Source organism: Pristiophorus japonicus, chromosome 14, assembly GCF_044704955.1.
Source record: "Pristiophorus japonicus isolate sPriJap1 chromosome 14, sPriJap1.hap1, whole genome shotgun sequence".
In the NCBI taxonomy this organism is placed as follows: domain Eukaryota; kingdom Metazoa; phylum Chordata; class Chondrichthyes; family Pristiophoridae; genus Pristiophorus; species Pristiophorus japonicus.
The window spans coordinates 39,828,590-40,116,947 of NC_091990.1; the positions used below are offsets into that span (position 1 = coordinate 39,828,590).

The window sequence follows — 288,358 nt, forward strand, 5'->3', positions numbered from 1 at the left end:
AAGAGGAATGTAGGAAAAGCGGGAGATAAGATATCGTACGATGCAGATGTCACAATGTGTCAATCAATGAAACTCTGAAAAGTTGCAACCAGCTTCAGAAAAGCTGACGCAACCCCTAAACAACTGACAACTGAGAAAACAGGGTACAACTCTTTATGTTCTGAATAAAGTTCTACGAGCAAGGACACTGCTTCAGGCTAACTGACACTTCTTTACCGCATTGGATTTCAAGATTTGTAGTTGTGTTTTTTTTTGGTGAAGACTGAAATCCAATCGCCTCATGTCTGAGGGCGGTTAAATTTGTCCTGTTTTTTGTGCGTAAGACATGTCTGGACAATTGATTGCATTGTTCCATAGACGTGATTGTCATCGCTACAATGGAATAGCTTGGCTAGGGGACAGCACTAAAATTGGGTTGTTGTCAGAGCTGAAGCCTTCGATGTGTCCAGCACATTCAGCTGCTACTGAACACCATGTGGAATGAACCAAATTGGCTAGACACTTGACACGGGAGGGGCTAAGAAGCATTGTCTACTGGGCACTTTTGGCTTAAGATGTTTGCAAACATTTCAGTCTTGTTTCTTGCACTTATAAAGAAAGAACTTGCATTTATATAGCGCCATTCACAACCTCAAGACGTCCCAAAGTGCTTTACAGCTTGGCGGCTTTTGACGTGTAGTAACACAGAATCATGGAATAATACAGCACAGAACGAGGCCATTCGGTCCATCGAATTCACTTTTGAAGGCTACTTTTGAATCCGTAGCCATCACCCTATCGGGCAGTGCATTCCAAATCCTAACAACTCGTTGCATTAAAAAGTTTTTCCTCATATTGCCTCTGTTTCTTTTGGCAATCACCTTAAATCTGTGCCCTCTGATTATCGACCCTTCAGCCATTGGAAGCTGTTTCTCTTTATTTACTCTATCGAAACCCTTCGTGATTTTGAACACCTTTATTAAATCACCTCTTCTCCTTCTCTGCTCTAAGGAGAACAATCCCAGCTTCTCCAGTCTATCCACGTAACTGTAAGCACTCATCCCTGGAACCATTCTAGTAAATTTCTTCTGTATCCTCTCCAAAGCCTTCATGTCCTTCCTAAAGTGTGGTGCCCAGAACTGGACATAATACTCCAGCTGTGGCCAAACTAATGTTTTATATAGGGTTAATGTCCTGGCTTTTGTACTCTGCCTCTATTTATAAAGCTCAGTATCCCATATGCTTTATTCATTGCTTTGTTAACCTGTCTTGCCAACTTCAGAGATTTGTGCACAAACACCCCAGGACTCTTTGTTCTTGCACTCCCTGTAAAATTGTACCATTTAGCATGTGTTGTCTTCCTCATTCTTCCTACCAAAATGTATCAGCTCACACTTTTCCACATTGGATTTCATCTGTCATGTGCCCATTTATGTCCTCTTGAAGTATATTACTTTCTTCCTCACCATTTATTACACTTCCAAGTTTTGTGTCATCTACAAATTTTGAAAATGTACCCTGTATCCCCTCCAAGTCCAAGTCATTACTGTATATCATAATACAGTGGTCCTAGTACTGAACCCTGGGGAACACCACTATACACCTCCCTCCAGTCTTAAAAACAACCATTCACCACAGCTCTCTGTTTTCTATCCCGTAGCCAATTTTGTATCCATGCTGTTACTGCCCTCTTTAACCCATGGGCTTCAATTTTGCTAACATGCCTAATATACTTTATCATCATCATAGGCGGTCCCTCGAAAGAGGATGACTTGCTTCCACGAGTTCACAGGTGTTTCGATGAAGGACCCGATGTTCCAGTCCTGAACTCCAATTGAGGGGGTGGAAGATGCCTGTACATCGATTTTTTTTTAAACATGTAGTGACCGTTGCACACCAGCCACCACACGGGCTTGACAGAGCTAGGTCTTGGTCCAGTGGCAAGGATTAATCAAGACGACTGGAGACCTGCTCTGCTGCATGGACCTAGTGCGCACACATATCGCAGTGTGGGCTGGCCCGTGCTGTCCTTAGGCCCTTGGCTCTTCTGGGCCCTGTACCCTCATCTGCCGCACCTCCACCACGATTTCTCACCGCTCCTCCGCCATAAACATTCACCGCATCTCGTTACAAACACTCGATGCTCATCCACCCCGACATTTCCACTCCCTCTGTACCTGGGCCCTACCGATGTTCCTGCCCACGCTCCAAAATGTCACCCAGTCGCCCATCTCAAAATCATCGCTGGAGGTTGAAATGGTATGCCGCTCCAGCTCTTTTACTCCCCGACCTGCGGAGCTGTTCTCTCGCCTTTTGAAAATACTTATACACAACATCAACTGCACTGCATCCACCCTCTCTGTTACCTCATCAAAAAACCCAATCACGTTAGTCAAACACAATTTGCCCTTAACACATCCATGTTGGCCCTCCTTTATTAGTCCATGCTTGTCCAAGTGGTTGTTAATTCTCTCCCAGATTATTGTTTCTGTAAGCTTCTCCAGCACCGTTGTTAAACTGACTGGCCTGTAAATGACAGGTTAATCCTTCTCACCTTTTTTTAAACAAGTTGTTAACACTTGCAATCCTCTAGCCCTCGGCACCACCTCTGTATCTAATGATGATTGGAAGATTATGGCCAGTACCTCCGCAATTTCAACCCTGACTTCCGTCAGCAACCTAGGATGCATCCCATTCGCACTGGGTGACTTATCCACTTTAAGTGCTGCCAGCATTTCGAGTAACTCTTCTTTTATCTATTTTTATCTCATCCAGTATCCCAGCAAACTCCTCGTTTACCATAGCTTTGACAAAGTCCTCTCCCTTGATAAACACCAATGCAAAATACTGAGTTAATACGTCAGCCCTGCCTTTTGCCTCCAATAGATCTCCATTTTGGTCCCGAATCGGCCCCACCATTCCTCTGACAACCCTGTTACGTTAATATGCCAATAGAAAGAAGACCTTTGTAAATGCTAGAAAATTGTTATGCTCAAACAAATTGCTTGTGTTGTATGATCCATATAAGAGTTTGGTACTAGCATGTGATGTGTCGTCATATGGTGTCTGGTGTGTATTGCAACAAACTAATGATTTTGGGAAATTGCAACCGGTTGCTTATGCATCCAGGAGTCTGTCAGGGATATACAATTGTTGAAGTTCATTCATGTGATCTTTAAATGTTTGCCATTGCCTATCCACCGTTAACCCTTTAAGTATCATTCGCCAGTCTATTCTAGTCAATTCACGTCTCATACCATCGAAGTTACCTTTCCCTAAGTTCAGGACCCTAGTCTCTGAATTAACTGTGTCACTCTCCAGCTTAGCAAAGAATTCTACCATATTATGGTCACTCTTCCCCAAGGGGCCTTGCACAACAAGATTGCTAATTTGTCCTTTCACATTACACATCACCCAGTCTAGGATGGCTAGCCCTCTAGTTGGTTCCTCGATATATTGGTCTAGAAAACCATCCCTAATACACTCCAGGAAATCCTCCTCCACTGTACTGCTACCAGTTTGGTTAGCCCAATCTATATGTAGATTAAAGTCGCCCATGATAACTGCTGTACCTTTATTGCATGCATCCCTAATTTCTTCTTTGATGCTGTCCCCAACCTCTCTACTACTGTTTGGTGGTCTGTACACAACTCCCACTAGCGTTTTCTGCCCTTTGGTATTCCGCAGCTCTACCCATACAGATTCCACATCATCCAAGCTAATGTCCTTCCTTACTATTGCATTAATTTCCTCTTTAACCAGCAACCTCCTTTTTCTTTTCTGTCTATCTTTTCTGAATGTTGAATACCCCTGGATGTTGAGTTCCCAGCCTTGGTCACCCTGGAGCCATGTCTCTGTAATCCCAATTATATCATATCCGTTAATAGCTGGCTGCACAGTTAATTCATCCACCTTATTATGAATACTCCTTGCATTGAGGCACAGAGCCTTCAGGCTTGTCTTTTTAACACACTTTGTCCCTTTTAGACTTTTAAGGTAATGTGGCCCTTTTTGATTTTTGCATTGGGTTTCTCTGCCCTCCACTTTTACTTTACTTCTTTCTATCTTCGCTTCTGCCCCCATTTTACTTCCCTCTGTCTCCCTGCATAGGTTCCCATCCCCCTGCCATATTAGTTTAACACTTCCCCAACAGCATTAGCAAACACTCTCCCTAGGACAATGGTTCTGGTCCTGCCCAGGTGCAGACCGTCCGATTTATACTCGTTGCGTTAAAATGTTTTTCCTCGTGTCGCCTCTGTTTCTTTTGGCAATCACCTTAAATCTGTGCCCTCTGGTTATCGACCCTTCAGCCATTGGAAACAGTTTCTCTTCATTTATTCTATCAAAACCCTTCATGATTTTGAACACCTTTTATTAAATCACCTCTTCTCCTTCTTTGCTCTAAGGATAACAATCTCTGCCATAATTGAGGATGGGGATGTTCAGGAGCTTCCTCCCAGATGTTAGTTGCCTGACAGTCCACCACCATTCTTGACTGGTTGAGGTAGGGCTCATGTTTACCATGTAAGATTAGGGGACACAGGTGTAAACTGGTAAAAGGCAAGTTTGGGACTGACATAAGGAAACATTGATCAGTTCCAGGTAGGGTAATTGAGCCAAAAGCAAGAGGCAATAAGGTCCCACGATGGGGGGCATTGCAAATTTCAATGGAAGGAGGAGCTAGAGGGGCCGAATGACCTGAGTAATCTGTACTTATTTTGTGGACTCTGGGAGGAGGTGCTTCTTTTGTGTCAGCTGTGGCTCAGTGGGTAGCACACTCACCTCTGAGTCAGAAGGTTGTGGGTTCAAGTCCTGCTCTAGGGACTTAAGCACATAAATCTAGGCTGACACTCCAGTGCAGTACTGAGGGAGTGCTACACTGTCGGCAGTACCGTCTTTCGGATGAGACGTTAAACCGAAGCCCCGTCTGCCCCCTCAGGTGGATGTAAAAGATCTCATGGCACTATTCCGAAGAAGAGCAGGGGAATTATCCCTGGTGTCTTGGCCAATATTTATCCCTCAATCAACATAACAAAAACAGATGATCTGGTCATTATCACATTGCTATTTGTGGGAGCTTGCTGTGCACAAATTGGCTGCCGCGTTTCCCACACTACAACAGTGACTACACTCCAAAAGTACTTCATTGGCTGTAAAGCACTTTGAGATGTCCGGTGGTCATGAAAGGCGCCATATAAATGCAAATCTGTCTTACTTTCTCTTCTTTTTCTTTTCTTTTCTCTTTTCTTTCTTTTCTTTCTCTGTTGTACTGTGTGAGCAGTTGGATGCATTTATTTGCTAAAGTATTCTTTGTTCCTACCAAAATTTGTATACTGATTAAAACCAATATTTCATGTTTTATTTGAAAAAGCTTGGGTTTATTCATCCTTTTTTAAACTAAAATCAATGAAAAAATAAAACCTACAAATTTGATGTCTTATATGTGAGAACCAGTGTCTGTGTGAGTGAGTGCCAGTGTCTGTGTGAGTGAGTACCAGTCTCTGTCTAAGTGAGTGCCAGCTTTCTATAATGATTAGTCTCTGTGTAAGCGCCAGTCACTCTGTCCAAGCACTCGTCTCTCTGTGTTAGACCAGTCTCTGTGTAACTGAGTACCAGCCTTATATAAGTAATAGTCTCTGTGTTAGGACCAGTCGTTGGATAAGCACCCGTCTCTCTCTGTTCGGACCACTCTCTGTGTATAAGTTTGTATCAGTGTCTCTGTCTAAGTGTAAGTAATTACAATTCTCTGTATAAGTGAGTATCAGTCTCTGTGTATAAGTGAGTATCAGTCTCTCTGTGTAATTGAGTACCACTCTCTGTGTATATGTGTAAGTAGTTACAACTCTCTGTATAAGTGGCTATCCGTCTCAGTGTAAGTGAGTATCAGTCTCTCTGTGTACTTAATACTTGGGATAGAAAATTGAGTTAGATTCTCTCATCCTTCTGCCTTCTCCTAGTGTAGACAAGTGTATATCGCTTGAATCCAGCTAATATAAGCAAGCCTTAGCCTGTTTTGTAAAAGAAACATAAAGCAATGTCTTTCAAATATATTTTGATAGTAAAAAAAAATTCACGTTGAAGATATACTCCCCGAAAAAGCTAACAAAAATCATATACGTGAGCTTTCAGTTAGCATATGGCAATTCCCAAGGGTAAAGATTACATTTACATTTCGCCTGATTTATTGTTGTGAATTCAATGACTGTCCTGTAAACCTCAGTGATCACACAATTAACCGTTCTCGCATTCATTTTTGAAATGCAACAGAGCTCCCAAATAGTGGGGGAGTTATGGCCAGCAAGGAGTTTTATTATAGCGGTGCAGCACCATCCCAGCAGACGCACCTGTTACCTCATGAGGCGGCAGTGTGCTGTGGTGAGAACATTTCTATTTGCAGTCAGCTTGGGTCAGAGGTAATCTACACTCTCCCGGCATTCGGCATCAGTTTGAATCAATATAGCACTTTGAGATGAGCAGGAGTAGGGGGGTTATGGCTGCGAGTTGGATTATTAAATGAAGCTGTAAAAGATAGTTTCTAAAATCTGAAATTGTCAGTTTGACTTCTGTGAGCCTTCCATTTAGTATCCCTTCAAGGGTACATCCTGATTAGTCTGTATTCAAATGCGGAAAATCCTTTATACACTTGGTAGCAGTCGGTAATCTTGCGTTATAGATGTATCCATGACTGAATTGCTGCTGGATCAGTACACCATCTGTTGACATCAGAAAGCCCAGCTGTATTTGGAAAAGGGTATGTGAGCTTCAAATAACTTATTATTCACAGTAGTTAACTCTATTTCAGATTCGCTCGGTGACCTGCCCACTGGATTTTTCTCAGGGGTGGAAGATGGTGACCAGAAGCAACAAGATCGAACATCTTCTAGGTATCTTCCATTTCTGTGTCTTTGAGAATAGCAATCTCTTAAGAGTATTTCTATTGACCAATCATAACAAACCATGTAATTCCCAGGCCTTTGTCATTACAAAGAGATCAGTGCTGAGGCCTCAACTATTTACAATTTATGTTAATGACTTGGATGAAAGAACCGAGTGTAATGTAACCAAATTTGCTGATGATACAAAGATAGGTGGGAAAGCAAGTTGTGTAGTGGACATAAAGAATCTGCAAAAGGAAGATAGATAGGTTAAGTGAGTGGGAAAAAATTTGGCAGATGGAGTATAATATGGGAAAATGCGAGGTTATCCACTTTGGTAGGAAGAATAAAAAAACAAATTATAATTTAAATGGATAGAGACAACAAAATGCTGCGGTACAGAGGGATATAGGTGCCCTTGTACATGAAACATAAAAAGTTAGTATGCAGGTACCGCAAGTAATTAGGAAGGCAACTGAAATGTTGGCCTTTATTGTAAGAGGGATGGAGTATAAAGTAGGGAAGTCTTGCTACAACTGTACAGGGTATTGGCGAGACCATACTTGGAGTACCACATACAGTTTTGGTCTCCTTATTTAAGGAGGGATATACTTGCATTGGAGGCAGTTCAGAGAAGGTTCACTAGGTTGATTCCTGAGTTGAAGGGGTTGTCATATGAAGAAAGGTTGAGCAGGTTGGGCCTATACTCAATGAAGTTTAGAAGAATGAGAGGTGATCTTATTGAAACATATAAGATTCTGAGAGGGCTGGACAGGGTAAATGTAGAGAGGATGTTTCCCCTCATGGGGAAATCTCGAACTGGCGGGCATAGTTTCAGAATAAGGGGTCGCCCATTTAAAACGGAGCTGAGGAGGAATTTCTTCTCTGAGGGTCGTGAATCTTTGGAATTCTCTACCCCAGAGAGCTGTTCAGGTTGGGTCACTGAATATAGTTAAGGTGGAGATAGACAGATTTTTGAATGATAAGGGAGTCAAGGGTTATGGGGAATGGGAAGGGAAGTGGAGTTGAGGCCAAGATCAGATCAGTTAGGATCTTATTGAATGGCAGAGCAGGCTCGAGGGGCCAAATGGCCTACTCCTGCTCCTATTTCTTATGTTCTTATGGTACCAATACACAATGGGAAAATATCGCAGTGGAGTTTATACACTGTAATGTTGTGCAATATGCTTCCTCTTCATTTGTTACCTCAAATTGCTCTCACCATTACCATGATGTCTCAACATGATACTACCGGTACAGCACCCTATTGTTATACAGCTTCTCCAGGCACAATCCAAGTTGAATCATAGAATCTTAGAAATTTGCAGCATGGAAGGAGGCCATTTCAGCCCATTGTGTCCCATCAGCTGACCAAGAGCTATCCAGCTTAATCCCACTTTCCAGCTCTTGGTTCGTAGCCCTGTAAGTTATGGCACTTCAAGTTACGTGCACATCCAAGTATTTTTTAAATGTGATGAGGGTTTCTGCCTCTACCACCCTTTCAGGCAGTGTGTTCCAGAGCCCCACTACCCTCTGGGTGAAGACATTTACCCTCCTATCTCGTCTAAACCTCCTCCAATGATTTTAAATCTATGCCCCCTAGTTGTTGACCCCTCTGCCAAGGCCAACAGGTCCTTCCTATCCTCTCTATCCAGGCCCCTTATAATTTTATACACCTCAATCAGGTTTCCCTTCAGCCTCCTCTGTTTCAAAGAAAACAGACCCAGAATCTCCAATCTTTCCTCATAGCCAAAATTCTCCAGTCCAGGCAACATTCTTGTAAATCTTCTCTGCACCCTTTCCAGTGCAATCACATCTTTGCTGTAATGTGGTGACCAGAACTGCACGTGGTATTCCAGCTGCTGCCTGACCAGTGTTTTATACAGTTCAAGCATAAGCTCCTTGCCTTTATTCATTGAGGCATGGAATATAAGAGCAAGTACTCCATATGCCTTCTTAACCACCTTATCTACCTGGCCTGCTACCTTTCGGGATCCGTGTACCTGCACTCCAAGCTCACTTTGTTCCTCTACACTTTTCAGTGTCATACTATTTAATGTGTATACCCTTGCCTTTTTAGACCTCCCCAAATGCATTACCTCATACTTGTCCAGATTGAATTCAATTTGCCACTGTTCCACCCACCTGACCAGTACATTGATATCGTCCTGCAGTCCGCAGCTTTCTTCATTATTAACCACACAGCCTATTTTTGTGTCATCTGCAAATTTCTTAATCATACCCCTGACATTTAAGTCCAAGTCATTTATAAATACCACAAAAAGCAAGGGACCCAGCACTGAGCCCTGCGGAACCCCATTGGATACAGCCTTCCGGTCAGAGAAACACCCATCAACCACTATCCTTTGCTTCCTGCCTCCGAGCCAATTTTGGAATCAACTTGCTACTTTGCCCTGGATTCTATGGGCCATTACTTTCATGGCCAGTCTGCCATGTGGCACTTTATCAAAAGCTTTGCTAAAATCCATATACACTACATCATATGCACTGCCCTCATCGACCCTCCTGGTTACTTCCTCGAAAAATTCAATCTAATTAGTCAGACACGACCTACCCTTGACAAATCCGTGCTGACTGTCCTTAATTAATCCATGTCTTTCCAAATTAAGGCTTATCCTGTCCCTCAGGATTTTTTCCAATAATTTTCCCACCATCGAGGTTAGGCTGACTGACCTGTAATTTCTCGGTCTATCCCTTTCTCCCTTTTTAAACAACAGTACAACATTAGCAGTCCTCTGGCACCATACTTATAGCCAGAGAGGATTGGAAAATGATGGTCAGAGCCTCTGCTAGTTCCTCTTATGCTTCTCTTAACAGCTTGGGATACATTTCATCCGGGTCAGGGGATTTATTCACTTTCAAAGTTGCTAAGCTCCTTAATACTTCCTCTCTCACTATGTTTATCTGATCTAATATTTCACACGCCTCCTTCCTCATTGTAAAGTCTGCATCGCCCCTCTTTTTTGTGAAAACAGATGCAAAGTATTCATTAAGAATCCTACCCATTTCTTCCGCCTCCACACAGATTTCATTTATGGTCTCTAATAGGCCCCACTTTTTCTCTAGTTATCCTTCTGCCCTCGATTTTTCAACCACGATCCTTACGCTTGTACTCATGTGGAAGCCGTATGAAAATTCCACCCACGAATGATTCATTTGTTTATCAGCTGCAAAAGCAGCAACAAATATTTCAAGCTGTTTTAAATCTGCGATTTTCTGCAAGAGCTTCAGTTAACTACAGGCTAGATGGAGGGGTTAGCTGACTCCAATGATCCCAGCTCAACTCAACAAGAAAAAACTGCAAATGCTGTAAATCGGAAATAAAATGCTAGGAATATGCAGGAGAGAAAGGGCAAATATAAATTCTGAGGGAGGGCCCCAAATGTGCTGAATGACGTGCTGTGTTTTTCCACCATTATCCATCATTTTTGATCCCGACTGTTTAAGGCAGAAACTTTTGAGCCCAGCCTCTGAGACCTTGAAGCTGAGCACAGCCTTTGTGCCTCATATAATACAGTGGCCATATTTATAAATTGCATCTGCTATTATACTGAATGCAGCCTCAGCATTGCCTTCCCCATTTAAAATGACAACATCTTACATCCTTGTTTGTTCAATGTGCCTTTGAGCTAAATACCCGCTGTTGAATGTAAAATGAGCTGCTCACTGTATCTGTCTGTCCACAAGAAGTTATGGACTAGAAGATACTATTTTGAATTTAAAGCCCTGGTTTACATCCCGTCTAAAATCGGGCTGAATGTTTATCGTCCTCTGACCTGAACCCACTCCGTTCTTGCCGGGCAAGTTAGGTTAAAATCAAGGCCTTCGATTCTAGTTTGAAATGGGACCAATCAGCTTGAACAACACCTTTACTGCTTGAGCTCTGCTCACCATTCTAAAGTGATACATTTTGGTGCAAAGAATGAGGAGAGGAAATTTAAACTAAAGGGTGGATGAAGAGCGAGAACTCGGGGTATATGTGCACAAATCGTTGAAGGTTGCAGGGCAGGTTGAGAAAGCAGTTGAAAAAACTTACGGGATCCTGAGCATCATGAGTAGAGATATAGGGGGAGAAACTGGGGTCATTTGCACCTCCTGTTAGTGCCCCCAGGGGCGCTAACAGGGCACGGCACCGCTAACAACTCCTGCTAAATGTGACGGGTGTTTAACGGCGACGCTAAGACATTGCGCCCCGATCTCCTGTGCCCAGAAATCGTGATGCCATCACTGTGCGCAGCACCCTGTTAGCGCCCCTGACCTTAAATTGGGTACCGCCCCTGAAGCTGCGCCAAGCGATGACAGGGAGAGCTTCAGGGGACGCGTATCGGGCGGCTGGCCACACGCGGGACGAAAGTTAAAGGGGAGGTGGCCGGCTGTTCCTGGAAAGAATGTCCGCTTTTATATTCCACACCGGTGCCGATTTGGATGCGGGGTCCGTGCCGTGATCGTTCAGCAGCACCACGTTGCTTGAGTGTCGGGCTGATCGCGCAGCATCTCCACTGCTCGGTGGTCCAGGTACGACCCTTTTTATTCTGCATTTCCCTTTAATTCAGAGAAGAGCTCCTCATATACGGCAGCACTGCTGAGTTGTGCGCCCTGCTACCGCCCCCAAAAAGAGAAGATTGAGAGGAGATTTGATAGAGGTGTTCAAAATCATGAGGTGTCTGGACAGAGTAGATGGAGAGAAGCTGTTCCCATTGGCAGACGGGTCGAGAACCAGAGGACACACATTAAGGTGATTGGCAAAAGAACCAAAGGCGATAAGAGGAAAAATGTTTTTACACAGTGAGTGGTTAGGATCTGGAATGCACGGCCTGAAAGGATGGTGGAGGGAGACTCAATCACGGCTTTCAAAAGTGAGTTGGATTAGTACCTGAAAGAAAAAAAAATTGCAAGGCTACGGGGAAAGGGCAGGGGAGTGGGACTAGCTTAGGTGCTCTTGCAGAGAGCCAACAGGGGCTCGATGGGCCGAATGGCCTTCCTCCGTGCTGTAACCATTCTAAGATTCAATGATTCTATTAGAGAAAATGAGAAAGACTTGCATTTCTATAGCACCTTTCACAAACTCAGGATGTCCCAAAGTGCTTTACAACCAGTGAAGTACTTTTGAACTGCAGTCAGTGTTGTAGGAAACATGGCAGCTAATTTGTGTACAGCAAGCTCCAACAAACAGCAATTAAATAAATGACCAGATCATCCATTTTAGCTGTTAGTTGAGGGATGAATATCGGCCAAGACACTGGGGAGAACTGCCCTGCTCTTCTTCGAATAGTGCCATGGGATCTTTATTATCCACCTGAGAGGGAGAACAGGGCCTCGGTTTAATACCCCATCTGAAAGACCCAAGAGAAATGCACGCCCACCATGTTCGAAGTGCTACCGCTTTATATACAACAAACTCCGAGGTAGAGTTTCCGCTTTGGGTGCAATCTGAGATTCCGGCACAAATTGTAGCCAAAATCGCACCCGCTTTGAAAAGTGTTTTCCCGCCCCCAAGTTTTCGCTCAAGTCATTTGCATATCACCGATGAGCCAGTGCAATTGGGCAACATTTTAAAATGTGATTTTCTTTTCTAAATTTTGCTTTAAAAACTGTTCCTTGATATATTTAAGTGTGGTAACTTGGTGCAGTTTGATTAATACAGCAAAAAATGAGTTTATCACAAAAAAATAAGCATTTTAAAATCAGTGTCAATTCACCACCGATGAGTAACCCGGTTTTAAATGACTGAAAATGACTAAGAAATCATACAAAGTTATTTTCTAGTTCGACTGGGATACAGTCATCAGTAAATTAAAAAAAAAATCATTCACAACCTTCCAAAAGCTACCTGTTAGTGTCCTTGTTCACAAATGAGCCACCTTAATTTTTGAACCCTCCTCGAAGGCCCGCAAATGAGAGCAATTAGCGGAAACCCCCAATGGTGATTAATTCACCCTGGAGGTGTGGCCAGTTTTGTGGGCGGGGTCTGCTTCTAGCGCTATGATTTTTAAATTAGCGTAAATGATCATGGAAACTCAAGTAGCGCTGAACTCATATTGCGCTTAAAATTCCACGACTTTTTGCGCCGGTTATGCCGATATCAGGAGAATTGCACCAGAAAAACCCAGCGCAATCGAGCGGTAACTCCTGGCTGTGTACCAGTTTAATTAACACTTGTTGTGACACGTGCTCGGTGATAAGATGGTTGAGACAGATCGGTGTTATATGGCAGCCATTAAACGTGGGCTAAGCACAACATTGAAGCGCGGAGCTGCTTTTAAAAAAACAAAACACAATTTTTATGCAGTATTGGAACATCCTCCAGCCCAAATACAGTTGCCACCGATTTGCATGGGCTGCTGCAGAAATTGGCCTCGAGACACCGCACAGTTCCAACTGTGTGCAGGAAAAACTCTTCCAGAAATCACAGGACTGCTGCTTACAAACTTAAATTTCCTGAACGTTTCTTATGCAACATCTGTGCTTGGGGTGGGGGGTTTGCTGAACACAATCACTAACTTCCTTCTGCCCAACTCATCTCCTTAACAAAGCATTACATTGCCAACTTTTAAAATGTTTCAGTGTCATATGGCTGATAACTTTTATATGTGAGTTGTGCAATAAAACTTTTGAGTGTTTCACTGTAGTTGTGAAAAGTACAGTAAGTAAAAGGCCATGTTATATTGTTTATAATACATTATAGTTTATTATATTATATATGTTATATTATCTATTGCCGCCGGTTACGGTAGCATAGTGGTTATGTTACTGGACTAGTAATCCTGAGGCCAGGGATGATAATCCGAAGATTTGAGTTCAAATCCCACCACAGGCAGCTGGGGATTTCAATTCAGTTAATTAAATAAATCTGTAATTAAAAAAAAACTAGTATGAGTAATGGTGACCATGAAACTACTGGATTGTCGTAAAAACCCATCTGGTTCACTGATGACCTTTAGGGAAGGAAATCTGCTGTCCTTACCCGGTCTGGTTTACATGTGACTCCAGACCCACAGCAATGCGGTTGACTCTTAGCTGTTCTCAGAAATGGCCTAGCAAGACACTCAGTCGTACCAAACCTCCGTGACGAAGTCAACACTATGGGCGTGCCTTCACCACACGGACTGCAGTGGTTCAAGAAGGCGGCTCACCACCACCTTCTCAAGGGCAATTGGGGATGGGCAATAAATGCTGGTCTTGCCAGCGATGCCCACATCCTGTGAATGAACTGTATTGCATTATAATATTATATTATAATATTTTATATATTTTGTTATAATATTATAATATAAGAATAATTACAATAATATTATAATATTATAACAAAATATATAAAATAAGAATAATTTTGATGTTTAGAAACATAGAAACATAGAAAATAGGAGCAGTAGTAGGCCATTTGGCCCTTCGAGTCATGGCTGATTCTCTATCTCAACACCATATTCCTGCTTTAACCCCATACCCCTTGATGTCTTCTGTTTCTAGAAATCTATCTATCTCCTTAAATATATTCAGTGATTTGGCCTCAACAGCCTTCTGTGGTAGAGAATTCCACAGGTTCACTACCCTCAGAGTGAAAAAATTTCTCTTCATCTCGGTCCTAAATTTCCTACCCCATGTCCTGAGACTGTGACCCCTTGTTCTGGACTTCCCAGCCAGGGGAAACATCCTCCCGCATCCAGTCTATCCAACCCAGTCAGAAATTGATATGCTTCAATGAGATCCCCTCTCATTCTTCTAAACTCTAGTGAATACAGACCTAGTCGACCCAATCTCTACTCATACGACAGTCCTGCCATCCCAGGAATTGGTCTGTTGAACCTTCGCTGCACTCCCTCTATGATAAGTATATCCTTTCTTGGGTAAGGAGACCAAAACTGCACACAATACTCCAGGTGCAGTCTCATCAAGGCGCTATATAACTGTAGTAAGACATCCTTGCTCCTGCATTCAAATTTAGCTTTGTGTTTTCTTCCACAGGTTTGCTCCTGCTTTGCTTTGCGATATCCAGCAATGCGATGAACATGAATACCACCAGCGATCTTGGATATGGAGGTAAAACACTTGGAACATTTGTCCCTTCTTGTAATATTTTAGCATGGATCCTCATTTATCCTCTCCTCTCTGTTTAAAGTGTGGCATAAGGAACTGTGCCTGGGGCAATATGCCCTAAAGGTCATAAGAACATAAGAATTAGGAGCAGGAGTAGGCCACCTGGCCCCTCGAGTCTGCTCCGCTATTTAATATCATGGCTGATCTGATCATGGACTCAGCTCCACTTCCCTGCTCGCTCCCCATAACCCTTTACTCCCTTATCACTCAAAAATCTGTCTATCTCCACCTTAAATATATTCAATGACCCAGCCTCCATAGCTCTCTGGGGCAGAGAATTCTACAGATTTACAACCTTATCTCAGTTTTAAATGGGCGGCCCCTTATTCTGAGACTATGTCCCCTAGTTTTAGTTTCCCCTATGAGTGGAAATATCCTCTCTGCATCCACCTTGTCGAGCCCCCTCATTATCTTATGTATTTCGATAAGATCACCTCTCATTCCTCTGAACTCCAATGTGTATAGGCCCAACCTATTCAACCTATCTTCATTAGTCATCTCCGGTATCAACCTAGTGAACCTTCTCTGAACAGCCTCCAGTGCAAGTATATCCTTCCTAAAATACGGAGACCAAAACTGTTTGCAGTACTCTAGGTGTGGCCTCACTAATACCCTGTACAGTTATAGCAGGACTTCTCTGCTTTTATATTCTATCCCCCTAGCAATAAAGGCCAAAATTCCATTTGCCTTCCTGATTACTTGCTGTATCTGAACACTACATTTTTGTGTTTCATGCAAAAGGACTCCTAGGTCCCTCTGAAGTGCAGCACTTTGCAATTTTTCTCCATTTAAATTATAATTTGTTTTTCTATTTTTTCTGCCAAAGTGGATAACCTCACATTTTTCCACATTATACTCCATCTGCCAAATTTTTGCTCACTCACTTAGCCTGTCTATATCCCTTTGCAGATTTGTTGTGCCCTCCTCACAATTTTCCCAACCATCTTTGTATCATCAGCAAATTTGGCTACATTACACTCAGTCCCTTCATCCATGTCATTAATATAGATTATAAATAGTTGAGGACCCAGCACCGATCCCTGCGGCACCCCACTTGTCACTGTTTGCCAACCGGAAAATTACCCATTTATCCCGACTCTCTGTTTTCTGTTAGTTCGCCAATCCTCTATCCGTGCTAATATATAGAAACATAGAAAATAGGTGCAGGAGTAGGCCATTTGGCCCTTCAAGCCTGCACTCCCATTTAATAAGATCATGGCTGATCATTCAACCTCAGTACCCTTTTCCTGCTTTCTCTCCATACCCCTTGATCCCTTTGGCCGTAAGGGCCATATCTAGCTCCCTTTTGAATATATCTAACGAACTGGCCTCAACAACTCTGCGGCAGGGAATTCCACAGGTTAACCACTTTCTGAGTGAAGAAGTTTCTCCTCATCTCGATCCTAAATGGCTTACCACTTATTCTTAGACTGTGACCCTTGGTTCTGGAAATCCCCAGCAACGGGAACATTCTTCCTGCCTCTAACCTGTCCAATCCCGTCAGAATTTTATGTTTCTATGAGATCCCCTCTCATTCTTCTAAACTCCAGTGGATACAAGCCCAGTTGATCCAGTCTCTCCTCATATGTCAGTCCTGCCATCCCGGGAATCAGTCTGGTGAACCTTCACTGTACTCACTCAATAGCAAAAACGTCCTTCCTCAGATTAGGAGATCAAAACTGAACACAATATTCCAGGTGTGGCCTCACCAAGGCTCTGTATAACTGCAGTAAGACCTCCCTGCTCCTATACTCAAATCCTCTAGCTATGAAGGCCAACATGCTATTTGCCTTCTTCACCACCTGCTGTACCTGTATGCCAAACTTCAATGACTGATGTACCATGACACCCAGGTCTCGTTGCACCTCCCCTTTTCCCAATCTGTCACCATTCAGATAATATCCTGTCTTCCTGTTTTTGCCACCAAAGTGGATAACCTCACATTTATCCACATTATACTGCATCTGCCATGCATTTGCCCACTCACCTAACCTGTCCAAGTCACCCTGCAGCCTCTTAGCATCCTCCTCACAGCTCACACCGCCACCCAGCTTAGTGTCATCTGCAAACTTGGGGATATTACATTCAATTCCTTCATCCAAATCATTGATGTATATTGTAAATAGCTGGGGTCCCAGCACTGAACCCTGTGGCACACCACTGGCCACTGCCTGCCATTCTTAAAAGGACCCGTTTATTCCGACTCTCTGATTTCTGTCTGCCAACCGGTTCTCTATCCACGTCAGTACATTACCCCTAATATCATGTGTTTTCATTTTGCACATTAATCTCTTGTGTGGGACCTTGTCAAAAGCCTTTTGAAAGTCCAAATACACCACATCCACTGGTTCGCCCTTGTCCACTCTACATCCTCAAAAAATTCTAGGAGATTTGTCAAGCATGATTTTCGTTTCATAAATCCATGCTGACTTGGACTGATCCTGTCACTGCTTTCCAAATGCGCTGCTATTTCATCTTTATTAATTGACTCCAACCTTTTCCCCACCACCGATGTCAGGCTAACCAGTCTATAATTCCCTGTTTTCTCTCTCCCTCCTTTTTTAAAAAGTGGTGTTACATTAGTTACCCTCCAGTCCATAGAAACTGATCCAGAGTCAATAGAATGTTGGAAAATGATCCCCAATGCATCTGCTATTTCTAGGGCCACTTCCTTAAGTACTCTGGGATGCAGTCTATCAGGCCCTGGGGATTTATCGGCCTTCAATCCCATCAATTTCCCGAACACAATTTCCTGACTAATAAGGATTTCCTTCAGATCCTCCTTTGCGCTAGGCCCTAGAACCCCTAGTATTTCCGGAAGGTTATTTGTGTCTTCCTTAGTGAAGACAGATCCAAAGTATTTGTTCAATTGGTTTGCCATTTCTTTGTTAACCATTATAAATTCACCTGATTCTGACTGCAAAGGACCTACGTTGGTCTTCACTAATCTTTTTCTCTTCACATATCTATAGAAGTTTTTGCAGTCAGTTTTTATGTTCCCTGCAAGCTTCCCCTCATACTCTATTTTCCCCCTCCTAATTAAACCCTTTGTCCTCCTCTGCTGAATTCTAAATTTCTCCCAGTCCTCAGGTTTGCTGCTTTTTTTGGCCAATTTATTATCCCCAACCCCGTGAACTTTTATCATGTGCACCTTATCGAAAGCCTTCTGGAAATTCAAATGCACCACACCCAATATCCACCCTGCTCATTACATCCTCAAAGAACTCCAGTAAATTTGTCAAATTTCATAAAACCATGCTGACTCTGCATGATTGAATTATATTTTTCCAAACTGCTTCCTTAATAATGGACTCCAGTATTTTCCCAATGGCAGATGTTAGGCTAACTGGTCTATAGTTTCCTGCTTTCTGTGTGCCTCCTTTTTTAAATAGGGGCGTTACATTTGCAGTTTTCCAATTCACTGGGACCGCCCCAGAATCCAGGGAATTTTAATAGATTACAACCAATGCATCCACTATCTCTGCAGCCACTTTTAAGACTCTAGGATGTAAGCCATCAGGTCCAGGGGACTTGTCTGCCTTTAATCCCATTATATTAGTAATTACTACATCATTAGTAATAGTGATTATGTTAAGTTCCTCCCTCCCTTTAGCCCCTTGATTATCCACTATTGGGATGTTTTTAGTGTCTACTACCATGAAGACCGACACAAAATATTTGTTCAACGTCTCTGCCATTTCCCTATTCTCCATTATTAATTCCCCAGTCTCATCCTCTAGGGGACCAACATTTACTTGAGCCAGTCTTTTTTCTTTTTATGTACCTGTAGAAACTCTTTCTATCTGTTTTTATATTTTGTGCTAGTTTACTTTAATTATCTATCTTCCACCTCTTTATCATTTTTTTTTAGTCGTTCTTTGCTGGTTTTTAAAAGTTTCCCAATCCTCTGGCCTCCCACTAGTCTTGGCCACAGTGTATGCCCTTGATTTCAATTCGATACCATTCCTTATTTCCTTAGTTAGCCAAGGATGGTTATCCCTTCTCTTACAGCCTTTCCTTCTCATTGGGATATATTTTTGTTGCGAGTTATGAAATATCTCCTTAATTGTCTGCCACTGCTCATCAACCGTCTCATACTTTAATCTATTTTCCCAGTCCACTTTAGCCAACTCTCATACCTTGGTAGTCTCCTTTATTTAAGTTTAGGACACTGGTTTGAGAACCAACTTCCTCACCCTCCAACTGAATTTGAAATTCAACCATGTTATGGTCACTCATTCCTAGAGGTGTCTTTTTTACTAGATCATTTATTAATCCTGTCTCATTACACAGTACCAGATCTAAGATAGCCTGCTCCCTGGTTGGTTCCACAGCGTACTGTTCAAGGAAACTATACCGGATACACTCTATGAACTCTTCCTCAAGGCTACTCTGTCCTATCAATATGAAGGTTAAAATCACCCATGATTATTGCCATTCCTTTTTTACAAGCTGCCATTATTTCTTGATTTATACTCTGTCCAACAGGGTAGCTACAGTTAGGGGGCCTATGGACTACGCCCACCAGTGACTTTTTCCCTTTATTATTCCTTATCTCCACCCAAACTGATTCAACATCTTGATCTTCTGAGCCAATATCGTTTCTCACTAACGCACTGATCCCGTCCTTTATTAACAGAGCTACCCCACCTCCTTTTCCTTTCTATCTGTCCTTCCGAATTGTCAAATACCCCTGAATATTTAGTTCCCAGTCCTGGTCACCTTGCAACCACATCTCTGTAATGGCTATCAGATCATACCCACTTGTATCTATTTGTGCCGTCAACTCATCTATTTTGTTACGAATGCTACGTGCATTCAGATAAAGAGCTTTTAAATTTGTTTTTTTACCATTTTTTCCTGCTTTGACCCCACTTTCTGATTCACCTTTATGTTTATACATTCTGTCCCTTCCTGGCACGCTCTGGTTTTCATTTCTCCCAGTGCTAACCTGCTCTATTGCCTTCTCCTTATTCTTTGACTTTTTAAATCTCCCTTCACCTGAACCCTGCTCCCCCACTAATTAGTTTATAGCCCTCTCTACAGCCCGAGTTATTTGATTCACCAGGACCCTAGTCCCAGCACGGTCCAAGTGGAGCCCGTCCCAACGGAACAGCTCCTTCTTACCCCAGTACTGGTGCCAGTGTCCCACGAACCAAAACCCATTTCTCCCACACCAGTCTTTGAGCCATGTGTTTAACGCTCTGATCTTATTTACCCTATGCAAATTTGCTCATGGCTCAGGTAATCATCCAGAGATTATTACCATTGTGATTCTGCTTTTTAATTTGGCCCCTCGCTGCTCATAATCCCTCAGCAGAACTTCTTTCTTTGTCCTATCTATGTCATTGGTACCCACGTGGACCATCATCATCATCATCATAGGCATTCCCTCGGGATCGTGGCAGACTTGTTTCCACTCTTGGACTGTTCAGCCACCTAAGGACTCATTCTAATACGAGAGCCACAGTCCCTGCCACAGATGGGATAGACAGTCGTTGAGGGTTAGGGAGGGTGGGACTAGTTTGCCGCGCGTTCCTTCCGCTGCCTGCGCTTGTTTTCTACATGCACTCGGCGATGAGACTCAAGGTGCTCAGCTCCCTCCCGGGTGCACTTTCCCCACTCAGGGCGGTCTTTAGCCAGGGGCTCCCAGGTGTCGGTGGGGATGCCGCACTTTATCAGGGAGGCTTTGAGGGTGTCCTTGTAACGTTTCCCCTGTCCACCCTTGACTCATTTGCCATAAAGGAGTTCCAAATAGAGTGCTTGCTTTGGGAGTCTCGTGTCTGGCATGCGGACAATGTGGCCTGCCCAGCGGAACTGATCAAGTGTGGTCAGTGCTTCAATACTGGGGATATTGGCCAAGTCGAGGAGGCTAATGTTGGTGCGTCTGTCCTCCCAGGGGATTTATCGGATCTTGCAGAGACATCGTTAGTGGTATTTCTCCAGCGACTTGAGGTGTCTACTGTACATGGTCCATGCCTCTGAGCCATGCAGCGGGGCGGGTATTACTACAGCCCTGTAGACCATGAACTTGGTGATAGATTTGAGGGCCTGGTCTTTGAACACTCTTTTCCTCAGGCGGCCGAAGGCTGCGCTGGCGCACTGGAGTCGGTGTCGGATCTCGTCGTCAATGCCTGCTCTTGTTGATAGGAGGCTCCCGAGATATGGGAAATGGTCCACGTTGTCCAGGGCCGAGGGATCTTGATGACTGGGGGACAGTGATGTGCGGCAAGGACAGGCTGGTGGAGGATCTTTGTCTTATGGATGTTCAGTGTAAGGCCCATGCTTTCATATGCCTCAGTAAATACGTTGACTATATCCTGGAGTTCAGCGTCTGAATGTGCTCAGACGCAGGCATCGTCCATGTACTGTAACTCAACGACAGAGGTTGGGGTGGTCTTGGACCTGGGCTCGAGGTAGCGAAGGTTAAACAGCTTCCCACTGGTTCTGTAGTTTAATTCCTCTCCAGCGGGGAGCTGGTTGACTGTGAGGTGGAGCATGGCAGCGAGGAAGATGGAGAAGAGGGTTGGAGCGATGATGCAGCCCTGCTTGATCCCGGTCTGAACGTGGATTTGGTCTGTGATGGATCCATTGGTAAGGATCACGGCTTGCATGTTGTCGTGGAGCAGGCGAAGGATGTTGATGAACTTTTGGGGCATCCGAAACAGAGGAAGACGCTTCATAAATGCTCGCAGTTGACAGTGTCAAATGCCTTTGTAAGGTCGAAGAAGGCCATGTATAAGGGCTGGCGCTGTTCCTTGTATTTTTCCTGCAGCTGTCGCGCTGCAAAGATCATGTCTGTTGTGCCCCGTAGGGGATGAAATCCGCACTGTGACTTCGGGAGGAGCTCCTCAGCCACACGGAGAAGGTGGTTGAGGAGGACTTTGGCGACAACTTTCTCAATGGCTGATAGCAGTGAGATTCCTCTGTAGTTGCCACAGTTGGACTTGTCCCCTTTTTTAACGATGGTCACGATCACTGCATCTCTGAGATCTCCCGGCATGCTCTGCTCCCTCCAGATGAGCGAGATGAGGTCATGTATCCATGCCAACAGCGCCACTCTGCCATACTTTAGCGCCTCAGCAGGGATTCCATATGCTCCCATAGCCTTGTTTTTCTTGAGCTGTCTTATGGCTTTTCCTACCTCATGCAACGTTGGGGTTTCGCTGAGGTGGTGGCAGGTCGCATGCTGCGAGATGGAGTCTAGAACACTCGAGTCAAATGCAGAGTCTCGATTGAGGAGATCTTTGAAGTGATCCTTCCAGCGGGCCCTGACTGCCTCGGTGTCCTTGATGAGTGTTGCCCCATTCTTGGTCAGCAGTGGGGTGGGGCCTTGCGAGTCTGGACCGTAGGTGGCCTTGACTGCAATGAAGAATCCTCATATATGATGGCCGTCGGCCAGTTGTTGTATTTCCTGTGCTTTCTCCATCCACCACCTGTTCGTTAGGTCCCGGGTTTTTTGTTGGACCTCAGCCTTGAGCCGTCTGTAATGTTGCTTTGCAGCTCCCGAGTTGGGTTGTTGCTTGAGACTCCAATGCTCTGTGCTTGCGATCTATTAGTTCTTGGCTCTCTTGATCATTCTCATCAAACCAGTCCTGGTTTTCTGGTTGAGTGACCAAGTTTCTCTTCGCATGCACTGGTTATGGAGGCCTGGAGGGCAGACCACACGCTGTGGGCATTCTGCATCTCAGGGTCATCAATGCATGCCAGGTTAGCTGTGAGGCACTGGCTGTATAGGGCTCTCTTAGCTGGGTCTTTAAGTGCCCCGGCATTAACTTTTTTGTGGCACTGCTTCTGCTCTCCCCTCTGCTTTGGGGCTATGTTGATGTCGATGATGGATCAGATTCGGCGGTGGTGTGTCCAGCAATCGTCAACTCCTGTCATGGCACGGGTGATGCGTACATCCTTGCAATCCCTGGCTCAGCAGGTGCCAGTGTTTGAAGCGAGGGTGTTGCCACGATGCCTTTTATTTGTCCCTCTGGCGGAACAGGATGTTGGTGATGAGAAGTTCATGTTCTAGACATTTTGTCAGGAGTAGAGTACTACTGGAGTTGGCTTTCCCTACCCTCTCTCTGCCAATCACATCTCTCCAGAGGGCTGTGTCTTTGCTGACCCTGGCGTTGAAGTCACTTAGGAGGATCAGTTTGTCTGCCGTGGGGACGCGGGACAGGGTTGTCTCGAGGTTGGAATAAAAACCCTCTTTGGTCTCATCCGTTCCATCGAGTGTTGGAGCTTATGCATTGATGACTGTGGCTCATTGACTCACATTATCCCGGAACCAAAGAGTCATGAGGCATTCGTTAACCTCACAGGGAGGAGTCTTTGAGGCGGTCGACCAGCTCATTTTTGACGGCGAAGCCAACTCTGTGAAGGCGGCGTTCTTCCTCTGGTTTCCCTTTCCAGAAAAAGGTGTAACGTCCATCTTGTTCCTTGAGCTGGCCTTCCCCTGCGTGCCGGGTCTCACTTAGGGCGGCGATGTCGATGTCAAAGCATCTAAGTTCCCGTGCAACTATGGTGGTGCGGCGTTCCAGCCTGTCGCTGTTGGAGTTGTCCATGAGGGTCCTGAGGTTCCGGGTCCCGAACTTCATGTTAATGGAGTGGAAGATGCCTGTGCGAGAGTTCTTTTAACATCGGGTGGCCGTTGCACACCGCCAACCACACGGGCTTAGCGGAGCAAGGTCTTGGTCCAGTGGCAAGGGGGTCCAAGGCAACTGGAGACCAGGCGCTGCTCTATGAGCCTAATTGCCTACGGCGAGATGTTTGCCGCAAGCTCGGCGTCGAGTAGCGCCCTTGATGGTGGGTGGTCCGAGGCTTGGTTGGGGGGCAGGCATTAGGAAGGTCAGTTGCCCACTGGAGTTCCGGGTAGGAGGTCAGCAAGGAGTGGAAGGGTGGAAGAGTCATAGCCGTGATGGAGGGATGAAAGCCCGCCGCTGGAGGGATGAGAGTCTGCCGCAGGAGGTGAGGGTGATATCCCGGGCGACTGGTCGGAGGCTCACCTGCTTGCCAGGTATCATCGTGAGTAATCCGGTTTTAAATGACTGAAAATGATGCTAATAAAACACACCAAACTATTCCCGAGTTAGATTGGGGTACAGTATTCAATTCCTTAGTTTAAAAAAAAAAATGTTTTTGAAAGAAAAGAATTTTTAAAAGTTCCTTGACGTTATTTAAAAGTTTCTCCCGAAGTTTAAACATATTTTTTTTTCCCCAAGTTGTTTATAAGTTTCCCAGGTTGTTTAAAAGTTTAAAACGAAAGTTGTTTCCTTTGGTATTGTTCCACGGGTGCTGCCAGGCCTCTGCAGCTGTACAAAGCCCTGGTTAGACCACACCTGGAGTACTGTGGGGAAGTAGAGGCCCAGCCGTCTCCGAAGGAGGGGGAAAGGCCAGTCGCCGCCGCGGAAGAGGAGGAGGCCCAAACGCCGCCGTGGGGGAGAGGCATAGCCATCGCCGCTGCCTGAGGGGACCCAGCCACCACTGGGGAGAGGCCCAGACGCCGCCGGGGAGAGGCCCGAACGCCCGACCGGATGCTCACCTAGCCCTCTCGGCGCCGTCGAGGGTCACGGATCGGGTGGAGCAGCTGGAACGATGTCGATGTCGGAGGAGAGGTCGTCGGGGGGGGGGGGGGGGAGAAAGGTCCAGGTCGAGGCTACAGAAGGCACGGACATCCGAGCCGTCGCCAATGCGTGGAGTGGACCACGACAACTGCATCTTCCCTCTCCCACTCCAAGTTCCTCTTCAGCCCAGAGAAGATGGCCTTAACCCTGGCACCGGGCAGGCAATACAGCCTTCGGGACTCACGCTCTCGGCTGCAGAGAACCTTATCGATTCCCCTAATGATACTGTCCCCTACCACTGCAACATTTCTTTTTATTCACCCCACTTGAATGGCCCCCTGGACCACGGTGCTGTGGTCAGTTTGCTCATCCTCCCTGCAGTCCCTGCTCTCGTCCACACAGTGAGTAAGAGCCTCGAGCCCGTTGGACAAAAGCAAGGGCTGAGGCTCCTCTATCACTCCATCCTGAGTCCCCATATCTTTCCTCACTCGTAGTCATACCCTCCTGTCCCTGACCATGGAGTGAGGACTGCTTTGTGGAAAAGGTTAAGTGCCTTTACAGCACTGCTTGTAGGGCAGGAGAAGCTCAAGATCTTCCTCCCAGCCCATCAAGTTTATCTGCTTCCCTGCCCAGCGTCAGACCCAGCCCTTGCCCCTGCCCTCCGCGCTTGCTGACCCTCCAGAAGCCTCTGTAATTGAATCCCCAAGATTGGGTATCAGACCACCCTCCTGCAGGATCAGCGATCAAACCCCCAGATCCAGAAACACCTCCCCCCACCCTCCAAGCTCCCACTAACCCAGCTGCAGGCTCCCTAGCTGCCTCTGGGGTGCGGCCTTCTCCAGAGCTTTCCCCGCCCGACAAGGTGCCAAACCTATGGTATGGTCGCTGATCCTGCAGGGGGGTGGTCTGGTACCCAATCTCGGGGATTCAATTACAGAGGCTTCTGGAGGGTCATCAATCGCGGAGGCTTCTGGCCAGCGATCATGTGGGAATATAAAGACACACACTGTGACATTAAAACGGCTCAGAGTGCCTGAAAACCCGATCCGACCAAAACTCCTCCCCCCATCCCCGCTCACAGAACCCGCCCCAGTAAATATCGGGGCCTTGACTTTATGTCCTTTCTATAATAGGGTTCCCAAAACTGCACACAGAACTCTAGCTATCGCCTAACCATCACCTTTGCTCTTGTCCATCTATGCTCCATTAATTAAACCCATAAGGCTATTGGCCTTTTTTGTGGTTTTATCTACCTTTCAATGAATTATGTATTTGTGCCCCTAAGTCTCTCTACACCCTTCAGTGTCTTCCTATTTACAATACTGTCACGCATAGGATTAGAATTTGATCAAAATTCGCCACCACCGGATTGCCGCCCAAAAAAACGCTAAGATTATTAAATTAAGGCCGGTGGAAAATTGATCAAAAAATGGAAAAAATTCTGCCCGGTGGGAAAAATCTGTCTTGCACGTGAATTCTCGGCAGAAAACGCGATCCTGGTCAAATTGGACGATACTTACTCAAAATTTAGTCTGAGGCTGCGAGTTGGACCAAAGGAAGGGGCAAAACACATAAAATGTTTTTCCCAAAAACAAAAACCGGAAAACATTCACACAATCCTTCTGCATTGAATCGCTGCAAAAGAATTAAAAAGAAAAATTTCACTTGCCTTTTTTTGCAGAGTTTCCTACGTACCGCTGATCAAAGGGCTGCTCTGGCTGGGTTTTCCTGGGTGATTTTTTTTTTCCCCCTCAGCTATGGATCGCTGCTCCCACCAAACTCGAGTGGTGGCGGTTTTTTCAGTCTTCCACGCCAGCAGTCCGCTCCCCAGCGGTATTTCGAAACCACTGGCAGAAGACTTTGACAAAACTTGCACCGGCCGGTTTTCAAGCAAAAAAAACAGGAATACCATCGTGAAACCAGGCGGAAATGGTGATCAAATTCCAGCCCATAGTGACCAATGGAATTTTCGATCTACATTTCTTTCAATGAGTTACAATATGCCAAGATATAGTTTTGAAATAGAAAATTGGTAAAAATTGGTCATTTACTAAATAAATACAGTAAAAGAGGGCTGTCCATTAGCTGTAGAGGTAGAGCACCAATCCCTGACCAGAGACTCCAATCCCAGCCATTCAGACTTGCCCATCCATCACTGAAGGGAGTGAATCTTGTGTGATAGTGTAAAATGGGTGATCGTGAGTCAGCAGCCCCCTTTACATCTCTCCCCATCCCCATTTGAAGTCAACAGTAATAAAAATAGGGAGAGATGTAGAACAAACTGCCTGTCTCACTAGCACCCGTTTTACACTATGGCACAAAGTCAAGTTATACCCCCATGGGTTTAGACCATTTCATGGTAGTAATTGTCTCAGATCAGAGAAAGGAATCGCGTCAGGACAAATCTTAGCTACCATTGGTTGGCTCATTACGGAGTGGCCGTGGCAAATGCTACAGACCATTTCAACCGAAGTGGAATGCAGGTCTACAAAAGTGAAATATCGCAAATGCTGGAAATCCTAAACAAAAACAAAATGCTGGAAACACTCAGCAGGCCAGGCAGCATCGGAAGAGAGAGAAACAGAGTTAGCGTTTCAGGGCATGTCGCTCCTCATGATCAAACAGTCTGAGGCAACGAGAAATACACAGCGCCGCTGCGTAACATGCGACAGTAAGCATCACTCAAAGGGAGCACTGCAGAGGAACATGCATTTATAATTTTGTTTAAAATGAAGTATGTTTAATTATTTTCTTTTATTTTAGTCAATTCAACATATTGGAATATGACTTCTAATTCATCTGAATATGACATGACCTGGACAGAATCTTATGGAGATATGACAATGAATACAACTGAATTTCCAGCTAATGTAAGCTATTTTCTGTTTAACACTTAATGCTACAAAATACAGATTGTAATGAAGAAACCAATATAATGAAGAGATATCTCATCAAAAGTTTTTACAAACTATGTTGGTGCGGCCCTGATTTCAACATGTTGAATGGGATGTCCCACAGCTCTTTGCTTATACATTTCAAGGGTGAAATTGGGCGCAGGGAATGGCCCCTATGCTGGATAGGCCCATGGCATACTCAACATTGGGGCCTGGGCCTCATTTAAATGAGATCCGAGGCAGCTCACTGGAAATTGTGAATTTAAATTTCAGCCCACTGCGTCGCTCACAACAGCCGTCATGTAAATCCTGGAGCAGGGGGAGGGGGAGGCAACCAGGAAGGGTCGAGCAGGAACTGGCAACGGTGTTTTGAAACTGTTATTGAGCTGCGAGGACTGCTGGTTAGGCCTCACATAGACTTAGTTATCCTGAACACATCTGGCCTGCTGCCGGCAGTGTTCAGACAGTCCAATTTTGGGAAGGGGTCCTGAAACAGGCATTAGATGCATATGCAAAGGGCCTAATACCTGCTTCCTGGCATGGGCCCTGGACACCTACACTTCAGCCTTTACCAATATGGTGGAAGGCACACCTCCAACATGGAAAGTGGGCCTACATGCCACCCGCCACATTACTCGCTTGGGCACCTGTTCTTATGCCTGTTAAACAGATGCGGCATCAACGAATTTCATGGCCCTCCTCTTCCTGGTATAAATAAATGACCTGTAATGCACTTTGAATACAAGATAGTTTCATTTACAGGTGACACTAAACTAGTGAGTTATAGGACTTTAGAGGCATGGAAGTCACCCAAGATTTTACAAAGCGAACTGAAAAGGATTTGCTAAATACTGTGTGAAATACAGGCAGAAATGTCCCCGTTGTCACATATATTATTAGCCAAGGATCTCGGGGATCATAGAAGATAGAAGGTGCTTATTGCTTACATTCATGATCATACCAATGTCTCTGCCAATAATCTATTGTCACAGTAAAATACCAGTGGGAGATATTATCAATGTATTAAATGACATCAAAGCTAGATTGATTTTAATAAATACTTTTTCTTGTAATTGTTTACAGTTCTCCTGCCAGACATTTAAATGTTCAGAAGCCAATTGCTATGAGAATTATAACGACTGGGAGAAATGCCCTGAGACACACAAGTACTGCGAGGTAGGTGCGTCTGATTAGTTCAAATAATCTTTCCAGTCGTGAAGCTGGAGAAAACTGGCAGGCAATCTTCACAAGAAGCACACGGTTAGGCTGCCCTGTTGGCTCAGCCGCCATATGCACCCTCTGGTGTAGTACTAAACCATTGAGAGCATGATGCTCCCAAGTCTGATTCCTGATCTGTGCTGAGCTTAATGATCTCAGCCAGATCAGAACTAGTGGCACTGCAATTGGTTTTGTGTCTGTGGACTAGGCAGCCCAAAATTCAGCCAGGGTTCCTGCTCTTAATGGTGCTCTGGTGATTTCTGCTGGAAAATATGCATGTGTAGTCAAAACTGAGCTTGACTAAGGTGTCTTCTATGGTCAAATAGCCTACTGGTAATCACTGATGTTGCTGATATCCAACTAATTGTCAGTTGAGTGAGATACCAGAGAGCTGATGGCTCTTGTGGAACTATTTTCGGGAGATGAGGGAAGGTGAAAACCTGGAAAAAAAAGTTTCAAAGTCCAGTATAAGGCAGTTAGTCAGCATTCTATACCATAAAATATTTACTCATCATTATGGAATACCTAATTTCAAGCAAAAATGGAAAAATAAATTATCCAGATCATTTATTTAGATTAAGTTATGTCAGTCAGGTATGTGTGAATGACAAAAAGGCTGTACAAAATGTTGCATTATTTCAGGACTCTAATAGAGATTGTGTTTCCCAAATGTGCATTAGGTGCCACAATTACTTGAATCTGCATCACTATTGAGAGCCAGTTTTTACCGTATCTCACAGGACACGTGGGGAGGGAAGATGGCTGATCTTTGTAACTCCTGATGTGGTCACGATGCAACAGCTGACCAAAGTCAGTCATAAAAACTCTCAGAGAAATTTGTTTCCAACAGCATCGCAAATTTCTGACCGAAGGAGATATTAACTGCGTTTTGCAAAATGGCCCTATAGATGATTAAACCACAAGGGAGTGGGTTTTCGGTTCTGCTCATTTCGAGGCGGTAATAGCGGAAGGGCGTTAAAGTTTGGTTCCGGGGAACAGTTTGCACCTCAGTCAGCAAAATTCATCTGGGCCCTGAGAGTTTGGCAGAGCACTAAGGGAGGCGTTACATATCTCTTTTAGGGCGCTAGGCCGGTTGAGCAAGTGAAAATCCCGAGCTAAACAGCCGCCTTCGGAAAGCTCTGAGACCTGGGGATGGGAGGGTGGCAGGGGGGAGGAAACCCCCAAAACTCTCCACCAAAAACATTCCCAATAAATGACTCACCACTGCAACATAAATCCCCCCAATAAATAGAAACCAATCACTCTTATCTGAGGTGGACATTACTCACCTCACTGCGTCCGCTACAGCTCGGACCACCAGCTTCCACAAGCGGTCCCATCACGGGATGCTACGGATTGGGCGACAGCCAAAAATCGGGCCATTGTCACAATCAGGGGTGTTGCACACTGGCTTGCCTCTTCCGGGCGGTAATGCTCCGCGCCCCCTCGAAACTGGCACCGAATGTTCCAGCAGGGCGTTGGAAACTGGCCGCCCGCCCGGAAGTGCTTACCGCCACCATTGCTGCCCCTTCCCCCTCTGGGGCGCTAACATGGGCGGCAGAAGATAAGATCCAGCACAAGGCCCTGAACTGGTGCTACCGATCCTCCGTGCAGTGTTACTCCTAATTCCAAAGTCCTTGATGGGGAATGTGAGTTTTTCTGTGGCATCTTTGTAAAGAAATATTGCCACTATAGTTATTGTACAGAAAGTTGCAACAAAATACTTAACTTTTCGTGGAATGGAGACTCAACAATAGTTCACAGTGCCATATATCAGTTCTCTTCCTGTTCCTCATTAAGAACATAAGAAATAGGAGCAGGAGTAGGCCACCTGGCCCCTCGAGCCTGCTCTGCCATTTAACAAGATCATGGCTGATCTGATCATGGACTCAGCTCCACTGGTTCCCCCATATCCACCCTGCTCGTTACATCCTCAAAGAACACCAGCAAATTTGTCAAACATGATTTCCCTTTCACCTTGTTCACTCACTGATCTATTACATGCTGTTGAACTGCAACAATGCCCAGCTTACTGTATTTATGGTTAGATTATTTGAGCAAAAATAATCGGAAGTCAGACCTGGGAAATAAATGTACAGAAAGCAGAGCAAAAGTGATGAATATAGAAAGGATTTGTTCTGTGTCAGCTGTGGCTCAGTGGGCAGCAAAAGGTTGTGGGTACACGTCCCACTCCAGGGACTTGAGCACATAAATCTAGGCTGACACTCCAGTGCAGTGCTGAGTGAGCACTGCATTGTCGGCGGAGCCGTCTTTCAGATGGGACGTTAAAGCGAGGCCCCATCTGCTCTCTCAGGTGGACGTAAAAGATCCCACGGCACTATTTCAAAGAAGAGCAGGGGAGTTATCCCCAGTATCCTGGCCAATATTTATCCCTCAATCAACATAACAAAAACATATTATCTGGTCATTATCACATTGCTGTTTGTGGGAGCTTGCTGTGCACAAATTGGCTGCCGGTTTTCCCACATTACAACTTTGGGACTGAAGTCGTGGCTCCTACGGGTGCGTACGAGGTGTGCATGTGCCTGTAGGGGCCTGCAAGTTCCGGATTTAGAACATAACATAAGAATTAGGAACAGGAGTAGGCCATCTAGCCCCTCGAGCCTGCTCCGCCATTCAAAAAGATCATGGCTGATCTGGCCGTGGACTCAGCTCCACTTGCGCCCGCTCCCCATAACCCTTAATTCCCTTATTGGTTAAAAATCTATCTATCTGTGATTTGAATACATTCAATGAGCTAGCCTCAACTGCTTCCCTGGGCAGAGAATTCCACAGATTCACAACCCTCTGGGAGAAGAAATTCCTTCTCAACTCGGTTTTAATTGGCTCCCCCGCATTTTGAGGCTGTGCCCCAGAGTTCTAGTCTCCCCGACGAGTGGAAACAACCTCTCTGCCTCTATCTTGTTTATCCCTTTCATTATTTTAAATGTTTCTATAAGATCACCCCTCATCCTTCTGAACTCCAACGAGTAAAGACCCAGTCTACTCAATATATCATCATAAGGTAACCCCCTCAGCGCCAGAATCAGCCTAGTGAATCATCTCTGTACCCCCTCCAAAGCTAGTATATCCTTCCTTAAGTAAGGTGACCAAAACGGCACGCAGTACTCCACGTGCGGCCTCACCAATACCCTATACAGTTGCAGCAGGACCTCCCTGCTTTTGTACTCCATCCCTCTTGCAATGAAGGCCAACATTCCATTCATCTTCCTGATTACCTGCAAACTAACTTTTTGGGATTCATGCACAAGGACCCCCAGGTCCCTCTGCACTGCAGCATGTTGTAATTTCTCCCCATTCAAATAATATTCCCTTTTACTGTTTTTTTTTTCCAAGGTGGATGACCTCACATTTTCCGACATTGTATTCCATCTGCCAAACCTTAGCCCATTCACTTAACCTATCTAAATCTCTTTGCAGCCTCTCTGTGTCCTCTACACAACCCGCTTCCCCACTAATCTTTGTGTCATCTGCAAATTTTGTTACACTACACTCTGTCCCCTCCTCCAGGTCATCTATGTATATTGTAAACAGTTGTGGTCCCAGCACCGATCCTGTGGCACACCACTAACCACCGATTTCCAACCTGAAAAGGACCCATTTATCACAACTCTCTGCTTTCTGTTAGCATGGATAGAGAATTGGCTGGCTAATACATTTCCGCTGATGCCGCATACCTTTATCTTCAGCAGTAACCTTTTGTGTAGCACCTTATCGAATGCCTTTTGGAAATCTAAATACACCACATCCATCGGTACACCTCTATCCACCATGCTCATTATATCCTCAAAGAATTCCAGTAAATTAGTTAAACATGATTTCCCCTTCATGAATCCATGTTGCGTCTGCTTGATTGCACTATTCCTATCTAGATGTCCTGCTATTTCTTCCTTAATGATAGCTTCAAGCATTTTCCCCACTACAGATGTTAAATTAACCGGCCTATAGTTACCTGCCTTTTGTCTGCCCCCTTTTTTAAACAGAGGCATTACATTAGTTGCTTTCCAATCCACTGGTACCTCCCCAGAGTCCAGAGAATTTTGGTAGATTATAACCAATGCATCTGCTATAACTTCTGCCATCTCTTTTAATACCCTGGGATGCATTTCATCAGGACCAAGGGACTTATCTACCTTGAGTCCCATTAGCCTGTCCAGCACTACCCCCCTAGTGATAGTGATTGTCTCAAGGTCCTCCCTTCCCACATTTAGGCATGCACTTCAAGAATCTTCTAGACAGATTGTATGAATCTGAAGGAAATAGACATCCGCAGCCAACTTTCATTGATTGGACCAGCACATGTGAACCCAGGGACGTTTGCAAAATGTCTGCGCCCCTAAGATACGTGGGCCTCGCCACAGGCCTACGCATAGAGGCCCAGGAGCGCAAGTCACTGAACCTCCCGCACCACCGGGTAAGTTCGTAGATTTTTTTCAGGTCGGAGACATCTGCTCGCAGGAAGCCTCCGACCGCAATTTCTGCACCAATGACTACCCTCCAAAAGTATTTCATTGGTTGTAAAGCACTTTGAGATGTCCGGTGGTTATGAAAGGCACTATATATCTTTCAAGTCTTTATTTCTAGTACTTACCTGGGAAGGCCTTTTCTGCTGATCTGACAGGTTTTACTGAGAAGAGCGTTTATTTGGCTTCAGGGTCCTATGTACATCAAAACACCCTGATTTGAATAGATTAATGTGGCTCCTGCCTGATTCAAGTTGGGGCTGCCCAGTGGAAGGTTCCAGGAGCAATAACCACGGAGCGGGAACAGGTGGTATGTCTACCGTCTCCGTTTTAACTCCACTAGCACCCCGTTTCCACTGGGCGGAGGGAGTTAAAGTCTCCCCCACTATTTCAAGAACCCACTTAGAAGGCAGAAAATGCCAGCTTGTTAGCTCATTAAAGTAGTCAATATATTATTTGGCAAACTGGAGCTTCAGTAGAGTTATCCCATTTAATATTCATTTAATTGCGTGGTGTTACTGAAAATCGCATCTCTTTCAACTATTTTGGTAGAAAGTAAAATGAAATGCCCCCGTTTTGGCAAGGGCACTAGAACCCACAAATTAACAATTTAGACTTTAACTGTGACTTAAATCAAATTAAAATTTGGTTGTCGGGGGTGATGATGCATTCCAGTCCCTCTTGCGCCCACCTCTCGTGGAAGACTGCGAGTGTACCGGTGGACACCCCGTGCTCCATCTCCAGGTACACCCTGGCTCGGATGTAACCGCAGAAGAGAGGCAGGCAGTCGGGCTGAACGACCCCCTCGACCGCCCGCTGCCTGGACTGGTTGATGGCCCCTTGGTCGCAAATCTTTCAACACATTTCGCAAATCTTGCTCCTAATTAATCTCCATTTTATTTCACAGCTCTACCGTTCCTCCAACACCTCGTACTGGGCAGGATGTAGTGACAGCTGTGCAGGCACAGCCAACATCTGTAGGAATATCTCTCTGACTATGTGTACAATGGAGTGCTGCAATACAACTCTCTGCCTGATGCTGAATGGCGAATTACAAGAATTACCCGGTGAAGATGGTACAGATAGCTTTTGCATTGATTTACAGAATTTTATTTGAAAACATGCCATGTAATCCCACAGATATAACTGCAACAATTTGAGTGACCCCACATAACATGGCCTGAAATTGGGCATGAGGCTGTAGCCATTATTCATAAGAAAGCATATGAAGCAAAATAACCTTGTTGTAATCAGTACCTCTAATATTATCTTACATTATTTACCAACGTCACAACAACCCTTGTGTCTTACTCTGGTCCTTTCTGCAATATTGAGCATTAGTAAGGTCATATAGGAATACACCAGTGAAGCCCAGTGCTATCTGAAATCTTAGAACCTCGAGTACATTCATTTTGTATTCCCATTGAATGCAAGACTGAAATTTGACAATCACCTTTACATGACGTTCGGTGATGTATAAAAGCTGAAAAAAAGGTACATTTGCAAAGTTGTTCAGGGTAGTGATTGCTCAGCACCTACAATATTCATCATCATCATAGGCAGTCCCTCGGAGTCGAGGAAGACTTGCTTTCACTCTTAGCATGAGTTCTTAGGACCTACTATATGACCTACAATATTAGTGTTAAGGCAGTACCGGGCACAAGGCACATGGAATCTCGAGGGTTCAGTTGGAAAATCCTAGACTGCACACCCAGTTAATGACTCTCTTTGTTGCTGCATTATTACATTGATAGTCATTCAGGGTGTTGTTGTGGGTTGTAGTGAATATCCGACCATTTTCTCTTAAACATTTATACACAAATCATCACTTCACTGAGCCTGTTATTGTCATGAAGTTCAGCATCATGACCATTTGTTCCTGATGACCTCTATCTGGAGCGCAATCTAACTATGCCATTGAAAGATTTGCCTTCACACTCTTTTTAGACAAAATTGGAATCAACACATTCTGGATCATGTCCCCTAAATTGTCACAAAGATCTTTGTATCTCACTTGTTAATTCATAATATTGTCACCTGTGCCAGGAAGTTGTCATTGTGCTCTTGATGCATTTTGTCAGCATTTCCTCTTGCATGACACATGTCATTCATTCTGTGAGGTGTTGGATAGCTACCAAATCTTCCAAACAACAAGCCAGCGGCTTCCTCCTTAGTATGTATCTATATTGTTGTCCAATGTTTTGTTTGATTGGGAATGAAAGCCCAGTTCTTGCCCATTCTTTCAAACATTTGGCACGTTCAGATGAAGTTCCATGGAACTGGTGATGTTGCATCGAGTGACACCACCATTCTGGATCTGGAGGGTCTTTGCTCCTCTTACATAAATGGCAACGGAACTAAAACTAACAATCTTTCAGCTGGGAACATGCAAGCCACACCACTGAAACTTTCTGTTGGGTGGCTTCCCAATAACCTTGCTGAATTAGATGAGAGTGAGTGTGAGGGGTGGCTAGTGAGATGGGGAAGTGATAATGTAGATAGAGAGGGATGGGTGGAGGTGCAAGGTAAGTTTTTGTGAGTAAGGATGTGCAGGGATAGGGTAGGGAAGGCAGAGTGATGGGGATGTGATGAGAGGCACAGCAGCATGAGGTTGAGTGTGGCTTTGCAGTAACGTTTCATGATCTACTGAGATCATTGAAAAGTTTGCAGAACTGCAGCCTGATCCTCCTGACAACATCCCTGCTTGTGCCCTCCTGTGCAATATGCAACCAGACTCTTTTGGTCTCCTGGGTAGGTCTCTTCCACCCACTGCATGCTGTGACTCCCTCTATAAGCATCTGGAGGGAGTATTGGGAGAGTCTTTGCAGTGCTTGTCAGTGTTTGAGCACTGACAGAACAACTGTCAAAGTAAATTTGCGCATAGTCCCTTTAAGGAAACCGGCTGATGACGCATCATCAAATGACATCATCAGACCCGCTTCCTTCAATTGGCTGGGAAATGCGCTGGGCGGCTTAACAAGCCCAATCAGCGTAAAATAATTTCACAGAGCGGGCTGGAGCCAGCAGCGAGGTCGGGAGCCGGCAGCGAGGTCAGAACGCGCCACCGACCCAGGACACACCGGACCTACCGAGGTTGGGGAAATCGTGGCATTAAAATCGCACCCAAATAATGTGTTGCAGCTCTTTTGAGCTCCTTCAAAATCATAACTGTTATTTGACTATTATTGAAATCACTCTTAATTTTGAAATGAATAAACAACAACTTGCATTTATATATCGCCTTTAATGTAGTAATTCATTCCCAAGGTGCTTCACAGGAGTGTTATCAAATGAAATTTGACACCGAAGCACATAGAGATACTAGGGCAGCTGACCTAAAGCTTGGTCAAAGAGGTAGTCTTCATTGGCAAGGAACTGGAGTTGAGGTCGAAGAGCAGCCATGATCTTATTGAATAGTGGCGTAGGCTCGAGAAGCCATATGGTCTATTCCTGATCCTAATTCATCATCATCATCATCATCATCATAGGCAGTCCCTAGAAACGAGAATGACTTGCTTCCACGCCGAGAACGGATGAGTTCACAGGTGTTTCAGTGATATTCCAGATCCCGAACTACATCCTGAAGGGTGGAAGATGCCGGTGCGTGGATTTTTTTAACGTGTGGTGGCCGTTGCACCCCAGCCACCATACGGGCTTGACAGACTAGGTCTTGGTCCAGTGGCAAGGGTTAGCCAAGACGACTGGCGACCAGCTCTGCTGCACACACACACACACACATCACAGTGTGGACTGGCTCGTGCTGCCCCTAATTCTCATGTTTTTATGTTCAAGGAGGAAAAAGAGGCAGAGTGGTTTAGGGAGGGAATTCCAGAGCTCAGGGCAACAAGTGTCAAAAGTTTGCTTTCATTATGAAGTATTCATGGAATATTTCAAATTGCATGTGGGAAACATAATGGTGATTTGGTTATAGGATTTTAAGAAGGCGCTCCAAGGGAGAGCCCAGTTTAAAAACTTTCCTGCTTAGTTCAGCCTTGCCACTTATGGCACCTTTGCCTCGTATTCCCCTCTAACACTGCCATTGGTTTCCACCCCCCCCCCCCCACTGCACCCGCCACACCAGAAATACTGCTGGCCTTCGAAGAACTGCTGGCACCTGACATTCCAGCCCCATGCCCCCCTGCGTGTCACAACCAATAATACCTGGCACACCAGAATAATATTCAAATGAGCTAACATTGTGCTTTCTGGCAAGATCAACTCTTTCCTGTGCAGGCAAATGGAGCAGTGGCACTGGTAGGCACACTGGGGCATTATCGGCCCAGAGTGAAGACTGGCTTTAAGGAGCAATGCAGTTTTGTTATTAGCAATACTTTGGATTTTTACTTTAATTTATCTTCCTACCAATGATGAAACTCTTCCTTTAACAGAAAGTAAGAATTCAGGTTATAATCAAAGTTATCTCCTGGACATAACAGATGAACTCTTAAACTTAATCTCACCAAACCATTTTCAGTTTTCTTACAACCCCCAACCCAGACTCTAATTTGGAAATCAATCAGACTTAAGAATGTTACCCTTAGATCTTGTGAGAAGATTTCTAGTCAGTTAATCAGTATGTTGGGTTGATTCATGGAATTAAATTAAGCCTCTTTGTTTCCACTTTAGATGTTATGACAACCTATCAACCCACAGAAACATCTGTTGAAATGATTGAATCTACCGCTATGGAAACGACACCACCAACTATGCCACCAACAACATCAACAACACCAACAACACCAACAACACCAACAACACCAACGACACCAACGACACCAACGACACCAACGACACCAACGACGACACCAACAACGACACCAACAACGACACCAACAACCACCCCTACCACAATAGGCAGTGTGAGTATACAGTGGGTGGCGCACGTATACAGTAGGCAGTGCGAGTATACAGTATAAAACAAATGTCCGATCACTTAGTATTTATTTTTTAATCGCGTATTTACAGCCCCCTTAGCGCCCCGGGCTGGCGTGATCCGGTGATGATGTCATCGCCGTGCGCGCGACCCCTTAACGACTTGCGGGGGAAATTGCCCTGCAGGGCACAAGGCTAGTGCTCATCTGCTCTCGGGGTGCTGTTTAAAGGGGAGGCCTGCAGGACCCCGGGTTGCCATCTTTGTTTGGTCAGCTGACTCTTGGGGCAGCCTGACCATAGCGGCCCTAGCATGGACCGGCCATCGTACAGTCCAGCACTCCATTTAGTGTGACGGGCTGCTTGCCAGGACTCGCGCGTCCCTGGTGGCCCAGTGGCGGCCACCAAAGCACCATGCAGAGTGCGCAGCGGCCCTTTAATGGAAGGGGAGGGGCATTGTAGTGCGTCACCGCTACGCAGAGCATTCGCGTAGCACTGGACTCAGCGCCGCAAAAGCGCCCCTGACCCAGCACCGCCCCCCAAAGGAAGCGGAGCGCAGGAGGTAGCGCCCTGCCTCCTTTGAGGGGCATACGGCCCAATTCCGGGTCGAGGGCGGGAATTCGGAGCCGGGCGATAAAAGTCCTGGCCCCGGAAGGTTACCGCCCCCAATCGGGGCGCGGGACAATTTCGCCCCCAAATTGCTAATGGGAAAATGATGCGCATTTTTAACTTATTTGCATTTCTTTATAATAAAATGATTTCCAATAAGGGAACAAACCACTAAAGTTGTCTTTTACGCAGACCTCCGTCTGTTGTGAGCAATATTAAAAAAATTTGTCATCTGACAGTTATGCGCAGAATGCTTCAGTACATTGGCAGGAGTTACTCCGATATTTAAAAGGCAATGATATAAAACCGCAAAAGCTTTTTGTGACACAAGCTTTTTGCCTTAGTGAGGTTTGAAGATATTGAAAGCAGCTCCTGGAAATGCCGGCGTTGTTCTGCCAATATTTGTACCAAGCTAAGACCTTTTTATTTAAACTGCAGGGAAACCAATGTGCTATGATCAGCTGTACAGGAAATGACTGCTACAAAGACCAAAATCTAGGAGATATGTACTGTCCTATCGACAAGGAGTACTGCAAGGTGAGCTCTGTCTAATAGGTTTATTGATATTATAATATTAAAATTGGCGATATTAGTGAGAAAATGCTTAACATGTTTGGATGGCAGTCCTCTATCCACTCTTGCAGTGACGCCATTAACATTTAAACAGCTTAATCTTGCCTGACAATAGTGGGCAAGGGAGCTTACACACACACACAAAGTGAGAAGCCCAACCGTGAAACCCCAATGTACATATAAAGCAAGACCACCCCATAGACAGATCTCCCAGGACTATCATACTGCACATGGTATTAAATCATCTCCATCTATAATTACTCTGTGTTAATATTTTTAGCAGATTTGGATGAATTTCTGGTCAGAAATGGGATTGAGGATTAACTCCACTAATCATTGGCACCCAGCAAGAACTTTGTTTCCTATTACCGAGGAAATTTTCAATCCAATTAGCTAATTTTCCATTCATTCCATGAGCTTTAATCTTTATAAATCATGGACTTGGAGCTTAATCAAATTCTCTGAAAAACCAAGTGGATTTATGTCCGCTGGATTGCCCTGTCACTTGGACCCCGGAGCGGGTGCCGGACTACCTGTTGGTGGCCCGGCCGACTCAGCGGCCGCCATTGTCCCCTTTAAGGGCAGCCGGGGCACCACAGCCACCGTGGCTTCTCGCACCGTCAGTGGCATCGCCCCGCGCAGATCTCGCTTCCGCGAGGCAATTTCTCCCGCGGGGTGATAAAGGGTCAGCGCACACGGCAACGACGTCATCACTGGGGGTGCTCCTCAAACCCTTTTTTGCTGGTGACCCCCGGGGGCAATTCTGGGGGGAGCGCTCTGTGCACAGCGCCTGGGCGAAAACCTTTCAGTGCACCCTTATCACTGGCTGTTGCCGCTATCTGGCCCTGTGCAAACAGGCAATTTCAGTCCCATTGGTTTGAACAATTTTGTTTACTAGTCATCATAATATTAGACATGGGGAAAAGGATGTTTGATTGACATTCAAGGAACATCTAATTGTACACTGAAGAGTCTACTCACTTTCCATTTGGCGTAGGAATGCGATGATGCCCATGAGAATGGACATGTCGGGTGACCAATGCCGAGAGTACGGGGTGGGGCGGCTGGAGGTAGGAGGTCATGTGATGAAACTTCGAGGAATATATTTTTGGTTGCCTATCCTAATGTCTCCTCCTTTGGCTCGGTGTCAGCTTTTGTCTGATCACGCTCCTTTGAAGTGCCTTTTTACTACATTAAAGGAGCTATATAAATACAAGTTGTTGTTATCCATATATGCATCCAATATTACATCAAAAAATCAACTACTCGCCACTTTGGGTGTGAGGTGTGCATTCCCTTAGTGACTGCCTTGCATGTGACTTTGTCTCTCCTAGTGATGTTTCACAGTGCTACCCCAGTGGCTGCAGCATGGCTGGTGGAAGGTTGCTGACTTTCAGTGGGGGGCACTGCAGATGGCCTTGCAGGATGACCTTGAGGAGCTGGTGGTTGGGGAGTGTCAAATCGAGTGACAGTGTTCTTCTTCTCCTTCTTCCTACTCCTCGTCCTCTTCCTCTTCTTTTGGTCAACCACTGGCTGAGCAGGTGGGATTTCTTGTGTGTGAAATGAGGAAGGCAAAAAAGTAGAGTTGTGGTAAGGGGAGGGTGGGAAAGCAAGCGATGCATGCTTACCCCATGTGCAGCTTGTACATCAGAAGATAAAGAGGGATGTGCGAGGGAGGATAACATATACGTATCCTTTCAGCCCTGTGGCTGGTCAAGGGTTCAGCCATGCCCCTGCCAAGAATGGCCAGCACCATCTCCTCCAAGTGGGTGAGGTGAAGCTAGGAATGTATGGTGTGCCTTTTGTTTGGTAGAGATTGTTGGTAGATGATTAATTGGTGGGGGAGGAGGGTGGAGGGGGGGGGTGCATTGGGGGAGTCGTGCATTGAGCAGTGTGCGAGGCTAATGGTGCAGTCGGTAGGAGCTGACTTTTAAAGATGCATTCACTGACCTTGACCATTCGTCTGAGGTCATGAAACCTCTTTGGGCACTGGAGCCAGGTCCTGGGGGTGACACTGCTAGTAGCGATCGCCTCGGCGATCTAGCCCCACATCCTTTTTTCTGTAGGGCCTCCTGGTCCCCTGTGGGTAGAGGACCTTGCTGTACAAAGCTCGAGTGCTGCGTGTGAGACCCTGGGTGTCCTTACGCTGGCCTCTTGAGATATTTGTGTTCGTGGTGAAGCAGTTTTACCATTTTTACACACAGAATATAGTTCAGTTTAAGAGCTGAAGACTGCCTAGTTTGGAATGATTTTTAGTGTTTTTTTCAGAAGGCAGTTGAGCTTTAAGGGCTAGAGATGCTTTCAAAAAGTACAGCATAACTTTAAGAGAATGTAGCCTCACTCCAGGGACCTTATGGTGACGTGATAGAGAACTGGTTGGCAGACAGGAAGCAAAGAGTGGGAATAAATGGGTCCTTTTCAGAATGGCAGGCAGTTACTAATGGGGTGCCGCAGGGTTCAGTGCTGAGACCCCAGCTATTTACAATATACATCAATGATTTAGACGAAGGAATTTAATGTAATATCTCCAAGTTTGCAGATGACACTAAGCTGGGTGGCAGTGCGAGCTGCGAGGAAGATGCTAAGGGGCTGCAGGGGGACGTGGACAGGTTAGGTGAGTGGGCAAATACATGGCAGATGCAGTATAATGTTGATAAATGTGGCAAAAACAGGAAGGCAGATTATTATCTGAATGGTGACAGATTAGTAAAAGGGGAGGTGCAACGAGACCTGGGTGTCCTGGTACATCAGTCATTGAAGGTAGGCATGCAGGTCCAGCAAGCAGTAAAGAAAGCAAATGGCATGTTGGCTTTCATAGTGAGGGAATTTGAGTATCGGAGCAGGGAGGTCTTACTGTAGTTGTACAGGGCCTTGGTGAGACCACACCTTGAGTATTGTGTGCAGTTTTGCTCTCCTAATCTGAGGAAGGGTGTGCTTGCTATCGAGGGAGTGCAACGAAGGTTTACCAGACTGATTCCCGGGATGGCAGGACTGACATATGAGGAAAGACTGGATCAGCTAGGCTTATACTCACTGGAATTTAGAAGAATGAGAGGGGGTCTCATAGAAACTTATAAAATTCTGACGGGACTGGACAGGTTATATGCAGGAAGAATGTTCCCGATGTTGGGGAAGTCCAGAACCAGGGGTCACCGTCTAAAGATAAGGGGTAAGCCATATAGGACCGAGATGAGGAGAATCTTTTTCACCCAGAGAGTTGAGAACCTGTGGAATTCTCTGCCACAGAAAGTTGTTGAGTCCAGTTCATTGGACATATTCAAAAGGGAGTTAGATGTGGCCCTTACGGCTAAAGGGATCAGGGGGTACGGAGAGAAGGCAAGGGTGGGGTACTGAAGTTGCATGATCAGCCACGATCATATTGAATGGTGGTGCAGGCTCGAAGGGCCTGCTCCTGCACCTATTTTCTACGTTTCTATGTTTCTATGTGACATTGGGCGTCTTGCTGAACGCACAGTCTGAAGCGGTGTGTTTGTCGCTGGGCTGTGCACTAAAATCATTCAGATCAGCAGACAGCACCATAATAACCTGCTGCCTGCGCTTTCTAAACGGGTGAAGCAAATCTCGCCTTGCAATGCCACCTTTATCGGGCCTTGTCCGATTTCTAGGTTGCTATCTGATAAAGAATATACAAATATTTGAACTTTGCATTCGAAGCATCAAGTGAGTATTCTGTCGGTTAAGTTAAAGAATGGTCATCCTGATTTTAATGGCTACCCTCTATGCTGAAATACAAATCCTTGGTTGTTTCTGCTGTTTTTACCCAGCTGGAAAAGGATACAGGACCCAACCAATGGACAAGTAGCTGTGACGACAGTTGCAACACGGTTTCCTCTGGGTGTTCATCTAGTAGCAGTTCACCAACATGTGTCCAAGAGTGTTGCGTGGCCACCACGACTTCCTGTCTGAAATTAGATGGAACTGAAAACTTAATTTCCACTGCAAGTATGACACAGTCCATGAAGCTGATGGTGTATACGATTGCTATGTTTATTTTGACTAATCACTTTGCACCCTTTAGCTTTTAAATGCGGGAGCCAAGAACTCACACCAGACTTTGAATGTTCAATAATGTCAATTTTTATTCAGACATCAGCATAAAGCTGCATAAGCCTTTTTATGTCAGTATTCAATCTGAGCAGTTTTTCTAAGAGAGAAATCACCCTTAATATAGCTAAAGTAATTGTTTTCTTCATCTACCAATTGGATCTCAGAATAGGAGATGGCCTAAGGGGTCCATGTAACAATTCTGAGATGGGGTAATAGCTCTCTCTATCTATGCACATCATCACCAATAAGATCAAGGGTTTCAAATTCAAAGTCTGAGAAGAGAACGGGCAGAAAATCATGTCTCTGTAGCTGAAGAATAAAAATGTTGTAGTCCCATGCATGTCTTACTGCTGTAGACACCAGAGGTCTCCAGTGAAATTTTACAATATATGGTAAAGTCACAAACCATTTTGGATGTGTATATAGATCTTCAATAAATGTATTGTCTTTAACAAAGTATATTAAAAATAACCAACACATATATTCTAACAGTGTGGGGAAAATTAAGCCATTTTCTCCAATGTTTAAGTCTGTTCTAACAAAAAGTAACATTTTGGGCTTCTCCACTTGTGATACAAAATGAGTGAGAAAATGGACACTGTCTTCTTGCCAATCTGAAATGGATACAATCAAATATAGGCCAAATCTAGTAGAGAAAGCAGTGTTTGTTCATTGATATTTAACATCAAAATTGATATTGAAATAGTTTGAAACCTCAAGTGTTGACTGTGGATGGTGTAATATCAAGCTTATTCCCTTTTTCTTGAATTTTCATCTTCACAGTTTTTGCATTATAGAATAAGAACATAAATAGCAGCAGGAGTAGGCCATTTGGTCCTTCGAGCCTGCTTTGCCATTCAACTCCACCTTCCTGCATTATCCCCAAATCCCTTAATTCCCTTAGTTCCTCAAAGTTTATCGACCTCTGTCTTGAATATACTCAACGGCTGAGCATCCACAGCTCTCTGGGGTAGAGAATTCCAAAGATTCACAACCCTTTGAGTGAAGAAATTTCTCCTCATCTCTGTTCTAAATGGCCGACCCCTTATACTGAAACTGTGACCCCGTTCTAGATTCCTCAGCCAGGGGAAACATTTTCTCAGCATTAACCCTGTCAAACCCCTTAAGAATTTTATATGTTTCAATTAGATCACCTTTCATTCTTCTAAACTCTAGGGAATATAAGCCTAGTCTACTCACTATCTCGACATAGGACTATCCCCTCATCCCACGAACCAGTCTAGTGAACCTCCATTGCACTCCCTCTAAGGCAAGTATGTTTTTCCTTAGGTAAGGAGACCAGAACTGTACACAGTACTCCATGTGTGGCTTTACCAATGCCCTGTATAATTGTAGTAAGATTTCTTTACTCTTATACTCGAACCCCTTTGTAACAACAGCTAACATTTGCTTTCCTAATTGCTTCCTGCTTGAAGATCTATACAGAAAAGGCTTATGCAGTGTATATAACAGTTCTAAATAGACATAAATCATTGTAATGTAAAGTGATACATTTAGTTAAAGGGTTTGTTCAGTGCTGTGAGGTCGCAGTGTTGAAATCTTTTTTGGTTATTTTAAATAAGTTTTGATTAAAAAATGTTGCACCTTTGGCAGGAAAAAATTCTGCTGGGCCTTACACTTCATTACAGGTGGTGGGGAAAGAAGTGCGAAATTGTAATATGCGTGCTAGCTCAAAGAGTACAAAGTATTGACCTCTGAGTTCCCAGTTTTGCTACGAGGAGGGCCGGCATCCAGATTCTAACAGCTGATGTTCTCTGCTCTACTTTCACTTTTATGCTGCAGCTAGTGCTGACTCAAAGGCAGATACAGTTCATTTCAGTTGATGCACCGTGCCTAAGTAATAACTGAATAGAACTTTCCAGTCAGCAATGTACAGACAAAGCCCTCTTTAATTGGCTTACAGGTTTCAAATAAAAGCAGGAGATATAATTTGTTTTTTAAAACTCAATAGCATCAGTTTGAGAGCTCTGGCTTGTTCTTCTGCATGTTATATGTAAAGGTCACTACATCAAACTGCAGGAGAGCGGGGCGTGGGGCAAACTGATTACTGGGTGATTCTCTCCAACTGAAGGAGGAAAGATTAGAAGGGTACAGGAATAACGTTCATGTTTGAACACATTAGATGTGAATCAATTTCATATATTTACACTCTAATGTGGTTATTCCATGTCGCCACCACGTGAATACAAAGGAAATAAGCAATATAGAGGCACATTTTCCCATTAGGAAAGTGGAAGGAAAATGTACACAGAAAACATAGAAGTTATAATAAGGAACAAGACCATCGACCCAACCAGTCCATGTTGTCATTTACCCTCCATGTAAGCAAATAGTCCTAATCAGATTTATCCATCCTTTTACCACTTTCCTTCAACCTCTTGTCTTTCATCTACCTCTCCCATCTAATCTTCAATGTTGATAGACCTTCTGTTTCAACTACTAACCATGGAAGTGAATTCCATAGAGAAAGGATGTTATCATGTGTCTATGTTGGCATTGGAAACCCAGAGAGTTTTATTTAGCTTTCTATTTCTCCATAAATATTGAGGGGAAAAAAGCTATCTGTAAATGCAAAAAAGATCACATTCCACTCCTACCCCCACCCCCGCTTCAGGAATGCTTTTCTCAGTTGAAACATTTCTCTACATTCTAGATGAAATTATTTAGTCAGTGCAGCCTTTTTGATTACTATCCTTACCTGAAAGTGCCTGCAACTACCTGGCTTTGTCTTTGACGTTCAATCGATCTTATTGAATGGCGGTGCAGGCTCGAAGAGTCGAATGGCCTGCTCCTGTACCGAATTTCTATCTGTGCACACTCACTCCTGAACAGGCCCTTTAAGAATCGTCTGAGCAAAATTGAATGTATTTCTGAATGGTTGTAGCTGCTGTCGTATCTACTGCCAGCCCTGTCATTGCAGAGCACACTGCGAATTCGGATTCTGGCAAGGTCTGGTCACCCTGCTTATATGTGAAAATGCAGTTTAAACCCATGTCTTGTGACGTTTGCTTCAACCATAAAATATTTGTTTGACTGGACTGTAATAAAATTAAAACAGAATTATATTTGTATAACGTTAGAGTAATGTATGGAATATGAATAAAGAGTATAAGAAGGATGATATTTCTCTTCTAATGAAAGCAAGAGAAAGCCTGCCTTTCTCCACAACCAATGATGTTGCATTCTCAGAAGCTGCATGATGTTGTTTGTGGCTGTTAATTAAGAAGAAATGCCGACATTCTCCTGCTTTTGTTGAAGGGGGAATTTCAGATCTCGTAGAGAATGAGCTGAAAGCAGCAGGAGATATTGCTGCGAGCATTGCAAGCATTCACCATTTTACTGTTTCCATTGAGAGCGGCTCGTCACCAAATAAGTACGTTTGAAAATAGGAGTGCGTTCTGCTTGAAAAATGTCTTTCCTATGTTTCTCTTCCTTGATGGTCATTCTCATGAAGCCACCTCACTCAGAGCTTTGTAACCCTGACCTTACCAAGACCACACCAACAGTAGAGAAAGCCACCCTGCACCAGATGCTAGTAGCTGGGGGCTTTGCTGGCGCATTCCACTTCAACGGTCAAATCAATGGGAAGTAAGTTCCTTAGAAAATAGTGGCAGGAAAAAAACTTAACAACGTGAAAATATGATTAGAAAGGGATGAGGAAAATCTTAGTTCAAAGAGCAGGTTTTAAGGAGGGTCTTAAAGAAGGAGAGGGAGGTGAAGAACAAGAGAGGTTTAGGGAGGGGATTCCAAAACTTATGAACTAGACGGCTAAAGGCACGCCCGCCAATGGTGAGATCAAAGCCATGTGGAATGCGCTGGAGGCCAGAGTTGGAGGAATGCAGAGTTTGTAAGGCTGGAGAAGGTTACAAATAAAGGGAGGGGCGAGGCAAGGAGAAGATTTACACATTACGGTGAGAATTTTAAATTTGAGGCAGTGAGGAACCAGTGGTGACTTAAGAGGGAGTGGATAACAAAATCTAATTAACTTTCAATTTGACTTACCTTTGATTAATTAGTTAACCTACCATTGATTCTTGTGATGACAACCATTGTGTTGTAGAATGAAACCCACTTCTAGCTTCCAATGTGAAAATGATAGACCCAAGGGAATAATGATCAACCCCCAGTTTGTTCCTGATTCAATTACTAATAGCAATATATAGATCCAACCTAGCCTGTTATAACCACGTTTGGCTACAAGCAATTTTTCTTTCTGACTAGTAGATTATTCGGGTTTTTTTGTGCGATTTATATAGCCATAAATTAAATTAAACAGGTTCATGCCTCCATTAAATGCATTGGGTTCATATGCTGATATCACCAATTGTATTTCCCAGCCTATAGTTGACCAATAATATACAGTTTCACATCATGTTTCTGTACATGTTGCTATGATAGTTCAACATGACTGGTAGATCATCAGGGAGAGAAGCTGATGACATTTTGAATGCAGAAATTATGTGAACCCAGCACTTAACTATATTCAATACTTCATGGGTCTGTCTTGTAAAGCAACAACAGGCCTCCTGTCATTTTTGAGTTTTGACGTCAATATAGGAAGAGAAATTCACGATATCCATACGACATTGAAGTGGCTAATTCTCATTTTCCATAGTCTGTTACAGGATATTTTTTAATTAGTTTCTAATGAAATCACAGTTAAACATTGTTTTACTTCCTGTGTCTGCAATTGTTTAACTGTGTTATTGTTAAGATCAAGTCATTCTTTTTATTTCAGGTAATGACTATCAGATGTATGACTCTGTGTGGCGTCTATGTTTTACCAAATGAGCTTTAATAAAGTTAAATTCAAATACAAACGGTCTGCGCTGTTTAACTTTGCTGTCTTGACTTTACAGAACTTTTAAACTATTTTGTTTTTAAAAGAAAAAAATATATATTTATTTTGGTAAGTCACATATAATCATACTTTTTGCTGATTATAGTGTTCATATAGGGCAATTTGTGTGTTCATGTCCACTTTAGTTTAGCTGGTCTGGGTAGCATGGTGGCCACAATGGACTTGGCCCCAGGTAATGGGTGTGACTGAGGAAATGGATGTTTCTCATCTACATATTGCTCCTTGGTGACATCATCCAAAAACACAGCGTCCGTTTTCACATGTTCGCTGATGGCACCCAACTCTACCTCACTACCACTTTTCTCAACCCCTCCACGGTCTCTAAATTGTCAGACTGCTTGTCCGACATCCAGTTCTGGATGAGCAGAAATTTTCTCCAATTGAATATTGGGAAGACTGAACTCTGTTCTCTAGCCACTGACTCCATCCCTCTCCCCAACTTCTGTCTGAGGCTGAACCAGACTGTTTGCAACATTGGTGTCATATTTGACCCTGAAATGAGATTTCGACCACATATCCGCAGCATAACTACCTCCATAACATCGCCCATCTCCACCCTTGCCTCAGCTCATCCACTTCTGAAGCTCTCATCCATGCCTTTGTTATCTCTAAACTTGACTATTCCAATGCATTCCTGGCTGGTCTCCCACATTCTACCCTATGTAAATTAGAGGTGATCCACTCGGCTGCCTGTGTCCTAACTCGCACCAAATCCCACTCGCCCATCGCCCCTGTGCTCTCTGACCTACATTGGCTTTCGGTTAAGCAACACCTCGATGTCAAAATTCTCATCCTTGTTTTCAAATCCCTCCATGGCCTCGCCCCTCCCTATCTCTGTAATCTCCTCCAGCCCCACAACCTCCTAAGGTCTCTGTGCTTCTCTAATTCTGCACTTCTGAGCATCCCTAATTATAATCGCTCAACCATTGGTGGCCGTGCCTTCTGTTGCCTGGGCCCTAAGCTCTGGAACTACCTGCCTAAACCTCTCCGCCTCTCTACCTCTCTTTCCTTCTTCAAGACGCTCCTTAAAACCTACCTCTTTGACCAAGGAGCTAATTTCTACTTAGGCTTGGTGTCAAATTGTTATCGCATAATCCTCCTGCAAAGCGCCTTGGGACATTTCACCACATTAAAGACGCTATATAAATACAAATTGTTGTTGTCATCAAGTTGTTTGTGCCCATCAAATATTTCAATAAATTTGACCTTGGGTTATGCACAAATTGGAAGTCTTCATAATTTAGGTATTCCAAACACAACAAACAATTATGAACACAGGCTATTATGTATCAAAGTGCACGACTGCACTAAGTATTACCAGCACTTTCATTATAGAAGACTCTAAACATTGTAACAAAATATTTATTTGGGGAAAAGTATAAAACTGCATACAACATTTATCAGTAGTGGAAGTCTTTGAGGATGGGCTAACTTCCTCAGTAGCAACAATCGACAATGTACATCATTAACAATGATCAGTGGATATGTCTAATTCCATTTTACAAAATCAAGGTAGATATACTTAGAAAATCCTGGAGATGATTTTGCAGAGTTTCCTATTCATTTTTGGCCAAATTAAGTATTTTTTTGTGATATAATTGAGTTTGCATCTTTTTATTGTGTATTATTTTAAATATAGACACACTTTTAAAATGCATGATGTCTTCTGCTGCCCTCTGTGGTTGACATTACTGGCATCGATTGGCCAGCTATTTATCGTACAGTAAACTGTCCAAAATGCCACATTGAATTTGATGGATTATTTCATGAAAGAAAATCCTGCTTTACTGAAACACGGGAGGAGAATTGCATTTGTTCTGATATGGAACGACATTGTAAATGTGTTAATTATAAAAAACACGTTTATGATATTGCTGGAAACACTGCCCAGAGCAAATCACCAGGAAAGCATTCATGAGGTCGCTGCACAAAGTAATCAGAACAATTTGTTCCCCATGGTTCCTGCCTCTTAGCTGTCAGTTCCCATTCATTATTTCCACACTGTTATAATCATCTACATAGGCCAAGTGTCTCCCTTTCCGTATGTTATATTGACAACTAATAGCCAATGTCTTAGCTGACTGCCAGTCATAAGTTTAGATTCAGAGCATTTAAATATTTGGCATTTACAGCTTTCAGTATGATTGTGTTGACAGACACAAAACTGTGTATTTAATCTGACATGTTGAATAATTATGCCATGATTCTTTAGTGGTTGTTCCAGGGTTAAGATCTTTTTCAGAGCTAAAATGTTCACTTTTATCCAAAAAAACAAGAGATTTCTCCTACTCACGTGAGTTTAGCAGAGCAGAAAAACAAGTGGGAAATCTGTGACTGTCTGTGTAGAGGGAAAAATCACCCACAGGATTTTCTAAGTGTAGCTACCTTGAGTTTGTAAAATGGAATTGGACAAATCCACTGATCGTTGTTAATGATGTACATTGGCGATTGTTGCTACTGATCCTTCTGGCAGCTCCTGACTGTTAGCATGTTGCGCACTAATTGCTGTAATTGGAGAATGAATTAATTGGTGATTAGTATGTGAACTCTACATACCAGAAAAAGCTTCTGGGATGGAAATTTGGTCCGATGTCGCCTCTGTTCGTGCCCTGGAGAGGTGGCAATGGCGGTGGAATTGATTTCTGGGTGGGCGGCCAGCTTCCGGCGCCCCGCTGGCACATTCGGGGTGCCGGTTTTGCGGGGACGTGGAGCACTACCGCCCGGGAGAGACGAGCCGGTATGCAACGTCCCCCATTGTGACACCGTTCTTAAATGTGTTTTCTACGGGACTCGTAGTGCCCCCTAGTGGGACCGCCTGGGAAAGCGGGCGGTCCGAGCTTTTCCGGCCACGGTGAGGGAAGGAATGAATAGCTGAGGTAAGTGTGATTTTTTTTTGTTGCAATTTATGTTTATGTGGGGTGAGCAAGGTTTTTGGTGGGTTTTTTTTCCGATTTTATTTTTCACAGGGAAGCCTCTCCTGGGGAGCTCCAAGGCCGTCTCTTTAGCTTGGGATTTTCAGTTGCTCAGCCATCCTAGCACCCTAAAAGAACACCCCTCTTAGCGCTCCGCCCCACACTCAGTGCCCAGCTGATGAATTTTGTTGATGCAGATGCAAACCATTTCTATTCACAGATGCTGCCTGACCCGCTGAGATTTCTAGCATTTTCTGTTTTTATTAAGGAAATAAGATGTTCATATAACAACATAAGAATTAGGAACAGGAGTAGGCCATCTAGCCCCTCGAGCCTGCTCCGCCACCCAACAAGATCATGGCTGATCTGGCCGTGGACTCAGCTCCACTTACCCGCCCTCTCCCCGTAACCCTTAATTCCCTTATTGGTTAAAAATCTATCGATCTATGATTTGAATACATTCAATGAGCTAGCCTCAACTGCTTCCTTAGGCAGAGAATTCCACAGATTCACAACCCTCTGGGAGAAGAAATTCCTTCTCAACTCGGTTTTAAATTGGCTCCCCCGTATTTTGAGGCTGTGCCCCAGAGTTCTAGTCTCCCCGACCAGTGGAAACAACCTCTCTGCCTCTATCTTGTCTATCCCTTTCATTATTTTAAATGTTCCTATAAGATCACCCCTCATCCTTCTGAACTCCAACGAGTAAAGACCCAGTCTACTCAATCTATCATCATAAGGTAACCCTCTCATCTCCGGAATCAGCCTAGTGAATCGTCTCTGTACCCCCTCCAAAGCTAGTATATCCTTCCTTAAGTAAGGTGACTAAAACGGCACGCAGTATTCCAGGTGCGGCCTCACCAATACCCTGTACAGTTGCAGCAGGCCCTCCCTGCTTTTGTACTCCATCCCTCTCGCAATGAAGGCCAACATTCCATTCACCTTCCTGATTACCTGCTGCACCTGCAAACTAACTTTTTGGGATTCATGCACAAGGACCCCCAGGTCCCTCTGCACCGCAGCATGTTGTAATTTCTCCCCATTCAAATAATATTCCCTTTTACTGTTTTTTTTTTTTCCAAGGTGGATGACCTCACATTTTCCGACATTGTATTCCATCTGCCAAACCTTAGCCCATTCGCTTAACCTATCTAAATCTCTTTGCAGCCTCTCTGTGTCCTCTACACAACCCGCTTTCCCACTAATCTTTGTGTCATCTGCAAATTTTGTTACACTACCCTCTGTCCCCTCTTCCAGGTCATCTATGTATATTGTAAACAGTTGTGGTCCCAGCACCGATCCCTGTGGCACACCACTAACCACCGATTTCCAACCTGAAAAGGACCCATTTATCCCGACTCTCTGCTTTCTGTTCGCCAGCCAATTCTCTATCCATGCTAATACATTTCCTCTGACTCCACGTACCTTTATCTTCTGCAGTAACCTTTTGTGTGGCACCTTATCGAATGCCTTTTGGAAATCTAAATACACCACATCCATCGGTACACCTCTATCCACCATGCTCGTTATATCTTCAAAGAATTCCAGTAAATTAGTTAAACATGATTTCCCTTTCATGAATCCATGTTGCGTCTGCTTGATTGCACTATTCCTATCTAGGTGTCCCGCTATTTCTTCCTTAATGATAGCTTCAAGCATTTTCCCCACTACAGATGTTAAACTAACCGGCCTATAGTTACCTGCCTTTTGTCTGCCCCCTTTTTTAAACAGAGGCGTTACATTAGCTGCTTTCCAATCCGATGTTTGCCAGAAGTAGTATTGTATTTAGAGCACAGGTTATAATTTTGAAATCATCATCCTGGTTTTCAATCTCTCCATGGCCTTGCCCCTCCATTTCGCTGTAACGTCCACCAACTCTGCAAGTCTTTGAGATCTGTGTACTCCTCCAATTCTGGCCTTTTGAGCATCCCTAATTTTGATTGCTCCAGCTTTGGCTTTCAGCTGCCCTGGCCCTAAACTCTGGAATTCCCTCCCAAAACCTCTCTGCCTCGCTCCGTCTCTCTCCTCCTTTAAAAATGCTCTTTAAAACCAACCTCTTTGACCAAGCTTTAGGACATCTGTCCTGATATCTCCTTCTGTGACTTGGTATCAAATGTTTTATTGATTAGTGCCTTGGGATATTTTACTTTGTTAAAGGCGCTATATAAATGCAAGTTGTTATTGTTTTAGTATGTGCTTTCTGTGTACATGTAAATCTGTATCTTTGATTCCTATATATTGAATATTTACTCTTATTGTTACCTTTTTTGATATTAATTTTTCTTTAATTAGTTTTTTTAAAGTCACTTGATAAGAACATAAAAACGTAAGAAATAGGAGCAGGAGTAGGCCATTTAGCCCCTCGAGCCAGCTCCGCCATTTAATAAGATCATGGCTGATCTGATCTTGGACGCAGCTCCACTTCCCTGTCTGCGCCCCCTAACCCTTCACTCCCTTATCATTCAAAAATCTGTCCACCTCCATCTTAAATATATTCAATGACCCAGCCTCCTCAGCTCTCTGGGGCAGAGAATTCCACAAATTTACAACCTTCTGAGAGAAGCGATTCCTCCTCATCTCAGTTCTAAATGGGCGACCACTAGTTGTAGATTACCCCACGAATTGAAACATCCTCTCTACATCCACCTTGTCGAGCCCCCTCAGTATCTTATATGTTTCAATAAGCTTACCTATCATTCTTCTAAACTCCAATGAGTATCGGCCCAACCTGCTCAACCTATCTTCATAAGTCAACCCCCTCATCTCAGGAATCAACCTAGTGAACCTTCTCTGAACTGCCTCCAATACAAGTATATCCTTCTTTAAATACTGAGATCAAAATTACACGCAGTACTCTAGTTGTGGCCTCACCAATACCCTGTACAGTTGTAGCAGGACTTCTCTGCTTTTATACTCAATCCCCCTTGCAATAAAGGCCAACATTACATTTGCCTTTCTGATTACTTGTTGTACCTGCATACTAACTTTTTGTGTTTCATACACAAGGACCTCCAGGTCCCTTTGTTCTGCAGCATTTTGTAACCTCTCCCCATTTAAAAAATATCAATAATAAATAATATTTTGATCTTAACTTTGTGGTGATTTAAAGGGGCTTATTCTTCGTGCTGCCATCAGAGTTATTGTTCAGTTTCATGAGTACACGACCTCAACTGTTGAGCACAGACATTGTTTATCTTATCTTATTTTTAATAGAAAGATGAACCACTGAAAGTTCCACTGAAAACATCACTCCCAGAGGAGTTGGCCGCTGCTGGGCATTGTATCATTAGCAACAGTGATCAAAGTAAACGACTCCAGAATTCACGTAGCTGATTTCTCCAAATGAAATCTGATTTATTGCTCAAGAGAACATTCACTATGGGAAAAGTGATTACTGTATTAACACACCAAGTGCCAGGAATGGCAATTGAGGCCAGAACACTGGACTCACTTAAGAAGCAACTCGATGCTATAATACAAAGATGGTAGGATCAATATTCGAGAAGATTGAAATCAAATGGGTCAAATGTCCATCTTCATCAAAACTATTTTAGTCTTTTTAAAAAACATTTTACTGCTTTTAAAATAATGCTTTATTTAAACCACATCCATTCTCTTTTCATCTGCTCATTTTAGTCTTCTACTGGCAGTCTGTGTTATATTCACAAGATGGTGATTAGATGATTTATTCCCATGCATCGAATCATCGGGGGTGAAATTCACCAGCGTCCCGATTGGGGGTGGTAACCACCTCGAGGTAGGGCTTGCTGCACTCAGCACGGAAGTCCCGCCGCCCCCCCCCCACCCCTCCCGCCTCCGGCCAACAAACTGCGGTTACCGACCCTCTCGCGTATTCCACTTCCTGTTGGGGCAGGTTCTGGGGCGCTACCCGGGCACGTTCATCAGCGCTACACGGAAAAGGGTCGCCGCGCACCGCTAAGGGGTGACTTCAGCGCCGTTTGCACGGTGGCCTGTCGTGGTACTGGCGGGGTGCGGCGTGACCATGGCAACTCCTCGACTAACTCCTGCGCAATTTCGCGGGAGCCGGAGGAGCTAACTGGAGGCACAAAACACCGCAATTTGGGCCCCAAAGAATCTTGTAGCACAGAAGGAGGCCATTCGATCCATCATGCCTGTGCCGGCTCTTTGAAAGAGCTATCCATTTAGTCCCACCCCCCAATGTCCTGCACATTTTTTCTTTTCAAGTATATAGCCAATTCCCTTTTAACAGTTACTATTGAATCTGCTTCTACCATCCTTTCAAGCAGTGCATTCCAGATCACAGCAACTTGCTGTGTAAAACAATTCTCCTCATGTCGCCTCTGGTCCTTTTTGCCAATTATCTGCATCTGCTGCACTTCAGTCTATTTTGAGGCATATAACGAAACAACTTGCTATTGGCCTGTTATGAAATGCAATGCAAATTTGACATTTTAAGTGGAGGTGGCCCCACTCTCTAGTCTTTAAAAAAATTTGTAACTGATGGTCATTCACAGTTCACTTTTCAACAACATCATTTACAAGTACAAAATTGATCTGTAAAATGGAGCAATGATATTCTCTCAGTATACATGTGTCAGCTGTGGCTCTGGGGTAGCACACTCGTCTGAGTGGGAAGGTTGTAAGTTCAAGTCCTACTCCTGCAGGGACTTGAGCACAAAAATCGAGGCTGACACTCCAGTGCAGTGCTGAGGGAGTGCTGCGCTGTCAGAGGTACTATCTTTCAGATGAGATGTTATACCGAGGACCCATCTCTTTGGTAAAGGTCCCATCGCACTATTTCAAAGAAGAACATGGGAGTTAGCCCCGGTGTCCTGGCCAATATATATCCCTCAATCAACATAACAAAATCAGATTATCTGGTCATTATCATATTACTGTTTGTGGGAGCTTGCAGTGCACAATTTCCTACATTACAACAGTTACTATACTCTCAAAATACTTAATTGGCCGTAAAGTGCTTTGAGACATCTGGTGGTCGTGAAAGGCGCTATATTAATGCAACGTTTTTGTTGTTCTTACATATAAGTGCCAATTTCCCTGACTATTACCCCCAGTCCACACAGGTCAGGAAAAACAGGTCACAGACCTGGCTTTACAATGCCCCAAGATTTTCAGGGTCTTACCCAGGAGGACATTAGAGGAACTAAAAATTATCCTTGAGTCCATTTTTAACAGGCAGGGTTGTGGCAGGAAGCTAATGGGTTGGAACAGCTTTTAAATAATGTTTTCCATATAAAGATCTAGAAGCTTTTATCCACAGAAGTATTCCCCAAGCAGGAATGTAAAGTGGCAGGGGAGTCATCCACTTTCACAGTGAATATTGTGATCAACAATAATATGGTAATTAAGAAGCTGATGCACTTGTAGGCTCACAAAAGCACCTGAGAGTATTAAAATAAACGAGTGCAGAAGTTGGGCAGTGGTGGAAGAAATTGTGCAATCGGGAGCAGAGCTCGGACCAAAAGACTGGAGCTATTGAGATCACAATCTTTAAGAAATGTAGAATCATAGGCATATTGCTTTGCTCTCCATCGTGGAAGTATACTGGAGTCTGTTGTCGAGAAAGCAATTAGAAACAGAAAAATAGGTGCAGGAGTAGGCCATTTGGCCCTTCGAGCCTGCACCACCATTCAATAAGATCATGGCTGATCATTCCTTCAGTACCCCTTTCCTGCTTTCTCTCCATACCCCTTGATCTCCTTAACCGTAAGGGCCATATCTAACTCCCTCTTGAATATATCCAGTGAACTGGCATCAACAACTCTCTGCGGCAGGAAATTCCACAGGTTAACAACTCTCTGAGTGAAGAAGTTTCTCCTCATCTCAGTCCCAAATGGCCTACCCCTTATCCTAAGACTATGTCCCCTGGTTCTGGACTTCCCCAACATCGGAAACATTCTTCCTGCATCTAACCTGTCCAGTCCCGTCAGAATCTTATATGTTTCTATGAGATCCCTTCTCATCCTTCTAAACTACAGTGAATAAAGGCCAGTTGATCCAGTCTCTCCTCATATGATAGCCCAGCCATCCCTGGAATCAGTCTGGTGAACCTTCGCTGCACTCCCTCAATAGCAAGAACGTCCTTCCTCAGACTAGGACACCAAAACTGAACACAATATTCCAGGTGAGGCCTCACTAAGGCCCTGTACAACTGCAGTAACACCTCCCTGCTCCTATACTCAAATCCCCTAGCTATGAAGGCCAACATACCATTTGCCGCCTTCACCGCCTGCTGTACCTGCGTGCCCACTTTCAGTGACTGATGAACCATGACACCCAGGTCTCGTTGTACCTCCCCTTTTCCTAGTCTGCTGCCATTCAGATAATATTCTGTCTTCATGTTTTTGCCCCCAAAATAGATAACCTCACATTTATCCATATTATACTGCATCTGCCATGCAGTATAATGTGGATAAATTCTGATGCATTTAACCAGAGCAATATGTCCTTCCTTGTTGGACTAGAAATATTCTGATATGATTTCCATGATCTGATTTTGGAAATGAAAAGAGTTTCCATTTGGAGATTAAAATGTTCCTTTATATATTTAAATATAAAGTAGAATCATAGAAATTTATGCCACAGAAGGAGGCCATTGAGTCTGTACCAGCCGAAAAAGAGCTATCCCGCCTAATCCCACTTCCCAGCTCTTGGTCCGTAGCCTTGTAGGTTAGGGCACTTCAAGTGCATATCCAAGTATTGTTTAAATGCGATGAGGGTTTCTGCCTTTAACACCCTTTCAGGCAGTGAGTTCCAGACCCCACCACCCTCTGGGTGAAGAAAGTTATCCTCAAATCCATTCTAATCCTTCTACTAATTAGTTTAAATCTATGCCCCCAGTTATTGACCTCTCTGCTAAGGGAAATGGGTTCTTCCTATCCACTCTATCTAGGCCCCTCATAATTTTATACATATAATTATATATATATATATATATGCGCGTTGGATAGCTGCAATAACAGGACATTCAGCATTTAGAGATTATTTGGATCATAAAATCATCAATTTGCTAACCCTTGGTTAAAATATTTGAATAATCCATTTTTGAAAAAAAAATCATCACACAAATTGTATTTTTGTTGAATCGATGTTGATTTATCTCAGTTTAGATTATTCTTTAAAAGCTGTAGAGAATTGTGAGGTGAAGTACACAGAAAACAAGTTTAAATGATATTGAATGATTAATTCAATAGAAACAAAGTATTATTGAAGCTCCGTTATCTGTCTAACTGCGATCCGGCACAAACCGGCTGGAGTTATCAAGCTCCCATTTACTACCATGGAGACAACAAACATTTCTAATGTTCCACTAAAGGTCAACAACTAAAAATATGTGTTTACAAAATGTGTTGAATCAGCTGAGCAGCTGTATAAATAGATTAATATTTAACTTCTTGTTAAATTAGGAGCAGAACTGACAGAACATATATTGTAAGACATGGTACATTTATTTATCTACCTATTTTGAGTTGGCCTTTTTGCTGGTCTAGTTTTAAAAGCTTTGATCTATGATTCACTTAAGAAGAATGATTGAAGTCTTTGAAGCCCGTGTAACATTGAGGTAAATGGAGCTTGGCGTGACTTGACCGAGAATATTCTCCTTTCTGTTGGGAAGTGACTTGGTTTTGTTTTGCATCTTCTTATGGCCCAGTCAAGATTAATCAACCATTGGTGAAAACCATCATCCTACGACCGCTGTGGTGTGAGCTAGGTTGTTATTCTCCTTTTCGTGTCTTCATGTTGTTCCCTTGGGGGATAAGTGTAAAGTAGTGCAAGGACTCGCAGGCTGACTGACCTGGTTAACGCTCCTTCCATGACCATAGCCATCTTTATACCAGCCGACGGGGTTTTCTGGGCTCCCACGACCCATACGATGAGGGGCGGAGCTACCCACACCCACCACACGCCAATATCCCACTAGATGTCAACCCAGAATTCAAAGCCGGAGCTCCGCCTCCACTCGCTGGAATTGTCTGGAGTGGGGTTCAAACCCTGAACCTTCTGACTCAGAGACAGGAATGCTACCATTGCGCCAAAGGCTCGCTCCCAGCTAGATTGTTGATATACTGTGCTACATTTTCATCCATTCCTACAATTTTCTTTTACAACTTTTAAGATAGATCTAAATTATATGGAGCAGAAGGTTCCAGTCAGCACTGAGCCATTAGTCCTATACAGTTTGTCCTTTATCTCCCTGGATGCTTTCAGTTAGGTTTCCAGCACCTGGTCAATAAGGTTGGCTTTTCTCAATCTGTTGTGCTCAATTCCTTCAACTATTTCAATAGAACATAAAATCAAGTTCCCCTTTTGACAAGGGCACTAGAACCCACACATTTCAAATTAAACTTTTAAAGAAACTTAAAACAAATTTAAAATTTGGTTGCTGGTGCTCACCTCTCGCAGAAGGCCGCAAGCATACCGGTGGGCACCGCGTGCTCCATCTCCAGGGACACCCTGGCGCAAACGTAGCCGCGGAAGAGAGTCAGGCAGTCGGGCTGGCTCAATTCCTTCAGCAACATTGTTCCATTACCAGCTGCAATGGTCTCCCCGGTGCTGTTACAACTCGTTAAATGGCTCCTGATTACAATTCACAACTGATTGCCAAGGTTACAGCTTTTGCCACGACATTGGATGGCTCATTGTGCATGTTACACTCATAATAAATGGTCAGACTGAGTCCTGTGTGTAATGAGCAAGTGTGACCTTAGCTCCTTTATTAAGGTTCCAGAGTGTAAGTACCTCGTGGGTGGCCTGCTTATATACTGTGCTCCCAAGGGATGATGGGACCCCTTGGGACTCCAACAGATAGGCCCTCTGGTGGTCAGCTGTGATGCAGGTTACAAGGGGTTAAATACATAACAGTGCAGGTGTTCACAGCTCCAGACAGGGGAGATACTTTCATGTCACCCCTGCATCATTTGGATACAAGTTAAATACTCCCACCTGTTTCAGGTAGGAACTTCCTCTCACATGCACGAGAGGGAATGCAACTCCAGCACAAAGGGGGTGGAGATTCGACGTAACGGTTCCCTGCTCCAATTTCCTCTTCCCATCGTTTCCAGAACCAGGGGCTGATGGGGATGTTTAGGCCGAGCAAAGGCGGGCCCAGTGTGCGGTGCTTTTTCAGAAAGCTGCAGAATAGCATTCAGCACTCAAACAGTTAACGATGCTCGTGGGCTGCCTGTTGTGAATGCCTGGTTCAAAAGTAAATCCGCAGTTACGGCAAACAATCGAAGCCACAATTTATATGAACCAAGTGAACTTTGCAAAATGTGATCACAATACCTGTTGGCAATGAACAACCCTCAGGAGTGATCCCGTGCAGAAGGGAATGGTGTTTTGAGGACAATCCTCAGCAGTGCAGTTTGCTATTAAAAGAAAGAGATGACAAACACTTGTACAGCAGCTGGGGTCAGGTTACACAATAAACAATAGTGGCACAATTAGATGATTAACGGATTTTCCAGCATTCTTTTTGAGTGAAATAAATAGCTATTAACTATAGGGAGCAGTTTGATTGCTATTTGATGGAACACAATACATTGCTATCCCAGTAACTCAAATAGTTATGAACACTTTCAAAGAAGTAAACTTGAAAACCAACACAATCCAAACGCCAGTGTAAAGGAGCTAAACGCAGAAAATGCAGGAAATACTCAGCAGGTCAGGCAGCAGCTGTGGAGAGAGAAACAGAGTTAATGTTTAAGCTCGATGACCCTCTGTCAGAACTGGAAAAAGTTAGTTTTAAAACTTCCATAATCTTGAAAAACTGGCGCAGACATCAGGTTACGCCCCCTATGATGCAAAAAAAACGAACCTAAAAAAATCGTAGCTAACTGAGTTATGCTGGCGCACAAAGATTGGGGAAACTTGGATTTTTAAATTTAGGCCAAAAAAAGTGGCGCGCGCCAAAAAAACAGTGCAAATCACCGGGGAAAATTGAGCCCATTATCGATAGGTTTCAGGTTATTGCAGAAACATACTATGTAGTGCTGCGATTCGGTGCAGCACCCGCCCGTGGTCATAAGGAGGGTGTTTTAGGTGCCTGGTACGGTATACCCACGTGTCCCTACTCGGTAAACCAACTTGTCTCTGACCACTCCCAGAGATTCAAATTTATATCCTGCTGGATACGTCCCATTCTTGTGCACCGGTGGTATCATCATTAAGAACGTAAACGTGCATGTTGACCCCCCATTTGCGGGTCGTGTTACCCACAGCTCCTGTTTATTTTCCTCCACATTCGTCAGATCTAAACTCCCGACCTCCCCATAAGCATGCCGGGGTACTGTCCCGAATCTGAAGTCTTCAATGTCTGATTCCACACTACCAAACAAGTCCCGAGCCAGCATGTCACATGCTGGCCCCTTGGACTGTAAGTTCGCTGCCATTATTACGGCTTTCCCTAGGTCCTCTGTAACTCTCTGAAACCCAGTCTCCTATACTTCTACTGCCGTAAGCACATACTCCGTACCCTGGGCTGAGAACCACAGGCCTTGGTGTTTTCCTGCGCCACCCAGGAGGCATAATCATTTATATTCGAAATTTGCTGTGAATTTAGAACCGAATTAGCCTTCCAAACAAGCCCCCCACTTCCTACTGTAGCGTATGTAGGCACCTTTAGTAATGACTCCACGAGGCAGGATATCATACTTAAATTGTGTAGACCTGTAGTCTTTTATTTGCAGCTCATGAGTGAGGACAACAAGCTGTGAGTTCCTTTTTATACTGGGTTACCTGCAGTGTGCAGGTAACCCTTATGTCTCCAGCAGCAGCATCCTCTGGTGTACAGGCAAGGTGTGTACAGTGTAAGGGTACATTCAGTGTTGCATAACAGTGTTGCAGACATCACACAGTAAACAGGCATGCATACACAACAACACTCCCCCCCCCCCCCCCCCCCCTAAGCATTTTTCATATCCTTATTGTCATGCCCAGGGGAGGTGATCAGTGGTGGCCTATGGGAGGTTGTGGTGAGGGTTGTGAGGTTGCCAAGTGTGACCTCTGTGCTTGAGGCTAGCCCAATACGTTTCCCCTCCCTCACACACAGACCATGTGGGTGTTACTGTTGTGGGATCCCTTGGGGGGGCGTAGCCACGGCAGCAGTGATGTGGATAGTTGTGGGCAGGGCCACAAGACTGGGTGGGCTCCTTGTCCACTGTTGTTGTGGGGTGGTAGGCAGGGTCACAAGACTGGGTGGGCACCTTGTCCACCAATTGGGATGAGGGTCAGGTCATCCCAGGGTTTGCCAGGGAAGCTGGAGGGTATTGGCCTCATGCTCCTGGTGTTCGCCCTGGGGGCCAGGGATTGTAGGGCTGATCTGGTGCAGGTTGCCATTGGTGGTGGATGGGCTGCCCATTGACCACTGTCCCTGTAGTGGGTCTGCTCCCACTGGCTGTGTGTGTCATGCAAGGGGCATCACATTCATTCCAAAGGTCCAGGCTACATGGTCAGGTAGCTTGCTGGACCTGGTGGTCTCTCTCAGGGGGATTCCATTGGCATCAGCATGGTCCCTGTAGGACCCAATGTCCTTTGGCAGTGTCCTACCAGTATACATGACACCTTGGCTCTGATCACACATAGTCGAGCCTGCATTATACATTCTAGCATTTGCATCACATTTGGGTGTCCTAGTTTCAACAGACATGGTTACATTAGGCATTTCACATTCTTTATCATTATTGTTAAGCATAATAAACTTGTTCTTAACCCTAATGACACCTGCATTCATCACATTAGTCATATTAGTTAAACCAGCATCACAATTCATGGTTACATTGCATACATTTTCATACTTGCACCCTTTTATTGCATCTTTAGCTTTAAAGTCCGTGTACTTCCCCTTTAAATTTTTTTGGTTACTGGTCTCCTTTAAGGGAGTCTTCAAATCTGATTTGCCACTCGATGTCACATGATGCTCCTCCATGTTCACTCGTGGCATGGTGGAGGCCATTTTGATTACAGGTTCTGCTGCTTGTGGTGCTGCAGCCAGTTTCTGGTCTTGCTGCAGGTAGGCTGTGATGCTCTTTTCTTCCACAGGTTCGATCCTGGATGTTGGGAATCCATTTCTTTCATTGATGTTCACCTCTTGGAGTGCTGCCCCAGCCCAGAAAGTGGAGTTTGGATCCTTGGTCTTGGAAATTTTGCCGGGGTGCTGTGGGCAGTCGAGCTGGACAGTGGAACCTCCAGATGCTGCGATGGATCCATGTTCGAGGTCGATTGCCGGAGCCCGGAGGCCTGGGTGTAGCATCGCTTGGACAGGTTGCTGTTGTGGTTGATTGGCGGGATTCATCCAAAGTTCTTCAAAGGTTGCTTGGTTCATCACAGACTGGCTCATCCCTATGTCGCTCTCCATAGAAACTGGGACTCCATCAATGTCTACTTTCATCGCCCACGGAGAACTTTCGGTGGAGCAGGTATGAGTTCCGTACTCTTCTTCCAGGGGTTGAGCAACTTCACCTTCATCTGTGTCGGAGCCTCAGTGATCAGACAACTCATCAGAGACGCGGTGAGTAGAGCTTTTTCTGCACGTCCTTTGAAGGTGCCTTTCCTTTGCATGCATAGCCATTGTAGCAGCACTGGTGGGCCCTGTGGTTTCCTCCACAGCGCCAGCACGGGGCTAGCCGGTTTGCCCCATGTGGCGGACTCAGGATTGCGGGACTCGGGGCAGCATTTCTGCCCTTAGAAGTATCAATGCGGTGCACTGCTCTCGTCGGTTTAGAGTCCCTTAGTGCTTCACATAGGTGGTCGCCAAAGTTGCATGGTGTAGCCAGTCTCCTTAAGCATCCCAATCTTCCCCATCGGTAAATTGCTGAAAGTTGCTGAGATTCGACATGCTGAACGTGTGGTTCGTGACCTCGTATTCTCGTCGCCAGTTGTAGCGTATGTAGGCACCTTTAGTAATGACTCCACGAGGTAGGGTATGATACTTAAACTGTGTAGACCTGTAGTCCTTTATTTGCAGAAGATAGAGGTACGTGGAGTCAGAGGAAATGGATTAGCATGGATAGAGAATTGGCTGGCAGAGAGCAGAGAGTTGGGATAAATGGGTCCTTTTCGGGTTGGAAATCGGTGGTTAGTGGTGTGCCACAGGGATCGGTGCTGGGACCACAACTGTTTACACTATACATAAATGACTTGGAAGAGGGGACAGAGTGTAGTGTAACAAAATTTGCAGATGACACAAAGATTAGTGGGAAAGCGGGTTGTGTAGAGGACACAGAGAGGCTGCAAAGAGATTTAGATAGGTTAAGCGAATGGACTAATGGTTTGGCAGATGGAATACAATGTCGGAAAATGTGAGGTCATCCACCTTGGGAAAAAAAACAGTAAAAGGGAATATTATTTGAATGGGGAGAATTTACAACATGCTGCGGTGCAGAGGGACCTGGGGGTCCTGTGTATGAATCCCAAAAAGTTAGTTTGCAGGTGCAGCAGGTAATCAGAAAGGCGAATGGAATGTTGACCTTCATTGCGAGAGGGATGGAGTACAAAAGCAGGGAGGTCCTGCTACAACTGTATAGGGTATTGGTGAGGTCGCACCTGGAGTACTGCATGCAGTTTTGGTCACCTTACTTAAGGAAGGATATACTGGCTTTGGAGGGGGTACAGAGACAATTCACTAGGCTGATTCCGGAGATGAGGGGGTTACCTTATGATGATAGATTGAGTAGACTGGGTCTTTACTCGTTGGAGTTCAGAAGGATGAGGGGTGATCTTAAAATAATGAAAGGGATAGACAAGATAGAGGCAGAGAGGTTGTTTCCACTGGTAAGAGAGACTAGAACTAGGGGGCACAGCCTCAAAATACGAGTTGAGAAGGAATTTCTTCTCCCAGAGGGTTGTGAATCTGTGGCATTCTCTGCCCAAGGAAGCAGTTGAGGCTAGCTCATTGAATGTATTCAAATCTCAGATAGATAGATTTTTAACCAATAAGGTAATTAAGGGTTACGGGGAGAGGGCGGGTAAGTGGAGCTGAGTCCACGGCCAGATCAGCCATGATCTTGTTGAATGGTGGAGCAGGCTTGAGGGGCTAGATGGCCTACTCCTGTTCCTAATTCTTATGTTCTTATGTTCTTATGTTCAGCTCCTGAGTGAGGACAACAAGGTGTGTGTTCCTTTTTATACTGGGTTACCTTCAGTGTGCATGTAACCCTTATGTCTCTGGCAGCAGCATCCTCTGGTGTACAGGCAAGGTGTGTACAGTGTAAGGGTACATTCAGTGTTGCATAACAGTGGTACAGACATCACACAGTAAACAGGCATGCATACACAATACCCACAACGTACTCCGCCTCAGCCACCCCTTGGGAGCCCCTAATTCGGGGGCTATGCAGTCCTTATAATCACTAAGTAATCGCTGTAATTTATGCTTTGCCCAGGTAATTACTGCTGGGTGATCATTACAATGAATGTGAAAGGGTTTTAACATCAGTGCATCTTAACCGTTTAATCACATCGCTACATAATTCCTGACAATATTGTCCCTCAAGTCCTAATTCCCAAATAAATGGGGATAATTTAGTTCACCCTGCCATGATGTTCACATCATGGACGACTCTTACAATTTTGCAGGCATAATGCCATCTGCCCAGTCCTGTTGCATCGTCAGTGTTATTTTTTTTTTGATGACAGAGTTGGACTGCCAACATTAAAAGCCCAGCCACCCTGCTCACCAGTGAGATTCCTCCTTTCAACAAGGCAGAGAGGTCTTGTGAGTCTGACTGGTTGTCCTGGTGCAGATAGTTTGAGATCAACACTACAGCTAGGATCCTGGTATCCTTTGCTTAACTGCTTGTCACACTCGGGCCTGCTTTTCCGTACCTTGGTCATGTGTTACGTGTGGTGACACGATCCGTAATCCATATATTGGGTTTCATTACCCATTCCCTTTTTCCTCCCTCTGGCAGTTGCATGTAATGTCTTGAGTGCAAACACATACACTTCTCAATGTGCACAAAATGGGCACCTCCCACACTGTTGTGGTTGTCATGAGGGTGATCACTGCTGTTGCCATCCACCAGGCCATCATTGAGCTCTGGATTTATCTGAAACAAAATAAATAAGAGAACTGCTGCTTGCTTTCCTGTTGGTAGAAACAGAATGTGAATTATATGGCTTAACCTGGGATCAATGTTTCATAGAAACATAGAAACATAGAAAATAGGTGCAGGAGTAGGCCATTCGGCCCGTCTAGCCTGCACCGCCATTCAATGAGTTCATGGCTGAACATTCAACTTCAGTACCCCATTCCTGCTTTCTCGCCATACCCCTTGATCCCCCTAGTAGTAAGGGCCTCATCTAACTCCTTTTTGAATATATTTAGTGAATTGGCCTCAACAACTTTCTGTGGTAGAGAATTCCACAGGTTCACCACTCACTGGGTGAAGAAGTTCCTCCGCATCTCGGTCCTAAATGGCTTACCCCTTATCCTTAGACTGTGACCTCTGGTTCTGGACTTCCCCAACATTGGGAACATTCTTCCTGCATCTAACCTGTCTAACCCCGTCAGAATTTTAAATGTTTCTATGAGGTCCCCTCTCATTCTTCTGAACTCCAGTGAATACAAGCCCAGTTGATCCAGTCTTTCTTGATAGGTCAGTCCCGCCATCCCGGGAATCAGTCTGGTGAACCTTCGCTGCACTCCCTCAATAGCAAGAATGTCCTTCCTCAGGTTAGGAGACCAAAACTGTACACAATACTCCAGGTGTGGCCTCACCAATGCCCTGTACAACTGTAGCAACACCTCCCTGCCCCTGTACTCAAATCCCCTTGCTATGAAGGCCAACATGCCATTTGCTTTCTTAACCGCCTGCTGCACCTTCATGCCAACCTTCAATGACTGATGTACCACGACACCCAGGTCTCTTTGCACCTCCCCTTTTCCTAATCTGTCACCATTCAGATAATAGTCTGTCTCTCTGTTTTTACCACCAAAGTGGATAACCTCACATTTATCCACATTATACTTCATCTGCCATGCATTTGCCCACTCACCTAACCTATCCAAGTCGCTCTGCAGCCTCACAGCATCCTCCTCGCAGCTCACACTGCCACCCAACTTAGTGTCATCCGCAAATTTGGAGATACTACATTTAATCCCCTCATCTAAATCATTAATGTACAGTGTAAACAGCTGGGGCCCCAGCACAGAACCTTGCAGTATCCCACTAGTCACTGCCTGCCATTCTGAAAAGTACCCATTTACTCCTACTCTTTGCTTCCTGTCTGACAACCAGTTCTCAATCCATGTCAGCACACTACCCCCAATCCCATGTGCTCTAACTTTGCACATCAATCTCTTGTTTGGGACCTTGTCGAACGCCTTCTGAAAGTCCAAATATACCACATCAACTGGTTCTCCCTTGTCCACTCTACTGGAAACATCCTCAAAAAATTCCAGAAGATTTGTCCCTTTCACAAATCCATGCTGACTTGGACCTATCATGTCACCTCTTTCCAAATGCACTGCTATGACATCCTTAATAATTGATTCCATCATTTTACCCACTACCGATGTCAGGCTGACCGGTCTATAATTCCCTGTTTTCTCTCTCCCTCCTTTTTTAAAAAGTGGGGTTACATTGGCTACCCTCCACTCCATAGGAACTGATCCAGAGTCAATGGAATGTTGGAAAATGACTGTCAATGCATCCACTATTTCCAAGGCCACCTCCTTAAGTACTCTGGGATGCAGTCCATCAGGCCCTGGGAATTTATCGGCCTTTAATGCCATCAATTTCCCCAACACAATTTATTTCCTCCTGGTGTATCTAAGCTCATATCGCTGCTCATTAGGATCATGTAGGGTTCAGACCACGAGGTGCCGGTCCCAGTTTAGCTGGTATCCCCTTTGCCATTGCCCTGTCTGCAACCTTAGCGAGTCCCGATGGCTCGGGTTTGGATCCGATCCTATCCTGATCTGTTGCTTCTTGCTGCTGTTTTACTTCCACTCTTGAAGTTGTTTGCACAGTTCTGTTACATACTGCATAATCCTATCCCTCAGCAGCCCTGTGTCACTATCCCCTTCTATCACCCCTTCCAATAGTCTCATAGCTCTCCCAGTCATCAATTCGTATGGGCTCAGCCATATCGTCCAGCTGGGGGTCGCCCGCAGCCTCATTAATATGGTTGGGGAGCAAATCTACCCAGTTTTTAACCATGCTTGCAATCGCTTTGGCTATAGCTGTATTCAAGGTTCTATTCATACGTTCTACCATTCTGGAACTTTCAGGGTGGTAAGGTATGTGGAACCTTTGTTTTACCCTCAATAACTGACATGCCCTTTTATTAAATCTACCTGTAAAGTGGGTCCCCTGATCCGAGTCAATTTGTAGAGGGACCCCCACCGAGGTATAATTTCCTCCGCTAAAATTCTTGCAGCGATATCAGCGGTACAATTTGCATTGGAAAGGCCTCTGCCCAATGGGTGAAATAGTCCGTTATCAATTTATGGATTCTCCCACGGTGCCTTTGGCCTTGGTTGATTTCCCATATGGACCTTTATTCCCTTCCCTGGATTATACTGCGCATAGATCAAGCTACTGTGGTAGTGCTTTGTCACATCTCTGCCCATCGCTGTAAGAAGGTATACAGAATACTTTCCTGTATTAGCTGAGGTCTAGGCTGGGATTTTTGGCTTTTTGCATTTTCGTCCATTTCCGGGTACAATTCGCATTTAGCGCCGGGTTAACTTTAGTGCCAGAGCAAGCAACTTCACCAAATGAAAGTTCACGAGGAGCGTTAGCGTTAACTCTGGCGTTGCACTACACAATTTGTACGCCGGAGCCAAAAGTATCGGCGCTAAAAAAAGGTTCTGCGCATGCGCAAATTTTTTTTTTCTTCCCGCGCTTCTGGTCTGCTCTCCAGTCGCAAACGCTAATGCAGGGTGTGGGCGCACACATGAGCAGTATAGCCGGGGCTGCATCAGCCATTTTACATTTGAATTTTCATGGTGGAGGACGATGAATCTAGACAGCGTGCCAGGCGATTCAGCTGGCTAATGAGGTTCTACTGGAGGCTGTCGAAAGAAGATGGTAGGAGTTACATCGTAGGGTGGATCTAGACCACTGCCATCAATTTTTAAGCGGATTTGGAGGGAAATCGCTGATTAGGTCTCTGCCTCAGACACTGATCAGGACTGGAACACAGTGCCAAAAGAAGTTTAATGATCAGAGTGAGTACAATTTTCATTCATGCATTCCTTTATTACTTCAATTATAAATCGACACACTATTTGTTCTCATGCTGTTGGTGCCTCTCAGCACTCTGTGGGTTACCTCTTAAAATGCATGACACATAGGTAGGCTTAATTCGGTACCCTATTTGCCATGAATGACACATTATTAAGATTGCTTTCTGAGATTTCTTAAGATGGCTCCCTACCTTGATATCCTCCCAATGAACCACATGCATCTTCTAAGGCCATTAAACAGAGGACTGTATTACATTCAGACAGTATGGTATAAGTGCTTTGCTGGCTATCTGTGCCGAGCAGATGGACCCTCTTGTATCCATTTCCCTTTTCATCTTTGCAGGCCAGGAAGTCTCATAATCGCCTCGAGCATGTGCGGACAGACAGCAGTCCGCCTCAGACCCTGTCACTCACTGACATTGAAGAACGAGTGGCAGGCCTCATTGGGCAACTGCCAGTGAGGGTGAGGACCCCCGCTCGGAAACTGAAGGCAAGTCCTGCACACTGCCTGGACTGGGGTTGGGGCAATGTCCTGCAGCGTCTCTGGACTAGGTATAATGAAGTAGCAGCGGTCCTTCAAATGAGTCTGTGCTATGTGACCTTCCTCATGTCACCCTGCCCCCTCCTCTGCTGCTAACCACTCGTCTGTTGCTTTCTACTCCCAGATGACCAGTCACAGGTGCAGCATCCCTCAAGGGATCTCTCCATGTTAGGCCATCGCCTGGAGGAGGAGAAAGAGATGGAGGATACCGATGAGCAGAATCTGGCGCAGCAGCCGACACAGCTGCAATCCACCCCTGTTTTACCACCGGCACTCAGCTCCTCTGAGGACGACAGCATGACTTTCTCGGTGTTTGACAACTCCAAGGCTCCTGGGACCAGTGGCGTGCAGTAACGCAGTGCTGGGGTCGAATCCTGTATGTCATCTCTCCGGACGGTGTGTCGGCAAAGTCGGTCTGCTGACAGACAGGCAGATGTGGAACTGGACATGGTGGGAATGTCCAGGGAGAGCATCCAGGTCAGCCGTCAGCTCCTTGATGTCTTGGGTAGGATTCCCGTGAGTCTCACAGCGACCATTATGGACAAAAGGTCGCAGATTGCCAGTGCGAGCCGTGATACATGCAAGGCCATCAGTGCCCACACGAGGCTGGTGACCTCCAGCAGTGACAGTGGAGTCCTGGAGAGTGTGGCGCGAACCCTTGCAGAATATGGCGCATCACAGGCACAAGCTCTGCTTCATCTTGGGCAGGTGAATGCAGTCCACAAACCCTCCCGCCATACACTGCGTTCCACACTGTCACACCCAAATACAAAACAACTGTGACTGGCAACACCGATGAAGAGGCTAGCCTGTCAGAAGCCAGGCCTTCCACGCCACGAGCAGGTCCAGTGCATCCCCATATGGCATCTCCATTGTCTCTCTCCCCAACACAGCAGCGCTCTGGCAACCTTGCTGCACGCCATCTTGGTGCCACTTTGGGTAGGAGCAGCAGGAAAAGCTGGGTGATTAGGGCAAAAGCCGGTGGTAAAAAATAGTGGGGCAGGATACAATATTGCTGCATTATGTTGTTGATGCTGGATGCATCCTATGTTTTATGTTGCATTATTATTATGTTCTGGATTATGTTGTTGATAATGTTGTTGAATGATCACACTACTGGATGCAGCTAATTATTTTATTAAAGTTTCACAATTAAGTTTACAAAGTTGGCAAAGTTTACAATGTTTAATCATTTTCTTTTGTTCCCCTTAACTGTTCCTGTGTACTATCTCATTTGCAGAATAAGAGGGGGAATAGTCAACATGGTGGGATAGAGTGGCCAGGCAATGGTTCACTCTTCAAGCAAAGCATTCAATTATGAGCTGCCGACATAAGGCTTTTGCAGCAGCAAAATCTCCACAATGCCTTCCCTGTGGTTGGTGGGGGTGGTGGTGGTGGCATGGGTTCCTCACCAGGTTACTCTTCTTCATCTTCTTCTTCCTTCTCCTCATCTCCTTCTCTCCTGAGGTGGTCCTGCAGTCCCCATTGGCAATTCCTGTCCCCCTCATGATGACTAAGTTGTGTAGCATGCAGCACACCACAGTGAACTCTTGAGCACTCTTATTGTCTGTTCGACGATGTTGTGTGTGGCTACATGGCTCCCATTACAGCGATGCTTGGCTTCTGTCTGAGAGTTCCGGAGGGGATTCATGAGCCATCTGGCAAGGTCGTAACCTTTGTCCCCCAGCATCCAGCTCTAGCCTTGTGGTGGATGCTGGAACATGCGTGAGACACTGCTGTCATGCAAGATGAAAACATCATGGATGCTCCCTGGATATTGGAGGGATAAGGGAAGCTTTGGCATTAATTTTTAGGGTCAAGAAGTTCCACAAATACTTGTATGGTCATAAATATTGTATGCCCATAAGCTCCTGACAGCAATTCTCCATCCAAAGTCCCCAGTTCCAAAATTCAGCTGCAGCCTGAATACAGAGACGGGCTTCAGCATATAAGGCGGACATTGAGTACAGATGATCAGCTGATCACAGTAATGCTGATGCTATGTACAGGTTGCCAGCCCCATCACAAATTATACCCAATCAGGAAGAAGTGTTCTATTTTTCATACATTGATGAACTGCCAGTCATAGCTGAAGACATTGGTAGAGCAACCAAATGTGACCCAATTATTTCAAAGAAAGAAAAAAAGACTTGCATTTATATAGTGCCTTTCACAACCACTGGACGTCTCAAAGCACTTTACAGCAATAAGAACATAAGAAATAGGAGCAGGAGTAGGTCATTTGGCACCTCAAGCCTACTCCGCCATACAATAAGATCGTGGCTGATCCGATCATGGATTCAGCTCCACTTCCCTGCCACTCCCCATAAGCCTTTATTCCCTTATTGCTCAAAAATCTCCACCTTAAATGACCCAGCCTCCACAGCTCTCTGGCGCAGAGAATTCCACAGATTTACAGCCTACTGAGAGAAGAAATTCCTCCTTATCTCAGTTTTAAATGGACGACCCCTTATTCTGAAACTATGCCCCCTAGTTCAAGATTCCCCCACGAGGGGAAACATCCTCTCTGCATTTACCTTGTCAAGTATCTTAGATGTTTCAATAAGATAACTTCTCATCTTCTAAACTCCAATAAGTATAGGCCCAACCTTCTCAAACTATCCTCATAAGTCAACCCCTTCAACTTAGGAATGAACCTAGTGAACCTTTTCTGAACAGTCTCCAATGCAAGTATATATCCCTCCTTAAATAAGGGGACCAAACTGTAAGCAGTAGTCTAGGTGTAGCCTCACCAATACAGTTGTAACAGGACTTCTCTGCTTTTATACTCCATCCCCTTTGCAATAAAGATCAACATTCCATTTGCATTCCTGATTAATTGCTGTACCTGCATACTAACTTTTTGTGTTTCATGCACAAGGACCCCCAGGTCTCTCTGTACTGCAGCATTTTATAATTTCTCTCCATTTAAATTATAATTTGCTTTTTTATTTTTCCTGCCAATGTGGATAACCTCACATTTTCCAACATTATGCTCCATCTACCAAATCTTTGTCCACTCACTTAGCCTGTCTATATTCCTTTGCAGATTTTTTGTGTCCTCCTCACGACATTTTTTCCCACCCATCTCGGTATCATCAACAAACTTGGCTACATTACATACAGTCCCTTCTTCCAAGTCATTAATATAGATTGTAAAAAGTTGAGGCTCCTACACCGATCCCTGTGGCACCTCACAAGTTACCATTTGCCAACCGGAAAATGACCCATTTATCCCGACTCTCTCTTTTCTGTTAGTTAGCTAATCCACTATCCATGCTAATATATTACCCCCAACCCTGTGAGCTTTTATCTTGTGCAGTAACCTTTTATGTGGCACATTATCGAATGCCTTCTGGATATCCAAATACACCACATCCACTGATCCTCCCCCCTTTATCCACCCTGCTCGTAACATCCTCAAAGACCCCCCCTCCCCACCCGCCCAAGACCCAACGCCACCTACCTGTAAATCCAGCCCGAAGTCTTGGGCCCGGCCGATCAGCCTCCTTCTCTCCCTTCCACCCCCCTCTCCTTCCCTCCCTCCCTCCCTCCTCTCTCCTTCCCTCCCTCCTACCTCCCTCCTTCCTCTCTCCCTCCCTCCTCTCTCCCCCTCTCCCCCCTTCCCCCCTCTCCCCCTCCTCCCCCCCTCCCCCACCCCCCTCATCCTCCGCCCTCCCTCCACCCCACCCCCCTCCTCCTCTCCCATCCCCCTTCTCCCCCTCCCCCTCCCACCCCCCTTCTCCCCCTCCCCTCGCTGTCAAAAACACAGACACTGACAGACAGAGAGTGAGAGACACACACAGACAGGCAGAGAGATAGACACACACACACAGGCAGACAGAGACACTGACAGAGACACACTGGGGGGGGCCATCCCAGCACGCTGTTGGAGGACTCCCGGTGCTGCAGTCGGTAAGTAGAAAATGTTTTATTTATTGATTTTTAATTTTTTTTTTATTTTTTATTAATTTTTGATTGATTTATTAGTTGATTTATTGATGTATTTATCATTTATTATTGATGATGGCTCTTTATTTGTAAAACTGAAGTGTTTAATGTTTGTAAACTTCCCTTTAAACCCCCCCCCCACCTCATTCCCTACGCCTAATTTGAAACCGACACCTGATTTTCTAAAGTGTAGACAAGGTTTTTTCCAACGTACAAAAATCTTCACTTACTCCATTCTAAGTTAGTTTGGAGTAAGTTTTCACTGCCTAAACTCTGAAAACAGGCGGAAGTGGCCGGACACGCCCCCTTTTGAAAAAAAAATTCTGTTCCAAAGTGAAACTGTTCTAACTGACTAGAACTGTAGCAAACTAAATGCCGAGAATTCAAATTTCTAAGATACTCCATTTTAAACCAGTTGCTCCAAAAAAACAGGAGCAACTCAGGCCGAAACTTCGCCCCAATAACTTGCATACATCCAAACAAGGAAAAGCAGCTACTTTGGGCTGACTGCCGAGTATCAGTTAAAGTGGGGATAGATTTCTCTGTCGGCTATAACTAAATTGTAAAACTATTCATTACAACATCGACCTCACAAAAGTATTTGCATAATCAGGAAAGAGTGTATTTTTTCCAGCCTTTTATATTCATTTCCTTCATCGCAGAATAAAAGGTGCAGCACAAAGGGTCACGAACACAACACAGAAGAATGGCTACCTGACTTTCTCCAGCTCACGTACAGACATTGTAATAGTGTTCTCCACCATCATCTACTCTGAGGTTCAGGATTCTTAATCTGGCACACGTAAGTGCAACTTTAACTTTTAAAGTATAAGAAAAAATGATGCCTCACGATCAATTTAAAATTCTCATCCTCATGTTCAAATCTCTTCATGACCTTGCCGTTCTCTATCAACAACAAAAACTTGTATTTATAAAGCGCCTTTAACGCAGTGAAACTTCCCAAGGTGCTTCACAGGAATATTATGTGATTTTAAAAATTGTCACCGAGCCGCATAAGGAGAAACTACAGCAGCTTGGTCAAAGAGGTAGGCTTTAAGGAGCATCTCGAAGGAGGAAAGAGAGGTAGAGAGGCGGAGTGGTTTAGCCAGGGAATTCCAGAGCTTGGGGCCTAGGCAACAGAAGGCACAGCCACCAACAGCTGAGCGATTAAAATCAGGGATGCTCAAGAGAGCAGAATTAGAGGAGCGCAGACATCTCGGGGGGGGTTGTGGGGCTGGAGGAGATTACAGAGATAAGGAGGGGTGAGGCCAATAAGGATTTGCAAATAAGGATGATAATTCTTAAATCAAGGCATTGCTTAACTAGGATCCAATGTAGATCAGCGAGCACAGGGGTGATGGGTGAGCGGGACTTGGTGCGAGTTGGGACATGGGTAACCGTGTTTTGGATCATCTCTAGTTTACGTAGGGTAGAATGTGGGAGTCCAGCCAGGATTATGTTGAAATAGTCAAGTCTAGAGGTAACAAATGCATGGATGAGGGCTTCAGCAGTGGATGAGCTGAGGCAAGGGCAGAGACAGGTGATGATACGGAGGTAGAAATAGGCGGTTTTAGTTATGCTGCGGATATGTGGTCGGAATCTAATTTCAGGATCTAATATGACACCAAGGTTGCAAACTGTGGTTCGGCCTCAGACAGAAGTTGGGGAGGCGGATGGAGTCAGTCGCTCGAGAATGGAGTTTTTGGCGGGGATTGCAAACAATGGCTTTGTTCTTCCCAATATTCAATTGCAGAAAATTTCTGCTCATCCAGAACTGGATGTCAGACAAGCAGTCTGACAATTTAGCGACCGAGGAGATGTTGAGAGAAGTGGTAGTGAGGCAGAGTTGGGTATCATCAGCGTATATGTGGAAACTCACTGTGTTTTCAGATTATGTCACCAAGGTACAACATGTAAATGAGAAATAGGAGGGGGCCAAGGACAGATCCTTCGGGGACACCAGAGGTAACGATGCAGGGGTGGGAAGAGAAGCCATTGTAGGTGATTCTCTGGCTACGAATAGATAGATAAGAATGGAACCAGGCGAGTGCAATCCCACCCAGCTGGACGACAGTGGAGAGGCATTGGAGAAAGATAAAGTGGTCAACCGTGTAAAAGGCTGCAGACAAGTCAAGAAGGATGGGGAGGGATAGTTTGCCTTTGTCACGGTCACAAAGGGTGACTAAGAAAGCAATAACAGCAAAGAATGACTAAGAAAGCAATCAAGAAAGGAAAGATAGATTACAAAGTAAACTTGCACAAAACATAAAAACAGATAGTAAAAGCTTTTACCGATATATAAAACGGAAAAGAGTGGCTAAAGTAAATGTTGGTCCCTTAGAAGATGAGAAGGGGGATTTAATAATGGGAAATGTGGAAATGGCAGAGACCTTAAACAATTATTTTGCTTCGGTCTTCACAGTGGAAGACACAAAAACCATGCCAAAAATTGCTGGTCACGGGAATGTGGGAAGGGAGGACCTTGAGACAATCACTATCACTAGGGAAGTAGTGCTGGACAGGCTAATGGGACTCAAGGTAGACAAGTCCCCTGGTCCTGATGAAATGCATGAAAAGAGATGGCGGAAGTTATAGCACATGTATTTGTTATAATCTACCAAAATTATCTGGACTCTGGGGAGGTACTAGCGGATTGGAAAGCAGCTAATGTCACGCCTCTGTTTAAAAAAGGGGACAGACAAAAGGCAGGTAACTATAGGCCGGTTAGTTTAACATCTGTAGTGGGGAAAATGCTTGAAGCTTGAATCATTAAGGAAGAAATAGCGGGACATCTAGATAGGAATAGTGCAATCAAGCAGAAGTAACATGGATTCATGAAGGGGAAATCATGTTTAACTAATTTACTGGAATTCTTTGAGGATATAATGAGCATGGTGGATAGAGGTGTACCGATGGTGTGGTGTATTTAGATTTCCAAAAGGCATTCGATAAAGTGCCACACAAAAGGTTACTGCAGAAGATAAAGGTACGCGGAGTCAGAGGAAATGTATTAGCATGGATCGAGAATTGGCTGGCTAACAGAAAGCAGAGAGTCGGGATAAATGGGTCCTTTTCGGGTTGGGAATCGGTGCTTAGTGGTGTGCCACAGGGATTGGTGCTGGGAAAACAACTGTTTACAATATACATAGATGGCCTGGAAGAGGGGACAGAGTATAGCGTAACAAAATTTGCAGATGACACAAAGATTAGTGGCAAAGCGGGTTGTGTAGAGGACACAGAGAGGCTGCAAAGAGATTTAGATAGGTTAAGCGAATTGACTAAGGTTTGACAGATGGAATACAATGTCGGAAAATGTGAGGTCATCCATTTTGGGAAAAAAAAACAGTAAAAGGGAATATTATTTGAATGGGGAGAAATTACAACATGCTGCGGTGCAGAGGGACCTGGGGGTCCTTGTGCATGAAACTCTTTTAGAGTTTATCTGTAAAACATAAAACATTAAACCGTGCCACCCGCCCTGGATGACACAGCAGACATTTACAAGGCCCCTTTTTTTTCTTTTTTTTTGTTTTTTTTTTTGGGGCGCTAAAATCAAATTTTTTCCGGTGCCCCCTATAAAAGGGAAGGGGACACTAAAAGCACCGGCAATTAAAACAAATTAAACTTTAAAACGTAAAATCAAATTAAAATTTGGTTGCCGGGCGTGATGATGCACTCCAGTCCCTCCGGTGCCCACCTCTCGCGGAAGGCCGCGAGTGTACCGGTGGACACCGCGTGCTCCATCTCCAAGGACACCCTGGACCGGATGTAAGAGCGGAAGAGAGGCAGGCAGTCAGGTTGAACGACCCCCTCGACCGCCCGCTGCCTGGACCGGCTGATGGCACCCTTGGCCGTGCCCAGGAGCAGTCCTACGAGGAGGCCTTCGGACCTACCCGCTCCCCTCCGCACAGGGTGCCCAAAGATCAGGAGAGTGGGACTGAAGTGCAGCCAGAATTTCAGGAGCAGCCCCTTCAAATAATAAAACAGGGGCTGCAACCTTGTGCATTCCATAAAAACATGGAACACGGACTCTTCCAGACCGCAGAAATTGCAGGCGGCCTGGGAGTCCGTGAACCGGCTTAAAAATTTGTTGCACGGCACTGCTCCGTGCACCACCCTCCAGGCCAAGTCCCCGATGAATAGTGGGAGGACCCCTGCGTAGAGTGCCCTCCATCGGGGACCCCCGCCTCCTCCGGATGGCAAGATGGTACGCCATGGCGTGTCCGGACGGCCGGCGAGGATGGCAAAGTTGAGGGTGTGCAGGAGCAGCCCGTACAGGAAACCCCTCCGCGCGGAACTGAAAGGCACGGAGGGGATTTCCCCGAGGCGGCTCAAGTTGTGAGGCGCCGGCCCCCGAGGGAGGTTCCGGGGTTTGGCGCCGATGAGGAATTCCGTCCGAACGGGGGTCAGTTCGGACGGGATCTCCCCACATGCTTGAGCCTCCTCGATGCACCTAACGGAGTCAGGGCCCAGAGCTGTTTTTAGCGACTCGATGGCATCGGCCGCGTGGCGGACGTTGGCAGAATTTAGGCGCCGCGCCAGCGTGTCTGGCGCCATCCAGCCCGCTCCTCCGCCATCGAGCAGGTCCCTGACCCTGGTCACCTCACCAGCCACAGCCCTCTCTTCCGACCGCCACATAAAACCTCGGCCGTGGAGGTACGGATTCCCGAGCAGCGGTTCCTGCAGGACGGCCGCCACTCCAGCCGGCGGAGAGCTGCGCTTGGTGGAGACTTTGTTCCAGACCCTGATGAGTTCCCTGTAAAAGACAGGCAGCTCCCGGAGGGCGGTCCTGGCACCCCCCAAGTTCACAAACAGGAGCTGCGTGTCATAATTGAGGTCGCGCTGCTGGCGGAAGGAATACCTCGCCAGAGCACACCACCTAGGAGGGGGCTCGACGTAAAGGTATCTCTGCAGGGTCTGAAGACAGAAAGTCGCGAGCTGGGCGCTGACGCACACCAACGACTGACTGCCCTCCTCAAGCGGGAGACTCAAGACCGCGGCAGAGACCCAGTGCTTCCTGTTGTCCCAGAAGAAGTCCACCAGCTTCTTCTGTATCTTGGCGACAAACGCAGGGGGAGGGGTCAAAGTGACCAGCCGGTACCACAACATTGCGGCCACTAGCTGGTTTATGACTCGCGCTCGACCCCTGTAGGACAGCACTCGGAGCAGTCCTGTCCAGCGCCCTAGGCGAGCGGCGACCTTGGCCTCCAGCTCCTGCCAGTTCGCCGGCCAGGCTCCCTCGTCGGGGCTAAGGTAGACTCCCAGATAGAGGAGATGAGTCGTGCTCCAGGCAAAAGGCCTGAGCTCCTCCGGCAGGGAGTCCACCCGCCACTGGCCCACCAGGAGTCCGGAACATTTCTCCCAGTTGATCCTGGCGGAGGACGCGGCCGAGTAAATCTCCTGGCACTCACGCATCCTCCGCAGGTCAGCGGGATCCTCTACCGCGAGGAGCACGTCATCGGCGTAAGCCGAGAGGACGACCTCCACGCCCGGCCCTTGCAGAGCCAGTCCCGTCAACCTCGTCCGCAGGAGGCGCAGGAAAGGCTCCACGCAAACGGCGTATAACTGGCCGGACATGGGGCATCCCTGGCGCACCCCTCTCCTAAAGCGAAGGGGCGCCGTCAAGGACCCGTTAACCTTAATCAGACACTCCGCGGCGGCGTACAAAAGTCGGATCCGGGCGACGAAATGCGTCCCGAACCCGAAAGCGCGCAGAGTTCCGAGCAGATAGTCGTGATCCACCCTGTCGAACGCCTTCTCTTGGTCGAGGGATAGGAAGGCGACCGACAGACCAGCCTCCTGGGAACAATGGATGAGGTCCCGGACCAGATGGATGTTATCGTGGATTGTCCGGCCCGGGACCGTGTAGGACTGGTCGGGGTGGATCATGTGGTCCAGCACGGCACCAAGGCGAGCAGACATCGCCCTGGCGATGATTTTGTAGTCCGTGCTGAGGAGGGAGACCGGGCGCCAGTTCTTAAGGAGGCGGAGATCGCCCTTCTTAGGCAGCAGGACGATGACTGCCCTGCGCCAAGAGAGGGGCATCTCCCCGGTCGGCAGACTTTCCCCCAGGACTCGCGCGTAGTCGCCCCCCAGGACGTCCCAGAACGCCCTGTGGAACTCCACGGTCAGCCCGTCCAGCCCCGGGGATTTTCCCCTCGAGAGCCGGTCGCGGGCACCGGTCAGCTCTGCCAGGCTTAGCGGAGCTTCCAGATTCTCGGCGCCCTCCGGGCTGACCTTCGGCAGGTCCTCCCACAAAACTCTACGCGTTTCCTCGCTGGACGGATCCGGAGAGAACAGGGCCCCGTAATATTCACGGGCCCTGTTGTTGACGCCCTCCGGATCCGAGACGAGAGAGCCGTCGTCGGCCAGCAGCGTCAAGAGCTGCTTACGGACACTCTGCCTTTTTTCCAGCGAGTAGAAGAAGGGGGAGCCGCGGTCCAGATCCCGCAGGAACCGGATCCGCGACCTCACGAACGCGCCTCGGGACCCGACAAGCTGCAGGTCCTCCAGCGCGGCCTTCTTCGCTTCGTACACCGTCCGCAGGGCCGGGTCCTGGACGACTTGACCGAGACGGGATTCCAGGTCGAGCACCTCTTTTTCTAGGAGCCCGACCCTGGCCGCCCGCCTCTTGGTCGACCCCCTCGCGTACTCTTGACAGAAGACGCGGACGTGAGCCTTGCCCACGTCCCACCATAGCCTCAAGGAGGGGAAGCCCCCCTGCTTCCTTCTCCAGTCGGACCAGAATCGACGGAACGAGTCCTGGAACCGCACGTCCTCCAGCAGCTGGTTGTTAAAGTGCCAGTACGCGGACCCCGTCCTCGCGCGGAGCGAAGCGAGCTCCGCCCACACCAGGTGGTGGTCCGAACACGGCACCGGCCGCATGGAGGCCGCCGGGACGCAGGAAACGTACGCCCGAGACACGTAAAGGCGGTCGACTCTGGACCATCCTACTCCAGGCCTCACCCAAGTAAAGGCGCTGGAGTCGGGGTGGAGATTTCGCCAGACGTCCACCAAGTCGAAGGACCCGACCAGGTCCCTCAACTTGTCCATCGCCGTAATGCACTGCAGGGCACCGGAGCGGTCCCTCGTCTCGAGGGTGCAGTTAAAATCCCCCCCGAGGACAATGCAGTCGCCGACGTCGACGGAGCCAAGAAGAGCGGACACCTCTTCAAAGAAGCGCGTTTGCTGCGGGCCGGGCTGAGGGGCGTACACGTTCACGAGATGGAGTGGCACGTCCCCCAGGTGAACCGTTACGTGCAGCAAGCGGCCTGGCATGGGCTCCTCGACCCCCAAGATCTCCGGCTGAAAATGCGGGCCCAGCAAGATGGCCACCCCACTAGAAATGGCGGTGAGGTGGCTCATGCGGACCTCTCCTTGCCATTCCAGGAGCCACGTGGCTTCGTCTCCCGGAACGGTGTGGGTTTCTTGCAGGAAGCACACCGCATATTTCCCCTCCCGCAGGAGCGAAAAATTGTCAAATCTCCGGCGTGCCCCTCTGCCGCCGTTGATGTTGAGGCTGGCTATGGTTATCTTCATGACTAGAGCATAGTGCAACCTCTACCTAACCTATTGTGGGGGGTAGTGGAGTCGTTTGTTGACCTCCACTCCTTCAGCAGCCCAGCGAGGAACTTTTTGAGCCGGCGCAGCTCAAGGCCTTGAGCCTTTGATAAGGGCCCGCCCGCGGCCATGGTTTCAGCGGCGGCGCGGACGGACGCGACGAGCAGCCCCGGCTCGGACCATCTTTCCAGGGCCAGACGGGCTTGGTCGCGGCGACCCCGGCACTGGACCAAAAAGTCCCGGAGTTCCTCTGCGGGAATGAGGAGGGTCTCAGTGGCGGCCGCGAGCAGATCCACCGCCTCACTGGCGATGGACTCGAGATCTTCACCCGCGTCCTCCACCGAGTCCCCGTCCCCCTCCGGGAGGTTGCCGCTAGCAGCCGACCCGTCGACCGCACGAGGTACGGCAAACGGCCCGGCCGCTCCATCTGGCCCTGGCTCTGCCCCGATCCCACCCCCAGGATCGTCGGCAGAGGAGTCCCCACTGGGCTCTTTTAAAATTGGTGCTGGGTCGGGAAGCGACAGCGGAAGGGGTTCCTCCTCCGCCCCAGGAGCCGGGGAACACGGAGAGACCTGGTTTAGAAAATTCTCCAGGTCCACCAAGTCCCTCAGCTCCAAAGTAGGGGGCGAGGGTTGTTGTTCTTCCCCCTCCCCGCCGCCACCCCCCGGCCCAGCGTGTGGATGTATATTAAAATTTTCAGTTTCTGCCGAGTCGAGCGACTCCCGGGGGAAGTTGGGTATTGGCTGGGCGGGCTCAGGTTCGGCCTTTTCGGCCTCGCCCGCCTCAGTCCCCGGGACGCCCGGCCCGGCGGCTACGCATTCTTCCGCCGACCCCACGCCCCCCACGACAGGCAGATCTTCCACGCCATCCCCAGGAGGCAGCGGCTGGGCAGCCTCGACTGTCTCACCCTCCCCGGGGACAGACTCCTCGCGCCTGCAGCGCAATTTGGGAGCGCTGGTGGGGGACGCGGGACACGCGGCGGGCACCGCCTCCTCCGCGGAGGGATGTTGTTCCCCCTCCGCCTCATTGGGGCGGTGCCTCTTTTTGTTCCTGGGGGTGCGCGAAGGCAGGGAGACCTCCATGTCTGCCGAGGCCTCCCGCTCCGCCCCCCCCTTTTCCTTTTCTTGCCCGCGCCCGGGCCCCTCTGCGGTATTGGTCAAGGGCTCAGGCACGGGCTCAGGACAGCCCGCGCTCGCCGGTGACGGGGTTGGGCTGAGCGCGGTGGTCATATTTTCTGGCGCACTGAGGGGATCCTCCTCTAGATGTTTTGCCTTCTTCCGCGCCTTCTTTCCGGTCGGACGCAATCCCTCCCCCCCGCCGGAGGCCGTGAAAGCATCGGCCCCCGGCGATGCTCGCGCACCTACGGCTCCCGGCACGCGGACGCATCTAGGGGGAGGGGTGGCGGCGGCGCCAGCCTTGGCCGCCTTCGGTGGTTTGGCGGCCTTGGAGGCGGGGCAGTTCTTGCGAATGTGCCCCACCTCCCTGCAGGCATGGCACCGCACGCCGTCCGACGTCCAAAAGACGCAGTAGGCAGTCCCCTCGTGCACCACATTAAAAGACCCCTCCGTCGTCTCCTCCCGCGCCAGCCGGACAAAGAGCTGGCGGCGGAAGGAGAACACGTGGCACAGGCTGTTCTCCCGGAGGCCAAGCGGTATGGGGTTGATCCCCGACCTTACCTCCCCCAGTTGGTGTAGGTGAGGGAGGAGAAGCTCAGCGGGAACAAAGGGCGGGACGTTCGATATGATGACCCTCTGCGCGTTGGCCTCGAGAGGGTCCACCGGCAGGAACGTCCCGCCCACCGTGAGCCCCTTTTCGAGGGCCAGGGACACCGCCCGCTCCGACCCCAGGAAGAACACGGCCTTCCCAGACATCTTGGAGGCTGCGACAATGGCCGAGGGGCCGACTACCCCAGCCATCGCCCGCACGCACTCCTCGATGGTCATTGTGGGGTGAGTGTAGCTCTTGACCCCGTGTTTTTTAGTAATAAGTCGAAAGGGTGGCAGGGCAGCAGGTGGCGCAGGAGGTGCCGTGGAAGCGGTTGCCACCTGCGCATATGTTCTTGCTGGCCCTGCCACCGGCGTGGATGGGGTCGCCATCACGGGGTCCCTTTAAGGGCTACACCCACCCCAAAGTCACAGGCCTTAATGGTCTTGATTGGCCTCGTTTGATTTGACTGAGCAGAGGAGCTCTTAACGAGGCACCTCTCCCCTAGTTGACAATTGGGGAGGGGCCTTGCTCCCTCTGCTCAGTTGTCTTAATTGTTTTATCATTTATTTTAAATTAGGAGGAAGGGGTCTCAGAGAGAGAGGGGAGAAACAGAGAATAACAGAGAAAGAGAGAGGGGGGTGGGAAGGGGGGGGAACTGCGAGGGCAGGTCTCCCCTCGCAGCTGTGGGTGGGTGCAATCCCAGATGGCAAAACAAAAACACAGTCTTTGGGTTGGTCTTCAGGTGAGGGGAGAAGATGTCTTCACCTGGGGCAGCTAGAGCCACCAGGCACACACTCCTAACGATGTTTAATAGGGTGATTAAGAAAAATCTTCAGCCTGGTAGCTCCAGCTATCCCAGGCTAGGCAATTGGGGAGGGGCGGGGTTCAATTGTGGGGGGGGCCTAGTTGTAAGCAAGGCCCCCACACACACTTCCACACACACACACCCCCCGCGATGTTCCGGCCCTCAGTGGTCTTCTTTCCTCCCCCCACCGATTCAACAAAATCTTTTTGGGACTGCACCAATACACCCACCTGTTGAATGGTAGAGTCTCCCTCCTTCCACACTGGATGTTGTTGTTGTTGGTCTTTTCCCCCTCTCTCCAACTCTTTGCAGAATGGTAAAATGTTGTTTAAAAGTTTTCTGCTTTTTCCTCCTCTCCCTCTGGGTGAAAATTGATGGTGAAGCCCCTTCCTTCCTTCTCTTCCTGGGCTGGCCTCAGGGCTCTCCAGGCAGGAGCAAAAGTTGATAGCTGCTCCTCTCACTGCTCACAGCTCCAACTGAGCAGGACACGCCTCCACTGCTCCACGATTGGTCCTTGTGCATGAAACTCTTTTTGGAGTTCACCTGCAAAAACATAAACCATTAAACGGTGCCACCCGACCTGGGTGACACTCCAGACATTTACAAGGCCCTTTTTTTTCCCCCCTTTATTTTGTTTTTTTTGTGTTTTTCTTTTTTTTTTTTGGGGCACTAAAATCACAATTTTCCCCAGTGCCCCCTATAAAAGGGAAGGGGGACACTAAAAGCACCGGCAATTAAAACAAATTAAATTTAAAAACGTAAAATCAAATTAAAATTTGGTTGCCGGGCGTGATGATGCACTCCAGTCCCTCCGGTGCCCACCTCTCGCGGAAGGCCGCGAGCGTACCGGTGGACACCGCGTGCTCCATCTCCAAGGACACCCTGGACCGGATGTAAGAGCGGAAGAGAGGCAGGCAGTCAGGTTGAACGACCTCCTCGACCGCCCGCTGCCTGGACCGGCTGATGGCACCCTTGGCCGTGCCCAGGAGCAGTCCTACGAGGAGACCTTCGGACCTACCCGCTCCCCTCCGCACAGGGTGCCCAAAGATCAGGAGAGTGGGACTGAAGTGCAGCCAGAATTTCAGGAGCACCCCCTTCAAATAATAAAACAGGGGCTGCAACCTTGTGCATTCCATAAAAACATGGAACACGGACTCTTCCAGACCGCAGAAATTGCAGGCGGCCTGGGAGTCCGTGAACCGTCTTAAAAATTTGTTGCACGGCACTGCTCCGTGCACCACCCTCCAGGCCAAGTCCCCGATGAATAGTGGGAGGGCCCCTGCGTAGAGTGCCCTCCATCGGGGACCCCCGCCTCCTCCGGATGGCAAGATGGTACGCCATGGCGTGTCCGGACGGCCGGCGAGGATGGCAAAGTTGAGGGTGTGTAGGAGCAGCCCGTACAGGAAACCCCTCCGCGCGGAACTGAAAGGCACGCAGAGGATTTCCCCGAGGCGGCTCAAGTTGTGAGGCGCCGGCCCCCGAGGGAGGTTCCGGGGTTTGGCGCCGATGAGGAATTCCGTCCGGACGGGGGTCAGTTCGGACGGGATCTCCCCACGTGCTTGAGCCCCCTCAATGCACCTAACGGAGTCAGGGCCCAGAGCTGTTTTTAGCGACTCGATGACATCGGCCGCGTGGCGAACGTTGGCAGAATTTAGGCGCCGCGCCAGCGTGTCTGGCGCCATCCAGCCCGCTCCTCCGCCATCGAGCAGGTCCCTGACCCTGGTCACTTCACCAGCCACAGCCCTCTCTTCCGACCGCCACATAAAACCTCGGCCGTGGAGGTACGGATTCCCGAGCAGCGGTTCCTGCAGGACGGCCGCCACTCCAGCCGGCGGAGAGCTGCGCTTGGTGGAGACTTTGTTCCAGACCCTGATGAGTTCCCTGTAAAAGACAGGCAGCTCCCGGAGGGCGGTCCTGGCACCCCCCAAGTTCACAAACAGGAGCTGCGTGTCATAATTGAGGTCGCGCTGCTGGCGGAAGAAATACCTCGCCAGAGCACACCACCTAGGAGGGGGCTCGACGTAAAGGTATCTCTGCAGGGTCTGAAGACGGAAAGTCGCGAGCTGGGCGCTGACGCACACCAACGACTGACCGCCCTCCTCAAGCGGGAGACTCAAGACCGCGGCAGAGACCCAGTGCTTCCTGTTGTTCCAGAAGAAGTCCACCAGCTTCTTCTGTATCTTGGCGACAAACGCAGGGGGAGGGGTCAAAGTGACCAGCCGGTACCACAGCATTGCGGCCACCAGCTGGTTTATGACTAGCGCTCGACCCCTGTAGGACAGCACTCGGAGCAGTCCTGTCCAGCGCCCTAGGCGAGCGGCGACCTTGGCCTCCAGCTCCTGCCAGTTCGCCGGCCAGGCTCCCTCGTCGGGGCTAAGGTAGACTCCCAGATAGAGGAGATGGGTCGTGCTCCAGGCAAAAGGCCTGAGCTCCTCTGGCAGGGAGTCCACCCGCCACTGACCCACCAGGAGTCCGGAACATTTCTCCCAGTTGATCCTGGCGGAGGACGCGGCCGAGTAAATCTCCTGGCACTCACGCATCCTCCGCAGGTCAGCGGGATCCTCTACCGCGAGGAGCACGTCATCGGCGTAAGCCGAGAGGACGACCTCCACGCCCGGCCCTTGCAGAGCCAGTCCCGTCAACCTCGTCCGCAAGAGGCGCAGGAAAGGCTCCACGCAAACGGCGTATAACTGGCCGGACATGGGGCATCCCTGGCGCACCCCTCTCCTAAAGCGAAGGGGCGCCGTCAAGGACCCGTTAACCTTAATCAGACACTCCGCGACGGCGTACAACAGTCGGATCCGGGCGACGAAATGCGTCCCGATCCCGAAAGCGCGCAGAGTTCCGAGCAGATAGTCGTGATCCACCCTGTCGAACGCCTTCTCTTGGTCGAGGGATAGGAAGGCGACCGACAGACCAGCCTCCTGGGAACAATGGATGAGGTCCCGGACCAGATGGATGTTATCGTGGATTGTCCGGCCCGGGACCGTGTAGGACTGGTCGGGGTGGATCATGTGGTCCAGCACGGCACCAAGGCGAGCAGACATCGCCCTGGCGAAAATTTTGTAGTCCGTGCTGAGGAGGGAGACCGGGCGCCAGTTCTTAAGGAGGCGGAGATCGCCCTTCTTAGGCAGCAGGACGATGACTGCCCTGCGCCAAGAGAGGGGCATCTCCCCGGTCGCCAGACTTTCCCCCAGGACCCGCGCGTAGTCGCCCCCCAGGACGTCCCAGAACGCCCTGTGGAACTCCACGGTCAGTCCGTCCAGCCCCGGGGATTTTCCCCTCGAGAGCCGGTCGAGGGCACCGGTCAGCTCCGCCAGGCTTAGCGGAGCTTCCAGATTTTCGGCGCCCTCCGGGCTGACCTTCAGCAGGTCCTCCCACAAAACTCTACGCGCTTCGTCGCTGGACGGATCCGGAGAGAACAGGGCCCCGTAATATTCACGGGCCCTGTTGTTGACGCCCTCCGGATCCGAGACGAGAGAGCCGTCGTCGGCCAGCAGCGTCAAGAGCTGCTTACGGACACTCTGCCTTTTTTCCAGCGAGTAGAAGAAGGGAGAGCCGCGGTCCAGATCCCGCAGGAACCGGATCCGCGACCTCACGAACGCGCCTCGGGACCCGACGAGCTGCAGGTCCTTCAGCGCGGCCTTCTTCGCTTCGTACACCGTTCGCAGGGCCGGGTCCTGGACGACTTGACCGAGACGGGCTTCCAGGTCGAGCACCTCCTTTTCCAAGCGCCCAACCCTGGCCGCCCGCCTCTTGGTCGACCCCCTCGCGTACTCTTGACAGAAGACGCGGACGTGAGCCTTGCCCATGTCCCACCATAGCCTCAAGGAGGGGAAGCCCCCCTGCTTCCTTCTCCAGTTGGCCCAGAATCGACGGAACGAGTCCTGGAACCGCACGTCCTCCAGCAGCCGGTTGTTAAAGTGCCAGTACGCGGACCCCGTCCTCGCGCGGAGCGAAGTGAGCTCCGCCCACACCAGGTGGTGGTCCGAACACGGCACCGGCCGCATGGAGGCCGCCGGGACGCAGGAAACGTACGCCCGAGACACGTAAAGGCGGTCGACTCTAGACCATCCAACTCCAGGCCTCACCCAAGTAAAGGCGCTGGAGTCGGGGTGGAGATTTCGCCAGACGTCCACCAAGTCGAAGGACCCGACCAGGTCCCTCAACTTCTCCATCGCCGTCATGCACTGCGGGGCACCGGAGCGGTCCCTCGCCTCGAGGGTGCAGTTAAAATCCCACCCGAGGACAATGCAGTCGCCGACGTCGACGGAGCCAAGAAGAGCGGACACCTCTTCAAAGAAGCGCGTTTGCTGCGGGCCGGGCTGAGGGGCGTACACGTTCACGAGATGGAGCGGCACGTCCCCCAGGCGAACCGTTACGTGCAGCAAGCGCCCTGGCACGGGCTCCTCGACCCCCAAGATCTCCGGCTGAAAATGCGGGCCCAGCAAGATGGCCACCCCACTAGAAATGGCGGTGAGGTGGCTCATGCGGACCCCTCCTTGCCATTCCAGGAGCCACGTGGCTTCGTCTCCCGGAACGGTGTGGGTTTCTTGCAGGAAGCACACCGCATATTTCCCCTCCCGCAGGAGCGAAAAATTGTCAAATCTACGGCGTGCCCCTCTGCCGCCGTTGATGTTGAGGCTGGCTATGGTTATCTTCATGGCAAAAGCATAGTGCAACCTCTACCTTAGCCTATTGTGGGGGAGGGAGTGGAGTCTTTTGTTGAACTCTGCTCCCTCCGCAGCCCAGCGAGGAGTCCCTCGAGCTCGCGCAGCTCAAGGTGTTGCGCCTTTGTCAAGGGCCTGCCCGCGGCCAAGGTTTTAACGGCGACGCGGACGGACCCCTTGATCAGCTCTGGCTCGGACCATTTTTCCAGGGCCAGTCGGGCTTGGTTGCAGCGACCCCGGCTCTGGGCCAAAAAGTCCCGGAGTTCCTTTGCAGGAATGAGGATGGTCTCGGCGGCGGCCGCGAGCAGATCCACCGCCTCGCTGGCGGTGGTCTCTAGGTCTTCACCCGCGTCCCCCACCGAGTCCCCGTCCTCCTCCGGGAGGTGGCCGCCAGCAGCCGGCCCATCGACCGCACAAGGTACGGCAAATGAACCGGCCGCTCCAACCGGCCCTGGCTCTGCCCCGATCCCACCCCCAGGATCGTCGGCAGAGGAGTCCCCACTGGGCTCTTTTAAAAATGGTGCTGGGTCGGGAAATGACAGCGGAAGGGGTTCCCCCTCCGCCCCAGGAACCGGGGAACAAGGAGAGACCCGGCCATAGGAAATCCCCAGGCTCTCCAAGTGCTCCAGCTCCACAGCAAGAGGCGAGGGTGGGTGTTCCTCCCCCTCCCCGCTGCCACCCCCCGGCCCAGCATCTACAGTTTCATTAAAAACAGTAAATTGTGTTTCTGCTGGGTCGAGCGTCTCCCGGGGGAAGTTGGGTATTGGCTGGGCGGGCTCAGGTTCGGCCTTTTCGGCCTCGCCCGCCTCAGTCCCCGGGACGCCCGGCCCGGCGGCTACGCATTCCTCCGCGGTCCCCACGCCCCCCACGACAGGCAGATCTTCCATGCCATCCCCAGGAGGCAGCGGCTGGGCAGCCTCGACTGCCTCACCCTCCCCGGGGACAGACTCTTCGCGCCTGCAGCGCAACTTGGGAGCGCTGGTGGGGGACACGCGGCGGGCACCGACTCCTCCGCGGAGGGATGTTGTTCCCCCTCCGCCTCATCGGAGCCGCGCCTCCTTTTGTTCCTGGGGGTGCGCGGAGGCAGGGAGACCCCCATGTCTGCCGAGGCCTCCCGCTCCGCCCCCCCCTTTTCCTTTCCTTTCCCGCGCCCGGGCCCCTCTGTGGTGTTATTCAAGGGCTCGGGCACGGGCTCGGGGCACCACGCGCTCGCCGGTGACGGGGTTGGGCTGAGCGCGGTGGTCAAATTATCTGGCGCACTGAGGGGACCCGCCTCTAGATGTTTCTTCTTGTTCCGCGCCTTCTTTCCGCTCGGACGCTCTCCCTCCCCCCCGCCGGAGGCCCTGAAAACAAAGGCCTCCGACGATGCCCGCGCACCTACGGCTCCCGGCACGCGGACGCAACTAGGGGGAGGGGTGGCGGCGGCGCCAGCCTTGGCCGCCTTCGGTGGTTTGGTGGCCTTGGAGGCGGGGCAGTTCTTGCGAACGTGCCCCACCTCCCTGCAGGCATGGCACCGCACGCCGTCCGACGTCCAGAAGACGCGGTAGGCAGTCCCCTCGTGCACCACATTAAAATTTCCCTCCGTCGTGACCTCCCGCGCCAGCCGGACAAAGAGCTGGCGGCGGAAGGAGAACACGTGGCGCAGGCTGTTCTCCCTGAGGCCGAGCGGTATGGGGTTGATCCCTGACCTTACCTCCCCCAGTTGGTGTAGGTGAGGGAGGAGGAGCTCAGCGGGAACAAAGGGCGGGACGTTTGAAATGATGACCCTCTGCGCGGTGGCCTCGAGAGGGTCCACCGGCAGGAACGTCCCGCCCACCGTGAGCCCCTTTTCAAGGGCCAGGGACACCGCCCGCTCCGACCCCAGGAAGAACACGGCCTTCCCAGACATCTTGGAGGCTGCGACAATGGCCGAGGGGCCGACTACCCCAGCCATCGCCCGCACGCACTCCTCAATGCTCATTGTGGGGTGAGTGTAGCTCTTGACCCCGTGTTTCCTGGTTATAAGTCTGAACGGTGGCAGGGCAGCGGGTGGCGCAGGAGGTGCCGTGGATGTGGACACCGCCTGCGCATACGTCCTTGCTGGCCCTGCCACCGGCGTGGATGGGGTCGCCATCACGGGGTCCCTTTAAGGGCTACACCCACCCCAAAGTCACAGGCCTTAATGGTCTTCAATGGCCTCGTATGTTAACTGAGCAGAGGAGCCCTTAACGAGGCACCTCTCCCCTCGTTGGCAATTGGGGAGAGGCCTTGCTCCCTCTGCTCAGTTGTCTTAATTGGTTTTTTTTTATTAATTTGGAAGGAAAGGGTTCTCAGAGAGAGAGGGGAGAAACAGAGGGTAACGGAGAAAGAGAGAGGTGGGTGGGAAGGGGGGGGGCTGCGAGGGCAGGTCTCCCCTCGCAGCTGTGGGTGGGTGCACTCCCCAGATGGCAAAACACACACAAAAAAACACAGTCTTTGGGTTGGTCTTCAGGTGGGGGGAGAAGACGTCTTCACCTGGGGTAGCTAGAGCCACCAGGCACACACTCCTAAACGATCTTTAATAGGGTGATTAATGACAATCTTCAGCCTGGTAGCTCCAGCTATCCCAGACGAGGCAAATGTGGGGGGTGGGGGGGGTTCCAATTGTGGGGGGGGGGGCCCAGTTGTAAGCAAGGCCCCCACACACACTACCACACACACACACACCCCCCGCGATGTTCCGGCCCTCAGTGGTCTTCTTTCCTCCCCCCACCGATACAACAAAGTCTGTTTGGGGAAATGCACCCACACCCACCTGTAGAATTGTAGAGTCTCCCTCCTTCCACACTGGATGTTGTTGGTTTTTCCCCCTCTCTCCAACTCTTTGCAGAATGGTAATAAAGATGTTAAATGTTTTCTGTTCTCCTCCTCTCCCTCTGGATAGAAGTTGGTGTTGAAGCCCCTTCCTTCCTTCTCTTCCTGGGCTGGTCTCAGGGCTCTCCAGGCAGGAGCTCAAGTTGATAGCAGCTCTCCTCACTGCTCACAGCTCCAACTGTGCAGGACACGCCTCCACTGCTCCACAATTGGTCCTTGTGCATGAAACTCTTTTGAGTTTACCTGCGAAAATATAAAACATTAAAGAGTGCCAACCGACCTGGGTGACACTCCAGACATTTACAAGGCCCTTTTTTTCCCCCCTTTTTTTGTTTTTTTTTTGTGTTTTTCTTTTTTTGGTTTTTTTTTTGGGCACTAAAATCACAATTTTTCCCCAGTGCCCCCTATAAAAGGGAAGGGGACACTAAAAGCACCGGCAATTAAAACAAATTAACTTTAAAACGTAAAATCAAATTAAAATTTGGTTGCCGGGCGTGATGATGCACTCCAGTCCCTCCGGTGCCCACCTCTCGCGGAAGGCCGCGAGCGTACCGGTGGACACCGCGTGCTCCATCTCCAAGGACACCCTGGACCGGATGTAAGAGCGGAAGAGAGGCAGGCAGTCAGGTTGAACGACCCCCTCGACCGCCCGCTGCCTGGACCGGCTGATGGCACCCTTGGCCGTGCCCAGGAGCAGTCCTACGAGGAGGCCTTCGGACCTACCCGCTCCCCTCCGCACAGGGTGCCCAAAGATCAGGAGAGTGGGACTGAAGTGCAGCCAGAATTTCAGGAGCAGCCCCTTCAAATAGTGGAACAGGGGCTGCAACCTCGTGCATTCAATAAAAACATGGAACACGGACTCCTCCAGACCGCAGAAATTGCAGGCGGCCTGGGAGTCCGTGAACCGGCTTAAAAATTTGTTGCACGGCACTGCTCCGTGCACCACCCTCCAGGCCAAGTCCCCGATGAATAGTGGGAGGACCCCTGCGTAGAGTGCCCTCCATCGGGGACCCCCGCCTCCTCCGGACGGCAAGATGGTACGCCATGGCGTGTCCGGACGGCCGGCGAGGATGGCAAAGTTGAGGGTGTGCAGGAGCAGCCCGTACAGGAAACCCCTCCGCGCGGAACTGAAAGGCACGGAGGGGATTTCCCGGAGGCGGCTCAAGTTGTGAGGCGCCGGCCCCCGAGGGAGGTTCCGGGGTTTGGCGCCGATGAGGAATTCCGTCCGGACGGGGGTCAGTTCGGACGGGATCTCCCCACGTGCTTGAGCCTCCTCGATGCACCTAACGGAGTCAGGGCCCAGAGCTGTTTTTAGCGACTCGATGGCATCGGCCGCGTGGCGGACGTTGGCAGAATTTAGGCGCCGCGCCAGCGTGTCTGGCGCCATCCAGCCCGCTCCTCCGCCATCGAGCAGGTCCCTGACCCTGGTCACCTCACCAGCCACAGCCCTCTCTTCCGACCGCCACATAAAGCCTCGGCCGTGGAGGTACGGATTCCCGAGCAGCGGTTCCTGCAGGACGGCCGCCACTCCAGCCGGCGGAGAGCTGCGCTTGGTGGAGACTTTGTTCCAGACCCTGATGAGTTCCCTGTAAAAGACAGGCAGCTCCCGGAGGGCGGTCCTGGCACCCCCCAAGTTCACAAACAGGAGCTGCGTGTCATAATTGAGGTCGAGCTGCTGGCGGAAGAAATACCTCGCCAGAGCACACCACCTAGGAGGGGGCTCGACGTAAAGGTATCTCTGCAGGGTCTGAAGACGGAAAGTCGCGAGCTGGGCGCTGATGCACACCAACGACTGACCGCCCTCCTCAAGCGGGAGACTCAAGACCGCGGCAGAGACCCAGTGCTTCCTGTTGTTCCAGAAGAAGTCCACCAGCTTCTTCTGTATCTTGGCGACAAACGCAGGGGGAGGGGTCAAAGTGACCAGCCGGTACCACAGCATTGCGGCCACCAGCTGGTTTATGACTAGCGCTCGACCCCTGTAGGACAGCACTCGGAGCAGTCCTGTCCAGCGCCCTAGGCGAGCGGCGACCTTGGCCTCCAGCTCCTGCCAGTTCGCCGGCCAGGCTCCCTCGTCGGGGCTAAGGTAGACTCCCAGATAGAGGAGATGGGTCGTGCTCCAGGCAAAAGGCCTGAGCTCCTCCGGCAGGGAGTCCACCCGCCACTGACCCACCAGGAGTCCGGAACATTTCTCCCAGTTGATCCTGGCGGAGGACGCGGCCGAGTAAATCTCCTGGCACTCACGCATCCTCCGCAGGTCAGCGGGATCCTCTACCGCGAGGAGCACGTCATCGGCGTAAGCCGAGAGGACGACCTCCACGCCCGGCCCTTGCAGAGCCAGTCCCGTCAACCTCGTCCGCAAGAGGCGCAGGAAAGGCTCCACGCAAACAGCGTATAACTGGCCGGACATGGGGCATCCCTGGCGCACCCCTCTCCTAAAGCGAAGGGGCGCCGTCAAGGACCCGTTAACCTTAATCAGACACTCCGCGGCGGCGTACAAAAGTCGGATCCGGGCGACGAAATGCGTCCCGAACCCGAAAGCGCGCAGAGTTCCGAGCAGATAGTCGTGATCCACCCTGTCGAACGCCTTCTCTTGGTCGAGGGATAGGAAGGCGACCGACAGACCAGCCTCCTGGGAACAATGGATGAGGTCCCGGACCAGATGGATGTTATCGTGGATTGTCCGGCCCGGGACCGTGTATGACTGGTCGGGGTGGATCATGTGGTCCAGCACGGCACCAAGGCGAGCAGACATCGCCCTGGCGAAGATTTTGTAGTCCGTGCTGAGGAGGGAGACCGGGCGCCAGTTCTTGAGGAGGCGGAGATCGCCCTTCTTAGGCAGCAGGACGATGACTGCCCTGCGCCAAGAGAGGGGCATCTCCCCGGTCGCCAGACTTTCCCCCAGGACCCGCGCGTAGTCGCTCCCCAGGACGTCCCAGAACGCCCTGTGGAACTCCACGGTCAGCCCGTCCAGCCCCGGGGATTTTCCCCTCGAGAGCCGGGCGAGGGCACCGGTCAGCTCCGCCAGGCTTAGCGGAGCTTCCAGATTTTCGGCGCCCTCCGGGCCGACCTTCGGCAGGTCCTCCCACAAAACTCTACGCGCTTCCTCGCTGGACGGATCCGGAGAGAACAGAGCCCCGTAATATTCACGGACCCTGTTGTTGACGCCCTCCGGATCCGAGACGAGAGAGCCGTCGTCGGCCAGCAGCGTCAAGAGCTGCTTACGGACACTCTGCCTTTTTTCCAGCGAGTAGAAGAAGGGGGAGCCGCGGTCCAGATCCCGCAGGAACCGGATCCGCGACCTCACGAACGCGCCTCGGGACCCGACGAGCTGCAGGTCCTTCAGCGCGGCCTTCTTCGCTTCGTACACCGTCCGCAGGGCCGGGTCCCGGACGACTTGACCGAGACGGGCTTCCAGGTCGAGCACCTCTTTTTCTAGGCGCCCGACTCTGGCCGCCCGCCTCTTGGTCGACCCCCTCGCGTACTCTTGACAGAAGACGCGGACGTGAGCCTTGCCCACGTCCCACCATAGCCTCAAGGAGGGGAAGCCCCCCTGCTTCCTTCTCCAGTCGGACCAGAATCGACGGAACGAGTCCTGGAACCGCACGTCCTCCAGCAGCCGGTTGTTAAAGTGCCAGTACGCGGACCCCGTCATCGCGCGGAGCGAAGCGAGCTCCGCTCACACCAGGTGGTGGTCCGAACACGGCACCGGCCGCATGGAGGCCGCCGGGACGCAGGAAACGTACGCCCGAGACACGTAAAGGCGGTCGACTCTAGACCATCCAACTCCAGGCCTCACCCAAGTAAAGGCGCTGGAGTCGGGGTGGAGATTTCGCCAGACGTCCACCAAGTCGAAGGACCCGACCTGGTCCCTCAACTTCTCCATCGCCGTCATGCACTGCGGGGCACCGGAGCGGTCCCTCGCCTCGAGGGTGCAGTTAAAATCCCCCCCGAGGACAATGCAGTCGCCGACGTCGACGGAGCCAAGAAGAGCGGACACCTCTTCAAAGAAGCGCGTCTGCTGCGGGCCGGGATGAGGGGCGTACACGTTCACGAGATGGAGCGGCACGTCCCCCAGGCGAACCGTTACGTGCAGCAAGCGGCCTGGCACGGGCTCCTCGACCCCCAAGATCTCCGGCTGAAAATGCGGGCCCAGCAAGATGGCCACCCCACTAGAAATGGCGGTGAGGTGGCTCATGCGGACCTCTCCTTGCCATTCCAGGAGCCACGTGGCTTCGTCTCCCGGAACGGTGTGGGTTTCTTGCAGGAAGCACACCGCATATTTCCCCTCCCGCAGGAGCGAAAAATTGTCAAATCTACGGCGTGCCCCTCTGCCGCCGTTGATGTTGAGGCTGGCTATGGTTATCTTCATGGCAAAAGCATAGTGCAACCTCTACCTTAACCTATTGTGGGGGAGGGAGCGGAGTCTTTTGTTGAACTCCGCTCCCTCCGCAGCCCAGCGAGGAGTCCCTCGAGCTCGCGCAGCTCAAGGTGCTGCTCCTTTGTCAAGGGCCCGCCCGCGGCCAAGGTTTTAACGGCGGCGCGGACGGACCCCTTGATCAGCTCTGGCTCGGACCATTTTTCCAGGGCCAGTCGGGCTTGGTCGCGGCGACCCCGGCTCTGGGCCAAAAAGTCCCGGAGTTCCTTTGCAGGAATGAGGAGGGCCTCAGCGGCGGCCGCGAGCAGATCCACCACCTCACTGGCGGTGGTCTCTAGGTCTTCACCCGCGTCCCCCACCGAGTCCCCGTCCTCCTCCGGGAGGTGGCCGCCAGCAGCCAGCCCATCGACCGCACAAGGTACGGCAAATGAACCGGCCGCTCCAACCGGCCCTGGCACTGCCCCGATCCCACCCCCAGGATCATCGGCAGAGGAGTCCCCACTGGGCTCTTTTAAAAATGGTGCTGGGTCGGGAAATGACAGCGGAAGGGGTTCCCCCTCCGCCCCAGGAACCGGAGAACAAGGAGAGACCCGGCCATAGGAGATCCCCAGGCCCTCCAAGTGCACCAGCTCCAAAGTAAGGGGCGAGGGTGGGTGTTCCTCCCCCTCCCCGCTGCCACCCCCCGGCCCAGCATCTACAGTTTCATTAAAAACAGTAAATTGTGTTTCTGCCGGGTCGAGCGTCTCCCGGGGGAAGTTGGGTATTGGCTGGGCGGGCTCAGGTTCGGCCTTTTCGGCCTCGCCCGCCTCAGTCCCCGGGACGCCCGGCCCGGCGGCTACGCATTCCTCCGCGGTCCCCACTCCCCCCACGACAGGCAGATCTTCCACTCCATCCCCGGGAGGCAGAGGCTGGGCAGCCTCAACTGTTTCACCCTCCCCGGGGACAGACTCCTCCCGCCTACGGCGCTGCTTGGGGGCGCTGGTTGGGGACGCGGGACACGCGGCGGGCACCAACTCCTCCACGGAGGGATGTTGTTCCCCCTCCGTCTCATCGGAGCCGTGCCTCCTTTTGTTCCTGGGGGCGCGCGGAGTCAGGGAGACCTCCATGTCTGCCGAGGCCTCCCGCTCCGCCCCCCCCTTTTTCTTTTCTTGCCCGCGCCTGGGCCCCTCTGTGGTGTTATTCAAGGGCCCGGGCACGGGCTCGGGGCACCCCGCGCTCGCCGGTGACTGGGTTGGGCTGAGCGCGGTGGTCAAACTTTCCGGCGCACCGAGGGGACCCGCCTCTAGATGTTTCTCCTTCTTCCGCGCCTTCTTTCCGCTCGGACGCTCTCCCTCCCCCCCGCCGGAGGCCCTGAAAACAAAGGCCTCCGACGATGCCCGCGCACCCATGGCTCCCGGCACGCGGACGCAACTAGGGGGAGGGGTGGCGGCGGCGCCAGCTATGGCCGCCTTCGGTGGTTTGGCGGCCTTGGAGGCGGGGCAGTTCTTACGAACGTGCCCCACCTCCCTGCAGGCATGGCACCGCACGCCGTCCGACGTCCAGAAGACGCGGTAGGCAGTCCCCTCGTGCACCACATTAAAGTGCCCTTCTGTCATGTCCTCCCGCGCCAGCCGGACAAAGAGCTGGCGGCGGAAGGAGAACACGTGGCGCAGGCTGTTCTCCCTGAGGCCGAGCGGTATGGGGTTGATCCCCGACCTTACCTCCCCCAGTTGGTGTAGGTGAGGGAGGAGGAGCTCAGCGGAAACAAAGGGCGGGACGTTTGACACGATGACCCTCTGCGCGGTGGCCTCGAGAGGGTCCACCGGCAGGAACGTCCCGCCCACCGTGAGCCCCTTTTCAAGTGCCAGGGACACCGCCCGCTCCGACCCCAGGAAGAACACGGCCTTCCCAGACATCTTGGAGGCTGCGACAATGGCCGAGGGGCCGACTACCCCAGCCATCGCCCGCACGCACTCCTCGATGGTCATTGTGGGGTGAGTGTAGCTCTTGACCCCGTGTTTTTTAGTAATTAACCTAAATGGTGGCAGGGCAGCGGGTGGCGCAGGAGGTGCCGTGGAAGCGGTTGCCACCTGCGCATACGTCCTTGCTGGCCCTGCCACCGGCGTGGATGGGGTCGCCATCACGGGGTCCCTTTAAGGGCTACACCCACCCCAAAGTCACAGGCCTTAATGGTCTTTAATGGCCTCGTATATTAACTGAGCAGAGGAGCCCTTAACGAGGCACCTCTCCCCTCGTTGACAATTGGGGAGAGGCCTTGCTCCCTCTGCTCAGTTGTCTTAATTGGTTTTGTTTTTTTTTGTAAATTTGGAAGGAAGAGGCCTCAGAGAGAGAGGGGAGAAACAGAGTAGCAGAGAAAGAGAGAGGGGGGTGGGAAGGGGGGGGGGGACTGCGAGGGCAGGTCTCCCCTCGCAGCTGTGGGTGGGTGCACTCCCCAGATGGCAAAACACAAAAGTCTTTGGGGTGGTCTTCAGGTGGGGGGAGAAGATGTCTTCACCTGGGGTAGCTAGAGCCACCAGGCACTCCTAACGATCTTTAATGGGATGATTAATGACAATCTTCAGCCTGGTAGCTCCAGCTATCCCAGGCTAGGCAAATGTGGGGGGTGGGGGGGGTTCCAATTGTGGGGGGGGCCTAGTTGTCAGCAAGGCCCCCACGCACACTACCACACACACACACACCCCCCGCGATGTTCCGGCCCTCAGTGGTCTTCTTTCCTCCCCCCACCGATACAACAAAGTCTGTTTGGGGAAATGCACCCACACCCACCTGTAGAAGATGTAGAGTCTCCCTCCTTCCACACTGGATGTTGGTTGTTGGTTTTTCCCCCTCTCTCCAACTCTTTGCAGAAATGTAAAAAGATGTTCAATGTTTTCTGTTCTCCTCCTCTCCCTCTGGGTTAAAGTGGTGTTGAAGCCCCTTTCTTCCTTCTCTTCCTGGGCTGGTCTCAGGGCTCTCCAGGCTGGAGCTCAAGTTGCTAGCAGCTCCACTCACTGCTCACAGCTCCAACTGTGCAGGACACGCCTCCACTGCTCCACAATTGGTCCTTGTGCATGAAACTCTTTTGAGTTTACCTGCAAAACATAAAAACATTAAACGGTGCCACCCGACCTGGGTGACACTCCAGACATTTACAAGGCCCTTTTTTTTCCCCCCCTTTTTTTTTTTGTGTTTTTCTTTTTTTGGTTTTTTTTTTGGGCACTAAAATCACAATTTTTCCCCAGTGCCCCCTATAAAAGGGAAGGGGACACTAAAAGCACCGGCAATTAAAACAAATTAACTTTAAAACGTAAAATCAAATTAAAATTTGGTTGCCGGGCGTGATGATGCACTCCAGTCCCTCCGGTGCCCACCTCTCGCGGAAGGCCGCGAGCGTACCGGTGGACACCGCGTGCTCCATCTCCAAGGACACCCTGGACCGGATGTAAGAGCGGAAGAGAGGCAGGCAGTCAGGTTGAACGACCCCCTCGACCGCCCGCTGCCTGGACCGGCTGATGGCACCCTTGGCCGTGCCCAGGAGCAGTCCTACGAGGAGGCCTTCGGACCTACCCGCTCCCCTCCGCACAGGGTGCCCAAAGATCAGGAGAGTGGGACTGAAGTGCAGCCAGAATTTCAGGAGCAGCCCCTTCAAATAGTGGAACAGGGGCTGCAACCTCGTGCATTCAATAAAAACATGGAACACGGACTCCTCCAGACCGCAGAAATTGCAGGCGGCCTGGGAGTCCGTGAACCGGCTTAAAAATTTGTTGCACGGCACTGCTCCATGCACCACCCTCCAGGCCAAGTCCCCGATGAATAGTGGGAGGACCCCTGCGTAGAGTGCCCTCCATCGGGGACCCCCGCCTCCTCCGGACGGCAAGATGGTACGCCATGGCGTGTCCGGACGGCCGGCGAGGATGGCAAAGTTGAGGGTGTGCAGGAGCAGCCCGTACAGGAAACCCCTCCGCGCGGAACTGAAAGGCACGGAGGGGATTTCCCGGAGGCGGCTCAAGTTGTGAGGCGCCGGCCCCCGAGGGAGGTTCCGGGGTTTGGCGCCGATGAGGAATTCCGTCCGGACGGGGGTCAGTTCGGACGGGATCTCCCCACGTGCTTGAGCCTCCTCGATGCACCTAACGGAGTCAGGGCCCAGAGCTGTTTTTAGCGACTCGATGGCATCGGCCGCGTGGCGGACGTTGGCAGAATTTAGGCGCCGCGCCAGCGTGTCTGGCGCCATCCAGCCCGCTCCTCCGCCATCGAGCAGGTCCCTGACCCTGGTCACCTCACCAGCCACAGCCCTCTCTTCCGACCGCCACATAAAGCCTCGGCCGTGGAGGTACGGATTCCCGAGCAGCGGCTCCTGCAGGACGGCCGCCACTCCAGCCGGCGGAGAGCTGCGCTTGGTGGAGACTTTGTTCCAGACCCTGATGAGTTCCCTGTAAAAGACAGGCAGCTCCCGGAGGGCGGTCCTGGCACCCCCCAAGTTCACAAACAGGAGCTGCGTGTCATAATTGAGGTCGAGCTGCTGGCGGAAGAAATACCTCGCCAGAGCGCACCACCTAGGAGGGGGCTCGACGTAGAGGTATCTCTGCAGGGTCTGAAGACGGAAAGTCGCGAGCTGGGCGCTGACGCACACCAACGACTGACCGCCCTCCTCAAGCGGGAGACTCAAGATCGCAGCAGAGACCCAGTGCTTCCTGTTGTTCCAGAAGAAGTCCACCAGCTTCTTCTGTATCTTGGCGACAAACGCAGGGGGAGGGGTCAAAGTGACCAGCCGGTACCACAGCATTGCGGCCACCAGCTGGTTTATGACTAGCGCTCGACCCCTGTAGGACAGCACTCGGAGCAGTCCTGTCCAGCGCCCTAGGCGAGCGGCGACCTTGGCCTCCAGCTCCTGCCAGTTCGCCGGCCAGGCTCCCTCGTCGGGGCTAAGGTAGACTCCCAGATAGAGGAGATGGGTCGTGCTCCAGGCAAAAGGCCTGAGCTCCTCCGGCAGGGAGTCCACCTGCCACTGACCCACCAGGAGTCCGGAACATTTCTCCCAGTTGATCCTGGCGGAGGACGCGGCCGAGTAAATCTCCTGGCACTCACGCATCCTCCGCAGGTCAGCGGGATCCTCTACCGCGAGGAGCACGTCATCGGCGTAAGCCGAGAGGACGACCTCCACGCCCGGCCCTTGCAGAGCCAGTCCCGTCAACCTCGTCCGCAAGAGGCGCAGGAAAGGCTCCACGCAAACAGCGTATAACTGGCCGGACATGGGGCATCCCTGGCGCACCCCTCTCCTAAAGCGAAGGGGCGCCGTCAAGGACCCGTTAACCTTAATCAGACACTCCGCGGCGGCGTACAAAAGTCGGATCCGGGCGACGAAATGCGTCCCGAACCCGAAAGCGCGCAGAGTTCCGAGCAGATAGTCGTGATCCACCCTGTCGAACGCCTTCTCTTGGTCGAGGGATAGGAAGGCGACCGACAGACCAGCCTCCTGGGAACAATGGATGAGGTCCCGGACCAGATGGATGTTATCGTGGATTGTCCGGCCCGGGACCGTGTATGACTGGTCGGGGTGGATCATGTGGTCCAGCACGGCACCAAGGCGAGCAGACATCGCCCTGGCGAAGATTTTGTAGTCCGTGCTGAGGAGGGAGACCGGGCGCCAGTTCTTAAGGAGGCGGAGATCGCCCTTCTTAGGCAGCAGGACGATGACTGCCCTGCGCCAAGAGAGGGGCATCTCCCCGGTCGCCAGACTTTCCCCCAGGACCCGCGCGTAGTCGCTCCCCAGGACATCCCAGAACGCCCTGTGGAACTCCACGGTCAACCCGTCCAGCCCCGGGGATTTTCCCCTCGAGAGCCGGGCGAGGGCACCGGTCAGCTCCGCCAGGCTTAGCGGAGCTTCCAGATTTTCGGCGCCCTCCGGGCCGACCTTCGGCAGGTCCTCCCACAAAACTCTACGCGCTTCCTCGCTGGACGGATCCGGAGAGAACAGAGCCCCGTAATATTCACGGACCCTGTTGTTGACGCCCTCCGGATCCGAGACGAGAGAGCCGTCGTCGGCCAGCAGCGTCAAGAGCTGCTTACGGACACTCTGCCTTTTTTCCAGCGAGTAGAAGAAGGGGGAGCCGCGGTCCAGATCCCGCAGGAACCGGATCCGTGACCTCACGAACGCGCCTCGGGACCCGACGAGCTGCAGGTCCTTCAGCGCGGCCTTCTTCGCTTCGTACACCGTCCGCAGGGCCGGGTCCTGGACGACTTGACCGAGACGGGCTTCCAGGTCGAGCACCTCTTTTTCTAGGCGCCCGACTCTGGCCGCCCGCCTCTTGGTCGACCCCCTCGCGTACTCTTGACAGAAGACGCGGACGTGAGCCTTGCCCACGTCCCACCATAGCCTCAAGGAGGGGAAGCCCCCCTGCTTCCTTCTCCAGTCGGACCAGAATCGACGGAACGAGTCCTGGAACCGCACGTCCTCCAGCAGCCGGTTGTTAAAGTGCCAGTACGCGGACCCCGTCCTCGCGCGGAGCGAAGCGAGCTCCGCCCACACCAGGTGGTGGTCCGAACACGGCACCGGCCGCATGGAGGCCGCCGGGACGCAGGAAACGTACGCCCGAGACACGTAAAGGCGGTCGACTCTAGACCATCCAACTCCAGGCCTCACCCAAGTAAAGGCGCTGGAGTCGGGGTGGAGATTTCGCCAGACGTCCACCAAGTCGAAGGACCCGACCAGGTCCCTCAACTTCTCCATCGCCGTCATGCACTGCGGGGCACCGGAGCGGTCCCTCGCCTCGAGGGTGCAGTTAAAATCCCCCCCGAGGACAATGCAGTCGCCGACGTCGACGGAGCCAAGAAGAGCGGACACCTCTTCAAAGAAGCGCGTCTGCTGCGGGCCGGGATGAGGGGCGTACACGTTCACGAGATGGAGCGGCACGTCCCCCAGGCGAACCGTTACGTGCAGCAAGCGGCCTGGCACGGGCTCCTCGACCCCCAAGATCTCCGGCTGAAAATGCGGGCCCAGCAAGATGGCCACCCCACTAGAAATGGCGGTGAGGTGGCTCATGCGGACCTCTCCTTGCCATTCCAGGAGCCACGTGGCTTCGTCTCCCGGAACGGTGTGGGTTTCTTGCAGGAAGCACACCGCATATTTCCCCTCCCGCAGGAGCGAAAAATTGTCAAATCTACGGCGTGCCCCTCTGCCGCCGTTGATGTTGAGGCTGGCTATGGTTATCTTCATGGCAAAAGCATAGTGCAACCTCTACCTTAACCTATTGTGGGGGAGGGAGCGGAGTCTTTTGTTGAACTCCGCTCCCTCCGCAGCCCAGCGAGGAGTCCCTCGAGCTCGCGCAGCTCATAGTGCTGCTCCTTTGTCAAGGGCCCGCCCGCGGCCAAGGTTTTAACGGCGGCGCGGACGGACCCCTTGATCAGCTCCGGCTCGGACCATTTTTCCAGGGCCAGTCGGGCTTGGTCGCGGCGACCCCGGCTCTGGGCCAAAAAGTCCCGGAGTTCCTTTGCAGGAATGAGGAGGGCCTCAGCGGCGGCCGCGAGCAGATCCACCGCCTCACTGGCGGTGGTCTCTAGGTCTTCACCCGCGTCCCCCACCGAGTCCCCGTCCTCCTCCGGGAGGTGGCCGCCAGCAGCCGGCCCATCGACCGCACAAGGTACGGCAAATGAACCGGCCGCTCCAACCGGCCCTGGCACTGCCCCGATCCCACCCCCAGGATCGTCGGCAGAGGAGTCCCCACTGGGCTCTTTTAAAAATGGTGCTGGGTCGGGAAATGACAGCGGAAGGGGTTCCCCCTCCGCCCCAGGAACCGGAGAACAAGGAGAGACCCGGCCATAGGAAATCCCCAGGCCCTCCAAGTGCACCAGCTCCAAAGTAAGGGGCGAGGGTGGGTGTTCCTCCCCCTCCCCGCTGCCACCCACCGGCCCAGCATCTACAGTGTCATTAAAACCCATAAATTGTTTTTCCGCCGGGTCGAGCGACTCCCGGGGGAAGTTGGATAATAGCTGGGCGGGCTCAGGTTCGGCCTTTTCGGCCTCGCCCGCCTCAGTCCCCGGGACGCCCGGCCCGGCGGCTACGCATTCCTCCGCGGTCCCCACGCCCCCCACGACAGGCAGATCTTCCACTCCATCCCCGGGAGGCAGAGGCTGGGCAGCCTCAACTGTCTCACCCTCCCCGGGGAAAGACTCCTCGCGCCTGCAGCGCAATTTGGGGGCGCTGGTGGGGGACGCGGGACACGCGGCGGGCACCGACTCCTCCGCGGAGGGATGTTGTTCCCCCTCTGCGTCATTGGGGCGGTGCCTCTTTTTGTTCCTGGGGGCGCGCGGAGTCAGGGAGACCTCCATGTCTGCCGAGGCCTCCCGCTCCGCCCCCCCCTTTTCCTTTTCTTGCCCGCGCCCGGGCCCCTCTGTGGTGTTGTTCAAGGGCTCGGGCACGGGCTCGGGGCACCCCGCGCTCGCCGGTGACGGGGTTGGGCTGAGCGCGGTGGTCAAATTATCCGGCGCACTGAGGGGACCCGCCTCTTGATGTTTTGTCTTCTTCCGCGCCTTCTTTCCGGTCGGACGCTCTCCCTCCCCCCCGCCGGAGGCCCTGAAAACAAAGGCCTCCGACGATGCCCGCGCACCCATGGCTCCCGGCACGCGGACGCAACTAGGGGGAGGGGTGGCGGCGGCGCCAGCCTTGGCCGCCTTCGGTGGTTTGGCGGCCTTGGAGGCGGGGCAGTTCTTGCGAACGTGCCCCACCTCCCTGCAGGCATGGCACCGCACGCCGTCCGACGTCCAGAAGACGCGGTAGGCAGTCCCCTCGTGCACCACATTAAAAGATCCCTCCGTCGTCTCCTCCCGCGCCAGCCGGACAAAGAGCTGGCGGCGGAAGGAGAACACGTGGCGCAGGCTGTTCTCCCTGAGGCCGAGCGGTATGGGGTTGATCCCTGACCTTACCTCCCCCAGTTGTTGTAGGTGAGGGAGGAGGAGCTCAGCGGAAACAAAGGGCGGGACGTTTGAAACGATGACCCTCTGCGCGGTGGCCTCGAGAGGGTCCACCGGCAGGAACGTCCCGCCCACCGTGAGCCCCTTTTCAAGGGCCAGGGACACCGCCCGCTCCGACCCCAGGAAGAACACGGCCTTCCCAGACATCTTGGAGGCTGCGACAATGGCCGAGGGGCCGACTACCCCAGCCATCGCCCGCACGCACTCCTCAATGCTCATTGTGGGGTGAGTGTAGCTCTTGACCCCGTGTTTCCTGGTTATAAGTCTGAACGGTGGCAGGGCAGCGGGTGGCGCAGGAGGTGCCGTGGATGTGGACACCGCCTGCGCATACGTCCTTGCTGGCCCTGCCACCGGCGTGGATGGGGTCGCCATCACGGGGTCCCTTTAAGGGCTACACCCACCCCAGAGTCACAGGCCTTAATGGTCTTTAATGGCCTCGTATGTTAACTGAGCAGAGGAGCCCTTAACGAGGCACCTCTCCCCTCGTTGACAATTGGGGAGAGGCCTTGCTCCCTCTGCTCAGTTGTCTTAATTGGTTTTTTTTTTTTTTTAAATTTCAGAAGAAAAGAGCTCTCAGAGAGAGAGGGGAGAAACAGAGAGTAACGGAGAAAGAGAGAGGGGGGGTGGGAAGGGGGGGGGGGCTGCGAGGGCAGGTCTCCCCTCGCAGCTGTGGGTGGGTGCACTCCCCAGATGGCAAAACACACAAAAAACACAGTCTTTGGGTTGGTCTTCAGGTGGGGGGAGAAGACGTCTTCACCTGGGGTAGCTGGAGCCACCAGGCACACAATCCTAAACGATCTTTAATAGGATGATTAATGACAATCTTCAGCCTGGTAGCTCCAGCTATCCCAGGCTAGGCAAATGTGGGGGGTGGGGGGGGTTCCAATTGTGGGGGGGGGCCTAGTTGTAAGCACGGCCCCCACGCACACTACCACACACACACACACCCCCCGCGCTGTTCCGGCCCTCAGTGGTCTTCTTTCCTCCCCCCACCGATACAACAAAGTCTGTTTGGGGAAATGCACCCACACCCACCTGTAGAATGTTGGGTCTCCCTCCTTCCACACTGGATGTTGTTGGTCTTTTCCCCCTCTCTCCAACTCCTTGCAGAAATGGTAAAGTTGATAAAGTTTTCTGTTCTCCTCCTCTCCCTCTGGATAGAAGTTGGTGTTGAAGCCCCTTTCTTCCTTCTCCTCCTGGGCTGGTCTCAGGGCTCTCCAGGCTGGAGCTCAAGTTGCTAGCAGCTCCACTCACTGCTCACAGCTCCAACTGTGCAGGACACGCCTCCACTGCTCCACAATTGGTCCTTGTGCATGAAACTCTTTTAGAGTCTACCTGCAAAACATAAATATTAAACTGTGCCACCCGACCTGGGTGACACTACCAGACATTTACAAGGCCCTTTTTTCCTTTTTTTGGTTTTTCTTTTGTGTTTTTTCTTGTTTTTTTTTTTGTTTTTTTTTTGGGCACTAAAATCACAATTTCTCCGGTGCCCCCTATAAAAGGGAAGGGGACACTAAAAGCACCGGCAATTAAAACAAATTAAACTTTAAAACGTAAAATCAAATTAAAATTTGGTTGCCGGGCGTGATGATGCACTCCAGTCCCTCCGGTGCCCACCTCTCGCGGAAGGCCGCGAGCGTACCGGTGGACACCGCGTGCTCCATCTCCAAGGACACCCTGGACCGGATGTAAGAGCGGAAGAGAGGCAGGCAGTCAGGTTGAACGACCCCCTCGACCGCCCGCTGCCTGGACCGGCTGATGGCACCCTTGGCCGTGCCCAGGAGCAGTCCTACGAGGAGGCCTTCGGACCTACCCGCTCCCCTCCGCACAGGGTGCCCAAAGATCAGGAGAGTGGGACTGAAGTGCAGCCAGAATTTCAGGAGCAGCCCCTTCAAATAGTGGAACAGGGGCTGCAACCTCGTGCATTCAATAAAAACATGGAACACGGACTCCTCCAGACCGCAGAAATTGCAGGCGGCCTGGGAGTCCGTGAACCGGCTTAAAAATTTGTTGCACGGCACTGCTCCGTGCACCACCCTCCAGGCCAAGTCCCCGATGAATAGTGGGAGGACCCCTGCGTAGAGTGCCCTCCATCGGGGACCCCCGCCTCCTCCGGACGGCAAGATGGTACGCCATGGCGTGTCCGGACGGCCGGCGAGGATGGCAAAGTTGAGGGTGTGCAGGAGCAGCCCGTACAGGAAACCCCTCCGCGCGGAACTGAAAGGCACGGAGGGGATTTCCCGGAGGCGGCTCAAGTTGTGAGGCGCCGGCCCCCGAGGGAGGTTCCGGGGTTTGGCGCCGATGAGGAATTCCGTCCGGACGGGGGTCAGTTCGGACGGGATCTCCCCACGTGCTTGAGCCTCCTCGATGCACCTAACGGAGTCAGGGCCCAGAGCTGTTTTTAGCGACTCGATGGCATCGGCCGCGTGGCGGACGTTGGCAGAATTTAGGCGCCGCGCCAGCGTGTCTGGCGCCATCCAGCCCGCTCCTCCGCCATCGAGCAGGTCCCTGACCCTGGTCACCTCACCAGCCACAGCCCTCTCTTCCGACCGCCACATAAAGCCTCGGCCGTGGAGGTACGGATTCCCGAGCAGCGGCTCCTGCAGGACGGCCGCCACTCCAGCCGGCGGAGAGCTGCGCTTGGTGGAGACTTTGTTCCAGACCCTGATGAGTTCCCTGTAAAAGACAGGCAGCTCCCGGAGGGCGGTCCTGGCACCCCCCAAGTTCACAAACAGGAGCTGCGTGTCATAATTGAGGTCGAGCTGCTGGCGGAAGAAATACCTCGCCAGAGCGCACCACCTAGGAGGGGGCTCGACGTAAAGGTATCTCTGCAGGGTCTGAAGACGGAAAGTCGCGAGCTGGGCGCTGATGCACACCAACGACTGACCGCCCTCCTCAAGCGGGAGACTCAAGACCGCGGCAGAGACCCAGTGCTTCCTGTTGTTCCAGAAGAAGTCCACCAGCTTCTTCTGTATCTTGGCGACAAACGCAGGGGGAGGGGTCAAAGTGACCAGCCGGTACCACAGCATTGCGGCCACCAGCTGGTTTATGACTAGCGCTCGACCCCTGTAGGACAGCACTCGGAGCAGTCCTGTCCAGCGCCCTAGGCGAGCGGCGACCTTGGCCTCCAGCTCCTGCCAGTTCGCCGGCCAGGCTCCCTCGTCGGGGCTAAGGTAGACTCCCAGATAGAGGAGATGGGTCGTGCTCCAGGCAAAAGGCCTGAGCTCCTCCGGCAGGGAGTCCACCCGCCACTGACCCACCAGGAGTCCGGAACATTTCTCCCAGTTGATCCTGGCGGAGGACGCGGCCGAGTAAATCTCCTGGCACTCACGCATCCTCCGCAGGTCAGCGGGATCCTCTATCGCGAGGAGCACGTCATCGGCGTAAGCCGAGAGGACGACCTCCACGCCCGGCCCTTGCAGAGCCAGTCCCGTCAACCTCGTCCGCAAGAGGCGCAGGAAAGGCTCCACGCAAACGGCGTATAACTGGCCGGACATGGGGCATCCCTGGCGCACCCCTCTCCTAAAGCGAAGGGGCGCCGTCAAGGACCCGTTAACCTTAATCAGACACTCCGCGGCGGCGTACAAAAGTCGGATCCGGGCGACGAAATGCGTCCCGAACCTGAAAGCGCGCAGAGTTCCGAGCAGATAGTCGTGATCCACCCTGTCGAACGCCTTCTCTTGGTCGAGGGATAGGAAGGCGACCGACAGACCAGCCTCCTGGGAACAATGGATGAGGTCCCGGACCAGATGGATGTTGTCGTGGATTGTCCGGCCCGGGACCGTGTATGACTGGTCGGGGTGGATCATGTGGTCCAGCACGGCACCAAGGCGAGCAGACATCGCCCTGGCGAAGATTTTGTAGTCCGTGCTGAGGAGGGAGACCGGGCGCCAGTTCTTAAGGAGGCGGAGATCGCCCTTCTTAGGCAGCAGGACGATGACTGCCCTGCGCCAAGAGAGGGGCATCTCCCCGGTCGCCAGACTTTCCCCCAGGACCCGCGCGTAGTCGCCCCCCAGGACGTCCCAGAACGCCCTGTGGAACTCCACGGTCAGCCCGTCCAGCCCCGGGGATTTTCCCCTCGAGAGCCGGGCGAGGGCACCGGTCAGCTCCGCCAGGCTTAGCGGAGCTTCCAGATTTTCGGCGCCCTCCGGGCTGACCTTCGGCAGGTCCTCCCACAAAACTCTACGCGCTTCCTCGCTGGACGGATCCGGAGAGAACAGAGCCCCGTAATATTCACGGACCCTGTTGTTGACGCCCTCCGGATCCGAGACGAGAGAGCCGTCGTCGGCCAGCAGCGTCAAGAGCTGCTTACGGACACTCTGCCTTTTTTCCAGCGAGTAGAAGAAGGGGGAGCCGCGGTCCAGATCCCGCAGGAACCGGATCCGCGACCTCACGAACGCGCCTCGGGACCCGACGAGCTGCAGGTCCTTCAGCGCGGCCTTCTTCGCTTCGTACACCGTCCGCAGGGCCGGGTCCCCGACGACTTGACCGAGACGGGATTCCAGGTCGAGCACCTCTTTTTCTAGGCGCCCGACTCTGGCCGCCCGCCTCTTGGTCGACCCCCTCGCGTACTCTTGACAGAAGACGCGGACGTGAGCCTTGCCCACGTCCCACCATAGCCTCAAGGAGGGGAAGCCCCCCTGCTTCCTTCTCCAGTCGGACCAGAATCGACGGAACGAGTCCTGGAACCGCACGTCCTCCAGCAGCCGGTTGTTAAAGTGCCAGTACGCGGACCCCGTCCTCGCGCGGAGCGAAGCGAGCTCCGCCCACACCAGGTGGTGGTCCGAACACGGCACCGGCCGCATGGAGGCCGCCGGGACGCAGGAAACGTACGCCCGAGACACGTAAAGGCGGTCGACTCTAGACCATCCAACTCCAGGCCTCACCCAAGTAAAGGCGCTGGAGTCGGGGTGGAGATTTCGCCAGACGTCCACCAAGTCGAAGGACCCGACCAGGTCCCTCAACTTCTCCATCGCCGTCATGCACTGCGGGGCACCGGAGCGGTCCCTCGCCTCGAGGGTGCAGTTAAATTCCCCCCTGAGGACAATGCAGTCGCCGACGTCGACGGAGCCAAGAAGAGCGGACACCTCTTCAAAGAAGCGCGTTTGCTGCGGGCCGGGATGAGGGGCGTACACATTCACGAGATGGAGCGGCACGTCCCCCAGGCGAACCGTTACGTGCAGCAAGCGGCCTGGCACGGGCTCCTCGACCCCCAAGATCTCCGGCTGAAAATGCGGGCCCAGCAAGATGGCCACCCCACTAGAAATGGCGGTGAGGTGGCTCATGCGGACCTCTCCTTGCCATTCCAGGAGCCACGTGGCTTCGTCTCCCGGAACGGTGTGGGTTTCTTGCAGGAAGCACACCGCATATTTCCCCTCCCGCAGGAGCGAAAAATTGTCAAATCTACGGCGTGCCCCTCTGCCGCCGTTGATGTTGAGGCTGGCTATGGTTATCTTCATGGCAAAAGCATAGTGCAACCTCTACCTTAACCTATTGTGGGGGAGGGAGCGGAGTCTTTTGTTGAACTCCGCTCCCTCCGCAGCCCAGCGAGGAGTCCCTCGAGCTCGCGCAGCTCAAGGTGCTGCTCCTTTGTCAAGGGCCCGCCCGCGGCCAAGGTTTTAACGGCGGCGCGGACGGACCCCTTGATCAGCTCCGGCTCGGACCATTTTTCCAGGGCCAGTCGGGCTTGGTCGCGGCGACCCCGGCTCTGGGCCAAAAAGTCCCGGAGTTCCTTTGCAGGAATGAGGAGGGCCTCAGCGGCGGCCGCGAGCAGATCCACCGCCTCACTGGCGGTGGTCTCTAGGTCTTCACCCGCGTCCCCCACCGAGTCCCCGTCCTCCTCCGGGAGGTGGCCGCCAGCAGCCAGCCCATCGACCGCACAAGGTACGGCAAATGAACCGGCCGCTCCAACCGGCCCTGGCACTGCCCCGATCCCACCCCCAGGATCGTCGGCAGAGGAGTCCCCACTGGGCTCTTTTAAAAATGGTGCTGGGTCGGGAAATGACAGCGGAAGGGGTTCCCCCTCCGCCCCAGGAACCGGAGAACAAGGAGAGACCCGGCCATAGGAAATCCCCAGGCCCTCCAAGTGCTCCAGCTCCAAAGTAAGGGGCGAGGGTGGGTGTTCCTCCCCCTCCCCGCTGCCACCCCCCGGCCCAGCGTCTACAGTTTCATTAAAATCAATATATTTTGTTTCTGCCGGGTCGAGCAACTCCCGGGGGAAGTTGGGTAATAGCTGGGCGGGCTCAGGTTCGGCCTTTTCGGCCTCGCCCGCCTCAGTCCCCGGGACGCCCGGCCCGGCGGCTACGCATTCCTCCGCGGTCCCCACGCCCCCCACGACAGGCAGATCTTCCACTCCATCCCCGGGAGGCAGAGGCTGGGCAGCCTCAACTGTCTCACCCTCCCCGGGGAAAGACTCCTCGCGCCTGCAGCGCAATTTGGGGGCGCTGGTGGGGGACGCGGGACACGCGGCGGGCACCGCCTCCTCCGCGGAGGGATGTTGTTCCCCCTCCGCCTCATTGGGGCGGTGCCTCTTTTTGTTCCTGGGGGCGCGCGGAGTCAGGGAGACCTCCATGTCTGCCGAGGCCTCCCGCTCCGCCCCCCCCTTTTCCTTTTCTTGCCCGCGCCTGGGCCCCTCTGTGGTGGTATTCAAGGGCCCGGGCACGGGCTCGGGGCACCCCGCGCTCGCCGGTGACTGGGTTGGGCTGAGCGCGGTGGTCAGACTTTCCGGCGCACCGAGGGGACCCGCCTCTAGATGTTTCTCCTTCTTCCGCGCCTTCTTTCCGCTCGGACGCTCTCCCTCCCCCCCGCCGGAGGCCCTGAAAACAAAGGCCTCCGACGATGCCCGCGCACCCATGGCTCCCGGCACGCGGACGTAACTAGGGGGAGGGGTGGCGGCAGCGCCAGCCTTGGCCGCCTTCGGTGGTTTGGCGGCCTTGGAGGCGGGGCAGTTCTTACGAACATGCCCCACCTCCCTGCAGGCATGGCACCGCACGCCGTCCGACGTCCAGAAGACGCGGTAGGCAGTCCCCTCGTGCACCACATTAAAGTGCCCTTCTGTCACGTCCTCCCGCGCCAGCCGGACAAAGAGCTGGCGGCGGAAGGAGAACACGTGGCGCAGGCTGTTCTCCCTGAGGCCGAGCGGTATGGGGTTGATCCCTGACCTTACCTCCCCCAGTTGTTGTAGGTGAGGGAGGAGGAGCTCAGCGGGAACAAAGGGCGGGACGTTCGACACGATGACCCTCTGCGCGGTGGCCTCGAGAGGATCCACCGGCAGGAACGTCCCGCCCACCGTGAGCCCCTTTTCGAGGGCCAGGGACACCGCCCGCTCCGACCCCAGGAAGAAAACAGCCTTCCCAGACATCTTGGAGGCTGCGACAATGGCCGAGGGGCCGACTACCCCAGCCATCGCCCGCACGCACTCCTCGATGCTCATTGTGGGGTGAGTGTAGCTCTTGACCCCGTGTTTTTTTGTTATAAGTGTAAATGGTGGCAGGGCAGCGGGTGGCGCAGGAGGTGCTGTGGAAGCGGTTGCCACCTGCGCATACGTCCTTGCTGGCCCTGCCACCGGCGTGGATGGGGTCGCCATCACGGGGTCCCTTTAAGGGCTACACCCACCCCAAAGTCACAGGCCTTAATGGTCTTTAATGGCCTCGTGTATTTAACTGAGCAGAGGAGCCCTTAACGAGGCACCTCTCCCCTCGTTGACAATTGGGGAGAGGCCTTGCTCCCTCTGCTCAGTTGTCTTAATTGTTTTTTTTTTTTTTTTTTAAATTTGGAAGGAAAGGGTTCTCAGAGAGAGAGGGGAGAAACAGAGTAGCAGAGAAAGAGAGAGGGGGGTGGGAAGGGGGGGGGGGCTGCGAGGGCAGGTCTCTCCTCGCAGCTGTGGGTGGGTGCACTCCCCAGATGGCAAAACACAAAAGTCTTTGAGGTGGTCTTCAGGTGGGGGGAGAAGATGTCTTCACCTGGGGTAGCTGGAGCCACCAGGCACTCCTAACGATCTTTAATTGGGTGATTAATAACAATCTTCAGCCTGGTAGCTCCAGCTATCCCAGGCTAGGCAAATGTGGGGGGTGGGGGGGGTTCCAATTGTGGGGGGGGGGCCTAGTTGTAAGCACGGCCCCCACGCACACTACCACACACACACACACCCCCCGCGATGTTCCGGCCCTCAGTGGTCTTCTTTCCTCCCCCCACCGATACAACAAAGTCTGTTTGGGGAAATGCACCCACACCCACCTGTAGAGATAGTAGAGTCTCCCTCCTTCCACACTGGATGGTTGTTGTGGTTTTTCCCCCTCTCTCCAACTCTTTGCAGAAAGGTAAAGATGTTGAAAGTTTTCTGCTTTCTCCTCCTCTCCCTCTGGATAGAAGTTGTGGTGAAGCCCCTTCCTTCCTTCTCCTCCTGGGCTGGTCTCAGGGCTCTCCAGGCTGGAGCTCAAGTTGCTAGCAGCTCCACTCACTGCTCACAGCTCCAACTGTGCAGGACACGCCTCCACTGCTCCACAATTGGTCCTTGTGCATGAAACTCTTTTGAGTTTATCTGTGAAAACATAAAACATTAAACGGTGCCACCCGACCTGGGTGACACAGCAGACATTTACAAGGCCCTTTTTTTTTTTCCCCCTTTTTTGTGTTTTTTTTTTGTGTTTTTTCTTTTTTTTTTTTTCTTTTTTTTTTGGGCACTAAAATCGCAATTTTTCCCCAGTGCCCCCTATAAAAGGGAAGGGGACACTAAAAGCACCGGCAATTAAAACAAATTAACTTTAAAACGTAAAATCAAATTAAAATTTGGTTGCCGGGCGTGATGATGCACTCCAGTCCCTCCGGTGCCCACCTCTCGCGGAAGGCCGCGAGCGTACCGGTGGACACCGCGTGCTCCATCTCCAAGGACACCCTGGATCGGATTTAAGAGCGGAAGAGAGGCAGGCAGTCAGGTTGAACGACCCCCTCGACCGCCCGCTGCCTGGACCGGCTGATGGCACCCTTGGCCGTGCCCAGGAGCAGTCCTACGAGGAGGCCTTCGGACCTACCCGCTCCCCTCCGCACAGGGTGCCCAAAGATCAGGAGAGTGGGACTGAAGTGCAGCCAGAATTTCAGGAGCAGCCCCTTCAAATAGTGGAACAGGGGCTGCAACCTTGTGCATTCAATAAAAACATGGAACACGGACTCCTCCAGACCGCAGAAATTGCAGGCGGCCTGGGAGTCCGTGAACCGGCTTAAAAATTTGTTGCACGGCACTGCTCCGTGCACCACCCTCCAGGCCAAGTCCCCGATGAATAGTGGGAGGACCCCTGCGTAGAGTGCCCTCCATCGGGGACCCCCGCCTCCTCCGGACGGCAAGATGGTACGCCATGGCGTGTCCGGACGGCCGGCGAGGATGGCAAAGTTGAGGGTGTGCAGGAGCAGCCCGTACAGGAAACCCCTCCGCGCGGAACTGAAAGGCACGGAGGGGATTTCCCCGAGGCGGCTCAAGTTGTGAGGCGCCGGCCCCCGAGGGAGGTTCCGGGGTTTGGCGCCGATGAGGAATTCCGTCCGGACGGGGGTCAGTTCGGACGGGATCTCCCCACGTGCTTGAGCCTCCTCGATACACCTAACGGAGTCAGGGCCCAGAGCTGTTTTTAGCGACTCGATGGCATCGGCCGCGCGGCGGACGTTGGCAGAATTTAGGCGCCGCGCCAGCGTGACTGGCGCCATCCAGCCCGCTCCTCTGCCATCGAGCAGGTCCCTGACCCTGGTCACCTCACCAGCCACAGCCCTCTCTTCCGACCGCCACATGAAGCCTCGGCCGTGGAGGTACGGATTCCCGAGCAGCGGTTCCTGCAGGACGGCCGCCACTCCAGCCGGCGGAGAGCTGCGCTTGGTGGAGACTTTGTTCCAGACCCTGATGAGTTCCCTGTAAAAGACAGGCAGCTCCCGGAGGGCGGTCCTGGCACCCCCCAAGTTCACAAACAGGAGCTGCGTGTCATAATTGAGGTCGAGCTGCTGGCGGAAGAAATACCTCGCCAGAGCACACCACCTAGGAGGGGGCTCGACGTAAAGGTATCTCTGCAGGGTCTGAAGACGGAAAGTCGCGAGCTGGGCGCTGACGCACACCAACGACTGACCGCCCTCCTCAAGCGGGAGACTCAAGACCGCGACAGAGACCCAGTGCTTCCTGTTGTTCCAGAAGAAGTCCACCAGCTTCTTCTGTATCTTGGCGACAAACGCAGGGGGAGGGGTCAAAGTGACCAGCCGGTACCACAGCATTGCGGCCACCAGCTGGTTTATGACTAGCGCTCGACCCCTGTAGGACAGCACTCGGAGCAGTCCTGTCCAGCGCCCTAGGCGAGCGGCGACCTTGGCCTCCAGCTCCTGCCAGTTCGCCGGCCAGGCTTCCTCGTCGGGGCTAAGGTAGACTCCCAGATAGAGGAGATGGGTCGTGCTCCAGGCAAAAGGCCTGAGCTCCTCCGGCAGGGAGTCCACCCGCCACTGACCCACCAGGAGTCCGGAACATTTCTCCCAGTTGATCCTGGCGGAGGACGCGGCCGAGTAAATCTCCTGGCACTCACGCATCCTCCGCAGGTCAGCGGGATCCTCTACCGCGAGGAGCACGTCATCGGCGTAAGCCGAGAGGACGACCTCCACGCCCGGCCCTTGCAGAGCCAGTCCCGTCAACCTCGTCCGCAAGAGGCGCAGGAAAGGCTCCACGCAAACGGCGTATAACTGGCCGGACATGGGGCATCCCTGGCGCACCCCTCTCCTAAAGCGAAGGGGCGCCGTCAAGGACCCGTTAACCTTAATCAGACACTCCGCGGCGGCGTACAAAAGTCGGATCCGGGCGACGAAATGCGTCCCGAACCCGAAAGCGCGCAGAGTTCCGAGCAGATAGTCGTGATCCACCCTGTCGAACGCCTTCTCTTGGTCGAGGGATAGGAAGGCGACCGACAGACCAGCCTCCTGGGAACAATGGATGAGGTCCCGGACCAGATGGATGTTGTCGTGGATTGTCCGGCCCGGGACCGTGTATGACTGGTCGGGGTGGATCATGTGGTCCAGCACGGCACCAAGGCGAGCAGACATCGCCCTGGCGAAGATTTTGTAGTCCGTGCTGAGGAGGGAGACCGGGCGCCAGTTCTTAAGGAGGCGGAGATCGCCCTTCTTAGGCAGCAGGACGATGACTGCCCTGCGCCAAGAGAGGGGCATCTCCCCGGTCGCCAGACTTTCCCCCAGGACCCGCGCGTAGTCGCCCCCCAGGACGTCCCAGAACGCCCTGTGGAACTCCACGGTCAGCCCGTCCAGCCCCGGGGATTTTCCCCTCGAGAGCCGGGCGAGGGCACCGGTCAGCTCCGCCAGGCTTAGCGGAGCTTCCAGATTTTCGGCGCCCTCCGGGCCGACCTTCGGCAGGTCCTCCCACAAAACTCTACGCGCTTCCTCGCTGGACGGATCCGGAGAGAACAGAGCCCCGTAATATTCACGGACCCTGTTGTTGACGCCCTCCGGATCCGAGACGAGAGAGCCGTCGTCGGCCAGCAGCGTCAAGAGCTGCTTACGGACACTCTGCCTTTTTTCCAGCGAGTAGAAGAAGGGGGAGCCGCGGTCCAGATCCCGCAGGAACCGGATCCGCGACCTCACGAACGCGCCTCGGGACCCGACGAGCTGCAGGTCCTTCAGCGCGGCCTTCTTCGCTTCGTACACCGTCCGCAGGGCCGGGTCCTGGACGACTTGACCGAGACGGGCTTCCAGGTCGAGCACCTCTTTTTCTAGGCGCCCGACTCTGGCCGCCCGCCTCTTGGTCGACTCCCTCGCGTACTCTTGACAGAAGACGCGGACGTGAGCCTTGCCCACGTCCCACCATAGCCTCAAGGAGGGGAAGCCCCCCTGCTTCCTTCTCCAGTCGGACCAGAATCGACGGAACGAGTCCTGGAACCGCACGTCCTCCAGCAGCCGGTTGTTAAAGTGCCAGTACGCGGACCCCGTCCTCGCGCGGAGCGAAGCGAGCTCCGCCCACACCAGGTGGTGGTCCGAACACGGCACCGGCCGCATGGAGGCCGCCGGGACGCAGGAAACGTACGCCCGAGACACGTAAAGGCGGTCGACCCTAGACCATCCAACTCCAGGCCTCACCCAAGTAAAGGCGCTGGAGTCGGGGTGGAGATTTCGCCAGACGTCCACCAAGTCGAAGGACCCGACCAGGTCCCTCAACTTCTCCATCGCCGTCATGCACTGCGGGGCACCGGAGCGGTCCCTCGCCTCGAGGGTGCAGTTAAAATCCCCCCCGAGGACAATGCAGTCGCCGACGTCGACGGAGCCAAGAAGAGCGGACACCTCTTCAAAGAAGCGCCTTTGCTGCGGGCCGGGATGAGGGGCGTACACGTTCACGAGATGGAGCGGCACGTCCCCTAGGCGAACCGTTACGTGCAGCAAGCGGCCTGGCACGGGCTCCTCGACCCCCAAGATCTCCGGCTGAAAATGCGGGCCCAGCAAGATGGCCACCCCACTTGAAATGGCGGTGAGGTGGCTCATGCGGACCTCTCCTTGCCATTCCAGGAGCCACGTGGCTTCGTCTCCCGGAACGGTGTGGGTTTCTTGCAGGAAGCACACCGCATATTTCCCCTCCCGCAGGAGCGAAAAATTGTCAAATCTACGGCGTGCCCCTCTGCCGCCGTTGATGTTGAGGCTGGCTATGGTTATCTTCATGGCAAAAGCATAGTGCAACCTCTACCTTAACCTATTGTGGGGGAGGGAGCGGAGTCTTTTGTTGAACTCCGCTCCCTCCGCAGCCCAGCGAGGAGTCCCTCGAGCTCGCGCAGCTCAAGGTGCTGCTCCTTTGTCAAGGGCCCGCCCGCGGCCAAGGTTTTAACGGCGGCGCGGACGGACCCCTTGATCAGCTCCGGCTCGGACCATTTTTCCAGGGCCAGTCGGGCTTGGTCGCGGCGACCCCGGCTCTGGGCCAAAAAGTCCCGGAGTTCCTTTGCAGGAACGAGGAGGGCCTCAGCGGCGGCCGCGAGCAGATCCACCGCCTCCCTGGCGGTGGTCTCTAGGTCTTCACCCGCGTCCCCCACCGAGTCCCCGTCCTCCTCCGGGAGGTGGCCGCCAGCAGCCGGCCCATCGACCGCACAAGGTACGGCAAATGAACCGGCCGCTCCAACCGGCCCTGGCACTGCCCCGATCCCACCCCCAGGATTGTCGGCAGAGGAGTCCCCACTGGGCTCTTTTAAAAATGGTGCTGGGTCGGGAAATGACAGCGGAAGGGGTTCCCCCTCCGCCCCAGGAACCGGAGAACAAGGAGAGACCCGGCCATAGGAAATCCCCAGGCCCTCCAAGTGCTCCAGCTCCAAAGTAAGGGGCGAGGGTGGGTGTTCCTCCCCCTCCCCGCTGCCACCCCCCGGCCCAGCGTCTACAGTTTCATTAAAATCAATATATTTTGTTTCTGCCGGGTCGAGCAACTCCCGGGGGAAGTTGGGTAATAGCTGGGCGGGCTCAGGTTCGGCCTTTTCGGCCCCGCCCGCCTCAGTCCCCGGGACGCCCGGCCCGGCGGCTACGCATTCCTCCGCGGTCCCCACGCCCCCCACGACAGGCAGATCTTCCACTCCATCCCCGGGAGGCAGAGGCTGGGCAGCCTCAACTGTCTCACCCTCCCCGGGGAAAGACTCCTCGCGCCTGCAGCGCAATTTGGGGGCGCTGGTGGGGGACGCGGGACACGCGGCGGGCACCGCCTCCTCCGCGGAGGGATGTTGTTCCCCCTCCGCCTCATTGGGGCGGTGCCTCTTTTTGTTCCTGGGGGCGCGCGGAGTCAGGGAGACCTCCATGTCTGCCGAGGCCTCCCGCTCCGCCCCCCCCTTTTCCTTTTCTTGCCCGCGCCTGGGCCCCTCTGTGGTGGTATTCAAGGGCCCGGGCACGGGCTCGGGGCACCCCGCGCTCGCCGGTGACTGGGTTGGGCTGAGCGCGGTGGTCAGACTTTCCGGCGCACCGAGGGGACCCGCCTCTAGATGTTTCTCCTTCTTCCGCGCCTTCTTTCCGCTCGGACGCTCTCCCTCCCCCCCGCCGGAGGCCCTGAAAACAAAGGCCTCCGACGATGCCCGCGCACCCATGGCTCCCGGCACGCGGACGCAACTAGGGGGAGGGGTGGCGGCAGCGCCAGCCTTGGCCGCCTTCGGTGGTTTGGCGGCCTTGGAGGCGGGGCAGTTCTTACGAACATGCCCCACCTCCCTACAGGCATGGCACCGCACGCCGTCCGACGTCCAGAAGACGCGGTAGGCAGTCCCCTCGTGCACCACATTAAAGTGCCCTTCTGTCATGTCCTCCCGCGCCAGCCGGACAAAGAGCTGGCGGCGGAAGGAGAACACGTGGCGCAGGCTGTTCTCCCTGAGGCCGAGCGGTATGGGGTTGATCCCTGACCTTACCTCCCCCAGTTGTTGTAGGTGAGGGAGGAGGAGCCCAGCGGGAACAAAGGGCGGGACGTTCGACACGATGACCCTCTGCGCGGTGGCCTCGAGAGGATCCACCGGCAGGAACGTCCCGCCCACCGTGAGCCCCTTTTCGAGGGCCAGGGACACCGCCCGCTCCGACCCCAGGAAGAAAACAGCCTTCCCAGACATCTTGGAGGCTGCGACAATGGCCGAGGGGCCGACTACCCCAGCCATCGCCCGCACGCACTCCTCGATGCTCATTGTGGGGTGAGTGTAGCTCTTGACCCCGTGTTTTTTTGTTATAAGTGTAAATGGTGGCAGGGCAGCGGGTGGCGCAGGAGGTGCTGTGGAAGCGGTTGCCACCTGCGCATACGTCCTTGCTGGCCCTGCCACCGGCGTGGATGGGGTCGCCATCACGGGGTCCCTTTAAGGGCTACACCCACCCCAAAGTCACAGGCCTTAATGGTCTTTTAATGGCATCGTATGTTAACTGAGCAGAGGAGCCCTTAACGAGGCACCTCTCCCCTCGTTGACAATTGGGGAGAGGCCTTGCTCCCTCTGCTCAGTTGTCTTAATTGTTTTTTTTTTTTATTAATTTGGAAGGAAAGGGTTCTCAGAGAGAGAGGGGAGAAACAGAGGGTAACGGAGAAAGAGAGAGGGGGGTGGGAAGGGGGGGGGGCTGCGAGGGCAGGTCTCTCCTCGCAGCTGTGGGTGGGTGCACTCCCCAGATGGCAAAGCACAAAAGTCTTTGAGGTGGTCTTCAGGTGGGGGGAGAAGATGTCTTCACCTGGGGTAGCTGGAGCCACCAGGCACTCCTAACGATCTTTAATTGGGTGATTAATAACAATCTTCAGCCTGGTAGCTCCAGCTATCCCAGGCTAGGCAAATGTGGGGGGTGGGGGGGGTTCCAATTGTGGGGGGGGCCTAGTTGTAAGCAAGGCCCCCACACACACTACCACACACACACACACCCCCCGCGATGTTCCGGCCCTCAGTGGTCTTCTTTCCTCCCCCCACCGATACAACAAAGTCTGTTTGGGGAAATGCACCCACACCCACCTGTAGAATGTAGAGTCTCCCTCCTTCCACACTGGATGTTGTTGTGGTTTTTCCCCCTCTCTCCAACTCCTTGCAGAATGGTAAAAAGTTGAAAAGTTTTCTTCTGTTCTCCTCCTCTCCCTCTGGTTAAAGTTGAAGTGAAGCCCCTTCCTTCCTTCTCCTCCTGGGCTGGTCTCAGGGCTCTCCAGGCTGGAGCTCAAGTTGCTAGCAGCTCCACTCACTGCTCACAGCTCCAACTGTGCAGGACACGCCTCCACTGCTCCACAATTGGTCCTTGTGCATGAACTCTTTTTGGAGTTCACCTGCAAAAACATAAAACATGTATCCGTGCCACCCGACCTGGATGACACACACAAGACATTTACAAGGCCCCTTTTTTATTTATTTTTTTGTGTTTTTTTTTTGGGCCACTAAAATCAAATTTTTCCTTTTTCCAGTGCCCCCTATAAAAGGAGAGGGGGACACTAAAAGCACCGGCAATTAAAACAAATTAAACTTTAAAACGTAAAATCAAATTAAAATTTGGTTGCCGGGCGTGATGATGCACTCCAGTCCCTCCGGTGCCCACCTCTCGCGGAAGGCCGCGAGCGTACCGGTGGACACCGCGTGCTCCATCTCCAAGGACACCCTGGATCGGATGTAAGAGCGGAAGAGAGGCAGGCAGTCAGGTTGAACGACCCCCTCGACCGCCCGCTGCCTGGACCGGCTGATGGCACCCTTGGCCGTGCCCAGGAGCAGTCCTACGAGGAGGCCCTCGGACCTACCCGCTCCCCTCCGCACAGGGTGCCCAAAGATCAGGAGAGTGGGACTGAAGTGCAGCCAGAATTTCAGGAGCAGCCCCTTCAAATAGTGGAACAGGGGCTGCAACCTTGTGCATTCAATAAAAACATGGAACACGGACTCCTCCAGACCGCAGAAATTGCAGGCGGCCTGGGAGTCCGTGAACCGGCTTAAAAATTTGTTGCACGGCACTGCTCCGTGCACCACCCTCCAGGCCAAGTCCCCGATGAATAGTGGGAGGACCCCTGCGTAGAGTGCCCTCCATCGGGGACCCCCGCCTCCTCCGGACGGCAAGATGGTACGCCATGGCGTGTCCGGACGGCCGGCGAGGATGGCAAAGTTGAGGGTGTGCAGGAGCAGCCCGTACAGGAAACCCCTCCGCGCGGAACTGAAAGGCACGGAGGGGATTTCCCCGAGGCGGCTCAAGTTGTGAGGCGCCGGCCCCCGAGGGAGGTTCCGGGGTTTGGCGCCGATGAGGAATTCCGTCCGGACGGGGGTCAGTTCGGACGGGATCTCCCCACGTGCTTGAGCCTCCTCGATACACCTAACGGAGTCAGGGCCCAGAGCTGTTTTTAGCGACTCGATGGCATCGGCCGCGCGGCGGACGTTGGCAGAATTTAGGCGCCGCGCCAGCGTGACTGGCGCCATCCAGCCCGCTCCTCCGCCATCGAGCAGGTCCCTGACCCTGGTCACCTCACCAGCCACAGCCCTCTCTTCCGACCGCCACATGAAGCCTCGGCCGTGGAGGTACGGATTCCCGAGCAGCGGTTCCTGCAGGACGGCCGCCACTCCAGCCGGCGGAGAGCTGCGCTTGGTGGAGACTTTGTTCCAGACCCTGATGAGTTCCCTGTAAAAGACAGGCAGCTCCCGGAGGGCGGTCCTGGCACCCCCCAAGTTCACAAACAGGAGCTGCGTGTCATAATTGAGGTCGAGCTGCTGGCGGAAGAAATACCTCGCCAGAGCACACCACCTAGGAGGGGGCTCGACGTAAAGGTATCTCTGCAGGGTCTGAAGACGGAAAGTCGCGAGCTGGGCGCTGACGCACACCAACGACTGACCGCCCTCCTCAAGCGGGAGACTCAAGACCGCGACAGAGACCCAGTGCTTCCTGTTGTTCCAGAAGAAGTCCACCAGCTTCTTCTGTATCTTGGCGACAAACGCAGGGGGAGGGGTCAAAGTGACCAGCCGGTACCACAGCATTGCGGCCACCAGCTGGTTTATGACTAGCGCTCGACCCCTGTAGGACAGCACTCGGAGCAGTCCTGTCCAGCGCCCTAGGCGAGCGGCGACCTTGGCCTCCAGCTCCTGCCAGTTCGCCGGCCAGGCTTCCTCGTCGGGGCTAAGGTAGACTCCCAGATAGAGGAGATGGGTCGTGCTCCAGGCAAAAGGCCTGAGCTCCTCCGGCAGGGAGTCCACCCGCCACTGACCCACCAGGAGTCCGGAACATTTCTCCCAGTTGATCCTGGCGGAGGACGCGGCCGAGTAAATCTCCTGGCACTCACGCATCCTCCGCAGGTCAGCGGGATCCTCTACCGCGAGGAGCACGTCATCGGCGTAAGCCGAGAGGACGACCTCCACGCCCGGCCCTTGCAGAGCCAGTCCCGTCAACCTCGTCCGCAAGAGGCGCAGGAAAGGCTCCACGCAAACGGCGTATAACTGGCCGGACATGGGGCATCCCTGGCGCACCCCTCTCCTAAAGCGAAGGGGCGCCGTCAAGGACCCGTTAACCTTAATCAGACACTCCGCGGCGGCGTACAAAAGTCGGATCCGGGCGACGAAATGCGTCCCGAACCCGAAAGCGCGCAGAGTTCCGAGCAGATAGTCGTGATCCACCCTGTCGAACGCCTTCTCTTGGTCGAGGGATAGGAAGGCGACCGACAGACCAGCCTCCTGGGAGCAATGGATGAGGTCCCGGACCAGATGGATGTTGTCGTGGATCGTCCGGCCCGGGACCGTGTATGACTGGTCGGGGTGAATCATGTGGTCCAGCACGGCACCAAGGCGAGCAGACATCGCCCTGGCGAAGATTTTGTAGTCCGTGCTGAGGAGGGAGACCGGGCGCCAGTTCTTAAGGAGGCGGAGATCGCCCTTCTTAGGCAGCAGGACGATGACTGCCCTGCGCCAAGAGAGGGGCATCTCCCCGGTCGCCAGACTTTCCCCCAGGACCCGCGCGTAGTCGCTCCCCAGGACGTCCCAGAACGCCCTGTGGAACTCCACGGTCAGCCCGTCCAGCCCCGGGGATTTTCCCCTCGAGAGCCGGGCGAGGGCACCGGTCAGCTCCGCCAGGCTTAGCGGAGCTTCCAGATTTTCGGCGCCCTCCGGGCTGACCTTCGGCAGGTCCTCCCACAAAACTCTACGCGCTTCCTCGCTGGACGGATCCGGAGAGAACAGAGCCCCGTAATATTCACGGACCCTGTTGTTGACGCCCTCCGGATCCGAGACGAGAGAGCCGTCGTCGGCCAGCAGCGTCAAGAGCTGCTTACGGACACTCTGCCTTTTTTCCAGCGAGTAGAAGAAGGGGGAGCCGCGGTCCAGATCCCGCAGGAACCGGATCCGCGACCTCACGAACGCGCCTCGGGACCCGACGAGCTGCAGGTCCTTCAGCGCGGCCTTCTTCGCTTCGTACACCGTCCGCAGGGCCGGGTCCTGGACGACTTGACCGAGACGGGCTTCCAGGTCGAGCACCTCTTTTTCTAGGCGCCCGACTCTGGCCGCCCGCCTCTTGGTCGACCCCCTCGCGTACTCTTGACAGAAGACGCGGACGTGAGCCTTGCCCACGTCCCACCATAGCCTCAAGGAGGGGAAGCCCCCCTGCTTCCTTCTCCAGTCGGACCAGAATCGACGGAACGAGTCCTGGAACCGCACGTCCTCCAGCAGCCGGTTGTTAAAGTGCCAGTACGCGGACCCCGTCCTCGCGCGGAGCGAAGCGAGCTCCGCCCACACCAGGTGGTGGTCCGAACACGGCACCGGCCGCATGGAGGCCGCCGGGACGCAGGAAACGTACGCCCGAGACACGTAAAGGCGGTCGACTCTAGACCATCCAACTCCAGGCCTCACCCAAGTAAAGGCGCTGGAGTCGGGGTGGAGATTTCGCCAGACGTCCACCAAGTCGAAGGACCCGACCAGGTCCCTCAACTTCTCCATCGCCGTCATGCACTGCGGGGCACCGGAGCGGTCCCTCGCCTCGAGGGTGCAGTTAAAATCCCCCCCGAGGACAATGCAGTCGCCGACGTCGACGGAGCCAAGAAGAGCGGACACCTCTTCAAAGAAGCGCCTTTGCTGCGGGCCGGGATGAGGGGCGTACACGTTCACGAGATGGAGCGGCACGTCCCCCAGGCGAACCGTTACGTGCAGCAAGCGGCCTGGCACGGGCTCCTCGACCCCCAAGATCTCCGGCTGAAAATGCGGGCCCAGCAAGATGGCCACCCCACTAGAAATGGCGGTGAGGTGGCTCATGCGGACCTCTCCTTGCCATTCCAGGAGCCACGTGGCTTCGTCTCCCGGAACGGTGTGGGTTTCTTGCAGGAAGCACACCGCATATTTCCCCTCCCGCAGGAGCGAAAAATTGTCAAATCTACGGCGTGCCCCTCTGCCGCCGTTGATGTTGAGGCTGGCTATGGTTATCTTCATGACAAAAGCATAGTGCAACCTCTACCTTAACCTATTGTGGGGGAGGGAGCGGAGTCTTTTGTTGAACTCCGCTCCCTCCGCAGCCCAGCGAGGAGTCCCTCGAGCTCGCGCAGCTCAAGGTGCTGCTCCTTTGTCAAGGGCCCGCCCGCGGCCAAGGTTTTAACGGCGGCGCGGACGGACCCCTTGATCAGCTCCGGCTCGGACCATTTTTCCAGGGCCAGTCGGGCTTGGTCGTGGCGACCCCGGCTCTGGGCCAAAAAGTCCCGGAGTTCCTTTGCAGGAACGAGGAGGGCCTCAGCGGCGGCCGCGAGCAGATCCACCGCCTCCCTGGCGGTGGTCTCTAGGTCTTCACCCGCGTCCCCCACCGAGTCCCCGTCCTCCTCCGGGAGGTGGCCGCCAGCAGCCGGCCCATCGACCGCACAAGGTACGGCAAATGAACCGGCCGCTCCAACCGGCCCTGGCACTGCCCCGATCCCACCCCCAGGATCGTCGGCAGAGGAGTCCCCACTGGGCTCTTTTAAAAATGGTGCTGGGTCGGGAAATGACAGCGGAAGGGGTTCCCCCTCCGCCCCAGGAACCGGAGAACAAGGAGAGACCCGGCCATAGGAAATCCCCAGGCCCTCCAAGTGCTCCAGCTCCAAAGTAAGGGGCGAGGGTGGGTGTTCCTCCCCCTCCCCGCTGCCACCCCCCGGCCCAGCATCTACAGTGTCATAATTATTTAATTGTTTTTCTGCCGGGTCGAGCGACTCCCGGGGGAAGTTGGATAATAGCTGGGCGGGCTCAGGTTCGGCCTTTTCGGCCTCGCCCGCCTCAGTCCCCGGGACGCCCGGCCCGGCGGCTACGCATTCCTCCGCGGTCCCCACGCCCCCCACGACAGGCAGATCTTCCACGCCCTCCCCAGGAGGCAGAGGCTGGGCAGCCTCAACTGTCTCACCCTCCCCGGGGAAAGACTCCTCGCGCCTGCAGCGCAATTTGGGGGCGCTGGTGGGGGACGCGGGACACGCGGCGGGCACCGCCTCCTCCGCGGAGGGATGTTGTTCCCCCTCCGCCTCATTGGGGCGGTGCCTCTTTTTGTTCCTGGGGGCGCGCGGAGTCAGGGAGACCTCCATGTCTGCCGAGGCCTCCCGCTCCGCCCCCCCCTTTTCCTTTTCTTGCCCGCGCCTGGGCCCCTCTGTGGTGGTATTCAAGGGCCCGGGCACGGGCTCGGGGCACCCCGCGCTCGCCGGTGACTGGGTTGGGCTGAGCGCGGTGGTCAGACTTTCCGGCGCACCGAGGGGACCCGCCTCTAGATGTTTCTCCTTCTTCCGCGCCTTCTTTCCGCTCGGACGCTCTCCCTCCCCCCCGCCGGAGGCCCTGAAAACAAAGGCCTCCGACGATGCCCGCGCACCCATGGCTCCCGGCACGCGGACGCAACTAGGGGGAGGGGTGGCGGCAGCGCCAGCCTTGGCCGCCTTCGGTGGTTTGGCGGCCTTGGCGGCGGGGCAGTTCTTGCGAACATGCCCCACCTCCCTGCAGGCATGGCACCGCACGCCGTCCGACGTCCAGAAGACGCGGTAGGCAGTCCCCTCGTGCACCACGTTAAAATCTCCCTCCGTCGTGTCCTCCCGCGCCAGCCGGACAAAGAGCTGGCGGCGGAAGGAGAACACGTGGCGCAGGCTGCTCTCCCTGAGGCCGAGCGGTATGGGGTTGATCCCTGACCTTACCTCCCCCAGTTGTTGTAGGTGAGGGAGGAGGAGCTCAGCGGAAACAAAGGGCGGGACGTTTGAAATGATGACCCTCTGCGCGGTGGCCTCGAGAGGGTCCACCGGCAGGAACGTCCCGCCCACCGTGAGCCCCTTTTCAAGGGCCAGGGACACCGCCCGCTCCGACCCCAGGAAGAACACGGCCTTCCCAGACATCTTGGAGGCTGCGACAATGGCCGAGGGGCCGACTACCCCAGCCATCGCCCGCACGCACTCCTCAATGCTCATTGTGGGGTGAGTGTAGCTCTTGACCCCGTGTTTCCTGGTTATAAGTCTGAACGGTGGCAGGGCAGCGGGTGGCGCAGGAGGTGCCGTGGATGTGGACACCGCCTGCGCATACGTCCTTGCTGGCCCTGCCACCGGCGTGGATGGGGTCGCCATCACGGGGTCCCTTTAAGGGCTACACCCACCCCAAAGTCACAGGCCTTAATGGTCTTTAATGGCCTCTTATGTTAACTGAGCAGAGGAGCCCTTAACGAGGCACCTCTCCCCTCGTTGACAATTGGGGAGAGGCCTTGCTCCCTCTGCTCAGTTGTCTTAATTGGGTTTTTTTTTATTAATTTGGAAGGAAAGGGTTCTCAGAGAGAGAGGGGAGAAACAGAGGGTAACGGAGAAAGAGAGAGGGGGGTGGGAAGGGGGGGGGGGCTGCGAGGGCAGGTCTCCCCTCGCAGCTGTGGGTGGGTGCACTCCCCAGATGGCAAAACACAAAAGTCTTTGGGGTGGTCTTCAGGTGGGGGGAGAAGATGTCTTCACCTGGGGTAGCTGGAGCCACCAGGCACTCCTAACGATCCTCAATAGGGTGATTAATGACTCTTCAGCCTGGTAGCTCCAGCTATCCCAGGCTAGGCAAATGTGGGGGGGGTGGGGGGGGTTCCAATTGTGGGGGGGGCCCAGTTGTAAGCACAGCCCCCACGCACACTACCACACACACACACACACCCCCCGCGATGTTCCGGCCCTCAGTGGTCTTCTTTCCTCCCCCCACCGATACAACAAAGTCTGTTTGGGGAAATGCACCCACACCCACCTGTAGAATGTTGAGTCTCCCTCCTTCCACACTGGATGTTGTTGGTCTTTTCCCCCTCTCTCCAACTCCTTGCAGAATGGTAAAAAGATGTTGTAAAGTTTTCTTTTCTCCTCCTCTCCCTCTGGATAAAAGTTGTGGTGAAGCCCCTTCCTTCCTTCTCCTCCTGGGCTGGTCTCAGGGCTCCCCAGGCAGGAGCTCAAGTTGCTAGCTGCTTCCCTCACTGCTCACAGCTCCAACTGAGCAGGACACGCCTCCACTGCTCCACAATTGGTCCTTGTGCATGAAACTCTTTTGAGTTCACCTGTGAAAACATAAAAACAATAAACGGTGCCACCCGACCTGGGTGACACACCAGACATTTACAAGGCCCTTTTTTCCTTTTTTTTGGTTTTTTTTTGTGTTTTTTGTTTTTTTTTTTGTTTTTTTTTTGGGCACTAAAATCACAATTTCTCCGGTGCCCCCTATAAAAGGGAAGGGGGACACTAAAAGCACCGGCAATTAAAACAAATTAAACTTTAAAACGTAAAATCAAATTAAAATTTGGTTGCCGGGCGTGATGATGCACTCCAGTCCCTCCGGTGCCCACCTCTCGCGGAAGGCCGCGAGCGTACCGGTGGACACCGCGTGCTCCATCTCCAAGGACACCCTGGATCGGATGTAAGAGCGGAAGAGAGGCAGGCAGTCAGGTTGAACGACCCCCTCGACCGCCCGCTGCCTGGACCGGCTGATGGCACCCTTGGCCGTGCCCAGGAGCAGTCCTACGAGGAGGCCCTCGGACCTACCCGCTCCCCTCCGCACAGGGTGCCCAAAGATCAGGAGAGTGGGACTGAAGTGCAGCCAGAATTTCAGGAGCAGCCCCTTCAAATAGTGGAACAGGGGCTGCAACCTTGTGCATTCAATAAAAACATGGAACACGGACTCCTCCAGACCGCAGAAATTGCAGGCGGCTTGGGAGTCCGTGAACCGGCTTGAAAATTTGTTGCACGGCACTGCTCCGTGCACCACCCTCCAGGCCAAGTCCCCGATGAATAGTGGGAGGACCCCTGCGTAGAGTGCCCTCCATCGGGGACCCCCGCCTCCTCCGGACGGCAAGATGGTACGCCATGGCGTGTCCGGACGGCCGGCGAGGATGGCAAAGTTGAGGGTGTGCAGGAGCAGCCCGTACAGGAAACCCCTCCGCGCGGAACTGAAAGGCACGGAGGGGATTTCCCCGAGGCGGCTCAAGTTGTGAGGCGCCGGTCCCCGAGGGAGGTTCCGGGGTTTGGCGCCGATGAGGAATTCCGTCCGGACGGGGGTCAGTTCGGACGGGATCTCCCCACGTGCTTGAGCCTCCTCGATACACCTAACGGAGTCAGGGCCCAGAGCTGTTTTTAGCGACTCGATGGCATCGGCCGCGCGGCGGACGTTGGCAGAATTTAGGCGCCGCGCCAGCGTGACTGGCGCCATCCAGCCCGCTCCTTCGCCATCGAGCAGGTCCCTGACCCTGGTCACCTCACCAGCCACAGCCCTCTCTTCCGACCGCCACATGAAGCCTCGGCCGTGGAGGTACGGATTCCCGAGCAGCGGTTCCTGCAGGACGGCCGCCACTCCAGCCGGCGGAGAGCTGCGCTTGGTGGAGACTTTGTTCCAGACCCTGATGAGTTCCCTGTAAAAGACAGGCAGCTCCCGGAGGGCGGTCCTGGCACCCCCCAAGTTCACAAACAGGAGCTGCGTGTCATAATTGAGGTCGAGCTGCTGGCGGAAGAAATACCTCGCCAGAGCACACCACCTAGGAGGGGGCTCGACGTAAAGGTATCTCTGCAGGGTCTGAAGACGGAAAGTCGCGAGCTGGGCGCTGACGCACACCAACGACTGACCGCCCTCCTCAAGCGGGAGACTCAAGACCGCGACAGAGACCCAGTGCTTCCTGTTGTTCCAGAAGAAGTCCACCAGCTTCTTCTGTATCTTGGCGACAAACGCAGGGGGAGGGGTCAAAGTGACCAGCCGGTACCACAGCATTGCGGCCACCAGCTGGTTTATGACTAGCGCTCGACCCCTGTAGGACAGCACTCGGAGCAGTCCTGTCCAGCGCCCTAGGCGAGCGGCGACCTTGGCCTCCAGCTCCTGCCAGTTCGCCGGCCAGGCTTCCTCGTCGGGGCTAAGGTAGACTCCCAGATAGAGGAGATGGGTCGTGCTCCAGGCAAAAGGCCTGAGCTCCTCCGGCAGGGAGTCCACCCGCCACTGACCCACCAGGAGTCCGGAACATTTCTCCCAGTTGATCCTGGCGGAGGACGCGGCCGAGTAAATCTCCTGGCACTCACGCATCCTCCGCAGGTCAGCGGGATCCTCTACCGCGAGGAGCACGTCATCGGCGTAAGCCGAGAGGACGACCTCCACGCCCGGCCCTTGCAGAGCCAGTCCCGTCAACCTCGTCCGCAAGAGGCGCAGGAAAGGCTCCACGCAAACGGCGTATAACTGGCCGGACATGGGGCATCCCTGGCGCACCCCTCTCCTAAAGCGAAGGGGCGCCGTCAAGGACCCGTTAACCTTAATCAGACACTCCGCGGCGGCGTACAAAAGTCGGATCCGGGCGACGAAATGCGTCCCGAACCCGAAAGCGCGCAGAGTTCCGAGCAGATAGTCGTGATCCACCCTGTCGAACGCCTTCTCTTGGTCGAGTGATAGGAAGGCGACCGACAGACCAGCCTCCTGGGAGCAATGGATGAGGTCCCGGACCAGATGGATGTTGTCGTGGATCGTCCGGCCCGGGACCGTGTATGACTGGTCGGGGTGAATCATGTGGTCCAGCACGGCACCAAGGCGAGCAGACATCGCCCTGGCGAAGATTTTGTAGTCCGTGCTGAGGAGGGAGACCGGGCGCCAGTTCTTAAGGAGGCGGAGATCGCCCTTCTTAGGCAGCAGGACGATGACTGCCCTGCGCCAAGAGAGGGGCATCTCCCCGGTCGCCAGACTTTCCCCCAGGACCCGCGCGTAGTCGCTCCCCAGGACGTCCCAGAACGCCCTGTGGAACTCCACGGTCAGCCCGTCCAGCCCCGGGGATTTTCCCCTCGAGAGCCGGGCGAGGGCACCGGTCAGCTCCGCCAGGCTTAGCGGAGCTTCCAGATTTTCGGCGCCCTCCGGGCTGACCTTCGGCAGGTCCTCCCACAAAACTCTACGCGCTTCCTCGCTGGACGGATCCGGAGAGAACAGAGCCCCGTAATATTCACGGACCCTGTTGTTGACGCCCTCCGGATCCGAGACGAGAGAGCCGTCGTCGGCCAGCAGCGTCAAGAGCTGCTTACGGACACTCTGCCTTTTTTCCAGCGAGTAGAAGAAGGGGGAGCCGCGGTCCAGATCCCGCAGGAACCGGATCCGCGACCTCACGAACGCGCCTCGGGACCCGACGAGCTGCAGGTCCTTCAGCGCGGCCTTCTTCGCTTCGTACACCGTCCGCAGGGCCGGGTCCTGGACGACTTGACCGAGACGGGCTTCCAGGTCGAGCACCTCTTTTTCTAGGCGCCCGACTCTGGCCGCCCGCCTCTTGGTCGACCCCCTCGCGTACTCTTGACAGAAGACGCGGACGTGAGCCTTGCCCACGTCCCACCATAGCCTCAAGGAGGGGAAGCCCCCCTGCTTCCTTCTCCAGTCGGACCAGAATCGACGGAACGAGTCCTGGAACCGCACGTCCTCCAGCAGCCGGTTGTTAAAGTGCCAGTACGCGGACCCCGTCCTCGCGCGGAGCGAAGCGAGCTCCGCCCACACCAGGTGGTGGTCCGAACACGGCACCGGCCGCATGGAGGCCGCCGGGACGCAGGAAACGTACGCCCGAGACACGTAAAGGCGGTCGACTCTAGACCATCCAACTCCAGGCCTCACCCAAGTAAAGGCGCTGGAGTCGGGGTGGAGATTTCGCCAGACGTCCACCAAGTCGAAGGACCCGACCAGGTCCCTCAACTTCTCCATCGCCGTCATGCACTGCGGGGCACCGGAGCGGTCCCTCGCCTCGAGGGTGCAGTTAAAATCCCCCCCGAGGACAATGCAGTCGCCGACGTCGACGGAGCCAAGAAGAGCGGACACCTCTTCAAAGAAGCGCGTTTGCTGCGGGCCGGGATGAGGGGCGTACACGTTCACGAGATGGAGCGGCACGTCCCCCAGGCGAACCGTTACGTGCAGCAAGCGGCCTGGCACGGGCTTCTCGACCCCCAAGATCTCCGGCTGAAAATGCGGGCCCAGCAAGATGGCCACCCCACTAGAAATGGCGGTGAGGTGGCTCATGCGGACCTCTCCTTGCCATTCCAGGAGCCACGTGGCTTCGTCTCCCGGAACGGTGTGGGTTTCTTGCAGGAAGCACACCGCATATTTCCCCTCCCGCAGGAGCGAAAAATTGTCAAATCTACGGCGTGCCCCTCTGCCGCCGTTGATGTTGAGGCTGGCTATGGTTATCTTCATGGCAAAAGCATAGTGCAACCTCTACCTTAACCTATTGTGGGGGAGGGAGCGGAGTCTTTTGTTGAACTCCGCTCCCTCCGCAGCCCAGCGAGGAGTCCCTCGAGCTCGCGCAGCTCAAGGTGCTGCTCCTTTGTCAAGGGCCCGCCCGCGGCCAAGGTTTTAACGGCGGCGCGGACGGACCCCTTGATCAGCTCCGGCTCGGACCATTTTTCCAGGGCCAGTCGGGCTTGGTCGCGGCGACCCCGGCTCTGGGCCAAAAAGTCCCGGAGTTCCTTTGCAGGAACGAGGAGGGCCTCAGCGGCGGCCGCAAGCAGATCCACCGCCTCCCTGGCGGTGGTCTCTAGGTCTTCACCCGCGTCCCCCACCGAGTCCCCGTCCTCCTCCGGGAGGTGGCCGCCAGCAGCCGGCCCATCGACCGCACAAGGTACGGCAAATGAACCGGCCGCTCCAACCGGCCCTGGCACTGCCCCGATCCCACCCCCAGGATCGTCGGCAGAGGAGTCCCCACTGGGCTCTTTTAAAAATGGTGCTGGGTCGGGAAATGACAGCGGAAGGGGTTCCCCCTCCGCCCCAGGAACCGGAGAACAAGGAGAGACCCGGCCATAGGAAATCCCCAGGCCCTCCAAGTGCTCCAGCTCCAAAGTAAGGGGCGAGGGTGGGTGTTCCTCCCCCTCCCCGCTGCCACCCCCCGGCCCAGCATCTACAGTTTCATTAAAATCAATATATTTTGTTTCTGCCGGGTCGAGCAACTCCCGGGGGAAGTTGGATAATAGCTGGGCGGGCTCAGGTTCGGCCTTTTCGGCCTCGCCCGCCTCAGTCCCCGGGACGCCCGGCCCGGCGGCTACGCATTCCTCCGCGGTTCCCACGCCCCCCACGACAGGCAGATCTTCCACTCCATCCCCGGGAGGCAGAGGCTGGGCAGCCTCAACTGTCTCACCCTCCCCGGGGAAAGACTCCTCGCGCCTGCAGCGCAATTTGGGGGCGCTGGTGGGGGACGCGGGACACGCGGCGGGCACCGCCTCCTCCGCGGAGGGATGTTGTTCCCCCTCCGCCTCATTGGGGCGGTGCCTCTTTTTGTTCCTGGGGGCGCGCGGAGTCAGGGAGACCTCCATGTCTGCCGAGGCCTCCCGCTCCGCCCCCCCCTTTTCCTTTTCTTGCCCGCGCCTGGGCCCCTCTGTGGTGGTATTCAAGGGCCCGGGCACGGGCTCGGGGCACCCCGCGCTCGCCGGTGACTGGGTTGGGCTGAGCGCGGTGGTCAGACTTTCCGGCGCACTGAGGGGACCCGCCTCGAGATGTTTCGCCTTCTTCCGCGCCCTCTTTCCGGTCGAACGCTCTCCCTCCCCCCCGCCGGAGGCCCTGAAAACAAAGGCCTCCGACGATGCCCGCGCACCCATGGCTCCCGGCACGCGGACGCAACTAGGGGGAGGGGTGGCGGCGGTGCCAGCCTTGGCCGCCTTCGGTGGTTTGGCGGCCTTGGAGGCGGGGCAGTTCTTACGAACATGCCCCACCTCCCTACAGGCATGGCACCGCACGCCGTCCGACGTCCAGAAGACGCGGTAGGCAGTCCCCTCGTGCACCACATTAAAGTTCCCCTCCGTCGTCTCCTCCCGCGCCAGCCGGACAAAGAGCTGGCGGCGGAAGGAGAACACGTGGCGCAGGCTGTTCTCCCTGAGGCCGAGCGGTATGGGGTTGATCCCCGACCTTACCTCCCCCAGTTGGTGTAGGTGAGGGAGGAGGAGCTCAGCGGGAACAAAGGGCGGGACGTTTGAAATGATGACCCTCTGCACGGTGGCCTCGAGAGGGTCCACCGGCAGGAACGTCCCGCCCACCGTGAGCCCCTTTTCAAGGGCCAGGGACACCGCCCGCTCCGACCCCAGGAAGAACACGGCCTTCCCAGACATCTTGGAGGCTGCGACAATGGCCGAGGGGCCGACTACCCCAGCCATCGCCCGCACGCACTCCTCAATGCTCATTGTGGGGTGAGTGTAGCTCTTGACCCCGTGTTTTTTGGTTATAAGTCTGAACGGTGGCAGGGCAGCGGGTGGCGCAGGAGGTGCTGTGGAAGCGGTTGCCACCTGCGCATACGTCCTTGCTGGCCCTGCCACCGGCGTGGATGGGGTCGCCATCACGGGGTCCCTTTAAGGGCTACACCCACCCCAAAGTCACAGGCCTTAATGGTCTTTAATGGCCTCGTATGTTAACTGAGCAGAGGAGCCCTTAACGAGGCACCTCTCCCCTCGTTGACAATTGGGGAGAGGCCTTGCTCCCTCTGCTCAGTTGTCTTAATTGGTTTTTTTTTGCAAATTTGGAAGGAAGAGGCCTCAGAGAGAGAGGGGAGAAACAGAGTAGCAGAGAAAGAGAGAGGGGGGTGGGAAGGGGGGGGGGGACTGCGAGGGCAGGTCTCCCCTCGCAGCTGTGGGTGGGTGCACTCCCCAGATGGCAAAAACACAAAAGTCCTTGGGGTGGTCTTCAGGTGGGGGGAGAAGATGTCTTCACCTGGGGTAGCTGGAGCCACCAGGCACTCCTAACGATCTCTAATTGGGTAATTAATAACAATCTTCAGCCTGGTAGCTCCAGCTATCCCAGGCTAGGCAAATGTGGGGGGTGGGGGGGGTTCCAATTGTGGGGGGGGGCCTAGTTGTAAGCACGGCCCCCACGCACACTACCACACACACACACACCCCCCGCGATGTTCCGGCCCTCAGTGGTCTTCTTTCCTCCCCCCACCGATACAACAAAGTCTGTTTGGGGAAATGCACCCACACCCACCTGTAGAATGTAGAGTCTCCCTCCTTCCACACTGGATGGTTGTTGTGGTTTTTCCCCCTCTCTCCAACTCTTTGCAGAAATGGTAAAGTTGTTGCAATGTTTTCTGCTTTCTCCTCCTCTCCCTCTGGATAGAAGTTGGTGTGAAGCCCCTTCCTTCCTTCTGTTCCTGGGCTGGTCTCAGGGCTCCCCAGGCAGGAGCTCAAGTTGCTAGCTGCTTCCCTCACTGCTCACAGCTCCAACTGAGCAGGACACGCCTCCACTGCTCCACAATTGGTCCTTGTGCATGAATCCCAAAAAGTCAGTTTGCAGGTGCAGCAGTTAATCAGGAAGGCGAATGGGATGGTGGCCTTCATTGCGAGAGGGATGGAGTACAAAAGCAGGGAGGTCCTGCTGCAACTTACAGGGTATTGGTGAGTCCGCACCTGGAGTACTCCGTGCAGTTTTGGTCATCTTACTTAAGGAAGGATATACTAGCTTTGGAGGGGGTACAGAGACGATTCACTAGGCTGATTCCGGAGATGAGGGAGTTACCTTATGATGATAGATTGAGTAGACTGGGTCTTTATTCGTTGGAGTTCAGATGGATGAGGGGTGATCTTATAGAAACATTTAAAATAATGACAGGGATAGACAAGATAGAGGCAGAGAGGTTGTTTCCACTGGTCGGGGAGACTAGAACGAGGGGGCACAGCCTCAAAATATGGGGGAGCCAATTTAAAACCGAGTTGAGAAGGAATTTCTTCTCCCAGAGGGTTGTGAATCTGTGGAATTCTCTGCCCAAGGAAGCAGTTGAGGCTAGCTCATTGAATGTATTCAAATCACAGATAGATAGATTTTTAACCAATAAGGGAATTAAGGATTACGGGGAGAGGGCGGGTAAGTGGAGCTGAGTCCACGGCCAGATCAGCCATGATCTTGTTGAATGGCAGAGCAGGCTCGAGGTGCTAGATGTCCTACTCCTGTTCCTAATTCTTATGTTCTTATGTTCATTTGTGACTTTGATGAGAGCCGTTTCAGGACTGTGGCAGGTGTGATAACTAGATTGGAGAAATTCAAACATGGAATTGCGGGAAAGATGGACATGGATTTGGGTGGTGACAACACGTACAGGACTTTGGAGAGGGAAAGGAGGTTGAAGACGGGGCAGTAGTTTGCAAGGGCGGAGGGGTCGAGGAATGTTTTTTAGAGGAGAGTGGTGATGACGGCAGATTTGAGTGAGAGGGGGACAGTACCTGAGGAGAGAGAACCGTTAACAATGTCAGCTAACATGTGAACCAGAAACGGAAGTTGTAACCTTTTCCAGTCTTACAACACTCCATGTGTTTCTCCAACTCTAGCTTTCTGTGCATCCCCCATTCTTTACATCGTACCATTGGTGGCCATACCTTTAGCTCCCTCGGCTCTAATCCCTGCCTAAACCTCTCCGCATCTCCGCCTTCCTCTCCACCTTTAAGAACCTCCTTAAAACCAACCTCTTTGATCAAGCTTTTATTCACCCCTCCTAACATCTCCTCCTTTTTTAGATCAGCGTTGATTTGTGAATAATTACACTTCTCTGAATTGCCCTGGGATGCTTTTTCTATGTTTAAGGTGCTATATAAATGCAAATTGTTGTTCAGGCTGCCAGAGGGGTAACAGCAGTGTCAGCCAATCTGCTGTGCTCAGATACTTCCACACGGTGGCAGTGTGTGACTGATGTGCTCAGCAACGTAACCAAGTGCTACTTCTAGTGTTTGTCCAGTGGATGGCATATAGTAGGACGGCGTGTCGCTGTGTATTTTTGAGAGCCTTTTGGGTTTGAGGTGTCCCCTTTATCTCCAGAGGGCTATAGATGCTTAGTCGTTGAGTATATTCAAGACTGAGATCAATAGATTTTTGGACACGAAGGAAATCAAGGGATACGGGGAGAGGGCGGGAAAGTGGAGTTGAGGTCGAACATCAGCCAGGATCTTATTGAGTTGTGGAGCAGGCTCGGGGGGCTGCATGGCCTACTCCTGCTCCTAATTGTTACATTCTTATGTTTAATCTCTGTGAACTAGCTACTGACATGGCCCAGCTACTGGCTTCCCAGTTCCCCAGCTGTAGAAAAAGACTGGCCATTCCATAGTGTATTACCTACCTGATATATTGGACCATGGGATTCAACAAAATACCTCATAAAATGTAGAATTGTAATTGACTTTCAATGAGAATACCTTTACATGCCAGTGCTGCTTGTTATACAACTGTGTTCGAAGTGATCCAAAACTTTAAATTGAGTGATCTTATTATTCAACCCTATCACTAATGTCCTGCGTTCTGCTTTTTCTTTCCAAGAATGTAAGGTTACAAGCCCGTGTACAATTGCTCAGGGTGCTGCTGGAGTGCCTGGAATACCAGGAATACCAGGAACACCAGGAATAAATGGAATTTCTGGAGCCAAAGGAGATGGAGGGGATTGTGGTTTGAAAGATATGATATATATGCTCACCCGCTCCCACTATTTTGTGAAGCTTTTCCCTGTAATGACTACTTGCAGTGATTGGTTCTCAAAGTGAACACTAATAACATTGACTTACCATTCAAAATACTGATTAAGATGAATGAACAATTAAGCTATTGGGGGTGAATGTCCAGGAGACTGGGAGAATGGTTTCTTTGGGAATAGTGACATGGAATTTTTAAACCACCTTATAGCTTCACTCCTTCCACCAGCAGTGCACTGTGGCTGCAGCATGTATCATTTACAAGATGCACTGCAGCAACTCGGCAAGGCTTCTTCAGCAGCACCTCCCAAACCCCCGACCTCTACCATCTAGAAGGACAAGGGCAGCAGGCATATAGCAACACCACCACCTCCAAGTTCCCCTCCAAATTACACACCACCCTGACTTGAAAATATATCAGCCATTCCTTCATCTCCGCCGGGTCAAAATCCTGGTACACTCTCTTTAACTGCACTGTGGGAGTACCTTCACCTTCTCAAAGGCAATTAGGGATGGACAATAAATGTTGGCCTTGCCAGCAATGCCCACATTCCATGAATGAATTTGTTAATTTTGCTAATTCTATTTTAGAATAAGCTCAGAAAGTTTCAGAAAACCATACAGAAAGGACCAAAGAAAGTGTCAGCTTGGCTCAGTAGTTAGCACTTTCAGCTCTAAGTCACAGGCTATCGGTTCCAGCTCCACTCCACAATGCAAACATATAATAAAGGCTACACTCCAATGTAATACTAAGGAAGTGTTGGATTGTAAGAGGCGCTGTTCTTCAAATTAGACAGTATTAGCCTGCCTGTTTCAGTCGTTCAGATAGGTGATAAAGATCTCATTCCAATATTTGAAGATGAACAAAGTTCTCCTCAGCACATTAACTGGTCATTCATTTCATTTCTAGTTGTGAGATATTGCTGTGTCCAAAATGACTGCTGCAATTAACAACATAACAATAACCACTGTATTTTATTCAATGGGAGGCACTATGGGATGTGTCCAAGAGATATGTCTTTTAATACTTAGAACATAAGAATTAGGAGCAGGCATAGATTTTCTACCTCAACTCCACTTTCTGCACTATCCCCATATCGCTGGATTCCCTTAATATTCAAAAATCTATCAATCTCTGTTTTGAATATACTCAACGACTAAGCATCCACATCCCTCCAAGGAAGAGAATTCCCAAGATTCACCACTCTCTGAGTGGAGAAATTTCTCCTCATCTCGGTGGTAAATGGCCGACCCCTTATTCTGAGACTGTGACCCCTGGTTCTAGAATCCCCGGCCTGGGGAAACATCCTCTCTGCATCTACCCTATCAAGCCCTGTAAAAATTTTGTATGTTTCAATGTGATCACCTCTCATTCTTCTAAACTCTAGAGAATATAAGCCCAGTCTACTCAATCTCTTCTCATAGGACAATCCCCCATCCCCGGAATCAGTTTGATGAACCATCGATGCACTCCCGCTATGGCAATATTGATAATTACATTTGAATGGTAACTCTGTAATGGAACATGTTTTAGTTCATTTTGCAGCTACGAATCACTGAAATGAGTTTGATGGTAGTTTCTGAATCCAAATGAGCTGAGACAGCTGTCAGATTTATGCAAATAACTCACTTTTCAAGAAGTTGAAATTCATCGTCTTCAAGTCTGAGTTTTGGATTTTAAGAATTCAATCTCTTCAGATCCCTAAACAGAAGATTTGGAGCTTTCAACTTTCATTCTAAAGCTGGGCTGTAAAATGCGTTGGGATGTCCTGAGTTTGTTAAAGACACTTTACAAATGCAAGCTCCGTCTTCCTAAAGTCAATCCTCACTCTTAATTAATAGAACCATTAGATTGTGATGTTAGTACGTTATCTGCAGGGGTTTGAATGAATGGACCTCAATTCAATCAATAGTGGATCATATTAGATTATAGTGCAGCTTTCAAAAGACTTCAGGTGGATTTCCAGATGAAATATATCAACATATATATACAATAGAGAATGAAATGTATAGCTTTTCAAAAACTGTATAAATGTGGGTGAGTAATTGAGCGGCAAGTAAAACTGGTTTTCATTTCAGCAAAGGAGGGGAAAATTACCTTTTCCTTTTTCCTTCTTGGTAAGTGCTTAAAATATTTTGAAATGTAGCCAGATCTGACGTTACAATGTATAGACAACATTTCAGATTTCTGAATGTCTCAGTTTCACAAATGTCAACATGTGCTTTAACATTTGTCACAGGAGATGAGGGTGATCCAGGGATACCTGGGGAAGCTGGGCCAAAGGGGAAAGAGGTAAATATTTCAAGAAAATCCTGTTTTCAATAAATGCTGAGTATTAGAATCAGTTCAGAGACGCTCTCCTCAGGGCTGGCCTTAGGGAATATGGCGCCCTGCGCGAACTTGCATTTTGGCATCTTTCTCTGAGTTTAAATACATAGTAGTATTAGAAAAATGAACCCCACTTTTAAATGTCTAAACCCATTAAAAACAAAGCCAACCTGCCAATAGGTTTGCATTCTCTAGACAAATTTCACCTATCATTATCTCCCAAATCCTCAACTACGACATATTTAAATGTTTAAAAACTCCCCGCTCTTGAACAAGGCTCAGTAAAAGCCTGTGCATTAAATTCTTTTGTTTATTGATTGGTTTATAAGCCTGCCTGAACACAATTGGCGCCCACCACCAGCTTGGTACCTGCGCGCTGCTCTCACATTCCTCCATGCGCTCCCCAGGTCAGCCAGCCAGCCTGCTCTGCGCTTCACATGTGGCGATCGCACTCTCCTCCCTCCTCCCTCCTACCGGCGCACCAAGCCCGCCGCTCATCCGCGTACTCGTCTGATCCACATTCCCGATGGGTACACCGAGTGTCCCGTCCGTGGTTGTCAATCAAACCAACTGGCAGCCCACTCTTGGAGCCCTCTGTTGAAGGGTTTGGGGGCGGGGAGCCAAGGAGGTTCTGCTCAGTCTGATTGCGGAGAAATTTGCTGCTCAAACTGCCACTTATGATCTTTGTAAAAAAAATAATCATTGAATGAAAGTTTTTTACAAATCAATGTTTCAGAGTTTTCTGCCATGTCATCTCTCACCTCCCTGACCACAGTGTCCTGGGCAGTCGCTCATGTCACCCACCCTGAAAGGCCGGACCTGACTCTCATACCCTGAGCAATTCTGAAATGAATTACTATCGTAAGTGACATGTGGAATAAGTCATAAATGGTCTCCAGTCGTCTTGGTCAATCCCTGCCACTGGACCAAGACCTAGCTCTGTCACGCCCGTGTGGTGGCTGGTGTTCAACGGCCCCACACGTTACAAAAATCCACACACAGGCATCTTCCACCCTTCAACATGTAGTTCAGAACCTGGAATATCAGGTCCTTCATTGTAACACCTGTGAACTCATCCCTTTTTGGTTTGGAAGCAAGTCATCCTCGATACAAGGGACTGTCTAAGAAGAAGAGAAGAAGTCATAAATCCAATTTACCATCAAATATTACTTATCATTAAAATATTCAAATACAGTGAACCAGTTTCAAAGGTATAAAATGATTCAACTTTTGTGTAAACCAGATAATATAAAAGTGTGTCTGTGCTGGATGACGTGTTGTGTTATACAGCACTGAGAGGTATTGACAAGCTGCTGTTGTTCACACAGGGGAAAGCACCACTCTGAATCCTTCTTACGACTGTCATACTGGTAAGTTTCAGAGCAATTTATATCAAAAAGTCTAAGCTGCATTCTTTATGAGATTGTTTATTAAATGTACAGCCAGATTTTGCTGTTAATCTGATTTGTTATCTTGAATCTTTATCTTGATTTAGCAAAGATTATTGGGTTGTAAACGCAGTAACAAGGTAGGAAGGAGATATCCTGTATATGTTCTAAACTAAGATCTTCTCTTTATAAAAAGTGCCAAGGTAGTTATACCATGGGACTCCCAATTTGAAGATTATATGACGCCTGGTTAATATAGGGTTGGTCCCAAACTAATGTCATTGGTTTGGTAGTGCTCATCCTTCCATGGTCATATAGAGCATGTTTACCGAACGACCAACATACTCAGGTTGAAGTAAATGGCGCCTTTTTGAGGTTGAGTTGGCTACAAGATAACATGCCTGTTACTGAGCGACTGGAACCAAGTCAGTGCACCCACTGATCCAATATCGGAGCCATGCAGGCCCGGTGTACTACAGGCTACTGTTAATGGTTGATGGCAACTGAAGGGGCAGAAAAATCACTGGGACTGGGATTCTTCCCACTCAGCTCCAAAAGACTCTGGATGCCGATGCTTTAATAGGATGGTCCTGGTCAAGCAGTGGGATGTTTACTGGTGCTCTCTGTTGGTAAGCTGCAGGGTTTTAGCTGGCTATATTCCCACAGTACCTCCACACGCACTGAAGTCACTAAACATTATCATTGCCAAGCTGCACCGAAATGCTCTGGACTTGGGTGGGTGATGTACAGGGACAGAGGGTGCACTCCATAACAACAACAACAGCTTGTATTTATATAGCGCCTTTAACATAGCGAAATGTCTCATGGCACTTCACAGGAGTATTAGGAGATAGAAAATTTGACACTGAGCCACATGAGTGGAAATTAGTGCGGGTAACCAAAAGCTTGGTCAAAGAGGTATGTTTTAAGGAGCGTGTTGAAGAAAGAAAGTGAGGCAGAGAGGTTTCGGCAGGGAATTCCAGAGCTTGGCGCCTAGGTAACAGAAGGCACGCCCACCAATGGTTGAGCAGTTATAATGAGGGATGTTCAAGAGGGCAAAATTAGTGGAGTGCAGATATCTTGGAGGGTTGTGGGGCTTGAGGAGATTACAGAGATAGGGAGGGGCGAGGCCACGGAGGGATTTGAAGATAAAGATGACCATTTTGAAATCGAGGTTTTGCTTAACCGGAAGCCAGTGTACGTCAACGAGCACAGGGGTGATGGGTTAGCAAAGGAAGCACTGTGAATTGCTCAACAATTAGAATTGGAAACTCTTATGCATGGTGGGTTTCTGCAAATTGCTAATCAAAAAAAAAGTGTCAATTTGACTAAAGTTGGCCATGGGACATCAACAAAATGTATATAAGTTAGAGGTAAACTGAATATCTCTCGGTTTCACACACCTTTCCTTTTCATTAGGTGCCAGCAACTGTAAGCAGTTGCAAGACAAGGGAATAATACTGAGTGGCTGGTACACCATATACCTGGAAAACTGATCGCCACTAACTGTGTTCTGTGATATGGACAGAGATGGTGGAGGATGGCTGGTGAGTGAATCATTTAAGCTTATTTGGATTATCTGGTGTTCCTTAATTATTATTATTGATAATAATAACTTTTATTTATATAGCACCTATAACGTAGTAAAATGTCCCAAGGTGCTTCACAACAGTGTTACAAGACAAATCAGATAAATTTGATACCAAGCCACCAAAGAAGAAATTAAGGCAGATGACCAAAAGCTTGGTTAAAGAGGTAGGTTTAAAGGAGCGTCTTAAAGGAGCAAAGTGAGATAGCGAGGCGGAGAGGTTTAGGGAGGGAGTTCCAGAGCTTAGGACCCAAACAGCTGAAGGTACAGCTACCGATGGCTGAGCAGTTATAATGAGGGATGTTCAGGAGGACAGAATTTGAGGAGCACAGACATCTTGTGGGGTTGTGAGGCTGAAGAAGATTATAGAGATAGGGAGGGTCAAGGTCATGGAGTGATTTGTAAACTAGGATGAGAATTTTGAAATTGAAGCATGGTTTAACTGAGAGCCAATGTAGGTCAGAAAGCACAGAGGTGATGGGTGATCGTGACTTGGTGCGAGTTAAGACACGGGGTGCTGAGTTTTGGATGATCTCAAGTTTACGTAGTGTAGAATGTGGGAGGCCAGCCAGGAATGAGTTGGAGTAGTCAAGTCTAGAGGTAACAAAGGCATGAATGAGGGTTTCAGCAGCAGAAGAGCTGAGGCAGGGGCAGAGGCGGGCAATGTTACGGAGGTGGAAAAAGGCGGTTTTAGTTATGCTGCGGATATGTGGCTGAAACTCATTTCAGGGTCAAATATGACACCTAGGTTGCGAACAGTCTTGTTCACCCTAAAACTGATGTTAGCTAGAGGGATGGAGTCAGTGGTTAGGGAACACAGTTTGTGGCAGAGACCAAAAATAATGACTTTGGTCTTCCCAATATTTAATTGGAGAACATTTCTGCTCATCCAGTACTGGATGTCGGACAAGCAATCTGACAATTTAGATACCAAGCAGGGGCCAAGAGAAGTGGTGGAGAGGTAGAGCTGGGTGTTGTCAGTATACATGTGGAAACATTTTTCTGTGTTTTCAGATGATATGGCCAAGGGGCAGAATATAGATGATGAATAAGAGGGGGCCAAGGACAGATCCTTGGGGGACCAGAGGTAACAATGCGGAGTGGAAAGAGAAGCCAGGAGATTTTCTGGCTATGATTAGATAGATAAGAATGGAACCAGGAGAGTGCATTCCCACCAAGCTGGACGATGGTGGAGAGGCGTTCGAGGAGGATTGAGTGGTCAACTGTGCCAAAGGCTGCCGACAGTCCAGAAGAACGAGAAGGGATAGTTTACCTTTGTCACATAGAAACATAGAAAATAGGTGCAGGAGTAGGCCATTCAGACCTTCGAGCCTGCACCGTCATTCAATAAGTTCTGCTGATCATTCCCTCAGTACCCCTTTCCTACTTTCTCTCCATACTCCTTAAGGGCTGTAAGGGCCGTAAGGGCTGTATCCAACTCCCTCTTGAATATATCCAATGAACTGGCATCAACAACTCTCTGCGGCAGGGAATTCCACAGGTTAACAACTCTCTGAGTGAAGAAGTTTCTCCTTATCTCAGTCCTAAATGGCCTACCCCTTATCCTAAGACTATGTCCCCTGGTTCTGGACTTCCCCAACATCGGAACAACCTACCCGCATCTAATCTGTCACATCCCTTCAGAATCGTGTATGTTTCTATGAGATTCCCTCTCATCCTTCTAAACTCCAGTGAATAAAGGCCCAGTTGATCCAGTCTCTCCTCATATTTCAGTCCAGCCATCCCTGGAATCAGTCTAGTGAACCTTCCCTCAATAGCAAGAACGTCCTTCCTCAGATTAGGAGACCAAAACTGAACACAATATTCCAGGTGAGGCCTCACCAAGGCCCTGTACAACTGCAGTAAGACCTCCCTGCTCCTATACTCAAATCCCCTAGCTATGAAGGCCAACATACCATTTACCTTCTTCACCGCCTGCTGTACCTGCATGCCAACTTTCAATGACTGATGAACTATGACACCCAGGTCTCGTTGCATCTCCCCTTTTCCTAGTCTGCCGCCATTCAGATAATATTCTGCCTTCGTGTTTTTGCCCCCAAAATGGATAACCTCACATTTATCTACATTATACTGCATCTGCCATACATTTGCCCACTCACCTAACCTGTCCAAATCACCCTGCAGCCTCTTAGCATCCTCCTCACAGCTCACACTGCCACCCAGTTTAGTGTCATCTGCAAACTTAGAGATATTACACTCAATTCCTTCATCTAAATCATTGATGTATATTGTAAAGAGCTGGGGTCCCAGCATTGAGCCCTGCAGCACTCCACTAGTCACTGCCTGCCATTCTGAAAAGGACCCGTTTATCCCGACTCTCTGCTTCCTGTCTGCCAACCAGTTCTCTATCGACGTCAGTACATTACCCTCAATACCATGTACTTTGATTTTGCACACCAATCTCTTGTGCGGGACCTTGTCAAAAGCCTTTTGTAAGTCCAAATACACCACATCCACTGGTTCTCCCTTATCCACTCTGCTCGTTACATCCTCAAAAAAATTCCAGAAGATTCGTCAAGAATGATGCTCCTTTCATAAATCCATGCTGACTTGAACCAATCCTGTGACTGCTTTCCAAACACGTTGGTATTTCATCCTTAATGTTTGATTCCAACATTTTCCCCACTACTGATGTCAGGCTAACCGGTCTATAATTACCCGTTTTCTCTCTCCCTCCTTTTTTTAAAAAGTGGTGTTACATTAGCTACCCTCCAGTCCATAGGAACTGATCCAGAGTCAATAGACTGTTGGAAAATGATCACCAATGCATCCACTATTTCTAGGGCCACTTCCTTAAGTACTCTGGGATGCAGACTATCAGGCCCCGGGGATTTATCGGCCTTCAATCCCATCAATTTCCCGAACACAATTTCCCTCTTAATAAGGATATCCTTCAGTTCCTCCTTCTCACTAGACCCACTGTCCCCTAGTACATCCAGAAGGTTATTTGTGTCTTCCTTCATGAAGATAGAACCGAAGTATTTGTTCAATTCGTCTGCCATTTCTTTGTTCCCTATTATAAATTCACCTGAATCCGACTGCAAGGAACCTACGTTTGTTTTCACTAATGCTTTTCTCTTCACATATTTATAGAAGCTTTTGCAGTCGGTTTTTATGTTCCCTGCAAGCTTCCACTCGTACTTTCCCCCTCTTAATTAAACCCTTAGTGCTCCTCTGTTGAATTCTAAATTTCTCCCAGTCCTCAGGTTTGTTGCTTTTTCTAGCTAATTTATATGCCTCTTCCTTGGTTTTAACACTATCCTTAATTTCCCTTGTTAGCCACAGTTGAGCCACCTTCCCTGTTTTATTTTTGCTCCAGACAGAGATGTACAATTGCTGAATTTCATCCATGTGATCTTTAAATGTTTGCCATTGCTTATCCACCGTCAACTCTTTAAGTATGCTTTGCCAGTCTATTCTAACCAATTCACGTCTCATACCATCGAAGTTACCTTTCCTTAAATTCAGGACCCTAGATTCCAAATTAACTATGTCACTCTCCATCTTAATAAAGAATTCTACCATATTATGGTCACTCTTCCTCAAGGGGCCTCACACAACAAGATTGCTAATTAGTCCCTTCTCATTGCATATCACCCAGTCTAGGATGGCCAGCTCTCTGGTTGGTTCCTCGACATATTGGTCTAGAAAACCATCCCTAATACATTCCAGGAAATCCTCCTCCACCGCATTGCTACCAGTTTGGTTAGCCCAATCAATATGTAGATTAAAGTCGCCCATGATAACTGCTGTACCTTTATTGCACACATCCCTTATTTCTTGTTTGATGCTGTCCCCAACCTCACTACGACTGTTTGGTGGTCTGTACACAACTCCCACTCGCGTTTTTTGCCCTTTGGTATTCCGCAGCTCCACCCATACCGATTGCACATCATCCAGGCTCATGTCCCTCCTTACTATTGCATTAATTTCCTCTTTAACCAGCAACACCACCCCGCCTCCTTTTCCTCTCTGTCTATCCTTCCTAAATGTTGAATACCCCTTGGATGTTGAGTTCCCAGCCTTGGTCACCCTGGAGCCATGTCTGCGTGATGCCAATTACATCATATCCGTTAACTGCTATCTGCGCAGTTAATTCATCCCCCTTATTCCCAATACTCCTCGCATTTTAGCACAGAGCCTTCAGGCTTGTCTTTTTAACACACTTTGCCCCTTTAGAATTTTGCTGTAATGTGGCCCTTTTTGTTTTTCACACTCACAAAAGATGTTATTTGTGACTTTGATGAGAGCCACTTCAGTACTGTGGTAGGGGCGAAAACCAGATTGAAGAGATTCAATCATTGAATTCAGGGAAAGATGGTCATGGATTTGGGAGACGACAATATGTTCAAGTACTTTGGATAGGAAAGGGAGGTTGGAGATGAGGGCGATAGCTAGCAAGTAAAGTGAGGTCAAGGGTTGTTTTGTTTTTTTAGGAGGGAATGATGACAGCAAATTTGAAGGAGAGGGAAACAATACCCAAGAAGAGAGTACCTTTAACAATGTTGGCTCACATAAGAACAAAAGAAATAGGAGCAGGAGTAGACCATTTGACACCTCGAGCCTGCTCCACCATTTAGTAAGATCATGACTAATCTGATCATGGACTCAGTTACACTTCCCTGCCCACTTCCCATAACCATGTATTCCCTTATCGCTCAAATATCTGTCCATCTCCACCTTAAATATATTCAATGATCCATCCTCCTCAGTTCTCTGGGGGCAGAGATTCCACCAATTTACAACCATCTGAGAGTAGAAATTCCTCCTCCTCTCAGGTTTAAATGGGTGGCCCCTTATTCTGAGACTAGTTTTAGTTTCTCCTATGAGTAGATATATCCTTTCTGCATCCACCTTGTCGAGCCCCCTCATTATCATCTCTCATTCTTCTGAACTCCAATAAGTATAGGCCCAACGGCCTCCCTTGTGGATGGGGTGGCTGTGCAATTGGGGCCTCACCAGGCTGCTCTTCATCATCCTCCTCTTCCTGAGGTGGGTCTGCAATTCCCACTGGCAATGCCTGGCGCCTCATGATGGCCAAGTTGTGTAGCATGCAGCACACCACAATGACTTTGGAGACCTGTTGAGGGGAGTATTGAAGGCTGCCTCCAGAGCGGTCCAGGCATCGGAAGCGCTGCTTCAGCACCCCAATTGTCTGTTCAATTATGTTGCGCGTGGCTCTAATTGTAGCACTGCTCGGCTTCTGTGGTGGGATTGCGGAGGGTGTCATGAGCCAGGTGGCTAGGTTGAATTATTTGTCCCCGAGCAGCCAGCCGCATCCTTCATTTTGTCACTGAAGCATTCATGAGATATACTGCGCTCATGCAAGATGAAAGCATCATGTGCCCTCCCTGGGTAGTGGGCGTTCACTGTGATGATGCGCTGCCAGTGGTCGCACACCAACTGGATGCTTAGGGAGTGGTAGCCTTTTCGGTCCTGACTACCTCTGCACAAGGTTGGTGAATTTCCAGCCCAATAACTTTTATTTATATAGCGCCTTAAACGTAATAAAATGTCCCAAGGTGCTTCACAGCAGTGTTGCAAGACAAAACAGATCAATTTGAAACTGAGCCGCAAAAGAAGAAATTAAGGCAGATGACCAAAAGCTTCGGCCAGGGCTAGGGGCGGCGTGCTTTAGGCCCCTCCCACGCAGCCTCGGGAGCGAGGAGCTACTGCACATGCACGCGCACACTCTAGCGCGCATGTGCAGAGGTCCCGGCACTGTTATCAGCGCCAGGACGTGGCTCCGCCCCCCACATGTTCTGCTGCGCTGTGCCAAGGGCCTGGATTGATCGGACAGACGGGAGAATACCAAGGTAAATAATAGGCACCGTTTCTGTTCTAAAACGTTGGCGCACCACACGGAGATGCGCCGTTCTAACCCTGGGGGCAAACTTCGGCCCTTAGGAAGGGAGTTCCAGAGCTTAGGGCCCAAACAGCTGAAGGAACATCCAAAATGATGACACTAAAATAGGCTGTGTGGTTGATAATGAAGAAGAAAGCTGTGGATTGCAGGAAGATATCAATGTACTGGTTAGGTGGGCAGAATAGTGGCAAATGGAATTCATTCCGGATTAGTGTGAGGTAATGCATTTGGGGAGGTCTAACAAGACAAGGGAATACACATTAAATGATATGACAAATGTAGGGGATGAAAGAGACCTTGGAGTGCAGATCCACAGATCCCTGAAGGTAGCAGGCCAGGTAGATAAGGTACTTAAGAAGTCATATGGACTACTTGCCATTATTCATTGAGGCATGGAATACAAAAGCAGAGAGGTTATGCTTGAACTGTATAAACCACGAGTTAGGCCGCAGCTTGAGTACAGTGTGTAATTCTGGCCACCACATTACAGGAAAGATGTGATTGCACTGGAAAGGGTGCAGAGGAGATTTGCAATAGTGTTGCCTGGACTGGAGAACTTTGGCTACGAGGAAAGATTGGAGATGATGCGTCTGTTTTCTTTGGAACAGAGGAGGCTGAGAGGAGACCTGATTGAGGTGTATAAAATTATGAGGAGCTGGATAGAGTGGATAGGAGGGACCTGTTTCCCTTGGCAGAAGGGTCAACAACCAGGGGGCATAGATTTAAAGTAATTGAGGGGAGGTTTAGAGGAGATATGAGGCGAAATGTTTTCATCCAAAGGATGGTGGGGGGCTGGAACTCACTGCCTGAAAGGATGGTAGAGACAGAAAGCCTCACCACATTTAGAAAATACTTGGATGTGCACTTAAAGTGCTGTAAACTACAGGGCTACGGAACAAGAGCTGGAAAGTGGGATTAGGCTGGATAGCTCTTGGTTCGCTGGCGTGGACACGATGGGCCAAAATGGCCTCCTTCCATGCTGTAAATTTGTATGATACTATGATTCTATGACTCAATAGCATGGAGCATGATACTCTGACAAACTAGTAATGCTCCCATTAAATTAGCTCACTGAAGTTGTAAGGAGACTGTAATGGCAGATAAAACTGCTGCTTTCAAGCCGGAGCGTGACGCAGCGTGCTGTGCACAATTGTTGCAATCAATGTGACCTGCGATGTAGGATCCTCCTCCCCCCATTGAAATACGCCACTAATACCGCCTGCTGCACCCTGGGGCAGGTGTATAATGAGGCGTTAGGGCACAACGTTTGACAAAATGTCTTCACCCAGTGGGTGGTGGGCTCTGGAACGCAGTGCCTGAAAGATTGGTAGAAGCAGAAAATTTGCCAAAAGAAGCAGCCCAATAACTTACATACATTCAAAAAAGGCAAAGCAGCTACTTTTGGCTGACCGCCGAGTATCAGTTAAAATAGGGATAGGTTCGTCTGTAGGCTATAATTAAATTGTAAAACAACTTTGTATATCAGTATTTGCATATCAGAAAAGTGTGTTTTTCCCACCTTTGTATTCACTTCCTTTATTGCACAATAAAAGGTGCAGCACAAAGGGTCACTAACACAACAACAACAACAGCCTGTATTTATATAGTGCCTTTAACATAGTAAAATGTCCCAAGGCGCTTCATAGGAGTGTTATAAGTCAAGACCACCTCCGCATGTCGGGGATATAAAAGAACTGGAGCGGCATACCACTACAACTTCCAGCCTGAGCTGCTCCAAGTGTGCGACGGCTTCGAGGTGGGCGACTGGGTGACGTCATCAGGACCCAGGTCGCTGTTTGGAGTGTGGGCAGGAGTATTGGCGGGGCCCAGTTACAGCGGAGGATCAGGAGGTCATGGCAGAGGTGCGGCAAGTGATCGTGGCTGAGGTTCGGTGTGTGATCGTGGCGGAGGTAGTGCAAATGTTTGGTGCAGAGGTGCGGCGGGAGATCGTGGTGGAGGTGCGGCGAGTATTTTTTGGTGGAGGAACAATGAGTGATCGTGGTGGAGGTGCGGTGAATGTTTGTGGTGGACGAGCAGTACGAGATCGTGGCGGAGGTGTGGCGAATGAGGGTACGGGGCCCAGAAGAGCCGAGGGCCCAGGGGCAGCACGGGCCAGCCCACACTGCGATATGTGCGTGCACTAGCTCTGTGCAGCAGAGCAGGTCTCCAGTCATCCTGGTTAACCCTTGCCACTGGATAAAGGCCTAGCTTTGTCAGCCCGTGTGGTGGCTGATGTACAATGGTCACCACCTGTTAAAAAAAATTCACGCACAGGCATCTTCCACCCCTTCAATTGGAGTTCAGGACTGGAATATTGGGTCCTCATTGAAACAGCTGTGAACTCATGTGGAAGCAAGCCATCCTCGTTCGAGGGACCGCCTATGATGATGACGATAAGACAAAATAAATAAATTTGACACCGAGCCACATAAGAAGAAATTACGGCAGAGGACCAAAAGCTTGGTCAAAGAGCAGGTTTTAAGGAGCGTCTTAAATGTGGAAAGAGAGGTAGAGAGGTGGAGTGGTTTTGGGAAGGAGTTCCAGAGCTTGGAGCAGTCAAGGCTGAAGGCACGGCCACCAATGGCTGAGCAATTATAATCAGGGATGCTCAAGAAGGCAGAATTTGAGGATCACAGACATCCCAGGGGGGTTGTGGGGCTGGAGGAGATAGGGAGGGGCGAGGCCATGGAGGGATTTTGTAAACATAAGAACATAAGAAATAGGAGCAGGAGCAAGCCATTTGGCCTGCCGAGCCTGCTTCACCATTCAATAATATCATGGGTGATCTGATATTGGCCTCAACTCCACTTCCCTGCTCGCTCCCCATAACCCTTGCCTCCCTTATCATTCAAAAATCTGTCAATCGCCAACTTAAATATATTCAATGACCCAGCCTCCACAGCTCTCTGGGGTAGAGAATTCCAAAGATTCACGACCTTCTGAGAGAAGAAATTCCTCATAAACTCCATTTTAAATGGGCGACCCCTTATTCTGTAACTATGCCCCCCAGTTCTAGATTCCCCACCAGTGGAAACATCCTCCCTGCATCGACCCTGTCAAGACCCCTCATAATTTTACAGGTTTCAATAAGATTCTTCTATTCTTCAAAATTCCAATGAGTATAGGCCCAACCTGCTCAAACTTTTTTTTGAATTTTGAAATCGAGGCGTTGCTTAACCTGGAGCCAATGTAGGTCAACGAGCACAGGGATGATAGGTGAGCAAGACTTGGTGCAAGTTAGGACACAGGCTGCCGAGTTTTGGATGACCTCACGTTTACATGGGTAGAATGCAATAGGCTAGCCAGGAGTGCATTGGAGTAGTCAAGTCGAGAGGTAACAAAGGCATGGATGAGGGTTTCAGCAGCGGATGAGCTGAGACAGGGGATGAGTCGGGCAATGTTATGGAGGTGGAATTAGGTGCTTTTAGTTATACCGCGGATATGTGGCCGGAAGCTCATTTCAGGGTCAAATATGACAACTAGGTTGCGATCAGTCTGGTTCAGCCTCAGACAGATGCTATGAAGAGAGATGGAGTCGATGGTTGGGGAATGCAGTTTGTGGCGGGGACCAAAGACAATGGGCTGGATTTTCTGCTGATATCCGCCTCAGTTTGGCAGCAGTGGGCTCTTCTGGTTGAGCGATCAGTTTCCAGCGCCCCATGGGTTTTTTCGGGACAGGTTTTGCGGGGACGCGGAGCAGTACTGCCCAGAAGAGTTGAGCCAGTGTGCAACACCCCTGGTTGTGACACGGCTTGCTTTTGGACTCCCGCCCGACCCATACGCCCCGCAGCGTGCCCTGCTGGGACAGTCTGAAAAAATGGGTGGTCCAACCGATACCGATTGCGGTGAGGTAAAGAATGTCCATCTCGGGTAAATGTGTAAGTATTTTCTTGAATTTTTTTTTTGCGATTTATGTTGTATGGATTACAAATGTTAATGGCGGTTTTCTTTCAATTTTTTTTTTATTCCCCAGGCCTCTCTTAGAGAGCTCCCGGGCTGGCTGTTTAGCTCGGGATTTTTACATGCTCAATCAGACTAGCGCTCTAAGAGAGGTTTACAATGCCTCCCTTAGTGCTCCGCCCCACACTGCCCAATTTTGATGACTGAGGCACAGACTTTACCGCCCCGCCACCATTACCGCCCTGAAATCAGCCAAGCAGAAAGTCCGGCTTGCTACTTTGTGGGAGTAAACTTTGACCGTTTGCCATTGATATCATGCGTTTCATTCCAAAGTCCACCGGAGATGTGTCTTCATGGTTACATATAGCATGGCCAGTTTCAGTTGCATCCCTCAGCTAACTCCAGTCAAGCAAAGCAGTCCATTATGAGCTGACAACGTGCGGCTCTTGGTCTGGCAGCATCTGGACAAGGCCTTCCCCGTGGATGGGGTGGCTTTGCAATGGGGGCCTTGCCAGGCTCCTCTTCATTGTCCTCCTCCTCCTGAGGTGGGCCTGCAATCCCCACTGGCAATGCCTGGCCCCTCATGCCAAGTTGTGCAGCATGCAGTACACGACAATAACTTCGGAGACCTGTTGAGGGACATATTGAAGGCTGCCTCCAGAACAGTCCAGGCATCATGGGGCTGAATTTTTGGCTCACTTACGCCCCGGTTAGTGCCTGGGCGGGGTTTAAAATCAACTTTTTTGGTGCGAAACAAGGTGCACAACATTTTGCGAACATGTGGAACTTTCGGCAGTGGTTTTGCAGTGGCGCTAAAACTTAGCACCCGTCCGATATTTTCACCATTTGGATGATGTTAATCAGCCTGCAGTGCTGCGCTAGCATCCTGGGCGGAACTTTTGAGCATATCGCCCAATTTAGAGTCCGCCCGGGAATACGTCAGCAAAAAGCTGCCGCAGCCAGGTCGGATCGTGGGCGTACCCAGCTAATGGCGCCATCTTTAAAATGGAGGAGAAGTTGAGTGCATAAAAGGATTGGGCGAAGAAGGCTGCGTTTTTCATAGTGAAGTTTGATGTGAATTTATAGTGTGTTTTTGTTGTGTATGCAATAACTGTTAGACTGAGTACTGTTTAACTCCAAGAGATATGACCTTGGCTCTGCTTTATTAAGGCCCAAAGTGACTAATATACAAAATGGCTGGCCTTTTAATGGCCTCCAATAGTGACGCCATCTAGTGGCTAGTGATCCCAAAAGTACATTCATGACAATATCCCCCTCTGAGATATTAACACAGCCTTTTTCAAATTGAGACGGTCCGGTGTTTTACGCTCCCGGGTTGACCGTCTCAGTTCAACTCCAGCCTTGGGTGAGTGTTCAGAGTCTGTTGTGACTGGTGGCTAGGTGGCTGACCTGGTGGGAGTGACAATGGCCATTTCAGGGATGAAAGTTCATTTTCATTGAACATGTCAGTGATTGAAAGTCCCAATTCACTGATGACCACTGAGTCCTCTGATGAATAGGGGTACGTTGCTTAGTCGTCGATTGTCTCTTCCTCTGACTGTTCCGGTTCATCTGTGTGCCGCAGCTTTGTCTGATCCATATGTTTCCTGCATGTTTGCCCATTTTTGAGCTTGACTATAAATAGTCTGTTGCCTTCTTTGGCCATGACAGTACAAGCAATCCACTTGGGGACCCTGACCATAATTCAGAAGATATACAGAATCATTTACAGAAATATCGCGTGACACAGCTGCGCGATCTTGATACCCTTGCTGACTTTGTCTTCTATATTCAACATGATTATTCAAGTCAGGGTGTACAAGAGATAGCTTAGTCTTAGGACCTCTCTTCATCATTAGTTCAGCAGGCGAGACCCCGGTAAGCGTGTGTGGTCTTGTCCTGTAACTCAGCAGTCTGCATGACAGGCGGGTCTGCAGTGACCTTTGAGTTACTCACTTCATAATCTGCTTTATGATTTGGGCAGCAAATTCTGCTTGCCCATTGGATGCAGGTTTGAACAGTGCTGACCTTACATGTTTGATACCATTGAGTTTCATGAAATCTTGAATCTCCTGACTGGTGAAGCACGATCCGTTGTCGCTAACAACAATATCAAACAGACCATGTGTCGCGAAAATGACACTGAGATTCTCAATGTTAGCTGTGGATGTGCTGGATGACATGATTATACACTCTATCCACTTCGAATATGCATCCACCACAACTAAAAACATCTTCCCCAGGAAGGGACCTGCAAAGTCTATGTGGATCCAGGACCATGGTTTGGACGGCCAGGACCACAAACTCATCGGCAATTCCGCTGGTGCTTTGCTGAGCTGCATGCAAGTGTTGCACTGATGCACACATGATTCCAGCTCAAAGTCAATTCCCAGCCACCATACATGAGACCTGGCAATGGCTTTCATCATTACAATGCTGGATGTGTGCTATGTAGCTCACATACAAATTTCTCTCCCTTTCTTGGGCATAATAACACGATTGCCCCATGGTATACAATCCAACCGAATCGACAGTTTGTCTTTGCGACGAATGTAAGGTTTGGTCTCCTCACACATTTGTTTGGGTATGGCAGACCAATCACCTTTGAAGATGCAATTCTTCACCACCAATAAAATTGGGTCCTGGCTGGTCCAGGTCTTAACTTGTTGAGCCGCGACAGGGGTTCCTTCACTCTCAAAAGCATCCATAACTAACAATAGGTCCACTGGTTGTGGCGTTTCCACCTCCGGTGTGGGCAATGGTAGATGGCTCAAAGCATCAGCACAATTCTCGGTGCAGGTCTATGCCGAATGACATAATCATAAGCGGATAATGTCAGCGCCCACCAGCAGCAATTTTCCTCCCGAGGAATTCAACCTCTGGTGTCATGAAGATGCACTTCGAGCATTTCAATCTGAGTTCCACTTTGTCCAGACAATGTAGAACCTCTCCCAGGTTGTTCATATATTTCTCGGAGTCACGACCTGTGATCAGGATGTCATCTTGGAACATGACGGTTCTGGGAACGGACTTCAGTAGACTCTCCATGTTCCTCTGAAATATTGCTACAGCCGAGCAAATTCCAAAAGGGCACCTGTGATAAATAAACAATCCTTTATTCGTGTTAATGCAGGTAAGTCTTTTCGATGTCTCGACCAGCTCCTGTATCATGTAGGCCGACGTCAAGTCCAGTTTGGTGAACGACTTCCCCCTGGCTAGCATTGCAAACATGTCATCAGCCTTCGGTAATGGGTACTGATCCTGTTTCGAAACCCTATTGATCGTAGCCTTGTAGTCTCCACAGATGCTGACTGTGCCATCACTTTTCAGCACAGGAACAATGGGGCTGGCCCATTCATTAAATTCAACCGGTGATATGATCCCATCACGCTGGAGTCTGTCCAGTTCAATTTCAATCTTCTCCCTCATCATATACGGAACTGCCCGAGTTTTATGATGGACAGGTCTTGCATCCGAGTCCACGGGAGCTACACCTTGGCTCCCATGAAGTAGCCGATGACTGGTTCGAACAGCGAGGAGAACTTGCTCAGTACTTGGGCACATGTATCTTTCTCCGATGTCAATGCTTTGATTTCGTTCCAATCGCATCCGATTTTTTCAAGCCAGTTCCTGCTGAACAGCATTGGGCCATTGCCTGGGACAATTCATAGCGGTAACTTGTGAATAGCACCCTCATACGACACCTTAATTGTGGCACTGCCAATCACCGTTATGAGTTCTTTGGTGTACGTGCGCAACTTGGCATTGACTGGACTCAGCCTGGGCCTCACAGCCTTAGTATCCCACAGCTTGTCGAATGCCCTCTGGCTCATTATCGATTGACTCACCCCCATGTCCAGTTCCATCAATACCGGCACCCCATTAAATTTCACGTTGATCATTATCGGTTTGCTCTTAGTTAGGAACGAGTACAGTCCATACATTTCCTCCTCTGGTATCTCCGATTGCGTATCCGGATCCACGCTAGTCTGACCATCATCCTCCACGTGGTGTGTCGCAGCACGCTTGCTCATCTGTGGACACTTGCGCTGGAGATGCCCCACTTTCAGACAGCCCTTGCAACTATATTGCTTAATTCGGCACTGCTGGTGCTGCTGATTTTCCCCACAACGCCAACACGGAGAAATCGGATGCGTTCCCGCTGGCGGACTTTGGGCAGCCACAGGTTTCACGTACGCAGTTGGCCAGGCCCTGCCAAATGCCGCACTGCTGAACGGCGAATCAATCATATTTACAGTACTTACCGAGTTTCAATTTTTCACTGATATCTGCTTTCGACTTTCCGTCGTTATGCATGACTGAGCGATCGTGATGGCCCTGTTCAAGTCCAACATCTCCACCGCCAGTAGTTTACGCAGGATCACCTCGTGGTTGATGCTGATTACAGAGAAGTCCCGCAGCATGTCTGCCAACACAGCCCCAAACTTACACGGTCCCGCTAGACCATCTCAGGTCGGCAACGAATTCTGCCGCATTCTGGCCCTCTGAGCGAACGTGCGTGTAAAATCTGTATCTCGAGATGAAGATGCCTTCGTCTGGCTTAAGGTGGTCCTGTACCAGTGTACACAATTCTTCATACGTCTTCTCTGTTGGACTCACAGGCAGGAGTAGATTCTTTATCAGACCATAAATTTTTGGACCACAAACCGTGAGGAACACCGCCCGGCGCCGATCTGCGTCGCCGACCTCCTCCATTTTTTTGGCCACAAAGAGCTGGCTCAAACGGCTCACAAAGTCTGTCCAATCTTCTCCTTCCATGAATCGCTCCAATGAGCAATTGTGCTCATTTTTGCATGCAAAGTTTCTTGTTGCCTCGTCACCAAATGTTGTGCATGCAATAACTGTCAGACTGAGTACTGTTTAACTCCAAGAGGTATGACCTTGGCTCTGTTTTATTAAGGCGCAAAGTGCTTAATATACAAAACGGCTGGCCTTTTATACTTGGGCTGCACACACGTGCGTGCAGCCCAATGGCCTCCAACAGTAATGCCATCTAGTGGCTAATGATTTCAAAAGTACATACAAGACAGTTTTAAAGGACATTTAAGGACATTTTAAAAGATGGGGGCTATACTATGTCAGTCATTCCTCCTGGCTGCTATAGTAATATGGCGTAGAGCTGCAAGAAGGCTCATTGATGATCATTTTTAATGTAATTGAAGAGGTCGCAGACGTATGAGGAGGAGGCCTTACCACCCGCGAGTTTACAGGGAACAGCGCTTATACCTGCAGCTCTCTGAGGCACAGTGTGTTAGAAGGCTGCGCTTCCAAAAAGAGGTGCTGACAATGATAAGCCAGCTCATAAAGGCAGAGCTACAGCCTACCTACAGCAACAGGACTGCACTGCCCGTCGAGGTGACGGTGACTGTGGCACTTGCCGTTTATGTCTCCGGCTCCTTTCAGGCATCAGCGGGGAACATATCCTCCATCTCGCAGCACACTACACATTGCTGCATTCGCCAGGTGACTACTGCATTGTATGCATGCAGGATGGACTTCACAAACTTCCAGTGACCAAGGGGGCCCAGAATGAGAGGGCTGTAGGTTTTGGACGATTTTCTGGCTTCTCCAAGGTTCAGGGTGCCATTGACTGTATACACATTGCCCTGTGAGCAGCTTTACTCAATCCAGAGGTTTACTGAAACCAAAAGGGATTCCATTCCATGAACATACAGATCGTCTGCGACCATACTCAGCACATCATGGCAGTCAATGCCCAATATCCAGGGAGCATCCACGATGCTTTTATTTTGCGTGAGAGCACTGTCTCAGGCCTGTTCCTGCATCAACCACAAAGCCAGAGCTAAATGCTGGGGACAAAGGTTATGGCCTTGCCACCTGGCTCATGACTCCCATCCAGAACCCTCAGATAGAAGCCGAGCATCGCTATAATGAGAGCAATGCAGCCACACGTAACGTCATTGAACAGACAATTGGTGTGCTCAAGTAGTACTTCCAATGCCTGGACCACTCTGGAGGCTGCCTACAATACTCCCCTCATCAGGTCAGAGTTCATTGTGGTGTGCTGCATGCTACACAACTTAGCCATCATAAGGGGACAGGATTTGCCAATGGGGACTGCAGGATCACCTCAGGAGAAAGAGGAGAAGCAGGAGGAGGAAGACGAGAAAGAGGAGAAGCAGGAGGAGGAAGACGAGGAAGAGGAGCCTGGCGAGGAACCCATACCACCACTACCACAACCTCCACAATCACAGGGGAGGCCTCGTGGAGCTTTCGCCACTGCAAAAACCTTACGTCAGCAGCTCATAATTGAACACTTTCTTGAAGAGTGAACGGCACGTTTGACCGTTGCCTGGCCACTCTATCCCACCATGTTGACTATTCCCCCTCTTATTCTGCAAATGAGACACGACACAAGAATAGTTAAAGAATGTATTAAACGTTGTAAACTTTGTGAACTTTGTAAATGTAATTGTGAAACTTTAATAAAATTTGTTAATCATTGTGAACTTTTATAACTTTCTGATCAGAATTGGGAAACTTTGAAAACTTTAATAAAATAACAACAACAACAACAAAACAACAACCCCTGCCCCACTGTCTTTTTACCACCGGCTCTTCGCACCCCCCCCCCCCCCCCACCATTACCCTTAGTTCCCCCCCTCACCTGATGCCTCTACCCAAAGTGGCACCAAGAGTTCGTGCAGCGAGGCGGCCAGAGTCCTGCTGAATTGGGGGGAGAGACATTGGAGACATCGCCTGGGGAAACATTGGATCAGCTCGTGGCATGGAAGGCCCAGCTTCTGACTGGCGAGCCTCTTGTTCGGCGTCACTGGTCACAGGTGGTGTCTGGCTGTCACACTGGAGACTCCAGTGTAACTGGTGGGGGCAGATGCACTCGACACCAGCCTCGTATGGGCATTGATGGCCTCGCAGGCTTCATGGCTCACACCGACAATCTGTGAAACTACCTCCGTTATGGTCGCAGTGAGTTTCTCAATGCTCGCGGGAATCCTCCCCAGGACATCAAGGAGCTGACGGGTGAGCTGGATGTTCTCGCTGGACAGTCCCACCATGTCCAGTTCCACGTCTGCCTCTCTGTCAGCAGACCGACTTTGCCGACTCACCCTGCGGAGAGATGGAATACAGCATTCGACCGCAGAACTGCGTTGCTGCACACCACTAGTCCCAGGAGCCTCGGAAATCTCAAAGCCCGAGAATGTAAAATCATCCTCGGCGAGATGTTTGCCGGTTGCAAAAGAGGTGTCGAGTGCATCTGCCCCACAACGCACCCCCCCCCCAACCCGGAGTAGGCGGCTCTGTCAGCTCCACTTCCTCATATTCCTTCTCATCCCCCACATGATGGCCTGAGGTGGAGGTTTGATCCGAGGATTCGGCGCCTGCGAATGGTCATCTCGAAGTAGAAAGCAACAGACGAGTGGTTAGCAGCAGGGGATGGGGCAGGGTGACATGAAGACGGTCACATAGCACAGGCTCATTTGAAGGACCACTGCTACTCCATTATATGTAGTCCAGAGAAACTGCATGACATTGCCCCAACCCTAGTCTACAGGCACTGCATCACATTGCCCCAACACTAGTCCATAGGCACTGCATAAAATCCTCGAAATTTACAGGACAGAAGGAGGCCACTTCGGCCTATTGTGTCCAAGCTGGCCAACAAAGAGCTATCCAGCCGAATCTACTTTCCAGCTCTAGGTCTGTAGTCCTGTAGGTTACAACACTTCAAATACACATCCAAGTACTTTTTAAATGTGGTGAGGGTTTCTGCCTCTACCACCCTTTCAGGCAGTGAGTTCCAGACCCCCATCATCCTCTGGGTGAAGACATTTCCTCTCAAATCAAGTCTAAATCTTCTACCAATTACTTTAAATCTATGCCCCTTGGTTGGTGATCATTCTGCAAAGGGAAATTGGTCCATCCTATCCACTCTATCTAGGCCCCTCATAATTTTATACACCTCAATAAGGTCTCCCTTCAGCCTCCTCTGTTCCAAGGAAAACAAACCCAGCCTATCCAATAGGCGCACACCAGCTGGATGTTTAGGGAGTGCTATCCCTTTCGGTTCCTGAATACCTCTGCATTGTGGAATGATGCTCACAAGGCCACATGTGTGCAGTCAATGGCTCGCTGAACTCTCGGGAAGCCTGCAATTCTGCCCAACCCTAATGCCCGCTCATTCTGGATGTCTCTGCTCATTGGGAGCTTTCTGAAGTCCATTCTGCGGGCATACAGAGCCTTTGTGATGTGCCGAATGCAGCGATGTATAGCATATTGAGAGATGCTGCATATGTCTCCTGCTGCTACCTGCAAGGAGCAGGAGGCATAGATGGCCACTGCCACAGTTACCTTCACTGCGATGGGCAGCGCAGTCCTGTTGGCACTGGAAGACTGTAGGTCTGCCTGTACAAAATGGCGTACCTCTGTCAGCACCCGCTTTCTGAAGCACAGCCTTCCCACACACTGCTCCTCAGAGAGCTGGAGGTATGAACGTTGGTGCCCATAAACCCGTGGGGGTAAGCCCTCCTCCCCAAATGTCTTTGGCTTCTCCTCATCCGTAGTCCGACATGGTCAAGAGCCCTTCTTCTAACTTGATGCCGCCTGGCAATAGCATGGAGCATGATACATTGGTGAACTAGTAATGTCCCCATTAAATTATCTCACTGAAGTTGTAAGGAGACTGTAATGGCAGATAAAACTGCCGCTTTCTAGTCGGAGCATGACACAGCTCATAATGGACCAGTTCTCCTAAATGGAGGAAACTGAGGGATGAAGTTAATACTGGACATGCTATGTGCATCCATAAAGGCACAACCCCGGTGAACGTTGGAATGATACACAAGACACCAATGACAAAGGATCAAAAATACAGTTTACTGCAACAAAGTAACAAAAACATCCCCCACAAAAAGAAAACCATAAAATAGCCAACGTTATGTTGCAGGGCACTGAACTACAATGACGTGCATTAAATTAAATAAACTATTTACATATGCAATCAACAAATATCAGGGCATCTGCACAATTTTATCCTGCACATTATTCTGACTTATTTAATGCCGGGATTTTCGGAGGGGACACATAAACTTCCTTGTGTAATGCCTGATTTTGCGCTCCTGTTCATGGAACCTCATTTTTTGCTGAATTGTGCAGACTAAGGTGCAAACTTTTCCCAGGCAGTGTCAGAACTACCTGGCCACCATTACTGCCCCGAAATCTCAAAAGCCAAAATTCCAGCCCGATCAACTTACATACATTAAAACAAGGAAAAGTAGCTACTTTGGGCTGACTGCTGAGTATCAGTTAAAGTGGGGATAGGTTTATCTATTAACTATAATTAAATTGTATAACTATGCTTTACAACTTTGACTTCACAAAAGTATTTGCATATTCAGGAAAGACTGTTTTTTCCCCACCTTTTTATTCATTTCCTTCATCGCAGAATAAAAAAGTGCAGCACAAAAGGTCACAAACACAACACAGAAGAATGGCTTCCAGATTTTCTCCAGCTCACATACACATCATTGTAATTTTGGTCTCCACCGTTGTCTACTCTCAGGTTCAGGATTCTCAGTCTGACTCACGTAAGTGCAACTTTAAATTTTAAAGTATAAGAAAAAAAATGCCTCAAGATCAATTAAAAATTCTCGCCATCATGTTCAAATCCCTTAATGACCTTGCCCTTCTTTATCACTGTAACCTTTTCCATGTTGTAAGATTAGGATCACAGGTCGCACATAGATCCCCAAAGGGTCTTAGTAGTTATAAGACATTTTATTAAGCGAGTTCAAATATTGTCAAACACAACACATAATCAGGAGAGACACAGTGGACACGTAGCTTATATTATTCCCAATCGGACAGACGACCAGTGGTACAAACAGTTCTTATCTTCACTGTCTGCGCTGAAAAGCACTTTAGCCATCCCTTTTAATGTCTTTTTAGCTGTGGGGAACATGATGGACAGGACCATTTAACTGATAAGGGCTCTTACCAAACCGGGGTGCCCAATGGCCTTTCGAGTTCTTTATCTCCACTCTGAGGTGAAACCCTCCCCTTCACATGCCTTTGCTGTTTATACTTTCTGAAAATCCATCCTCTCGAGGTTGGAGTCAGACATGCCATTCTTGGCCTTCCGATGGTTGGAGCTGCCTGTTATCAGTTATTTATATTCACGCTGTTCAGGTCACTTTAGCTAACGTACCATGCAATGAATCTTTTAATTCTAACATTAGTCTGAAGAGTTTTTGGACTTAAGTTATTTCTTCCAATTCACAATTTCTTACATTCCCCACTTTGAGAAGGAAATATCCTTGTTGACGTCTCACAACCAGTTTTTGACTGCTCTAGCTATAACCAAGTTATTTGTTTTTGATTTCTCCACTTGCAGGGAGACTCAGAAATGAAGTTTTCCCCTTTCTTACAGTCCAATTCTGCCCCACCTGGGGTATCCTCTTTTTTTGTATCTTTCCTCGACGTTGCTTCGGATCTGCTCTTTAGTGCTGGTTAGTCATAGACATTGGCTTATGCGTCAAAGTTTTGCTACACAGGGTACATATATTAAATACACTATCATTACAAGTTGGAGAACTACCAGAGCGTGTGAAATAATACGAAACCAAGGATATGCTGATGTATTAAGCCCAATGGGACAGGTCCTGTTAGACCCATAAAGCATGGTAGTTGCAGTAGTAGTGACACAGGAGGCACCACTAAAGCTACCTCATTCTGGATTAGTACTGGCTTTTCCCATGCTCTGTTACCTACAAGGCACAATTACAGTTAAAGTTATAATTCAGTCTCACAATCCCTAGTACGTCGACTATGTACATACATTTCAAGCAACAATGATGCAGACAAAGAAAACATTTTAAAGAAAGCTGAAGTTTAACATCCAATCAACAAGTCATGGACTTAAAAAAGATTCTCCAGATTTCACCTTTACTCGTATCCATCTTGTGAATAATTCTTTCTTAATATATTTCTCCCTAACCTTCAATTGACCCAATCCAAATTCCATGCAACTCCACACTTCAACTTCAATTTCAATCCCTCCAACAGGATACCAGTGTGTTTAACTCTCATCTGATTATTTCATTAATTAGATAGTTTCTCGATGGGGTATGTGTCATTGCTTTAAAAATGGTCTCACTTCCTGAGCCACATTAACCATTTCGTGTCTTGCTGTTGTCAAGTAACTGAGCATGTCTGAGACCCGTTCTTCAGTGCAAATTCATTGAAGAATTGCAGGGCTTTCAGTGATCCTATCAAAAGATTTTTGTCTGCACATCTTTGCTTATCTCCCACTGCATGATCCCGATATCTTGGGTAGTGGCCAGGCTACCGATACAGTTTTCATAAAAGGTACATAGGCAAGGACACAAATGTCTCCAAGAGAGTGCTATCAGTTTACTATTCATAACTACAGTTTCCTGACTTTCACTGGAATATTAGGAAAATTCAATTCTCCTGTTTCTATCTTACACCCTCAATCACTTCCTTGCTCCATTCCATTAATTACCATTCATATCCCATTCATGATACCTGGAGGAGCTTTACTGTCTAGTACAATATTAAAGATAGAAGGGTTAAAATTCAGTTGCTAACACCTGCTGATAATGTCGGTGCCGGAGCTAACTGGGAGTTAGACGGTTGGGAGTGGCACTGGGTGTTGTTCACGCCTGACACAAAATTCGGTGGTCATTTTTTAAAAGCATTAAAATTTTACGTCCCGCCGGTTATTGCCTTGGAAATCATAACATCAGTACGCGTGAAACACCTCCTTGGTGCCTCTATTGCGATATTTAGTTTGCACGGCTGCCGTATCTAGGGCGGCCATACAACTTTTAAAAAGTGGTGGTTAAACAGTGGAACTCGGGCAGAATTGGCTCGAGAGCAAGGTAAGTTTTTTTCTTTATTTATTTCTTCATTTTTTCATTAGTTCTAAAAGCGGGGAAGTTTGTGTGTGGGTCGGAGAAGTTTGAGGGTATTTTTCTTTCTTCCCTTTTTTTCCTGGTTTTCAGCCAGCATGGCGGCAGCATCCCAATGCGAAATTCAATAGGCCTCTTGAGCTCCCGCCCGAGCATTATTGTGCAACGCCACTTTTTAGCACTGCTCGCTCATCTTGGCTGTAAAACTGAATTTGGCAGTTGAAGCCTGCACCTAACACCTGGTGGTAAAATCAGCACATAGAAACTTAGAAACATAGAAAATAGGTGCAGGAGTAGGCCATTCGGCCCTTTGAGCCTGCACCACTATTCAATAAGATCATGGCTGATCATTTCCTCAGTACCCCTTTCCTGCTTTCTCTCCATACCCCTCGATCCCCTTAGCTGTAAGGGCCATATCAACTCCCTCTGCAATACATCCAATGAACTGGCATCAACCCCAAATCTCTGCGGCAGGGAATTCCACAGGTTAACAACTCTCTGAGTGAAGAAGTTTCTCCTCATCTCAGTCCTAAATGGCATACCCCTTATCCTAAGACTGTGTCCCCTGGTTCTGGACTTCCCCAACATCGGGAACATTCTACCCGCATCTAACCTGTCCCGTCCTGTCAGAATCTTATATGTTTCTATGAGATCCACTCTCATCCTTCTAAACTCCACTGCATAAAGGCCCAGTTGATCCGGCCTCTCCTCATATGTCAGTCTTGCCATCCTGGGAATCAGTCTGGTGAACCTTCGCTGCACTCCCTCAATAGCAAGAACGTCCTTCCTCAGATTAGGAGACCAAAACTGAACACAATATTCCAGGTGAGGCCTCACCAAGACCCTGTACAACTGCAGTAAGACCTCCTGCTCCTATACTCAAATCCCCTAGTTATGAAGGCCAACATACCATTTGCCTTTTTCACTGCCTGCTGTACCTGTATGCCAACTTTCAATGACTGGTGAACTATGACACCCAGGTCTTGTTGCACCTTCCCCTTTCCTAATCTGCCGCCATTCAGATAATATTCTGCCTTCGTGTTTTTGCCCCCAAAATGGATAACCTCACATTGATCCACATTATACTGCATCTGCCATGCATTTGCCCACTCACCTAACCTGTCCAAATCACCCTGCAGCCTACTAGCGTCCCCATTACACCTCACACCACCACCCAGTTTAGTGTCATCTGCAAACTTGGAGATATTACACTCAATTCCTTCATCCAAATCATTTGTATATTGTAAAGAGCTGGGGTCCCAGCACTGAGCCCTGTGGCACTCCACTAGTCACTGCCTGCCATTCTGAAAAGGACCTGTTTATCCCGACTCTCAGCTTCCTGTCTGCCAACCAGTTCTCTATCCACGTCAGTATATTACCCCCAATACCATGTGCTTTGATTTTGTACACCAGTCTCTTGTGTGGGACCTTGTCAAAAGCCTTTTGAAAGTCCAGATACACCACATCCACTGGTTCTCCCTTGTCCACTCTACCAGTTACATCCTCAAAAAATTCCAGAAGATTTATCAAGTATGATTTTCCCTTCATAAATCCATGCTGACTTGGACTGATCCTGTTACTGCTTTCCACATGCGCTGTTATTTCATCCTTAATAATTGATTACAACATTTTCCCCACTACTATTTTCAGGCTAACCGGTCTATAATTACCCGCTTTCTCTCTCCCTCCCTTTTTAAAAGTGGTGTTACATTAGCTACCCTCCAGTCCATAGGAACTGATCCAGAGTCGATAGACTGTTGGAAAATGATCATCAATGCATCCACTATTTCTAAGGCCACTTCCTTAAGTACTCTGGGATGCAGACTATCACGCCCCGGGAATTTATCGACCTTCAATCCCATCAATTTCCCTAACGCAATTTCCCACCTAATAAGGATATCCTTCAGTTCCTCCTTCTCACTAGACCCACTGTCCCCTGGTACTTCCGGAAGGTTATTTGTGTCTTCCTTCGTGAAGACAGAACCAAAGTACTTGTTCAATTGGTCTGAATTTCTTTGTTCCCCATTATAAATTCACCTGAATCCGACTGCAAGGGACCTACGTTTGTCTTCACATATCTATAGAAGCTTTTGCAGTCAGTTTTTATGTTCCCAGCAAGCTTCTTCTCATACTCTATTTTCCACCTCTTAATTAAACCCTTTGTCCTCCTCTGCTGAATTCTAAATTTCTCCCAGTCCTCAGGTTTGCTGCTTTTTCTGGCCAATTTATATGCCTTTTCCTTGGATTTAATACTATCCTTAATTTCCCTTGTTAGCCACGGTTGAGCCAGCTTCCCCATTTTATTTTTATTCCAGACAGGGATGTACATTTGCTGAAGTTCAGCCATGTGATCTTTAAATGTTTGCCATTACCTATCCACCGTCAACCCTTTAAGTAACATTTGCCAGTCTATTCGAGCCAATTCACGCCTCAAACCATCGAAGTTACCTTTCCTTAAGTTCAAGACCCTAGTTTCTGAATTAACTGTGTCACTCTCCATCTTAATAAAGAATTCTACCATGTTATGGTCACTCTTCCCCAAGGGACCTCGCACAACAAGATTGCTAATTAGTCCTTTCTCATTACACATCACCCAGTCTAGGATGGCCAGCTCCATAGTTGGTTCCTCGATATATTGGTCAAGAAAACCATCCCATATACACTCCAGGAAATCCTCCTCCACTGCATTGCTACTAGTTTGGCTAGCCTAATCAATATGTAGATTAAAGTCGCCCATGATAACTGCTGTACCTTTATTGCATGCATCCCTAAGTTCTTGTTTGATGCTGTCCCCAACCTTACTACTATTGTTTGGTGGTCTGTACACAATCCCACTAACGTTTTCTGCCCCTTGGTATTCCGTAGCTCCACCCATACCGATTCAACATCATCCAGGCTAATGTCCTTTCTTACTATTGCATTAATTTCCTCTTTAACCAGCAATGCCACCCCTCCTCCTTTTCCTTTCTGTCTATTCTTCTTAAATGTTGAATACCCCTGGATGTTGAATTCCCAGCCTTGGTCACCCTGGAGCCATGTCTCCGTGATGCCAATTACATCATACCCATTAACTGCTATCTGCGCAGTTAATTCATCCACCTTATTCCGAATACTCCTCGCATTGAGGCACAGAGCCTTCAGGCTTGTCTTTCTAACACACTTTGCCCTTTTAGAATTTTGGTGTAATGTGGCACTTTTTGCTTTTTGCCTTAGGTTTCTCTGCCCTCCACTTTTACTTTTCTTCTTTCTATCTTTTGCTTCTGCCCCCATTCTACTTCCCTCAGTCTCCCTGCATAGGTTCCCATCCCCCTGCCATATTAGTTTAACTCCTCCCCAACAGCACTAGCAAACACTTCCCCTAGGACATTGGTTCCAGTCCTGCCCAGGTGCAGACCATCCTGTTTGTACTGGTCCCACCTCCCCTTGTGCACCACTCCTCAAGCCACGTATTTAATCTAACTATCCTGCTCCCTCTACTCTGATTAGCACGTGGCACTGGTAACAATCCTGAGATTACTACTTTTGAGGTCCTACTTTTTAATTTAGCTCCTAGCTCCCTAAATTCGTCTCATAAGACCTCATCCTGTTTTTTTACCTATATCGTTGGTACCTATATGCACCACGACAACTAGCTGTTCACCCTCCCTTTTCAGAATGCCCTGCACCTGCTCCAAGGCATTCTTGACCCTTGCATCAGGGAGGCAACATACCATCCTGGAGTCTTGGTTGCGTCCGCAGAAACGCCTATCTATTCCCCTTACAATTGAATCCCCTATCATTATAGCTCTCCCACCCTTTTTCCTGCCCTCCTGTGCAGCCGAGACACCCACGGTACCATGAACTTGGCTGCTGCTGCCCTCCCCTGATGAGTCATCCCCCTCAACAGCACTCAGGCAGTGACACCGCCTCAAAAATGGCAGAACTGAATTTCGACACCAAAAAAACATAGATCAAATATTCCTACTTGCTCCAAGTCATTAACTTATTTTTTTTAATTCTTTATAACCTGTTACATTTTATTTTCCTTCTGACACATTCACTTATAATTAAAAAACTTAAATAAATAATGTCCAATTTCTTTAAAATTTAATTCAGCAAAGTTGTTTAGTGAACCAAAAAGAAACAGCTGTCAGTGGAAAGGGTTAACTCCTTTGCGGGTTTGTAAGATGGCGGAACAAATATTGTCAGATGCATGCAATTGCCTCCCTTTACATAATTTTAAAAAAAAACTTTCCCAATAGAAACATTTGTCCCAAGTCTTTGTACCTTCAAAACTTGTTTAGGAATTAAAAATCCGTTAAAATAGCAGAAGTCATTTGTAAAGATGTCATTATTAGCTTTAAATAAAAATTTCTCATCGGGGAAGATAGTATTTTAGATTAAACTTCAATTGTTTCCAAACTTCCAATTCAAATACTGTCAATTATTTTTTTAAATGTGAGAATCTCTTGTACGGAACTAGAAACTCACATAATTTAAAATAATCAGAATTTCACTGTGATCACAATGTAAGTCGGGTTTTTACAATTGAATAAACAACATACATTCTACACAAAAGGAAAACGAGGGCGGAGCTTCCCTCAGCTTACATTCATACAGTCTTTTTTTTAGAAAAGGGACATTACATTTAAGAATTCGATGCTTTTTAAACGTTAAAATTGATTGAAAACCAGACCATGTATTTTTAATTTAAACTATATAAGACAACAGCAATTTTAAAAATGTAATCCAACTAAAACAAAGTACCAGCAACTGTGACTTCAAGGCCGAAGCTTATCTTTTTTCATAGCTCCGTAAATTATAGTCAAAACAATCTGGGAAACTGCCACACTTTAACACATTTTCACATAAACTACATACATTCCACTCAGCAAATCTTGTAGTTTATTTCTCTCAACAAAAAAGCTAACACTTCCGTGCCTGATCCATTTTCTATCCATGGCCTACTGCTGCTCCTACTTCTTTCATTCTTATGTTCAACCTCTGTGAACTAGTTCCTGACATGGTCGTGCCGTATCCATTTTCGTCTCAGCAAATTATTTCTAATTCCCAGTTTTTTTTCCTTCCTTTGCTGAATTTTCAGATGGGTTAACATGCAGTTTAGATCTTTTCCGCTCGTTATCTCCAAAACCTTCTCCTGCCTCCTAGCATCTCCTTGTTTGGATCATTGTTGATTTGTGTCTAATTGAACTTCTCTGAAGTGCCCTGGGATGTTTTTTTCTAAGTTTAAGGTGCTATGTAAATACAAAGTTGTTGTTCAGGATACAGCGCCAGCCAATCTGCTGTGCACAGATGCTTCCACACGGTGGCAGTGTGCGGCTGATGTGCTCAACAACCTAACCGAGTGCCATTTCTAGTGTTTGTCCAGTGGATGACATATATTAGGGCGGCGTGCCTCTGTGTATTTTTGAGAACCTTTTGGGTTTGAGGTGCTCTTCGTATCTTTGGAATTATCTACCCCAGAGGGCTGTAGATGCTCAGTCGTTGAGTATATTTAAGACTGAGATGAATAGATTTTTGGATACAAAGGAAATCAAGGGATATGGGGAGAGGGCGGGAAAGTGGAGTTGAGGTCGAACATCAGCCATGATCTTATTGAATTGCAGAGTAGGCTCGAGGGGCCGCATGGCCTACTCCTGCTCCTAATTCTTAAGTTCTTGCGTTCAAGCTCTGTGAACTAGCTACTGATATGGCCCAACTACTGGCTTTCTACTTCCCCAGCTGTAGAAAAATATTGGCCATTCCATAGTGTGTTACCTACTTGATATATTGGACCATGGGATTTAACAAAATACCTCATAAAATGTAGAATTGTAATTGACTTTCAATGAGAATACCTTTACATGCCAGTGCTGCTTGTTATTCAACTGTGTTCGAAGTGATCCAAAACTTTAAATTGAGTGATCTTATTATTCAACCCTATCACTAATGTCCTATGTTGTGCTTTTTCTTTCCAAGAATGTAAGGTTACAAGCCCGTGTACAATTGTTCAGGGTGCTGCTGGAATGCCTGGAATACCAGGAATACCAGGAACAAATGGGATTCCTGGATCTAAAGGAGATGGAGGGGGTCTTGGTTTGAAAGGTATGATATATATGCTCACCCGCTCCCAACTTTTCATGAAGAGTTTCCCTGTAATGACTACCTGCAGTGATTGGTTATCAAAGTGAACACTAATAACACTGACTTACCATTCAAAATTCCGATTAAGATGAATGAATAATTAAGCAATTGAGGGGTGAATGTCCAGGAGACTAGGAGAATCGTTTCTTTGGGAGTAGTGACATGGAATTTTTAAACCACCTTAAACCATCACTCCGTCCACCACCGGTGCACTGTAGCTCCAGCGTGTATTATCTACAAGATGCATTGCAGCAACTCACTAAGGCTTCTTCAGCAGCACCTCCCAAACCCCCGACCTCTACCATCTAGAAGGACAAGGGCAGCAGGCACATGGCAACACCACCACCTCCAAGTTCCCCTCCAAATTACACACCACCCTGACTTGAAAATATATCAGCCATTCCTTCATCTTCGCTGGGTTAAAATCCTGGAACTCCCTCTTTAACTGCACTGTGGGAGTACCTTCATCTTCTCAAAGGCAATTAGGGATGGACAATAAATGTTGGCCTTGCCAGCAATGCCCACATTCCATGAATGAATTTAAAAAAATGTCCAGCTGAATGACTGGAACAGGGAGATAGAGTTTTGGTTTAATGTCTCATCTAAAGGAGAACATTCCTTATAATGCAGCACTCTCAGTTCTGGGGCTTTTTTGCTAATTCTATTTTGGAATAAGCTCAGAAAGTTTCAGAAAACCATACAGAAAGGAGCAAAGAAAGTGTCAGCTTGGCTCAACAGGTAGCACTTTCAGCTCTAAGTCACAGGCTATCGGTTCCAGCTCCATTCCACAATGTAAACATATAATAAACGCTGCACTCCAATGTAATACTGAGGAAGTGTTGGATTGTAAGAGGTGCTGTTCTTCAAATTAGACGGTATTAGCCTGCCTGTTTCAGTCGTTCAGATAGGTGATAAAGATCCCATTCCAATATTTGAAGATGAACAAAGTTCTCCTCAGCAGATTAACTGGTCATTCATTTCATTTCTAGTTGTGAGATATTGCTGTGTCCAAAATGACTGCTGCAATTACCTGTAACACCATCGTAATAACCATTTATTCAATGGGAGGCACTATGGGATGTGTCCAAGAAATATGATTACGTTCTATAAATGAATGTCTTTCAATACTTCGAACAAAAGAATTAGGAGCAGGAGTAGGCCATTCGGCACCCTCTGAGTGAAGAAATTTCTCCTCATCTCAGTCCTAAATGACCAATCCCTTATTCTGAGACTGTGACCCCTGGTTCTAGACTCCCTAGCCAGGGGAAATATCCTTTCTGCATCTACCCAGTCAAGCACTGTAAGAATTTTGTATGTTTCAAGAATTTGGACTTCATCTACTTCAAGTCTGAGTTTTGGATTTTAAGAATTCAATCTCTTCAGATCCATAAACAGAAGAATTGGAACAATCAAGTTTCATAAGAACAAAAGAACATAAGAAATAGGAACAGGAGTAGGCCATTTAGCCCCTCATGTCTGTTCTGCCATTAATAAGATCATGGCTGATCTGATCTTGGCCACAACGCCACATTCCTATACGCTCCTCATAATCTTTGACTTCCCTACAGTTCAAAATTCTGTCTATCTCCACCTTAAATATATTCAAAGACCCAGCCTCCACAGCTCTCTGGGATAGAGAATTACAAAGATTCATGACCCTCGGAGAGAAAAAAATCCTCCTCATGTCCATTGTAAATGGGCGATCCCTATTTCTAGATTCCCCCATAAGGGGAAACATCCTCTCTGCATCTACCCTGTCAAAACCCCGTAGAATCTTATATGTTACAATAAGATTACCTCTCATTCTTCTAAACTTCAATGAATATAGGCCCAACCTGCTCAATCTTTCTTCATAAGACAAACCCTTCATCTCAGAAATCAACCTAGTGAACCTTCTCTGAACGGCCTCAAATGAAATTATATTCCTCCTAAAGTAAGGAGACCAAAACTGTATGTGGTACTCCAGGTGCGGTCTCACCAATGCCCTGTACAGTTGTAGCAAGACTTCCCTAATTTTATACTTATTCCCCCTTGCAATAAAGACCAACATTAAATTTCCCTTCCTAACTACTTGCTGTACTGAATGCTAACTTTTTGTGTTTCATGTACAAGGACCCCCAAATCCCTCTGTACTGCGGCATTTTGTAGTCTCTCTATATTTAAGTAATAATTTGCTTTTTTATTCTTTCTACCAAAATGGATAAACTCACATTTACTCCATCTGCCAATTCTTTTCCCACTCACTTAACCTATCCATATCCCTTTGCCGATTCTTGGTGTCCTCCTCACAATTTGCTTTCCCACCTATCTTTGTATAATCTACAAATTTGGCTGCATTACACTCGGTCCCTTCATCAAAGTCATTAATATAGAATGCAAATATTGAGGCCTCATCACTAATCCCCACTAGTTACAGTTTGCCAACCTGAAAATGACCTCGTGAGCTCTTATCTTGTGCAGTAACCTTTTATCGAATGCCTTCTGGAAATCCAAATACACTACATCTACTGGTTCCATTTTATCCACCCTGCTCGTTAAATCCTCAAAGAAGTAAATTTGTCAAACATTTTTCATTCTAAAGCTTGGCTGTAAAGTGCTTTGGGACGTCCTGAGTTTGTAAAAGACCCTTTACAAATACAAGCTCTGACTTCCTAAAGTCAGTCCTCATTCCTAATTAACCATTAGATTGTACGTTATCTACAGAGGTTGGAATGAATGGACCTCAATTCAATCAATAGTAGATCATATTAGATTATAGTGTAGCTTTCAAGAGACTTCAGGTGGGTTTCCAAATGAAATATATCAATATGTACAATAAAGAATGAAATGTGTAGCTTTTCAAAAACTGTATAACTGTGGGTGAGTAATTGAGAGGCAAGTAAAACTGGTTTTCATCTCAACAAAGGAGGGGAAAATTACATTTTTCTTCCTGGCAGTTCTATGTTAAGTGCTTAAAATATTTTGAAATGTAGCTACAGATCTGACATTACATTGAATAGACAACATTTCAGATTTCTGAATGTCTCAGTTTCACAAATGTCAACATGTGTTTTAACATTTGTCACAGGAGATGAGGGTGATCCAGGGATACCTGGGAAAGCTGGGCCAAAGGGGGACAGAGGTAAATATTTCAAGAAAATCCTTTTTTCAATAAATGCTGAGTATTAGAATCAGTTCAGAGACGCTCTCCTCAGGGCTGGCCTTAGGGAAAATGGCACCCTGCGCAAACTTGCATTTTGGCATCTTTCTCTGAGTTTAAGTACGTAGTAGTATTAGCGAAATGAACCCCACTTTTGAATGTTTAAACCCATTAAAAACAAAGCCAACCTGCCAATAGGTTTGCATTCTCTAGACAAATTTCATCTACCATTATCTCCCAAATCCCCAACTACGACATATTTAAATGTTTAAAAACTCTCCGCTTTTGAATAAGGTTCAGTAAAAGTCTGTGCATTAAACACAGAGGTTCTTTTGTTTATTGATTGGTTTATTTAGAAGCCTGTCTGAATACAACTGGTGCCCACCACCAGCCTTGGTACCTGCACACTGCTCTCACACTCCTCCATGCGCTCCCCCAGGTCAGGTCAGCCAGCCAGCCCGCTCCATGTGGCAGCCGCACTTTCCTCCCTCCTACCGGCTCGCACCAAGCCCGCAGCTCATCTGCATATTCATCTGATCCACATTCCCGATGGGTACGCCGATTGTCCCGTCCGCGTTTGTCAATCAAACCAACTGGCGGACCACTCTTGGAGCTCCCTATTGAAGGGTTTGGGGGTGGGGAGCCAAGGATGTTCTGCTTGTAATTTATTCCTTATGACCTCACAACACACACAGGAACACAAGTTAGCTGTTAACTCCAGGAACTTGTCAGGCACCTGATGCCTTTATTGTGAAAACAGCAATGCCTGCATTACGACAGGCGTCCACTAGCTGGTGCAGTAGTCCACTAAGTGGAACTATATTATACTTCTCCCTCCTTAATGAAGAAGTAATTATAACAAACAATCATCATACATAACTTGCATGGCTCTGCATAACAAAAGATATGGACTATTTTTGCTATATTTACAAATCAAACTTAACCACTTGTTTTCTGTTTCAAAGAGGATACCTTCACTCTCGAACAGAACTTTCCAAACATGGTGTCGAACTTAGACTCATTCTAGGCTGAGCCTGAGGAAAGTTTTCCTCCAAGGGATGCCCTTGATTTACATTTGAACGCTCTGCAACTTCAGACTGTTTGTCTTCCTGATTCGGACTGAGACTTAAATTCTGATTATCTCTTGGACGTGTTTCCAGTACATTTGACGTCGGATATGCTACTGGTACTGTAGTTGTAGTAAGACTATAAAATGAGTCAGAAATAATCGAATCATTCCAACTTTCAACACCTTCCACATCTGTAGGTAAAATATGATCAATGTGAATAAACCTAACCTTTCCATGATCATACATTTTGACCAAAAATGTGCGAGGACCACATATCTTCACGACTCTTCCTGGTAGCCACTTTAACCATTTATGGTGATGGTTCTTCACTCTCACCTTCCGATTTAATTTCATACTTCTCTCCCTTGCTCTACCTCTATCATGATTCCCTTTAGATACGGCATAGTGAACTAACATGGTGCTCTCTACCACTTGGCTTTAACACTCCTTGAATGCTGCGTAGCATTCTTCTGACCACTTCCAATGGACTTGTTTTTTCAACAGCTCATTCAGTGAATGTAAAACTGTAGCCAAATTTGGTAGGAACTTCCCATAATAGTTCAAAAGACTCAAAAATGATCGAAGTTCAGTGACATTCTTGGAGTTGGGTGCATTTCTAATTGCATCCAGGTTTCCCTTGGTTGGATGTAAGCCATCTTTGTCTACTCTGTGCCCTAAATAGTCCACTGAGTTTTGAATTAACTCACACTTGAGAGCAGTCACTCATACTCTGTGCTTCTCTAGCTGTTTCAGCACTTCATTCAATATGTTATTATGGATTTGCCTGATGGGTGCTGAAATGAGTATGTCATCTAAATAACATACGACCCCTTCAATGCCTTGGAAAATCTGGTTCATCACCCCTTGGAATATGGCGGGGGCAGAAGACACTCCAAATGGTGGCCTATTAAATTAATCAATCATGACTTGGACTCCTCACCTAGTTCAAGTTGTAAGTAGGCATGTGTAAGATCCAACTTTGAAAAGATCTGACCACCTGTCAGTGTCATGAAAAATGTTCTACATTTGGCAATGTATTGGGGAGATTACCCTCTAGAACTTGGTTTACGGTTACTTTATAATCCCCACACAACCTTACCTTATCATCTGATTTAGGTACAACAACAATAGGTGTAGCCCAATTACATAGATCTATCTTAGAGATAATGTTCTCAGTCTTTTGAGATCTTGCTCAACTTTCTCCTTGAGTGTCTATGATATGGGACGTAGCTTGCAGTAAACTGGTCTAGCGTCCTTCTGCAGCCTGACACTCACTTTGAAGTCTTGGATCAGACTGCCTGTTTCACAGAACACGTTAGGATACTTCTTAATGACAGCATCCTTCGATGTGAATCTTGTTTCAACACGAAAAAGCTCATTCTTATCTCAGTAATCCCAACCAATTTCTTCCCAGTAAGGCAGGCTTGTCTCCTGCCATTACTAAGAAAGGCAAGCTCCGAAATTGATCATTGTATTTCACAGATATGGTGATATGACCTACCACAGGAATGTTCTCTCCTGAGTAACCTCACAGCTCTATCTTGGATTTCTCCAATGGGAAATCACGCAATTTGTCGAGATATAGTGATTCCGGTCATCATCATCACCTTCATCATCATAGGCAGTCCCTTGGAATCGAGGAAGACTTTCTTCCACTCTTAAAATGAGTTCTTAGGTGCTGAACAGTCCAATACGAGAACCACAGTCCCTGTCACAGGTGGACAGATAGTCGTTGAGGGAAAGGGTGGATGGGGCAGGTTTGCCGAATGCTCTTTCCGCTGCCTGCGCTTGATTTCTGCATGCTCTCGGCGATGAGACTCGAGGTGCTCAGCGCCCTCCCAGATGCACTTTCTCCACTTAGGGCAGTCTTTGGCCAGGAACTCCCAGGTGTCAGTGGGGATGTTGCACTTTATCAGAGAGGCTTTGAGGGTGTCCTTGTAACGTTTCCTCTGCCTACCTTTGGCTTGTTTGCCATGAAGGAGTTCCGAGTAGAGCGCTTGCTTTGGGAGTCTCGTGTATGCGGACAATGTGGCCTGCTCAGCGGAGCTGATCAATTGTGGTCAGTGCTTCAATGCTGAGGATGTTGGCCTGGTCAAGGACGCTAACGTTGGTGCGTCTGTCCTCCCAGGGGATTTGTGCGCCAGTGCAGCCTTCGGCCGCCTGAGGAAAAGAGTGTTTGAAGACCAAGCCCTCACAACTGCCACCAAGCTCATGGTCTACAGGGCTGTAGTAATACCCATCCTCCTGTAAGGCTCAGAGAAATGGACCATCTACAGTAGACACCTCAAGTCGCTGGAGAAATACCACCAATGATGTGATTCCGGTACTATGCTCACGGATGCACCAGTGTCGATTTCCATGGGTACCTTGGTTCCTGTAACATCTACTTGTAAAATGATACTTTTTGAATTGCTGTTAGATACCCTTGTGCTCCTGATACGTGTATCTCTTCATCCTGTTGCTTTTCTTCCATGCTATGTAGTCTCTGGGGATTTCAACTTATAGCCTTGAAAGTTAGTTTACTCTTCAGTCGGCATGCCTTTGCAAGATACCAGTTTTCATGCAGAAGAAACACTCCTGCCTTCATCTATGGACAACTTTGAGCAATGCGTTGTCCCAGACACCGATAGCATGACTTCAATGCTCTATTATCATTGCCAGTTGCTGAGACCTTGGGGCCCAACTGCCCTTTTATTTTTAACCTGCAGGTGATTCACCTCAGTTATCTGATGACTGGAAATGGTATGAAATTCTTGGGAATGTTGGTCAGCCATATCCATTGACTTAGCTGTCTGACAAGTTAAATCAAAAGTCAAGTTAGGAGTTGTCAACAATGTCCTCCTGATTGCTTCATTTTTCATCCTACAAAAAAGTGGTCACAAAACTAGTTGGGATTGTGAGTTGTGAGGAGGATGCAAAGACACTGCAAGGCGATTTAGATAGGTTGAATGAGTGGGCAAACAAATGGCAGATGCAGTATAACGTGGATAAATGTGAAGTTATCACTCTGGTAGGAAAAACATAAGGACAAAGTATTATTTAAATGGTGATGGCTTGGGAAGTGTCAATGTACAGAGAGACCTGGGTGTCCTTGTACACCAGTCACTGAAAGCAAACATGCAGGTGCAGCAAGCAGTTAGGAAGACAAATGGTATGTTGGCCTTCATTGCAAGAGGATTTGAGTACAGGAGCAAGGATGTCTTACTACAGTTAGATAGGGCCTGGTGAGACCACGCCTGGAGTATGGAGCAGTTTTGGTCTCCTTACGTAAGAAAGGATATACTTGCCATAGAGGGAGTGCAGCAAAGGTTCACCAGACTGATTCCTGGGATGGCAGGACTGTTGGAAGAGGAGAGATTGGGTCGACTAGGCCTGTATTCACTAGAGTTTAGAAGAATGAGAGGGGATCTCATTGAAACATATAAAATTCTGACTGGGTTGGATAGACTGGATGCAAGGAGGATGTTTCCCCTGGCTGGGAAGTCTAGAACAAGGGAACACAGTCTCAGGATACAGGATAGGAAATTTAGGACCGAGATGAGGAGACATTTTTTCACTCAGAGGGTGGTGAACCTGTGGAATTCTCTACCATAGAAGGCTGTGGAGGCCAAGTCACTGAATATATTTAAGAGGGAGATAGATAGATTTCTGGAAACAAAAGGCATCAAGGGATACGGAGAAAAAGCGGGAATATGGTGTTGAGATAGAGGATCAGTCATGATCATATTGAATGGCAGTGCAGACTCAAAGGGCCGAATGGTTTACTACTGCTCCTATTTTCTATGTTTCTATGTCACGCAATGCTCGGTCCTGAAAGTTTCTGAAATGACAGTGAATAGATAGCTTCTTTAATGCTACAATGTACTCGCTGATACTTTCATCGGTGAACTGATCTCGTGTCCCAAAATGATAACTTTTAGCAATTTCCAGGGACTCAGGACTGTAGTGCTGTTCTAATCTCCATAAGTGATGTATCCTTTGGCTTGACAGGAGCAAGTATATTTTTCAGGGTTTCATACATCTCGGGGCCTGCTTCAGTCAGGAAAATAGGGCATTTTCTTTCCAACACCACCCGGTTATGGTTTTCATCATCGGGGACTCTGATGATACTATTCGCAGTGAAAAACATTTCAAGCCGCTCCACATAAGCTCCAAAAGTCTCTGTTGCAATGGAATTCACCCAAGCACCCTATTATTCTCATAGGCATGGCCATCTGGACTCTGGCAGTTCAGCGAAGTATGCTTGTAATTTACCGTGGATTCATAGCTGTTCTGTAAACAAAGGACCTCTCTAGTATCTCGGTTGTTTGGCTAGAAACACCCACCAACAAAAATTTTAGAGAGGGAATCTGATTATCCCATCCTTCATCGCCAATGTAATATATTTCTTACAACTTCACAAAACACAAAGATGGCTGTTAACTCCAGGAACTTGTCAGGTGAACCGTGTCAGGTCATCTGATGTCTTTACTGTGAAAACAGCAATGGCTGCATTACCACAGAAGTCCACTAGGTGGAACTATATTACACTGCTCAATCTGATTGTGGAGCAACCTGCTGCTCGAACTGCAACTTATGATCCATGTAAAAAAATAATCACTGAATGAAGGTTTTTTTATTAATCATTGTTTCAGTTTCCTGCCATGTCATCTTTCGTCCCCCTGACCCACAGTATCCTGAGGGGTCGCTCACATCACCCACCCCGTAAGGCTGGCCCTGACTCTCATATCCTGAGCAATTCTGAAATGAATTACTATCATTAGTGATATGTGGAATAAGTCATAAATCCAATTTAGCATCAAATATTACTTATTATTAAAATATTCAGATGCAGTGAACCAATTTTAAAGGTATAAAATGATTCAACTTTTGTGTAAACCAGATAATATAAAAGTGTGCCTGTGTTGGATGATGTGTTGTGTTATACAGCACTGAGAGGTATTGACAAGCTGCTGCTGTTCACACAGGGGAAAGCACCACTCTGAATCCTTCTTACAAATGTCATACTGGTAAGTTTCAGAGCAATTTATATCAAAAAGTCTAAGCTGCATTCTTTATGACATTGTTTATTAAATGTACAGCCAGATTTTGCTGTTAATCTGATTTGTTACCTTGAACCTTTATCTTGATTTAGCAAAGATTACTGGGTTGTAAACTCAGTAACAAGGTAGGAAGGAGATATCCTGTATATGTTCTAAACTAAGATCTTAGAACATAAGAACATAAGAAATAGGAACAGGAGTAGGCCATACGGCCTCTCGAGCCTGCTCCGCCATTCAATAAGATCATGGCTGATCTGATCATGGACTCAGCTCCACTTCCCCTCCCGCTCCCCATAACCCTTTATCCCCTTATCGATTAAGAAACCGTCTATTTCTATCTTAAATGTATTCAATGTCCCAGCTTCCACAGTTCTCCGAGGCAGTGAATTCCACAGATTCACAACTCTCTGAGAGAAGAAATTTCTCCTCATCTCTGTTTTAAATGGTCGGCCCCTTAGTCTAAGATCGCGCCTCCTAGTTCTAGTCTCCCTCATCAGTGGAAATATTCTCTCTGCATCCACCAGGTCAAACCCCCTCATAATCTTATAAGTCTTGATAAGATTACCTCTCATTCTTCTGAATTCCACTGAGTAGAGGCCCAACCTACTCAACCTTTCCTCATAAGTCAACCCACTCATCCCCGGACTCAACCTAGTGAACCTTCTCTGAACTGCCTCCAAAGCAAGTATATCCTTTCGTAAATATGGAAACCAAAACTGCACGCAATATTCCAGGTGTGGCCTCACCAATACCTTGTATAGCTGTAGCAAGACTTCTCTGCTTTTATACTCCATCTCCTTTGCAATAAAGGCCAAGATACCATTGGTCTTCCTGAACACTTGCTGTACCTGCATGCTATCCTTTTGTGTTTCATGCACTAGTACCCCCAGGTCCCGCTGTACTGCGGCACTTTGCAAACTTTCTGCATTTAAATAATAACTTGCTCTTTGATTTTTTTTTCTGCCAAAGTGCATGACCTCACACTTTCCAACATTATAGTCCATCTGCCAAATTTTTGCCCACTCACTTAGCCTGCCTATGTTCTTTCACAGATTGTTTGTGTCCTCCTCACTCATTGCTTTTCCTCCCATCTTTGTATCATCAGCAAACTTGGCTACGTTACACTCAGTCCTTTCTTCCAAGTCGTTAATATAGATTGTAACTAGTTGAGGTCCCAGCACTGATCCCTGTGACACCCCACTAGTTACTGGTTGCCAACCAGAGAATGAACCATTTATCCCGACTCCGTTATATTACCCCCAACCCCGTGAATTTTATCTTGTGCAGTAACCTTTTATGTGGCATCTTGTCAAATGCCTTCTGGCAGTCCAAAAACACCACATTCACTGGTTCCCCTTTATCCACGCTGTTCGTTACATCCTTAAAAAAAGTGCCAAGGTAATTATACCATGGAAATCCCAATTTGAAGATTATATGACGCCTAGTTAATATAGGGTTGGTCAAAAACTAGTGTCATTGGTTTGGTAGTGTTCATCCTTCCATGGTCATATAGTGCATGTTTACCGAACGACCAACATACTCAGGTTGAGGTAAATGACGCCTTTTTGAGGTTGAGTTGGCTACAAGAAAACATGCCTGTTAATGAGAGACTGGAACCAAGTCAGTATACCCACTGATCCAATATCGGAGCCATGCAGGCCCGGTGTACTACAGGCTACTGTTAATGGTTGATGGCAACTGAAGGGGCAGAAAAACCACTGGGACTCTTCCCACTCAGCTCCAAAAAAAAGTGGATGCCGATGCTTTAATAGGATGGTCCTGACTGGACAAGCAGTGGGACGTTTACAGATGCGTTCTGTTGGTAAGCTGCAGGGTTTTAGCTGGCTATATTCCCACAGTACCTCCACACGCACTGAAGTCACTAAACATTATCATTGCCAAGCTGCACCGAAATGCTCTGGACTTGGGTGGGTGATGTACAGGGACAGAGGGTGCACTCCATAACAACAACAACAACAGCTTTCATTTACATAGTGACTTTAACATAGCGAAACGTCACATGGCACGTCACAGGAGTATTAGAAGATAGAAAATTTGACACCGATCTACATAGGTAAAAATTAGTGCGGGTGACGGAGTTATGTTTTAAGGAGCATTTTGAAGGAAGAAAGAGAGGCTGAGAGGCAGAGAGGTTTATGCAGGGAATTCCAGAGCTTGGGGCCTAGGCAACAGAAGGCATGCCCACCAATGGTGGAGCGATTACAATCAGGGATACTCAAGAGGGTAAAATTAGAGGAGCGCAGATATCTCGGAGGATCGTGGGGATGGAAGAGATTACAGAGATAGAGAGGGGCGAGGCCACGGAGGGATTTGAAGATAACGATGATCATTTTGAAATCGAGGTTTTGCTTAACCAGAAGCCAATGTAGGTCAACGAGCACAGGGGTGATGGGTCAGCAAAGGCAACACTACTTATGTGAATTGCTCAACAATTAGAATTGAAGACTCTTAAGTATGGTGGGTTTCTGCATGTGGCTAATCAAAAAAATATATTGTAAATTGGACTGAAGTTGGCTATAGGACATAAACAAAATGTATATAAGCTGGAGGTAGACTGAATATCTCTCGGTTTCACACACCTTTCCTTTTCATTAGGTGCCAGCAACTGTAAGCAGTTACAAGACAGGGGAATAATACTGAGTGGCTGGTACACCATATACCTGGAAAACTGTATGTCAATAACAGTGTTCTGTGATATGGACACAGATGGTGGAGGATGGCTGGTGAGTGAATCGTTTCAGCTTCTTTGGATTCCCTGGTGTTATTTAATAATATTATTAATAATAATAACTTTTATTTATATAGCACCTTTAACATAGTAAAATGTCCCAAGGCGCTTCACAGCAGTGTTACAAGACCAAACAGATAAATTTGACACCGAGCCACAAAAGAAGAAATTAAGGCAGATGACCAAAAGCTTGGTTAAAGAGGTAGGTTTTAAGGAGCGTTTTAAAGAGGAAAGGGAGATAGTGAGGCAGAGAGGTTTAGAGGTGGGGGGCGCGGGGAGTTCCAGAGCTTAGGGCCCAAACAGTTGAAGGTACGGCCACGGATGGCTGAGCATCATAATGAGAGATGTTCAAGAGGGCAGAATTTGAGGAGCACAGATATCTTGTGGGCTGTGAGGCTGAAGAAGATTACAGAGATAGGGAAGGTCAAGGCCATGGAGGGATTTGTAAACAAGGATGGGAATTTTGAAATCAAAGTGTGGTTTAACCAGGAGCCAATGTAGGTTAGAAAGCACAGGGGTGATGGCTGATTGTGACTTGGTGCGAGTTAGGACACAGGGCACTGAGTTTTGGATGACCTCAAATTTACGTAGTGTAGAATGTGGGAGGCCAGCCAGGAGTGAGTTAGAGTAGTCAAATCTAGAGGTAAAAAAGGCATGAATGAGGGTTTCAGCAGCAGAAGAGCTGAGGCCGAAGCAGAGACAGGCAATGTTACGGAGGTGGAAAAAGGCGGTTTTAGTTATGCTGCGGATATGTGGCTGGAAATTCATTTTGGGGTCGAATTTGACACCTAGGTTGCAAGCAGTCTTATTCACCCTCAAATTGATGCTAGGGAGAGAGACGAAGTCAATGATTAGGAAACGCAGTTTGTAGCGGGGACCAAAGGTAATGGCTTCAGTCTTCCCAATATTTAATTGAAGAACATTTCTGCTCATCCAGTATTGGATGTCGGACAAACAATCTGAAAATTTAGATACAAAGCATGGTTCAAGAGAAGTGGTGGATAGGTAGAGCTGGGTGTCGTCAGCATACATGTGGAAACTACCTCCATGTTTTCAGATGATATCGCTAAAGGGCAACATATAGATGAGAAATAGGAGGGAGCCAAGGACAGATCCTTGTGAGATCAGAGGTAACGATGCAGAAGTGGAAAAAGAAGCCAGGAGATTTTCTGGCTACGATTAGAAAGATAAGAATGGAAACAGGCGAGTGCATTCCCACGTAGCTGGATGTTGGTGGAGTGGAGTTAGAGGAGGATGGAGTGGTCAACTGTGCCAAAGGCTGCAGACAGGTCCAGAAAGACGAGAAGGGATAGTTTTCCTTTGTCACACTCACAAATGATGTCATTTGTGACTTTGATGAGAGCCATTTTGGTGCTGTGATAGGGGCAAAAAACAGATTGAAGAGATTCAATCATTGAATTCATGGAAAGATGCTCACGGATTTAGGAAGCAAAAACACGTTCAAGTACTTTGGACAGGAAAGGGAGGTTGGAGACGGGGCGATTGCTAGCAAGCAAAGTGCGGTCAAGGGTTGTTTTTTTGAGGAGAGGGGTAATGACAGCAAATATGAAGGAGAAGGGAACAGTACCCGAGGAGAGAGAACCTTTAACAATGTTGGCTAACATAAGAAAATAAGAAGTAGGAGCAGGAGTAGGCCAATTGGCCTCTTGCGGCTGCTCCACCATTTAATAAGAACATGGCTAATCATGGACTCAGCAGACAGCGAGGTCGATGAGCATGGCCGAACAATATTCCCGAGAATTAAACAATGATTACGGTCGTCAGTCAACTGAGGTAAATAACCTGCGGGTTCAAAGTAAAAGACGGGCATGGCCGAAAGTCTCAGAAACTGGAAATTCTACTAGAGCGTCGAAGTCGTGCTATAGGTGCCTGGGACAACACATTGCTCAAAGTTGTCCATATGTGAAGGCAGAGTGTTTCTTCTGCAGAAAGACTGGGCATCTTGTGAAGGCATGCCGACTGAAGGGTAAACCAGCTTTTAAAGCTATGAGTCCAGCATTCAAAGGTATGAGTAGTAATCCAAAGAAACTACATAGCTTGGAAGAACAACAACAGGACGAGGAGATGTTAGAGTTACACGTCATCAGGAGCATGAGGTTAACGGGCAGCGATTCGGAAAGCATCAAAATCCACATAGATGTTGCGGGTTTCAAGATACCAATGGAAATTGACACGGGTGCATCTGGGAGTGTAATACCGGAGTCACTGTACCGTGACAAATTGCGTGATTTCCAACTGGAGAAATCCAAGATAGAGCTACGAGGCTACTTGGAAGAGAAAATTCCTGTGGTAGGCCGTATCACCGTACCGGTGAAATATAAAGATCAATTTCAGAACTTGCCTCTAATAGTAGTGAAAGGAGACAAGACTGCTTTACTAGGAAGAAATTGGTTGAGCTCACTGAAGCTGGATTGGAGTAAGATTTTCTCTGTGGAAGCGAGATTTTTATCAACGGATGAGGTTATCAAGCAGTATCCGAAGGTGTTCTGCGAAACGGGCAGTTCGATCCAAGGCTTCAAGGCGAGTGTCAGGGTACAGAAGGACACTAGATCGGTTTACTACAAGTCACTTTCTGTACCATATGCACTCAAGGAGAAAGTTGAGCAAGAACTCAAAAGACTAGAGACTGAGAACATTATTTGTAAGATAGATCGATGTAATTGGGCTACGCCCATTGTTGTTGTACATAAGTCTGATGGTAAGGTAAGATTGTGTGATGATTATAAGGTAACCGTAAACCAGGTTCTAGAGGGTAATGTCCCCAATACATTGCCGAATATAGAAGATTTGTTCACAACACTGACAGGTGGTCAGATCTTCTCAAAACTGGATCTTACGAATGCCTACTTACAGCTTGAACTAGATGAGGAGTCCAAATCATGTTTGACTATAAATACTCATGTAGGCCTATATCAGTTTAATAGGCTACCATATGGAGTGTCTTCCGCCCCTGCCATATTCCAAGGGGTGATGAACCAGATTTTGCAAGGTATTGAAGGGGTAGTATGTTATTTGGATGACATACTAATTTCAGCACCAAATAGGCAAATTCATAATAAAATATTGAATGAAGTCCTCAAACAGCTAGAGAAGCACAGAGTACGAGTGTCTGCTCATAAGTGTGAGTTATTTAAAAACTCAGTGGAGTACTTAGGGTACAGAGTAGACAAAGATGGGTTACATCCAACCATGGAAAAATTGGATGCAATTAGAAATGCACCCACTCCCAGGAATGTCACTGAACTGCGTTCATTCTTGGATCTTTTGAACTATTATGGGAAGTTCCTACCAAATTTGGCTACAGTATTACATCCACTGAATGAACTTTTGAAAAAACAGGCCCATTGGAGGTGGTCAAAAGAATGCGATACAGCATTCAAAGAGTGTAAAAAAAAAATTGGTAGATAGCACCATGTTAGTTCACTATGACATATCTAAGGAGATTAAGTTAGCATGTGATGCCTCTCCGTATGGAGTTGGGGCAGTAATCTCTCATGTATTAAGTAGTGGGGAGGAGAGACCAATTGCTTTTGCTTCACGCATTCAGTGCCAGTGAGAGAAATTATGCGCAAATTGAAAGGGAAGCTTTGGCATTAATTTTTGGGGTCAAGAAGTTTCACAAATACTTGTATGGTCGTAAGTTTGTCATTGTTACGGACCATAAGTCCCTAACAGCAATCCTCCATCCAAAGTCCCCAGTTCCAATATTAGCTGCAGCCCGAATGCAGAGATGGGCTTTGATTTTGTCAGCATATACATATGATATTGAATACAGACGATCAGCTGATCACAGTAATGCTGATGCAATGTCTAGATTGCCTTCCCCATCACAGGGTACACCCGATAGGGAAGAAGTATTTTATTTTTCATACATTGATGAACTGCCAGTCACAGCTGAAAAGATTGGTAGAGCAACCAAACGTGACCCAGTGATGTCAAAGATGTATGAGTATATTGCAAATGGATGGCCAAACTAGGTAACAGACAAAGATACACATCCATTCTTCATTCGTAGGAATGAATTATCAGTCGATAAAGATTGTATTATGTCGGGTGCAAGAGTGGTTATATCAAATAAATTCAGGTCCAAATTATTAGGAGACCTCCATGACCAGCACCTGGGAATGTGCTTGACCAAGAGTTTTGCACGCAGTTATTTATGGTGGCCAGGTCTTGATAAAGATATAGAGTACATCGTGAGTCAGTGTACGACATGTCAATCGGTAAGTAAGCAATCACCACCAGTACCATTATAGCCATGGAAATGGTCTCCCAGGTTGTGGCAAAGGCTACATATTGATTTTGCTGAGTTAGCTGGACAACAATTGTTCATTGTAATTGATAGCCATTCAAAGTGGGTTGAGGTGTTTCCAATGTGGAAAATAACAACAAGTAAAACATTGGACATTTTACGAAAATTATTTTCTGCATTTGGCCTCCCTGAAGAAATTGTTTTGGATAATGGACCACAATTTCGTTCAGAAGAATTTGCACAATTCACGAGCAAAAATGGTGTGAAACATACCAAGGTTCTACCATATCACCCTGCTTCGAATGGTGCAGCAGAGCGCACTGTACAAATTGTCAAACGTGCCCTCATAAAACAAATGTTAGATCCAAATCCAAGAACACGACAGTTGTCATTGGATCACAAATTTTTTGATTACATATCGAAATACTCCTCATACAACGACTGGTAGAACACCAGCAGAGTTGTTTCTCAAACGACAGCCACGAACCAGATTCTCATTGTTAAAGCCAAATTTGGCACCGTCTGTAGAAGAGACACAATTAAGACAAAAAGAGAATCACGATAAAGGGAGAGTAAAAGAGAGAAGAGTGAAATTAAACCAGAAGGTGAGAGTGAAGAACCATCACCATAAATGGTTAAAGTGGTTACCTGGAAGAGTGGTGAAGATATGTGGTCCTCGCACATATTTGGTAAGGATGTTTGATAATGGACAGGTTAGGTTTGTCCATATTGATCATATTTTACCTACAGACATGGAAGGAGTTGAAGGTAGGAATGATTCAATTATTTCTGACTCATCAGATAGTTTTGATATACCAGCAGCAAATCCTAAATCCAATGTACTGGAAACAAATCCAGGAGAGAATCAGAATGAAAGTCTGAGTCCGAGTCAGGAAAACAAAAAACCTGAAATTAGAGTGAGTTCAAATGAAAATCAAGGAAATTCCGTGGAGGAAAATGTTCCTCAGGATGAGCCTCGAATGAGTTTAGATTCAAGACCATGTTTGGAAGGTTCTGTTCGAGAGCGAAGGTATCCTCTTCGAAACAGAAAAAAAGTGGTAAAGTTAAATTTGTAAATATGTAAAAAAATGAAAGTTATTTATGATGTTTGTTTTGATGGCTTTTTCATTCAGGAGGAAGAAGTGTAATGTCTGTAAGCTTGTAATGCTTGTAGTTCCACGCTGTGGATGTGAACATATTGTGTACTGCAGCTGCATTGTTAATCATTAAACAACAGGCAGCCTTCCGGAGAGTTCCGAGAGAGCAGCCTGCATGTTAGGAAGTAGTGTGTGCTGTGCTCTGTGAAGATATCACAGCCAGCACTGCCATTTTGGAGCTCCATACTCCAGCCTACACCCCCTTGCACAGCTGAACATGGTATTGAACAGCATGAAGGACCCCCCACTAGCGCTATATAATGGGATCATCAACTACGTACAGGTTAGTTGCTGGTTTGTTTCTTCTGGCTGTTGCGACAATTCTGCACATTTGCGTGCTTTCCATAGTTGCTTCAAGTTTCAAAAGTTTACAGTTGAAGAAGAAGATAGCATGCCGGAAATCCCAAAGAAACTAATATTGAATCGGGGACAGGTACTCAATAAAATTAACATAAGTAAATGAACAGTAATGAAGAAAATAATGGCAGAAACCGCCTGGGCCAGATGGTTTCCATCCCAGAGTTTTAAAGGAAGTAGGTGAGCACATTGCAGGTGGTCTAACTATAATCTTCCGAAGTTTTCTAGATACAGGAACCGCCCCTTTAGATTGGAATATTGCGCATGTCACTCTACTTTTTAAGAATGGTGAGAGAGGGAAACGAGGGAATTATTGATCAGTTAGCCTAACATCTGTTGTCTGGAAATTGCTAGAGCCTATAAGCAAGGATAGAGTGACTGAATATCTCAAAAATTTTCAGTTGATTAGAGAGAGCCAACATGGATTTGTGAAAGGCAGGTCATGTCTGACAAACTGAGTTTTTTGAAGAGGTGACTAAAGTAGTGGGCAGGTAAACGTCTATGGATGTTATTTATACGGACTTCCAGAATGCATTTGATAAAGTCCCACATAAGAGACTGTTAACTAATGTAGAAGCCAATGGAATTGAGGGCAAATTATTGACCTGATTTGGAAATTGGCTGAGCGGCTGGAGACAGAGAATAGGGATAATGGATAGGTAATGAAATTGGAAGGATGTGTCTAGTGGGGTCCTGCAGGGATCTGTTTTGGGGCTTCAACTATTCACAATATTTATTAATGACTTAGATGATGGCATAGAAAATCATATATCCAAATTTGCCGATGACACAGCGTTGTAGGCAGTGTAGATGAAAGCATACAATTACAAAGGGATTAAGTGAATGGGCAAACTGGCAAATAAATTTAAATGTAAGCAAATGGACCTAAAAAGGACGGAATGGGATACTTTCTAAATGGTGAAGAGCTAAAAACAGCGGATATCCAAAGAGGCTTGGGGGTTCAGGTACACAGATCATTAAAATGTCATGAACAGGTACAGAAAATAATCAGAAAGGCTAATGGAAAGCTGTTTTTTATATCTAGAGGACTAGAATACAAAGTGAGTAGAAGTTATGCAGCAGCTGTGCAAACCCTGGTTAGACCACACCTGGAGTACTGTGAGCAGTTCTGGGCATCATACCTTAGGAAGGATATATTGGCCTTGGAGGGAGTGCAGCATAGTTTTACGAGATTGATATCTGGACTCCAAGGGTTAAGTTACGAGGAAAGATTATACAAATTAGGGTTGTATTCCCGAGAATTTAGAAGGTTAAGGGGTGATCTGATCGAAGTTTTCGGGATATTAAGGGGAACAGATAGAATATATAGAGAGAAACTATTTCTGCTAGTTGGGGATTTTCGGACTAGGGGTCATAGTCTAAAAGTTTGAGCCAGACCTTTCAGGAATGAAATTATGAAACACTTCAACACATAAAGTGTGGTAGCAGTTTGGAACTCTCTCCTCAATCGGCAAATGATGCTAGATAAATTGTTAATTTTAAATTGGAGATTGATAGCTTTTTGTTGACCAAAGGTATGATGGGATATGGGCCAAAGACGGGTATATGGAGTTAGATCGTAGATCAGCTGTTATTTCGTTCAATGGCAGAACAGGCTCCAGCCACAATGCACTGCCCCTCTAAGAGGTGCAGGCTAGCTTTAAATAGTACAAGTTAGTAACGATATCGGGTCTTGTGCTGATGTGTGCAGCTAATGAACAGCGTGGGTACCGCTGGCTGCATGTAGCAATCGTTGTAATGAGTAGGCAGCACAAAGTTGGCATGCAGCCTGCATTACACTCAACAGGTGCGGGTTAACCGGGCATCACGATACCCGTGCCTGTTTCTGGGAGTTATCCAATTTAAACCTCAGCAACTTTCCAAATTGGTTAAACATTACAACATAAGCCAAAATTAGATTTCAAAAGGTATGACATAATGGAAGGAAAAGTAAGTGTCACAGGTATACTATAGACAGTGTAGAAATAACTAAAGGGGAAGTGGTCAAGGATCTGGGTGACAGTAGATTCAGCAGTTAACATGTCAAATCACTGCAAAGTTAAACAGACTGCTGCTAGATCAGCTGAGTATAAACCAGAAGGTGTCTTGCTAAAATCATGTTTTGCCCAGAACAGACGACAACTTGAGTACTGTGGGCAATTTTAGTTCCCAACATGTGAGTGAAACATTCAAACCATGGATCTAGTGCTGAGCTGGAGCGATGAGGTAGTTGAGGATTGAGTTATGAGAAACTGGCGTTCTTTAGCTTTGAAGGGAGATGAACAAGAGTAGACCCTAGCAATAAGATGTTAAACAGCATTGTTAAGTTAAATCCCAAGCACTACTTCAGGGTATGCCAGGACATTGGAACAAGGGCTTTGATTGCCTCTGGATGATGTGTCAGAAATAAGGTTTCAGCAATTTAATATTGTCACTAGAATCATAGAATGGTTACAGCACAGAAGGGGGCCATTCGACCTGTCGATCCCGTGCCGACTCTAAACTAGTCCCACTCACCTGCCCTTTCCTGTAGCCCTGCAAATTTGTTTCCTTCAGATACTTAGTCAACTCCCTTTTAAAATATAAATTGAGTCTGCCTTCACCACCCTTTCAGGCAGTGCATTCCACATCTTAAACATTCGCTGTGTAAAGAAGTTTTTTCTTGCATCATCTTTGGTTCTTTTGCCAATCACCTTAAATCTGTGTCCTCTGGTTCTCGACCCTTCTGCCAATGGGAACAGTTTCTCTCTGTCTACCCTGTCCGGACCCCTCATCATTTTCAACACCTCCATCAAGTCTTTTGTCAATCTTCTCTGCTCCAAAGAGAACAACTGCAGCTTCTCCTGTTTATCCTCGTAACTGAACTCGCTCATTCCTGGAATCATCCTCTGCACCTTCTCTGAGGCTTTCACACCATTCCTAAAGTGTGGTGCCAGAACTGGACACAATTGAACACAGTATTCCAGTTGGGGCCGGACCAGTGTTTATACAGGTTCATCATAATTTCCACACTTTTGTACTCTGTACCTCTATTTATGAAGCCCAGGATCCCATAAGCTTTTTTAGCTGCTTTCTCAATCTGCCCTGACACCTTCAACGCTTTATGTACACATAGCCCCAGGTCTCTCTGTTCGTGCACCCCCTTTAGGATTGCACTATTTAGTTTATATGTCTTCTCCTCGTTCTTTCTACCAAAATGTAACACCTCACAGAGTGGGAGAAATTTCTTTACATAGACAATAGGACATGTTTTGTCAGGAGGAATAACTGAGGCTGTGACTATTGCATGGTTTAAGGGAAAAGGATGATTAATTGAAGCAGAGGCTGTTACTGAACTATGGGGATTGATCAGTGCTGTGGAATTAGATCTTGATTGCTCCAGCAAAGAACTGACAAACATAACAAAGCAAATGGCGTTTTCTGTACTGTAGGTGCCCATCGTGCTGTGGCTCGATTAAACTGTATCACCTGTTTCCATTTCTTTAGGTATTCCAGAGGCGCATGGATGGTTCTGTTGATTTTTATCGAGGCTGGAATTCCTACAAGAAAGGATTTGGGAACCAACTCTCAGAATTCTGGCTGGGAAATGACAACATTCATGCGCTGACAAAGACAGGTCATTTGAAACAAATGTTCAACTTACGCTGAATGCATATTACATTTTTCCTAATTAAACATTTATCCACTTTTATTTCTCCAGGGTCTTATCAGTTACGTATAGATGTGAAGGATTTTGAAGACAAAAAAGGATTTGCTGACTATAAATCTTTTAAGATCCTCGATGAAGCTGAGAAATACAGACTTATTTTGGGGGAATACTCAGACGGTGATATAGGTACGAAATCTTTTTCTTCCAATGTGAAGTGTGTAGCCCTTAGTGTGTCCGTATATCACAATTGTAAATCTGTGGAAATATCCAACATATAATTTAAATCCAAGTACCAGCTGTTAATCATTGTCATGCATTGCAAGGTGTGGGGCCTTTTCTACTGGCCTGCATTGTACAAACATATGACCAAGGTCCACTATGTCAGAGAGAATCTAAAGCTGAATTTTCAGTTAGCTGCAGAATTCAGCTCTGCAAAGGCAAAGTTAGAATGTGGAATTTTAGTTTTGCAGTGTATGTGTGTGTTATCTGTCTGAACATTTCTGCATTGGGGGAGATGCAAAACTATTCGAAAAAGAAGCAACTTGAGCTATTGCCCCAACACGCCCAAGTCAGGAGTACAACTTAGATATATGTGGTATCCCATTGGTTAATTCTGTTAAATTTTTCTCTTATCTGTGGTTTACATTCCTGTAAGGCACCAATAAAGAGCAAGTGCCAACATTAGCACTGATCCTTATTGTGATCTTTAGATTGCAGTGACTTATTGATGATAACTAGGTGCTATTAAACATAATAGAGATATAATAATATCACAGATCTATTGCTGTATTTCCCCTTTGATTTGTCCAGTTTGGAGTTACTTCCATTACCAATTACCGAGGATTGATTAACCATATGATGCTGCTTTCACTGCGCTAATGCTCCACACATGTATCCAAGAGCGCACGAGCAAAGTTTTCTTGTCCCTGATCTCAGTGGGACCCACAATGAGGTGCAGTCAGCAGTATAGCTTAGGCTCATTAATTGGACATCACACACACAAATCGTATTCTGAGACTGAGGTGGAGTATATCTGCAGCAGAAGTGCTTGTTATTGTGATGTTACTTTAAAAACATTATTGTTATTTATCCTGATGCCATGTGCAAATTTTGCATGAATTATTGAATTCCTTTTTGATTTTTACAGGTGATTCGCTTACTTTGCACAATAATTATCCATTTAGCACAAATGACAGAGACAATCCTAGAAATTGTGCTGAAAAAAGCAGTGGAGCTTGGTGGTATGAAAATTGTCATTATTCAAACCTTAATGGTCTTTATCTAAAAGGTGCTCATACTTCTTATGCAAATGGGATAAACTGGCGAACAGGAAAGGGTTATAATTATTCCTATAAATACACAGATATGAAAATTAGGCCACAATAAAGATGTGTTTGGTTTCACTGATTCAACACAATAAAGGAACCAATTAATTTTTTTTTAAACCTTCATGGAAAGCAGAATTGTTAGTCATTATCTTTGTTACAGGTAGTTAAGGTGCTGCGGCTTTAGAAAATAAGATAGGTTTCTTGTGGAACATGAGATATACAGCGATAAGCACAATACTATCCAGTTCGTATTCATATAATATCTTTTATATTTTAACAATAGCTTTTAATGATTATGGTATTTTAGGTTTATTGCTGCAGTTCGGTCTGCTTACAGTCCTTTTCTAATATGAAAGGTGCCTCAGTAACAGAACAAATGGTAATAGGGATTCTCCATATAGAAATGTTTTAGTGTAGTTATCACTTCTCACATTTATGTATATTTATGTATATTTTCTGGCACAAAGTGTGAGATGCTTTTCACTTCCAATCAGAATGGGACAGACACAAAGACCATGCTCTGCAGACGTGATCATTTGGGTGCGCCCCTAACCCTCATTGCTCCGACATTTCCGAAGTTCCTATTAAAATGGTGGCACAGGTGAATTATTGCCTGACCAAGCTGCTGAGATCAGTAACTTTCACCATTCAGTAGTGCCACCACCTGCTGATTCTGTAAAGCAGGTATTTCAAATATATTTGTGAAACTTAACGTCCTATAAATTAATTTAAGTGTAACAATTTAAAACGTAATAACTATAAGATATTTAGTGGCCTACTAGACAAGTTACTTTGAATTGTCCCAGTATCACATGGAGTGTATAATATATTGGTGTCAGTTTAGTCTTTAACTGTTGCTATTTTGTATATTTTGTATATATTTGCAAGTGGAAGTTACTTTCATATTTAATCAATAATTCTACATAAGGATCTTCATTACTTAACAGATTTCTGTATTCCTTTGAAATAATGGAACATTATAAAATAATAAAAATCAGTGATGCATTATCGGCGGCAGTCGGGAGCAGCGTCGAGGAGATGCGTGGAGAGGCCTATAAAAGGCACAGCAGGGAGTCGGGAGCAGCGTCGAGGAGGTGCGTGGAGAGGCCTATAAAAGGCCAGCTTGTGCAGCTACAGGGAGAAGGCAAAAAAGAAGTAGAAAGAAATCAAAAGGTGACGTCACAGCCAAGAGGGTAAGTGATTGGCTGGTGATTGGTGAGTAGTTTTTCTTTTTTCTCTTCTATATCAGTGAGTAAACTTTTAACATTGTTGTTGCCAATTTAAGTGTATATAAGGGTTAAGTCATGGCAGGAGAGCTCGGTCGGGTGTTATGCTCCTCCTGTACCATGTGGGAACTCAGGGACACTTCCGGTGTCCCTGACGATTACGTGTGCGGGAAGTGTATCCGCCTCCAGCTCCTGACAGACCGCGTTGCAGAGTTGGAGCTGAGGGTGGATTCACTCTGGAGCATCCACGATGCTGAGAATGACGTGAGTATCACATGTAGCGAGTTGGTCGTACCGCAGGGAAAGGGTCCACAGCCAGATAGGGAATGGAAGACCAACAGGAAGAGCATTGCAAGGAAGGTAGTGCAGGAGTCCCCTGTGGTCAACCCCCTGCAAAACAGATACACTGCTTTGGGTACTGTTGAGGGGGATGATTCATCAGGGGAGGGCAGCAGCAGCCAAGTTCATGGCACCATGGCTGGCTCTGCTGCACAGGAGGGCAGGAAAAAGAGTGGGAGAGCAATAGTGATTGGGGATTCAATGGTGAGGGGAATAGATAGGCGTTTCTGCGGCCGCAACCGAGACTCCAGGATGGTATGTTGCCTCCCTGGTGCAAGGGTCAAGGATGTCTCGGAGCGGGTTCAGGACATTCTAAAAAGGGAGGGAGAACAGCCAGTTGTCGTGGTGCACATTGGTACCAACGACATAGGTAAAAAAAGGGATGAGGTCCTACGAAACGAATTTAAGGAGCTAGGAGCTAAATTAAAAAGTAGGACCTCAAAAGTAGTAATCTCGGGATTGCTACCAGTGCCACGTGATAGTCAGAGTAGGAATCGCAGGATAGTGCAGATGAATACGTGGCTTGAGCAGTGGTGCAACAGGGAGGGATTCAAATTCCTGGGGCATTGGAACCGGTTCTGAGGGAGGTGGGACCAGTACAAGCCGGACGGTCTGCACTTGGGCAGGACTGGAACCAATGTCCTAGGGGGAGTGTTTGCTAGTGCTGTTGGGGAGGATTTAAACTGATATGGCAGGGGGATGGGAACCAATGCAGGGAGACAGAGGGAAACAAAAAGGAGGCAAAAGCAAAAGACAGAAAGGAGATGAGGAAAAGTGGAGGGCAGAGAAACCCAAGGCAAAAAACAAAAAGGGCCACTGTACAGCAAAATTCTAAAAGGACAAAGGGTGTTAAAAGAACAAGCCTGAAGGCTTTGTGTCTTAATGCAAGGAGTATCCGCAATAAAGTGGATGAATTAACTGTGCAAATAGATGTTAACAAATATGATGTGATTGGGATTACGGAGACGTGGCTCCAGGATGATCAGGGCTGGGAACTCAACATCCAGGGGTATTCAACATTCAGGAAAGATAGAATAAAAGGAAAAGGAGGTGGGGTAGCATTGCTGGTTAAGGAGCAAATTAAGGCAATAGTTCGGAAGGACATTAGCTTGGATGATGTGGAATCTATATGGGTAGAGCTGCAGAATACCAAAGGACAAAAAACGTTAGTGGGAGTTGTGTACAGACCTCCAAACAGTAGTAGTGATGTTGGGGAGGGCATCAAACATGAAATTAGGGGTGCGTGCAATAAAGGTGCAGCAGTTATAATGGGTGACTTTAATATGCACATAGATTGGGTTAACCAAACTGGAAGCAATACGGTAGAGGAGGATTTCCTGGAGTGCATAAGGGATGGTTTTCTAGACCAATATGTTGAGGAACCAACTAGGGGGGAGGCCATCTTAGACTGGGTGTTGTGTAATGAGAGAGGATTAATTAGCAATCTCATTGTGCGAGGCCCCTTGGGGAAGAGTGACCATAATATGGTGGAATTCTGCATTAGGATGGAGAATGAAACAGTAATTTCAGAGACCATGGTCCAGAACTTAAAGAAGGGTAACTTTGAAGGTATGAGGCGTGAATTGGCTAGGATAGATTGGCGAATGATACTTAGGGGGTTGACTGTGGATGGGCAATGGCAGACATTTAGAGACCGCATGGATGAAGTACAACAATTGTACATTCCTGTCTGGCGTAAAAATAAAAAGGGGAAGGTGGCTCAACCGTGGCTATCTAGGGAAATCAGGGATAGTATTAAAGCCAAGGAAGTGGCATACAAATTGGCCAGAAATAGCAGCGAACCTGGGGACTGGGAGAAATTTAGAACTCAGCAGAGGAGGACAAAGGGTTTGATTAGGACAGGGAAAATGGAGTACGAGAAGAAGCTTGCAGGGAACATTAAGGCGGATTGCAAAAGTTTCTATAGGTATGTAAAGAGAAAAAGGTTGGTGAAGACAAACGTAGGTCCCCTGCAGTCAGAATCAGGGGAAGTCATAACGGGGAACAAAGAAATGGCGGATCAATTGAACAAGTACTTTGGTTCGGTATTCACTAAGGAGGATACAAACAACCTTCCGGATATAAAAGGGGTCAGAGGGTCTAGTAAGGAAGAGGAACTGAGGGAAATCTTTATTAGTCGGGAAATTGTGTTGGGGAAATTGATGGGATTGAAGGCAGATAAATCCCCAGGGCCTGATGGCCTGCATCCTAGAGTACTTAAGGAGGTGGCCTTGGAAATAGCGGATGCATTGACAGTCATTTTCCAACATTCCAATGACTCTGGATCAGTTCCTATGGAGTGGAGGATAGCCAATGTAACCCCACTTTTTAAAAAAGGAGGGAGAGAGAAAACAGGGAATTACAGACCGGTCAGCCTGACATCGGTAGTGGGTAAAATGATGGAATCAATTATTAAGGATGTCATAGCAGTGCATTTGGAAAGAGGTAATATGATAGGTCCAAGTCAGCATGGATTTGTGAAAGGGAAATCATGCTTGACAAATCTTCTGGAATTTTTTGAGGATGTTTCCAGTAGAGTGGACAAGGGAGAACCAGTTGATGTGGTATATTTGGACTTTCAGAAGGCTTTCGACAAGGTCCCACACAAGAGATTAATGTGCAAAGTTAAAGCACATGGGATTGGGGGTAGTGTGCTGACATGGATTGAGAACTGGTTGTCAGACAGGAAGCAAAGAGTAGGAGTAAATGGGGACTTTTCAGAATGGTAGGCAGTGACTAGTGGGGTACCGCAAGGTTCTGTGCTGGGGCCCCAGCTGTTTACACTGTACATTAATGATTTAGACGAGGGGATTAAATGTAGTATCTCCAAATTTGCGGATGACACTAAGTTGGGTGGCAGTGTGAGCTGCAAGGAGGATTCTATGAGGCTGCAGAGCGACTTGGATAGGTTAGGTGAGTGGGCAAATGCATGGCAGATGAAGTATAATGTGGATAAATGTGAGGTTATCCACTTTGGTGGTAAAAACAGAGAGACAGACTATTATCTGAATGGTGACAGATTAGGAAAAGGGCAGGTGCAAAGAGACCTGGGTGTCATGGTACATCAGTCATTGAAGGTTGGCATGCAGGTACAGCAGGCGGTTAAGAAAGCAAATGGCATGTTGGCCTTCATAACGAGGGGATTTGAGTACAAGGGCAGGGAGGTGTTGCTACAATTGTACAGGGCCTTGGTGAGGCCACACCTGGAATATTGTGTACAGTTTTGGTCTCCTAACCTGAGGAAGGATATTCTTGCTATTGAGGGAGTGCAGCGAAGGTTCACCAGACTGATTCCCGGGATGGCGGGACTGACCTATCAAGAAAGACTGGATCAACTGGGCTTGTATTCACTGGAGTTCAGAAGAATGAGAGGGGACCTCATAGAAACGTTTAAAATTCTGACGGGGTTAGACAGGTTAGATGCAGGAAGAATGTTCCCAATGTTGGGGAAGTCCAGAACCAGGGGGCACAGTCTAAGGATAAGGGGGAAGCCATTTAGGACCGAGATGAGGAGGAATTTCTTCACCCAGAGAGTGGTGAACCTGTGGAATTCTCTACCACAGAAAGTTGTTGAGGCCAATTCACTAAATATATTCAAAAAGGAGTTAGATGAAGTCCTTACTACTAGGAGAATCAAGGAATATGGTGAGAAAGCAGGAATGGGGTACTGAAGTTGCATGTTCAGCCATGAACTCATTGAATGGCGGTGCAGGCTAGAAGGGCCGAATGGCCTACTCCTGCACCTATTTTCTATGTTTCTATGTTTCTATCAAAAATGACCGTGAATCGTTAATACATTCATATACTAAAAATCCAGCATTATACCTGTACACTGAAACATTATCGATTGGACTTTAGGATTGGAACTGTGCAAAGATCACACACCAAATCAAATAATTTACAATCGTATTTAAAAATAATCAATTCTGGTGAACTTAAAATGAAGATCAGATCAGCTGGTGTTGTCTCTTCCTCTCCCTTCTGTCATTTTATTGATCAGGCTGGTGTACACACCTGGCATGGTGGTAGAAAGGAATTGGTCTTCTTGCAACATCACCGCAGCAGCAGGTTTTACTGATTCCACTAACTCCACATTATTACCTTTAGTTTTATATGTCAACAGTTCACAGCATTCAGAGTTACAACACATTGAACACACTGATTCGTATTTGAGCCCCCCGATTTTAACTCGGGTTAAACTCACAAGTGTGCCGGGCGGAGGAAGGAGTGAGCGGCAAGCTCAGGTTAGAGCACCCCATAATTCCCCGGCCTCAGTCCCACGTTCGAGGTTGGTCTCCTGCGGGAATCCCCAGGCGGCCGGGGAGGGGCCGGGGGGAGGGGGGCGCAGAGGCGGGATTTTGGGTGGTAGGAGGTTGTCACCGGGGATTTAAGAGGATGGTCCCTGGCACTAAGGTAAGTGGTTAAGGGAGGTGATTGTGGTCGGTAGCGGGTGTTGGGGATCGCTAACAACTGCAGGCTAAAATCACATCCGTGTCCTATTTCTGTCAAAGGACCCCAACTTTGCATATTTATGAAACTCTCGCCTGCTTGAGATGAGCTTCAGATTCCAACCACCCACCATCGGTGAGCTCCCTGAAAAACACCCTATCTGCATGGGGAGCTTAGAGATGATATTTAAATTAAACAACCTCATAAAATATCACAAGGTCAACACTTTAAAATTTATGGACACAGTGTGTTCCCATAATCCACTCCTGACTTCTCTGCAGTGTCACCAGAAAACCGCATCCAATGTTGAAGACAGAATTTTTAACTCCACAGCATGCATTTTTTTCCCCCCACAAGTTCCTTGTGCAGAAGCCAGCCAGATTGATGGCTTGGCTCCCTGTTGGGCGGGGAACGCCACGGAGGAAACCACAAGGCAGGTGTGGGAAGGGAGCCTCCAGCTGGTATAATGATAGCATGGGCGGGGAGGGGAAAGATGAGGTCCACATCTTGGGGGGGGGGGGGCTGGTTGCCAATCTGGGAGGGGGGGGGAAGGATGAGGAGGTCTAATTCCTGATCCTGGGCGATCCAATTATGGAGGACGTGGTCTTCGGATCATGAGTAGGGTCCATAGAAACATAGAAAATAGGTGCAGGAGTAGGCCATTTGGCCCTTCGAGCCTGCACTGCCATTCAACGAGTTCATGGCTGAACATGCAACTTCAGTACCCCATTCCTGCTTTCTCGCCATACCCCTTGATCCTCCTAGTAGTAAGGACTACATCTAACTCATTTTTGAATATATTTAGTGAATTGGCCTCAACAACTTTCTGTGGTAGAGAATTCCACAGGTTCACCACTCTCTGGGTGAAGAAGTTTCTCCTCATCTCGGTCCTAAATGGCTTACCCCTTATCCTTAGACTGTGACCCCTGGTTCTGGACTTCCCCAATATTGAGAAAATTCTTCCTGCATCTAACCTGCCTAACCCCGTCAGAATTTTAAACGTTTCTATGAGATCCCCTCTCATTCTTCTGAACTCCAGTGAATACAAGCCCAGTTGATCCAATCTTTCTTGATATGTCAGTTCCGCCATCCCGGGAATCAGTCTGGTGAACCTTCGCTGCACTTCCTCAAGTTAGGAGTCCGATGGCGTAGTGAAGCAGGTAAGCTTGATGGGCTGGGAGGAAGCATTCCTGCTCCCCCTGGCCCGCACACAATGCTGTAAATGCACTTACCTTCTCCCCGAAGTTGTCCTCGCCTCGCTTTAGCTGCTGGATTTCCCAAGGCCGTGGAAACGCGGCCAGATAGCATTAATCCTGGAAGACCGGTTAAATATGAGGCACGCAACCTCATTATAATATTTAAATATTCTGTTATAATAACAGAGATGAAGAGGAAGTTCTTCTCTCAGAGGGTCGTGAATCTTTGGAATTCTCTACCCCAGAGAGCTGTGGAAGCTGAGTCATTGAATATATTCAACGCTGAGATAGACAGATTCTTGAACTATGGGGGAGTCAAGGGTTATGGGGAACAGGCAGGAAAGTGTTGAGGCAAAGATCAGATCAGCCACGATCTTATTGAATGGCGATACAGTCTCGAGGGGCCGTATAGCCTAATCCTGCTCCTATTTCTTATGTTCGTAAATGGACAAGCCACCTCCTGAAAGCGGGTTGGTTGCTTACCCTCTGTTCCGTCTCCACTAAAACTGAAACTGAGCGGATTGGTGTCGGAATTGAGATCTAAATAAATTTAATATCCCACCTGACCCCAATCCACATGTTTTTTGTTAATATTTCCCTTAGTCTTTGGTTAAAATATATTTTTAAAATTCTTCATTCTATTGTTTTTGCAGAAAGGGACATGCGCGGGTCTCAAGGAAAAACTTCTGATGAGTGCATACTGCACCTGTGCCACTTTGGGCACCAGCTGAGTGCTGCAGGGTTTATGATCCCTCTCGTCTCCTTCTGGGGTCTGTGTTGGTGCAGCTGCTCTTTGGAGACCATACGTACACCTTTCTCAGTTACAATATTGGGTGCAGAGAGGATTTACAAGGATGGTACCAGAAATGCGAGGGTATATATATCAGGAAAGGATGAACAGGCTGAGTCTCTCTTCTCTTGAAAAAAGACAGTTGAAGGGTGACCTAAAAGAGATATTTAAAATTACAAAAGGTTTTGATAGAGTCGATACAGAGAGAATGTTTCCACTTGTAGGTAATAGCATAACTAGAGGCCATCAATATAAGATAGTCACCAAGAGGGAATTCAGAAGAAACTTCTTTACCCAGAGAGTGGTGAGAATGTGGAACTCGCTACCACAGGGAGTGGTTGAAGCGAATAGTATATATTATATACAACACTCCCCCCCCCCCCGCCCAAAGTCAATCTGGGTGAGTCAATCTGGGGCCTTTCTTTCCCTGGTTGATCGTCTCAGTACAAATGCTGGTTTTGGTGAGTCGTTTGTTGGGCCCTCGCTGGGCTGCTGTGCAGCTGCCCTTGCTGGGCTGCTTGGTGTGGTGAGTCCTGCTGGGCTGCTAAGGGTGATGGGTTCTGCTTCGTGGTCAACCGCTGTGTTGGTTGCCACTGGTGTGTATGTTGGGGAGTCAAAAAAGGTAGGTTGTGGGTTGCTCTGGATAGTCCGTGAATCTGAGTTTGATTTGGTCCAAGTGTTTCCTGTATATGAGTCCATTTGAAAGTTTGACCCGAAACACCCTACTCCCCTCTTTGGCCACAACAGTGCCGGGAAGCCACTTGGGACCTTATCCATGGTTCAACACAAATACAGGATCATTAATCTCAATTTCGCGTGACACATTTGCGCTATCATGATGTGTACTTTGTTGAAGTCGCCTGCTCTCTACCTGTTCATGTAGATCAGGGTGGACTAACGAGAGCCTTGTCTTAAGTGCCCTTTTCATGAGCAGTTCAGCGGGTGGAATCCCAGTGAGTGAGTGGGGTCTCGTGCGGTAACTAAACAGGACTCGGGATAAGTGAGTCTTCAGTTACCCTCTTCAAGCTTTGCTTGATTGAGTGCACTGCTCTCTCTGCCTGACTATTGGATGCTAGATGGAACGGGGTAGATGTAACAAGTTTGATCTCATTGCGGGTCATGAACTCTTTGAACTGGTGAAACATGGCCCATTGTCACTCACAAGGGCATCAAGCAGGACCTGCGTGACAAGCATGACCCGCAGGCTTTCAGTGGTGGCAGCGGACGTGCTTGCCGACATTATCTTGCATTCAATCCATTTGGAGTACGCATCCACAACCACTCGGAACATTTTACCCAAGAACGGGTCTGCATAGTTGACATGGACTCTAGACCATGGTTTGGAGGACCAAGACCATAAACTTAGTGGTGCCTCCCTGGGTGCATTGCTTAACTGTGAACATGTGTAACATTTGTGCACGCAGGACTCTAAGTCCACATCGATACCAAGCCATCACCCGTGGGATCTGGCTATCACTTTCATCATTACAATGCCTGGGTGGGTACTGTGGAGGTCACTAATGAAAGTGTCCCTGCTCTTTTTTGGTACGACTACCCGATTACCCCACAGAAGGCAGTCTGCCTGTTCAGACATTTCATCTTTGCACTGCTGGTACGGCTTTATTTCTTCCTGCAGTTCTAATGGGACACTGGACCACCTCCCGTAAAGCAAACAGTTTTTTTTACAAAGGACAGTAAGGGGTCCTGGCTCGTCCAGCTTCTAATCTGTCGGGGGGTAGCGATGATTGCTCACTCTCGAATGCTTCCATTACCATGACTAAATCTGCAGGCTGTGCCATTTCCACCCCCATGGTGGGCAATGGCAGCCTACTGAGAGCATCGGCACAGTTTTCTGTGCCTGGCCTGTGGCGGATGGCCTGTATGCGGACAACCTGAGCGCCCATCTCTGGATGCGGGCCGATGCATTCGTAGTTATCTCCTTACTTTCAGGAAAGAGGGATATCAGTGGCTTATGGTCAGTTTCCAATTCAAATTTGAGCCCAAACAGATATTGATGCATTTTCTTTACCCCATAGACACATGCTAACGCTTCTTTTTCAATCATGCTGTATGTCCTCTCAGCCTTAGACAGACTTCTGGATGCATAAGCAATCGGTTGCAATTTCCCAGATTCATTAGCTTGTTGCAATACCCACCCGGCACCGTATGACAATGCATCACATGCTAGTACCAAACGCTTACATGGATCATACAACACAAGCAATTTGTTTGAGCATAACAGTTTCCTAGCTTTTACAAAGGCATTTTCTTGGCTTTTACCCCATACCCATTCATCTCCTTTACATAGTAAGACATGCAGTGGTTCTAACAGTGTGCCAAGACCCGGTAAGAAGTTACCAAATTAGTTCAAGAGTCCGAGAAACGACCGCAGCTCCGTCACGTTCTGTGGCCTCGGTGCGTTCTCGATTGCCTCCTTCTTCGAATCGGTGGGCCTGATGCCGTCCGCCGCGATTCTTCTCCCCAGGAACTCCACTTCAAGCGCCAGGAAAATGCACTTCAAGCGTTTTTACCTGAACCCCACGCGATTAAGCCGACTAAGAACCTCCTCCAGGTTCTGCAGATGCTCGACTGTGTCCCGACCTGTAACCAAGATGTCGTCCTGGAAGACCACGGTGCGCGGGACAAACTTTAGTAAGCTTTCCATATTTCTCTGGAATATTGCCGCGGCTGATCGAATCCCAAACGCGCATCTGTTGTAAATGAAGAGACCTTTGTGTGTGTTGATGCAGGTGAAGCTCTTCGATGATTCCTCCAGCTCCTGCGTCATGTAGGCCGAGGTCAAATCCAGCTTTGTGAACGTCTTTCCTCCCGCCAGTGTCTCAAAAGGTCATCTGCCTTTGGTAGTGGGTATTGATCCTGCAAGGAGGAACGATTGGTAGTTTCTTTGTAATCACCACAGATTCTAATGGTGCCATCTCCCTTGAGGACCGGAACAATCAGACTGGCCCATTCGTTGAACTCGATCGGCAAAATGATGCCCTCTCATTGCAGCCAGTCCAGCTCGATTTCTACCCTCTCTCTCATCATGTATGGTACTGCTCTCGCCTTGTGGTGGATAGGTCGCGTCCCCGGAATCAAATGTATCTGTACTTTTGCTCCTTGGAGCTTCCCAATGCCCGGTTTGAACAGCGAGGGGAACTTGTTTAAGACCTCGTCACACAAAGTGTCATCATCAGACGAGAGCGCTCGGACATCATCCCAGTTCCAGCGTATCTTCCCCAGCCAGCTCCTGCCGAGCAGCGTGGGGCCATCGCCCGGTACCACCAAGAGTGGTAACTTGTGCACTGTTCCATCATAGGAGACCTTTACAGTAGCACTGCCGATTACGGGAATCAGTTCCTTTGTGTAAGTTCTCAGTTTAGTGCGAATGGGAGTCAGGACTGGCCTTGTGCTGCACCACAATTTGTCGAAAGTCTTTTTGCTCATAATGGACTGGCTCCCGCCTGTGTCCAGCTCCATTGACACCGAGAGTCCATTTAATTCAACCTTCAGCATTATCGGGGAACACTTTGTGTTAAATGTGTGCACCCCATATACCTCTGCCTCCTCAGTCTGAGGCTCTGGTTCGTCGTGATCCACCGTGGATCTGTTCTCCTCTACAACATGGTGGTTTGCAGGATTAGCAGGGTTTGCAGCTCGCCTGCACATATGTTGGAGATGTCCCATTGTTCCACAGCCCTTGCAAACGTATCCTTTGAAGCGGTATGAATGGAAATGATGATCACCCCCGCAGCGCCAACAAGATGTTAATGGCCTAGCATTCATCACCCTTGACGGACTCTGAGACATCTGTGAACGTGCAGCTGCAGGCATGTGAGGCCTGCCCTGTACATTACGATTTGAAAACAACATTACTTTGTTCACAGTACTTGTTGCAGCACTCGTGTGCTGAGAGATTTGTTTGGTATTGTCACTGGTGGCGATGAACGCCTGGGCTATCGCTATGGCTTTACTCAAGGTTGGGGTCTCTACAGTCCAAAGTTTGCGAAGTATTACTTCATGGCCAATGCCAAGTACAAAGAAGTCCCTGAGCATGTGCTCCAAATGTCCTTCAAATTCGTAATGTCCTGCAAGGCGTCTTAGCTCAGCGACATAGCTCGCCACTTCCTGGCCTTCAGACCTCTTGTACGTGTAGAACTGGTACCTCGCCATCAGAACACTTTCCTTCGGGTTAAGATGCTCCCAGATCAGTGTGTACAAGTCATCATATGACTTCTCTGTAGGTTTCACTGGAAAAAGCAGATTTTTCATGAGGCAATACATTGGTGGCCCACAAATAGTGAGGAGAATCGCCCTTCATTTGGCAGTGTTCGCTTCTCCTTCCAGCTCATTGGCCACGAAGTATTGGTCGAGTCGCTCCACGAAGGTTTCCCAATCATCTCCCTCTGAAAATTTCTCGAGGATGCCCACTGTTCTCGGCATCATTGCGGTGGGATTCATCATCTGTATCTCGTCGCCAGTTATCATGTATTAATAAAGAGCCTGACTAGATACTGTGAGCTCAAAGTAAAGTGTGACCTTAGTCTTTTATTAAAGGTCGCCAGAGTGCCTCTCCAACCTTTGAGGCCTCCTTAAGCACAGGTGCTCCCAAGGGATTGTGGGATCCAGGGGATGAGCCCTCTGGTGGATAAACAAAGTATTTACAGGTTTACATATATAACAGTATAGATGCATTTAAGGGGAGGCTAGACAAGCAGATAAGGGAGAAGGGAATAGACGGTTATGGTGATAGATTTAGATGAGGAAAGACGAGAGGAGGGTTGAGTGGCGCATAAATGCGGCCATGACTGGTTGGGCCGAATGGCCTGTTTCTGTACTGTATATCCTCTGTAAATATGTAGAGCGTACAGCATCCCATAATTATTCTGCTACCTCATTCCAGCTCATACTGCAAAGCACCAGTACAGATAAAATGGAGGACAAAGTTCTGGCCTATTCGCAGGTCTGCCGTGCAAAGGTATTTCACTTCATGGCCTTTCTAATGATGTGTTTGAAGAGGTGGCATCAGCCATTTCATGTGGGAAAGATAGAAAGACTCAGCATGTCCCTTAGCACTTTACCACCAGTGAAGCACTTTTGAAATGTAGCCACTGTTATAATATCGGAATACAGTTAACAGAACTCGTTCTTGGGAGAAATTGTCTCTCATTAATTTTATCGTGGAAATATTACACAGACTAAAATCATTACAGAATTTATTTCCACATTTATCACCTTTCCTTTTGTAGATAACATTCCTCTGTAGTCTTAAGGCACAATAATCCAACAAGCTCTAAATCAGCAATGTCTGTTCATTCTGCATAGTCTTCTCACTTCAGAATTACATAATGATAACGTTCAATGTTAGTGCTCGCCCACCAACTGCGAGAAGGAAACTGCGGACACAGATTTGCTTTAAGGATAGTTTCCTTTTCCTCTTCTGAAATATTTTTGAATACTTAATTACAATAGTTATTGTTTTTTAACTTAAAATAAAGAATCTTAATGTCAAATAATTTCAATTTTCAATGCTGCAAAATATTAATAGAGTCTGTGCTATTGTCATGGGGAGCGGGCAGGAAAGTGGACCTGAGTCCATGATCAGATCAGCCAAGATCGTATTAAATGGCGGAGCAGGCTCGAGGGGCCGTATGGCCTACTCCTGCTCCTATTTCTTATGTTCTTATATTATGCTCTTATATGTAAAAATAGTATTGTTACTTGGCTGACCAAGGGCCGTGCGGCTCTTTATCAGCTGGGGCGGACACGATGGGCCGAAGTGGCCTCCTTCTGCGCTGTAAATTTCTATGTTTCTATGTTTCTAAGACAGGGTGCTCATCAAAACTTGATTAAACTGAATATCAAAGTAACAATACTATTTTAAAATATTTCTTATGTTCTTATGTATAGGGACCACGGAATCACTCAGACAAAACCTCGGTTAACTGGTTTTTATTCGAACATGCTCAGGAAGGTTCCAATGAACACTTCTCCGATCAGATGTTTTACAATTACAATTATACAATTTAGAGGTGTGTAACCCTCCTACAAAACCACCAATTGGCCTACTACTCAGACTGGCTCGGAATGGTTCTCCCCAACCTGTCCATCTCCCATCACGTGGTGTCAACTTTGTCTCAGTTTCTCATGACGTGTTGATTAACTTTGTTTTCCAGGGTGGTGCCTGTTATCACTCTCCCAAGAACTCTAGTCAAAATTACCCATCTGTTTCCATGCTGCTCTAATCTATGTTCCCAAACATTTCTTTCCTTGTTTTGTATTGGATATGTACGCTTCCATGAGTCTTTCTAAGGTTATTCTAATGGATGGCTCATTAACCATCAGGCATTGCTGCTTCCCTCTGAACCCAAAGTAAGCGAGTGCATAACCGTGCTTTACATACATAAGCGAGTTTTACATAATTGGTCAATATTACAATCCATACCATAAGACAGAGGAACTCCTGATTCCTCTGAACCTCCGAATACTGATAAGCCCTTTTAATCGGGACCATTTTTCATGTCAGATCAATTCGCTACCTTCAGTATCCCCATTCGTGACTGTTTTTTTATCCCTTTGTCTCAGCTAGCTACATGGTTACATACTGGGGAATCCTTAACATGAAAAGGTATAATTAAACTTAACTTGAATCAACTTAAACTTTAACTGTCATCAAGGTGCCTACATACACTGCAAATACCTGCCCTCCTGCAGAAAACACCTCAAGTCGCTGGAGATATACCACCAACGATGTCTCCGCAAGATCCTGCAAATCCCCTGTGAGGACAGGCGCACCAACATCAGTGTTCCCGCCCAGGCTAACATCCCCAGCATTGAAGCATTGACCACATTCGATCAACTTCGCGGGGCAGGCCACATAGTTCACATGCCAGACACGAGACTCCCTAAGCAATTGCTCTATGCGGAGCTCCTTCACGACAAAATGAGCCAAAGGTGGGCAACAGAAACGTTACAAGGACACCCTCAAAACCTCCCTGGTAAAGTGCGACATCACCGCTGGCACCTCGGAGTCCCTGGCCAAAGACTGCCCTAGGTGGAGAAAGTGCATCCGGGAGGGCGTTGAGCTCTTCGAATCTCAACGCCGCGAGCGTGAAGAGGTCAGGCGCAGGCAGCGGTAGGACCGTGCGGCAAATCAGTCCCAGCCCCCCTTCCCCCGACAAATGTCTATTCCACCTGTGACAGGGTCTCTGGCTCTCGTATTGAACTGTTTAGCCACCAAAGGACTCACTTTAGGAGTGGAAGCAAGTCTTCCTCAATTCCGAAGGTTAGCCTATGATGATGATGTTGCAACTTCATAAATACCACAACATTCTTTCAAGAAAAGCACTCATTTATGAGCTGCTGACGTAAGAGTCTTGCAGCTATGTAGCCACCACCGGCCCTTTCCTGCGGTCTAGAGGGGCGGGGGCATGGTTTCAGCATCAGCCTGATTGTCTGGCCCGAGGTCAGCGTCCACCTCCTCGTCCTCCTCTCTCTCCAGAGGTGGACCGCCAGTCTCTTCTGGCAATTCTTGTCCCCTCCTGATAACCAAGTTGTGCAGGATGGAGCACACCACCACTTGAATTGAGCTACCTGCTCAGGGTGGTATTGGAGCTCACCTCCTGAGTGATCCAGACATCTAAAGCGCTGCTTAAGCACTCCAATGGTTTTCTCGACGATATTGCGTGTGGCTCTGTGGCTCTGTAGCGCTTCTCGGCTTCTGTTTGGGTGTTACGCAGCGGGGGGTCATCAGCCAGGTGGCCAGGCCATAGGCTATGTCACCAAGCATCCAGCATTGACCTTGTGGCTAACTGGTAAACATGTCAGCTACAGCACTCTCACTCAGGATGTGAGTATCATGGATGCTGCCAGGAAATTTGGCATTCACTGCCATAATTATTTGCCGGTGGTCGACAATGAGTTGCACATTCAGGGAGTGAAATCCCTTTCGGTTCCGAAAAGCCTTTGCATCCTGAAAAGGTGCCCGCATCTATTTCTCCCTGTACCTTGGGAAAGTTAGCAATTTAGTAGAATCCTAGAGCACTCTCAGTCTGAGCCTCCGTGGTCATAGGGAAACTGATAAAGTCCATCCTGCGTGTGTAAAGAGCTTCAGTGACCTGTCGAATGCAACAATGTGTAGCATGCTGACATATAGCGCAAATGTCGCCAGCTGAGGCCTGAAAGGAACCCGACGCATAGAACTAAAGTGCCGCAGTGACCTTGACCTCGACGGAAAATGTGGTCCTGATAATGCTGGCAGGCTGCAGATCTCCCCTGATGAGCTGGCATATCTCACTGCTAACTTCTTCGTGGAAGCGCAGTCTCCTAAGGCAGGTGTTACCGGACAAGTTGAGGTAAGACCGCTTCTCCCTGTAAGTGCGGGGGGTGTAAGGTCTGGTCCTCCTCATCAGTCTGGCACATCTTATATTGGGCACATAATGCTGTTGAATACACCTTCTGCCATCTCTAGTCTGCAGCATGTGCATGGTCATCAAGACAGGCTGAGAAATGACAGGCCCCATTCCAATAACAATCAGTATTATACCTATTGTTCACAGACAATAAATTTCCCCACTAAGACACCTAAACTAAGTTCCAATAATCCACAGTATGATAAGATGTTTGTTCAGATGTTCACATCACCTTAAAAGAATTCCAGAGTACATCAAAACTCCCCAGAAGTTGAAGCAGCCTTTTAAATGAAGCGACCTGCAATGTAGAAAATGACATCCATACCGCTGTGATTAGTTCAGGTGACCTTTTTCACAGAGGTTTTTTCGGCGAGCGATATTTTCGGCGATATGTGTGCGAGGTGCCAAAAGTAATTCTCGGCGATATTTTGCGCGTTAGTTTCGGCAAATGTGATCTTTACGACAAAAAAAAGTGGGCGAGCGCTATTATTAAATCTCGGTGTTAATTAAATGCCGAAAGTAACGCTATGGGTGATATGGGCATTGGTTTTGCCCATTCTGATCTTTCCGCCAAAGAAAAGTGGGCGGGCGGTATTATTTTTTATTGCCGTTAAATACATGTCGAAAGTAACGCTCAATGGTAAGTGACTGAGAAATGGGCGTTAGTTTCCATTTTGTGGCTAAATGGGCTTTATACCTCATTTCAGCATTAAAATTAACGTTAAGTGGGCAGTATGCATGCAAAAATAATGGAAAGTCTAGCCCTATGTTTCAAAGTGTAAAACATGTAACACCTATCAATCGAGCCAACCAAAAGAACCATAGATAAGTCACAACCTCCCTCAGAGACGGTGGGAAAAGATTGGTTGTGACATATTCACACCCAATGTCAAAGACTACTTCTGCAAAGACTACTACTCGGACTATTTTGAGATAGACAATCTGCATGGAAAGAAAGATGCCACTGTCATCATCAAACAGCTTAAGAAACACCTCTCTAACCACGGTATTCCAGACAAGGTTCAATCCGACAATGGACCTCCCTTCAACTCACAACAGTTCACAAACTTTGCCACAGAATATGGATTCGATCACACAAGCTCACCAGAATATCCACAAAGCAATGGAAAGGTTGAGAACGCGGTTAAGCTCGCAAAGCGATTAATCAAGAAGACAAAGAAAGACTGTGGTGACTTCTACATGAACCTTCTCATCTGGTGAAACACACCAACTGAAGGCCTTGATAGTTCACCAGCACAACGCTTGCTCGGTCGCCGCACAAAGACAAACATCCCAATCGCAAACGAACTACTCAAAGCGAAAATCATACACGACATCATCGTCAACAAAGAAAGAAACCATGCCAAACAAGCACACTACTACAACAGAGGTGCTACAGCACTTCCTACACAGCAGGAAGGAAAAACAGTGAGACTCAAACAAATGCGAGAAAGCAAAGAATGGCAAAAGCTCAGGTTCAGAAACAAGTCAGCATTCATTCATATCAGGTCATTACAGAAGATGGTTGTGAGTATCGTAGAAATACAAAACATCTGAGAGAGCGCTGGAACATTCATCGAAACTCCAGAGATCTCAATGTCACCCACAGACGATTCGCTGCCTACACAGCCAAATAACATGGGAAACAGCACTTCAACGACAATGACCCCTCAGAGCACTGATAAAGGGACTAAAGCTGTGATGTATGTCGCACTCAAATCACTGACTCCACTTAGTCTGGTGTTGTAGTAACTGCTGTGACCTTGGTCCTTTATTGTGTAACTCCAGAGTGCCCCTCAGGTGTGGTGGGCAGCCTTTTATACTCTGTCTCACAGGTACTTTTGGGTCTCCCATCACAGTGCCCCTTGTGGCGCACCATTGTAACTATACATTTAATGTACATGGACAATACATAACATCTCACTCCGCCCCTCCAAAAGCAAATTGCCGGTAACCTCGGCCTTGTACTTCCTGGTTGATTTGTGAGTGTGAATTCGTGACCATCCACTTCCCTCTTCCGGTGCAAGCATGTGGTATTTGCAGTCCTTACATGGGTGATACAAATACACAAACATAATCTCCAGTAGAAAGCAGATACACATAGACAGTACATTTGTATGATACATATAGATGTGTTGAAGAGTTATATCAAAAGGTTGCAGGTACACTAAACAGTTATAAAATCCCAGCTCCACTGGATGAGGTATGGTGGTGGCATACTGAGGTAATGCCTGAGGTAATGGGTTGCGCTGAGACAGGGTATGGTAACTAGTGCGTTGCCTCTGTTCTCAGAAAATAGTTGTCTTTGCGGCTTGTCTGCAGCCACTGAACAATTGCATAAATAACATAAAATCAGAAATCGCATTTATCCATTAGTCATGTTAGTCACAGATCCATTAACCCTTTTAACTGTGCATTGTGATATTAACTCTTTTCACCAATCATATCAATCATTTTAATCACAGTAATCATTTTGACTCACTCTTGCCCTTACAAAAGTCTCTTTGTGGGGACCACCAACGGTGGAAGGCCCCTATAAGACTCCTGGGTACATTTCCCTTTTAAGCCGCCATTTTGTTTTTCCCATGGGGTTTCTACTGGGCACCGCCATTTTAGGTGCTCTGCTGATGCCTGCCTGCCTCTCTCTGCAGAACTCTGCTGCCACGAGGCTTGTCGCCATCTCTGAACGCACCCAGGAGCCGCAACGCACCGGCCCCCGCACCGCCGCATCCTCCAGAGCACCCCACGCAGCTGACCTTTTTGCCCGGGAGCTGCCACACACACACACACGTCCTCTGGAGCCGACCTTCTCACTGCCGCAGCCGATCCTGGTCAAACCCCGCTCCTCGGAGCACCGGCCCTCACGACGTCGCTGAGCGAGTCCCGATTCACCACTCCTCCCACTGCAAGCCCCGCGAATGGCCACCTCTGCCTGCGGTCCGACGGTGCCTGCTGGAGCAGCCCGTCGAAGCCCTTCTCTCTTCTCCAGCTCGATCGGCGCTGCTGCTGGTTCCAGCGCCTCTTTCTCACTCTCAGACTTTGCAGGGGAGAGTCGACGGCTGCCACTGCTCTGCCCAACCCCACACACACTTCCTTCGCTGCCATCCGATCTGAAGGTGGAGGCCTGCTCTGCCTGTGGACAAAGGGGACAGCGGGCTGTGGAGGATTGAAGTCTTCCCAGCTCCCACTGACCTTCCCCATCCATCTCCTGCCGAGTAGCGTCAGCCCATCGCCTGCAATGATCCACAAAGGTAAACTGTGCGTCTCGCCCCCGTGAGATACCTGCACACCCGCTTTGCCAAGAACAGGTATCAGTTCGTTGGTGTAGGTGCGCAGCTTTGCCGTGACCGGGACCAGCTTGGGTCATGCAGCTGGGTTGATCCACGGTTTATCAAAAGTTTCCTGACTCATCAGCGACTGACCCGAGCCCGTGTCCACTTCCATATTCACTGGGACTCCATTAATCTTGACGTCCATAATCACTGGGGCCGAATCGTCGGTACACGTGTATAGTCCAAACGTATCATCTTCTTCTACCTGGGGCTGGGATGCCCGTCGAGCCAAACCGCAATGCTCCTCGCTGGACAGCAGATCATCTACCCTCTCCTCAGCCACATGGTGAGTCGTGTTTCTTTTGCACATACGCTGAAGGTGGCCTTTTGTGTGGCAGGTATTGCACGTATGCTGAGAATGACGTGAATAGCATGTTTAGTGAGTTGGTCTTACCGCAGGTAAAGGGTCCACCAACAGATAGGGAATGGAAGACCAACAGGAAGAGCAGTGCAAGCAAGGTAGTGCAGGGATCCGCTGTGGTCATCCCCCTGCAAAACAGATACACTGCTTTGAGTACTGTTGAGGGGGATGACTCATCAGGGGAGGGCAGCAGCAGCCAAGTTCATGGCACCGTGGCTGGCTCTGCTGCACAGGAGGGCAGGAAAAAGAGTCGGAGAGCTATAGTGATAGGGGAGTCAATTTTAAGGGGAATAGATAGGCGTTTCTGCGATCGCAACCGAGACTCCAGGATGGTATGTTGCCTCCCTGGCGCAAGGGTGAAGGATGTCTCGGAGCAGGTGCAGGACATTCTGAAAAGGGAGGGTGAACAGCCAATTGTCATGGTGCACATTGGTACCAACGATATAGGTAAAAAACAGGATGAGGTCCTACGAGATGAATTTAAGGAGCTAGGAGCTAAATTAAAAAGTAGGACCTCAAAAGTAATAATCTCGGGATTGCTACCAGTGCCACGTGCTAGTCAGAGTAGGAATCGCAGGATAGCGCAGATGAATACGTGGCTTGAGCAGTGGTACAGCAGGGAGGGATTCAAATTCCTGGGGCATTGGACCGGGTTCTGGGGGAGGTCGGACCAGTACAAACCGGACGGTCTGCACCTGGGCAGGACCGGAACCAATGTCCGAGGAGGAGTGTTTGCTAGCGCTGTTGGGAAAGAGTTAAACTAATATGGCAGGGGGATGGGAACCAATGCAGGGAGACAGAGGGAAACAAAATGGAGACAGAAGCAAAAGACAGAAAGGAGATGAGTAAAAGTGGAGGGCAGAGAAACCCAAGGCAAAAAACAAAAAGGGCCACAGTACAGCAAAATTCTAAAGGGTCAAAGTGTGTTAAAAAGGCAAGCCTGAAGGCTCTGTGCCTCAATGCGAGGAGTATTCGGAATAAGGTAGACGAATTAACAGTGCAGATAGCAGTTAACGGATACGATGTGGTTGGCATTACGGAGACATGGCTCCAGGGTGACCAAGGCTAGGAACTCAACATCCAAGGGTATTCAACATTTAGGAAGGATAGACAGAAATGAAAAGGAGGCGGGGTGGCGTTGCTGGTTAAAGAAGAAATTAATGCAATTGTAAGGAAAGACATTAGCTTGGATGATGTGGAATCGGTATGGGTGGAGGTACAGAATACCAAAGGGCAGAAAATGCTAGTGGGAGTTGTGTACAGACCTCCAAACAGTAGTAGTGATGTTGGGGAGGGCATCAAACAGGAAATTAGGGGTGCATGCAATAAAGGTGCAGCAGTTAACATGGGTGACTTTAATATGCATATAGATTGGGCTAACCAAAATGGAAACAATACGGTGGAGGAGGATTTCCTGGAGTGCATGAGGGATGGTTTTCTAGATCAATATGTCGAGGAACCAACTAGGGGGGAGGCCATCTTAGACTGGGTGTTGCGTAATGAGAGAGGATTAATTAGCAATCTCGTTGCGCGAGGCCCCTTGGGGAAGAGTGACCATAATATGGTGGAATTCTACATTAGGATGGAGAATGAAACAGTTAAGTCAGAGACCATGGTCCAAAACTTAAAGAAGGGTAACTTTGAAGGTATGAGGCATGAATTGGCTAGGATAGATTGGCGAGTGATACTTAAAGGGTTAACAGTGGATGGGCAATGGCAGACATTTAGAGACCACATGGATGAACTACAACAATTGTACATCCCTGTCTGGTGTAAAAATAAAAAAGGGAAGGTGGCTCAACCGTGGCTTTCAAGGGAAATCAGGGATAGTATTAAAGCCAAGGAAGTGGCATACAAATTGGCCAGAAATAGCAGCGAACCTGGGGACTGGGGGAAATTTAGAACTCAGCAGAGGAAGACAAAGGGTTTGATTAGGGCAGGGAAAATAGAGTACGAGAGGAAGCTTGCAGGGAACATTAAAATGGACTGCAAAAGCTTCTATAGGTATGTAAAGAGAAAAAGGTTAGTAAAGACAAACGTAGGTCCCCTGCAGTCAGAATCAGGGGAAGTCATAACGGGGAACAAAGAAATGGCAGACCAATTGAACAAGTACTTTGGTTCAGTATTCACTAAGGAGGATACAAACAACCTTCCGGATATAAAAGGGGTCAGAGGGTCTAGTAAGAAGGAGGAACTGAGGGAAATCCTTATTAGTCGGGAAATTGTGTTGGGGAAATTGATGGGATGGAAGGCCGATAAATCCCCAGGGCCTGATGGTCTGCATCCCAGAGTACTTAAGGAGGTGGCCTTGGAAATAGCGGATGCATTGATAGTCATTTTACAACATTCCATAGACTCTGGATCAGTTCCTATGGTGTGGAGGGTAGCCAATGTAACCCCATTTTTTAAAAAAGGAGGGAGAGAGAAAACAGGGAATTATAGACCGGTCAGCCTGACATCGGTGGTGGGTAAAATGATGGAATCAATTATTAAGGATGTCGTAGCAGCGCATTTGGAAAGAGGTGACATGATAGGTCCAAGTCAGCATGGATTTGTGAAAGGGAAATCATGCTTGACAAATCTTCTAGGATTTTTTGAGGATGATTCCAGTAGAGGGGACAAGGGAGAACCAGTTGATGTGGTGTATTTGGACTTTCAGAAGGCTTTCGACAAAGTCCCACACAAGAGATTAATGTGTAAAGTTAAAGCACATGGGATTGGGGGTAGTATGCTGACGTGGATTGAGAACTGGTTGGCAGACAGGAAGCAAAGAGTAGGAGTAAATGGGTACTTTTCAGAATGGCAGGCAGTGACTAGTGGGGTACCGCAAGGTTCTGTGCTGGGGCCCCAGCTGTTTCCATTGTACATTAATGATTTAGACGAGGGGATTATTTGTAGTATCTCTAAATTTGCGGATGACACTAAGTTGGGTGGCAGTGTGAGCTGCGAGGAGGATGCTATGAGGCTGCAGAGTGACTTGGATAGGTTAGGTGAGTGGGCAAATGCATGGCAGATGAAGTATAATGTAGATAAATGTGAGGTTATCCACTTTGGTGGTAAAAACAGAGACAGACTATTATCTGAATGGTGACAGATTAGGAAAAGAGAAGGTGCAACGAGACCTGGGTGTCATGGTATATCAGTCATTGAAGGTTGGCATGCAGGTACAGCAGACGGTTAAGAAAGCAAATGGCATGTTGGCCTTCATAGCGAGAGGATTTGAGTACAGGGGCAGGGAGGTGTTGCTACAGTTGTACAGGGCCTTGGTGAGGCCACAACTTGAGTATTGTGTGCAGTTTTGGTCTCCTAAATTGAGGAAGGACATTCTTGCTATTGAGGGAGTGCAGTGAAGGTTCACCAGATTGATTCCTGGGATGGCGGGACTGACATATCAAGAAAGATTGGACCAACTGGGCTTGTATTCACTGGAGTTCAGAAGAATGAGAGGGGACCTCATAGAAACGTTTAAAATTCTGATGGGTTTAGACAGGTTAGATGCAGGAAGAATGTTCCCAATGTTGGGGAAGTCCAGAACCAGGGGTCACAGTCTAAGGATAAGGGGAAAGCCATTTAGGCCGGAGATGAGGAGAAACCTCTTCACCCAGAGAGCGGTGAACCTGTGGAATTCTCTACCACAGAAAGTTGTTGAGGCCAATTCACTAAATATATTCAAAAAGGAGTTAGATGTAGTCCTTACTACTAGGGGGATCAAGGGGTATGGCGAGAAAGCAGGAATGGGGTACTGAAGTTGCATGTTCAGCCATGAACTCATTGAATGGTGGTGCAGGCTCGAAGGGCCAAATGGCCTCCTCCTGCACCTATTTTCTATGTTTCTATGTATACTCCGCAAACCTGCACTGGTGAGCCCCATGGCTTCCTCCGCAGCGCCAGCCTGGTGCTACTCGATTAGCCCCCCTTGGTGGACTCTGAGTTCCAGGACCCTGAGGTCCGTGCTCTCTGCGCTGGGCAGAGCCACGTTCTGCAGTTTTGTCCATGATGGGCACTATCCTGTGAATAGTACCTGCCGGGTTCGAGCCCATGTGGATCATCTGCTTGGTGCTGCAAGTCGAGGTCATAAATGCCCGGCTGATGTTGATGGCTTGCTGCAGGCTGACTGTAGGTTCAGTAGATAGCAGCTTGTGAAGGAGACCCTCATGGCCAATCCCCATAACAAAGGCGTCTCGCAACGCCTCGTCAAGCTGTGTGCCAAAATCGCACGGTGCCACAAGTCTCCTGATGTCCGCAGCATATTTTGTGACATCCTGACCTTCAGGTCTGCAGTGGTAGTAGAATTTGTGCCTGGCCATGAGGATGCTCTCCTTCGGTTTCAGTTGGTTACGAATGAGTTCAATCAGCTGCTCATATGACTTGGCGCTCGCAGGTGCCAGCAAATCCCTGACGAGACGGTAAACCTCATCGCCACAACTGGACAGCAATATTGCCTTATGCTTCTCTATCAGTGCGTTCGTGTTCCCTGTCAGGTCGTTTGCTATAAAATAGTACTCGAGCCTTTCCATAAAGGCATCCCAGTCATTACCCTCTATGAAATCCTTTAGCATGCCCAAAGTAGCCATGGTTGTGTGAAGAGCTTGTCCGTGTCCTCATCGCCAATTTGTGATGTATGTAGCACTCAAATCACTGACTCCACACAGTCTGGTGTTGTAGTAACTGCTGTGACCTTGGTCCTTTATTGTGTAACTCCAGAGTGCCCCTCAGGTATGGTGGGCAGCCTTTTATACTCTGTCTTGCAGGTACTTTTGGGCCTCCTACCACAGTGCCCCTTGTGGTGCACCATTGTAACTATACATTTAATGTACATGGACAATACATAACAAAAGCGATCAGTGCACAGAACAGCACTGAAACAACCAGTTTGAGGCGAAGCAACAGAATCCGCACAACACCAAAATACCTGGAGCACTATGTACGTAAATAAGAAATCATGGACTCTGGACATTTGGATAAAGAATTAATAAGACAAGAGTTTTGTTGTTGTTTGTTAAACTTGTAGTTGTTTAATACAGGTATTCATAAGAAGTTAACTATCCATTTATATTGAAACTAACTTTAATTCATTTATGTTTCTTATGAAAGGAAAGGTGTAATGAGATAGCGCCCTCTAGCTAGGAGGTATCGATATTAATATGTCCTTACTATACAGTATAAATGAACTGTATAGTAAGGACATATACTTGAGAGAAGATCACTCTGTGACCAGTAACCATTATTAGCCAGCACTGAAGTGATGAAGGTGGGTGGAGCTTCCCCTTTTATAACAAAGTCCAGGTTAGGAGCGTCTCCCACAAGTTCACCACCTAGTGGTCAATGTTCTCACGGTGTACAACTTAGGTCAGTTTATACATGGGTTACAATGACAGTTGAATACATGACATCACCTCCCCCCCAAAGTCATATGGGGATCACAGGTTAAGTCTCTCTGGTGGTTTACACTCCCTTGTAGAGCGCCTGAGTTGGGGCTCCGGTTGTTGGCCGCTGGCCTGAGTTGTCTGCTGTTTGCGGTGCCTCAGGCCTGTCCGGACTGCCCACAGTGACTGGGCTTTCCTCCACTTGGTTCCGGTGTTCGGTCACCTGTGGTGGAGTGAACTCTACATCGTGTTCTTCCTCTGCTTCTTCTATGAGGTTGCTGAACCTCCTTTTTGTTTGATCCACGTGTTTGCGGCAGATTTGTCCATTGGTAAGTTTAACTACCAGAATCCTATTCCCCTCTTTGGCAATCACAGTGCCTGCGAGCCATTTGGGCCCTGCAGCGTAGTTGAGGACAAAGACAGGGTCATTGACATCGATACATCGCGCCCTCGCATTCCTGTCATGGTAGTCACATTGTCACTGGCGCCTGCTCTCAACAATTTCTTTCATGGTGGGGGTGTATAAGGGATAACCTAGTTTTGAGCATCCTTTTCATTAGCAGCTCTGTGGGTGGAACCCCTGTGAGCGAGTGTGGTCGGGATTATTGGCCAACAGGAGGCGTGATAAGCGGCTTTGTAGGGAACCCCCTTGGATTCTGAGCATCCCCTGTTTGATTATCTGCACTGCTCATTCCGCCTGGCCGTTTGAGGAGGGCTTGAACGGTATCGTTCTGACATGGTTGATACCATTTCCTGCCATGAAGTCCTGGAATTCAATGCTTGTAAAGCATGGGCCATTGTCGCTGACCAAGACATCCGGTAGACCATGGGCAGTGAACATTGCCCGTAGACTTTCTACTGTGGCAGAGGATGTGCTTGAATTAAGAATGTCACACTCGATCCATTTGGAGTAGGCGTCTACTACAACCAAAAACATTTTTCCCATGAAAGGACCTGCGTAGTCCACATGGATGCGTGACCATGGCTTGGCGGGCCATGGCTAGGGGCTAAGGGGGGCTTCCCTGGGCGCATTGCCCAGCTGGCAATGTGTTGCACCTGCGAACACAAAGTTCCAGGTCTGTATCTATCCCTGGCCACCGAACGTGTGACCTGGCAATTGCCTTCATCAGGGCAATGCCAGGGTGCTCATTGTGGAGTTCTCTGATGAACACCTCACTGCCCATCTGGGGCATGACTACTTGGTTTCCCCATAGTAGGCAATCGGCTTGAATCGAGAGTTCATCCTTGCGCCTGTGAAATGGTTTAAATTTCTCAGGGCATGCCCCGTACGTGGCTGCCCAGTCCCCATTCAGGACACATTTCTTGACTAAAGACAGTCGCAGGTCTCTATTTGTCCAGACTTTGATCCGACGAGCTGTCACGGGTGAGCCTTCGCTTTCGAAAGCTTCAACAGCCATGACCATCTCAGCATCATGCTCGGTTGTCCCCTCGGTGGTGGCTAGTGGGAGCCTGCTGAGTACATCGCCGCAGTTTTCAGTGCCCGGTCTGTGCCGAATTGTATAGTCATAGGCGGCTAACATGAGTGCCTACCTCTGTATGCGGGCCGATGCGTTTGCATTTATGGCCTTGTTGTCAGCCAAACAGGATGTTAGGGGTTTGTGATCTGTCTCCAGCTTAAATTTCCTGCCAAACAGGTACTGGTGCATTTTTTTTTACTGCACATACAAATGCTAGCGCTTCCTTTTCGACCATCCCGTAGCCCCTTTCTGCCTGGGACAGACTTCTGGAGGCATAAGCTACCGGCTGTAACTGACCCTTGGCATTAACATGCTGCAACACACACTCGACCCCATAGGACGACGCATCACACGTTAAAACAAGTTTCTTACATGGGTCGTATAGCGTTAACAGATTGTTGGAGCATAACAAATTGCGTGCGCTATCAAAAACCCTTTCCTGGCTGTCCCTCCAGACCCAATCGCGACCTCTGCATCGGAGCACGTGTAGCGGCTCTAACAGCGTGCTCAAATTTGGGAAGAAAGTTTCCAAAATAGTTCAGGAGCCCCAGGAACGAACGCAGCTCTGTCGTGTTACGGGTTCTGGGTGCTCTCTGGATCGCTTCTGTTTTGGACACAGTAGGGCTGATCCCGTCTGCTGCTACCCTCATCCCCAGGAATTCTACCTCTGGAGCTAGGAAGACGCACTTCGCCTTTTTCAGTCGCAGCCCTACCCGGTCCAGTCTGCATAGCACCTCCTCCAGGTTGTGGAGGTGTTCTTCAGTATCGCAACCCATGATGAGGATGTCGTCTTGAAAAACCACCGTCCTTGGAATCGACTTGAGGAGGATTTCCATATTGCGTTGAAAGATTGCGGCGGCCGAGCGAATCCCGAACGGACATCTGTTGTACTCAAACAACCCGTGTGTGTCGTGATGGTGGTCAGCTTCTTCGACTCACTTGGCAGCTCCTGGGTCATGTAAGCTGAGGTCAGGTCCAATTTTGAAAAAAGTTTGCCACCGGATAGCATTGCAAAGAGGTCCTCCGTTGTTGGTAGTGGGTAGTGACACACGATTGATAATCACCACATATCCTGATCGACCTATCCGCCTTGAGCACCGGCACAATCGGGCTCGCCCAGTCACTGAATTCGACTGGCCAGATGATGCCTTCCCTCAGCAGGCGGTCCAATTCGCATTCTATCTTTTCCCGCATCACGTATGGCACTGCTCTGGCCTTGTGGTGTACTGGCCTGGCGTCCGGGTTTATGTGAATCACTACTTTGGTCCCCATGTAAGTACCAATGCCGGGTTGAAATAATGAGTCAAATTTGTCCAGGACCTGTGAGCGTGATACTCGCTCCACAAAAGAAATTGCATTGACATCGCCCATTTCCAGTTTATGACAGCAAGCCAACTCCTCCGTAGTAGTGCGGGACCATTCCCCCGGGACAATCCAGAGTTGCAATCTCTTTGACCCGAATCTTTGTGGGTCACGACTACCATGGCGCTGCCTAGCACCAGAATGATCTCTTTTGTATATGTCCGTAGCTGTGCGTCAATCGGCAATAATTTTGGCCTCCTGGCCTTGGACGTCTACAACTTGGCGAATTGTTTGATACTCATCAGGGACTGGCTGGCCCCTGTGTCTAGCTCCATTGATACTGGGATGCCATTGAGGAGCACTTTCATCATTATCGGTGGCGTCCTGGTGTATGAACTGTATATGTGCTCCACATGAACTCGCTGAACTTCAGCTTCCAGCGATTTCCCCCACTGTTCATTTGGCCTCGTAGGGCTTGCATCAGACCCGTCCTCCTCGTACATCAACCTGGCTGCAGGCTTCCTGCACATACGCGCCAAGTGACCGCTGATGTTGCAGTTTCGGCAGGTATAGTGCTGATACCTGCAAGCTCTGGCTGGGGTTTTGCCTCCACACCTCCAACATGAGCCGTTGTTGGAAACAAAAGATCCATTAACAGTCGATCGTTTCTGACTGTCTCTGTAACTGTCCTTAAGCGCACCATTGACAGGTATTGATGGCCCCATTGCTGGCCGCATTGTCCCTTGCGATGGCATGAATCGCCGTTCAGCTAGCCATTGTCTCTGTTGAATTCTCCCTTTGCGTTCGACTACATGCTCGGGCATGTCTGATTGACCCTGCCTGCCTGGAGAACTGTGTCCCGTGTTAACAATGTTGACTCCCTGTCCATTTGCTGCATTTAAGCCAAGATATTTGTCAAACATCATTCTGGTCTCTTCCTCCCCTGAGATAAATGTCTGGGCCATCAAAGCCGCCGTTTCCAGGGTCAAGTCTTTGGTCTCAATCAGTTTCCTGAAAACCCCAGTGTGCCCGATACCCTCAATAAAAAAAGTCTCGCAGCTTCTCCGCTCTGCATGCATCTGGGAACTTACATAGGCTCGCCAGTCGCCGGAGGTCTGCCATGAAGTCTGAAATGCTTTGCCCTTCTCGCCGCCGGTGCGGGTAAAACCAGTGTCTCGTCATGTGCATGCTGCTCGCCAGTTTAAAGTGTTCCCCGATCAACTAACTGAGCTCTTCAAAAGTCTTGTCCACCAGCTTCTTTGGCACTAGATGGCCCTTCATCAGGGAGTACGTCCTGGATCCACAAACCGTCAGGAGATGAGACCTGCATTTGTCGGCCGAATCCTGTCCCAACCATTCCTTGGTGATGAAACTTTGCTGTAGTCTCTCAGTAAAATCGTCCCAATCATCACCAACACAGTACCTCTCATCTGTGCTGCTAGTGGCCATGCTCGCGTGGTTTAAATCCCAGTTTCTCGTCGCCAATAATATGTCCTTACTTTACAGTATAAATGCACACGAGGCCCATACTTGAGAGAAGATCACTCTGTGACCAGTAACCTTTATTAGCCAGCACTGAAGTGATGAAGGTGGGTGGAGCTTCCCCTTTTATACCTGAAAGTCCAGGTTAGGAGTGTCTCCCACAAGTTCACCACCTAGTGGTCAATGTTCTCATGGTATACAATTTAGGTCAGTTTATACATGGGTTACAATGACAGTTGAATGCATGACAGATATAATGTATAGCGCCCTCTAGCTAGGAGGTATAAGGAGCTGTCTGGAGTGAGAGGGTCTGTGAAGGAACACCATTTTAAAGCTCCACATGGCTGTCTGAAATCTCCCAAATAAATAAAGTTAAGTTGAAATGGTGTTCAAGAGAGTTCAATGCTGCAGCATGAGGGGGACTGCAAGTAGAGCCCCCATGACTGGGAACAAGTGGTGAACTCAAACGCCTTCCAGTAGCAGCCCATGCCTTCCCAATGACCAGCAGGACTCCCTGCACACATCAATAACTTTATCTTGCAGCAAGCCAGTATTCATATAAACTCTGCAAGAACCAGCACAAGAGAAATAATTAACTTACCTGCAAGTTGGTTGTATCTCTTTAAACAGCGCTGATGGGAGCTCCCTCGTGTAACTGAACGCATTGTGTGCGTTTAGGAGAGGGCGTTAATTGGAACGGTGATGTCCACAATGACAGGTCATGCTTCAACTCATCGTTACTGATGTCACAAACTGCTTACTCTGCTTACCGTTGGTGCATGCACAGCCCGCCCACGCGATCGCCCTCACCAAGGTGGTGATCAGCACTGGCCGCGCCGTGAGTGGGCAGAGGCGAGCCGGACGCTATTTTTTTTCCAAACCGGCCTTAACTACCTGCACTAAGTTGCCTAATTTTGTGGCCGCAGGGTTAAGGGTCCCTTCTCGTTCAGCTCATTTGCTGCTGAAACCCTCATCCATGCTTTTGTTACCTCTTGATCTGACTAATCCATTGCTCACCTGGCTGGCCTCCCACCTTATACACTCCACTAACTTGAGTTCATCCAAAGCTCTTAAGCCCGTATTCTAATTCGCATCGAGTCTTGTTCACCCATCTCCCCTGTGTTCACTGACCTACATTGGCTTCCATTCTGACAATGCCTTGATTTTAAAATTCTCATCCTTGTTGTTTTCAAATTCCTCCATGGCCTCATCCCTCCTTATCTCTGTAACCTTTCCCAGCCTCACAACCCGCCGAGATTTCTGCGCTTCTCCAATTCTGGCCTCTTGCACATCCCTGATTTCAACCTTTGGCGGCCATGCCTTTAGCTGCCTAGGCCCCAAGCTCTGGAATTCTCTCCCTAAACTTCTTTATTTCTCTCTCCTTCTCTAAGATACTCATTAAAGCCTACATCTTTGGCCAAGCTTTTGGTCATCTGTACTAATATCTCCTTATGTGGCTTAGAGTCAAATTTTAATTGTTATCGCTCCTGCGAAGTGCCTTAGGATATTTTACAGTGTTAATGGCGCAATATAAATAAAAGTTGTTTTTAGCTTAGCATTTCTTTCTAACGACTCTTCTTAATGAGGTAACCAATATTCACCATTGAAATAAAATGTATTTTAAACTCTAACTTTAGCTTCTCTCTTCTTGCGCCCATCAGAAATGGTTCCTCATAAATGATTGCAAATAACCCCATAAGATTTGGCGAGCATTTTATTAGCCCAAATAGGCTTGCAACCTTCAAAAGCAGGTTAGAATCCCAGTTTGGAGATTTGTATTCACCTCCATCAGTACTCACTAATAACGTTCACTTATTGTGCGAATCAACTCTCCTGCACAAATTTACTTCCGATAAGCTTGATTCATTTCGGAAACAAAAGTAATGACTTTGTTTACAGGATAATTTATTTTTTGCTGATCAAGTTCCAATTTTATGAGCAGTTGTGCTTTTGGGAAAGGATGTTTTTATTCCGGCTTTTGTTATTTGTTCTTTTAGGTTCCTACATTACAAAATAAAATGAGCCCAGAGCAGCATCCAGCCCATAATACAACTCACAACAATGGCTGCCCCGCATTCTGCAGTGTATGTACAGATCATTTTAATTTTGCTCTTTACAGTCGTTTGCTTTGAATTGCAAGATCCTGAGCCAAACACACATGAGTACAATATTAATAAACCTTTAGAAATGCATTGTCATCTTGTACATTTTATTGGACTTCTTTGTAACAGCAACGTAACATCCCATGAGCTCAACAATTAATGCAGCTATTGGTACTGCTATATCGCTATGTTGTTCCATAAAATGATTGGCTGTATGTTGAAACTTATGATATTCTGTCATTGAGTTATACATGTATCTTTTCCACATGTTTTATGTGGCATGGTCTTGTCTCACTTCTTTACGAGAATGAACAATACATCCTTGGTATAGCTTTGGGCGCAATTACACATCATCATCATAGGCAGTCCCTCGAATCGAGGATGACTTGCTTCTACGTCAAAAAGTTCATAGGTGTTTCAATGATGGACCTAAAATTCCAGGTCCGAACTAAATCTTGAAGGATGGAAGATGCCTGTGCATGGATTTTTTAACATGTGGTGACCGTTGCACACCAGCCACCACACGGGCTTGACAGAGCTAGGTCTTGGTCCAGTAGCAAGGATTACCCAAGACAACTGGAGACCAGCTCTACTGCATGGACCTAGTGCACACACATATCACAGTGTGGGCTGGCCCGTGCTCCCCCTGGGGCCCTCGGCTCTTCTGGGCCCCGAACTCACACCTCTCCTGGGCCCCTGGCCCCGAATTCACGCCTCTCCTGGGCTCCGATCACGTCCCTCTACAATCTCTCACTGCTCCTTCGCCCCGACTCGCCGCTCCTTTGCCCCGACCTCGCCGCTCCTGCTGTACCTGCCCATGCTCCAATCATCGACCTGGACCTTGATGACATCACTCTTCACTGCCATTGCTCTCCTGCTCCAGCACGTGCTGCTCCCTGGAATGATATTACACAACAAGTTTAACAATTGTGCAAAGTGGTTTCAACTTGTAGCTCAGGTATCAAGGCACGAACTGACTCCGAAATTAAACAGAGTGAGACGACCACAAGGAATAGTTGAGGCGAATAACATAGCTGCATTTAAGGAGAAGGAGAAAAGAATAGAAAGAGGAGGCTCATGTGGAGCATAAACACCAGCATGGATTGGGCCGAATGGCCTGTTTGTGTGGTGTAAATACTTTATAATGCTTCTTTGAGGGAGTTTTGTTCTTCATCGGATTGCTATTATGCAGAACCCTGACTTTGGATTCAGGCTTCATTTACACTATATCTGCAGTGTTGATGCAAAGTGAATCTGCTTTGCATCAACCCTATATTATGGAACAAATAAAGGTAGAGTTCACCAGGTGACCAAAAAATGAACATTTTGAATTTTCCAGGTCATATGGAAAGCTATGGGAGAAAGATTACTTCTGTGTGTTTTGTGGTAGAAAATTTTAAACCTGAGTTTACAATTTCAATATGTACAACTGCACTGAGGGAATCTTCCTCCATCAGGACTTTCTAATTTTAACAAATCTGAACTCTTCAGTGAAGAGATGGTTTCTCAGTGCCATGAACAACACTAACCTTTGCCATTGTCTTCCCTTTCTTATGTTATTTCTTATATTGACCAAAATGGTCCTTTCTGGTCCTGTACATTTCTGTCTTCAATTTTTCACTGACGACTTGTGCTGTACTGTTTCTTTTCAAGAATGTGAAGTTACGAGTCCCTGTACAGTTATCCATCATCATCATCATCATCATCATCATCATCATCATCATAGGCGCTCCCTCGAACGAGGATGACTTGCTTCCACATGTGTTCACAGGTATTTCAATGAAGGACCCAATCCTGAACTCCAATTGAGGGGGTGGAAGATGCCTGTGCGTGGATTTTTTTAACGTGTGGTGATGGTTGCACACCAGCCACCACACGGGCTTGAAAGAGCTAGGCCTTTATCCAGTGGCAAGTGTTGAACCAGGATGACTGGAGACCTGCTCTGCTGTACGGATCTAGTGCACACACACATCGCAGTGTGGGCTGGTTCCCCTATCCCCCATTTACTGGTGCCCCTCCCCTTCCCCTATCCCCGATTTACTGGTGCCCCTCCCCTATCCCCATTTACTGGTGCTCCTCCACTATCCCCCATTTATTGGTGTCCCTTCCCTATCCCCCCATTTACTGGTGCCCCTCGCCATCCCCCATTTAGGACCTCAGTGAATGCTGGCACCAACAGTGCATTTCCTTAACCAATTAGATTTAAGGATTGAGAAAGAAACAGAGAAGGGGGGTGAATTAGAGTCAAATCAGGTACAGAAAGAGAAGTAAAGAGAGGGACATATTGCAATAAGAGAGAGAAAAAAAGCGACAGAAGGAAAAAAGAAAAAGGTTTTTTTTTAAATGCCATTTTTAAATCTCCAAGTACAATTTACCACCTGAAGGAATGAGTCTAGATAGTTTTAATTGTTCAATTTCTGGACTGGAGATGTTGATTAGCATTGCATTAACAATTATCACATTGTAATTGACTTAATTTTCTGCAGTGAGTTTAAGAGCAATCAATGTGTAAATTCAACACGTTCTTAAAAACAATGGGGAGGCTGAAGGCGAGATACTGTTTGTGCGAAGCAAATGGCGGATTGGCATAAATCGACCAGCAAGTTCTAGAAATTCGCAATTCTGCATTTGTTAGCCGATTTGCACATTAATAACACAAGTACATCATGGAATCTAAAATGGTCAGAATGATGATCTGGACTAGTTTTGATCGCCTCGATGGGTCGGAGAGGAATTTTCCCAGATTTTTTTCCCCCAATTGGTTTGGGTCTTTGTCTGTTTTTTTGCCTCTCCCAGGAGATCGCATGGCTCTGGTGGAGTGGAGTGTGAAATGTTGCGATACATGGGGTATCGCAGTTGTGTGGGGCGGAATGGCTGAGGATGCTCTTTATCGTTCTGCCATTGTTCATAGATCCAGGATGCTACTTGTGCTCCTGGAATACCAGGAACGCATGGAACAAATGGGATTGCCGGAGCTAAAGGAGCTGAAGGGCCTCCTGGTCCAAAAGGCACGACACATCTACCATCCATGGATTTCTCTTCCTGGTTTATTAAACTCTTTACTGGATCAGCTGTCTGAATTGCAGAATGCATGTTTTATTAGTGTATATAGCAGCGGAAATAATATGCTCGGAAGTCAACAAATGCAGAAAAATGAAAGATTATAGAGTGCAGCTTCCTTGAGGCAATCAGACACGCATTATATCAGCTCTAAAAGGGCAGAAATTAGATTCCCTCATGAACATTCTAGGGGTTTTTGGTGGTCTCCCAAAGGTTCAGAGACCCCTGTGTGAAAATATATGGCTTCAACAATAGGCAATTGTCCACAGCAGGGGAGCCTCCAACCCTTATATAGCAACTAATAGCAAGAATGTACAAGTTATCCTCAAACATAGTTGCTAATTAGCAGTTGCTTCAGCTGTGGGTTTGCAAACAGTTCAGGCCAGAGTGAGGCTGATAAGTCCTTACTATACAATATAAATGCACATGCTTGAGAGAAGGTCAGTCTGTCACCGGTCCTTTATTCCTTAGCACTCAAGTGATGGAAGTGGGTGGAGCTTCCCCTTTTATACCTGAAGGCCCAGGTTAGGAGTGTCTCCCACAAGTTCACCACCTAGTGGTTCATAGTTCAGGAGCCCCAGGAACGAACGCAGCTCCGTCGTGTTATGGGGTCTGGGTACTCTCTGGATCGCTTCCTTCTTGGACGCAGTAGGGCTGATCCCGTCTGCTACTACCCTCATCCCCAGGAATTCTACCTCTGGAGCTAGGAAGACACACTTCACCTTTTTCAGTCGCAGCCCTACCCAGTCCAGTCTGCGTAGCACCTCCTCCAGGTTGTGGAGGTGTTCTTCAGTAACGTAACCTGTGATGAGGATGTCGTCCTGAAAAACCACCGTCCCTGGAATCAACTTGAGGAGGCTTTCCATATTTTGTTGGAAGATCGCGGCGGCAGAGCGAATCCCGAACGGACATCTGTTGTACTCAAACAACCCCTTGTGTGTCGTGATGGTGGTCAGCTTCTTCGACTCACTCGCCAGCTCCTGGGTCATGTAAGCTGAGGTCAGGTCCAATTTTGAAAAAAGTTTGCCACCGGATAGCGTCGCAAAGAGGTCCTCTGCTCTCAGTAGCGGGTACTGGTCTTGGAGTGACACCCGATTGATCGTGGCCTTGTAATCACCACATATCCTGACCGACCTATCCGCCTTGAGCACCGGCACAATCGGGCTCGCCCAGTCGCTGAATTCGACTGGCGAGATGATGCCTTCCCTCAGCAGGCGGTCCAATTCGCATTCTATCTTTTCCCGCATCATGTATGGCACCGCTCTGGCCTTGTGGTGTACTGACCTGGCGTCCGGGTTTATGTGAATCACTACCCTGGCCCCCATGGAAGTGCCAATGCCGGGTTGAAACGATGAGTCAAATTTGTCCAGGATCTGTGAGCATGATACTCACTCCACAGAGGAAATTGCATTGACATCGCCCCATTTCCAGTTCATGACAGCAAGCCAACTCCTCCCCAGTACTGCGGGACCATCCCCTGGGACAACCCAGAGTGACAACCTGTTCTCTGAATCTTTGTGGATCACGACTACTGTGGCGCTGCCTAGCACCGGAATGATCTTCTTTGTGTATGTCCGTAGCTGCGCGTCAATCGGCGATAATTGTGGCCTCCTGGCCTTGGACGTACACAACTTTTCAAACTGTTTGATACCCATCAGGGACTGGCTGGCCCCGTGTCTAGCTCCATTGATTCTGGGATGCCATTGAGGAGCACTTTCATCATTATTGGTGGCGTCCTAGTGTATGAACTGTATACGTGCTCCACATGAACTCGCTGAACTTCAGCTTCCAGCGATTTCCCCCAGCGTTCATTTCTGCAATTTCTGCAGGTATTTTGCTCATCTCTGCAAACTCCAGCTGAGTGTGTGCCTCCACACCTCCAACATGAGCTGTTTTTGGAAACAAAAGGTCCGTTGCCAATCGATCATTTCTGACTGCCCCTGTGACTGTCCTTGAGTGCGCTATTAACAGGTGTTGATGGCCCCATTACTGGCCGCATTGTCCCTTGCAATGGTGTGAATCGCGTTCAGCTTGCCATTTTCTCTGTCGAACTCCCCCTCTGGGTTCGACTACATGTTGGGGCATGCCCAATTGTTCTTGTCTGCCTGGAGAACTGTGTGCTGCTTTAACAATGTTGAATCTCTGTCCTAACCATTCCTTAACACAGTACCTCTCGTCTGTTCTGCTAGTGGCCATGCTCATGTGGTTTAAATCCCAGTTTCTTGTCGCCATTGATAAGTCCTTACTATACAGTATAAATGCACATGAGGCCCATGCTTGAGAGAAGGTCAGTCTGTGACCTGTCCTTTATTCCTTAGCACTCAAGTGATGCAAGTGGGTGGAGCTTCCCCTTTTATACCTGAAGGTCCAGGTTAGGAGTGTCTCCCACAAATTCACCACCTAGTGGTCATTGTTCTCACAGTGTACAACTTAGGTCAGATTATATATGGGTTACAATGCTGGTTGAATACATGACAGAGGCAATTCCCAGATAAAGGTAAACCAGATCCTATCAAATTACTACAGCATATATCTGAAACATATTTGCAACTTGTAATACATAAGATTATGTAAGTAGCTAGCAGGAATAAGATAATTGCTTTCCAGTTGAGTTTGACCTGCAATGGCTTCCCTTCGTGCTCCCGGATCGTTACCTCCGATTTCCCCCAAGGATCTATCCTTGGCCCCCTCCTGTTTCTCATTTACATGCTGACTCTCGGCGACATCATCCGAAAATACAGTGTCAGTTTCCACATGTACGTTAACCACACTCCACTCTACCTCACCACTGCTCTTGATCCCTTCACGGTCTCTAAATTGTCAGACTGCTTGTCCGACATCCAGTACTGGATGAGCAGAAAATTTCCTCCAACTAAATATTGGGAAGATCGAAGGCACTGTTTTCGGTCCCCGCCACAAACTCCGTGCCCTAGCCACTAACTCCACCCCTCTGCCTAGCATCTGTCTGCGGCTGAGCCAGACAGTTCGTAACCTTGCTGTCATATTTGACCCTGAAATGAGCTTTCGACCACATATCCGCAGCATAACTAAGATCGCCTATTTCCACCTCCATGACATTGCCCGACTCTGCTCCTGCCTCATCTCATCTGGTGCTGAAAGCCTCATCCATGTCTTTGTTACCGTTAGACTTGACTATTCCAATGTTGGCCTCCCACTTACTATTCTACATAACCTTGCGGTCATCCACCTGCTGTCCGTATCTTAACTCGCACCAAATCCCGTTCACCCATCACCCCTGTGCTTGCTGACCTACATTACCTCCCGGTTAAGCATCGGCTCGATTTTAAAATTCTCATCCTTGTTTTCAAATCCCTCCATGGCTTCGCCCCTCCCTATCTCTGTAATCTCCTCCAGCCCCATTATCCCCCAAGGTAACTATGCTCCTCTAATTTTGCGCTTTTAAGCATCCCTGATTTTAATTGCTCAACCATTAGTGACCATGCCTTCAGTTGCCTAGGCCCCAAGTTCTGGAAATCCCTCCCTGAACCTCTCCACAGCTCTGTGGTGTCCCTGCACCTTGCTACTGAATCACATGAGGCATGTACTGCAGACACGGTCACTGCGTGACCTTTCTTTATTCCCAGGACCAAGGAGTGATGACCCTGCGTGGGACCTCCCTTTAAATACCTGAGTGCCCAGGTGAGGAATGTCTCCCACAAGTTCACCCCCTGTGGTCAATGTGTGCATTTCCAGGACATATATATAGTGTACAATGTGGTTGCATGAGGTTATAGTTGCATGAAGGTTGCATACATGACATCACCTCCCCCCTCACATCTTTTTGTGTCAAAGGTTCAATCCCGCTTCCAACGGCCAGGCAGAACGGGCAGTTCAGACCATCAAGCAAAGCTTGAAATGCATGTCGGAAGGCTCCCCGCAGACCTGGTTGTTCCGAGTACTGCTCAGCTACCGCACCAGACCTCACTCACTCACTGGGATTCCCTCAGCTGAGCTGCTCATGAAAAGGGCGCTTAAAACAAGGTTCTCTCTGGTCCACCCTGATCTACATGTTCAAGTGGAGGACAAGCGGCATCAACAAAGTATGTACCATGACCGCGCAGATTTGTCACGCGATATTGAGATCCATGATCCTGTGTTTGTGCTCAAATTATGGACATGGTCCCAAATGGCTCGCTGGCATGATCACAGCCAAAGAGGGGAGTAGGGTATTTCAGGTCAAACAGACAAACGCACAAAAACACTTGGACCAAATCAAATTGCAGTTCACCAACTTTGACCTTCCAACACACACAAGTGGCAACTGACATCACAGTTGACCACAAAACAAAACTCATCATCCCCAGCAGCCCATCAAGGCCGGCTGCCCAACAGCCCAATAAAGAACTGACTAACGCACCCACACCAGCATTTGTACCGAGATGATCGACAAGAGAGCGCAAAGCCCCAGATCGTCTCACCTTGTAAATAAGTGTACTGTTGACTTCACGGGGTAGTGATGTTATGTGTTTGACCCCTTGTAATCTGCATCACACCTGACCACCAGAGGGCCTACTTGTTGGAGTCCCAAGGGATCCTAATATCCTTTGGGTGCACAGTATATAAGCAGACCACCCACAAGATACCTGCGCTGGAATCTTAATAAAGGAGCTAAGGTCACATTTGCTCATTACACACAGTACTCAGTCTGACCATTTATTATTAGTGTACCAAAGGGAGAGGGTAAAAAGAGACAGTAAGGAAAAGTAAGAATAACATTTAAAAATGTTACATTTCGAAAACCTCCAGCAACAATTTACTCCCTGCTGGAATGAATCTCCACAGTTCCAATTGTTCCTTTTCTGGGCCGGAGAGGTTGAGTGACATTGCAGGAACATAAATCTTGTCATTGAAAGGGTCTTTGCGTGTTAAGTACCAACCCTATCATTCCATGGCACCTGCAATTTGTTCTAACAGCGCCAATGCAGCACATTCTTGAAACTCACGGGGAAGGTCACGACGAGCTCCTGTTTTGGCCGAGGCTAATGGCGGAGTGGCACAAATCGTCCAGCAATTTGTGGTAATTTGCAACTCACACCATATCTCTTTCTCACCACTCATTGCTGGGTTATTTACACACTAATAACAACATGCACATTGAACTCGCCATTATTTCCCAGCAAATTCTGGGCCATTGCCAAGCTTCATTGCACTTTTAAAATTTTAGAAAAGAAGTGTTCCTGTAAAGTAATCAAAGCAGTAGTTCTAAATGTATCCGTACCACAGCTAACAAAACTCAGTTAGACTTAATATTTGTTTAATTTATCTCAATCCTCCATTCCCTTTCTCCACCACAACCACAGCCCCATGACAGTAGAAGTCCTGAGATTAGAAATTAAAATGGAGGCAATAAACAGGCCTGAACCCATCTCCTGTTGCTCCCTGACACAGGATGAGGCAGCACCAATGTGCTGTATTGCAGCACCACCTGCCAGCTATGTGTCGTACCCAATTATTGCCCACATGGTTAGTTTCTAATCTCAGGATTGCTGTGAAGCGCCTCAGGATGTTGTACCACGCTATATAAATGCAAGTTTGTGTTGTTGCGCATATCTGTGACCTTAAATTTCCCATTTGTGGCACGTTTGCTTGGTGAGGGCTGTAAATTGTATTTTTTGCAGGTATTTCTCAGCACCCCAATTCTTGTAGAATTTTAAGGGTTTTACTTGTTAACAATACATTGGTTAGAGATTTGTTAGGTGGTATTGCATCGGCTGCCTGTTATATACCCACTCACTATTCAGTCAATGGATTGAAGTCAGTGGAACGGCCTATCAGGCAGTGTGTATAACGGGCGGCCAATCCCATTTCTACCCCTTTGAATGTGTTGTGTTATACAGCACTGACACTTAGTGACCAGTTGTCATTGTACATACAGGGGAAATGGGCACTCTGGATACATCTTTTGCCTGTCAGAAGAGTAAGTTTCAATGTATGTTTGAGCTTCACTGTAATGAAAATTGTAATCAAATACAAAAACTTTGGTGCATTATCCTGATCCTTAAATTATTATTTTTTTATTTAGCAGAGAGTAGTGGGATGTTTGCTTGACAGCAATACAGGAAGGGGTTAGCCCATCTGAAATCGCCGGGCTGAATAGTTATTTCTTGTACCTACTTCTTATCTTCTAATACAAAATCAAATTACTGCAGATGCTGGAAATCTGAAATAGAAATGGAAATTGCTGGAACCTTTCAGCAGGTCAGGCAGCATCTGTAAAGAGAGAAACTGGTTCTGAAGAAGGCTCATCGGCCTGAAATGTTAACTCTGTTTCACTCTCCACAGATGCTGCCTGACCTGCTGAGTATTTCCGGCATTTTCTGGTTTCTATTTCGTATATTCTAATATTTGTTTTCTGTTTTCAATTTTATCTCATTTTCTCCCTCGCATCCTCTCCTGAAGACACTTGACTCTGGTTGGGCAGTGGCTAATGGTGCCAGCTGTCCTCCAGTACCTTGCCCCAAGTGAACAATTACCAGCCTATATAGTTACTATTTACAACTAATTCGAATGTGTCACAGGCAAGCTGTATCCTGTCCCCACCCATGCAAGTTACTTAACCTTTATTAGACTAGGTCCAACCAAACAATTAGAACTTTTCCAAACAATTCTCATAGCTTAGGTTAGAACTTTTGCTGAGAGTGGACAATTGCTGAAGACATATTTTGCAAACCTCAGCAACAAATATAATCCATGTGTGTCAATGTACAAATTCTGCAGATTACAATTTATCTTAAAAGGAAATGAAATCCTACTGAGTTACAAGGGTTCACAGTACTTGGGCGTTTACACGAGTGAAATATCAATTTCAAGTTAGTTTCAAACTTAATTGTGGGTACTTGGTTCAAAACCAGCATCATTGGTTTGTTGGGGTTCACACTGCCATATTGTTTGTCACATGGCTTAAATAAATGTTTTATATCTATTGTGCGAATTGAACTAAAAATAATTGGCAATTACTATATCAGAACAAAAAAGGACAATTTCTCTAAGATGGGGGTAAAGTGAATATCTCCCAGTCTCATTCACTGTTTCTTTATGAGAGGCCCGAAACTGTAAGGAGTTGCAATAAAAGGGAATAACAATGAGCGGCTGGTACTTAGATGGGTGATGTACAGGGGCAGAGGGTGCACTCCATAACAGGCAAATTGAAACACTTCTTATGTGGATTGCTCAACAGTTAGATTTGGAGACTCTTAAGCATGGTGGGTTTCTGCATTTGGCTAATCAAAAAAGATTGTAAATTGGATTAAAGTTGGCCATAGGACATAAACAAAATGTATATAAGCTGGAGGTAAACTGAGAATCTCTCGGTCTCCCACACCTTTCCTTTTTATTAGGTACCAGGAACTGGAAGCAGTTGCAAGACAGGGGAGTAACACTGAATGGCTGGTATACCATATACCTGGAAAACTGTAAGTAACTAACAGTGTTCTGTGATATGGACACAGATGGTGGAGGATGGCTGGTGAGTGAATAATTTCTGTCATGTGATATTTATAAACCAACATTGAATTAATGATATGGTCATTTTACAAGTGGTATTAAAATTCTTCTCATGTCGGGGAGGTTTGTGCTCTATTTCTTTTAGCTTCCCTTCCCTGCCTCCACACCTTCACCTTAATGGCAGAAGCACAGAGCCCATGAACATCTATACCTATAAAACTGAGCTATCCTTTTGGCTGCTTCAGTATCCTCCTGCCCTATTGCCTTCCATGTCCCAACCCTTCACAACCCACACCTCACCTCGCAATGCTTTATAGGTTCTTCCCTATTTCTACCTGCGGGGGAGGCAATTAAAATCCTTAGTGGATTGGTTACTGCCACTTAACAATGTTTTTTTTTCCCCCCAGCTTTATGAAATTGACAGGTTGCCCACAGGTTCCCCGCTCTGCCTGCACCTCATCTGTGAAGCTGAGCTAGGAGGTTACTAGCCATTGAATCAGCAGTTTAATTGACAGCTTCAAATGTCAAATCAAAGCTCCCAGCTGATTGAGGAATGTTCCTTTAACCATGAGCTTCTCCAAACTTCATTTCCACTACAAATTCAGAGCGTTACAAGACTTTACTCCATCCAGACTGAACGCATTACCTCTCCCACCATTGACAGATCATTTCTGTAATCTGTACTTCACCTACCATCTAATCCATCAACATGAGTGCACTTTATACTCTTTCAACTTGATCCTCAGAATCGCACCACGATCAACCCGAACACCAGCAGCACCAGGCACACCAGCAATAACAACACCAACTTTCTCCACAATCAACTGAAGATGCACAGGACACAGGGCATCAGCACTCGATCATGACCAGATTTACTTCACTTGATGCTGTACACCCTGGCTGTCATATGATGCACGAGGTTGGCACCACACCACACCGGCACCATAAAGCAACCCTACAGTACCCAAGCCATTAAATTCATACTCACCAACATTGCAGGGGTACTGTTATGTCTCACCATTCACTGCAACTCACTAAGCCACTTCCAAAGGTGCACACAAATCTGTCCAAGAACGCAAAGTGTTGAAAATAAAGGTTGCATTGTTTGACCCCACAGTAACAGAATCTTTACATGAACATTGGCTAAAACACCCAAGTGCCTACCCTTGTGTGTTGTTAGCTGGTATGATTGTATTAGGATGAGGGTGAGGGGTGGCTAGTGAGATGGGGATGTGATAACGTAGATAGAGAATGATGGGTGCAGGTGCAAGGCAAGTTGATGTGAGTAAGGGTATGCAGGAGTAGGGTAGGGAAGGCAGAGCAATGGGGATGTGATGAGGGGCACTGTAGGGTGAGGTTGAGTGTGGCTTTGTACTAATGTTTCATGATCTACTGAGATGATTGAAAGGTTTGCGGCACTGCAGCCTGGTCCTGCTGCTTGTGTCCTCCTGAGGCTGAGGGGTGAAGTATATCTGCAGCCTAAGTGCTTGTTATTATGATGCTATTTAAAAAACATTATTGTTATTTATCCTGTTGTGCTGTGCATTTTTGCATTAATTATTGAATTCCTTTTTGATATTTACAGGTGATTCGCTTACTTACCACAATACCTAATCAGGGATGCTCAAGTGAGCAGAATTTGAGGAGTGCAGACATCTTGGGGGTGGTGGGGGGGGGTTGTTGTCGGGCTGGAGGAGATTACAGAGATAAGAGGGACGAGGCCATGCAGGGATTTTGTAAACAAGGATGAACATTTTGAAATCGAGGCGTTGCTTAACCGGGAGCCGATGTCTTTAAATAAGGTCAGTGAGCACAGGGGTGATGGGTGAGCGGGACTTGGTGCGAGTTAGGACACGGGCTGCTGAGTTTTGGATTACCTCAAGTTTACGTAGGGTAGAATGTGGGAGGCCAGCCAGGAGTGTGTTGGAGTGGTGAAGTCTAGAGGTAACAAACGCATAGATGAGGGTTTCAGCAGCAGATGAGCTGAGGCAGTGGCAGAGGCGGGCAATGTTAGAGGTGGAGAAAGGTGGTTTTAGTTATGCCGCAGATACGTGGCTGGAAGTTCATTTCAGGGTCAAATATGACACTTAGGTTGCGAACAGTCTGCTTCAGCCTCAGACAGATATTAGGGAGAGAGATGGAGCTGATGGCTAGGGAACGGAGTTTGTGACGGGGACCAAAACAATGAGCTGGATTTTCCTGGTGATGTCCCCCTCTGTTTTCACCCTGGAGGGACAGCATTGGCGTCGGTGGGTACTTCTGGGCAGACAGAAGTATAATGTGGATAAATGTGAGGTTATCCACTTTGGTGGTAAAAACAGAGAGACAGACTATTATCTGAATGGTGACAGATTAGGAAAAGGGGAGGTGCAACGAGACCTGGGTGTCATGGTACATCAGTCATTGAAGGTTGGCATGCAGGTACAGCAGGCGGTTAAGAAAGCAAATGGCATGTTGGCCTTCATAGCGAGGGGATTTGAGTACAGGGACAGGGAGGTGTTGCTACAGTTGTACAGGGCCTTGGTGAGGCCACACCTGGAGTATTGTGTACAGTTTTGGTCTCCTAACTTGAGGAAGGACATTCTTGCTATTGAGGGAGTGCAGCGAAGATTCACCAGACTGATTCCCGGGATGGCGGGACTGACCTATCAAGAGAGACTGGATCAACTGGGCTTGTATTCACTGGAGTTCAGAAGAGTGAGAGGGGACCTCATAGAAACGTTTAAAATTCTGACGGGTTTGGACAGGTTGGATGCAGGAAGAATGTTCCCAATGTTGAGGAAGTCCAGAACCAGGGGTCACAGTCTAAGGATAAGGGGTAAGCCATTTAGGACCGAGATGAGGAGAAACTTCTTCACCCAGAGAGTGGTGAACCTGTGGAATTCTCTACCACAGAAAGTAGTTGAGGCCAATTCACTAAATATATTCAAAAGGGAGTTAGATGAAGTCCTTACTACTCGGGGGATCAGGGGGTATGGCGTGAAAGCAGGAAGGGGGTACTGAAGTTTCATGTTCAGCCATGAACTCATTGAATGGCGGTGCAGGCTAGAAGGGCTGAATGGCCTGCTCGTGCACCTATTTTCTATGTTTCTATGTTTCTATGACAGGCAGCTTTCAGTGCCCCGCAGGGGTTTTCAAGACCGGTTTATCAGGTGCGCGGAGCTGCATCGCCCAGAAGAGTTGAGCCGGTGTGCAACGCCCCTGGTTGCGACACCGGCTCCCTTTTGGACTCCCATAAGCCCCGCAGCGTGCCCTGTTGGGACCACCTGAAACGACAGATGGGCCAACCTATACCGGCTGCAGCGAAGTAAGTAATGTCTATCTCAGGTAAGTGTGTTTGTTTTTTCTTTTTTTTTGCTATTTATGTTGTGGTGGTGTGGGCTACGTATTGGGAATATTTTTGGTGTTTTTTTCAACTTTTTTCCCTCCCCAGGCCTCTCTCAGAGCGCTCCCGGGCTGGCTGATAAGTTCGGGATTTTCCCAAGCTCAGCCGGCCTAGCGCCCTAAGAGAGGTTTACCACGCCTTCCTTAGTGCTCCACCCACACTCAGGGCCCAGCTGCCCAATTTTGATGACTGAGGCGCACACTGTTCCCAGGCGCAAACTTTACCGCCCTGCCGCTATTACCGCCCCAAAATGAGCAAAGCCGAAAATCCAGCATTACATATTAAAGAAGATTATACGGTGCAGAAACAGGCCATTCGGCCCAACCAGTCCATGTCCTCGTTTATACTCCACTCGAGCCTCCCCCCATCTTTCCTCATTTAAATCTATCAGCCTAACCCTCTATTCCCTTCTCTCTCCTATGCTTGTCTAGCCTCCCCTTAAACAAATCTATACTATTCGCTTCAACCACTCCCTGTGGTAGCGAGTTCCACATTCTCACCATTCTTTGGGGCAAGAAGTTTGTTCTGAATTCCCTATTGGATTTCTTGGTGACTATCTTATATTGATGACCTCTAGTTCCGCACTTACCCACAAGTGGAAACATTCTCTCTGTGTCCACTCTATCAAAACCTTTCATAATTTTAAAGACCTCTATTGGGTCACTCCTCAGCCTTTATATTTCAAGAGAAAAGAGACTCAACCTGTTCATCCTTTCCTGATATGTGTACCCTCACATTTCTCGTACCATCCTTGTAAATCCTCTCTGCTCCCAGTATTGCCGCTGAGAAAGGTGTACGCATTCTCTCCAAAGAGCAGCTGCACCAACACAGGCCCCAGAAGATGACAAGAGGGATCATAAACCCTGCAGCGCACAGCCGGTGCCCAAAGTGACACAGGTGCAGTGTGCACTCATCGGAGATTTTTCCTTGAGACCCGCGCATGTCCCTTTCTGCAAAAAGAACAGAATGAAGAATATTTTAAATATATTTTAACCAAAGACTAAAGGAAATGTTAACAACAAAAAAGTTGTGGGTTGGGGTCAGGTGGGATATTAAATTTATTTAGATCTCAATCCCGACACCAACCCGCCCAGTTTCGGTTTTAGTGGAGACGGGACAGAGGGTAGGCAACCAACCCGCTTTCAGGAGGTGGCTTGTCCATTTAAGAACATAAGAAATAGGAGCACTCCTCTGGCCCTCTACCAGTCATGACCCCTCTAGTGCTACTGACCTGCTCAGCTGTTTCCTCGGAGCCGATTTCGAGAAATTTGTTCCCAACAAATCACTCACCATTTCCTGTTCCTGCTGCTCCTCCAGTTCTGCTGTCACCTTCACTCCCTTAAGGGCAGGGCCGCAAATTTGAGCGCAATGACTGGCCGAGTCAGCCAACACCAGATCTGACTCAACCAATCATGTAAGCTCATTTTGCTCAGCCCAATCTGTTGGCAGCCCTCTATACAAACAGAATATGGAACTGCTGAGTGCAAGGTTTTACTTTGCCACATGGCCGGTGTACTGTCCACCTTCTGCTGTATGCAAGAGTGCAGTTATAATGGGTAACGGATGTCTGCATGCTCTCTCCCTAGATGCTCTGGACTTGATTGGATATTGGGAAAAGACATTTATGCAAAGAAAGTTGCTACTTTGGCACATTTACTGATTCAGGAAACTGTCTTTATTTGCTCCCGGGAATGGTGGACCTGAGGGACTGCATTCACTCTTTCTCCACCTCCATTTGCACAGGGGGTGGCCTTTATGATCCAATAAGAGCCGTTCTCCTGCAGAAGAACCTACAGGACTCATCAGTTTTGCCCACTTTCCTCCCATCAGCCATTAATGTGGTAAGAGCTCTGGTTTTCTTGCCAGCGCAGAAACCGATGTCCTCTTTAAGGGCTGGCTGGATGTTATAGCTCCCAGCCTATACTTTGGCTGGTATTACTCTCCATGAAAATTTTCCATGCTCATGTGTTGCGAATGAATATGGCCCGTATTCAGCTGCAATTTGGTCAGGTCTTGCTGCCTCTGATTTTAACCCATCGTGCCAATCAATAATGGGGGTTAAAAAAGGGGTGGAGTATTTACCTCTCCTCTTGCTGACAATTTATCTCCCGGCTATTGGAAAACCCTCGCAAGCGGGGCGAGAGCTTCATAAATATGCAAAGTTGGGGTCGTATGATGCAAATAGGACACGGATGTGATTTTAGCGTGTAGTTGTGGGAGATCCCCCACCTCCTCTACGGACCACAATTGCCTCCCTTAACCACTTAGCTTAGTGCCAGGGATGGTCCTCTTGAATCCCCGACGACAACCTCCTACCGGCCAAAATCCCGCTTCCGCCTGGGGATTCCCGCTGGAGACCAACTTCGAATGTGGGACTGAGGCCTGGGAATTATGTGGTGCTGTGAGGTAATGATGTGGAGTTAGTGGAATCGGTAAAACCTGCTGCTGCGGTGATGCTGCAAGAAGACCAATTCTTCTCCACCACCGTGCTAGATGTGCACACCAGCCTGATCAATAAAATGACAGAAGGGAGAGGAAGAGACAGAAATAGTTGATCTGCCCTTAGTTTTTAGTTCACCAGAATTGATTTTTTTAAAAATCTTATTGTAAATTCTTTGATTTGGTGTGTGATATTTTCAGAATTCCAATCCTAAAGTCCAATCTATAATGATTCAGTGTACAGATAGAATGCTGGATTTTCAGTATTTCAATGTATTAACGATTCAAGGCAATTTTTGATAATGCATCACTGATTTTTATCATTTTATAATGTCCCATTATTTCAAAGGAATACAGGAATCTGTTAAGTAATAAAGATCCTTTAGTAGAATTATTGGTTAAATTTGAAAGTAATTTCCAGTTACAAATATTTACAAAATAGCAACATTTAAAGACTAGACTGACTCCAATATATTATACACGCCATGTAAGCCATCAGAATAAAAACAGAAAATGCTGGAAATCTCAGCAGGTCAGGCAGCATCTGTGGAGAGAAAGCAGAGTTAACGTTTCGGGTCGATGACACTTCGTCCATTGTTAATTCTGTTTCTCTCCACAGATGCTGCCTGACCCACTGAGATTGCCAGCATTTTCTGATTTAATTCCAGATTCCAGCATCTGCAGTATTTTGCTTTTATACTAGAATTCAGAAAGGACAAAGTTAGTGTCATAAAGCGTATGGATATCGCAGGTAGTGAATTAATCTGGGTATGATACTGCTGATCCAAATTAAGAGCGCTAGCCAATAACATGATAAAGTGAGGAATCGGAAAGAATTCCTCTGCCTCAAGCTGGGGATATTGTACGATAAAACTTATCTGCATGTTGTGGTAGTGTTTTAATAATGCTTTTGTTTAACTACTCCATGATAATATTAATTAAAATGCATGTAAGCTGAGCTTACCATGGTAAAAGCTGAGAAACAAAGCATCATGGTAAATTAAGCTAATATTGCTATCATATGCTGAAGTAGTAATAATACTCTGTTCTGTTAGAATTCAGCTTATAGCCTTGGACAGCTATTAATTAGTATGATAAGGGTCTGTAGTGTTATGTATGCAATCCTAGGCAACCTGTACCATACCGCCACCAGAGGGCTTACCTGTTGGAGTTCCAAGGGATCCCAGCATCCCTTGGGAGCACTGTATATATGCAGGCCTCCCATGCTGTACCAACACTCTGGAGTTTGAATAAAGGAACTAAGGTCACACTTACTCATTGTCTACAGTACTCAGTTGTATTACTTTATTTCAAGCTTAACAACTGGCGACGAGATAACGAACAACCACGCGAAAATGCAAAGAACTGTTGGTATCCTGGAGAAATTCTTAGAAGGGGACGATTGGGAGGCCTTCGTGGAGCGACTCGACCAATACTTCATGACCAACGAGCTGGAAGGAGACGAGAACGCTGCCAAACGAAGGGCGATGCTCCTTACCGTTTGTGGGGCAACAACCTATGGCCTCATGAAGAATCTTCTAGCTCCGGTGAAACCAACAGCCAAATCATATAAAGAACTGTGTACGCTGGTCCGGGAGCATCTAAATCCGAAGGAAAGTGTTTTGATGGCAAGGTATCAGTTCTACACATGTCAACGGTCTGAATCCAGGAAGTGGCGAGCTACTTCGCCGAACGAAGGCGCCTTGCAGGACATTGTGAATTTAATGGATTCCTTGAGCAAATGCTAAGAGACTTTTTTGTGCTTGGCATTGGCCATGAGGTTATCCTTCGCAAACTATTGACGATTGAAATACCGAATCTGAGCAAAGCCATAACGATAGCCCAGGCATTTATGTCCACCAGCAATAACACCAAACAAATTTCGCAGCATAAAGAGGTTTCGGCAAGTACTGTACACAAAGTAACGTCATTTTCAGGCAGGAATGCATATGGCAGAACGTACACGCCTGCAGCTGCAGATGAACCAGAGTCTGCCATCAATTGTTAATGCGAGGCAGTTAACATCTTGTTGGCGCTGCGGAGGTGATCATCAATGCTGCTTCAAACACTATGTGTGTAAAGGCTGTGGAACAATGGGACACCTCCAGCGAATGTGCAGACGAGCTGCAAACCCTGCAAACCACCACGTTGCAGAGGAGGATCAATCCATGGTGGATCAGGCTGAACTAGAGACTCGAACCGAGGAGGCAGAAGTGTATGGGGTACACACCTTCACCACGAAATGCTCACCAATTATGCTAAAAGTCGAACTGGACACGGGTGCGAGTCAGTCTATCATGAGCAAAAAGGCCTTTGACAGGCTGTGGTGCAACAAGGTACACAGGCCCAAGCTTAGCCCCATTCATACCAAGCTAAGAACTTACACTAAAGAGCTGATCCCTGTAATTGGCAGTGCAGCAGTAAAAGTCTCCTATGATGGAGCAGTGCACAAACTCCCACTATGGATTGTACCAGGAAATGGCCCCACACTGTTCGGCAGAAGCTGGCTGGGAAAAATCCGCTGGAACTGGGATGACATCCGAGTGCTCTCGTCCATCGATGATGCCTCATGTGCCCAGGTTCTGAGCAAGTTCCCGTCGTTGTTTGAGCCAGACATTGGAAATTACTCGGGGTGAAAGTACAGATCCACTTGGTTCCCGGTACATGACCCATCCACCACAAGGCACGGGCGGTGCCATACATGATGTGAGAGAAAGTGGAGATCAAGCTGGACAGGCAGCAGCGAGAAGGCATCATCGCACCGGTGGAGCTTAACGAGTGGGCCAGTCTGATTGTTCCGGTTCTCAAAGGCAACGGCATGGTCAGAATTTGTGGGGACTATAAAGTAACGAGTAACTGTTTTTCGCTACAGGACCAGTACCCGCTACCCAAGGCAGACGACCTATTTGCGACCCTGGCTGGAGGAAAGACGTTCACCAAGTTGGACCTGACCTCGGCCTACATGACGCAGGAGCTGGCGGAATCTTCGAAAGGCCTCACCTGCATCAACACGCACAAAGGTCTGTTCATCTACAATAGATACCTGTTTGGGATTCGATCGGCCGCGGCAATTTTCCAAAGGAACATGGAAAGCCTCCTAAAGTCGGTTCCGTGCACCGTGGTTTTCCAGGATGACATACTGGTCACAGGTCGGGACACCATCGAACACTTGAAGAACCGGGAAGAGGTTCTAAGTCAGCTAGATCGCGTGGGACTCAGGTTGAAACGCTCGAAGTGTGTTTTCCTGGCGCTAGAGGTCGAGTTCTTAGGGAGAAGAATCGCGGCAGATGGTATCAGACCCACCGATGTCAAGACGGAGGCCATCAAGAGACCACAGAATGTGGCAGAGCTGCGGTCGTTCTTGGGACTCCTCAACTATTTCGGTAATTTCCTACCCGGGTTAAGCACCTTGCTAGAACACCTACATGTGCTGCTACGCAAAGGAGATGACTGGGTATGGGGGAATCACAAGAGGTTTCTTTTGAGAAAGCCAGAAATCTGCTTGTTCTGTATAACCCATGTAAACGTTTAGTGCTAGCTTGTGATGCGTCTTCATACGGGGTTGAGTATGTGTTACAACAAGCTAACGAATCAGGAACATTGCAACCGGTCACCTATGCATCCAGGAGTTTGTCCAAGGCCAAAAAGGCCTACAGCATGATAGAAAAAGAAACTATGGCATGTGTTTACGGGGTGAAAAAAATGTACCAGTATCTGTTTGGTGTCAAGTTTGAGTTAGAAACTGACCATAAGCCACTCATATCGCTCTTCTCAGAGAGCAAAGGGATTAACACCAATGCCTCTGCCCGCATCCAAAGATGGCCGCTCATGCTGTCTGCATACAACTATGTAATCTGTCACAGACCAGGCACAGAGAACTGCGCTGAGGCTGTCAGTCAGCTACCATTGCCCACCACCGGGTTGGAAATGGCACAGCCTGCAGACTTGCTCTTGGTATTGGATGCAATCGAAAACGAAAAGTCACCCGTTATGGCCTGCCAGATCAGGACCTGGACCAGCCAGGATCCTTTACTGTCTCTTGTAAAAAAAAAAACTGTGTCCTCCTAGGGAGCTGGTCCAGCGTCCAATGGAGATGCATGAAGAGATCAAGCCATTCCAGTGGCGCAAAGATGAAATGTCCATTCAGGCGAACTGTCTTTTGTGGGGTAATCGCGTGGTTTTGCCTAAGAAAGGCAGGGAAACGTTCATATGCGACTCACACAGTACCGACCCAGGCATAGTAATGACGAAACCTATATCCAGATCCCATGTGTGGTGGCCCGGCATCGACTCAGATTTAGAGTCATGCGTGCGCCAATGCAACACTTGCTCTCAACTGAGCAATGCACCCAGAGAGGCACTGCTGAGTTTATGGTCATGGTCCTCCAAACCATGGTCTAGGATCCACGTTGACTTTGCGGGCCCGTTTCTGGGCAAAATGTTTTTGGTTGTTGTGGATGCTTATTCAAAATGGATTGAATGTGTAATAATGTCTGTAAGCACGTCCACTGCGACCGTCGAAAACCAACGAGCCATGTTCGCCATGCACGGCCTGCCTGATGTCCTTGTCAGCAACAATGGGCCGTGCTTCACCAGTGCTGAATTCAAGGAATTCATGACCTGCAATAGGATCAAGCACATCACATTTGTCCCATTCAAGCCAGGCAGAACGGGCAGTCCAAACCATCAAGCAAAGCTTGAAACGTGTGTCGGCAGACCCACCTGTACCGAGTCCTGCTCAGCTACCGCACCAGACCCCACTCGCTCACCAGGGTTCTCCCAGTTGAGCTGCTCATGAAAAGTGCACTCAAAACAAGGCTCTCTCTTGTCCACCCTGATCTCCATGATCATGTCGAGGGCAGGCGGCATCAACAAAGCATGTACCATGATCGCGCAAACATGTCACACGATATTGAAGTCAATGACCCTGTATTTGTACTCAACTATGGATATGGTCCCAAATGACTTGCTGGCACCATCATAGCCAAAGAAGGGAGTAGGGTGTTTCAGGTCAAACTTGTCAATGGACTAACTTGCAGAAAGTATTTGGACCAAACCAAACTGCGATTCACAAACAGCCACGGGCAACCCGAAGAGGACACCACCAACATTGACCCTCCAGATGTAGTATAATGTGGATAAATGTGAGGTTATCCACTTTGGTGGCAAAAACATGAAGGCAGAATATTATCTGAATGGCGGCAGATTAGGAAAAAAGGAGGTGCAATGAGACCTGGGTGCCATGGTACATCAGTCATTGAAAGCTGTCAGGCAGGCACAGCAGGCGGTGAAGAAGGCAAATGGTATGTTGGTCTTCATAGCTAGGGGATTTGAGTATAGGAGCAGGGAGGTCTTACTGCAGTTGTACAGGGCCTTGGCAAGGCCTCACCTGGAATATTGTGTTCAGTTTTGGTCTCCTTGGTGAGGAAGGACGTTCTTGCTATTGAGGGTGTGCAGCAAAGGTTCACCAGACTGATTCCCGGGATGGCAGGACTGACATATGAGGAGAGACTGGATCGACTGGGCCTGTATTCACTGGAGTTTAGAAGGATAAGAGGGGATCTCATAGAAACATATAAAATTCTGACGGGACTGGACAGGTTAGATGCAGGAAGAATGTTCCCGATGTTGGGGAAGTCCAGAACCAGGGGACACAGACTAAGGATAAGGGGTAAGCCATTTAGGACTCAGATGAGGAGAAACTTCTTCACTCAGAGAGTTGTTAACCTGTGGAATTCTCTACCACAGAGAGTTGTTGAAGCCAGTTCGTTGGATATATTCAAGAGGGAGTTAGATATGGCACTTACGGCTAAAAGGATCAAGGGGTATGGAGAGAAAGCAGGAAAGGGGTACTGAGGTGAATGATCCGCCATGTTCTTATTGAATGGCAGTGCAGGCTTGAAGGGCCGAATGATCTACTCCTGCACCTATTTTCTATGTTTCTAACACACACACACACACACAAGTGGCAACCGACATCACGGTTGACCACAAATCTGAACTCACCATCCCCAGTAGCCCGGCAAGGCCAGTTGCCCAGCAACCCAGCGAAGCACCACCAACTCACCCACACCTGCATTTGTACCAAGACGATCGTCAAGGGAGCGAAAAGCCGCAGATCGTCTCACCCTGTAAATAAGTGTACTATTGACTTTTGGAGGGAGTGATGTTATGTATGCAACCCTAGGCAACCTGTATCATACCGCCATCAGAGGGCTTACCTGTTGGAGTCCCAAGGGATCCCAGCATCCCTTGGGAGCACTGTATATAAGCAGGCCTCCCATGCTGTACCAGCACTCTGGAGTTTGAATTCAGGAGCTAAGGTCACACTTACTCATTGTCTACAGTACTCCGTTGCATTACTTTATTTCGAGCTTAACATGTAGCATGTATCATTTTCTTATCCTAATTTTGCAAGATTAAGTTTAGTAATGAATTATGTGTAAGTTGTTTGTGTAGAAGTTCTCAGAGAAAAATGGCTCCTACTGCAAAAAGGGAGGATAACAAAATAAAGGTGGACTGTGCTATTGAAGGTCAAAGATGGGAGTGTTAGAATGAGATGTATTGTGAGGCTCAACAGCTGCAAGCTATCACAGCATTTGAAAGGAAGAAAAAGGTATAAGAGAAGAAGCTATTGAACCCTGAAGGCAGCACGAACACAGAGAAAGACTGGAGGAGAACTACAGTCAACAGAACACAGCAAAAGACCGTGCCACAGTCACTCAGTGGGTTTCCGTTGAGGTTTCAAGGAACAGACCGTCAACTATCGCCTTATTAAGTAATATTTCTTTGTACTGGAAATAAATCACTTAATAACATCTGTTGTGCTTATTTACAATATACCTGTACACAGCGTGGTTTGTTGTGGTCACGGACAGTTCTCTTCTGTCAGATCTTACACGTCAGTCAATCAAATATTGCTGATTTTCCTTGTTTGAATGTATGTAAGTTATTTTTGGGCTGGATCTTTGGCTCCGTTGAGCTTATGTTAGCGCCCTGGAGGGGCGGCAAAGTGTGTTTCTAGGCGTTACGGCGGGCATCCAGCTTTTACCGCCCGGTTGGCAAATTCGGCTCATGCTTTGTGGTGGGCAAATTCTTACGCACGGCCCTCTAGTTTCACTGAGATAATGATGTCAACCATCGTACAACGCTCCGAAACGCCCCTGATGCAAAATTAAGCCAAGTTGCCTCATTATAGACCCGCCCCAGGAAACACCTGAAAAATCAGGCATTCCCAGGGTGCAGCAGGCGGTATTGACAGCATATTTAAATGGAGGGAGGAGGATCCTACATCGCAGGTCACATTGACTGCAATGGCTGTGCACAGCACGCTGCGTCACACTCCGACTTGAAAACGGCAGTTTTATCTGCCATTACAGTCTCCTTACAACTTCAGTGAGATCATTTAATGGGGGCATTACTAGCTGGCCAGCGTATCATGCTCCATGCTATTGCCAGGTGGCGTAAAGCTAGAAGAAGGGCTCTTGTCCGTGTCGGGCCATGGATGAGGAGAGGCCGAAGACATCTGGGGAGGGGGGCTTACCCCCCCACGGGTTTACAGGCACCAACGCTCATACCTCCAGCTTGCTGAGGAGCAGTGTGTGAGAAGGCTGCGCTTCAGAACGAAGGTGCTGACAGGTGGACCTACAGCCTCCCAGCACCAAAAGGACTGCACTGCCCGTAGCAGTGAAGTGACTGCGGCGTTGGCCTTCTATGCCTCCGGCTCCTTCCAGGCAGCAGCAGGGGTCATTTGCAGTATCTCAATATGCTACACATTGCTGCATTCTGCATTTTACAAAGGCTCTGTAGGCCCACAGAATGGACTTTATGAAGTTCCCAATGTTGGCTTTTAAATATTTAAACATATTAATGATTCAAGCTATTTTTTGATAATGCATCACTGATTTTTATTATTTTATAATGTTCGATTATTTCAAAGGAATACAGGGATCTGTTAAGAAATAAAGATCCTTGTGTAGAATTATTGGTTAAATTTGAAATGAACTTCCATTTACAAATATATACAAAATAGCAACAGTTAAAGACTAACCAGACACCAGTATATTATATCAATTGGAGTTCAGGCCTGGAACATCGGGTCCTTCATCGAAACACCTGTGAACTTGAACTCGTGGAAGCAAGTCATCATCGTTCGAGGGACCGCCTATGATGATGATGATGATACACTCTATGTGCTTATGGGACAATTCAAAGCAACTTGTTTGGTAGACCCTTAAATATTTCGTAGTTATCACATTTTAAATTAATTTATAGGATGTTAAGTTTCACAAATATATTTGAAATACCTGCTTTACAGAATCAGCAGGTGGTGGCACTACTGAACGGTGAAAGTTACTGATCTCAGCAGCTTGGTCAGGCAATAATTCACCTGTGCCACCATTTTAATAGACACTTCAGAAATGTCGGAGCAATGAGGGTTAGGGGCCCACCCAAATGATCACGTCTGCAGAGCATGGTCTTTGTGTCTGTGCCATTCTGATTGGAAGTGAAAAGCATCTCACACTTTGTGCCAGAAAATATACATAAATGTACTGGTGAGAAGTGATAACTACACTAAAACATTTCTATATGGAGAATCCCTATTACCATTTGTTCTGTTACTGAGGCACCTTTCATATTAGAAAAGGACTGTAAGCAGACCGAACTTCAGCAATAAACCTAGAATACCATAATCATTAAAAGCTATTATTAAAATATAAAAGATATTATGTGAACACGAATTGGATATTACTGTGAATATTGTGCTCATCGCTGTTTATCTCATGTTACACAAGAAACCTGTCTTATTTTCTAAAGCCGCAGCACCTTAACTACCTGTAACAAAGATAATGACTAACAATTCTGCTTTCCATGAAGGTTTAAAAAAAACATTAATTGGTTCTTTATTGTGTTGAATCGATGAAATCAAACACAATCTTTATTGTGGCCTAATTTTCATATCTGCGTATTTATAGGAATAATTAAAACCCTTTCCTGTTTTCCAGGATATCCCATTTGCATAAGAAGTATAAGCACCTTTTAGATAAAGACCATTAAGGTTTGAATGATGACATTGTGAATACCACCAAGCTCCACTGTATACTACAGCACAATTACTAGTATCGACGTCATTGTCTCTGTCACGTGTGCTAAATGATTTGTTATTTTGGAAAGTAAGCGAATCACCTGTAAAAATCAAAAAGGAGTTCAATAATTCGTGCAAAAAATGCACAGCACAACAAGATAAATAACAACAATGTTTTTTAAATAGTATCACAATAACAAGCACTTCTGCTGCAGATATACTCCACCCCTCAGTTTCAGAATACTATTTGTGTGTGTGATGTTCAGTTGGAGAGCCTAAGCTATACTGCTGACTGCACCTCATTGTGGGTCGTACTGAGATCAGGGACAAGAAAACTTTGCTCGTGCGCTCTTAGATACATGTGTGGAGCATTAGCGCAGTGAAAGCAGCATCATATGATTAATCAATCCTCAGTAATTGGCAATGGAAGTGACTCCAAACTGGACACATCAAAGGGGAAATGCGGCAATTGGTCTGTGATATTGGCCTGAAATTCTGGCCTCACTGGGTCCATAAGGAGTGTGTACGGATCCGGGAAGGCTTCGCAAAAGCCGGTTTTCGGCGCGCAATGCACATGCGCTGAAAACCGGCTTTTCCGATCTGTCAAGTTCTGGCTTGACAGATCGCAAGCATCTCAGCAGCAAGGACATTTGCATGGGCAAGATTGCAGTATTTGCCCATCTCTTGCCCAGCAAATGTCCTTCAAACATTGCGCCTGGTAAAAGCAGGCACATAGCCTACTTTTTTCAGTGTAAGAGTTTTAATGCAGATAAAAAACGTAAAAATATTATTTTAAAATACATTTTTATGTTAAAAATCCTGCCCACTGAGGAAAGTTTATTTTAAACTCTAATTACGAAAAAAAATTTTAAATCGGAAAAATATTTTTTTCTAACAAATTTATTAACTTTAATTTCAATTAATTTTCATGATGTGAAGTGTGTTTTTTATTTTTTATGTTTTTTTTTCTCATTAATAGCAATTAGAACTCGTAGATATGGAGTTCCCATTGCTATTAATGAGAATAATGTACCTGATTGGTTGAGCAGTCACACGTGACTGCACCTTCTGCGGGGGAACCTCGAGGACAGGAGCACACTTTGCAGAGCGGGAAGAGAAGACCTCCGCACCAGAATCCTATGCTCCTCCCGGACCACCAGGTAAAATCGTAAAAATTCTCAGGTCGAAGGCGTTCGTCCGAAAGAAGCCTCCGATCGGAATTTCAGGTCAGGTTTTGCATCTCCCCCAATGCAGAAACGTTCAGACAGATAACACACACATACACTGCAAAACTAAATTTCCACATTCCTACTTTGCCTTTGCAGAGTTGAGACGCATTCTGAATTCTGCAGCTAACTGAAAATTCAGCTTTAGATTCCCTCTGACATAGTGGACCTTGGTCATATGTTTGTACAATGCAGGCCAGTAAAAAAGGCCCCAAACCTTGTAATGCATGGCATTGATTAACAGCTGGTACTTGGATTTTATCTTTATGTTGGATATTTCCACAGATTTACAATTGTGATATACGGACACACTAAGGGCTACACACTTCACATTGGAAGAAAAAGATTTCGTACCTAGGTCACCGCCTGAGTATGCCCCCAAAATAAGTCTGTATTTCTCAGATTCATCGAGGATCTTAAAAGAGTTATATTCAGCAAATCCTTTTTTGTCATCAAAATCCTTCACATCTATACGTAACTGATAAGACCCTGGAGAAATAAAAGTGGAATTAGGAAAAATGTAATATGCATTCAATGTAAGTTGAAAATTAGTTTCAAATAACCTGTCTTTGTCAGCGCATGAATGTTGTCATTTCCCAGCCAGAATTCTGAGAGTTGGTTCCCAAATCCTTTCTTGTAGGAATTCCAGCCTCGGAAAAAATCAACAGAACCATCCACGCGCCTCTGGAATACCTAAAGAAATGGAAACACGGTGATACAGTTTAATCGAGCCACAGCACGATGGGCACCTACAGTACAGAAAGCGCCATTTGCTTTGTTATGTTTGTCAGTTCTTTGCTGGAGCAATCCAGATCTAATTCCACAGCACAGATCAATCCCCATAGTTCAGTATCAGCCTCTGCTTCAATTAATCATCCTTTTCCCTTAAACCATGCAATAGTCACTGCCTCAGTTATTCCTCCTGACAAAACATGTCCTATTGTCTATGTAAAGAAATTTCTCCCACTCTGTGAAGTGTTATATTTTGGTAGAAAGAACGAGGAGAAGACATATAAACTAAATAGTGCAATCATAAAGGGGGTGCATGAACAGAGAGACCTGGGGCTATGTGTACATAAATCGTTGAAGGTGTCAGGGCAGGTTGAGAAAGCAGCTAAAAAGGCTTATGGGATCCTGGGCTTCAAAAATAGAAATATAGAGTACAAAAGTGTGGAAATTATGATGAACACTGGTTTGGCCCCAACTGGAGTACTGTGTCCAATTCTCGGCATCACACTTTAGGAAGGATATGAAGGTCTTAGAGAAGGTGCAGAAAAGATTTACGAGAGTGATTCCAGGAATAAGGGAGTTCAGTTACGGTGATAGACTGGAGAAGCTGGGGTTGTTCTCCTTGGAACAGAGAAGATTGAGAGGAGGTTTGATGGAGGTGTTCAAAATTATGAGGAGTCTGAACAGGATAGACAGAGAGAAACTGTTCCCATTGGCAGAAGGATTGAGAACCAGAGGACACTGATTTAAGGATGTCCTTCCTCAGATTAGGAGACCAAAACTGAACACAATATTCAAAGTATGGCCTCACCAAGGCCCCGTACAACTGTAGTAAGACCTCCCTGCTCCTATACTCAAATCCCCTAGCTATGAAAGCCAACATGCCATTTGCCTTCTTCAACGCCTGCTGTACCTGCATGCCAACTTTCATTGACTGATGTACCATGACAGCCAGGTCTCGTTTTCCTAATCTGTCACCATTCAGATAATATTCTGCCTTCCTGTTTTTGCTACCAAAGTGGATAACCTCACATTTATCCACATTATACTGCATCTGCCATGCATTTGCCCACTCACCTAACCTATCCAAGTCACCCTGCAACCTCTTAGCATCCTCCTCACAGCTCACACTGCCATCCAGCTTAGTGTCATCTGCAAACTTGGAGATATTACATTCAATTCCTTTGTTTAAGTCATTAATGTATATTGTAAGTAGCTGGGATCCCAGCACTGAGCCTTGTGGTCCCCCACTAGTCACTGCCTGACATTTTGAAAAGGACCAGTTTATTCCTACTCTTTGCTTCCTGTCTGCCAACTAGTTCTTTATCCACATCAATACATTACCCCCAATACCATGTGCTTTAATTTTGCACACTAATCTCTTGTGTGGGACCTTGTCAAAAGCCTTTTGAAAGTCCAAATACATCACAGCCACAGGTTCTCCCTTGTCCACTCTATTAGTTACATCCTCAAAAAATTCTAGAAGGGCTGGCGCTGCTCCCTGCATTTTTCCTGCAGCTGTCGCGCTGCAAAGATCATGTCCATTGTGCCCCGTAGGCAACGACATCTACACTGTGATTCCAGGAGGAGCTCTTCGGCCACAGGGAGAATAAGGTTGAGGAGAACTCTAGTGACAACCTTCCCAGTGGCTGATAGCAGGGAGATTCCCCTATAGTTGCCGCAGTCGGACTTGTCCCCTTTTTAAAGATGGTCATGATCACTGCATCTCTGAGATCTCCCAGCATGCTCTTCTCCCTCCAAATTAGAGAGATGAGATCATGTATCCGCGCCAACAGCGCCTCTCCACCATACTTTAGCATCTCATCAGAAATTTCATCCGCACCCATAGCCTTGTTATTCTTGAGCTGTTTTATGGCTTTGCCTACCTCGTGCAGCATTGGGGTTTCACTGAGGTGGTGGCAGGTCGCATGCAGCAGGATGGAGTTGCGAACACTCGAGTCAAAGGCAGAGTCTCAATTGAGGAGATCTTCAAAGTGCTCCTTCCAGCAGGCTCTGACAGCCTCGGTGTCCTTGATGAGTGTTTCCCTATTCTTGGCCAGGAGTGGGGTGGGGCCTTGGGAATTTGGACCGTCGGTGGGCTTGATTGCAATGAAGAATCCTCACATATCGTGGCTGTCGGCCAGTTGTTGTATCTCCTATGCTTTCTCCATCCACCACCTGTTCTTTAGGTCCCGGGTTTTTTGTTGAACCTCAGACTTGAGCCGTCTGTAACGTTGTTTTGCAGCTCCCGAGTTGGGTTATTGCTTGAGGCTCAGAAATGATTGCGCTTGCAATCTATTAGTTCTTGAATCTCCTGATCATTTTCATCAAACAAGTCTTGGTGTTTTCTAGTTGAGTAACCAAGTGTCTCTTCACAGGCAGTGTTTGTGGAGGCCTGGAGGGAAGACCAAGCACTGTGGCCATTCAGCATTTCAAGGTCATCAAGACACGCTAGATTAGCTGTGAGGCATTGGCTGTATAGGGCTATCTTAGCTGGGTCTTTAAGTGCCCCGGCATTAACTTTTTAATGGCACTGCTTCTGCTGTCCCCTCTGCTTTGGGGTTATATTTATATCGAGCAGTCGTCAGCTCCTGTCATGGCGTGGGTGATGCACACATCCCTGCGATCCCTTGCTCGGACAATGACATAGTCGAGCAGATGCCAGTGTTTGGAGTGAGGGTATTTGTCCCTCTGGCGGAACCTTGATAATGTGGGAAAATATGGTGTTATCCACTTTTGCAGAAAAAATAGAAAAGCAAATTATAATTTGTGAAGAAAAATTGCAAAGTGCTGGAGTACAGAGGGACCTTGGGGTCCTTCTGCATGAAACACAAAATGTTAGTATGCAGGTACAGCAAGTAATCAGGAAGGCAAATGGCATGTTGGTCTTTATTGCAAGGAGGATAGAGTATAAAAACAGAGAAGTCCTGCTACAACTGTACAGGGTATTGGTGAGACCACACATGGAGTACTGCGTACAGTTTTGGTCTCTGTATTTAAGGAAGGATATACTGGCATTGGAGGCTGTTTAGAGAAGGTTCACTAGGTTGATTCCGGAGATGAGAGGGTTGACTTATGAAGAAAGGTTGAGTAGGTTGGGCCTATACTCATTGGAGTTCAGAAGAATGAGAAGTGATCTTATTGAAACTTATAAGATAATGAGGGGGCTCGACAAGGTGGATACAGAGAGGATATTTCCACTCATAGGGAAAATAAAACTAGGGGGCATAGTCTCAGAATAAGAGGGCGCCCATTTGAAACTGAGATGAGGAGGAATTTCTTCTCGTGGACGGTTGTAAATCTGTGGAATTCTCGGCCCCAGAGAACTGTGGAGGCTGGGTCATTGAATAGATTTAAGGCGGAGATAGACAGATTTTTGAGTGATAAGGGAGTAAAGGGTTATCGGGAGTGGGCAGGGAAGTGGAGCTGAGTCCATGATCAGATCAGAGGGGCCAAATATCCGACTCCATTGTTAAAGATTCTCTCTCCTCGGGGACTGTTCCCCTCTCCTTCAAATCTGCTGTCATCACCCCTCTCCTCAAAAAAACAAACCTTGACCCCACTGTGCTTGCTAGCTATCGCCCCCGTCTCCAACCTCGCTTTCCTGTCCAATGTACTTGAACGTGTTGATGCCTCTCAATTCCGTCACCACCTTTCCATGAATTCAATGATTGAATCTCTTCAATCTGGTTTTCGCCCTTACCACAGTACCGAAATGGCTCTCATCAAAGTCACAAAGATAAACTATCCCTTCTCGTCCTTCTGGACCTGTCTGCAGCCTTTGACACAGTTGACCACTCCATCCTCCTCTAACACCTCGCCACCATCGTCTAGCTAGGTGGGAATGCACACGCCTGGTTCCATTCTTATCTATTTAATCGTAGCCAGAAAATCTCCTGGCTTGTGTTTCCATTCCCGCATCATTTCCTCTGATGCCCCCCAAGGATCTAACCTTTGCCCTCTCTTGTTTCTCATCTATATGCTATCCCTTGGCGATATCATCTGAAAACACAGAGTCAGTTTCCACATGTATGCTGACGACACCCAGCTCTACCTCTCCACCACTTCTGTTGACCCCTGCTTGGTATCTAAATTGTCAGATTGTTTGTCCAACATCCAGTACTGGATGAGCAGAAATGTTCTCCAATTTAATATTGGGAAGACCGAAGCCATTATCTTTGGTCCCCGCCACAAACTGCGTTTCCTAACAACTGACTCCATCCCTCTCCCTAGCATCAATTTGACAGTGAATAAGACTGTTCGCAACCTAGGTGTCATATTTGATCCTGAAATTAGTTTCAAGCCACATATCCACGGCATAACTAAAACTGCCTTTGTCCAACTCCGTAACATTGCTCGCCTAGGCCTCTGCGTCAGCTTTTCTACTGCTGAAACCCTCATTCATGCCTTTGTTACCTATAGACTTGACTACTCCAACTCACTTCTGGTTGGCCTCCGACATTCTACACTATGTAAACTAGAGGTCATTCAAAACTCCGCACCCCTGTTCTAACTTGCACCAAGTCACGATTACCCATTACCCCTGTGCTTTCTGACCTACATTGGCTCCCGGATAAACCATGCTTTGATTTCAAAATTCTCATCTTTGTTTACAAATCACTCCATGGCCTTGACCCTCCCTATCTCTGTAATCTTCTTCAGCCTCACAATCCCATAAGATATCTGCGCTCCTCAAATTCTGCCCTCTTGAACATCCCTCATTATAACTGCTCAGCCATTTGTGGCCGTGCCTTCAACTGTTTGGGCCCTAAGCTCTGGAACTCCACCCCTCTCCCTCTCTTTCCTCCGTTAAGATGCTCCTTAAAACCTACCTCTTTAACCAAGTTTTGGTCATCTGCCTTCATTTCTTCTTTTGTGGCTCGGAGTCAAATTTATCTGTTTTGTCTTGTAACACTGCTGTGAAGCGCCTTGCGACATTTTATTACGTTAAAGGCGCAATATAAATAAAAGTTATTATTATTAATAATATTATTAAATAACACCAGGGAATCCAAAGAAGCTGAAATGATTCACTCACCAGCCATCCTCCACCATCTGTGTCCATATCACAGAAAACTGTTAGTGGCATACAGTTTTCCAGGTATATGGTGTACCAGCCACTCAGTGTTACTCCCCTGTCTTGCAACTGCTTACAGTTGCTGGCACCTAATGAAAAGGAAAGGTGTGTGAGACCGAGAGATATTCAGTCTACCTCCAGCTTATAATACATTTTGTTTGTGTCCCATGGCCAACTTTAGTCCAATTTACACATGTTTTTTTGATTTTAGCAACTTGCAGAAACCCATCATTCATTAGAGTCCCCAATTCTAATTGTTGACCAATTCACATAAGTAGTGTTTCATTTGCTGACCCATCACCCCTGTGTTCGTTGACCTGCACTAGCTTCTGGTTTAGCAAAGCCGTGATTTCAAAATTGTCATCTTTATCTTCAAATCCCTCCATGGCCTCATCCCTCCCGATCTCTGTAATCTCCTCCATCCCCACGACCCCTCGAGATGTCTGCGCTCCTCTACTTTTACCATCTTGAGAATCCCTGATTATAATCGCTCAACCATTGGTGGCCGTACACTCCTGTGAAGTGCAATGTGACATTTTGCTACATTAAAGGCGCTATATCAATACAAGCTGTTGTTGTTATTATGGAGTGCACCCTCTGTCCCTGTACATCACCCACCCAAGTCCAGAGCATTTCGGTGCAGCTTGGCAATGATAATGTTTAGTGACTTCAGTGCGTGTGGAGGTACTATGGGAATATAGCCAGCTAAAACCCTGCAGCTTACCAACAGAGAGCACCAGTAAACGTTCCACTGCTTGTTCAGGACCATCCTATTAAAGCATCGGCATCCAGCGTCTTTTGGAGCTGAGTGGGAAGAATCCCGGTCCCAGTGATTTTTCTGCCCCTTCAGTTGCCATCAACCATTAACAGTAGCCTGTAGTACACCGGGCCTGCATGGCTCCGATATTGGATCAGTGGGTGCACTGACTTGGTTCCAGTCGCTCAGTAACAGGCATGTTATCTTGTAGCCAACTCAACCTCAAAAAGGCGCCATTTACCTCAACCTGAGTATGTTGGTCGTTCGGTAAACATGCTCTATATGACCATGGAAGGATGAGCACTACCAAACCAATGACACTAGTTTGGGACCAACCCTATATTAACTAGGCGTCATATAATCTTCAAATTGGGAGTCCCATGGTATAACTACCTTGGCATTTTTTTAAAAGAGAAGATCTTAGTTTAGAACATATACAGGATATCTCCTTCCTACCTTGTTACTGCGTTTACAACCCAATAATCTTTGCTGAATCAAGATAAAGATTCAAGGTAACCAATCAGATTAACAGCAAAATCTGGCTGTACATTTAATAAACAATCTCGTAAAGAATGCAGCTTAGACTTTTTGATATAAATTGCTCTGAAACTTACCAGTTTGACAGTGGTAAGAATTCAGAGTGCTTTCCCCTGTGTGAACAACAGCAGCTTGTCAATACCTCTCAGTGCTGTATAACAACACGTCATCCAGCACAGACACACTTTTATATTATCTGGTTTACACAAAAGTTGAATCATTTCTTCCTTTGAAACTGGTTCACTGCATCTGAATATTTTAACGATAAGTAATATTTGATGTTAAATTGGATTTATGACTTATTCCACATAGCACTGATGGCAGTAATTCATTTCAGAATTGCTCAGGATATGAGCGTCACGCCTTACGGGGTGGGTGACATGAGCGACCTGTGGTCAGGGAGGGGTGAGAGATGATATGGCAGGAAACTCTGAAACATTGATTTATAAAAAACCTTCATTCAGTGATTATTTTCTTGTACAGATCATAAGTGGCAGTTTGAGCAGCAAATTGCTCTGCAATCTGACCGGCAGAACCTCCTTGGCTCCCCGCCCCCAAACCCTTCAACAGAGGGCTCCAAGAGTGGGCTGCCAGTTGGTTAGATTGCCAACCACGGACGGGACAATCGGTGTACCCGTCGGGGATGTGGATCACACGAGTACGCGGATGAGAGACGGGCTTGACGCGAGCCGGTAGAAGGGAGGGGAGTGCGATCGCCACATGTGCAGCGCAGAGCTGGCTAGCTGGGTGACCTGGGGGAGCGCATGGAGGAGTGTGAGAGCAGCGCACAGGTAACAAGGCTGGTGGTGGGCACCAGTTGTGTTCAGGCAGGCTTATAAATAAACCAATCAATAAACAAAAGAATTTAATGCATAGACTTTTACTGAGCCTTGTTCAAGAGCGGAGAGTTTTTAAACATTTAAATATGTCGTAGTTGGGGATTTGGGAGATAATGGTAGGTGAAATTTGTCTAGAGAATGCAAACCTATTGGCAGGTTGGCTTTGTTTATAATGGGTTTAGACATTTAAAAGTGGGGTTCATTTTTCTAATACTACTACGTACTTAAACTCAGAGAAAGATGCCAAAATGCAAGTTCGCGCAGGGCGCCATTTTTCCTAAGGCCAGCCCTGAGGAGAGCGTCTCTGAACTGATTCTAATACTCAGCATTTATTGAAAACAGGATTTTCTTGAAATATTTACCTTTTTCTCCCTTTGGCCCAGCTTTCCCAGGTATCCCTGGACCACCCTTATCTCCTGTGACAAATGTTAAAACACATGTTGACATTTGTGAAACTGAGACATTCAGAAATCTGAAATGTTGTCTATACATTGTAATGTCAGATCTATAGCTACATTTCAAAATATTTTAAGCACTAAACATAGAACTGCCAGGAAGGAAAAAGGAAAAAGTAATTTTCCCCTCCTTTGTTGAAATGAAAACCAGTTTTACTTGCCGCTCAATTACTCACCCACATTTATACAGTTTTTGAAAAGCTACACATTTCATTCTCTATTGTATATATTGATATATTTCATCTGGAAATCCACCTGAAGTCTTTTGAAAGCTGCACTATAATCTAATATGATCCACTATTGATTGAATTGAGGTCCATTCATTCAAATCCCTGCAGATAACGTACTAACATCACAATCTAATGGTTCTATCAATTAGGAGTGAGGATTGACTTTAGGAAGATGGAGCTTGCATTTGTAAAGTGCCTTTAACAAACTCAGGATATCCCAACGCACTTTACAGCCCAGTTTTATAATGAAAGCTGAAAGCTCCAAATCTTCTGTTTAGGGATCTGAAGAGATTGAATTCTTAAAATCCAAAACTCAGACTTGAAGACGATGAAATCCAACTTCTTGAAAAGTGAGTTATTTGCATAAATCTGACAGCTGTCTCAGCTCATTTGGATTCAGAAACTACCGTCAAACTCATTTCAGTGATTCGTAGCTGCAAAATGAACTAAAACATGTTCCATTACAGAGTTACCATTCAAATGAAGATATTGCCATGTAATTATCAATATTGCCATAGAGGGAGTGCATCGAAGGTTCATCAAACTGATTCCGGGGATGGGGGGATTGTCCTATGAGGAGAGATTGAGTAGACTAGGCGTATATTCTTTAGAATTTATAAGAATGAGAGGTGATCACATTGAAACATACAAAATTCTTACAGGGCTTGACAGGGTAGATGCAGAGAGGATGTTTCCCCAGGCCGGGGATTCTAGAACCAGGGGTCACAGTCTCAGAATAAGGGGTAGGCCATTTACCACCGAGATGAGGAGAAATTTCTCCACTCAGAGAGTGGTGAATCTTGGGAATTCTCTACCCTGGAGGGATGTGGCGTATATTCAAGACAGAGATGGATAGATTTTTGAATATTAAGAGTATCTAACAATATGGGGATAGTGCAGGAAGTGGAGTTGAGGTAGAAGATCAGCCATGATCTTACTGAATGGTGGAGCAGGCTCGAGGGGCCGAATGGTCTTCCCTGCTCCTGATTCTTACGTTCTAAGTATGAAAAGAATTGTATTTAGAACTTTATCATATGCCTTAGACACATCCCATAGTGCCTCCTATTGAATACATTACTTTGAATACAGTGGTTATTGTTATGGTGTTAATTGCAGCAGTCATTTTGGACACAGCAATATCTCACAACTAGAAATGAAATGAATGACCAGTTAATCTGCTGAGGAGAACTTTGTTCATCTTCAAATATTGGAATGAGATCTTTATCACCTATCTGAACGACTGAAACAGGCAGGCTAATACCGTCTAATTTGAAGAACAGCACCTTTTACAATCCAACATTTCCTCAGTATTACATTGGAGTGTAGCCTTTATTATATGTTTACATTATGGAGAGGAGCTTGAAGCGATAGACTATGACTTAGAGCTGAAAGTGCTACCTGCTGAGCCAAGCTGACACTTTCTTTGTTCCTTTCTGTATGGTTTTCTGAAACTTTCTGAGCTTATTCCAAAATAGAATTAGCAAAATTAACAAAGCCCCAGAATTGAGAGTGCTGCATTATAAGGAATGTTCTCCTTTACAAAAGCAAAACACTGCAGATGCTGGAATCTGAAATGGAAACAGAAAATGCTGGAAATCTCAACGGATCAGGCAGCATCTGTGGGGAGAAAAACAGAGTTTCTGTTTCAGGTCGATGACCCTTCATCAGAACTGGCACATGTTCAAAAGGAACACATTCTTAAGGAGCACTGAAAGGGGAGGGGAAGAAAAAACAAAAAGGAAAGCCTGTGATAGGGTGGAAGACAGGAGAGATTAGAGAGACAAAAGGGATGATGGCCCAAATTGAAATGGTAATGGCAGGAGTTAGAAAAAGATTAGTCTAGATAGGGTGTGAATAGCGGAATAATGACCAGCTGCCATTGGAGAGAAAGAGAAAAAAAACATAAGATCGGGGCGGGGGGCGGGCGAGGGGGCGCGGTAGTGCAAGGAAGGGAGCCAAAGATGGGCAGAGGTTAGGCCCTGAAATTGTTGAACTTGATGTTGAGTCCAGAAGACTGTAAAGTACCTCAACAAAAGATGAGGTGCTGTTCCTCGAGCTTGCGTTGAGCTTTATTGGAACAGTGCAGGAGTCCGAGGACAGAGATATCTGAGTGGGAGTGGAGTGGAGAATTAAAGCGACAGGCGACCGGAAGCTCAGGGTCAAGCTTATAGATTGAATGGAGGTGTTCCTCTAAGCAGTCACCCATTCTGCGCTTGGTCCCCCCAATATAGAGGAGACCACATCGTGAGCAGCGAATATAGTATACAAAATTGAAAGAAGTACAAGCAAATCACTGTTTCACCTGGAAGGAGTATTTGGGGCCCGAGACAGTGGGAAGGGAGGAGGCAAAAAGGCAGGTGTTGCATCTCCTGCGCTTGCACGGGGATGCTGGGGGTGCCAGCAGAATGGACCAGTGTGTTGCGGTGGGAGCGGTCCCTTCGGAATGCTGAGAGGGGAGGGGAGGGGAAGATGTGATTGGTGGTGGGATCACGCTGGAGGTGGCATTAAACCAAAGCTCTGTCTCCCTGTTCTTGTCATTAGCTGGACATTTGTTTAAATTAATTCATGGGATGTGGGCATTGCTGGCAAGGCCAGCATTTATTGTCCATCCCTAATTGCCTTTGAGAAAGTGAAGGTAGTCCCACAGTGCAGTTAAGGAGGGAGTTCCAGGATTTTGGCCCACCGATGATGAAGGAATGGTGATATATTTTCAAGTCAGGGTGGTGTGTAACTTGGAGGTGGTGGTGTTCCCGTGTGCCTGCTGCTCTTGTCCTTCTAGATGGTAGAGGTCGGGGGTTTGGGAGGTGCTGCTGAAGAAGCCTTGACGAGTTGCTGCAGTGTATCGTGTAGATGATGCACTCAGCAGCCACAGTGCACCAGTGGTGGAAGGAGTAAAGGTTTCAGTTGGTTTAAAAGTTCCATGTCACTATTCCCAAAGAAACGATTCTCCCAGTCTCCTGGACATTCACCCCTTACTGGGTTAATTGTTCATTCATCTTAATCAGTATTTTGAATGGTAAGTCAGTGTTATTAGTGTTCACTTTGAGAACCAATCATTGCAAGTAGTCATTACAGGGAAAAGCTTCACGAAAAAGGGTGAGCATATATATTATACCTTTCAAACCAAGACCCCCTCCATCTCCTTTGGCTCCAGAAATTCCATTTATTCCTGGTGTTCCTGGTATTCCTGGTATTCCAGGCGTTCCAGCAGCACCCTGAACAATTGTACACGGGCTTGTAACCTTACATTCTTGGAAAGAAAAAAGCACAACACAGGACATTAGTGATAGCGTTGAATAATAAGATTACTCAATTTAAAATTTTTGATCACTTCAAACACAGTTGAATAACAAGCAACATTGGCATGTAAAGGTATTCTCATTGAAAGTTAATTACAATTCTACATTTTATGAGGTATTTTGTTAAATCCCATGGTCCAATATATCAGGTAGGTAACACACTATGGAATGGCCAATCTTTTTCTACAGCTGGGGAAGTGGGAAGCCAGTAGCTGGGCCATGTCAGTAGCTAGTTCACAGAGCTTGAACGTAAGAATGTAAGAATTAGGAGCAGGAGTAGGCCATGCAGCCCCCCGAGCCTGCTCCACAACTCAATAAGATCGTGGCTGATGTTTGACCTCAACTCCACTTTCCAGCTCTCTCCCCATATTCCTTGATTTCCTTCGTGTCCAAAACTTTAGTGATCTTTGTCTTAAATATACTCAACGACTGAGCATCCACCGCCCTCTGGGGTAGAGAATTCCAAAGGGACACCTCAAACCCGAAAGGCTCTCACAAATACACAGAGGCACGACGCCCTAATATATGTCATCCACTGGACAAACACTAGAAGTAGCACTCGGTTCGGTTGTTGAGCACACCAGTCACACACTGCCACCGTGTGGAAGTATCTGAGCACAGCAGATTGGCTGACACTGCTGATGCCCCTATGGCAGCCTGAACAACATCTTGCATTTACATAGCACCTTAAACATCGAAAAAGCATCCCAGGTCACTTCAGAGAAGTGTAATTAGACACAAATCAATGCTGAGCCGAAAAAGGAGATATTAGGAAGGGTGAATAAAAGCTTGATCAAAGAAGTTGGTTTTAAGGAGGTTCTTAAAAGTTGGGAGGAAGGCAGAGATGCGGAGAGGTTTAGGCAGGGATTAAGGTTCAGGCAGCTAAAGGCCACCAATGGTGCGATGCAGGGAATGGGGGGATGCACAGAAAGCTAGAGTTGGAGAAATACATGGAATGTTGTAAGTCTGGAAAAGGTTACAACTTCCGTTTCTGGCTCCCATGTTAGCTGACATTGTTAATGGTTCTCTCTCAGGTACTGTCCCCCTCTCACTTAAATCTGTCGTCATCACTCCTCCTCAAAAAAACAACCCTTGACCCCTCCGTCCTTCCAAACTACCTCCCCATCTCCAACCTCCCTTTCCTCTCCAAAGTCCTTGAACGTGTTGTCGCCTCCCAAATCTGTGCCCATCTTTCCCGTAATTCCATGTTTGAATCCCTCCAATCCGGTTTCCGTGCCTGCCGCAGTTCCGAAGCGGCTCTCATCAAAGTCACAAATGACATTCTTTGTGACCGTGACAAAGGCAAACTATCCCTCCCCATCCTTCTTGACTTGTCTACAGCCTTTGACACGGTTGACCACTCTAACCTTCTCCAACACCTCCCCATCGTCATCCAGCTGGGTGGACCAACATTCGCTTGGTTCCATTCTTATCTATCTAATCGTAGCCAGAAAATCTCCTGCAATGGTTTCTCTTCCCACCCCGTATCATTACCTTTGGTGTCCCCAAAATATCTATCCTTGGCCCCCTCCTATTTCTCATCTACATGTTGCCCCTTGGTGACATCATCCGAAAACAGAGCATCAATTTCTACATTTACGCTAATGATACCCAGCTCTGCCTCACCGCCACTTCACTCGACCCCTCGCCAGTCTCTAAATTGTCAGACTGCTTGTCCAACAACCAGTCTGGATGTGGAGAAATTTTCTCCAACTGAATATTGTGAAGACCGAAGCCATTGTTTTTGATACCCGCCACAAACTCTGTTCCCTAGCCACCGATTCCATCCCTCTCCCCAACTTCTGTCTGAGGCTGAACCAGACTGTTTGCAACCTTGGTGTCATATTTGAACCTGAAATGAACTTTCGACCACATATTTGCAGCATAACTAAAACCGCTTATTTCCACCTCCGTAACATCACCCGTCTCCACCCTTGCTTCAATTCATCTGCTGCTGAAGCCCTCATCTATGCCTTTGTTACCTCTAGACTTGACTATTCCAATGCACTCCTGGCTGGCCTCCCACATTTTATCCACATAAACTTGAAGTGGTCCAAAACTCGGCTGCCCGTGTCCTAACTCGCACCATGTCCTGCTTACCCATCACCCCTGAGCTCGCTGACCTACAGTGGCTCCTAGTTAAGCAACACCCCAATTTCAAAATTCTCATCCTTGTTTTAAAATACCATCCATGGTCTCGTCCCTCCCTATCTCTGTCATCTCCTCCAGTTCCAGAACCCTGGGAGATGTTTGCGCTCCTCTAATTCTGCCCTCTTGAGCATCCCTGATTATAATCACTCAACCATTGGTAGCAGTGCCTTCTGTTGCCTAGACCCCAAGCTCTGGAACTCCCTGCCTAAACTGCTCTCCGTCTCTCTATTTCTCTTTCCTCCTTAAGACGCTCCTTAAAACCTATTTCTTTGACCAAGCTTTTGGTCACCTGCCCTAATTTCTACTTATGCAGCTCGGTGTCAAAATTTTTATTTCATAATAATCTTATGAATCACCTTGGGACACTTCACTATGTTAAAGGCGCTATATAAATATAAGTTGTTGTTGATAGAGAACGGCGAGGCCATGAAAGGATTTGAACATGAGGACGAGAATTTTAAATTGATCTTGAGGCATCATTTATTTCTTATACTATAAAAGTTAAAGTTGCACTTACGTGTGTCAGATTGAGAATCCTGAACCTCAGAGTAGATGACGGCAGAGAACAAAATTACAATGATCTGTACGTGAGCTGGAGAAAGTCTGGAAGCCATTCTTCTGTGTTGTGTTCGTGACCCTTTGTGCTGCACCTTTTATTCTGCGATGAAGGAAATGAAGACAAAGGCTGGAAAAAACACACTCCCTTTCCTGAATATGCAAATACTTTTGTGAGGTCAAGGTTGTAATGAATAGTTTTACAATATAATTATAGCCTACAGAAAAATCTATCCCCACTATCTATCCTCAGCAGTCAGCCCAAAGTAGACGCTTTTTCTTGTTTGGATGTATGTAAGTTATTGTCCCTGAACTAGATTCTAATCTGTGAATCTGTGATTCTAATTATCATGTTCTGTACATGTCAAATTATTAGTTTAGATTCTCCACTGGTTGAAAGAGTATCCAGTCTAATATTATTCTCATCCAGGGTAAGATTTTCACTATGTGCTATTTGTAATAAAATCTTAAAACTTGTTCTTCATAAGCAGGTTTATGGGTTTGCTACAAATAGCACAGGGAGAATCTCCCCTCCCCACACCCCTCCCAACACCAGGCATGACATGTGCAATTCTAGGAAGATTCTCTGGCTAGAGATCTGAACGGGGAACATTGCCTGATTTTCCCCTCCCTGACTAAAAGATACTGAGGCCAATTGTAGTATGGTGACTAACACCTCAGCTGAGATAATCTAACTGGGAATTGAACCCTGGATCTCTTGGTCTGCATAGCTCAGCTGCAGTGCTCACTGATTCGCTGGGCTAGCTTTTTAATATCATTTTCTGTTTTTTATAAATTATTTCTCATTGACCTTAAAGTTCACCAGACTGATTCCCGAGATGGCTGGACTGACATATGAGGAACGACTGGATCGACTGGGCCTTTACTTACTGGAGTTTAGAAGGATGAGAGGGGATCTCATAGAAACATAAAATTCTGATGGGACTGGACAGTTTAGATGCAGGAAGAATGTTCCCGATGTTGGGGAAGTCCAGAACCAGCGGACACAGTCTAAGGATAAGGGGTAGGCCATTTAGGACTGAGATGAGAAGAAACTTCTTCACTCAGAGAGTTGTTAACCTGTGGAATTCCCTAACGCAGAGAGTTGTTGAGGCCAGTTGCTTGGATATATTCAAGAGGGAATTAGATATGGCCCTTACAGCTAAAGGGATCAAGGGGTATGGAGAGAAAGCAGGAAAGGGGTACTGAAGTAAATGATCAGCCATGATCTTATTGAATGGTGGTGCAGGCTCGAAGGGCCGAATGGCCGACACCTGCACCTATTTTCTATGTTTCGATGTTTCCACCACCTCCCCCTCTCCCAACCACCTCCCACCTTACTGATCTCACCCTTCTCCCAATCTCCTCCCCATTCTCCTGATCTCCCAAAGTAGATAAATCTCCAGTCCAGGATAAAATGTATCCCAGGCTGTTAAGGAAGCAAGGCAGGAAATAGCGGAGGCTCTGATCATCATTTTCCCATCGTCTCTGGCTACAGGCATGGTGCTGGAGGACTGGAGGACTGCTAACGTTGTACCATTGTTTAAAAAGTGAAAATGGTGGTGGGAAAATAATTTGAAAAATTCTGAGGGACAGTATTAATCCTTATTTAGAAAGGCACGGATTAATCAAGAACAGTAAGCATGGATTTGTGAAGGGAAGGTCATGTCTGACTAACTTAATTTAATTTTTTGAGGAGGTAACAAGGAGGGTCAATGAGGGTAGCACGTTTGATGTAATCTACATGGATTTTAGCCAGGCTTTTGACAAGGTCGCACATGGTAGACTGGTCAAAAAAGTAAAAGCCCGAGGAATCCAAGGGAAAGTGGTAGGTTGGATCCAAAATTTGCTCAGTGACAGGAAGTAAAGGATAATGATCGACGGGTATTTTTGTTACTGGAAGGCTGTTTCCAGTGGGGTTCCGCAGGGCTCAGTATTAGGTCCCTTGCTTTTTGTGGTATATAAAAATGATTTAAACTTCAATGTAGGGGGCATGATTAAGAAGTTTGCAGATAATACAAAACTTGGCCATGTGGTTGATAGTGAGGAAGCAAGCAATGGGCAGAAAAGTGGCAAATGGAATTCAATCGGAGATGTGTGAAATAATGCATTTGGGAAAGCCTAACAAGGCAAAGGATGCACAATAAATGGTAGGATACTTAGAAGTGTAGAGGGACAGAGGGACCTTGGAGTGCATGTCCACAGATTCCTGAAGGTAGCAGGGTAGGTAGATAAGGTAGTTAAGAAGGCATAAGGGATACTTTCCTTTATTAGCTGAGGCATAGAATATAAAAGCAGACTGCAAGGAGGGTTTCTTGCAATGTGAAATAGACACAAAGTTCTCCTACCTCACTACCTTCCAGACTCCATGGGGACAATATCGATATAATAGAATGCCATTTGGCATCAGTCCTGCCCCTGAAGTCTTCCCGCAGAAGCTAGACCAGAACCTCTAGAGTCTAGATGGAGTCTACAAGATTGCAGATGATATCTTGATTACTGGGCGCGGTGAGACACTTAAAGAGGCCAATCACAATCATGACGCAAACTTACGCAAATTCTTGCAGAAATGCAGAGAACGAAACATCAAACTTAACTTCGGTAAGTTTGAATACAAGCGCTCCCACGTGAAATACATGGGACATATACTGTCTAGTGATGGACTCAAAGCCGACCCAAGCAAAGTGGTCACAATCAACGAAATGTAGAAACCGCAGGATGTCGCAGGTGTATGATTTGTCGGCATGACAAAGTACCTCGCAAAATTCTTGCCAGATCTTTCAGACCTCAGCGAGCCTCTGCGACGGCTTACTCATAAAGACACGGTCTGGAAATGGACAAGAACAAGACAAAGCATTGGAAGCTATCAAACAACGCGTGACAGTTTCTCCGGTGCTCAGGTATTTTGACCACAAACTTGTGACCAAAGGTCAAGGAGATGCATCGAGCAAGGGTCTTGGGTTCGTCCTTCTGCAACAGGGAAAACTAATTGCATATGCGAGCCGAACACTCACTCCAGCAGAAACGCGATATTCTCAAATCGAAAAGGAACTGCTTGCTCAAATCTTCGGAATGGAACAAAACCATCAATATGTATACGGTCGCAAGATCACACGATGGACAGACCATAAGCCTTTGGTTGCTATACGACGCAAGCCGTTATCTGCAGCACCCAAGCAACTACAATGTCTGCTCATTCGACTCAACCAATATGATGTCGTAATAAAGTATCAACCAGAAAAAAAAATGTACCTAGCAGACACCCTCTTGCGTGCATACCTCGAAAACGTGGAGAGATCACTGACAGAAATTGCAGTTGAATGCATCCACATGGTGTACTTTCTCCCACTCTCCAAACCACGACTGACTAACGTACAACGTGCAACTGCAAGCGACTCCACACTACAACTGGTCATACAACAAATCACAGCGGGATGGCCAGAAACGACACATGAATGCCCATTGAAACGCATGCATACTTCAAAGTTCATGACAAACTCACAACACAGGATGGCATAGTCTTCAAAGGCTATCACTGTGTCATACCAAAATCCCTGAGATCCGCCATTCATCAGCAACTTCACGCTGCTCACATTGGCGTCGAGAGCACTCTTCGACGTGGCAGAGAATCCGTTTACTGGCCAGGACTGAACAGTGACATAAAAGACTATGTTTCAAAGTGTGAAACATGTAAAATCTATCAATCAACCCAAACAAAAGAACCATTGATAAGTCACAACCTCTTTTAGAGACTGTGGGAAAAGATTGGTTGTGACATATTCACACTTGCTGGCAAAGACTACTTATGCACAGTGGGCTACTACTCGGACTATTTCGAGATAGACAATCTGCATGAAAAGAAAGATGCCACTGTCATCATCAAACACCTCAAGAAACACTTCTCTAACCACGGTATTCCAGACAAGGTTCAATCCAACAATGGACCTCCCTTCAACTCACAACAGTTCACAAACTTTGCACAGAATATGGATTCGATCACACAACAAGCTCACCAGAATATCCACAAAGCAACGGAAAGGTTGAGAACGCAGTTAAGCTCGCAAAGTAGTTAATCAAGAAGACAAAGAAAGACTGTGGTGACTTCTACATGAACCTTCTCATCTGGTAAAACACACCAACTGAAGGCCTTGATAGTTTGCCAGCACAACGCTTACTCAGTCACCGCACAAAGACAAACATCCGCAAATGAACTACTCAAACCAAGAATCATACACGACATCATCGTCAACAAAGAAAGGAACCATGCCAAACAAGCACACTACTACAACAGAGGTGCTACAGCACTTCCTACACTGCAGGAAGGAGAAACAGTGAGACTCAAACAAATGCAAGAAAGCAAAGAGTGGCAAAAAGTTCAGGTTCAGAAACAAGTCGGTATTCGTTCATATCAGATCATTACAGAAGATGGCTTTGAGTATCGCAGAGATAGGAAACATCTGAGAAAGAATGCTGAGACATTCATCGAAACTCCCGAGATCTCAGTGACACCCACACACGATCTGCTGCCAACACGGCCAACTAACACGCGAACAGCAATTCAATGACAATGACAGGGATATGTTGCCTGATATTCCCCCTCAGAGCACTGATAAAGAGACTAAAGCGATCAGTGCACAGAATACCACTGAAATGAGTTTGAGGTGAAGCAACAGAATCCTCCAAGTTGAGCAATCAGAAATCTGGTGTTGGAAATAAACGCAACCTTAATTGAGGTGTACAACATTATGAGGGGCCTAGATAGAGTGGATCGGAAGGTCCTATTTCCCTTAGCAGAGAGGTCAATAGTCAGGGGTCATAGATTTAAAGTAATTGGCAGAAGGATTAGAGGTGAGTTGAGACAATTTTTCACCCAGTGGGTGGTGGGGGTCTGGAACTCACTCCCTGAAAGGATGGTAGAGGCAGAAACCCTCATCACATTTTAAATGTACTTGGATATGCACTGAAGTGCTGTAGCCTACAGGGCTGTGGACCACGAGTTGGAAAGTGGGATTAGGCACAGACATGTGACTGGCACAAAACCTTATCAACAACTGAGCAGAAAGAAAAAAATCTTATGAAAATACTGTTTAAAAAAAAACACATGAAATAAAGCCTGCAACATCATTGTTTACTTGCTGTCTTCCCCTTCAAATGACAAAGCTCAGCATGACCAGAGGAAATAACGCCAGCATTGGTGACTGTTTATCATTGCTACTAACAGCATTGCTACTTCCAATGCAGGCTGAGAAAACCCCCTCCAGAGGCAATGTTTCGCCCCTCTCGTGGCAGTAGCACCTCCCCCACCTCCCATCAAATTACATTGCTGGTAATGAAGTCGGGGCTGCAGTAATTGGTTGTGCTGTTTCATAAAGGAGACCCGTTCGCCTATAAGGAGAGACAGGTTCCACCCGAGTTTCTTACTGGAGGCAGAAGTGGTGTGAGACGTTGAAGGCAATGCCACCACTCTATTCTTTCGTCTTTACTTACCAGTTTGGGGGGAAGATGACAACAGGCCACTATGTACTAGCGACATTATAAGCATATTGGGAAGACCCCCTCTGACTGCTGAGTGTTACTGACATTGCATCCACAGCGGGAAGAATTCCTATGGTTGCTGTTTTTAGCAAAATCATAAAAATACATTCTAAAAGAACAGGTTTCCAACTTTGATATTATATAGAATTAGATATAAATTACAACCTGAGTTACATTTTTGAAACAAAGCACCTGTCATTGTAGAAGGAACATTAATTATATTCTGTCTATTCCTGTACCAGTTATTCGCCAACACATGCAAGTTGGGTGCAGGTGGCATTGGTGGTCCCAGCTGCAGCCCGCCCACTAACAGCAACCTTCCATGGTTGGTGCTTGTTAAGCCCGGCCTGCGGGTTTCACAGCTAATTATCTGGAATCAGCCAGTTTCCTTAAAGGGACCATGCCCAACTATTTTTTGACAGTTGATTTGTCAGTCTTTTCCGCATTGAGGTGCTGCAAACACTGACACACACTGCACAAAGGTGCACGGCTGCACCTAGGCTCTCCCATGCCACCCGCCAGATGCTTATGGAGGGAATCACAGCACGCAGGGGCTCTCTTCCATTCCAATGGACGGAAGAGACCTCCCCAGGAGATCAAATGCAGCCTCGTTGCACATTGTACAGGAGGGCACAAGCAGGGATGTTGTCAGGAGGAGCTGGCTGCAGTGGCACAAACCTTTCACTGATCTCAGTCGATCACAAACCGTTACTGCAAAGCCACACTCAATCTCATCCTGCTGTGCCACTTCATCATATCCCCATCACCCTGCCTTCCCTACCCTACCCCTGCACATTCTTTCTCACACCAATTTACCATGCACCTCCACCCATCCCCCTCTCTCTCTCTATTTACATTATCAGTTCTCCATTTCACTAGCCACCCCTCACCCTCATCCTTGGCCAGTCATACCAACTAACAACACACAAGGGTAGGCACTTGGGTCCTTTAGCTAATGTTCATATATAGTTAATGTTGATGTGTTGTCAAACATTGAAATCTTTATTTGCAGGACTTTGCATTCTTGGACAGATTTCTGAGCACCTTTAGAAGTAGCTTAGTGAGTTGTAGTGAATGATGAGACATAAGGGTACCCCCCACAATGGTGATGAGTGTGAAAGGAATGGGTTGGACATTGCAGGGATGCTTTATGGAGCTAGTGTGGGGTGGTGCCAACCTGGTGCATCATATGGCAGCCGGGGTGTACAGGATGAGGTGACGTAAAAGTGGCCATGGTGAGGCCATCTCTGGCATGCCCTGTGTACTGTGCAGCATCAGGTGATTGCGGAGAAGGTTGGTATTGTTGGTGGAGATGCTGGTGTATTTAATGATGTTGGTGTTGGGGCTGATGGTGGTGGGATTCTAAGGACCAAGGTGACATTTTTTCAAGGGCACCGATGCTGCTGAAATAGATGGCAGGTGAGGTTGAGATAACTGACGCGATCTGTCAATGGTGAGAGAGGTTGCTCCAAGGAGTTGACAGTGAATAGAGAGTTCACTGCAAATACTTACAAAGTGCATACAGCTCAAAAATCTCTTCTGTCATGTATTCAACTGTCATTGTAATCCATGTATAAATTGACCTAATTGTACACCGTGAGAACACTGACCACTAGGTGGTGAACTTGTGGGAGACACTCCTAACCTGGATTTTCAGGTATAAAAGGGGAAGCTCCACCCACCTTCATCACGTCAGTGTTGGCTAATAAAGGACTGGTCACAGAGTGACCTTCTCTCTAGTATGTACCTCGTGTGCATTTGTACTGTATAGTAAGGATATATCATTGGCGACGAGAAACTGGGATTTAAACCACGTGAGTGTGGCCACTAGCAGCACAGACGAGAGGTACTGTGTTGGTGATGATTGGGATGATTTTATTGAGAGACTACAGCAAAGTTTCGTCACTAAGGAATGGCTGGGACAGGATTCAGCCGACAAACGCAGGGCTCATCTCCTGACGGTTTGTGGATCCAGAAGGTGCTCCCTGATGAAGGACCTTCTAGCGCCAGAGAAGCCGGCGGACAAGACTTTTGAAAAGCTCAGTAAGTTGATCGGGGAACACTTTAAACCGGCGAGCAGCGTGCACATGGCGAGACACCGGTTTTACATGCACCGGCGGCGAGAAGGGCAAAGCGTTCCAGACTTCGTGGCAGATCTCCGACGACTGGCGAGCCTATGTAAGTTCCCAGATGCATGCACAGCGGAGATGCTGCGAGACTTTTTTATTGAAGGCATCGGGCATGCTGGGGTTTTCAGGAAACTGATTGAGACCAAAGACTTGAATCTGGAAACGGCGGCTTTGATGGCCCACACATTTATCTCAGGGGAGGAAGAGACCAGAATGATGTTTGACAAAAATCTTGGTTTAAGTGCATCAAACGGACAGGGAGTCAACATTGTTAATGCGGCACACAGTTCTCCAGGCAGACAGGGGCAATCGGACATGACCGAGCATGTAGTCGAATCCAAAGGGGGAATTCAACAGAGACAATGGCTAGCTGAACGGCAATTCATGCCATTGCAAGGGACAATGCGGCCAGTAATGGGGCCATCAACACCTGTCAATGGTGCGTTTAAGGACAGTTACAGAGGCAGTCAGAGACGATCAACTGGTAATGGACCTTTTGTTTACAACAACAGCTCATGTTGGAGGTGTGGAGACAAACACACAGCCAGAGCTTGCAGGTATCAGCAATATACCTGCAGAAATTGCAACGTCAGCGGTCACTTGGCGCGTATGTGCAGGAAGCCTGCAGCCAGGTTGATGTACAAGGAGGGCGGGCCCGATGTAAGCCCTATGAGGCCAAATGGACACTGGGGGAAATCGCTGGAAGCTGAAGTTCAGCGAGTTCATGTGGAGTACGTATACAGTTCATACACCAGGACGCCACCGATAAGGATGAAAGTGCTCCTCAATGGCATCCCAGTGTCAATGAAGCTAGACACAGGGGCCAGCCAGTCCCTGATGAGTATCAAACAGTTCAACAAGTTGTGGACGTCCAAGGCCAGGAGGCCAAAATTATTGCCAATTGACGCACAGCTACGGACATATACAAAGGAGATTATTCCGGTGCAAGGCAGCGCCACGGTAGTCGTCACCCACAAGATTCGGAGAACAGGTTGCCACTCTGGATTGTCCCGGGGGAGGGTCCTGCACTGCTAGGGAGGAGTTGGCTTGCTGTCATGAACTGGAAATGGGGCGATGTCAATGCAATTTCTTCTGTGGAGCGAATATCATGCTCACAGGTCCTGGACAAATTTGACTCATGATTTCAACCCGGCACTGGCACTTTCATGGGGACCAAGGTAGTGATTCACATAAACCCGGACGCCAGGCCAGTACACCACAAGGCCAGAGCAGTGCCGTACATGATGCGGGAAAAGATAGAATGTGAATTGGACCGCCTGCAAAGGGAAGGCATTATCTCACCAGTCGAATTTAGTGATTGAGCGAGCCCGATTGTGCTGGTGCTCAAGGCAGATGGGTCGGTCAGGATATGTGATGATTTCAAGGCCACCATCAATCGGGTGTCACTCCAAGACCAGTACCCGCTACAGAGAGCAGAGGACCTCTTTGCGACGCTATCCGGTGGCAAACTTTTTTCAAAATTGGACCTGACCTTAGCTTACATGACCCAGGAGCTGGCGAGTGAGTCAAAGAAGCTGATCACCATCACATAAGAACATAAGAACATAAGAATTAGGAACAGGAGTAGGCCATCCAGCCCCTCGAGCCTGCTCCGCCATTCAACAAGATCATGGCTGATCTGGCCGTGGACTCAGCTCCACTTACCCGCCCGCTCTCCGTAACCCTTAATTCCCTTATTGGTTAACAATCTATCTATCTGTGATTTGAATACATTCAATGAGCTAGCCTCAACTGCTTCCTTGGGCAGAGAATTTCACAGATTCACAACCCTCTGGGAGAAGAAATTCCTTCTCAACTCGGTTTTAAATTGGCTCCCCCGTATTTTGAGGCTGTGCCCCCTAGTTCTAGTCTCCCCGACCAGTGGAAACAACCTCTCTGCCTCTATCTTGTCTATCCCTTTCATTATTTTAAATGTTTCTATAAGATCACCCCTCATCCTTCTGAACTCCAACGAGTAAAGACCCAGTCTACTCAATCTATCATCATAAGGTAACCCCCTCATCTCTGGAATCAGCCTAGTGAATCGTCTCTGTACCCCCGCCAAAGCTAGTATATCCTTCCTTAAGTAAGGTGACCAAAACTGCACGCAGTATTCCAGTTGCGGCCTCACCAATACCCTATAAAGTTGCAGCAGGACCTCCCTGCTTTTGTACTCCATCCCTCTCGCAATGAAGGCCAACATTCCATTCGCCTTCCTGATTACCTGCTGCACCTGCAAACTAACCTTTTGGGATTCATGCACAAGGACCAATTGTGGAGCAGTGGAGGCGTGTCCTGCACAGTAGGAGCTGAGCTGCAGAGAGAGGAGCAGCTATCAACTTGAGCTCCTGCCTGGAGAGCCCTGAGACCAGCCCAGGAAGAGAAGGAAGGAAGGGGCTTCACCACCAACTTTCATCCAGAGGGAGAGGAGGAGAAAAGAAAACTTTAAACAACTTTTACCATTCTGCCAAGAGTTGGAGAGAGGGGGAAAAGACCAAAACAACAACATCCAGTGTGGAAGGAGGGGGACTCTACCATTCTACAGGTGGGTGTGGGTGCATTTCCCAAACAGACTTTGTTGTATCGGTGGGGGGAGGAAAGAAGACCACTGAGGGCCGGAACATCGCGGGGGGTGTGTGTGTGTGTGGTAGTGTGTGTGGGGGCTTTGCTTACAACTAGGCCCCCTCCACAATTGGAACCCCCCCCCACCCCCCACATTTGCCTAGCCTGGGATAGCTGGAGCTACCAGGCTGAAGATTTTTTAATCACCCAATTAACATCGTTAGGAGTGTGTGCCTGGTGGCTCTAGCTGCCCCAGGTGAAGACGTCTTCTCCCCCCACCTGAAGACCAATCCAAAGACTGTGTTTTTTGTGTTTTGCCATCTGGGGAGTGCACCCACCCATAGCTGCGAGGGGAGACCTGCCCTCGCAGTTCCCCCCCCCCCTTCCCACCCCCCTCTCTCTTTCCCTGTTACTCTGTTTCTCCCCTCTCTCTCTGAGGCCCCTTTCTCCTAATTTAAAAAAAAAAGGGAACAATTAAGACAACTGAGCAGAGGGAGCAAGGCCCCTCCCCAATTGCCAACTAGGGGAGAGGTGTGCCTCATTAAGGGCTCCTCTGCTCAGTTAATATACGAGGCCAATTAAGATCATTAAGGCCTGTGACTTTGGGGTGGGTGTGGCCCTTAAAGGGACCCCGTGATGGCGACCCCATCCACGCCGGTGGCGGGGCCAGCAAGGACATATGCGCAGGCGGCATCCACATCCACGGTGCCTCCTGCGCCACCTGCTGCCCTGCCACCATTCAAACTAATAACCAAAAAACACGGGGTCAAGAGCTACACTCACCCCACAATGAGCATTGAGGAGTGCGTGCGGGCGATGGCTGGGGTAGTCGGCCCCTCGGCCATTGTTGCAGCCTCCAAGATGTCTGGGAAGGCTGTGTTCTTCCTGGGGTCGGAGCGGGCGGTGTCCCTGGCCCTCGAAAAGGGGCTCACGGTGGGCGGGACGTTCCTGCCGGTGGATCCTCTCGAGGCCACTGCGCAGAGGGTCATCATATCAAACGTCCCGCCCTTTGTTCCCGCTGAGCTCCTCCTCCCTCACCTACACCAACTGGGGGAGGTAAGGTCAGGGATCAACCCCATACCGCTCGGCCTAAGGGAGAACAGCCTGCGCCACGTGTTCTCCTTCCGCCGCCAGCTCTTTGTCCGGCAGGCGCGGGAGGAGACGACAGAGGGGTCTTTTAATGTGGTGCACGAGGGGACTGCCTACCGCGTCTTCTGGACGTCGGACGGCATGCGGTGCCATGTCTGCAGGGAGGTGGGGCATGTTCGTAAGAACTGCCCCGCCTCCAAGGCCGCCAAACCACCGAAGGCGGCCAAGGCTGGCGCCGCCGCCACCCCTCCCCCTAGTTGCGTCCGCGTGCCGGGAGCCGTAGGTGCGCGGGCATCGTCGGAGGCCTTTGTTTTCAGGGCCTCCGGCGGGGGGGAGGGAGAGCGTCCAACCGGAAAGAAGGCGCGGAAGAAGGCAAAACATCAAGAGGCGGGTCCCCTCAGTGCGCCAGAAAATTTGACCACCGCGCTCAGCCCAACCCCGTCACCGGCGAGCGCGGGGTGCCCTGAGCCCGTGCCTGAGCCCTTGACCAATACCGCGGAGGGGCCCGGGCACGGGCAAGAAAAGGAAAAGGGGGGGGCGGAGCGGGAGGCCTCGGCAGACATGGAGGCCTCCCTGCCTTCGCGCACCCCCAGGAACAAAAAGAGGCACCGCCCCAATGAGGCGGAGGGGGAACAACATCCCTCCGCGGAGGAGGCGGTGCCCGCCGCGTGTCCCGCGTCCCCCAGCAGCGCCCCCAAATTGCGCTGCAGGCGCGAGGAGTCTGTCCCCGGGGAGGGTGAGGCAGTCGAGGCTGCCCAGCCGCTGCCTCCTGGGGATGGCGTGGAAGATCTGCCTGTCGTGGGGGGCGTGGGGCCAGTGGAAGAATGCGTAGCCGCCGGGTCGAGCGTCCCGGGGACAGAGGCGGGCGGGGCCGAAAAGGCCGAACCTGAGCCCGCCCAGCCAATACCCAACTTCCCCCGGGATTTGCTCGACTCGGTAGAAACTGAAAATATGAACAAGTTTAATGAATCCGTACACGCTGGGCCGGGGGGTGGCGGCGGGGATGGGGAAGAACAACAACCCTCACCCCCTACTTTGGAGCTGAGGGACTTGGTGGACCTGGAGAATTTTCTAAACCAGGTCTCTCCGTGTTCCCCGGCTCCTGGGGCGGAGGAGGAACCCCTTCCGCTGTCGCTTCCCGACCCAGCACCAATTTTAAAAGAGCCCAGTGGGGACTCCTTTGCCGACGATCCTGGGGGTGGGATCGGGGCAGAGCCAGGGCCAGATGGAGCGGCCGGGCCGTTTGCCGTACCTCGTGCGGTCGACGGGCCGGCTGCTAGCGGCGACCTCCCGGAGGGGGACGGGGACTCGGTGGAGGACGCGGGTGAAGATCTCGAGTCCATCGCCAGTGAGGCGGTGGATCTGCTCGCGGCCGCCACTGAGACCCTCCTCATTCCCGCAGAGGAACTCCGGGACTTTTTGGTCCATTGCCGGGGTCGCCGCGACCAAGCCCGTCTGGCCCTGGAAAGATGGTCCGAGCCGGGGCTGCTCGTCGCGTCCGTCCGCGCCGCCACTAAAACCATGGCCGCGGGCGGGCCCTTATCAAAGGCTCAAGGCCTTGAGCTGCGCCGGCTCAAAAAGTTCCTCGCTGGGCTGCTGAAGGAGTGGAGGTCAACAAATGACTCCACTCCCCCCCCCACAATAGGTTAGGTAGAGGTTGCACTATGCTCTAGTCATGAAGATAACCATAGCCAGCCTCAACATCAACGGCGGCAGAGGGGCACGCCGTAGATTTGACAATTTTTCGCTCCTGCGGGAGGGGAAATATGCGGTGTGCTTCCTGCAAGAAACCCACACCGTTCCGGGAGACGAAGCCACGTGGCTCCTGGAATGGCAAGGAGAGGTCCGCATGAGCCACCTCACCGCCATTTCTAGTGGGGTGGCCATCTTGCTGGGCCCGCATTTTCAGCCGGAGATCTTGGGGGTCGAGGAGCCCGTGCCAGGCCGCTTGCTGCACGTAACGGTTCACCTGGGGGACGTGCCGCTCCATCTCGTGAACGTGTACGCCCCTCAGCCCGGCCCGCAGCAAACGCGCTTCTTTGAAGAGGTGTCCGCTCTTCTTGGCTCCGTCGACGTCGGCGACTGCATTGTCCTCGGGGGGGATTTTAACTGCACCCTCGAGGCGAGGGACCGCTCCGGTGCCCTGCAGTGCATTACGGCGATGGAGAAGTTGAGGGACCTGGTCGGGTCCTTCGACTTGGTGGACGTCTGGCGAAATCTCCACCCCGACTCCAGCGCCTTTACTTGGGTGAGGCCTGGAGTAGGATGGTCCAGAGTCGACCGCCTTTACGTGTCTCGGGCGTACGTTTCCTGCGTCCCGGCGGCCTCCATGCGGCCGGTGCCGTGTTCGGACCACCACCTGGTGTGGGCGGAGCTCGCTTCGCTCCGCGCGAGGACGGGGTCCGCGTACTGGCACTTTAACAACCAGCTGCTGGAGGACGTGCGGTTCCAGGACTCGTTCCGTCGATTCTGGTCCGACTGGAGAAGGAAGCAGGGGGGCTTCCCCTCCTTGAGGCTATGGTGGGACGTGGGCAAGGCTCACGTCCGCGTCTTCTGTCAAGAGTACGCGAGGGGGTCGACCAAGAGGCGGGCGGCCAGGGTCGGGCGCCTAGAAAAAGAGGTGCTCGACCTGGAATCCCGTCTCGGTCAAGTCGTCCAGGACCCGGCCCTGCGGACGGTGTACGAAGCGAAGAAGGCCGCGCTGAAGGACCTGCAGCTCGTCGGGTCCCGAGGTGCGTTCGTGAGGTCGCGGATCCGGTTCCTGCGGGATCTGGACCGCGGCTCCCCCTTCTTCTACTCGCTGGAAAAAAGGCAGAGTGTCCGTAAGCAGCTCTTGACGCTGCTGGCCGACGACGGCTCTCTCGTCTCGGATCCGGAGGGCGTCAACAACAGGGCCCGTGAATATTACGGGGCCCTGTTCTCTCCGGATCCGTCCAGCGAGGAAGCGCGTAGAGTTTTGTGGGAGGACCTGCCGAAGGTCAGCCCGGAGGGCGCCGGAAATCTGGAAGCTCCGCTAAGCCTGGCGGAGCTGACCGGTGCCCTCGACCGGCTCTCGAGGGGAAAATCCCCGGGGCTGGACGGGCTGACCGTGGAGTTCCACAGGGCGTTCTGGGATGTTCTGGGGGGCGACTACGCGCGTGTCCTGGGGGAAAGTCTGGCGACCGGGGAGATCCCCTCTCTTGGCGCAGGGCAGTCATCGTCCTGCTGCCTAAGAAGGGCGATCTCCGCCTCCTTAAGAACTGGCGCCCGGTCTCCCTCCTCAGCACGGACTACAAAATTTTCGCCAGGGCGATGTCTGCTCGCCTTGGTGCCGTGCTGGACCACATGATCCACCCCGACCAGTCCTACACGGTCCCGGGCCGGACAATCCACGATAACATCCATCTGGTCCGGGACCTCATCCATTGTTCCCAGGAGGCTGGTCTGTCGGTCGCCTTCCTATCCCTCGACCAAGAGATGGCGTTCGACAGGGTGGATCACGACTATCTGCTCGGAACTCTGCGCGCTTTCGGGTTTGGGACGCATTTCGTCGCCCGGATCCGACTTTTGTACGCCGCCGCGGAGTGTCTGATTAAGGTTAACTGGTCCTTGACGGCGCCCCTTCGCTTTAGGAGAGGGGTGCGCCAGGGATGCCCCATGTCCGGCCAGTTATACGCCGTTTGCGTGGAGCCTTTCCTGCGCCTCTTGCGGACGAGGTTGACGGGACTGGCTCTGGAAGGGCCGGGCGTGGAGGTCGTCCTCTCGGCTTACGCCGATGACGTGCTCCTCGCGGTAGAGGATCCCGCTGACCTGCGGAGGATGCGTGAGTGCCAGGAGATTTACTCGGCCGCGTCCTCCGCCAGGATCAACTGGGAGAAATGTTCCGGACTCCTGGTGGGTCAGTGGCGGGTGGACTCCCTGCCGGAGGAGCTCAGGCCTTTTGCCTGGAGCACGACCCATCTCCTCTATCTGGGAGTCTACCTTAGCCCCGACGAGGGAGCCTGGCCGGCGAACTGGCAGGAGCTGGAGGCCAAGGTCGCCGCTCGCCTAGGGCGCTGGACAGGACTGCTCCGAGTGCTGTCCTACAGGGGTCGAGCGCTAGTCATAAACCAGCTGGTGGCCGCAATGTTGTGGTACCGACTGGTCACTTTGACCCCTCCCCCTGCGTTTGTCGCCAAGATACAGAAGAAGCTGGTGGACTTCTTCTGGAACAACAGGAAGCACTGGGTCTCTGCCGCGGTCTTGAGTCTCCCGCTTGAGGAGGGCGGTCAGTCGTTGGTGTGCGTCAGCGCCCAGCTCGCGACTTTCCGTCTTCAGACCCTGCAGAGATAGCGTTACGTCGAGCCCCCTCCTAGGTGGTGTGCTCTGGCGAGGTATTTCTTCTGCCAGCAGCGCGACCTCAATTATGACACGCAGCTCCTGTTTGTGGACTTGGGGGGTGCCAGGACCGCCCTCCGGGAGCTGCCTGTCTTTTACAGGGAACTCATCAGGGTCTGGAACAAAGTCTCCACCAAGCGCAGCTCTCCGCCGGCTGGAGTGGCGGCCGTCCTGCAGGAGCCGCTGCTCGGGAATCCGTACCTCCACGACCGAGGTTTTATGTGGCGGTCGGAAGAGAGGGCTGTGGCTGGTGAGGTGACCAGGGTCAGGGAACTGCTCGATGGCGGAGGAGCGGGCTGGATGGCGCCAGAAACGCTGGCGCGGCGCCTAAATTCTGCCAACGTCCGCCACGCGGCCGATGCCATCGAGTCGCTAAAAACAGCTCTGGGCCCTGACTCCGTTAGGTGCATCGAGGAGGCTCAAGCACGTGGGGAGATCCCGTCCGAACTGACCCCCGTCCGGACGGAATTCCTCATCGGCGCCAAACCCCGGAACCTCCCTCGGGGGCCGGCGCCTCACAACTTGAGCCGCCTCGGGGAAATCCCCTCCGTGCCTTTCAGTTCCGCGCGGAGGGGTTTCATGTACGGGCTGCTCCTGCACACTCTCAACTTTGCCATCCTCGCCTGCCATCCGGACACGCCATGGCGTACCATCTTGCCGTCCGGAGGAGGCGGGGGTCCCCGATGGAGGGCACTCTACGCAGGGGTCCTCCCACTATTCGTCGGGGACTTGGCCTGGAGGGTGGTGCACGGAGCAGTGCCGTGCAACAAATTTTTAAGCCGGTTCACGGACTCCCAGGCCGCCTGCAATTTCTGAGGTCTGGAGGAGTCCGTGTTCCATGTTTTTATTGAGTGCACGAGGTTGCAGCCCCTGTTCCACTATTTGAAGGGGCTGCTCCTGAAATTCTGGCTGCACTTCAGTCCCACTCTCCTGATCTTTGGGCACCCTGTGCGGAGGGGAGTGGGTAGGACCGAGGGCCTCCTCGTAGGACTGCTCCTGGGCACGGCCAAGGGTGCCATCAGCCGGTCCAGGCAGCGGGCGGTCGAGGGGGTCGTTCAACCTGACTGCCTGCCTCTCTTCCGCTCTTACATCCGGTCCAGGGTGTCCTTGGAGATGGAGCACGCGGTGTCCACCGGTACGCTCGCGGCCTTCCGCGAGAGGTGGGCACCGGAGGGACTGGAGTGCATCATCACGCCCGGCAACCAAATTTTAATTTGATTTTACGTTTTCAAGTTTAATTTGTTTTAATTGCCGGTGTTTTTAGTGTCCCCTTCCCTTTTATAGGGGGCACTGGGGAAAAATTGTGATTTTAGTGCCCAAAAAAAAAAACCCCAAAAAAAGAAAAAAAAAAACCCCAAAAAAAAACAAAAAAAAGAAAAAAAGGGCCTTGTAAATGTCTGGTGTGTCACCCAGGTCGGGTGGCACGGTTTAATGTGTTTTGTTTTGCAGATAAACTCCAAAAAAAAAAGAGATTCATGCACAAGGACCAATTGTGGAGCAGTGGAGGCGTGTCCTGCACAGTAGGAGCTGAGCTGCAGAGAGAGGAGCAGCTATCAACTTGAGCTCCTGCCTGGAGAGCCCTGAGACCAGCCCAGGAAGAGAAGGAAGGAAGGGGCTTCACCACCAACTTTCATCCAGAGGGAGAGGAGGAGAAAAGAAAACTTTTAAACAACTTTTACCATTCTGCAAAGAGTTGGAGAGAGGGGGAAAAGACCAACAACAACAACATCCAGTGTGGAAGGAGGGAGACTCTACAATTCTACAGGTGGGTGTGGGTGCATTTCCCAAACAGACTTTGTTGTATCGGTGGGGGGAGGAAAGAAGACCACTGAGGGCTGGAACATCGCGGGGGGTGTGTGTGTGTGTGGTAGTGTGTGTGGGGGCCTTGCTTACAACTAGGCCCCCCCCACAATTGAACCCCCCCCCCCCCCAATTGCCTAGCCTGGGATAGCTGGAGCTACCAGGCTGAAGATTTTTCTCATTTACCCTATTAACATCGTTAGGAGTGTGTGCCTGGTGGCTCTAGCTGCCCCAGGTGAAGACGTCTTCTCCCCCCACCTGAAGACCCACCCCAAGGACTGTGTTTTTTTGTGTTTTGCCATCTGGGGAGTGCACCCACCCACAGCTGCGAGGGGAGACCTGCCCTCGCAGTTCCCCCCCGCTTCCCACCCCCCTCTCTCTTTCTCTGTTACTCTGTTTCTCCCCTCTCTCTCTGAGGCCCCTTTCTCCTAATTTTTTTTTTAAAAAAACAATTGAGACAACTGAGCAGAGGGAGCAAGGCCCCTCCCCAATTGCCAACTAGGGGAGTGGTGCCTCGTTAAGGGCTCCTCTGCTCAGTTAATATACGAGGCCAGTAAAGACCATTAAGGCCTGTGACTTTGGGGTGGGTGTGGCCCTTAAAGGGACCCCGTGATGGCGACCCGATCCACGCCGGTGGCAGGGCCAGCGAAGACATATGCGCAGGTGGCAACCGCTTCCACGGCACCTCCTGCGCCTCCCGCTGCCCTGCCACCATTCAGACTCATTACAAAAAAACACTGGGTCAAGAGCTACACTCACCCCACAATGAGCATTGAGGAGTGCGTGCGGGCGATGGCTGGGGTAGTCGGCCCCTCGGCCATTGTCGCAGCCTCCAAGATGTCTGGGAAGGCTGTTTTCTTCCTGGGGTCGGAGCGGGCGGTGTCCCTGGCCCTCGAAAAGGGGCTCACGGTGGGCGGGACGTTCCTGCCGGTGGACCCTCTCGAGGCCACCGCGCAGAGGGTCATCATATCGAACGTCCCGCCCTTTGTTCCCGCTGGGCTCCTCCTCCCTCACCTACACCAACTGGGGGAGGTGAGGTCGGGGATCAACCCCATACCGCTCGGCCTCAGGGAGAGCAGCCTGCGCCACGTGTTCTCCTTCCGCCGCCAGCTCTTTGTCCGGCTGGCGCGGGAGGAGACGACGGAGGGGTCTTTTAATGTGGTGCACGAGGGGACTGCCTACCGCGTCTTCTGGACGTCGGACGGCGTGCGGTGCCATGCCTGCAAGGAGGTGGGGCACGTTCGCAAGAACTGCCCCGCCTCCAAGGCCGCCAAACCACCGAAGGCGGCCAAGGCTGGCGCCGCCGCCACCCCTCCCCCTAGTTGCGTCCGCGTGCCGGGAGCCATAGGTGCGCGGGCATCGTCGGAGGCCTTTGTTTTCGGGGCCTCCGGCGGGGGGGAGGGAGAGCGTCCGAACGGAAGGAAGGCGCGGGACAAGGCAAAACATCCACAGGCGGGTCCCCTCGGTGCGCCAGACAATTTGTTTACCGCGCTCGGCCCAACCCAGTCACCGACGAGCGCGGGATGCCCCGAGCCCGTGCCCGAGCCCTTGAACAACACCGCAGAGGGGCCCGGGCGCGGGCAAGAAAAGAAAAAGCGGGGGGCGGAGCGGGAGGCCTCGGCAGACATGGAGGTCTCCCTGCCTCAGCGCACCTCCAGTAACAAAAGGAGGCGCCGCTCCGTTGAGGCGGAGGGGGAACAACATCCCTCCGCGGAGGAGTCGGTGCCCGCCGCGTGTCCCGCGTCCCCCACCAGCGACCCCAAGCAGCGCCGTAGGCGGGAGGAGTCTGTCCCCGGGGAGGGTGAGACAGTCGAGGCTGCCCAGCCTCTGCCTCCCGGGGATGGCGTGGAAGATCTGCCTGTCGTGGGGGGCGTGGGGACCGCGGAGGAATGCATTGCCGCCGGGCCGGGCGCCCCGGGGACTGAGGCGGGCGGGGCCGAAAAGGCCGAACCTGAGCCCGCCCAGCTATTAATCAGCTGCCCCCGGGAGTCGCTCGACCCGGCAGAAACACAAAGTAATGTTTATTATGACACTGTAGATGCTGGGCCGGGGGGTGGCAGCGGGGAGGGGGAGGAACACCCACCCTCGCCTCTTGCTGTGGAGCTGGAGCACTTGGAGAGCCTGGGGATTTCCTATGGCCGGGTCTCTCCTTGTTCCCCGGTTCCTGGGGCGGAGGGGGAACCCCTTCCGCTGTCATTTCCCGACCCAGCACCATTTTTAAAAGAGCCCAGTGGGGACTCCTCTGCCGACGATCCTGGGGGTGGGATCGGGGCAGAGCCAGGGCCGGTTGGAGCGGCCGGTTCATTTGCCGTACCTTGTGCGGTCGATGGGCCGGCTGCTGGCGGCCACCTCCCGGAGGAGGACGGGGACTCGGTGGGGGACGCGGGTGAAGACCTAGAGACCACCGCCAGCGAGGCGGTGGATCTGCTCGCGGCCGCCGCCGAGACCATCCTCATTCCTGCAAAGGAACTCCGGGACTTTTTGGCCCAGAGCCGGGGACGCTGCAACCAAGCCCGACTGGCCCTGGAAAAATGGTCCGAGCCAGAGCTGATCAAGGGGTCCGTCCGCGCCGCCGTTAAAACCTTGGCCGCGGGCGGGCCCTTGACAAAGGCGCAACACCTTGAGCTGCGCGAGCTCGAGGGACTCCTCGCTGGGCTGCGGAGGGAGCGGAGTTCAACAAAAGACTCCGCTCCCTCCCCCACAGTAGGTTAAGGTAGAGGTTGCACTATGCTTTTGCCATGAAGATAACCATAGCCAGCCTCAACATCAACGGCGGCAGAGGGGCACGCCGTAGATTTGACAATTTTTCGCTCCTGCGGGAGGGGAAATATGCGGTGTGCTTCCTGCAAGAAACCCACACCGTTCCGGGAGACGAAGCCACGTGGCTCCTGGAATGGCAAGGAGAGGTCCGCATGAGCCACCTCACCGCCATTTCTAGTGGGGTGGCCATCTTGCTGGGCCCGCATTTTCAGCCGGAGATCTTGGGGGTCGAGGAGCCCGTGCCAGGCCGCTTGCTGCACGTAACGGTTCGCCTGGGGGACGTGCCGCTCCATCTCGTGAACGTGTACGCCCCTCAGCCCGGCCCGCAGCAAACGCGCTTCTTTGAAGAGGTGTCCGCTCTTCTTGGCTCCGTCGACGTCGGCGACTGCATTGTCCTCGGGGGGGATTTTAACTGCACCCTCGAGACGAGGGACCGCTCCGGTGCCCCGCAGTGCATGACGGCGATGGAGAAGTTGAGGGACCTGGTCGGGTCCTTCGACTTGGTGGACGTCTGGCGAAATCTCCACCCCGACTCCAGCGCCTTTACTTGGGTGAGGCCTGGAGTTGGATGGTCTAGAGTCGACCGCCTTTACGTGTCTCGGGCGTACGTTTCCTGCGTCCCGGCGGCCTCCATGCGGCCGGTGCCGTGTTCGGACCACCACCTGGTGTGGGCGGAGCTCGCTTCGCTCCGCGCGAGGACGGGGTCCGCGTACTGGCACTTTAACAACCGGCTGCTGGAGGACGTGCGGTTCCAGGACTCGTTCCGTCGATTCTGGTCCGACTGGAGAAGGAAGCAGGGGGGCTTCCCCTCCTTGAGGCTATGGTGGGACGTTGGCAAGGCTCACGTCCGCGTCTTCTGTCAAGAGTACGCGAGGGGGTCGACCAAGAGGCGGGCGGCCAGAGTCGGGCGCCTAGAAAAAGAGGTGCTCGACCTGGAAGCCCGTCTCGGTCAAGTCGTCCAGGACCCGGCCCTGCGGACGGTGTACGAAGCGAAGAAGGCCGCGCTGAAGGACCTGCAGCTCGTCGGGTCCCGAGGCGCGTTCGTGAGGTCGCGGATCCGGTTCCTGCGGGATCTGGACCGCGGCTCCCCCTTCTTCTACTCGCTGGAAAAAAGGCAGAGTGTCCGTAAGCAGCTCTTGACGCTGCTGGCCGACGACGGCTCTCTCGTCTCGGATCCGGAGGGCGTCAACAACAGGGCCCGTGAATATTACGGGGCTCTGTTCTCTCCGGATCCGTCCAGCGAGGAAGCGCGTAGAGTTTTGTGGGAGGACCTGCCGAAGGTCAGCCTGGAGGGCGCCGAAAATCTGGAAGCTCCGCTAAGCCTGGCGGAGCTGACCGGTGCCCTCGACCGGCTCTCGAGGGGAAAATCCCCGGGGCTGGACGGGCTGACCGTGGAGTTCCACAGGGCGTTCTGGGACGTCCTGGGGAGCGACTACGCGCGGGTCCTGGGGGAAAGTCTGGCGACCGGGGAGATGCCCCTCTCTTGGCGTAGGGCAGTCATCGTCCTGCTGCCTAAGAAGGGCGATCTCCGCCTCCTTAAGAACTGGCGCCCGGTCTCCCTCCTCAGCACGGACTACAAAATCTTCGCCAGGGCGATGTCTGCTCGCCTTGGTGCCGTGCTGGACCACATGATCCACCCCGACCAGTCCTACACGGTCCCGGGCCGGACAATCCACGATAACATCCATCTGGTCCGGGACCTCATCCATTGTTCCCAGGAGGCTGGTCTGTCGGTCGCCTGCCTATCCCTCGACCAAGAGAAGGCGTTCGACAGGGTGGATCACGACTATCTGCTCCGAACTCTGCGCGCTTTCGGGTTCGGGACGCATTTCGTCGCCCGGATCCGACTTTTGTACGCCGCCGCGGAGTGTCTGATTAAGGTTAACGGGTCCTTGACGGCGCCCCTTCGCTTTAGGAGAGGGGTGCGCCAGGGATGCCCCATGTCCGGCCAGTTATACGCCGTTTGCGTGGAGCCTTTCCTGCGCCTCTTGCGGACAAGGTTGACGGGACTGGCTCTGCAAGGGCCGGGCGTGGAGGTCGTCCTCTCGGCTTACGCCGATGACGTGCTCCTCGCGGTAGAGGATCCCGCTGACCTGCGGAGGATGCGTGAGTGCCAGGAGATTTACTCGGCCGCGTCCTCCGCCAGGATCAACTGGGAGAAATGTTCCGGACTCCTGGTGGGTCAGTGGCG

The 288,358-nt window shown here is 49.0% G+C and overlaps 3 protein-coding genes across 8 annotated transcripts; 2 read left to right on the top strand and 1 right to left on the bottom strand.

The window, feature by feature from the left end:
• The first annotated feature begins 5,530 nt into the window (after window positions 1-5,530).
• Window positions 5,531-48,046, top strand: LOC139279885 (CUB domain-containing protein). 6 transcript variants are annotated; one of them, XM_070899186.1, is made up of 9 exons: window positions 5,531-5,707; window positions 6,782-6,863; window positions 14,838-14,912; window positions 27,287-27,393; window positions 28,501-28,593; window positions 34,027-34,195; window positions 37,746-37,978; window positions 39,036-39,134; window positions 42,956-48,046. In XM_070899186.1, exons 2-9 carry the CDS (start codon window positions 6,827-6,829, stop codon window positions 43,214-43,216), a joined length of 1,074 nt encoding a protein of 357 aa, XP_070755287.1. In that variant the 5' UTR covers window positions 5,531-5,707; window positions 6,782-6,826; the 3' UTR covers window positions 43,217-48,046. The 6 variants fall into 6 exon arrangements, with proteins under 6 accessions (XP_070755287.1, XP_070755290.1, XP_070755286.1 ...); XM_070899189.1 differs by lacking the exon at window positions 5,531-5,707 and adding an exon at window positions 5,802-5,855; XM_070899185.1 differs by lacking the exon at window positions 5,531-5,707 and adding an exon at window positions 6,320-6,354.
• A 22,167-nt stretch (window positions 48,047-70,213) lies between these two features.
• On the top strand, window positions 70,214-192,872 carry LOC139279587 (ficolin-2-like). The gene is made up of 8 exons (XM_070898708.1): window positions 70,214-70,474; window positions 161,557-161,581; window positions 169,886-170,011; window positions 173,118-173,171; window positions 181,918-182,045; window positions 191,324-191,453; window positions 191,538-191,672; window positions 192,634-192,872. Exons 1-8 carry the CDS (start codon window positions 70,214-70,216, stop codon window positions 192,870-192,872), a joined length of 1,098 nt encoding a protein of 365 aa, XP_070754809.1.
• A 56,006-nt stretch (window positions 192,873-248,878) lies between these two features.
• On the bottom strand, window positions 248,879-266,039 carry LOC139279373 (ficolin-2-like). Its single transcript, XM_070898491.1, has 8 exons — window positions 265,899-266,039; window positions 263,047-263,181; window positions 259,609-259,662; window positions 258,485-258,520; window positions 257,075-257,202; window positions 251,871-252,000; window positions 251,662-251,796; window positions 248,879-250,182 (listed from the first exon to the last, which is right to left on the bottom strand). The coding sequence occupies exons 1-8, from the start codon at window positions 265,993-265,995 to the stop codon at window positions 249,935-249,937; spliced, it is 963 nt and encodes a 320-aa protein (XP_070754592.1). The 5' UTR covers window positions 265,996-266,039; the 3' UTR covers window positions 248,879-249,934.
• Window positions 266,040-288,358: the final 22,319 nt, after the last annotated feature.

Excerpts from the sequence above, each read along its gene's own strand:
- LOC139279885 (XM_070899185.1), top strand. The coding sequence starts at position 6,334 with ATGAGGCGGCAGTGTGCTGTG. Across the intron at positions 6,864-14,837 it reads CAAGATCGAACATCTTCTAG|GTTTGCTCCTGCTTTGCTTT; the intron begins GTATCTTCCATT and ends TTTCTTCCACAG. Across the intron at positions 37,979-39,035 it reads CCCCTACCACAATAGGCAGT|GGAAACCAATGTGCTATGAT; the intron begins GTGAGTATACAG and ends TTTAAACTGCAG.
- LOC139279587 (XM_070898708.1), top strand. The coding sequence starts at position 70,214 with ATGGTGGGAATGTCCAGGGAGAGCATCCAGGTCAGCCGTCAGCTCCTT. Across the intron at positions 161,582-169,885 it reads GGATTCTCAGTCTGACTCAC|AATGTAAGGTTACAAGCCCG; the intron begins GTAAGTGCAACT and ends TTTCTTTCCAAG. Across the intron at positions 182,046-191,323 it reads CAGATGGTGGAGGATGGCTG|GTATTCCAGAGGCGCATGGA; the intron begins GTGAGTGAATCG and ends CCATTTCTTTAG.
- LOC139279373 (XM_070898491.1), bottom strand. The coding sequence starts at position 265,995 with ATGGCTTCCAGACTTTCTCCAGCTCACGTACAGATCATTGTAATTTTG. Across the intron at positions 263,182-265,898 it reads GGATTCTCAATCTGACACAC|AATGTAAGGTTACAAGCCCG; the intron begins GTAAGTGCAACT and ends TTTCTTTCCAAG. Across the intron at positions 258,521-259,608 it reads TGGGCCAAAGGGAGAAAAAG|GGGAAAGCACTCTGAATTCT; the intron begins GTAAATATTTCA and ends TTGTTCACACAG.